Below are 281,384 nucleotides of genomic sequence, written 5' to 3' on the forward strand. Positions count from 1 at the left end.
TATGTTGATTAAACGATACTGCCTCAACATATTTCTCACTGCACTCTCAATGGATCTGACACAGGACAGATCTAATACTTTTTTGTGAAGAACTTGCTAAGCATCTAGAATGTTTAATTTTTCCCAAATTCCAACAACACCTGAACATTTTAAATTATTTAATTTAATTAATTTATAGGGCCAATAGCGTGCATGGCACTTTACAACATGTAAGGTAGGGGAGGGCAAGCTGACAATCAGCAGACATGAATGGATTCTGTTGCGTTCTTAATTCTTTCCATCCTTTCTCTGCTTGTCAGTTTTGTTAAGGCGTTGTTGGCAGTGGAAGAAATATATCATGTGTACTCTGAAGTTCACATAACTGAAATTATTCTGCTCGGAGCCAAGTTGATAACATGTGGCATTACATGTGGAAAATACTCATGGTTGGGGTAAAGGATGCCAGCTCCGGTTGAAACCAAAGGTCGGCCCACCTTCTTATGCCTTCCACAATAACCAACCCATAGCCTGTGCAGTGAACTGAACGATAGGAGAAAGTCACCAGATTCCTTCAGAGTGAGAGTCTGTAACTGGCAGAAGGCTGGCCCTCCTGGGTGTGAGACGGGGGGGGAGTAGATGTGTTCTGCTTGAAAGATATTGAGTGGGTCTGACTATTCCCAATTCTCTCAGAGGCCTACTGGGATAACTGGTTCAGGTCGGTTTTGTTGGTGGGCTCTTGTTGGGTCAGTATCAGGTGTTTAGAAGGATTCTTAGCAAGGAAGAACATGGGTGATGCCACCTCAATTTCAGTGATCATGGGTAGAGGAGGTATAGCCATGGGGAGGTGGTGAACTACCATAGAAGATGAGGGCAAGGCTATCTATGCCTTGTTCCTCCCTCCCACTCCTCTCACGGATGGGTTCCTTGTTGCTCATCTGCTGTGCCCACTGGCCTGTGTGTGCTGTTGTTTAGCTCCAGAGAGGTACACAATAAAACCACACTCATCCATGATTTGATCATGGATGAAGGTGCAGATTTGGTGTGCATTACCAAGACCTAGGTGGGTGAGCTGGGAGGAGTTGATCTGACCCAGCTTTGCCCACCTGGATACCCAGTGCAACACCAACACAGGCTGCAGGGATGGGGGGGGAGGAGTTGTTGTGGTCTACAGAACTTCCATCTCTGTCACCAAGAAACCACTCTGTCTTGGCTGGCTGTGAAGGCCTGCACCTGGTGTCGGGCCCAGCAGACAGTAAACTAGGGTTGCTGCTGGTGCACCATCCACCCTGCTGCCCGAGTTGGTGGAGGCCATCTTGGCTGTGGTATTGGAGGAGCCCGGAACAATAGTTCTGGGTGATTTCAATGTCCAAGCTGAGGCTGCCTCTAGTGTTCTGGCTCAGGACTTCATGGTCTCCATGATGACCATGGAGCTGTCTCAAGTTGTCACTGGCCCTAAGCATAGGGCAGGGCACACCCTCAACTTGGGTTTTGCTCCAGATGGAGGAACGGGGGGTGGATTTCACCCCATTGTCATGGTCAGATCACTTCCTGGTGAAGTGTAGACTTACAGCTCCGATCCTCCCTTGCAGGGATGGTGGCCATATTAAGATGGTCCACCCCTGGAGATTAATGGAATCCATTGGATTCCTGAATGCCCTGGGGGTGTTCCCAGTAGATAGAGCAGGTGACCCTGTAGAAGCCCTTGTCATGCTTTGGAACAGTGGGGCTCTTGACACGGTTGCCCATGAGCACCCCCTCTGGTGTTGTGGAGCCCGGTTGGCACCTTGGTACACCAGTGAGCTAAGGACAATGAAACAGGTTGGATGATGGCTAGAACACAAATGGCAAAAGAAGTGCTGTGAGGCTCATTGGGCATGAGTAAAACATCATGACCGTGCCTACTGTATGGCAGTGAGGGCAGTGAAGAAGGCCCACTTCTCTGCCACCATTGCATCCTCAAGTAGCCATCCAGTGGAGCGTTACTGTATTGTCAGGGGTCTGTTGACATCAACTCCAGGAAATGGTGTTTTAGACCTTTCAGAGGCCCATTGTGAACAGTTCTTATTATGTAGGAAACTAATACTGATTTTTTAAAAAAATGTTCCTCAATGACCAACTGGTTTGACAATAAGCTATTATATGGGGTGTATTTTTACACCTGCAAGTAAGTGTGTGTGTGTGTGTGTGTGTGTGTGTGTGTGGAGCCTTTCCAACAACCCTGTGAGGTAAGGTTGGTGATTGGAAACCAAGGCAGCTCACAATAAGAAATAAATCCCTTTAAAAACCAATAACTATAAAACAAGTATAAACAGTTGCAAAACAGCTTAAAGTGGCATTGGGTGAATGAAGTTTATTTATTTATTTTTATTTATTTTGTTATTTATATCCCGCCCCTCCTCTCAGTAGGAGCCCAGAGCGGCAAACAAAAGCACTTTAAAAATAATAAAAACAGACTTTAAAATATATTCAAACAAAACATCTTTAAAAACATTTTTTAAAAGCTGTGACTCCAAAATTTATTTATGTAATTTATTTACAACAGTTATATACTGCTTTATTGTAAAAAATCTCAAAGCAGTTTACAGAAAGAATTAAAACAATAACATTATCAGCAAAGACAGTTAAAGACATGGATTGAAAAACATTCAAATTAATAAAACCAATAATGAGTTAAAAACAGATTTAAAAACACAATAGCTTCTACATGTGTTGATAGGCTTGCCTAAACAAAAATGATTTTAGTAGGTGCTGAAAAGAGGCGTCTGCCTAATATCAATAGGCAAGGAGTTCCAAAGCGTAGGTGTTGCCACTTCGTTGTTGTTATTATGTGCCCTCAAGTCAATTTTGACTTATGGCGACCCTATGAATCAGTGACCTCCAAGAGCATCTTTCATGAACCACCCTGCTCAGATCTTGTAAGTTCAGGTCTGTGGCTTCCTTTATGGAATCAATCCATCTCTTGTTTGGCCTTCCTCTTTTTCTACTCCCTTCTGTTTTTCCCAGCATTATTATCTTTTTAATGAATCATGTCTTCTCATGATATGTCCAAAGTATGATATGTGTCCAAAGTCAGAGGAAGGCAATGGTAAACCACCTCTGAATACCTCTTACCATGAAAACCCTATGAACAGAGTATCCAAAATGCTGCCACTTTACAGGACTGATTTCTTACAAGAGCAGAACAAGTACTATGTGGCACCCATAACATGGAAAGCACAGCTTGAACTTGGCCTGGTAGCAAATCAGCAACCAATGCAGATTTCAGAGCAGAGGTATTATGTGCTGATAGGATCTCACTCATGTCAGCAATCATGCCCCAGCATTCTGCATTAACTGACTGGCTGCAAGGATTTTTTTAGTTTTGGTTTTCGGTTATGAATCCTGACTGGTTGTGGGATGCTAAGTTGTCTGCCTTACTCATAGGAATCTTGTTGTGTTTGGTATGGTATTGCATTTAGGAAAGCATCACAGTATTATTACTCACTGGAATTGGGTTGGCTGTCAAAGTGAGTTTATAGCAGCCCACAGGGTAGACAGAAAGGGTAGAGAATCTTCTAACTCTTACTCATTTCTCAGACCTCTTTCTGAAGTGAAGGGTCAAATCTGTAAAGAAGTTTGGAGCAGCCACATTAAAAGATAAGGGCAGGGCATTCCAGGCAGGGGGTTGCCAACCCTGCCTGGATATGGATGTCTTTGCAGGGAATCCCTAGTCAAGCTTTACCAACAGCACAATCCAAACTATATCTACTCAGAAGTAAGTCCTGTTGAGTTCTATGGGGGCTTAGTCCCTTAGTACGTGTGTTTAGAATTGCAGCCTTCAGGGGCATCCATCTTTACTCCCGAATGCTCCCATCTAACATCTCCACAACACTTGGCTCCTTTCTTCCTACAGTGGCCTTCTGGTGACTGGCCTGGCCTGAAGGCACTTAAACCCTTCTTGCCGAAAGCAAGTAGGCTAGATTAAATGTTCCCTACCCAGGCTCCATCTTTTAGCTAAGATGTCTAGCTTAATTTCTAGTCAGATTTTTTTTTAATTGTATGCTCCAAGCAACTGTGATTGATGCTTAATGTATCATGCTTAATGACATCATTCGGGCCCACCCCATGACATCACTTGGGCCCGCCCCTAGAATCTCAGGTTTTGGGATGCTTCTGACCTGGCAACCCTAGTGGCAACTTCTTGGGCATGGTTTTAGTTGATGTGGCCTGATGACGTAGACAAGGTGCTTGCGATGATGCTGCCAGCAACGTGTCCTCTCGACCCTTGTCCTTCTTGGCTTATTAAAGCTTGTTGAGGGGGTTTGACCAAGTGAATCCAGGGTGTGGTCAACTCATCATTGTGGGAGGGAGTGGTTCCAGCCACCCTGAAAGAGGCGGTGATCCAACTACTCCTGAAAAAGCCCACCCTGGAACCATTGGTTTGCGACAACTACTGACCAGTTGCAAAAAAACCCTTCATAGGGAAGGTGATTGAGAGGGTTGTGGCACAGTAATTGCAAGTACTCTTGGATGAAACAGATTATCTTGACACATTCCAATCTGGGTTCAGGCCTGGTTATGGGACTGAATCGGCCTTGGTCGCCCTGATGGATGACCTTTATCAGGAGAAGGACAGGTGGAGTGTGACCCTGTTATTCTTATTTGATCTCTTGCTGGCTTTTGATACCATTGACCATGGTATCCTTCTGGGCCGACTTGGTCAGATGGGTATTGTGGGCACTGTTTTACAGTGGTTCCAATCCTATCTCCAGCGTCGTTTTCAGAGAATAGCATTGGGCGATTGTCTTTTGGCCCCCTGGCAGTTGTGCTGTGGACTGGGATAGCCTGACCACTGTTGTCCACACACTGGTATCTTCCAGGCTGGATTACTGTAATGCACTCCATGTGGGGCTGCCCTTGAGGCTGTTCCGGAAGCTGCAGCTGGTGCAAAATGTTGTGGCAAGACTGCTCACTGGGGCGGGGTATTGCCAACATGTCACCCCGCTGCTGAAAGAATTGCACTGGCTACCTATTAGCTACCGAGATAAGTTCAGGGTTCTAGTTTTGGTGTACAAAGCCCTATACAGCTTAGGACCAAGATACCTGAAAGACCATCTACAGATACCATTGTATCAGGAGGTCCGTTCCACATAGCATAGAAAACAGTCCCTTAATGTAGTGGCACCGACTATTTGGAATTTCCTCCCCTTAAATATTAGACATGCACCATCTCTGTTACCTTTCTGGCACCTACTGAAGACCTTCCTCTTTCAACAAGCCTTTTAAGTTGAGACCTTATCCCAGTCTGGGTCTGTGTTGGAATTGCTTTTTAATATGTTAAAAGTACTGGGAGGAAGGGCGGGATATAAATCAAATAATAAATAAATAAAATAAAATAAACATTTTAAAAAAGATATTTTAAAGCTTTTAAAATTGTTTAAAAAGATGTTTTGTTTTAATATATTTTAAAGCCTGCTTTTATGATGTTTTAAAGTGTTTTTAGTGCTTTTGTTTGCCACCCTAGGCTCTTACTGGGAGGAAGGGCGGGATATAAATCAAATAATAAATAAATAAAATAAAACGATACATTTAGAATCTAATCCCAAAGAGAGGACTGTTATGCCCACATCTTCCTATAGGGAAAAGCAAGGGCAGAATGGTGGACTAGATGAGCCTTTGGTCTGACCCAGCAGGGCTCTTCTTACGTCCTTGGCCCCCTGCCTCTCCAGTTACAGAAGGGTAATAAAAAGACATATACTAAATGTGGTTGATTAAAGAGAAGGCTACTCTATATTCTTGCATAAGGGAATTCATATTTTAAAAGCATGTAAAATATTTGCTAATGGTCCTTTTAGAATAATGAAAATACAGGCCTTCATCTTGAAAAAATTAACATGATAGGAGAAAATTATAAAGAGGCAACCCCCCACCATCACAAAAAATTACACTAATATTCTAGAAGAATGGAAGAGGTGGGGGAGGGCAAGCTGACAATCAGCAGACATGGATGGATTCTGTTGCCTTCTTAATTCCTTCCATCCTTTCTCTGCTTGTCAGTTTTGTTAAGGCGTTGTTGGCAGTGGAAGAAATATATCATGTGTACTCTGAAGTCTACATAACTGAAATTATTCTGCTCGGAGCCAAGTTGATAACATGTGGCATTACATGTGGAAAATACTCATGGTTGAGACCAAAGGTTGGTCCACCTTCTTATGCCTTCCACAGCACCAACCTGGAATTATTTAGAAAATATATACAAAGGTTGCATTGCCATAGGTATGTAGCAATCCATGACTTGATTCAGGCATGTAGCCTGATCATGGGAAGGTCAAGTGTAGGTAGGGAGGGGTCGTTGAGTGCATGCTGGGACCACCCAGGCACCCCCTCCTCCCCAAAGATTAGCATGAAGGCCTGAAAGGGAGGGGTCAGCTAATTGGCGTTAGAAGAGTTGTTTGAACTGGAACCAGCTGAGCAGAGTTTGATTATTATTATTATTATTATTATTATTATTATTATTATTATTATTATTATTAATAATAATAATAATAATAATAATAATAATAAATAAATAAATAAATAAATAATTTAATTTATATCCTGCCCTTCCTCCCCGCAGGAGCCCAGCCATAATGATAATGGTGATAATAATAATATAATAATAATAATAAAATTATATTCTGCCCTTTCTCCCAGTAGGACCCCATGCTGCACATGCAAAGGTCAGCAGGAGGTGAAGGCTTGTCCAGCACACAGAGGATGTTGAGGGCATGGCCACCATATGTCAGGCCACTGACTGCACACATTTATCAGTCCCATGAATTCCAAGCAGTCCCTTGGGAATCACAAGGGGGGAGAGTGCTCTTGCACTCCGGTCCTGCTTGCAGGCTTCCCATAGGCATCTAGTTGACCACTGTGAGAGCAGGATGCTGGACTAAGATGGGTGTTTGGTCTGTCATAGCAGGGCTCTTAGTTGTATCAACATGACAACATAAAAATAATACATTAGGCATTGGCATTTGCAGCACACTAAATTGATCTAGGTTGAAATCCTATCACCTGTGATATGCAAACAATCTGAAGAGATGACAAGAGGAATTCTGCTGATCTTACAGCTCGCTAAGATGGAGATGGAGATCCTTGATTACCTTTTCTAAAGCAGAAGTTCCCCCAGATGGAAAGCATTACAAGCCCAAGTTCTTTATTAAAGTTGAAAGAAAAAGAATGCCGCTCAACACAAAGCTGCTTAATTCTAAAAAGCCCCCTTTTCTTTAGACCATCTGCCTGTCCTGTCCACTCATATTTCTTTTCACATTTGCTCAGTGGAACCCAGCAGATTACAAAGTATGGAGACCAATAATAAAAAAACCCTCTCCTTTTAATGCCTGAGTTTCAGGTTTAAATTTAAAGCATGTTATCATAGAAGATTGGTTTGGGATATATGATGTGCTCCAGTGACTAAACGAGGAGGGTGACTTCATGCTTTCTGAGAAACATTTTTACAGATGTGGTCAAAGGAAAATATTCTTCAGAAAAACCAGCAACATCTGCAGATAGCATGCTGATTATGTCACTGCTGCTGCACTATACTCTGAGAGAGAGGCTGTAACCTGCACAAAGCAAATGCAAAAACTGTTGGGCTAGGCAAGGAATGTACAGCTATGTTTTCACCTTTTTAATGCTTATTTTCAACTTATTCTGTAGTATGCATCAGTGGAATAGACGGCTTGAGACCTGCCATCCCTTGGGAAGGGGTCCACTTTTCCAGGCCAGAAGTAGGGAACCTCATGTGTTGGGATGAAGGTGGCCTCTAGGCCTTTCTATCTGGCCCTTGGAATTCTCCCCAGCCCAGAAGTGTCAATTTAATCAATTTCTTCAAAGTCTGCTTGTGGGTGCAAAAAGAACACAGCCAGGCTGAATTTTTAAATAATATTTAGGGAAGTTACATAGTAGTAATGAATAGAAATCATAATTCTAAATTCCTCAAGTAGTTGAAATGGAAATAGACTGCCTTCAAGTCGATCCCGACTTATGGCTGCCCTATGAATAGGGTGTTCATGGTAAGCGGTATTCAGAGGGGGTTTACCATCGCCTCCCTCCGAGGCTAGTCCTCCTCCCCAGCTGACTAGGGTCTGCTCAGCTTGCCACAGCTGCACAAGTGAGCCCCTCCCTTGTCCGCAACTGCCAGCTGGGGGGCAACTGGGCTCCTTGGGACTATGCAGCTTGCCCACTGCTGCACAGGTGGCAGGGCACGTAACCCCTGAACCACTCACTGTGGGGGTGATCTTTAGCTGGCCCTTGACACCCAGGAGACATGAGTGGGGATTTCAACTCACAGACTCTGGACTCCTAGCCAGGCTCTCCTCCCCATGTTAAGTAAACAGTATTCTAAGAGGGTGATTCAGTGACCACACATGAGTCCAAAGGGAGCACATGCAGATTACATCACCACAAGTGGTCATTATATCGTCACTTGAACATTAGATCACATACTCTACAACCATTATTCTTTCACACTGCATGGTTAGTTCAAAAAAAAGGTGGGGGTGGGAGAATAGATGGAGCATCCAATAGTTGTAGCAATTGCCATCTATGGCAAATAGATAGTAGTTTATATCAGACAGCAAATGGAAGACCCATACTTAGCATCTATGACACAAATGGGTGGAACTGTTATGCACATCTGAGACTTTGTGGCATTACTATTCCTTGTGTTGTCATTGCTGTTTTAATGTTTTAAACTGTGTAACTTACTGCATTTGTCTTGGCAATATGCAAATACCAAAAACAAACAAAGGGCTGAATCCATTTTCTGCTTGTGCAACAGAACTTCCTCTCAACCTCCTTTCCCTGCATGCCCTTCCCTATTTCTGCAAATCTTCTCTGGAGGGCGGGGAAAACCACATAGCAGACTCGGGGGTGTGGGGTAGCATGTGTTGTGAAGAAGGAGTGGAAGTTCTGTTGCACGTGTTCTGTTCTGTGGTTCTGTTATTCTGCTCATGCCATGAATCCTCATTGAGGAAGAAAAGGAGGCTCTAGTCTTGGGTCAGACTCCATCTGGGGGTGAGGAGCCAGGGTCATGTGACAAGGCTGAGGAAGGCTCATCTGTACCCATGGCAAGTTTGGCCTCTGACATTGAGGCTGAATGGGTCCCAATCCCAAGGGAGATGCAGCGCCTCAAACGCCAGCTGGAGACCTGGCCCATCTGATGGAGTGCCTGACTGCAGGCCCAGACTCCTTTCGAGTACAGGTCTGGCTGAAGGTGATTGACAGGAATCAGTTGAGGTTTGGGGTGTGCTTCCAGCAGCTCCAGCTCAAAAGCCCCAGTGCGGCTGGAAGAGCTGCTGGACCATTGTCTATACACCAGCCCTGTACCTGATCTGCCTGCTGATCTTCTGTTGACTTCAGACCTGACCTGCCTCCTGCCTTGCTCTTGACCTGCCTTGCTCTTGACCATGGACGGCTTGGATCTTGACCTTGGACTGCTCTGATCTTGCTTCTTGCCTGTCCCCTTTGTTGTTGTGGATTCTGTTTGAACTCTGACTTTGCACTGGCCCTGGGTACTGCCTTGGTGTTGTCCTCAACTGTATTAGTGCTGGGAAGTCTCTTGCCTCCTTAGGAGCTTGGTGAGAACAGGGCAGATGGAACCCACATGCCCTTCCAGATCCATTTTCCCCACCTCCAAATTCAAACTTCTCTATTTATAAATTGAAGGAGAGGAGAGGAAGGACTGCTGCCAGAACTGAAAGAACTGAAAACCCTGAGCCATGTCCACATAATAGGCTATGCTGGATCCTACTGTGTCCCCCCCCCCAGTTCCTAGTGGTTTTCTAGTGAGAGATGAAACACAAGCTGTTCTGTTCCAGCTCACTGTTAGCAGTAATCAAAGTCCAGCTAAATGACTGACAGGTGTGTGAGACTCTTTGGAGAAACTTGTCTAAAAATGTTAGGAAAGAGCAAGAACTAACATTTCCAAGTTCCAGATGCTCTTTGCTATGCGTGACCTAGCATGATTTGTGCTTGTTTATACTCTTTGGACCACCTATCTTGTTAATAGCTTCTCTGCACAGTCCCATCCTCTGCTCTTTTCAGACTGTGTTTTGTGGCTTTCGGAATGCTTATTTCAGTTATGACAACATGGGCAAGAAACAGAAGCTAGCTGATCACATCTGGCCTTCTTTTGTCCTTTATTGCCACAAAAAATGGAAATGCATACTTTTAAGGCATGCACAAATAATGCTTATCTAATTCCAGCAAAACCAAACTCCCTGATACAAAGAAGAGATCTGTCCATGGAAGCAGCCTTTTACATGCTTATAATCAACTGTGCACCAGATGTAAATCTGATGTATGTTCAAATATGAACCAGATTGCACATTTGACTCCAGATGCCATCTATGCACTATCCCATGTGCATTACATTATGGAATGCCCATTTCCATGTACATTTTGATGCAGTGAGTCACATAAATATCTTTCTAAGCTTGATTGGAATTGAATTGGAATTATTGACATTAAATACTAAATCTAACACCATGTTTTACTAATATAATATTAGTTGTTGCAATCAATTTGTTCTACGGAAGGGACAATACAGCAGAAGGGAGCATGGAGCGAATCTCCCATATTGCACCCTGACCCTGTGGCTTGTAGAATTTGGAAGGAAAGTTACTGAAAATTATAGCTATGAAGTTATCACATCTCAAGCTATAGTTTTTGGTTGCATGGTACAGAGGGGAGCAACAAACTTCAGATGTGGCAAGTGTATGTTTAAAGCAGCCCCAGGTACCACCACCAATGGCATTAATGAGGATGTGAGAACTGCCTGTCATGGGTCAGACCAAGGCTCCATCTAGTTTAGCACTCTGTCTCCAGCAGTGGCCAAACAGATGACCCTGGAAGCTCACAAGCAGCGCAACAATGGGCATAGGTGTGCCCACGGCTTGTCCATTTGGAAAGACAAAGTAATGTTTCCCCTGGAATGCACTTCTTCTTCATGCAGCCATACCAGAATCATGGCATGGTGTGTGTAAGAGAGCAGAGCAGAGTGCTTGTATAGTTGCTGTCTGTTGATAGCATCAACAATACAGCTATGGCAACTAACTAGTGGAATACAGAAGAACCTGAAACGAATTTGCTCCCTAAATTCTCCTCAAAATCCTTCTTGTGAACATTTTTTATGTCAAATACTCTCCATATAGTCTCTGGTGGATTACTGTTCTCAATAATGTTTGTTATAGGTATGCGAGAACCAATTTCCCTTTTCTCTCTTTTACCACTGCCATCCCATCCCATCTGGTCACTTTCTGTATATGGCGGCTTTGTATTTGCAGCCAAAGATGCTGCCTCCCCCTCCCCTAATACACTAGAGGTCACAGCAAAGGTCAATCTAGCTTAATTTTCTCCCTCATATTCACCTCCAAGCTCAAATAATGCACTTAATTGCACACAGAAGCTTTGAGCTTGACTGACTTGCATGCAGATGCATTTCCCTTTTAAATGTTTAAACATTCATAAAATTACATTTTCCACACAAAATCCAAATAAAATTTGCACAAACAGAAAATGTTTTGTACAACATGTCCACCAGGCTGCCCGGATTTGGGGAACTGAAATGTGCCAACTCTATACTGGCTGCTCAAATTCATACCGGTCCTGGCCAATCCAGAGGGCTCAAACTCTTTGCCAGAGCAATCTAGCTGTAAGGGCCAACTCCTCCTGCCTCAGGTTTGAATTTTATCACAGGAGAAGCAGTGCATAGTCGAACCCTTAATGCCCCCCTCCCTCTTTGGCATCCAATTCTGGCTGGCCTAGGGCGTCTCGCATTCCTCTTAGAAACAATTAAAGAAAGAAGCAAACTGGCAGAAATAGAGACTGAAACAGCACAATGTAGTCAAACATGAAGCATCAGAGAAACTTCTAAGGAATTCAGTCTTATGTAAAGTATGCCTTGTCATCAAGAAGATGCTGTGATCATTTCCCCAGTGTATATAGAGAAGGAGTGGCAGGGAAAACACAAAAGCAAAAAGCATATCTGATGTGACTTACCTCGAGGTCCTGGGAAAAACAACATACTGGAAACAGTCTGAGTGCAAATGCCACTCTTGTTGAGCCTAACCCAGCAAGTAGCAATGATGTGCCAAGTGTGGCTGATCCTCTTTGAAAGCTTATTGGTTGCATCAGGGAATTGCTTTGAGACAAACAATAGCATGTCCGTTCCCAGTAGCATCATAAAAAAGCAAGTTGGTTCTTTTCTGTGGACTAAACTCACCACCCTGTCTACCAGGCCTTTGCAATAAGTCTTGGCATGGTGAAAAACAGCAATGAGCCAGTCTTGCATCTCTGCTCCCAGCTGCCTATTACAATCTGGAGTTTATGAACTTGTTCCAGTGTCTGTAACAGGGGCTTATTATATTAGGGAGACAGCTCATTCAATCACAGGGCATTTTCACACGAGAGGCCAATGTGCTTTTGGGGCTGCCACCGTTTGTAATGTGATTAGAAAACCTACACTGGCGAGAATGAACAATCACATTGTCTTCTGCATTCTCTACAGCCTTCATGGGAATTGCACACAGTGCATATACCATGTAAAAAGTTCACATTCACAGTTAAGTAAAAACAGCCCCAAAATGTTTGAACCTCCCGAGTGCTTAGCACCTTTCTTTTGCCATTTTAATACTTATTTAGCTGTGCACCAGATGATTTCTATCATACAGTATATGTCAAATGTTGCTTTACTCTCAGTTCCTGAAGACAGAAGTGCACCTCTGAGCTTTAGCCTTCAGAGTAACTCTTATTAGCAACATAGAGTAAAGTTTCCCATGTAAAAAAGCTTAAAATACCAACACCAATGAGAGGGGCTGCCATATTGCATCTCATCTGCACCTCAAAGAAACTTGGAAATTGCAGATTGTTAAAGGTGCTGAGAGTTGTTAGGAGACCTAGTTCCCCTCACAGAGCTGTAAGTCTCTTGAGTGGTTTAACAGTCAATCCCTCTTCCCAGGGAACTCTGGGAATTGTAGCTCTTGTGAGGTCACTGTTTAACCATAACACTTATCTGATTTAATTGGTTTGATCAATTGTCTACACTGAAAAAGGCAACTAATTTCTTTTACCAAAAATTTTCAATAATGTTCAATACGAGGAGTTGTAAAAACACAAGCAGGAACTGACTTAGAATCTTTTCCCCCTCCTCTGTCACCCAAAGGAGAATGCCTCTGTGCTTGCTGTGATACATCATCTAAAAACAAACAAATAAATCTTTCCTCCTCTCTTCAGAAATTTTATTTCTTAGAAAAATATGGACATTTAATTGATGAATTTATTAAAACAATTACATCTCTTTAATTAAATGATAGCCCTATTAAATTAGCACACAAATCCTTCCAGCTTCGGGCATGGGAACATAGGAACAGTGGTCAGACCAGTGGTCCATCTAGCTCAGTATTCTACACTGACTGACAGCAGCGCTCCAGGGTTTCAGGCAGGATCTCTCCCAGCCCGACCTGGAGACACTGTGGATTTATTTATTTATTATTAGATTTATATCCTGCCCTTCCTCCCAGTAGGAGCCCTGGGACCTTCTGCATGCAAGGCAGTGGGAATATTATGTACAGCTGTCACTTGTTATATTCAGAATCATTCTTTAGTGAAACATTAAGTGTAAAATGAATAGGCCACATCCAACTATGCCAGTCCTCACAGTTGACAGCCAGATAGGCCCAGATTAGAGTACACAGGACTCTAATCTGAACCACATTCTGGGTTCCTACACCTGTAATTCCTAGGATTATAGAATTGGAAGGAATCTCAAAAGCCATGTGATCCAATCCCTGTGATACCTGTGATCCAATTAGTGTGCTGGCACCTACCCTGTGGAACTCCCTCCCCTTAAATATTAGACAGGCGCCATTGCTGTTATCTTTTTGGCGCCTATTGAAGACCTTCCTCTTTCAACAAGCCTTTTAAGTTGAGACCTTATCCCAGTCTGCGTCTGTGTTGGAATTACTTTTTAATATGCTTTTAAACCTGTTTTTTAAAACAATATGTTTTTTAACCTTTTTTAAATGTCTTCAAAGCTTTTTAAAAAAATGTTTTTAAAGTTGTTTTGTTTTAATGTATTTTAATGTCCATTTTTAGTATGTTTTAAAGTGTTTTTAATGCTTTTGTTTGCTGTCCTGGGCTCCTGCTAGGAGGAAGGGTGGGATATAAATCAAATAATAAATAAATAAATCCTTGCTGATGTAGCAAATCCACTCTTCTAGCATCCCTTATGTGACCCCTCCCTAGCCTCTGCTTAAAAACTCTTAGGTTAATCCTCTTTTGACAATATTCATAGAGACAGGAGGGGATAGGTGCTAGTATTTTAATTTTGCACATTCAGATCTGCTTAAGATCTTGATGAGATGTACCAGTGTGAAACTTTCTACAAAATGGACCAAAATCAGGCCAGGCAGGGCCGGTTCTAAAGGACGGCCAGGTGGGGCACTGGCCCGACGGCCCCTGGAGCTACAGGGCCCCCTCAGCTGCCCCTCCGCTCCCCTTCCATGATCTGCGGGGCCCCCACGCCCCCCCTACCTGTCTGCTGTCTTTTACCATTGCCCTTAATGAAGATGGCGGCTGCGGTTTCCCTAAGGTACTGAAGCCCCTGCTGCCATCTTAGTTGATGCCAGAGATGTGCACGCATAGTACACACGCGTGCCATCAATAAAGATGGCGGTGGAGGCGTCATCCCCTTAGGGAAACCGTGATCGCCATCTTCGTTAAGGGCAATGGTAAAAGACAGCAGACAGGTAGGTGGGGGTGGGGTGAGGGGCCATGTGCGTGCATGTGCGGGGCCCCAGGGCAAGCTGATGCCCAAGGGCCCCGGCACGCCTGGAGCCAGCCCTGAGGCCAGGGTTTGATAGCAGATATAGTTTATTTGCTGAACATGTATTGCCACATTCAAGAGGAAGTGACTTCTTAGGTAAAGAGAAGCTGCCCTCTTGGATGATGATGTAGTTTATAGGAAAATATTTGTACATGTGTTGCTGGTATCAAGGTGGCAACACAAATACTATCTGTCTTGGGTCCATTTTGAGGAATCTCTTTGTGAGAGATAATTCTCATTTCAAGTATATGAGCTGAGTTTAGTGGCAAATTCTCTTTAACATCTGATTTCTACTTCTCTGTAATGTACAAATATTTCAGATGATTGTTGCTACTGACTTTCAAAATATGTTTTGTCACAATGTAGACATTTATACAAACAGTGAATGAGGCACACATTATAAATTGGTGTGTTAAAGGGGCAATAATGGTGATCATTCTGAGTGCACATGTGCAAGCCTTATGTTGTACACTGCTGCAAATATAATACTCCAGGAATCTGTGCAGTTTCAAAAGCTCAAAGGATAACCCATTTTAGGAGCTTTCCCAGACCATCAGTTTATAGCACAATAAATCTATAATTATCATTTATATATTTCATAGGATTCAGAAATCTTCCCTCAAGACAGCAGCTCCATCACATAATTATAGTACTTTCTCAGCACAGAAAGAACAGTATCTTCATTTGTCACTAAGACACTCTGACAACCCAGTCTGCGTCTGTGTTAGAATTGCTTTTAATATGTCTTTTAATATCTTTAACCCTTTTTTAAAAAGATGTTTCTAAAGGTTTTTCAAAATGTTTTTAACGTTGTTTTGTTTTAATGTATTTTAAGGTCCTTTTATGATGTTCTAAAGTGTTTTTAGTGTTTCTGTTTGCCGCTCTGGGCTCCTGCTGGAAGGAAGGGTGGGGTATAAATAAAATAATAATGATAATGATAATAATAATAACTTCTATCAAACTGGAATGCAGTTTGCTGTTGTAAGCACTGTTTGAAATATGATTCAGTGAGTGTTATGATTCCCTACTGGATAGTACCTGGAACAAAAATGAGCCTCAACAGCAATGGTCATGTTATTTTGTGGGTTTTTTTCTTCCTGTCATTCTTCCTGTCATTGATGGAAGTGTGCTTCTCCACTGTGTTGCTAGTTATGCATGCACGCGTGCACCCACACACCAGAGATATTCACTCTACCCCTTTCCCTTACAGTGATTTTGCACTTTAGGATACTATAATGTATCCCATTTTCTTGCTAGCTGTCCATTCATCCCACTGTGGAGAGCAGATCCAGTCCTGGCATTTTTTAATTAAGGACAAGAGTTGTTACCCGTAAAAACAAAAGTTGCTAACATTAAAATACACAACTTGTTGACAGCAGCAGGCTTACTGAGTAGAGGGTATCATTGGTGATCACTCGTGGCTGAGTAAGATTGTCTTCCAAGATAAGATCTTTAACGGTGGGTCCGTAAGTGCTGATGTCTGGGAGGCGGTTTATGCAGGGCAGTCATGTCTCTACTAATGTCCACTGGTGGAGATGAGTGCCACTGATATGGGGAGTCTGATGTGGTGGAGGCCCAACCTCAATCCAAGAGGGTGGTAAGATATTGCTGGAGATCCTCCCATCGGTTATAGCTATCGGAAAGCCCTCAAATGGGCCATTTTGGAGCAGGGCTCAGAAGGTTTTGGACATGCAAAATCCTGAGGGCCTGACCCAGGAACCTGGACAGCAAATATGGATGGAAAACTGCCCCCCACCTTCTGCCCTGACAGGCAAGAGTCAGCAGAGCCTCGGGCTCAACTCTGCCAATCCAGTTATCCCTCATCCCAGTGAGGATTGCTCTGCCTGCCAAAAAAGGTGCAGGGGAAAAAAGCAAAAGGTTTATGAAAAAAGAAAAGCAATAGACAACAAAGCAGAGATACTTCCAAAAGACTGTTGCACCTGCTAAAGTTATATGTGTATTGATCATTCATCATTGTTTGATGCCTGATCCCACTTTGAATGGATCACTTTGAGAGCCATGTTATCCAAAATTGTTGCTGTCATGTTGTCATGGAGGAATCGCAAAATATTCACAAATTTATCAGGGCATCCAATTTTCAGAAGGGTGGTCCAGAGAGCAGTTCAATATACAGTATCAAAGGCCTTAGTCAGATCAATAAACGCCATATACAGAGGTCTGTTTTTCTCCCTGTATTTTTCTTGAAGCTGTCATGCAGTGAAGATCATGTCCACTGTCCCCCTGGAAGGGCAGAAACCATTTTGGGATTCAGGGAGGATGTCTTCTGAGATAGGTAAGAGGCGATTTGCAAGGATCCTTGCAAGGATTTTACCTGCAGTAGCAAAAAGAGAGATGCCTCGGTAGGCATGCACGCACATGGCCCCTCACCCCACCCCCACCTACCTGTCTGCTGTCTTTTACCATTGCCCTTAATGATGATGGCGGCTGCGGTTTCCCTAAGGTACTGAAGCCCCTGCTGCCATCTTAGTTGATGGCAGAGATGTGCACGCATAGTACACACGCGTGCCATCAACAAAGATGGCGGTGGAGGCGTCATCCCCTTAGGGAAACCGTGACCGCCATCTATAATAATAATAATAATAATAAAATTTTATTTATAAGTCACCTATCTGGCCGAATTAACGGCCACTCTTCGTTAAGGGCAATAGTAAAAGACAGCAGACAGGTAGGTGGGGGTGGGGTGAGGGGCCATGTGCATGCATGTGCAGGGCCCCAGGGCAAGCTGATGCCCAAGGGCCCTGGCATGCCTGGAGCCAGCCCTGAGGCCAGGGTTTGATAGCAGATATAGTTTATTTGCTGAACATGTATTGCCACATTCAAGAGGAAGTGACTTCTTAGGCAAAGAGAAGCTGCCCTCTTGGATGATGATGTAGTTTATAGGAAAATATTTGTACATGTGTTGCTGGTATCAAGGTGGCAACACAAATACTATCTGTCTTGGGTCCATTTTGAGGAATCTCTTTGTGAGAGATAATTCTCATTTCAAGTATATGAGCTGAGTTTAGTGGCAAATTCTCTTTAACATCTGATTTCTACTTCTCTGTAATGTACAAATATTCCAGATGATTGTTGCTACTGACTTTCAAAATATGTTTTGTCACAATGTAGACATTTATACAAACAGTGAATGAGGCACACATTATAAATTGGTGTGTTAAAGGGGCAATAATGGTGATCATTCTGAGTGCACATGTGCAAGCCTTATGTTGTACACTGCTGCAAATATAATACTCCAGGAATCTGTGCAGTTTCAAAAGCTCAAAGGATAACCCATTTTAGGAGCTTTCCCAGACCATCAGTTTATAGCACAATAAATCTATAATTATCATTTATATATTTCATAGGATTCAGAAATCTTCCCTCAAGACAGCAGCTCCATCACATAATTATAGTACTTTCTCAGCACAGAAAGAACAGTATCTTCATTTGTCACTAAGACACTCTGACAACCCAGTCTGCGTCTGTGTTAGAATTGCTTTTAATATGTCTTTTAATATCTTTAACCCTTTTTAAAAAAGATGTTTCTAAAGGTTTTTTAAAATATTTTTACGTTGTTTTGTTTTAATGTATTTTAAGGTCCTTTTATGATGTTCTAAAGTGTTTTTAGTGTTTCTGTTTGCCGCTCTGGGCTCCTGCTGGAAGGAAGGGTGGGGTATAAATAAAATAATAATGATAATGATAATAATAATAACTTCTATCAAACTGGAATGCAGTTTGCTGTTGTAAGCACTGTTTGAAATATGATTCAGTGAGTGTTATGATTCCCTACTGGATAGTACCTGGAACAAAAATGAGCCTCAACAGCAATGGTCATGTTATTTTGTGGGTTTTTTTCTTCCTGTCATTCTTCCTGTCATTGATGGAAGTGTGCTTCTCCACTGTGTTGCTAGTTATGCATGCACGCGTGCACCCACACACCAGAGATATTCACTCTACCCCTTTCCCTTACAGTGATTTTGCACTTTAGGATACTATAATGTATCCCATTTTCTTGCTAGCTGTCCATTCATCCCACTGTGGAGAGTAGATCCAGTCCTGGCATTTTTTAATTAAGGACAAGAGTTGTTACCCGTAAAAACAAAAGTTGCTAACATTAAAATACACAACTTGTTGACAGCAGCAGGCTTACTGAGTAGAGGGTATCATTGGTGATCACTCGTGGCTGAGTAAGATTGTCTTCCAAGATAAGATCTTTAACGGTGGGTCCGTAAGTGCTGATGTCTGGGAGGGGGTTTGTGCAGGGCAGTCATGTCTCTACTAATGTCCACTGGTGGAGATGAGTGCCACTGATATGGGGAGTCTGATGTGGTGGAGGCCCAACCTCAATCCAAGAGGGTGGTAAGATATTGCTGGAGATCCTCCCATCGGTTGTAGCTATTGGAAAGCCCTCAAATGGGCCATTTTGGAGCAGGGCTCAGAAGGTTTTGGACATGCAAAATCCTGAGGGCCTGACCCAGGAACCTGGACAGCAAAAATGGATGGAAAACTGCCCCCCACCTTCTGCCCTGACAAGCAAGAGTCAGCAGAGCCTTGGGCTCAACTCTGCCAATCCAGTTATCCCTCATCCCAGTGAGGATTGCTCTGCCTGCCAAAAAAGGTGCAGGGGAAAAAAGCAAAAGGTTTATGAAAAAAGAAAAGCAACAGACAACAAAGCAGAGATACTTTCAAAAGACTGTTGCACCTGCTAAAGTTATATGTGTATTGATCATTCATCATTGTTTGATGCCTGATCCCACTTTGAATGGATCACTTTGAGAGCCATGTTATCCAAAATTGTTGCTGTCATGTTGTCATGGAGGAATCGCAAAATATTCACAAATTTATCAGGGCATCCAGTTTTCATAAGGATGGTCCAGACAGCAGTTCGATTTATAGTATCAAAGGCCCTAGTCAGATCAATAAATGCCATATACAGAGGTCTGTTTTGCTCCCTGCATTTTTCTTGAAGCTGTCGTGCAGTGAAGATCATGTCCACTGTCCCCCTGGAAGGGCAGAAACCATTTTGGGATTCAGGGAGGATGTCTTCTGAGATAGGTAAGAGGCGATTTGCAAGGATCCTTGCAAGGATTTTACCTGCAGTAGCAAAAAGAGAGATGCCTCGGTAGTTCCCACAATCTGTTCTATCACCCTTCTTGAAAAGAGTGATAATTATGGCATCCCTAAAGTCTTCCAGGATCTCCTCCCTCATCCAGTTTTTTTCGATGAGCTTATGAAGTTGTGTAAATTCTGGCCCACCTTCTTTAAAGACTTCAGCAGGAATCCCATCAGGTCCACTAGGTTTGTTATTCTTCGTTTGATTAATGGCTTTACTGACTTCATCCAAATTAGGGGATACTGCAAGCTCATCTCTAATTTGTTGTTGCGGGATTTGTGAGAAGACCTCATCAGCCACAATAGAGTTACGATTAAGGAGGTCGTGGTAATGCTCTTTCCAACACAGTGCAATAGACTCTTTCTCCTTTAGAAGTTTGGTACCATCCATTGAATGTAAGGGATTTGTACCATAATTTGTTGGTCCATAGATGGCCTTTGTGGCATTAAAAAAGCCCCGTGCATCATGAGCATCTGCAAAATGCTGGATTTCTTGAGCTTTCTTAATCCACCAGGCGTTCTTAAGTTCTAGAGGGTATATCCGCTCCCTGAATCCAGTATGTGAAGATGTAGTAGTACTGCTGCTGAATCAAGGTAAATACAGTAAAGGAATTGAGTGGATGTTTTATTGGCAAACCAATACACCAAATTAAGTATGTTTAATCTGGTTGACTTGTGTTGACTTGAAACACATTTCTATTCATGTCTACTCAGAAATAAGCCCAGCAGAGTTTTATTGGACTTACTCTCAGGTATAGGATATTGCAGCCTAAATGAGCTTAATCCTATCCACACTTAGCTGGGAGTAAACCCCAGGGGCTCTCTTGGAGTAAACATACAGAATCATAGAATAGTAGACTTGAAAGGGCCCTATAAGGCCATTTAGTCCAGCCCCCTGCTCAATGCAGGAAACACACTGGAACTTACTTCCAAGTAAGCATGCATAGGACGGCACTACACATCTAAGTATTTTAATTTAACCATATCACAGTCGGACCCTTTGAATATTTGGCGACACTGAGATTAAGCATGTAAGAAGAGCCCGACTGGACCAGCCAATCGCCCCTCTAGACCAACATTCTGTAGCCTGTTGGAAAGCTCCATGGGTTTCCACAAAGACAAGGAAGGGGTTAAAACTGTACAGAGCTGTTCAAGGGCACAAGGCAGCTGGAACAGAACTTAAAGTGTTTAAAAACCTTGAGCGAGACACAGCAATGTGGGGGAATGAGTTTTGTAGGAGAAAGAGACTTGTACTGTGTATACCTAATGAATCAAGTAAAAGATTCTCTTTACAAGATCCTGTTGTGAAGCTTCTTTACTTTGGCTACTTATTGGGCTATTGATTGGGTGGACTGATACTACACTTCAACATCCGATCACAGCGCAACACATTCTGTTCTCACAGTGGCCAGCCAGACACCTACAGGAAGCCTGCAAGCTGGACCTTAGTGCGAGATTCAGTGTTATATGTGTTTTGGACAGTTTGAATTCGCATGCTGTAGTGGCTCATAGCTGGAGTTTAGTCCAGACATATTATGTAACAATAAAGGTTGGTTGTGTTCTAAAGACCTGCTTGATCCTTGCCTGTTTGCTTGCTACCCCAACACAACAGGTGACCCTCAGAGGTCTGTGTATTCCTGCCTCATGGTTTTATTTTGCTCATTCTGCTGCTTTCAGCAACATATAAAGTACAAATCAATGTTTTCATGTCACGGTACCAAGTTCAGCTGTCCATGTTTCTTCTTCTTCTTCTTCTTCTTCTTCTTCTTCTTCTTCTTCTTCTTCTTCATTTAATTTGTTTCCCACCCTTCCTCTCAGCAGGAGCCCAGGGCTTACATTAATAAACATGCTGTTATGTGGACCAGCTCCGGTCCAACCTCCAGAGAAGGATGCACTGTGCTAAGGGCCCTTTGGCCTTTTTGCCCATTTCCTTGTTGGTCTGTCTCCTCACACATGTGCTGCTGATTGTATGTAATAAGGACAATTGCCTGTTGACATCTGGATGAAGACCATTGGCTCACTCAGTGCTTTAGAAAAGCTGTCTGCAGAGAACTACAGAACGCTGACAGATATGAAGAACCAACCAGTTGTTAAAAATATATATTAACAGTAAATAGTAAGCTACACTCTATATTCTGTGTGCTGCAGATATTTTTACATTTTTTATCTGCCTTTCTGTCATTCAAGGGGATGACATTCTGTCATTCAAGGGGAGTTACTGTGGTAGAAGTCAAATGAGTGCTCAGAATAAAAGAAAAAAATAGTTAAAAGTGGTGACAAGGCCCAAACGGACTGGAATATAAGAGCAATATGCATCAGCACTGAAACATGAAAGATGATGTACTATAGAAAGTCTACTGAGGCCTCTATAGTTGTAGTCGATTGCCCTGTCACAATTAATTTGATAGCATAGGGGACTGGTCATACATTTAACCCAGAGCTTGGAAAATTACTTTTTAAAAGTAATAAATTACAGTTACAGTTACATGACCCAAGTAGTAATTACTGTTACAATTACAATTGCTCTGAAAGTAACTGATTACTTTTTTCTCAAAAGTAATCACTACAGTTATATTTTAGTTACTTTTAAAAAACAATTGCCTCCAAAGTGCTGGCCTTGGCTGCTGCACTTCTAAGTAGCCTAAAACAACATTAAAAATAAGCACACCCACACAGAGGGTAGAACCAGGGACAAGACAAGCAGGCAGAAAGAGCCACTGAGGGCCAATTTAATCTACACATGACATTAATCATATGGTTTGTCCTTGAGTGCACTTTTTTCTTTCAGAAATAGCCAGTGTGGGGGTCTGACATGGATTGAGACCCTGGTGTGGTAGTGGAGGCATTTAGCGCGTTGAGTCCTGAACTGCATCACTTCTGCCCTGTAGTTTGCTTGGGGGGAAGCTCCCATTCACCCCAGTGGGTGCACAAAGGCAAAACCAATTCTAGGCTGCATTTGTTAGAACTGGAGTTTGCAAGTCATAAGAGGTAAAGGTTCACATAATTGTGCACCAGTCAGGCCTCAGTTGGAGCATTGCATCCAGTTCTGGGTGCTGATCTAGACAAATTGGAATGGGTTCAGAGGACAACTATTGGTAACAGAGACCAGATGGTCCGAACATATAAAACTGATTCTGGCCCGCTTGCATTGGCTGCCTGTATGTTTCCCAGCTCGATTCAAGGTGCTGGTTTTAACCTATAAAGCCTTACACGGCTTGGGACCACAGTACCTGATGGAACGCCTCTCCTGATACGAACCCACCCGTACACTATGCTCAACATCCAAGGCCCTCCGCTGGGTGCCTACTCCGAGGGAAGCTGGGAGTCTGGCAACAAGGGAGTGGGCCTTCTCAGTGGTGGCCCCCAAATTATGGAATGATCTCTCTGATGAGGTGTGCCTGGCACCAACACTGTTATCTTTTTGGCACCAGGTCAAGACTTTCCTCTTCTCCCAGGCATTTTTGCATGTGTTTTTAAATTGTTTTAAATTGTTTTTAAAAGATGTGTTTTAAATTTGTATATTTGTTTTAATGTTTTTAGTTACTGTATACCGCCCAGACAGCACACTTTAATATTAATGAAACAAAGCCCAAACGTGCCTGACATTCTACTTATAACTAGCCCAGGAGGTGGCCCTGGCTGTCAGCTTCCTCCTCTGTAATCACCCATTTGCCCTGTGGAACTCAGCAGGGGGGAGGATAGGGCCCAAACAGCCCACCTCCCCTATACCTTTAAAGGGGAGTGATAGCATTTCAAACCGCCATGGCTTCCCCCAAAGAATCTTGGGAAGTGTCATTTGTTAAGGATGCTGAGAGTTGTTAGGAGGCTCCCTGTTCCCCTCTCAGAGCTACATTTTCCAGAGTTCTCTGGGAAGAAAGATTGATTTCTGCTCTGGAAATTGTAATTCTGTGAGGGGAACAGATGTGTCCTAATAACTCTCCAGACTACAGTTCCCAGGATTCTTTGGTGGAAGCCATGACTGTTTTAAAATGGCATAACACTGCTTTAAATGTTTAGCGCAGATGGGGCCTGTGTTGGCTTTGGCTGTCATTTACTCTGGCTCCACCTTCTATTGGCCTCCTATAGACACCTTCTGACTCTATAGTTCTAAGAAACACCCTTGAGGGCACCCTCTCACACCATGTTTTCAAACTGTGCACCTGAGCTTTTTTTTTTTTTTTTAAAGGGTAAATGTGATGAATGGATGTTTGATATGCTTGAAACTGGTACATTCTTCAGAGAGCTGGGATTGGCAACAGATCTCTTCTGAACATAATTGGTGACAAACCTACATTTGTGTCTGGGCAAGACAAGAATGCAGAACTGGTGGTGCTCCAGACGTTGCTGGACCAAGTCCCATCAACTCCAGCCAGGATGGCCAATGGACCTGGATGATGGGGTTTGTAGTCCAACAGCATCTGAAAGGCCAGATCCTCTATCCCATGGTGTAACACGTGAAATAACAGCGTCTTTGACTGAGTTCAGCACCTGTGTGGGTGTAGTAGATTCAATATTCAGGACAAGTGTTTTTTCTTTGACATGGTATTTTATTTCAGGTGGGAAGTTTTATTGGGACAAGATTTTTTTAAAAATTATTTTATTGACTCTGTCATGAACTGTCTTGGGGAGGATTAAAAGTGAGACAAAAATGTATATTTAAAAAAATGGTGAGAAGTGATGAGGGAGTGAGCGAGGGGGTGGGGGGTGAGAAAGCAAGGGTGGGGGCAGTAGGATGAGTGAGTGAGTGGGGGTGAGAGAGCAGGGGATGGGGGGTGGTAAGGCAAGCGAGCAAGTGGGGGGGTAAGAGAGCGGGGGTGGGGATGGTAAGGCGAGTGAGGAAGTAGAGGAGTGAGAGAGCGGGTTGCAGGGGTGGTAGGGCTAGCAAGGAAGTGAGTGAGTGGGGGGTGAGAGAGCAGGGGGTGGGGTTGGTAGAGTGAGTCAGCAAATGGGGTGAGAGAATGGGGGTGAGGGGCAGTAAGGCAAGTGAGCAAGCAGGGGTGCAAGAGAGTGGGAGTGGGGCAGTAAGGCAAGTGAGCAAGTGGAGGGGTGAGAGAGTGGGGGCAGTAAGGCGAGTGAGTGAGTGGGGGTGAGAGAGCATGGGGCAGTAAGGCGAGTGAGTGAGGGGGTGAGAGAAAGTGGGGAGGTGGCAGTAAGGCAACCGAGTGAGTGAGTGGGGGGCAAGAGAGCGGGGGTGGGGGGCAGTAAGGTTAGTGAGCGAGTGAGCAGGGGGGCTAGAGAGTGGGGGTGGAGGTGGTAAGATGAGTGAGCGAGTGGAGGGGCGAGAGGGCAGGGCAGTGGGGGGCTGTAGGGTGAGTGAGGGAGTGACCTAGTGGGCTTGCAGATGGGTGGGGGGGAGGGCTGTAGGGTGGTAGGGCAAGCGAGCAGAGATCCACCATCTGGCACTCCAGAGATCACCCCTGAAAGCCAGAAAGGGTAACGCTAATTCACACACACACACACACACACACACACACACACACACACACACACACACACACACACACACACACACACACACACACACACACACCATCATCATCATCATCACTCACCTCCATAGCTCTTCACCTCCATTCCTCTGCTGTCTCTTTCTCCTTCATCATCCTTGCCCTCTGGCTTTCTCCCTCCACTTCTTTCTTCTCCACCACCAATTTGAATACATTTCTTTTTCTCTCTCTCCACCTCCTCCCTCGTGGCCTTCTAACACAGAGCACGAGGGAAGAGCAACTTTGCGCAGAAGCCCATTGTGAGGCACGTGTCTTTTGTCCACCAATCAGAGGAGCAGAAGACTTCCCCTGCTCCCCCCCAAATAATGCCCATGAAGTCTGAATAGGATCACCGAAGAATACCTACATAAACAGTTTTATGTGATTTATAATCCCAGGATTCGGGGTAATGAAACTATTTATGAATTTATAAGATGGGCACATATTTAAGTGTTATTGTAACACATCTGAGGTAGACAGTGGACACCTGCTGGGTGAAAAATTGCCTTAGAAATGAAGCTGAATAGGAAACAATAGGCACTGTAAAACAACCTATGGTCTAGCATGTCAAAAATGTAGGTCTTCCCATTATATAAGAAAAAGCTGGTTACCTGAGGCTTGTGACACATTCCCTGACCCAGATGTAACAAGATTCATTTGTTTAGCAACTTCTGCTATTTCCTATTTACTGTCAGGCAACCATATGATTATTATTACATATGCATGTATAGGAGTGCCTTTTACCTTTCATACTCTCTTGCTTCTCTCTTGAGAAATGAGAAAGTAAGTATGGTGAAAATGAGATACATGATTGGCTTATGTAGCTTTTAAACAGATAATAGACATACGTCAGAAGGAGAAGTATGAACATGGTCTGCAAAGGCCAAGCAAATATGGTGAAACATATGGTTATATCATATGGGACCATTCTGTGAATTCATAAAAGAAATAATTGGGAGGAAGGAAATCAAGTTATAATGAAAGAGCAGCAAATTTGATTAAAAAGAATACTTTGCATTTCTGTTTTGGCTTTCAAAAGATTACTGTAAGGTACAGTAGGGTCCCGCTTTACGGCACTTCGCTAATACGGCAGTCTCAATTAGATGCAATTAGACTAAAGCCCCACTCATACGGTGCTTGTTCCGCTTTTACGTGGTTTTCGGGCATCGCGCGCCATTCTATTCAATGAGTTACGCTTTACAGCAGGGGTCTGGAATGTAACCCGCCGTATGAGTGGGGCCCTACTGTATATGAACGGTACAGCCTCCCACCAACTCCTCTATCTGGACAGGGATGACCTCGCCTCAGTTGTTCATGCTCTGGTAACTTCTAGGTTGGATTACTGTAATGCGCTCTACGTAGGGCTGCCCTTGAAGACAGTTCGGACAGTTCGGAAGCTTCAGGTAGTGCAAAACGCAGCAGCCAGACTGCTGACGAGGACCAGCCGGTCAGCGCATATAACACCTGTTCTGGCCCGTTTGCACTGGCTACCCATTTGTTTCTGAGCCAGATTCAAGGTGCTGGTTTTGACCTATAAAGCCTTACACGGCGTGGGACCGCAATATCTTGTGGAATGCCTCTCCCGCTATGAACTGACCCGGTCACTTCGCTCAGCATCTAAGGCCCTCCTCTGGGTACCAACCCATCGGGAAGCCCGGAGGACAGTTACTCGATCTAGGGCCTAGAACATAAGAACATAAGAAGAGCCTGCTGGATCAGGCCAGTGGCCCATCTAGTCCAGCATCCTGTTCTCACAGTGGCCAACCAGGTGCCTAGGGAAAGCCCGCAAGCAGGACCCGAGTGCAAGCACACTCTCCCCTCCTGAGGCTTCCGGCAACTGGTTTTCAGAAGCATGCTGCCTCTGACTAGGGTGGCACAGCACAGCCATCATGGCTAGTAGCCATTGATAGCCCTGTCCTCCATGAATTTGTCTAATCTTCTTTTAAAGCCATCCAAGCTGGTGGCCATTACTGCATCTTGTGGGAGCAAATTCCATAGTTTAACTATGCGCTGAGTAAAGAAGTACTTCCTTTTGTCTGTCCTGAATCTTCCAACATTCAGCTTCTTTGAATGTCCACGAGTTCTAGTATTATGAGAGAGGGAGAAGAACTTTTCTCTATCCACTTTCTCAATGCCATGCATAATTTTATACACTTCTATCATGTCTCCTCTGACCCGCCTTTTCTCTAAACTAAAAAGCCCCAAATGCTGCAACCTTTCCTCGTAAGGGAGTCGCTCCATCCCCTTGATCATTCTGGTTGCCCTCTTCTGAACCTTTTCCAACTCTATAATATCCTTTTTGAGATGAGGCGACCAGAACTGTACACAGTATTCCAAATGCAGCCGCACCATAGATTTATACAACGGCATTATGATATAGGCTGTTTTATTTTCAATACCTTTCCTAATTATCGCTAGCATGGAATTTGCCTTTTTCACAGCTGCCGCACAGTTTTTGCCTTTTCTGTAGTGGCCCCCGAACTGTGGAACAGCCTCCCTGAAGAAGTACACCTGGCGCCGACGCTTCTATGTTTTCGGCGCCAGGTTAAGACCTGGCTATGCTCCCAGGCATTTTAAGCGTTTAATGTTATAACTTTAAATATTTTATTTTTTTGTTTGCTGCTTATGTTTACTGTTGGTAGTTGATTTTATTGTGATATTCTGTATTTTAACCTTTTTGTACACCGCCCAGAGAGCCACTCGCTATGGGAGGTTTATAAATGAAACAAATAAATAAAATAAATAAATAAAATCATACTATTTCCAATATAGAGAAAATAAGACAAGTAAATGTTTCATGATGTTTGCCAAAAGAACCAGAGGCAGGTAGCCCATATAATAATAATTCAACCTACAGACAAAGTTCTAGCTGTACTGAGTAATGAGAGCTTTGATATTATTTTTAATGGATTTTCCCCAATGCATTTTAGCTCCTACAATTCATGTTTAATGAGCTTCCTTGCTAGTGGCAAAGACTGAAAGATGGAAGATGAACTTTACAGGAAGGTTGGTAAACCACATGAATTATCTTTCAAATGGAAATACACTATGTATTTGTTAATGGAGAGAATTCTGAATGTACTTGCCAGTTTGTAAAATCAGAGGTCCATAAGATACATTCTTCACTGCAACTTAAAACAGAAATCCACAAAAAAATGTCATGTGCTTGACTCCTTGAGGACCAGCAGGGGGAAGGGAGAATTCCACCTTGTGGTTTTTCTCATTACAGGGTTGCAAGAACACCTGCACTTGGCTGACTTTCTCTTCTCCTAAAGATACAGGATCAGTCTCAGGGATTGAACCTGGCAACCCTAAATGGTAATAATTTATGAGTACATTTAAACTGATATGGCTCCAACCACAGACACACACACTCCTAGACCAGTAAAGCGTTGACAAAAATTTCAAACTGGGATATAGATGCATTTTATGACGCAGTGAAAGGCTTGCTAAGAAGACAAAATGTGAAAATATTAATGGTTTGTATTAGTAAATGAATCCAGAAGGCATCTCGATGTGAGGGCCAAGGAGATTTAGTGTGGTATGCTACATTCTCTTGCCCATGCTCCTGTCTCACACCCACATTTAGGTCAGGTGGGCTTGTTGCTTTCTTTCTCACTCTGTGCTTGAGCACAGAAGTCTGAGAGCAGAACACAGAAGAGGTAAAAAGGGCTCCTAATTAGGCAAAACAGACAGGGATGATGTTTTCACATATGATGGGAAAGCCACCTTTTCAAAAGCTGTATTCCCAGGATAAGCTACAGCAAAATTCCAAAACACTCACCCAACAGAAGGAAATAACAAAAGACAGGCATGAGGTCCAAGTAAAGATAAGTATCTCACAGGTAGAACTAAAGTCACAAGGTGCAAAACTGCACCCAGGTGGAGAGGCTTTCTCTTGGTATAAATAGAGATCCTGAAGTCTGGCTCTGAGAGCTTCTTCAACATTGATCTTCTGCATGATGGTATTGGCCAGCTGGGATTTCTCCTCCTGCCAGTGTCAAGGAGAGAATGTGAGATAAAAATTGCTTTTATCTGCTTTACTGCCTGTCAAACATCAATTGCTCTCATTAAAGCATTGTAACCCTTTCTTCCCTGGGTTTTTTATTGTTGCCTTGAAATCACGAACCATGTAATCTGTTGCAATTGGCAACACATGGTTGCAGCACAATTAATCTGCAATTAATCAGTTAGATCAATCAATAAAACATATTGACTGACTAAAAAGGGGTCACCAATTAATTGATCAGTAGACTTTTAAAAACTGAAATTATTTTTAATACAAGCACATATAACAACTGTAGATGACAAGCACATCTTAAGAGGCATCCCTTTCAGGAGAAATAATGGTCTCTTTGAAAATGATTTCTGTTGTGGCAAATGTATGCATCATCTAAAGACAAAGATAGTATGCTTTTTTAGATCTAATATTTTTTGTATGAGTCTTCATGCATATTTAATCAGTCAGTCAATCAACTAAATCTCACATGATTAATTGGATAAAATGTGTTTAACTAGATGGCAGCCCTAGAAAATATGGAGCTGTATGAAGAGCAATATGGATTAATTGACAGCAGTTATTTTCCAATTTGTTGCCACATTTTTTTTCTCAGTTAAGGCATATCAGACTTGTTCACACATAGCAACTTGGGTTCACATTTGTTCTTTCTAGCAATGGTGTTTGTGAAATCGATAAGAAATGCTGCCTCTTAGTAAAGTACGTCTCTCTTCTTGTGGTGTAGGAGTTTATTATCCCTTAAACAAATGGAATATTCTATTTGCACAAAATCTTTTATTGCTTATCATTTTATATTTATTAAATTTGTACCTGCAGGCAATGTAACAGAACCCTTAGAGAAAGATGGCTGTGAGTGTTGCCTTTCTTTATCTTGAGTGCTGTTGATGTTTCACTGCCATAAATCTAGTGTGGTAAACAGTCAGCTCTCTCATTACCCCCATCATTTTGGAGGGAAATGGAGGTGCACCAGGTTGAGTATCTTATATGTCTGTGATTTGACAAGTGCATCTCAGTGGTGGTTGGTGGCCATTGGGACTGGTGGGGCAGAAGGCAGGGAGCCCAGGAGTAGGTACAGTCCTAACCAATGATAGTTAGAGAGGCAATGAGAGATTAGGCAACTGATGCTAGTTTTGTCCCCATTTCCCCTCTTGCTGAGTTCTACAAGGGCAACCCTGAGACTAAGGAGGAGGAAGTTGATAGGCAGTGCCACCCCTTGGACTGGTTGCAAGTAAGACAGCAGGCAGGTGGCAGCTGGTTGAGGGCAGACTGAGGTTGGTGAGGCAGTGCCCCATTTGCCCCGAAGGAGCAGCCTCCACTGGCACATCTGCCCCTTTATGTAGTCCTACAATATCTCTGACATCCACCTTGATGGGAGTTTCTTTGTATTTCATGTGCCTAGCACATGGTGATGTGTGATCGTATCATTACTTGTACAGAGTCTGCCATTGAACAGGACATGCCAATTATATTATTAGATTTTTACATTTATATACCACCTTTCCTTCAAGAAGCTCAAGGTGGTCTACATCATTTCCCCCATTCCCATTTTATCCTCACAACAATCCTGTAAAGTAGGTTAGGCTGAAAGACTAATAATCTCAAGGTCACCCAGCGAGCTTTATGGCTGAGTAGGGATGTGAATCCCAGGTCCTAGTCCAATATTCTAACCACTGTTCCATGCTGGCTCTGCTTCTAGATAGTGACCAAATTGCCTAAGATGTAGCACTTTCTTTTTTATGTTGGAGAAACCCTCGCCAAAATATAAGGTTTATTTCCCCCTTCATACTTAGCATTCAGCAGCTGGGCTGTCCAAGGCAATCACTGTTTCAGAGTGCACTAGGGCCACTGAGCATTTCAACCTCATTCTCAAATCTTTATTATTTATACTTGAGTTCAAGAGTTGACTTCTGTAAGGTCTCAGCCATATCCTTCTATTCAGAAGCTATAGGGTGTGTTTTTTTTGGTAGTTCTATATCAGGATTGGTGATGACACAATTCCTCTCAAGAAATGAACAATTCCAATTCATCATGACAATTTCAAATGTGACAAATAACAAATGTGCAGTTGTTGTACTATATAATGATTGTCTGGAAAGGTCCTAAATATCAATGAAATTTAGGTCTGATGCCTTGCCCTAAAAAAACTTATCTAGAAGGAATTATTATTTTTTTCATTCTAGGTTGAATTTAGACATTCTGTACATAGAAATGTATACTCTAAGTCAATTTCAATGTATCTGAAAGGAGTTTAAGTAAAGTGTTTATTGCTAGGGTATAAAATTCTTCTTCAAAGTTGAAAAAAGGAAGAATGTAGGTGCCTAGATGATCCAGTGACCAAGAATATCTCAAGAGAGGCCATGCTATCTCAAAGAAAGAAAGAAAGAAAGAAAGAAAGAAAGAAAGAAAGAAAGAAAGAAAGAAAGAAAGAAAGAAAGAAAGAAAGAAAGAAAGAAAGAAAGAAAGAAAGAAAGAAAGAAAGAAAGAAAGAAAGAAAGAACCACATGTACAATATATACCTGATTTTTTCTTATAAATTTATATTCAGGGCACATAAGTGGTTTGCACAGTTATAGCTCAGTGCCACAATGGAGATTACAATTAGGGTCCTCTTGATCTGGAAAGACCTGAGATGCTTAACAGGGTATGTATTTCTTTTCCAGTTGGCTCACTACTATCAGACTACTGGGCATCATCCAGGGGGGTTCCCAGAATATTTCCTCTGGGATAGCAAGGAGGGCAGTCTTGGAGAATGAGCCCCAGTGGATAGCTTTGACTGCTGCTGACATGTATCTTCAGAATGACAAAAATGTTAATGATTATTCTAAGATGGAGTATATAGTATGGTTTGGAAATGGCAAGCAGGACATTGCTTTCCAACTACTACACAGAAATGTAACCAAAAGGCATCAATTGTAAAAAAGACACTTTTAAAAGGTTTTACTTGTGTTCTGAGGAGTCATTTATCTGCTCATTCCCAAGTTTCCTGTGGAACCCTATCTGTCCAGCTATATATTTAAAAATTTCAGATGGTCTCAATTTTCTATCATTCTGAAAGCCACAAGCAATATTTATGGGACATCTATATCACTGACAAAAATAAGTGTAATGCAATGCTTTAAAATGTAAAAATGTCAATTACATTTCTTAAAGTGCCTTACTGTCTTTGAACTTTCGTACAGACTTCTTTATATTTTAACATGAGTCAGAATAAAAGAAATACTTGTTTTATATGAAACAATGTTTTAAAAAGCACCCATATTTCCATAGGTTTTGGACTGGGCTATGATGGAAACTATTTGCATTAAAAAAACCTCACACAACCACCACCTAAACAACAGCACAGCAATGTCAAAAGGGGGAAAAACCTTTCCAGAGGCTTTCAGCACTATCCCTTTACGATCCCAAGTGTAAACCTTTTTATCTCTCAAATGGCATTTTACTGAGACTTGAATAATTGGAGTTGATTACAGCCATACTTTAAAACTGAGACTGTGTCTGTGGGTGGGTGTGCCACCTTTTGACCTCTCCAGGAAATAAGAGTATCTATTTAGACAAGTTCAACTTTAGCATTGGGATAAACAGCAACCACATCATATCCTTCTGGTGGCTTAACCCTTTCCTTGGCATGCATTTCACAGTACAGCTGTTCTTCAATGAAGAAGTAGCCCCTTTGCTTCAGGTTGAGGCCGCAGTCATCGCACATGAAACATTCTGGATGGTAGAGCTTGTCACGGGCTTTCACTATTGTGCCACTATCAGAGTGTGAGAAAGAAGATAAGATTAGAAATGTAATATTTAAAATGATTAATATTTATTGCAGTGGCTTGCCTTTTGTGGGTCCCACAGAAGGGACTGCTACACCAAATCCCTCCCTCTTTTTCCCATTCACGCATCTTTTTTTCTACATTGTATAACCTGCCTTAAACGGATCGGAAACAATGGAATTCAAAACTGTTTTTTTTAAAAAACCACCTCTCCACATTCTTGCAGTTGCATTTCAGCTAGACATTCCCCTTTTCCCCTTCCTCTTTGCAAGAGACTGTGCAAAGTCTATGGGGCAATGTTGCACACAGTGCAGTTCCACATGTACAGGAGCTGTTCCATTCTGAATGCCTTAGCATAAAATGCTGGAGGTGACAACAGGGAAGTTCTTTCTTGTTTGGCGCTCCATTAATATTAAATGCTGTGTGAAACATACAGCACAAATGCCATCCTACATCTGTATTTCCACTCTTCAAGTAACACTGCTTTGTGGAATTACATTACAATGAGTTTTTACAGCGAAGCAGATGCTGTGTTCCTTACTTAGCTTCACCAAAGAGTATATTAAAAGAAGGCTTTGGGGGAGATTCTTGTACTTACACAATTCCATTGCCACATCTGGTGCACTCAGGGAGCATCTGCAAGCCAGACATGGCTCCACCCAGTTTAGATACTGGAGATTTAACATGTCTTGGACTCACCAATCTGTCATGTTTTTCACCTGCCAAGAATTTGAGACAATATTTTGGAGTTATCTGTTTAAGGGCTGTAAACTGTTGCTTACATGCAAACTTCTGACAGAAGAAATAATTTATTCTTAAAATCTACAGGCAGAGGACAAGTTCTGTAGCTGCACTCCATAGTATACTTACATGGAAGTAAAACCTCAGGAAATCAATGGGATTTACTTCTGAGTAAACATGATTAGGATGGGGCTGTAAACATGCTGATAGTAGGTAAGCAGGCTCCATGTGAGAAAAGCAATACTTGGGGGGGAAAAGATGTAATGACTGTAAGAACAATAAAAGGCATGTAAACATCTGGGCTCTGATGTAAATAGATAAACCAGAGACTGGCTTTTTTAATGGGAGGTATCCAAGAAAGGGAGAGCTGGCACAAAAGAGATATATGTATGAAACCAAAGAAGAACAAAAGGCATTGTTTAACTTAAGATTTTTATATATGCTCGACCACATGGAAAAAAAAGTTAAAACCTTTTGTTGTGCAAGGGAAATAAAGCCCAGCAATAACACTGCTAAAGTGCACTTTTACTACTTGGGAGATTTATTTGTTTTATTGAACATCATGACTCAGGGAGACCTTTGAGAGTCTGTAACAAAACCAAGGCAGCATGTTAGAAGCCTGCCCTTTTCTTGGTGTTCGGTTTTGCTTCATATATATGCAGAAACAACCACAAAGAAAGCAAGCAATGAAATCTTTATATACAAAAGGGGTATGTTGGCAAGCTATTAATGCATTCTGTAATGCTCATGTATATATTCACACAGTGCATACAGTATATTTGGAACTTTACTGCCATGCTTTTTTTAAAAGGAATTTTTACTGGTTAGGAATGAACTAAAAAAGGACACATTTAAACTTTTTTAAAAAAACTACATAATAAAAAATATTATGATAAATGTATTTTGATATTAAATGTGATTTAAAGAAATTTAGAACATAATTAACAATGACCTTTTCAATCAGTTCTTACACCACTAACAATTGGAACAATCCCATTCTCTATTTTTGCCACTGTTTATGGGCAAAATACACATTTTCCTTTTCTTAACTGTCTCAAATCCAGGCTCCTTCAGGAGGAAGGCTGGGATAAAAATACAATAAAATGAATAAATACATAAATAAATTCAATTCTCGGATTTGTTTAAAACCTGAATCTCACATCCAGGTGTATGCTGTGATAATAACTGACTTCCTTTTCATTGGTTGCCTTTTTTGTACTGCACCACTGTTGGAGTGGTTTGCCATTTTTTAATCACGTATTCTCTGCTTTGTTTGAGGAGCATTGCCCCTCTCTTTTAATAGAGCACTATGCTGGTAGCAATAGCAGTAGCTGAAGAGTACTTGGAAAAAAGAATAGCCTATTTATGATATTTTGCAGCAGTCCGTCACATTTCCATATGCTTGTTTTCTGCATTTCTTTCAGCATCATGCTCACATGCTTGGCTATCTCACAATTCAGACTCAAACCTAGGCTGACCTGCCTCTCACATATAGGAAGAGTGCATAGAGGTGCCTGCTTGTGCTCTTATTGGCTTTCACATTCCAGTAAAATCTCCTGGTTATTGAGATAGGGCAAGACCAGTTTGCAGGACAGGAAATTACATGTATTCTGGACCACTCCATAATCTGTAGACTAGGAAAAAAGTGTCTTGGCAAAAGAATCAAGGAATGCAGGCGGTGTGAGATCCCCAAAGCAGATGAAAGCAAGCACTCTCTTTCTTTTCCGTTTGATCTCCAAAGTAGTCTCTTATTTTCCAGACTCTTTTCCATCCACTTCCTACTCTAAGATAGAAAGTTATTCAAGTGGGAAGTTAATATCTCATCAAGTTTTCATCACACTTATCATTCAAGCTTGTATTTATCTCATTGGAACTATGTCATGTCAATAGGCATTCACAGTTTCCAATGGGATTTTCAATGCATTATGATATCGGCTGTTTTATTTTCAATACCTTTCCTAATTATCGCTAGCATGGAATTTGCCTTTTTCACAGCTGCCGCACACTGGGTCGACATTTTCATCGTGCTGTCCACTACAACCCCGAGGTCTCTCTCCTGGTCGGTCACCGCCAGTTCAGACCCCATGAGCGTATATGTGAAATTCAGATTTTTTGCTCCAATATGCATAATTTTACACTTGTTTATATTGAATTGCATTTGCCATTTTTCCGCCCATTCACTCAGTTTGGAGAGGTCTTTTTGGAGCTCTTCGCAATCCCTTTTTGTTTTAACAACCCTGAACAATTTAGTGTCGTCAGCAAACTTGGCCACTTCACTGCTCACTCCTAATTCTAGGTCATTAATGAACAAGTTGAAAAGTACAGGTCCCAATACCGATCCTTGAGGGACTCCACTTTCTACAGCCCTCCATTGGGAGAACTGTCCGTTTATTCCTACTCTCTGCTTTCTGCTTCTTAACCAATTCCTTATCCACAAGAGGACCTCTCCTCTTATTCCATGACTGCTAAGCTTCCTCGGAAGCCTTTGGTGAGGTACCTTGTCAAACGCTTTTTGAAAGTCTAAGTACACTATGTCCACTGGATCACCTCTATCTATATGCTTGTTGACACTCTCAAAGAATTCTAATAGGTTACTGAGACAGGACTTTCCCTTGCAGAAGCCATGCTGGCTCTGCTTCAGCAAGGCTTGTTCTTCTATGTGCTTAGTTAATCTAGCTTTAATTATACTTTCTACCAGTTTTCCAGGGACAGAAGTTAAGCTAACTGGCCTGTAATTTCCGGGATCCCCTCTGGATCCCTTTTTGAAGATTGGCGTTACATTTGCCACTTTCCAGTCCTCAGGCACGGAGGAGGACCCAAGGGACAAGTTACATATTTTAGTTAGCAGATCAGCAATTTCACCTTTGAGTTCTTTGAGAACTCTCGGGTGGATGCCATCCGGGCCCGGTGATTTGTCAGTTTTTATATTGTCCATTAAGCTTAGAACTTCCTCTCTCGTTACCACTATTTGTCTCAGTTCCTCAGAATCCCTTCCTGCAAATGTTAGTTCAGGTTCAGGGATCTGCCCTATATCTTCCACTGTGAAGACAGATGCAAAGAATTCATTTAGCTTCTCTGCAATCTCCTTATCGTTCTTTAGTACACCTTTGACTCCCTTATCATCCAAGGGTCCAATTGTCTCCCTAGATGGTCTCCTGCTTTGAATGTATTTATAGAATTTTTTGTTGTTGGTTTTTATGTTCTTAGCAATGTGCTCCTCAAATTCTTTTTTAGCATCCCTTATTGTCTTCTTGCATTTCTTTTGCCAGAGTTTGTGTTCTTTTTTATTTTCTTCATTCAGACAAGACTTCCATTTTCTGAAGGAAGACTTTTTGCCTCTAAGAGCTTCCTTGACTTTGCTCATTTGCTCGTTTGCTTTTTAGACCTGCTCATGTAAGTATTTATTTTGTTCTTGTTGCACTGTATGGTTTTATGCTGTAAGACATTAATATGCCACAACATGATGTAATGTATGATTTTATTCACTGCCCCTGATGAAGGCCAAGTCACTGAGTGGCCTAAACGTGTTGGGCTTTCTTTTTAATAAAACTTATTTGGATTTTCATTTCAAGAATCCCCTTTTTTCAGTATCTTGGGGTCTCCCCCCTCTTTTTTCTCCTGTTTTATCTCGGATGCTTACGAAGTACCACAGGGCTCAGTCCTGGGCCCAGTGCTCTTCAACATTTTTATTAACAACTTGGATGAGGAGATACAGAGCATGCTTATCAAATTTGCAGATGATACAAAATTGGGGGGCATAGCTAATACCCTGGAAGACAGAAACAAAATTCAAAGGGACCTTGATAGGCTGGAGCATTGGGCTGAAAACAACAGAATGACATTCAACAGGGATAAATGCAAAGTTCTACACCTAGGAAAAAGAAACCAAATGCACAGCTATAAGATTGGGGATACTTGGCTCAGCAATATGACATGTGAGAAGGATCTTGGAATTGTCGTTGATCACAAGCTGAATATGAGCCAACAGTGTGATGTGGCTGCAAGAAAGGCAAATGCTGTATTAGGCTGCATTAACAGAAGTATAGTTTCCAAATCGTGTGAAGTATTAGTTCCCCTCTATTCAGCACTGGTTAGGCCTCATCTTGAGTACTGTGTCCAGTTCTGGTCTCCACACTTCAAGAAGGATGCAGACAAACTGGAACAGGTTCAGAGGAGGGCAACAGGGATGATCAGGGGACTGGAAACCAAGCCCTATGAGGAGAGACTGAAAGAACTGGGCATGTTTAGCCCGGGGAAAGGGAGATATGATAGCACTCTTCAAGTACATGAAAGGTTGTCACACAGAGGAGTACTGGGATCTCTTTTCAATTGTCCCAGAGTGCAGGACACGGAATAATGGGTTCAAGTTGCAGGAAGCCAGATTTCAACTGAACATCAGGAAAAACTTGCTATCTGTTAGAGCCATACGACAATGGAACCAATTACCTAGAGAGGTAGTGGGCTCTCCGACACTGGAGGCATTCAAGAGGCAGCTGGACAGCCATCTGTCAGGATATTTCCCATGTATTCCTTAAAGTGAACATGCAAGTTTACCTATTCCAACAAGGAATGCTTTGATTTGGAATCCTGCATTGAGCAGGGGGTTGGACTTGATGGCCTTATAGCCCCCTTCCAACTCTACTATTCTATGAAAGTTGGCTCCCGGAGCCAAAAAAAGTTTCCACACCCCTGTTAAAGGTGATTTAAAAAAAAGTGCATCAAAAGAGAGAGGGATTGTCCTTCCTGTCACTTGTTCCTTCATCTCTGTCCTTCCTTGCAAACATTTCATATAGGTTGCAAAGGTGTTGCAGCAACTGGAATTGCTAGCTGTGCAGTTCAAATGGAGAGCTGGCCCACTTCCAGCTGGCTTTCTATCCATGCAAAAGAGCTACTTGTAGGAATAATTTGAAAACAGGAGTTGTGGCCCTCCAGATGTTGTTGAACTACAATTCCTGCCATGACTATTAGTCATGCAGATGGGGACTGATTGGATTCCAACAACATCTGAAGGACCACAGTTCCCTGCTCCTGCTTTTTGTGAGGTATATTTGCTCAATTAATTTGCTTTAGGTGAATATAGCTTCCTGATATATTTATTGCAAATGTGCCCAGAAGCTCCTGTCAACAACAATTTCTTCAAAATGGCAGGCAATCTACAACATTTAGACAAAAGTGTCCTTTTCTGAGTGAGTGAGAGAAAGAGAGTGTGTGTGTGTGTTTTTTAAAGTAATATTGGACTTAGCTGTTTTCATAGCTGTCTTTCTCCTCTGTTTCCGCATGCCCATGCCTCCCATCCCAAAGTTATGTCCCTCAAGTAGGCAGCTACATAATTTTGTAAAAAAGACTAAACAATTTATTTATTTATTTATTGCACTTGTATACTGCCCCACAGCCAAAGCAACCAAAAACATTAAAACAAATATACAATTTAAAACACATATTTTAAAAACAATTTAAAACACAATTTAAAAATTTAAAACAATTTAAAACACATGCTAAAATGCCTGGGAGAAGAGGAAAGTCTTGACCTGGCACCGAAAAGATAAATAAATAAATAGATAAATCCCAAAAATTCTTTTCTCTGCTTTGTGGTTTGAGGGCTCATCTTATGGCTCAGGGAAACCTACCGAGGTAACTGTTATGTTTCTTTGCAAATCCTGTCAGACTCTCTGCAGGAAACATTTCTTATTAATGACACAGTGTGTTGCTGTTCATTAAAAAGAAAAACTAGCGCTTCTGAGTGAGCGAGAGAGAAAACATTCTGAAGATCTCTATTTTCAGTGCAATTCCAACCTTCAAACAAAGAGTTTCTTAATTTTTTTAGGGATTATGCATTGGTGCTTGATAGGTGGCTTTGTATCAGCAAGGTTAAATGAATAAAGGTTCTGAAGCAACAGAAATTAAAATCCATTGAAGAAAATAAATTAATTCAAATTTAGCCACGTAAGCGCAAACACTGCATGGGGTGTCCATCACACTGATAAATCAGATGGAACTCCCTCCCAGTGGAGACCTGGCTGTCCAGGTTTCATTCCGATGTTAACTAAAACTTATTTATTTATGCAGATCTTCAGAACATAGTGGAAGGCTCTGTCTGCCTATTTTATTGGTGACTGTTAACAGAGCTTGGAAAAGTTACTTTTTTAAACTACAACTCCCATCAGCCCCAGCCAGCATGGCCACTGGATTGAGCTGATGGGAGTTGTAGTTCAAAAAAGTAACTTTTCCAAGCTCTGCTGTTATATTACATTTGTGATTTCAGTGGTGTTGCCTGTTGTATTTATGATTCCTGTTAGCTGCCCTGGGCTCTTTTCAGAAAAAGAAACAAATAGAAAGTATCTTATTTTTTAATCAGTTCAGCACCATTTGAAACTTCTCATTTATAGCCAGACTTGTAAGACACATTTAGAGCTACACTGGCAATGTAGAAAGGGCAACAGATGAACAAAGTCAAAATATATGTGACTGTGTTTGCTCAGATATGTATTCCCTCGCCTCTCTCCTCCATCTGGGTTCTGCTACACTGCGTGCCTTCATGGGGATGGTCTAGTAACACCCATGTCTCCTCTCCCACTTTTTTGGGGCTGCAGATTTGGGGATCATTCCTCTGATTTTCAGAGGAAGGTGTGCTTTGAAATTTACTTCTTACCTTAAAAAGTGGTGGTGGTAGTGCTTCTGTTAAAAAAAAGAACTTTTGTTTGCCACTGCTTGTGTTGGGAGAGGCCACAACAGCAATTCACAACTGCAATTCACCTCAACAGCAAGTCATCAATCCCAAAATGACTTGGATGCAGTGTTATTCCAGGCCATTTAGGAGATTGGAGGAGATGGATTTGGCAGGCATTGTTCTGATCCCACCTACAGTACCTACAAGGCTAGGCAGGCTAGTGGTTGCAGCACCATGGAAAGCTCCATGCTAGCACTTTTCTCCCACAAAGTCAGGAGTGAAAGAAGGTTTCATTCTTTGAATCTGAGCTTGAAGTTGGAGTCATGACACCCACATCCACACAAAAAATGTTGGTCTCTACTGGTGGCTGCTATATCTTATGGTGGCTACCGTGTTCTCTTCCCCCCCAATGTCCTGGAACAATGCTGTCTGGGTCACTTTGGGGTTTTATTTTATTTATTTATAAAAGCCATCTCAAGGCAGTGTACAAGTTACAAAGATAAAACAGCAAATCACAGTAATATAAATAAAATGCAACTGATAATCCAAAGGACACCATTAGTTCCTGATATTAAACACCAGAAAAGGCATTAGGAAAATGGTTGCCAGATGACTGAGAGCAGAGCTGCATTGCAAAATAAAACCACCTCATCACTACCACTTAAGAATTCCCCCTCCAAGTGTTTGATATTCTCCCCCACAGCCCCCAAAATTGAATTCACGTTACCTTTTCAGGGGCTTAAATAATCTTCCCCATCCCAGAGAATTGCCTAAATCAGTGGTTCCCATCCTGGGGGCTGTGACCCTCAGGGGGCCATAAAATAATCTTGGGGGGGCACGAACAGTAAAGAAATGAATTATTTATTTGTTTATTTTAAAAAGTCTTCCCTTGCTGTCTGCTCCCCACTGCCGCTGCAGATGACACCTCCCCCTTGCTCCAAACCAGAGCTTGGAAAAGTTACTTTTTTGAACTACAACTCCCATCAGCCCCAGCCAGCATGGCCAGTGGATTGGGCTGATGGGAGTAGTAGTTCAAAAAAGTAACTTTTCCAAGCTCTGCTCCAAACAAGAGAGGAGGACTTTTGCTCAAGCAGCAGAGTGTCTTTCAGATATGCCAAGGGCAGGCATCTGCCTATAAAACATGGGCAGATGCCGAAGGAGGCTGAGGGTGGAGCTACTAGGAAGAAGAGGGGATTATTATCACTGACTCCCGTCTCCTCGCACTGCGACTGCTGATGATGCCCTTGCTCAGAACAAGAGAAGAGGGCTTTTTGTGAAGCAAAAGAAGCAAGGTTGCAAGGAAAGTCTGTTTTCCCCTTCCTTCCTCACAGCCAGCCTTCCTTCCTTTCTTGGCTCCTGCTTCACTGCCACCTCCTGTTAAAAATTATTCTTATTTGCGAGGCTGCCCAGATCTCGTCTTCAGCCCAGACAGAGCCAAGAAGTAGTGAGGAAATGCAGGACTTGTTTACCCTCCACCTCTGAGGCTGTGTGTATCCCAGCGTCCCTCCTTTCTTCTACATATACTCTGCCCCTCCAATCTCTCTCTCCAAGATGCTGCAGTTGAGGGCTTCCCCCCTCCCATGTGCCTGAATGCATGCACACCTGCAGTTGCTTGCAGGAGGGGCAGGCGTTTTTGTGTGTGTGTGCATGAGCTGATCTGTCTTCTGGTCTGCTTTCATTCTCCAAGTGCACACTAACCAAGTCTTCAGTTCTGATGATCATCCCAAGGCCTAAAAGCACTAACCCCCCCCTCCTCAATCTGTGCACCTTGTTGTCTGCAGTGCACAACCTAGCGTCCCATCACCTACACATTGCTGTTTCTTTATTATTATTTTAAAAAAGAAAAGAAAAAAAGCTCAGCAGGTTGGCTGAGGCAGGGATCCTGGTATTGCAGCAGAAATGTATTTATTTAATTAATAATTATTGCATTTATATTCCACCTCTCCTCCAAGTTGCTTAAGGTGGTGCACATGGTTCCCCCCCTTCCCATTTTATCCTTACACCAACCTGTGAGATAGGTCAGGCTGAGAGACTGTGTTTGGTCCAAGGTCACCCAGTGGGCTTCACGGCTGGGTGGGGATTTGAATCTGGTTCTTAGTCGAACACTGTAACCCACTGGTGTTGGGAGACAGGGCTGTACATCTTCAGACTGTGGGGCGGTGGATACCAAATTGATTGGTACTTTGTATTAAGAAAAGAAAGCAACACCTCCCTGTCAGCAGGGAGCTTTTAATGGAAAGGGATATTTGGAGATATGATTTTGTCACGCACCATTTTTTCAATCAACAGAGACTAAAATTACAATTAGCATGGGGGGTGTCACAACATTTTTAGAGCTTACAGAGGGGGTCCCACACTCCTAAATGTTGGGAACCACTGGCCTAAATGAAACATTCAGGTGATCCTTGTTCCATCACTGTATGCTGGATATAATTAAATGTTATGTTACTTTAACCTACTTTGAATTTTAAACTAAAGTTGGATATATAGCACATTTTAAAAATGGAAATGTATTTCTTACCATTCTCTCCAGCTTCCAATATGCCTTGCAAGTATCGGAAGGATCCTGACTGCTTAGGTTCTGAAACTGGCCTTTCATAATCCTGCAGCATTTTGTACACATCTGAGTCCATGTCAATTCCATTTCTGTTTCTTGGGAGGGGTCTTAAAGGGTCAGCACTAGTTGAATAAAAAAGGAAGGTCAATAAACTGCTGCACAATAGAGGGGAACAAAATCAGCATCAGAAAAAAAAATCCCTTGTGAACTGTGAAGGGCTTTTAAACCAAATTTTCTAGCACTTTTTGTTTCACAAAGCAGTAGTGAGTTTGCTAACTGTATGACATGCGTAAGCAAATCCTATGTTTATTTTAATGGGGATTGAATTAAGAATGCTTCCTTTTCCAGCACTAGGTTTTTCTACCCAAAGTCAGCCTATGGTGTAGAAATAATTGCACAAACTATGAAGGATAGGTTTCACACTATACTCCTCACTCTACTTGCTACTGTGCAGTGGGGTGTAAGAGTGACCAGTGAACATATACATCACAGCTAGGGCAGCTGCTGCATATCATTGTGAATTACTGTGCCACACATGGATCATTATTTTTTTAAAGAATGCATTAAATTAAATTACTGAAGGACTTGGAAGTCATCCAACAGTTGAAAAATTTCTGGCAATGGGGCATTATTTGTTTTTGCCCAACATGGTCTCCAGGGTACTTTTCAAAATTCTTAAACACTTCCTTATAACACATTTCCTTCTGGATTAGTCCACATTTTCTGAAGTATCTATAATATATATCTTATTTTAAAAGTCTCAAGGTTTAAACAATGCTAAAATACTAGATAGCAATAGTGACCATATGAGGCATAAGAAGCTAATGTCTAAACTAGGACTGAATTGCAGTGCCCATCCCCCTATTTCACCATCCTATTTGTGGGTGGCAAAATGTAGATGGGCTCTGCAAACTTGAGGAACTGAGGTCAAACATTCTTGAGCCCTTGCCCCAAGAACCACTCCTCCAATTGCCCAGACCAACACTTTAGCCCAAAATTCAAACTGGAAATTCTCAGTGGGAAAATAATTCACTCTGATTAAAAGCTAGACCTGTCTGTCAAAATAAAATGTTCCCTCCACTTCTTCACCTCTCTTCTTCTACACCTGCTCCCCACTTGAGCTCTTGGCTTTTCCCAAATCAGCTTGTTTTCATTTATCAGAAAAGAAAAAAAGGGGAGTGGCCATGAATTTAACTTTCTGCATAAAGTGAGGCAGCAGAGGTAGTTAATAGATTGGGGATTTCTTGATCCACCTTGACATGCCTTGTTAATAGCATGATCCAACTCAGTAACATGAAATTGGCTGAATCATCCTGATATATCTTGTCATTTCAGATACATGCTAGGGCTGTGCACTGGATTTGGCTGAAGGCCAATCCAAATCGGGTCCATTTGGATGTTTTTAGGCCTCAGGTGAGTCAGATTCTGACAGCCTTAGATCACTATGGCTCAGATTTCATAACCCAGAGTGATCTGGGCCTATCAAGGGGTGGAATATCAGGCAGGAAGAAGAGGCTCTCCTTCCTGCTAGATGAGCAGACAGTGATCCTCCGTGGGTGCAGATGAGCTGGAGCAATAATCCTGGGGGATGCTGTTTTGCAAAACATCACAAAGGATAAATTGACCCCTCCCTCTGTTGGAGAAAAGGAGATGCAGTGTCTCCTTCCCCCCACCCCTTTCCACCATATGTTTTATTAGTATTTTTTTACCCTATTTAAACATGAGCCCCACCCTCCAAACTTATTTGAGAGTGGCTCTGAGCCGGGGTGGGTGGCCCCTAGGTTGACCCAGGGTAGGTTGGCCTGATGTCCTGCTCTGTATTGAAGTCACAGGGTGGATGGGGGGAGGTCTGTGCACAGCCCTAATACACACAGAGCCAATGCATACCCTTAACACATACTATTTCTAACTTGGTGGTGGCTGTCAGGGAACTCTAAAAGAATGAATATCACAAACACATCAACCTATAAGTCCTTCATGTATTCATAAAAATATTTGAAAAGGCCTCTTAAATTTGCATGTTTAAAATCTATTGAGACATCTTTGACCATCTTTGTCCAAGAGTCACTTCCTATCTTCCTTTCTCCTTGTTAATGTCCATAAGGTGTGTGTAGAATTCTCTTTATATTGTTGTGAGTTTGGGGGCTGGAATGGATGATTCCTGTGGGTCCCCTTCCAGCTTCTGATTTGGAATCTTGTGCCTTGGGGTGAGGGGTGGCTCTGCTGGCCAGATGAGTTTCTTTTGTTAAGCTAATAGAGTGGCCAGGTTTGTTAATGGGTCGATTAGGTGCCCAGCAACAGGTGAATGCCCCAGGAAGATCCTGGCTAAGGGCGGTATAGAAATGGAATGAAATAAATAAATAAAAAAAATATTTTGTCAATGAAACTCTTCAGGAGAGCCTCCCCCCTCCTGGCAGCTAGGAGAGGTTTGTGTTTTTAGTGTGTGTAGAGTGTGTCTAGAGCAGCCTTTCCCAACCAGTGTACCTCCAGATGCTGTTGGGCCACAACTCCCATCAGCCTCAGCCAGTATTGCCAATGGCCAGGAAAGATGGGAACTGTGGTCCAGCAACATCTGGAGGCACACTGGTTGGAAAAGGCTGGTCTACAGAATGGCTGGAAACTGGAGGTAGGCAGAGCGACTGGCTCTCTGCACTATGGCTTTACGATGCCTCCTGTAACACTGATGGAAAGCTGGATATTGGACTGCTGATGCCTTGAACCCCTCCATCCTAAACTCAGGTTGGAATGTGTGTACATAAATACACTGCAGTCTCCGCTGACCTTCTTCCCAAGAAAACCAAGCCCAGGACGAGTGCAGGGACCTCTTAAATCTCACCCCTTGGAGATTGGGGAGGCGTGCAACAATATATGTCCTTAAGGCATGTGTAGAACAGTGACCAGAAAATTGTGAAAGACATTAGTCTGTAACATGCAATTAGTTTAAAAGAATGTAAGGACAAGTTGAAACTTTTAGGACTATAGTGAAGTCCTTTATAGCAGTGTTCTTCAAACTTGAATCCCTAGATGCAGCTGGATTACAACTGGCATCATCCCCAGCCAGCTTGGTCAATGGGCAGGGATTATGGGAGCTGTAGTCCAACAGTATCTAGGACTCAAAGTAGAAGAACACTGCTTTACTCAGTGGGAGCGAGGACATGGCTTCAGGAATATGCTTTCTTGGCACCATATGAATTTGAAAACTGTGTGTAAGGTTGTTGCCATGTGAAGGATCTTACCACAGACCCAAATGTCTGAAATGGACATTTGGACCACATATGTTTCAGTCTCAAGTCTTGTTGTGGGCTAGCCTTTATTAGTTTTTGTTTTCCTGTAAAAACAAGTGGTTTTCCCCCTGGAAAAGTGTGGCATAGCTAAACAGATCAACTGCCTGAGAAGAGAATATTGAGTTTCCTTCTATTTTTCTCCTTCTCCCCCACTCTCCTGCCTGTCTGTCAAGAACCTTTGTTTATACAGTTGTCTAGGATGGCTGCTAGAAAGTTTGGGAAGACAGCCAAGAGGAAAGATAAACATTTGTGTGGTGCTTTCAGGGAGCGACGTATGCAAAAGTGTTGAGCCTCTGAGAGTGCACAACCTGTAGTATAGTCACCCTCTAGAGCAGCCTTTCCCAACCAGTGTGCCTCCAGATGATGTTGGACCACAACTCCCATCAGCCTCAGCCAGCATTGCCAATGGTCAGGAAAGATGGGAGTTGTGGTCCAACAACATCTGGAGGCACACTGGTTGGGAAAGGCTGCTCTAGAGTATGACAGGAACCAGCCTTGTCAAGTCTCAGGGAAGTTTTGGGTACAGCCTTGAGCAATGGCTATAAAAGAGATGGAACTCAGCTATTTGAGACCAGGCCTTGGGATCTGGTCTGACACGGCTGCTTGACTGATTAATGGAGGGTGGAGACAGAAAGGCATAATATATTGTAAGTAAAAATTCCTTGTTGTATTTTTGGATACCTAAAAGAGATAAAGTGGGTGCCGTATAGCGTTTAAGGCTATTATAAGTAAGAGGTTTATGTATGTGAATGCACTGTTATTTGCCTTACAGGTTAGCACTGTTTAGTGAACTTATACACTACATGCCTATTATGCCCTTGCTGCATCCAGCTCTATATCTTTCTATGTATTATTCACTGGCTAAGGCCACGTATATTCTATAAGTCTGCATGCACACTTTATGCACTGGCTGTGGCCACTTACTTGTATGTCAAGTCTGAACCAGATCTTAAAATAGGAACAAAAATATATTTATATTTTCCTGTGTGGAATCCTACTTTATTTCCTGATACATCCTCAGCCCCAAGGGGAACTTGGGTAGGATTTCTTTTTCTAGGGTTACCTACTCCAGTTGTCTGCTGTCGATAACAGGACTCACTTACATGAGGACAATGCTTGACATATAATTTATTTATTTATTTATTTATTTATTTCTTAAACTTATATACCGCCCAACTAGCAATAGCTCTCTGGGCGGTTAACATAAAATACAATAAAATTACAGAATCTGATACAACAAGCATATAAAAACTACACAATCTAAAACCAAGTTACAAACATTTAACTAAGATTAAAATGCCTCAGAGAAGAGAAAGGTTTTAACTTGGCACCGAAAAAATGATAGTGTCGGCGCCAAGCATACCTCCTCGGGGACACTGTTCCACAATTCGGGGGCCACCACTGAGAAGGCCCTAGATCTCGTCACCACCCTCCGGGCCTCCCTATGCGTCAGGACCCGGAGGAGGGCCTTCGTAGTAGACTGTAGTGTACGAGCCGGTTCGTATCGGGAGAGGCGTTCCGACAGCTATTGTGGTCCCATGCCGTATAAGGCTTTATAGGTTAACACCAACACTTTGAATCTGGCCCAGAAGCATATTGGAAGCCAGTGCAGGTGAGCCAGTACAGGTGTTATATGCTCAGACCGCTTAGTTCTTGTTAGCAGTCTGGCCACCGCATTTTGCACTAGCTGTAGCTTCCGAACCGTCTTCAAAGGTAGCCCTACGTAAAGTGCGTTGCAGTAGTCCAAACGCGAGGTTACCAGAGCATGTACTACTGATGTAAGGTCCTCCTTACTCAGGTAGGGACGTAGCTGACATAAGACTCTGGGTAGACATAAGCCTAGGAAGAATATGTAGAACCTTCATCCCTGTGCATCCACTAGGTAAGAGTCTGGGTGGTAACAGTGAGAATAATCACTTGTTACAAAAATGTATGTATTCTGCCATTTCTAAACAGCTTCTTATGCCCATTTGAAGCCCTAAGACACTAAACATGAGATTTAGCATTTTTGACTGCAATCCTACTTTATGTAGATTCTGTAGTGCTCATATTTGTCCATGGGAATGTTCAAGTTTAATTTCATCTATACATTCATGTTACCATTTTTAAAAACAAAAAACCAAATGTTTGATATGCTGTTTTAACAGTAAATTTTAACAGGTTAAACAGGCTGATTTCTTCAAATGAAATAAGTAAGTAATTTGCATGATTTGGTTTTTTGTGGTAGCGATTTTGTCTTAATAACAGGCTCTCTTTCTAGTGTATAAGCATTTCAGTCTCTTTGTTGTTCCATATGCTTTTTCAGTTGGAGCAAACAGCAGCTTTGGTATGTGTGTGTGTGCTTTTCATAAGAAAATAGTCCAGGGGAAAGGATTAACCTTCCTATTCCCACAGTGTAGTGTTCTCCCCACCCACAGCATCCATTTGTAAAAATAATCTCCATTGTCATTTTTGTTTGGTCCTCATACCTGTGGGAAGATGTGATATGGAGGCCCCCCATCTGTGATGGTAAACTAGAATCTGCATTGTTGTTTGTATATAGCCGTGTGGGGTTATTGTATTGCAAGTTTGATATCTGTTTGTTGTCTGTTGGATTTTCTCCAGGCAAAAACGTTGCTGGTCTTCTATTTGGAACAGGTCCATTATCCTAAACAGAGAAAGACACAGTTGTAACACTGGTTACCATTGCCAACATTAAGCAACCTCTTCTGCTAAATGTCACTCTTGAAACAGTAGTTTGTGTGTAGAGCCTCTCAACTGCTAACAATACTTCTTTAACATGTAGCCTGCTATTGGTAGATAAAGAACAAGCAGAGAGGGAAGGGGAGGAAATAAACGTCTGAAGTATTTGGTAGGTCTTGTGGAATGTCTGCTGCTGTTTTGTTGAGATGTTGCACTTACGCTTTGGCTGAAATACTTAAGCTTTTGCAGCAAGTTTATATCTGAAGAAGTGTTAGTGTTGATACTAAGCATGTGAACAAGAGACAATTTTATCTTACTACATTTGGGGAAAATATTGTGCTCTTGTACAGTACTAGCTAGTGTTTGTCAGATTTGTCAGGTGGAGTGGAAAGAACTTCATCAGCTCATTACTCCCTTTCTAACACACCCTCCCTGAATGTCCCCATTCCCCCTCGTCCTTCCTCCCAACTCAGATTCACAGGCCAGTTGTCCAGGCCCACCCCTCTGTGCCATGTTCTGAGGCCTATAAGCATATCTAAGTTAAGAAGAAACATCACAAATAAATGAGAAACATCAGAAGGGATCATAGAGTGGATAGTGTTCAATGGTTTGGTTGTTTATGTTTGCAATCAGAGCTTAGATGTGAGTTAAAAAATATTTCATTAACTGTAGCCCATAAAACATGGTGGTTGTGTTCCAGCCATTCTTAAATTGTATATAATCAGGGCCAGTGTCAGGAGTTGGCATCCTTGGACACTTTTCAAGTCCCACACCCCAACCAGGAACCCACTGTAGACTACCAGGTCCTCCTGGTCCTCCTCCTTCTCGCTGTTGCTGCTTGTTGACCTGGTCTCTCCAAGTGTGAGCAATGAAAAAAGAAAGGAGAAGGAGGAATAGCCTCCATTGGGCTTGCCCTCTCCCTCTGAGCAGTAGTGCTGATCAGGGTCAGAGGGAGAGGAAAAGTAAATGGGCCGTGGTGATAGTGGCAAGGAGGTAGGGAGGGGGTGGTGGTCACGGACAGCATCTTGCCCAAGGGCATGCCAAAATATGGAGCTAACAGTGCTCAATAAAAGAACAGACATGGTTAGAGAAAACTGCTGTGTGTATTTATTTTCTACAGCTGATGTGCAGCATCTCCCCACACTGAAATGAAGTTGAGAACCCTCCATACATTCTTGATGGAATGATGAAAAAAACAGGGTTGATCCTTTTACATTTCTCCACCTTCATTCGCCTCCCAACCACACATTGTTTTCTTTAAAGGGTGTGTATGTGTGTACTGTTTAAACCATACAATGACATCAAATTGAAATAAATTGTGTTTTAAATAATCCAGAAAGTCTCATTCTCAATGGTTACCTTTAATCATCGGCATTTTGTAAACCACCTAGTATTAAATAAAATGAGTTCTAAATCCACACGGAATTATTCTATAAAACTATAATTATTGCCTCAGTTCTTTCCACATGGCATAAAACTTCATTGATATACACAGGGATGTTAAGATTATTTTGGAGTTTTGCTTAAATATGCTGCACTTTGCAGTTTTTGAAATATTAATCTCTCAAGAAATATCAAATCTTGTTAAGTCAGTTTTTTACAAGGGATGACTTCCGCATCCGTCTTAAAGTGAGGTGTCCCAAACTGGATGCAATACTCAAGATGAAGCTTAACCAGTTCCAAATAGAGGAGAACTAGTACTTCAAACAATTTGGAAACTATGCTGAGATAAGATTAGTCTATCAAGATTTGTTCTTGAGAAATTCATATTGGCTTTTAGTAATCACGGCACTGTTTTCAAAATGCTTACAGATTGACTGCTTTGTAATCTGCTCCAGAATTTTCCCAGGGATTATTATTATTATTTATTTAATTTGTATCCTGCCCTTCCTCCCAGCAGGAGCCCAGGGCGGCAAACAAGGCACTAAAAACACTTTAAAACATCATAAAAACAAATCTTAAAATACATTAAGACAAAACAGCGTTAAAAACATTTTTAAAAAACTTTTAAAAAGGGTTAAAACATTATTAAAAACTTATTAAGCAATTCTGACACAGACACAGACTGGGATAGCTCTCAACTTAAAAGGCTTGTTGAAAAGGGATTGATGTCACACTGTCTAGTCTGTAGTTCCAAGGTTTCTCCTTTTTGCCCTTTTTGAAGATAGGGTCAACATTAGCCCTCCTCCAGTCATCTAGCACTTCACTCATCCTCTGTGATTTCACAAAGATAATAGACAATGGTTCCAAGAGTTCTGCAGCCAGTTCCTTCATTACTCTAGGATGCCGTTCATTGGGCCCTGGAGATTTGAACTTGTTCAAATTAATTTCATCCCAGAAGACGTGACTAGCAATTTTACAAAATCCTCTGTTACAGGACTGGGGCACCAATGGCTCTCTAGATGCTGCTGGACTCAATTTCTATCAGCTCCAGCCAGTGGTCAGGGATGATGGGAGTTGTAGTCCAGCAACATCTAGGGGGCCACAGGTGCATCAAAGTATTTATCTACTATGGTAAAAGTAGCATAATGTGAACACAGTTGCTCTGTTTCTTGAAGTATGCCCTCCTCATTGTGCAGGGAAACAATGAAACATATGACAAGGGAAGCATACTGTAAAAGAGTTTAGGTGTATCTTTCTTGTTCATTGGTTTCAGGCTGGGCTGAAATGGCTATGGCCCTGACAGAGACCATCATAAGGAATTTCACTGTGACAAAGAGAAGCAGCAGCAGCCAGCAAAGTGAAGTATCACCATTGCCACCTCTTAAAAATGGGTTATTTAAAGACCATGTGCACTTTTTACAGTTTAATGATTTGTTATTACTTTTATTGTTGGCTGAAGAGCAGGGTTTTTAAAAAAAATGCCTACGATTAATAAACATTTGGTTCCCAAATAGCTGCCATAAGCAATCAGTTTTGCTACCACTGTAGGATCAGTAGAAATAACGTTGGAGAGGGCTGAGTGGGGGTGGTTGGGTGAGAGTGTATGACTGAGTGCCTATGAGAATTGATACAGTTTGATTATTTATCTGCCAGACTTAGAGCTTTGGGGTTTTGAGATCAACATTTGGCCCTACCCTTAGATATGTCCAGTTTCTTCACCTTCTTTCATGTGTTCCATTATGATTGTGTGTGTGTACGTGTACCTTTTCTGACCAAACTCCATCTGCATATATTTCCTGTTCTTGGCCCCTTTAATATTGCAGAGGAGCAGAGAAGGAGTATGGAAAGATGAAAGATATGGCTGTTGTTTATGTCCAAACACAAAGCTTTGTACTTAAAGAAAAACCAAGTAAAAATTACATTTTTTAAAATCTTTGAGATATCAGGTTAGGTAAATAGCAATTTGCAAAGGAAGACTGATCCAGACTGGGTAGTCCTCAGCCCTCCTTACATCAGCTACTAAAGCAGATTTCAGGAGTATCTTGTATGGTTCATTTTGCCTTTACTGAATATTATAGATTTACAGATTTATTTCCCCTCAAGAAAACTTTTGTTATTGTATTTTTTGCTGAATCATGTCAACTAGTACATAGTGCCTTTATAATTGTAATAGCTTTGCCAGATATTTTGCTTCTCAAATGAGAGTTAACATTTCTTGACTGTCTAGCCAAATTCAGCATCTTTGATTTTAGCCTTTCCTTCTCTTTGTTGTAAACACTGACCCTTTGGTGAGACCCTGGTAATGTAAGGGTTGGGATTAACCCCCTCCCCCAACAACAAAACCAGTCTCTGGAAAGCATACAGATTGACCCAAAATGGCAATGCTGGAGATTAAGAGTCTCATTATGTGTGGTATGCAGACATTCACAAAAGGAACAATGATCAAGTTTAGAACATAAAGCACGAATAATGTCTATTCAAAATGTGTTTTTACAGATCATCAATGGAAAAATCAAATAACCAGAAAGGAATTTTAGTGCCAGTGTCAGTGCCAGTGCCAATGTGGTGTTGCGGTTAGAGTGCTGGACTACAACCTGGGAGACCAGGGTTCAAATCCCCACACAGCCATGAAGCTCACTGGGTGACCTCGGGCCAGTCGCTACCTCTCAGCCTCAGGGCAAGGCAGTGGTAAACCACCTCTGAATACTGCTTACCATGAAAACCCTATTCATAGGGTCACCATAAGTTGGAATCGACTTTAAGGCAGTCCATTTCCATTTTCCAATACCATTTAGTCCCATGAATGGTCTTTGTTAATATAAAGCTTTCTTATATAGTGGTCCAACAAAATGCCTCATTTCCTTAAAATGGAAAGTCTTAAATGAAGAGGGAAAAAGTGCTGCTGTAAGAATGTTCAAATTCACCTAATTTTTATTTTTTAAAGAGATGAAATATATCCTATTGTTGAGTTAGGGCAAATTGTTTGAGTTTTAAAATTAGTCACAGATCCAGGTTAACTTTACTATGTCTGTTCTACTCTTTTGTAAGTATTTAACTTCAGCACTCTGGTTAGATGCTAGTACTTCTCACTCAGAATACCTTCACAGACCACAATTTCTACAGAAATGATAGGCCAAGAGATATAGAAACAGAACAGCACATGATTAAAGAATGAATAAATAAAGCAGGACAGGAGAGGGTTAAAATGTCCCAAAAGAGAACATAATCTGGTTCTTATTATATTCTGAAACACATATCCAAGAGAAATGCATTGGCTTTTTATTAGAATATTTAGAGTTTGAGAATAACCTCTGACCCAGTTGGACGAATGAACCAAATATATATTTAACAATCCCTAGGAGTCTTAATTAACATATGCAATCTAATCTTTAAACAAAGCACTTGCACCAAGCAAAGCAGTTTTAATGTTGATATTTGGGTCCCACAGTAGGGAAAATATGCAATCTGCAAGGAATTTTGAAAAGGAGTAGAAAATTATTCTCATACATTATGAGAATTGAGTGTTTGTCATGTTTTATAGACTTATATATGTAGAATCAACACAAATATATAAAAAAATAAAAGTTTTAAAATATCTGACATAGAGAGCATGACACTGAAAGACTGTTTATCTAGGGGGAATCCAGCCGGATTCAAAATTTTAGAAGATCAGGAATTTTAGAAGTCAGGAATTTGCATTATAAATCCTTTTCTTGGCAATCAGCGCTACTCTGTCCTCCTAGTTACATTACTTACTAACAATGAGATGTGGAGGATACCAGCGTTGTAACTTCCCATGTTTCTAATTGTTTTTTTTTTTTGGTGCTATCAGGCATGTGTTCTTTTTGCTCAGAAGGATTTAGACTAGATAACTATTTCCAAAATATTTGGAATAATGATTAGCACATTGGTTTTTTGCCCTCCTAAATCTATATCAATACACACTGTAAAAGCTGACATTGACGCTAAAATTCAGCATCGTCTCGGCTCTGCGAGTGCCGCATTCTCCCGAATGAAGCGTAGAGTGTTTGAGGATCGGGATATTTGCAGGGAGACCAAAATGCTTATTTACAAAGCCACTGTACTACCGACCTTACTGCATGCCTGTGAAACATGGACCATCTATAAACGCCACTCCCAACTTCTTGAAAGATTCCTCCAGAAAATTCTGCAAACTACTTGGGAAGATAGGAGGACTAATGTTAGCATATTGGAAGAAGCAAAGACCACCAGTGTTGAAACAATGATCCTTCAACATCAACTTCGCTGGACCTGTCATGTTGTTCGAATGCCTGATCACCGTCTTCCAAAGCAGCTACTTTACTCCCACCTTAAGGATGAAAAACGGAATATTGGTGGACAGCAAAAGAGGTTTAAAGATGTTCTCAAAGCTAATCTAAAAAAATGTAACATGAGCATCGAGAACGGGGAAGCCTTGACCCATCAGCGTCCCAATTGGAGGTCGGCCATTAACAAAGGTGCTATGGACTTTGAAGAAGCACGAGTACGGGCGAAAGGGACAAACGAGCTAAGCGGAAGGCACATGAAGCAAATCCTCATCATGACCATCTTCCATCTGGAAACCTATGTCCTCACTGTGGGAGGCTGTGTGGATCCAGAATTGGCCTCCACAGTCACTTACAGACCCACTGTTAAAGACCTTACCCTGGAAGACAATCTTACTCGGCCATGAGTGATCACCAATGATGAATGATGATGAATGATCAATACACATATAACTTTAGCAGGTGCAACAGTCTGTTGAAAGCATCTCTACTTTGTTGTCTGTTGCTTTTCTTCTTTCATAAACCTTTTGCTTTTTTCCCCCTGCACCTTTTTTGGCAGGCAGAGCAATCCTCACTGGGATGAGGGATAACTCGATTGGCAGAGTTGAGCCTGAGGCTCTGCTGACTCTTGCCTGTCAGGGCAGAAGGTGGGGGGCAGTTTTCCATCCATTTTTGCTGTCCAGGTTCCTGGGTCAGGCACCTCAGGATTTTGCATGTCCAAAACCTTCTGAGCCCTGCTCCAAAATGGCCCATTTGGGGGCTTTCCGATAGCTATAACTGATGGGAGTATCTCCAGCAATATCTTACCACCCTCTTGGATTGAGGTTGGGCCTCCACCACATCAGAATCCCCATATCAGTGGCACTCATCACCACCAGCGGACGTTAGTAGAGACATGACTGCCCTGCATAAACTCCCTCCCAGATATCAGCACTGAGAGGTAGGATTGCAGCCACAATCTGTTTTATCTCTTAAAACAGGTGTAGCCGATGTTGTGCCCTGCAGATAATGTTGGACTACAACTTTCATCATTCCACACCACTGGACATGGGCTGATGGTTGAGGACCACCTTGACTATCCCTGTTCTATGACATGTTCAACTGGGGATCCACAATAAAGTACAAGGACATATTGAAGCCTGCAGGCTTTGCTACTTAGCAAAATATTTAAAAGTGGCTTTGTCATACTTTGGACTGAAGCCTGCTTCTCCACTGTCTCTAGTGGTTGCAGCTTTGAACCTATCACTCCTAATGCCAGAGCTGCAGAATCTGCAAAATGTGTTTAGCTAACAGCTACTTTTCTGTTTTGCAAGTCAACAAAAAACCTGGCTATTTCTTAATTTGTATAACATGTTCTGAATACATGTTCCCATTCAAATTATTTATTTATTTATTACATTTATACCCCGCCTTTCAAATAGGTTTCAGTGTATCAGAGAAGAGGGAAACCAATCAGTTCAGGTTATAATAGTATGAATATATATGGTAATTTCTGATTATTTGCTGCATATGCTAATAACATATAAATGCATAAAGGAAGACTCACACTAAACAGCTCCTGTGTATTGTCTCAGTCTGCTTCAACCAAATGACAAAAGAAGGCTGTTGCTTTTCAAGCTCATGCCACAGTTAACTTCAGTGAAAGTGTGGAATTATGTGGTACAAGATCAACGTAGGTGTCCCAACCCCATGTTTGTTTGGCAACACTAATGTTTGAGAGCACCACTTGCACTTTTCCCACCCACCAATTTTCTCCTGCAAATGCTCTCTGATGGTGGGTTAAATTTCTCTTCAGCCAGGCCCCAATACTATGTGAGCTCAGATGATGTGATGGGCAGAACCTTTGCAGGGGAGAGCCAGCAGATATGGAGAATGGTTAGCCATTGTTCAGCCCACCTATTAATCCTCCCCCTACAAATCCTGCCATCCTTCTATTATCTTAAATTACATTATAACAGGTTTGGAAACAATAGGTGTATAATATTGTGAATGGTGCCGAGAGCGGATGGAGAACCTGGAATCATACAATGAAGCAGGGAGAGAGTGCTCTTGCACTCAGGTCCTGCTTGTGGGCTTCACATGGGCTTCTGTTTGGCCACTGTGAGAACAGGATACTGAATCCAGCAGACTCTTCTTATGTTCTTATGTAACATTGGAAGATTCAGGACAGGCAAAAGGAAGTACTTCCTCACACAGTGCATGATTAAACTGTGGAATTCGCTACCACAAGATGTAGTGATGGCCACCAGCTATAAAAGGTGATTAGACAAATTCATGGAGGATAACACTATCAGTGGCTACTAGTCATGATGGCTGTGTATTTCCTCCAGTGTCAAAGGGAGTATGCCTCTGAATACCAGTTACTGAGGAAGATGAGTGGAGAGAATTTCTGTTGCACTTATGTCTTTCTTTCGAGCTTCCCATAGGCATCTGGTTGGCTAGTGTGAGAATAGGATGCTGGACTAGATAGGCCTTTGGTCTGATCCAGCAGGATTTTTCTTTTCGGGGGGGGGATGGCCCAGAAGAGGGCATCTCTGTGGCAGCCCCTAAGTTGTGGAATTCCCTCCTCACAGAAATGTGTCTGGCACCTTCACTGGACAGTTTTCATCATATACTGAAGATGCATCTTTCTTTACACTGGCTTTTGACACTTCAGGTATATATTTTTGGGACCGTCTCTAGTTGTGAATATAATTTGCTTTAAACTGTTTTAATATTATATTTTATATTGTTGTGACTCACCCTGGGACTTTCTGGTGAAGGGCAGGCAATAAATATAATAATGATAACATTTATGATAATAATAATAATATTCTTACTTGCTTGAGAAACTAGTTATGCACTTTTTTCAAACAGTTCAACTTTTGAGCTCAGAACACAGATGATAAGGACTCTCTTGAAATCTTACTGATGAGGATTCAAACTTAGTACTTGATGAAGTAACTATACCACTGTAGACTTTTCACAACTGACTTTCATCTTTCTTCCTTTCTTTCCGCTGACCCATCTGCATTCTTCTTTCAGGATTCCACCTCCATCCTATTTTCCCTTTAGTTTCCTGTTAGCTGCAACTTATTCTGTGGCCATGTTGCTAGCATGCATCTTCAGCAGCCAACATACTAAGTCCCCACCCTCAGTTCAAACTCTTCTCCCTTTCCTTAGAACTATTCAGAGTAAGGGTTGGTGCAACGGCCACTGTTGTCGCAAATGTGCTGACTTTTCCCTAAAGTGGTGGGAAATGGCACTATTATCTCTTAGCTTTCATACAGCAACTTGGTTTGGGAGGAGAAGGTGGACAGGCATAAAGGTGTAGGACATTATTATAGGATGCTTCCAGATGAAGGTTTAATATTGCAAAAGGGTTATTCAGACAGTGCAAGCAACTCATTGTCACCTTTTTTTAATTTAGCAGATTTTTCATGGAATGGGTAAATCTGGATTAAATGGGTGGGGGGAATACGGACTGGCATTTTGATTCCGACAACTTCATGTGAATGCTGCAAAAAGCTTGTATATGTGAGTGGTGCTGATCCCACAATAAACATCACCCATAGAGGATTAGTAGCAATTTTTATTCTATAATACAAATTATAGATCTTATAATGATTGCACAGTGACAAACCTGGGGGATGAGCAGCTATCCTCTCGTGCCGAGGATATATCTCCAGGGGGTGGAGGGATCCTTGTAGTGGGTGATTCGATCATTAGGAACATAGACAGTGGGGTGTGTGATGGGTGTGTAGACCGCAAGGTGTTTTGCCTGCCTGGTGCGAAGGTTGCGGATATCGCCCGTCGTTTAGATAGTTTGGTAGACAGTGCTGGGAAGGAGTCAGTGGTCGTGGTGCACGTTGGCATCAACGACATGGGGAAATGCAGCCGTGAGGCCCTGGAAGCAAAATTTAGGTTGCTAGGTAGGATGCTGAAAGCCAGGACCTCCAAGGTGGCTTTCTCTGAAATGCTACCAGTTCCACGCGCAGGACCAGCCAGACAGGCACAGCTTCGCAGTCTCAATGCGTGGATGAGACGATGGTGTCGGGTGGAAGGGTTTGGATTTGTTAGGCACTGGGGAACATTTTGGGACAAGCCGGGCCTGTACAAAAGGGACGGGCTCCACTTGAACCAGAATGGAACCAGACTGCTGGCACTTAAAATTAAAAAGGTAGCAGAGCAGCTTTTAAACTGACTGAGGGGGGAAACCCGACAGGAGCTGAGAAAGGTCCGGTTCGGAATAAACCTCCCCCCTGGGATAAAAACCAAAGAAATGATGAAATTTTAAAAGGGGTAGGCCTAGAAGTAGACATTGTGAGAGCAGGGGCACAGGATATAAATTCAGAAGAGCAAAATTACCACAGGCCTAACCACAAGTGCCAAAGACACTTGAAGAGAGACACTGCTTACAAGTGCCTGTACGCTAATGCTAGGAGCCTCCGAACCAAGATGGGAGAACTGGAGTGCTTGGTCTTAGAGAAGAGCATTGATATAGTGAGCATAACCGAGACCTGGTGGAATGGAGAAAACCAGTGGGATACGGTTATCCCTGGATATAAACTATATCGGAAGGACAGGGAAGGACGTATTGGTGGCGGAGTCGCTCTATACGTGAAAGAAGGCATTGAATCCAGCAAGCTCGAAACCCCAAAAGAGGCAGACTCCTCCACAGAATCGTTGTGGGTGGTGATACCGTGCCCCAGGAGGGACTTAATACTGGGAACGATCTATCGTCCCCCTGATCAAAATGCTCAGAGAGACCTTGAGATGAGATATGAAATTGAGGAAGCATCCAAACTAGGAAATGTGGTAGTAATGGGTGACTTCAACTACCCGGACATAGACTGGCTGCATATGTGTTCCAGTCATGACAAAGAAGCAAAGTTTCTAGATATTCTAAATGACTATTCCCTAGATCAGTTGGTCATGGAACCGACCAGAGGGGCAGCAACCCTGGACTTAATCCTCAGTGGGGACCGGGACCTGGTGCGAGATGTAAGTGTTGTTGAACCGATTGGGAGCAGTGACCACAGTGCTATTAAATTAAACATACATGTAACTGGCCAATTGCCAAGAAAATCCAACACGGTCACATTTGACTTCAAAAGAGGAAACTTCACAAAAATGAGGGGATTGGTAAAAAGAAAGCTGAAAAACAAAGTCCAGAGGGTCACATCACTCGAAAATGCTTGGAAGTTGTTTAAAAACACTATATTAGAAGCTCAACTGGAGTGCATACCGCAGATCAGAAAAGGTACCGCCAGGGCCAAGAAGATGCCAGCATGGTTAACGAGCAAAGTCAAGGAAGCTCTTAGAGGCAAAAAGTCTTCCTTCAGAAAATGGAAGTCTTGTCTGAATGAAGAAAATAAAAAAGAACATAAACTCTGGCAAAAGAAATGCAAGAAGACAATAAGGGATGCTAAAAAAGATTTTGAGGAGCACATTGCTAAGAACATAAAAACCAACAACAAAAAAATCTATAAATACATTCAAAGCAGGAGACCATCTAGGGAGACAATTGGACCCTTGGATGATAAGGGAGTCAAAGGTGTACTAAAGAACGATAAGGAGATTGCAGAGAAGCTAAATGAATTCTTTGCATCTGTCTTCACAGTGGAAGATATAGGGCAGATCCCTGAACCTGAACTAACATTTGCAGGAAGGGATTCTGAGGAACTGAGACAAATAGTGGTAACGAGAGAGGAAGTTCTAAGCTTAATGGACAATATAAAAACTGACAAATCACCGGGGACTTCCGGGAAGTGGTGCTGGCTGGTGGTTGTCTCTGAGGGAGTTCTGCCTCAGAGGAAGCTTTTTCCAGGTTAAAAGCCAGCCAAGAGGAATCTTGGACTGGCTCAAATGTTCTCCAAGGTATAGGAGAACCGATCAGATCTCCCACAAGACTTCGTTGAGCTGTCGGCGGCTGGAATTGATCAGGAAATTCCTGAGATAAGAAGGCAAGCCGATCGGCTGAAGACGGAGTCTGGACTTCCACGCAAGCTGCACTGGGATAAAGCGAAGCGTTTTTTCTTTTTAAAACGTTCTTAACCAGCGAGCCCACTTCTACCTAAATCTTATCATTCGGCTTACATTACTGCAATAAAAGGGATTTGTTTATGAATCAGCAACTGAGAAACCTGGGTGAGTCATACCTTTTCTCTTTTAAATATAATTAAGGAAGAAAGAAAATATAAACAACTTATATACTTTTTTTACGACAAAAAGCTGGCTTGAATATGGAGTTATAAAGTTTAAAAACGGATGAGAGGCAATTATTATATTTTGGACTAATTTTCTCTTTGGACTATTTCTTTTTGGATAAATCCGCTGCTCGTATATGCTAATAACTGTTTAGTCTTGGCAACAGAATTGTTTTGCATTCTTGGATGCAGATAAGAACTGCTGGCTGGATTTCAATAATAGGCCTGGAATATTAACTCTTTTTTCGGTGGAGAGAAAAAAGAAAAGAAATAGATTGCCTCTAGGTTCTGAAATAGTGATTAATATTAGAAATTAAAGGCTTCTTTTTGAAAATGGCAACTAAAAAAACAACCAAGGGGCGAAGAGGTTCTATTGATACACAGGAAGAGGATATACCCCCAGAAATGTTTAAAAAAATAATGGAAGGGATCAATGCTATGAAACAGGAAATGAATGAAATGAAAACTGAATTGACAGATATAAGAGACTATATTAAAACACAAGTGGATGAGATTAAAGGGACAATTGGGCAAATAAAGGAGGATGCAAAAAATACTAAAGAAAAGGTACAAACCTTGGAGAATAGAACAGATATACTAAATCTGGAACTAGAAAAAAATTTGGACTATTTAGCTATGACTGAAATGAGAAATAAAGAGCATTGTTTGAGATTCCGTGCAATCCCAGAGGAAACAGGTGAAGACATTAGAGACAAAATTGTTAATGCTTTAGTAAAATTTCTGGACTTGAATGAAGATAGGATGGAATTTGAAATAGACAAAGTTTATAGAATTAACTCCAGATATGCAACAATGAAAAAAATTCCAAGAGATGTGCTTGTTCACTTCGTAAAGAAAACGACCAGAGATATGGTTTTACAGCAACACTTTAAATATACCTTTAAAATTGATGGTAAGGAAATACTGGTGATGAAGGAAATTCCTATTAGACTTTTACGTAAGAGAAAAGAATATGCTTTCCTTACAGAAAAACTTAAGCAATGCAAAATTCAATTTAGGTGGGACGTTCCAGAAGGAGTGATTTTTACATTCAGACAACAGAAATATAGATTGAATACGGTTCAAAAAGCAAGGGACTTCTTGAGAAAAGCTTCAAAAGATATGGAAGAAGATAAACTCAAAGATATGGATACAGTTCCTGGGAAACAAAGTCAACAAGGATACGCAGAGGAGGGGAAGGAAGATGATGGATCAAAAGGAGCATCAGGCAAATTTTAAAATACACGCTTAACGATGGATTACAAATACCTAACTTGGAATATAAATGGAGCCAACACGGCGCAGAAGAGAAAGAAAGTGTTTCATTATTTGAAAAAATTAAAATTGGATATAATTTGTCTACAAGAAACTCATATTCAGAAGAAAGATTCTAAATATTTGATTTGTAAAAATTTGGGTGAAGAATTTATTTCAGCTGGACCAAAAAAAAAAAATGGAGTTGTTCTCTATATTAACCCACAATTGCTTCCTAAATTGGTATTATTGGACGATAGTGGTAGATTTGTGGGGGTTGAAATTACTTTACAAGGTACAAACATTTTGATAGTGGGTATTTATGCCCCCAATGAAGATAAAACAAGGTTTTATACAGGACTTATGGAAAAATTGTCAGAGTTTTCATATGAGCATTGGTGTGTCATGGGTGACTGGAATGGGGTAATCTCACCAAAAATTGATAGGCTTTCTGAAAAAAATATCAAAGAGACACAAGGTAAATTACCGAAGATTTGTTTTGAACTCATGGAACATCTAGAATTGGTGGATACCTGGAGATATATAAATGATAATGCAAAGGAATTTACTTATTTTTCAGAAAGACATAAAACATTTTCGAGGATTGATATGATTTGGATGTCAAAAATTTTAGCGAAGGATATTTTTAAAATGGATATATTACCAAAAACTTTTTCGGACCATAATCCTGTGATATTAACTTTAAAAAAAAAAAATCTTGGATTTAGATGGAGACTAAATGAATCTTTATTACAGAATGATAAAGTAGTACAAGAATGTAAGAAGAAATTAAAGGAGTTCTTTGAATATAATTTACATAAAGGAACAAGTGAAAATATTGTTTGGGATACAAGTAAGGCATTTATGAGGGGATACTTTATTAAATGTAATTCTGAATTAAAAAAAAAGAAACAACAGAAAATGCAATTAATTTTGGAAGAAATAAAACAAAAAGAGGAAGAATTGAAAAAGAATCCAGCTAAAGTTTCTATTGTAAATCAAATTAAAATGTTACAGAAGCAAGTATCAATGTTGACAGTTAGAGAAATTGAAAGGAAATTAAATTTTGCTAAACAAAGGACTTTTGAATTTGCAAATAAACCTGGGAAATGGTTAGCATATAAATTAAGAAAAGAACGTCAAAAAAATATTATTTTAAAGATACAAGAAGGAGATGAGACGCTGACAGACAATGTAAAAATCAAAAAGATTTTTCATCAATATTACTCAACATTGTATAAGTGTCAAGAAATTCCATCTGAAAAAATAGAAGAGTATTTATTTAAACAGAATTTGCCTAAAATTACAGATTTTCAGAGACAAGTTATTAATGGCCCTATTACGTCAAGAGAGATATCTGAAGCTATAAATAAAATTAAATTAGGAAAGGCACCAGGACCAGATGGGCTATCTGCAATGTATTATAAATGTTTGGAGGAAGAACTCCTGCTACCTTTACAGTCTACAATGAATTCTATTTTGCAAGAGGGAAAGATACCGGATAGTTGGAAAAATGCTAATATAACATTAATACCTAAAGAGGACCAAGATTTAACTAAAACAAAAAATTATCGGCCAATATCTCTACTGAACAATGACTATAAAATTTTTACAATGATTTTGGCTGAAAGATTGAAAATAATATTGCAACAATTTATTCAGGAAGATCAATCAGGGTTTTTACCTAAAAGACAATTACGTGACAACGTCAGGAATGTTTTGAATGTGTTGGAATATTTAGAACAACGAAATGATAAACAAGCAGCTCTGATTTTTTTAGATGCTGAAAAAGCATTTGATAATTTGAATTGGAAATTTATGTTCCAGGTTTTGGAGCAAATGGATTTTGGAGACAACTTTATAAAATGGATCAGATCGATTTATACATCACAGAAGGCCCAGATAATTGTTAATGGAGACTTAACGGATTCATGTGAAATACAAAAGGGTACAAGACAGGGATGTCCATTATCTCCCCTTTTATTTATTCTGGTTTTAGAAGTGCTGCTTAGAGATATAAGGCAAGATAAAAGGATTTCGGGATTAAAAATAAAAAAAGAAGAATATAAATTGAGAGCATTTGCTGATGATTTGATAATTGTACTAGAAAACCCTTTGGAAGGAATTCATATACTGATGGACAAATTAAAAGAATTTGGACCTTTAGCAGGATTTAAGATCAACAATCAAAAAACAAAGATGTTGGTGAAAAATTTAACTTTAAGGGAACAGAAAGAGTTAATGGACAAGACAGATTTTACAATAGAAAAAAAGTTGAAATATCTAGGCATCATCATGACAAATAAAAACTCAAAGTTGTTTCACAATAATTACGAAAAATTATGGACAGAGATTAAGAAAGATTTGCTAAGATGGGATAAACTACAACTGTCATTAATGGGTAGAATATCTGTGATAAAAATGAATGTATTACCGAGAATGATGTTTTTGTTTCAAACAATACCTGTAATATCCTCTGATTTACCTTTTAAACAATGGCAAAAAGATATTTCTAAATTTGTATGGCAAGGAAAAAAACCAAGAGTTAAATTTAAATTACTTCAAGACGCTAAAGAAAGAGGAGGACTGGGATTACCAAATTTGAGACTTTATTTTGCTGCCTGCTGTTTAGTCTGGATAAAGGAATGGATCTTATTGAGGAATAAAAGACTATTGGATTTGGAGGGCCACAATTTGAAGTGGGGATGGCATGGATATCTATGGTATGACAAAGTAAAAGTAAATGTAGACTTTAATAATCATTTTATAAGACGTCCTCTGTTGAAAATATGGAATAGATACAAACCAAGGTTTTATTCGAAAATACCATTATGTGTCTCAAGTCAAGAAGCGTTTTATAGAAGAGAAATGTCTGGAAAAGAGAAATGGTTAACTTATCAAGAACTATTAGAAAATGTACATGGAGAACACATAATGAAAGAGAGAGAACAATTGATAAAGGAAGGATATAGTTTTCATTGGTTTGCCTATTTACAATTGTTAGAAAGATATAAAATGGACAAGAAAATGTATGGGTTTGAAATAAATAAATCTGATTTTGAAATAGGTTTGTGTACAAATGATGAAAACATAATTGCAAAAATGTATAAACTTTTATTGAAAATGGATATGGAGGAAGAACAAGTAAAAGAGTGCATGGTAAAGTGGGCAAAAAATTTTGGTCATAACATACAAATGGATCAATGGGAAAATATGTGGAAAAAAGGTTTGAAATTTACATTATGTTATAATCTTAAAGAAAACTTTTATAAAATGATGTACCGTTGGTACATGACTCCAGAAAAGCTGTCAAAAATGTATAGTAATGTCTCTAATGTTTGTTGGAAATGTAAACAACAAGAAGGATCTTTTTATCATATGTGGTGGTCATGTAAAAAGGCAAAATTATTCTGGGCACAGATAGGCAGGAAGATGCAAAAAATTTTAAAAATAAATATTCAGTCAAAACCAGAATTTTTTTTATTGGGCTTTATGGATAAACAAATAGAAAAGAAATATGGAAGAATAATATTATATATGATTACGGCAGCAAGATTATTATATGCACAAAAGTGGAAAATGGATTCAATACCAACAATGGAAGAATGGCTATTGAAATTAATGGACTTAGTAGAAATGGATAAATTGACGTGTTTACTTAGAGAAAAATCGACAGATACATTCCTTAAGGATTGGAAGCCTCTCTTAGACTTTTTGTCGAAAGATCAAAATAAAATGATGATACTGGGATTTGATGATTAATTAAGACAGCTTATGGAGAAAAGGGATTTTGTATGTATATATATTAAGGGACAGGTTTGATGTATATTATATACTTATAGCTGATCTGTGACAAATCGGAAGTCAACCATTTTATTTTCATTTTTTGTTGTAATATTGTTATGTTTTTTCTTACTTTGTTTTGTTTGTTTTTGGAAAAATTTGAATAAAAATTATATAAAAAAAAAAAAAGAAGATATAGGGCAGATCCCTGAACCTGAACTAACATTTGCAGGAAGGGATTCTGAGGAACTGAGACAAATAGTGGTAACGAGAGAGGAAGTTCTAAGCTTAATGGACAATATAAAAACTGACAAATCACCGGGCCCGGATGGCATCCACCCGAGAGTTCTCAAAGAACTCAAAGGTGAAATTGCTGATCTGCTAACTAAAATATGTAACTTGTCCCTTGGGTCCTCCTCCGTGCCTGAGGACTGGAAAGTGGCAAATGTAACGCCAATCTTCAAAAAGGGATCCAGAGGGGATCCCGGAAATTACAGGCCAGTTAGCTTAACTTCTGTCCCTGGAAAACTGGTAGAAAGTATAATTAAAGCTAGATTAACTAAGCACATAGAAGAACAAGCCTTGCTGAAGCAGAGCCAGCATGGCTTCTGCAAGGGAAAGTCCTGTCTCAGTAACCTATTAGAATTCTTTGAGAGTGTCAACAAGCATATAGATAGAGGTGATCCAGTGGACATAGTGTACTTAGACTTTCAAAAAGCATTTGACAAGGTACCTCACCAAAGGCTTCTGAGGAAGCTTAGCAGTCATGGAATAAGAGGAGAGGTCCTCTTGTGGATAAGGAATTGGTTAAGAAGCAGAAAGCAGAGAGTAGGAATAAACGGACAGTTCTCCCAATGGAGGGCTGTAGAAAGTGGAGTCCCTCAAGGATCGGTATTGGGACCTGTACTTTTCAACTTGTTCATTAATGACCTAGAATTAGGAGTGAGCAGTGAAGTGGCCAAGTTTGCTGACGACACTAAATTGTTCAGGGTTGTTAAAACAAAAAGGGATTGCGAAGAGCTCCAAAAAGACCTCTCCAAACTGAGTGAATGGGCGGAAAAATGGCAAATGCAATTCAATATAAACAAGTGTAAAATTATGCATATTGGAGCAAAAAATCTGAATTTCACATATACGCTCATGGGGTCTGAACTGGCGGTGACCGACCAGGAGAGAGACCTCGGGGTTGTAGTGGACAGCACGATGAAAATGTCGACCCAGTGTGCGGCAGCTGTGAAAAAGGCAAATTCCATGCTAGCGATAATTAGGAAAGGTATTGAAAATAAAACAGCCGATATCATAATGCCGTTGTATAAATCTATGGTGCGGCCGCATTTGGAATACTGTGTACAGTTCTGGTCGCCTCATCTCAAAAAGGATATTATAGAGTTGGAAAAGGTTCAGAAGAGGGCAACCAGAATGATCAAGGGGATGGAGCGACTCCCTTACGAGGAAAGGTTGCAGCATTTGGGGCTTTTTAGTTTAGAGAAAAGGCGGGTCAGAGGAGACATGATAGAAGTGTATAAAATTATGCATGGCATTGAGAAAGTGGATAGAGAAAAGTTCTTCTCCCTCTCTCATAATACTAGAACTCGTGGACATTCAAAGAAGCTGAATGTTGGAAGATTCAGGACAGACAAAAGGAAGTACTTCTTTACTCAGCGCATAGTTAAACTATGGAATTTGCTCCCACAAGATGCAGTAATGGCCACCAGCTTGGATGGCTTTAAAAGAAGATTAGACAAATTCATGGAGGACAGGGCTATCAATGGCTACTAGCCATGATGGCTGTGCTGTGCCACCCTAGTCAGAGGCAGCATGCTTCTGAAAACCAGTTGCCGGAAGCCTCAGGAGGGGAGAGTGTTCTTGCACTCGGGTCCTGCTTGCGGGCTTCCCCCAGGCACCTGGTTGGCCACTGTGAGAACAGGATGCTGGACTAGATGGGCCACTGGCCTGATCCAGCAGGCTCTTCTTATGTTCTTATGTTCTTAAACCTGAACTGATTCAATCTCTTATCAAGCAGTTTTGAATAGTAGTTACATAAATCAGACCAAAAATCCTAGCTCAGAAAAATGTAATGCAATTTAACTCTCCATGACTGTGTATACTCTGTTCAGGAAAAATAAGTCCTCATAAGAGGCAAAACTTTAGAAAGGAAACTACAGTGAGGTAATCAGAGACTGAAATATGTACTCTCTTTATGCCCCTGCAATGATGAATTAAAACCTTACAAGCTTTCCCTCAGGCACACACTAAACAAAAATACCCCAAACTGCAGCAGTGTTTGAGTCCTAAAACAGAAAGGAAAAAACAACCATGAAAAAGGCAGTTTCCACATGGTTCAGATAACTTTTTCTTTTTGTCTCTTGAAATTATTGTACTTCACTTGTGGGATTCTTCAAAAGCAGTTGCATCCAAAACAGCTAAAATATCAATAGGCAAAAGCATAGGTATTGCATTATATTTCCTAGCTGCCTTTCTCAAATAGACTCAAGGTGGCTGGGGATGGGGAAGAAAAAGAAATGTGATGGCCTGGACATCAGAAAAGGTTCAGTTTTGACATATGACAGAGTATAAAAATATATTTGCGGATGATCTGTAAATATATAACTGTGTTAAAGAAATCTGATAGGGTAAGAGAAAATGGTGTTACACAAACCTTCCATTAGGCAGAGTGATGCAGCTAATTTTTCATGAAAAAGGGTAGCAAATTAGGGTTACCAGGTGTCTGGATTTTGCCCAGAGACTCCAGTTTTTTGGGGTACTCTCCAGATGAGTCACCCCAATCTCTGGACTTTTAGCTTTTATTAAAAAAAAATGTTTCTAGGTGGCCTGGTTCAAGAGATATACACCAAAATGTCAGCCGCACCCCCCTCTGCAACTTCTGTTAGTACTGGCTGTTCTAATCCCCGCTCTTTCAGGTTTTTAGCCAGTAAGTGAAGTCAGGGTTGTGATTGACAAGGGATTTGTTGACCTCCAGGCAATAGCTAAAACCCACTGCAAGTTCTGAAAATAGTTTCATTGTCTTGCTTTTCAGGAAGTCAGTAAATTTATAGCTTTTTGTGCAGGAGATCTGAATACATTGGGACTTGCTTCTGAGTAAACATGCATAGGATTGCACTAGAACAGAAGATCACAGCAGGATCTTGGTAAGCATACACTCACTTTTCTGGGAGTAAACCTATAATGCTAATCCCACATACCTGGGAGTAAAGCCTATTGAATTCAACAGGGCTTACTTTTGAGTAGCCATGGTTAGGATTGTGCTGTAAATCAATGGGACTTTTGAATGAACATAGCAACGGATTGTGTTGTAAATCTTTCTTTCCCCCTCTAATCCTTTTTTAAGCAATCAGGGAGAGCTTACTTAACTGTCACTACTTTTATTTGCTAGGAAACGAATACTGATTTTTTTAAAAAAAAAAGTTCTGCAATGACCAACTAGTTTTGACAAAAAAATATTACATGGGGTGTATGTTTTTTTCATCTTCAGTGTGTGTGTGTGTGTGTGTGTGTGTGTGTGTGTATTTATTTATTTGATTTGATTTATATCATGCCCTTCCTCCCAGCAGCAGCCCAGAGTGGCAAACAAAAGCACTAAAAACACTTTAAACCATCATAAGAACAGACTTTAAAATACATTAAAAAATCTTTTAAAACATTTTTTTAAAAGCTTTCAAGACATCTTTTTTTTAAAAAAAAAAGATTAAAAACGTTATTTTTTTTTTTAAAAAAGGTTTAAAAACATATTAAAAAGCAATTCCAACACAGACACAGACTGGGATAAGGTCTCAACTTAAAAGGCTTGTTGAAAGAGGAAGGTCTTCAATAGGCGCCGAAAAGATAACAGAGATGGCGCCTGCCTAATATTTAAGGGAAGGGAATTCCACAGGGTAGGCTCCCTAAGCAGGTGGGAAGGAATGATCCCGTCACTTCAGCTGGACCTGAGAACACCTTCATTTAGCTAAGATTTCTATTTTAATTTCCAATCAGACAATTTTTTTTTTGTTCCAAGCAACTTTAGTTGATGCTTAACATATGCTTAATGACACCACTAGAGCCCACCCCTGAAATCTCAGGGTTTGGGATACTTCTGACCTGGTAACTCTATAGCAAATTGTTATGTATCTAAATAATACTAATACTAATGCTAATACTACTACTACTACTAATGATGATGATAATGATGACGACGATGATGTTTCTGCTTCCAGGGAAAGGGAGAAATACTTCTGGGATTTTCAGCCTCAGATGCCCAAATAACTTTTTGGCTTAGGTGCTATGCAACCTGACTTTTAGGGGATGGGATACCATTTTCTGATCTGCCTCAGGCAGCAAAATGTCTTGGGAAAAAAAGGCCATGGAAAGCTGAAATGCTCCACATGTAGCTGCATCAAAACATTCATAGCTGAAAGAACCTCAACGTGCATTTATAGAACCTTGAATAGCTAAGCCAGATGCATCAGGCTTACATTTTGTAATAAGAATATATAAACAGAGTGAGTGAAATCTTGGCTACAGAATTTGATTAGGGATGTTGGGATTTCCCTGTTTAGGCTGGTGCGAAAGTTATGAAATACATTTTTCAGTGATCTGTGGTTTCAGCCATGAAACTGAAATCTGCAATGCAATCCTTATGTGTGTTGTTCACCAGTTCAGATATAATAAAAGTAGTTTCTGCACACTTTCATATTAACAAGATATTAGCAGGTCAAGTAAAGGTTTGAGAGGAAGCTGTGTCATGAGATCAGTCTTCAGAAGGACTGCCTTTGTGGTACTTATACATAATAAACGTGGAAGCATAATGAAGCTAGCTGATCTCAATCTTTGTGCAACAGCTGACATTCTTTTCATATATAAGGGCAATCCTCTGTCTAGCTTGAGTTAAGGTACTGCCGAATTACCTTCAGCATGTGATAATCAGGGAACATTCATTGCTGAATTCATCCTTGTTAGTTTGTGGCAAAGCAGTCACAAGCTGCCCTGCATTGAAATGAGCATGAATTGGCTTTTGGCTTGACACCACAAATGTAATGGAACAGGTGTGGTGGCATGGCAAAAGCTGATTGGGAGTGAATTCAGCATGTGGCAAAGGCATGTACACAACTGTCTTGTCATGGGTGGGTGAATCTGGAATTCCATTGGGACTGAGTTTCTCCCTGCTATTTCCACATGCTGAGATGATCATGGCAACACAGTATGCCCACATATTTCCAGTGATTGTGAAACTGCAGATAATTCCCATTGGTCATGGCATGAAGTAGTACAATGTATGAAACATCAGAGTATGTAGGTATGATAAATCAGTCATATTTTGAATGCACTTTTTGATAGAAAAAATGACTATATACAAGAGTTGCCTGTATCTCCATGAAGCTTTTCTAAACATTGTTCAGCTGCCATATATGATAGGAATTACAAAACCTTTCAAAGATGACCCAAGAAACTAATTCTCCCAAATAAAAAAACCAGATTCACTTCTTGAATTGCTTTCTGAATCACTGTAACAATTGGAATAATCTTTTACCTTGAACCAATGCTCAAAATATCTCTATTAATGTTTATTTATTTATTTATTTTATTTGTATCCCGCCCTTCCTCCCAGCAGGAGCCCAGGGCAGCAAACAAAGCACTAAAACACTTTAAAACATCATAAAAACAGATCTTAAAATACATTAAAACAAAACAGCATTAAAAACATTTTAAAAACAACTTTAAAAAGGGGTTAAAACATTATTAAAAAACATATTAAATGTTGTTGTAAATTAATGTTGTCTGTAAATTGACTTACATCTTTTGCATGCTGTCTACAGGAAAATTCCATGGCTGAAATTTTATAAGCCGGTTCATTGTTGGGCATATGGGAACCACAGTACAAGATGCTTTGCCAGCTCTTTGCTCGGTGTTTAAGAAGCACTGAGCATAGGGCAAGCAAAGTACTTTCCAGTGTGCTTGAACTCATCACCAATCAGATGGGCATGGCTTGTGAGGAACAGCCTTGTGGGTCAAATTGGGAAACCTGATGGCCAAATTTGTCCCATGGGCCGGAGGTTCCCCACTCCTGGTTTAAGCAAACCATAGTTCCTTGTGTTTAGATATTATTTATTTATTATTTAATTTGTATCCTGCCCTTCCTCCCAGCAGGAGCCCAGGGCAGCAAACAAAGCACTAAAAACACTTTAAACCATCATAAAAACAGATCTTAAAATACATTAAAACAAAACAGTGTTAAAAACATTTTTTTAAAAAACAACTTTAAAAAAGGGTTAAACATTATTAAAAAACGTATTAAGCAATTCTAACACAGACGCAGACTGGGATAGGACTCAACCTAAAAGGCTTGTTGAAAGAGGAAAGTCTTCAAAAGACGCTGAAAAGATAGCCTGCCTTATATTCAAAGGGAGGGAATTCCACAGGGTAGGTGCTGCCACACTAAAGGTCCGTTTCCTATATTGTGCAGAATGAACCTCCTGATAAGATGGTATCTGCAGGAGTCCCTCACCTGCAGAGCACAGTGATCGACTGGGTATATAAGGGGTAAGGCGGTCTTTCAGGTATCCTGGTCCCGAGCTGTATAGGGCTTTGTACACCAAAACTAGAACCTTGAACTTGGCCGGTAGCAAATGGGCAGCCAGTGATATCACAGATAACCATGGCTAGTTTAAAACCAGAAGTGGTTGCTTCTGATCTTCTTTTCTGGTATGTAAAAGTGGGGAACAAGGAGTGGGAATGCATGAGGCTGAGTATCACTGCAGCTTGTTCAACCATTGTTTTGTGTTAGGTCTAAAATGGACCATAAACCTATTTATTTCTGTGTGTCTCCAGGAGCAGCGTGCCCGGTGGGGTAGAGTGGCAGCAATAATTCTGGCAGCCAAGATCCTGCCTGTAAGCAAAACTCTCTTTTTACACAATGTGTATTATTGAAGATAATCTCAGCTAAACTGTTTGGAAGGCCATTCAATAACTTGTATGGTAAGACTGCCTTTATATTGTCACATTGTAAATGGTTGCCCAAGTCGATGCTTTAACATATATACTGTATGAACTGAGGTCTTACACAGCAAAGGGAAGAGGAATTATAGTAACACTTTATGTCAAAAAAGTTTCTTGCACCCACTCATGTTTGAAAGTATTCCAAGTTTTTCAACCTAACTGCTTCTTCAGATGTAAGCAGTCACAGCGAAGGTTAGAGTAAAATAAAATGGAAGTTCTTTCATGCTAGGCTGTTGGCACTTTTGGTGCTAGAAGAATAAGCTTGTCATGTTTTCAAACAACTGGAACATAGCCCACAGTGTTTTATTTGGGCTCTGAATGCTTGCAGTGCTTTCAAACAACTATTTGGTCCAGAATATTATAATTTTAGTTGTGTCTCGCTTACCTTTGAAAGGCATAAATGATATCAGGCAATATTCAACTAAATACTTGCATTTGTTGTTGTTGTCATATGCCTTCAAGTTGAATATGACTTATGGCAACCCTATGAATCTTTTTTTGGGGGGGGTATATATTCATAGGGTTTTCATGGTAAGAAGTATTCAGAGGTGGTTTACCATTGCCTTCTCTAAGCCCACACCACTTGGTATTCCCAGGCGGTCTCCCATCCAAGTACTAACCAGGCCTGACCCTACTTAGCTTCCGAGATCAGATGAGATCAGGCATGTTCAGGGTAGTATGGCTGTAGAATACTTGCACAGACACAGCGATTACTACTACCGCAACAGGACTTTCTCCCCTCCTCCTCCCCCCCATGTGCATTCCCATGCCATGTCCAAATCTGCTCCAGAGGGTTGTGGGAACCCCCAGAACAGATTTAGGAGGTGTGCAGTTGGAGAGGAGGAGAACATCCCATTGTGCAAGGAGAAATCCTTGCACTGATGGAACATTTGTTTTAGGGCTTTGTTGAATACAACCCAAAGGTGTTTCCATTCCATTCAAGCAGATATATATAATGAAGCAATCAAAGGCAGGTCATAGCTTTCCCTATATATATATATTCTTCCAAAAACATGTTTGAATATATTAATATATGTACTCCATTTTTTATTTTCATGAAGTTGAAAGGGCACACAATTTCTCCGAATTCCTCAGTTCCTCTTTTGTTTCTAACAGGAAGCCAGCATTTGTCTTGCATCACTAACAAAAGTCTTTTTCTTTTCTGTACTTTGCCCAGTGGTTTGTTATTTGTTTAGAGAAATCTCTCTTACATCTCTAGTGAAAGAACAGTCTAGAAAGAAAAGTCATTCTTCCATGCTTAAACAATAATGCTCTGTTAACATCCAGCCTGTGCCTCATATATCTTTAGCACTTAAATTCTTACTAAGAAAACTCCAGTACTATCCTACACCATACATTTAAATAAGACCATTTACCTAAAAAAAACCCTGGGAAGAGTGGTTTACCTCTTAGAGAGTTACAATCCCAGCATCCTTAACAATCTACAGTTCCCAGGATTCTTTGGTAACATAATGTTCTTTAAATGTACAGTGAGTATGCAGCGTAATTTAGGATACAAATCTGCCAAATACGTGTTCCACCCAACCATCATTAATTTCAGTGGAGCTTAATGGATTCGGTGACTAAAAGAGGGAAAAATGTTTTCACAAGCTTAAAAAGGGGTTGATTAATGTTTGGAAGGTTTGAACTGATATCCTTTTCATTAGAAATTGTGTTTAAAAAGTGCTAGCAAGGGAGTTGTAGTGAGATTTGTATTTTCTTTTGCTGTTTTATAGTTCCCAGTGGTTAAAGGTATTTTTCTGGTATGAAATTTTTCATTTTCAAGAAACTGAAACAGTTGGAAAATGATTGCTGCCTCTGCTCATCAGGCAGGAAAGAGAGCTGTGACTGCCTCTTCTTGTCTGATGTCCTGCCCTCTGATAGCCCTGTGTTGCTCTGGGTCATCAAATCCAACCCATAGCAATCTGTGGCTGTCAGAACTTGACTTGGCTGAGGCCCCAAAATATCCAGATGGGTCCAGTTAGACTCAGGTCTTGGCCGAATCTGGTGCACAGATTCTAACTACTATCTCATACTGAAAGAAACAAAATATGGAGATATGTAATAAAGTTAGAACTACAGTTAAAAACACAGAATTGTGTAGGAAAACTAGACAGTTGGGAGATGTGTGAACTGAATATTCCACAGTCTTTTAAAATCTAATACTAACCATGTGTGTGTGTGTGCATAAACTGAAGTGGGACTGTGGCCCTGAGGCATGGAGGGTTATTTACTCCCTCACATGGTTTTTTCTGATTTTACTCACCCTCCCCAAATCACCCTCACCAAACCTGCTATTTACCCTGCAGGTTTCTTCCTCTTCTGTAAATAACAGCTGGGAAGAGGAATTTAATTGAGAAAATAGCATGGAAGAAGGGCACCCCCCTCCAATCCACCTTAACTGAATCATTCTCCATACATTTATTTATTAAAATTTTCAGTCACCCAATAAAATCATCTGGGTGAAGTACAAGAATAACAAAAACAATTAAAACCACAAATTCCATTAAACAAAATTATAGCAAAACACTAAAATGTACATTTTAAAACAGTAAAATTATTTAAAAAAACATAGCCAGTACCAATTAATACAAAAACCCAAAAGTTCCAACAACTACATTACGCGCAACGGCTTAAGGAGATTACTCACGAAATGCAGTGCCTATTGTACAAAAGAAAAACTGCAAATCAATTATTCCAAAACAAAAGTTATGTTTTTTGGCAAGAGGCGCTGCAATTTTTCCTGGTCAATGGACGGACACCCAATCGAGCAATGTCGCTCTTTTAAATATCTGGGTATTCTTTTTCAGGATAACCTCTCATGGAAAAAACACATTGCCCACTCTAAAGCTGTCGCGCTTAGAGCATGTGGAGCTTTACTGAGCTTTCATAGGACAACAGGAGGCAACCTTATCCCCCCTGCACTGAAAATTTATGAAAGTAAAGTTCTCCCACAGATTTTATATGGCGCCCCAGTCTGGGGATGGGAGAGCCAGCTGCTTCTCACTCTTGAGGCTGTTCAAAATGGTTTTTTGAAAAAACTTCTGCGTTTGCCTATTGGTACCCCAGCGGCATTAGTCCGTGCTGAGCTAGGTGTTGCCCCAATCAGGGCCCATATTCATTGCACCCTGCTTAAATTTTGGGAATCATTGGAAAATCTTCAATCTAAACCATTGCTGAAAGCATGTTGTAACTCAGTCATTATGGATAAATTTTGGCGTGACAGAATGACTGAATTATACCATTCTTATCATATCTCTCCACTTGATCCAGTCGTACACGATAAAGTATGGCTGAAATAAGTAATTTTGGGGCACTGTGGCTGGTTAGATAGATTGGTTATAATTAATTCCAAATTCTCTAGATGGTTTGGGATAATAAAACAGGGCCATCAATGGACGACCTATTTGGCCTATCCTATGTCACCCAATCTTAGGCAGGCTTTTACCGCACTGCGGTTTCAGACAATGCCAAATGCCGTGATGGCTGGACGCTATAAACAGGTTCCGTGGAATCAGTGACTCTGCATTTGTGGCTCTGGGGTGGTTGAGGATTTACCCCACTATCTGTTAGAATGCCCTTTATACTCCCATCCATGGACCAAATTTTTGAGCGGTTGGCTGTCATTGCCACAAGGGAGGCCTTTGCAGGACACCATAGTCTTCCTCTTAGCAGCTAAGGACTTCTCGGTTACCCATAGGGTTGCCCTTTTTGCCCTTGCGGCACAAAAGATATGGGCGAAGCAGTCAGAAAAATTGCCGAGTACTTCCTAGAGGGGTTTAAAGATAACCAACTCGAGTTGTATTGTTGTATGTTCTTATTATATTTATTTACTGTTTTTAAAGTATGTCTTGATGGTCTGTTTATGTATGTTGCAATGGCACATGGCTAGGCAATAAAGCTTGATGATGATATATAACTACATTAAGATCTATCAAAACACATGTTTAAAAACCTATGAGAATTAAAAGGTCTTTGCCTAACATAAAATTGCTGTTATATTTTAAAAATCTATTCACAGATCTCCCATATTACCCTTAGTTTAGCCCATAGTTTCCTGTTCTGTCAAAATGACAGCAAGCGCTCATGAACTACACTGTATTATTTCAGCCTTAAATGGAAGTACATTTTAAGTAAACGTGCACTTATTGGCCCATCAGGACATAAACAATAAGCCAAGAAATCCATAGTACAAGCCTTGTGCCCATGTGCTCTGTCTGTGCTCTCTCCTCCTCCCATTTTGGCATACCACAATTACCCCAGGAAGTCTTCAATTAACCATTGTTTCCTATATGTCCAAAACATATTTTTAGAATATAAAGCTGAGATTAGGGGCCATCTTATTGATTGTTGTAAGCCACTCGGACCCTTTCAGCTGTAGAGTGGGATAAAAACAAATTCAACAAACAAACAAACAAACATGAAACTATGGTTTCTAAGGTCAGAACAAGCCACAGTCTTAAATCACCTTCAGACTGTGGTTTAAGATCCTAGCTTGTTCTGATTCTGGTAGCCATAACTTCCCAGTTCAGATGTAACTGGAAACTATGGTTAATTGAAGATTCTATATAAATTACAGCACACTGAGAAGTGTGTAGTGAAGAGGAAGTGTGAAGATGGAGCATGAGGTAGCAATGGTTGTGCATATCTCAACTTATGCACATCATAACCAGGTCAATTTCTTTCTGCATTCAGCTACAATGTCTGGGACAGTGCAAGTAAAATAATGTAAAACCTTAATTTAAATAGGTTTTCAAGGCACACTTTGTAGGAGAGAATAAAGGCCTCCCCCTCCTCACAATCACTGTCTGGAATCAAAAAAATGTTAAGAATCAAGATAGTAATTCAAGATTGCTCTAGTTTATGCAACAGTGCTGAATAAAGGAATTTCCCCTAATCTGTTTCCTCTACTCCATACCGGTTACATAGTGGTAACAGGAATACAAAGCATCAGATATAAGCATAAGGCTTAATTTGCCTCTTATATCCAGCATTAAACTACCCACTTATAGGCATATATCACTTCTAAAGCAAAAGACTGCCATTTAGATCAACATTACAGCAGAGCAGCACTTATAAGTCCTGCCAAAATACTGGTCATGCCTTAATCTTTTTCAGCAACCTGACATGCCAAGTCACACCAAACAAACAAACAAACAAACAAACAAACAAACAAACAAACAAACAAACAAACAAACAAACAAACAAACAAACAAACAAACAAACAAACAAACCAGTAGCCGTTCTGTTGCTGTGCTTTCAATTTTTATTTACTAACAGAGCATTTAATCTAGGGTGCAACTTTCATGTTACCAGGAAGTTTCAGAAGTTTGTTACTGCCTTGAAAGTGTTCTTAGTCTATTGCTACATTTTACAAGAGGGCAGGTTTTAGGAGAAGATGAAGGCAGTGGTGTGCCAGCCCTTACCTCCACTCCCAAAGTGGACTGCCACAATATTCCATTGCCATGCACACTCACTGCCTTCGCCACATCACGTAATACCGCTGTATTGGCAACTAAGAATATTGACTATATTGACAAATACCTCTGTATACTCCAAGTAGTATTCCTCTTGAGCCTTTAGACCTCAGGTTGCTGATCGCTATAGTATCTCCCCACCACCAGTGCCTAGTTCTAGATATTCAGTTTTCAGTTTTAACAGGACTTTTCTGTTCCATTGTTATACAAACCCATTTTCATTTTAATTGCACTTCATGAACACATGCTGTTTTTATTCTCTGTCTGGATCCACCAACTTACTAACATATTAAAATTCTGACAGCCACTGAAATGAAATGGCTGAGTTATAAGCATCATTTGTGGCCCAATTCACTCATGGTCTAGATGGTGAGTTCCCAGGAGATAATAAATTCTGTAGCCATATTAAATGAAACTGAATATAGCATTAATTTCTTGAAATCCACATTTTCATTTATTGCTGAAAAAATGTTTTAATATCTTTCCCCCCCTTAAACAAGATTGCAAGGAATACCACAAATAGCAAGTAGTTTTTATTTAGAATTCAGCTATGAATCTGGAATCCTGAAAAATCTCAGTATTTATATTGTGACTGAGAAATCAAACCTTTAATATTATGGTGGAGGGACCCTACAGTTCTATACCAGGTTTTACAATTGATCCGTCTCTTTAACTTTCAATCCAAAAGCTAGATCATGTCAAGCAGTCATAAAAGATTATAGTTAGGCCTGAATACTAGATTTATAATTTGCATTTGACCTGTTTCAAACCACCACTGTTTTCATGTAACATGTATTTGCATTTTTCTGGGTCCATGAGGTATACTATACTAACATCTGGAGGACACCAGGGCTGAGGAATGCTACATACTGCGTCCATAATGCTTCTAATTAATTTTTGAAAGAAGAATCCACTTCAGCTCCTCATGAAACATTATTATCCCTAAGAACACTCACAAAAAAGAGAGAGATCTCTGTGGGCAATTCTATGCAGATCTGGGCATGCTTAAGCCTCTGCATAGGATCAGGCTATAGATTTTCCAGTGTCCTAAATGGTTACGTGAATCTCTTGCTTATCTGAACATTGTGTTCTTTATGTAGCCTTGTGTCTGCATAATCTGCATAACGTATGAGTGGTTGGTTGATATGTTTGAGGTAGTGGTTGCATGGACTAGATGGTGAATGGTTGTATTGTGCTACGTTGGTTCTTATTTATATCATACTGCTTGTAATAATCTGACTTTTATATTGTGTTTATGTACATATATATTGTTCATGTATTTTGCTTTGTAAATTAATTTGATATGGTTTTTATTGTACCTTGTGTATTCTATTGTAAACTGCTTTGAGATCTTTCAGATAGTAAGTGGTCTATAAATGGAAATATTCTCCTCATCATTAATTTTTATTGTAAATGGCTGTTTGGCTGATGCTGGTCGTTGTATGTGTGTTTAATCCTTAATATAAATCAATTAAAATGCTACTTTAAATGTATACCTATGTACATATGGTAGCCTTAATGAGTTGGATATTATACTAAACAACATGCTTAACTAGTGAGTAATCATATGATCTATACAACCTTCTGTGAGAAACAGCTTTTCTCATCTGGGACTTAGGACAAATTAGCCTTTTATATTAGACAAGTGTCCATACAAAACAGGATTTTCCAAATTGTTCAGTGCTACACAAAAAGCAATTGACAATGTTTGTTACACCTTGGACAAGAAATTTCCCTGAAGAGGAACTAAAGAATTGCAAAATGATCAGAATTATTTACCTACAATATTGGTTGCTTGGTTACAAATGGAGCTATATTAAAATGATAACAAATGACTACAGAGTGCTTTATTCACTGGAAGTGACTATGTGGAAAAAAGAGAAACATTATGAACTAAGGCCATCATGATCTCTCCCATGTGCTTTGACCATATAGATAAAGCACAGCAAAACTAAGAAGCTGAACTTGACAGGAGTGTAGCAATTTTAACAACAGAAAGCATATACTTGCCCCAAAATCTACTTGTAAGTAGCACATTAGGCTACAATCCCAACCCATGGCCAGTAGTGGCGGAGCTTGATGGAATGTCACAGCCAGCACCACATCCGTAGCGCTGCCACTTGTGCCAGCAAGGGAGGTGGTGCGGGGTTCAAGAAAAAGTAAATTTTGGAAGACATCCTTGCTGGAAATATCTCCTTCCTAATTTAAATTCTGCATTTTTATATAATTATTTGGTATTCAGATGATTGGTTTAATAGAAACTGTTGTATAACTATCAGTTTTAGTAGATTTAAAATGGTTAAGCAACAGCCCATACAAATTCACTGTACTAGAATCTTGTAACTGAAAATCTCACATTCATGAGATCTGATCATCTTCATCTGGGGAGAACTAAAGTTATTACTAAACAAAATGGAAAAACTTGTGATTGATTAACAATCCCATTGCGTTGAGTATGAAAATAATCTGGCATTGCAACTTATTTTGAAGAATATCTGCTGAAGCTCTGGAAACCTCCAATAGATCTGGTTTATTTCAGGACTAGAAACTCCCTTAGTTAGGCTCATGGCAAACCCCAGTGTGCCAACCAGGTCAATAATGACTGACAAGCATAGGCTTTCTAGCTTCAGTGCACTGTTGCTATTGATACTGCTGCTGTCACCCCCTTCTCCCTCTTCTTTGTGATGGTAGTGGCAGCAGCTGTGTTACACTGTACTGTATTGTACTGTGACCTTGCAATTAGTCCAAAGACCTTCTCCTAAATTTGCAAGGTGAACTCAATTAGCTGGTGGGATATTTTTTATTTCAGCAACATTCCTGCTTGTGATATGTGCTGGTAACAATAGCTTTGTGCAGACATTAAACCAGGGATGAAGGCAGGGATGTGAACACAAGCCCCACCTCCAACATCCCTTGGCACACTGGCTGCTCTTGAGATCTTCAGGTGATTACACAAATGTCTGAAGTGCATTTGATTTGAATACACTTAGAAATTCTCCTTGCACTTGAAAACCCTAATAAACCAGGGTTGTGCTCATGTGGAGGTATCATGCCTGACCCAGACCAGAATGACTCCTCATCAAATGAAGTCCCTAAGGTCATAAGATCCAAAAGGAGAAGCGATGCCAGGCCCATGTGCAGATGAGGACCAGGAGGGACGTGTGAATGGAATTCCTGCCTCACCTGTGGCAGCTACCTTACCTGCTAATTGGAAGTTGGTGGAAGCTGAGCAACCTCCCAGCCACAGGGAACACCACTGTCAGAAGGTGCAGGCTCAGGCAGCCACCAGTCGATGCAATGTGTGTCTCAACCAGGCTCATCAAGAGTAAGGGGCCTCCTTGAGAGTAAAGGACTTCTTGGAAGCAGGGAACCTGAAAGTCTAGGGTATCCAGTTGCAAACTGGGCTTGTGTGCAGTCTGGGTGACCAGGCTATATCAGCTCCCAGTTATAGAATAAACATAGAGCCTTAGCTCTGTACAACCCAGCTTTTTGCTCCTGCTGCCTATCCTGACTAACCCTGTGTGACTAATCATGGAACCATGCTAGTACCTTGCTCTTGGAATCCTTACTACCCTTGGACTGCTGTGCTGCATTCAGCTTTGCCTTTGCCTCACCACCATGCTATTACACTATGCCCACTTTTGTACTGTTTCACTGTGCTTGACTTTGACTTTAGTAGGATGGACCTACTTCCTGTCAAAATGTGGTCACATGATCACCATGTGATTGATGATGTCATCACAACAAACGCCACTTGACCCAAAGTGACATCACCAGCTGTCATAAGAAACGCCATATGCTTGGTCACGTAACCAGAAGTGATGTGTTTTGCACATGGCTGGAAATGATATGTTGCAAATGGATGGATATGACATGACTGGATATGAAACCTGTTAAGGAACCATTTCCATCCCCCTGTGATTGGGTGAAGAATATCATGTGACCCTTCTTTGAAAACATGTGCCCACTATGGATCTATAGGAAGACATTTCAGTCCCTACTTCAAAATAAGGTGTCCGAAATAGACCCCAAAGGGGTCCATTCCCACCCGTCTCTGGATTGGCCCTATAGAGACATGTGACCCCTTTACAGACACATCATTCCACAGTGGATCAATCAGAAGAGCTCATTTCCAACCCTGACCCAAACTGGGTCAAGTTTGCTGATTATACTAAACTGTTCAGGGTTGTTAATGGATTGCAAAGAGCTCCAAAAGGACCTCTCCAAACTGAGGTGGTAAAATGGCAAATGAAATTCAATGTAAACAAGTGTAAAGTTATGCATATTGGGCCAAAAAATCTTAATTTTACATATATAGGGTTTCAACTGGCAGTGACTGACCAGGAATGAGACCTGGGGTCATCGTGGATAGCTCAATGAAAATGTTGACCCAGTGTGCAGCAGCTGTGAAAAAGGCAAATTCTGTGTTAGGGATCATTAGGAAATGCATTGAAAATAAAACTGCTGATATCATAATGCTGTTGTATAAATCTATGATGTAGCTGCATTTGGAATACTGTGCACATTCTGGTCGTCTTACCTCAAAAAGAATATTGTAGAGTTGGAAAAGGTTCAGAAAAAGACAACCAGAATTATCAAGGAAGTGGAGATTCCCCTATGAGAAAAGATTGCAACATTTGGGCTTTTTAGTTTAGAGAAAAGGCAAGTAAGTCAGTGGCAACATGACAGAACTGTGTAAAATTATGCCTGGCATGGGAAAAGTGGATAGGGAACAATTTTTCTCCCTCTCTCATAACACTAGAACATTCAATGAAGATGAATGTTGGAAGATTCAGGACTAACAAAAGAAAGTACTTCTTCATGCAGAGCATAGTTAAACTGTGGAATTCACTCCCACAAGAAGCAGTGATGGCCACCAACTTGGATGGCTGTAAAAGAAGATTAGACAAATTCATGGAGGATAAGGGTATCAATGACAACTAGACATAATGGCTGTATTCTGCCACCATAGTCAGATGCCATATGCTTCTGAAAACCAGTTGCCAGAAGCTGCAGGAGGGGAGAGTACTTTTGCACTCAGGTCCTGCTTGCAGGCTTCCCATGGTTGGCCACTGTGAGAACAGGATGCTGAACTAGATGGGCCACTAGCCTGATCCAGCAGGCTCTTCTTTTGTTCTCCTTAAGACCTTGTGTTTCTGGATTGCCTTGATACCTGACTGCTACCTTAACTCTCTGGAACTTGGTTAGCCCCCAGTCCTGGATCTTTAGCTTCCTCTTTGCCTCCCATTCAGGGACCAAGCTAAGCCATTCAATTGAACTCACTTTGAAAACTCTCTTCAGACCTTTGTGCTAATTGTGTAAACATTTCAAGGGTAGTGATAGAGGAAAAATTTGATTCAATTCATGTTTAAAAGTGAATCTATCAAATTTGCATGCTTTGAAACAATGAGAACCGAAACACAGCTATCCTTCAAAGTTCTCACTTATCTGAATTTTGCAATGCAGTTCTCCAACCAATGTTTACAAAACTGCATATATCAGGAGAACTGTGCACAAAACTGTACAGAATTGGTGAATACAAAAATGCATTATACTAAGATAAATTGCCTGCAAAAATGTGTATATTAGTCCAAACTGCCCTCAAAAATATGTTTATTGGGATAAATTCACACTAAAATGCTGGAGAATTTTCATGATAATTACTTTTTCAAAAAATTTAAATTGCTCCAGAAATGTGGAGAACTGAATTTAAGAATGGAAAAATGAAACTGAGAGAACTGAAACTGACAGTTTCTTCTATCTCTACTCAACAGCGCTTGGTGGAGCTGGGGATGCTGGGAGCGTGGCTTATGTGCATATCCCTGTTCCTTTCCTCATTTAGACCTTTACCGACATCAAATATAGCTTTTCCAACATTGTCAACATACTAATCTAATCTACATCACTGAGCTTAATTTAGTAGTCTTGCTAAAGTTAGCATAAACCTTCACCGTATTATACTATTTCCCGTTTTGACACAATATTTAAGCCGCCTTTATGAAGAAGCAAAAATCTATCAAGCTTTTTGTTACCATTTTTTATTCCAGCAATTTGCTATGTAGGAATTATGTTTTCTCCAAAATAGTAATGTCATTTTAATGGTGGGGGAGTGGAGAGCCCTGTACAAATTCCTTCCATTCATGGTTGATTATACAGCCACAAGAAGCTCAGAGGCACGTTACCAAATTCTTCCAAGCTACACAGGAAGTGAATTGGACTGTAAAAGACCAACCCAAATGGTGTTTGCATTTTGACAAATTTGTAGGGCAGTATGATATCTCAGAGAGGAGGTCAGGTCTCCTGCTCCCCTGGTGCATTCACTATAGCTGCCCAATTTCCCTGCTTTTTAGATAGAAATATCTGTTGGCTATAGGTACATTCTTAAACCACAAGGTTTTTTGCCTATTAGTGAATTTGAATAACAGTAGCTGTAATGCTTCTGCATGTTTCTACCATTAAATCAGTCCTCAGACAAGACTGGAGTTCCCGTGTGATTGGGAATCTAGAATTGTGCCAGGGTATTATCTCAAATTTTGTTTTCTCAAAAGCATGAAAACTGTTTTCCTGTTTGGTGATATATTTAATTAAATTCAATTGTGAGTTTTTATGCACCAAATGCTGCTTTTGTTTGATATTGTATAATTCCCAAAAGTTTCATTTCTAATACTGTTAGATTTTTTCAGCTTGTATCTTATGAAAGGTCACTATAACAAAGAAATTTCCATCTGGCAGGAGGACTTGGTACACCTAGTTAATATCTGCTGATGGTAATGTTTCCTAATTCCTGAAGTGGTGAAGAGACTCAGGGCCAGTGCTACAGGGCTTAGTTTCCTTTGAATGAGACAGCACTGATGTTATCTGTTTTTATATCTTATTTGCAGTTATACCGGTGGAACATAGTAGAAACAAATAGATGCTTACAACAGACAGCACATCCACTGATCCTGCCTTAGATTTCCAGAGAGCCACTATTTCCAGCAATTCCAGCTAAAAACTCACAGCTTTCTCTGTTATTCAGAGTTCTCTGCTGGTCTTCTAATTCAAAACTACTCCTGCTTCTAGCTATCTTTTTGTCCCTCCATCAAACTGTAATGAATGTCACATTCCCAGGGTAGACAGGTTTCCAGAATATTTATGTTATTTTGTTTCATAATTGACCATCCATTAGCTTGTTAAACTCTGTGCTAATTGCAACAGACAAAATCATTACAGTACTTCTGTTGATATTACCAGAGGTTTTATTCAGGGTGAATTGTGGTCAAGCTGACAAAACATATCCTTGAAGATTATAGGTAAGGATCAATCTTTTAACATATTGAGAGCATTATATTTAAAAAAAATCTAGTGTGGGAGAATTATAACACTAGCCCCTTGAAAAATAGTGCAACCTCTTTTACAGCTCATTATAGTTTACAGTGTATTACTGATTAGTATATACTCAGTTGAATAAATGTGACATAATTTTGAGCACTTCCATTCTTAGAATACTACTCTGCATGTCATAAAATAATTTTACGCCCCCCAAAATCTTAAGGGTCTATGATGTTTTTCAGATGTCAGTAGATCATTTTGCTAATTTCCCTCCCCCCCCCGACAATGGCCTGAACTTGAGCCTCCAGGGAAACCTTCAGTGCAATTGCATGCCAAGTCATTCTAAGGTGGCTCTGAGATATATTTAAGTCTATCTATATATCATGTTCTTTTTCCTACTGTTCTCCACTGGCATCACTAATTCCATTGGTTTCTGCAGGGTCCCGAGACACTCGACAACCACTAAGGTTGTTAGAGGCCATAGCTAGAGGTCATAGCAGGAGCAGCAGCCTGCCTAGTAAGTTGCCTGACACTTCCTTATTAACAACTGCTTCTGCAGCACTTGGAAACCTTTGTTTGTTGATTTTCCCATCAGTTCATGTTTTGGCTCCTCTTGGAAACAATAGGGAGAGATCATATCTCTCCATCAGCAATTGGAGCCAGCTAATGCAAAAGAGAGAACAACTGGTCAAGGGCAGTCAAGGGAGACTGAACAGCAACATTGAACTTCGTGAAATGAAATGAATAGATAGGGCAATGCTTTGTGAAATGAAATTGATTATGTGTGGGTTCCTCTGTGTGTGTGTTGTTGTTCTATGCCTTCAAGTCAATTATGACTTATGGTGACCCTATGAATCAGGAACCTCCAGTAGCATCTGTCATGAACCACCCTGTTCAGATATTGTACATTCAGGTCTGTAGCTTCCTTTATGGAATCAATCCATCTCTTGTTTGGCCTTCCTCTTTTTCTACTCCCTGCTGTTTTTCCCAGCATTATTGTCTTTTCTAGTGAATCAGGTCTTCTCATGATGTGTCCAAACTCTGATAACCTCAGTTTCATCATTTTAGCTTCTAGTGACAGTTCTGGTTTAATTTGTTCTAATACCCAATTATTTGTCTTTTTCGCAGTCCATGGTATGCACAAAGCTCTCCTCCAGCACCACATTTCAAATGAGTTGATTTTTCTCTTATCCGCCTTTTTCACTGTCCAGCTTTCACATCCATAAATAGAGATCGAGGATACCTTGGTCTGAATGATCCTAATTTTAGTGTTGACTGATACATCTTTGCATTTGAGGACCTTTTCTAGTTCTTTCATAGCTGCCCTCCCCAATCCTAGCCTTCTTCCAATTTCTTGACTATTGTCTCCATTTTGGTAAATGGCTGTGCAAAGGTATTGATAATCCTTGACAAGTTCAATGTCCTCATTGTCAACTTTAAAGTTACAGAAATCTTCTAATGTCATTACTTTAGTCTTCTTGACGTTCAGCTGAAGTCCTCCTTTTGTGCTTTCCTCTTTAACTTTCATCAACATTAGTTTCAAATCATTACTGGTTTCTGCTAAGAGTATGGTATCGTCTGCATGTCTTAAATTATTGATATTTCTCCCTCCAATTTTCACACCTCCTTCATCTTGGTCCAATCCCACTTTCTGTATGATATGTTCTGCATATAGATTAAATAAATAGGGTGATAAAATACACCCCTGTCTCACCCCCTTTCCGATGGGGAACCAATCAGTTTCTTCATATTCTATCCTTACAGTAGCCTCTTGTGCAGAGTATAGGTTGCGCATCAGGACAATCAGGTGCTGTGGCACCCCCATTTCTTTTAAAGCATTCCATAGTTTTTCATGATCTACACAGTCAAAGGCTTTGATTTTCTTCTGAAATTCCTTGGTCCGTTCCATTATCCAACGTATCATTGTGATATGATCTCTGGTGCCTCTTCCCTTTCTAAATCCAGCTTGGATGTCTGGCATTTCTCGCTCCATATATGGTAAGAGCCTTTGTTGTAGAATCTTGAGCATTACTTTACTTGTATGGGATATTAAGGCAATAGCTTGATAATTACTAGATCCCCTGGGACCCCCTTTCTTTGGAACTGGGATGTATATGGAACGCTTCCAGTCTGTGGGCCATTGTTTAGTTTTCCATATTTCTTGACAGATTTTTGTCAAAATTTGGACAGATTCAGTCTCAGTAGCTTGTAGCAACTCTATTGGTATGCCATCTGTTCCTGGTGATTTGTTTCTTCCAAGTATTTTAAGAGCAGCTTTCATTTCACATTCTAAAATTTCTGGTTCTTCATCATATGGTTCCTCCATGAATGAATCTGTCATCCGGGCATCTCTTTTATAGAGTTCTTCAATGTACTGCTTCCATCTTCCTTTTATTTCATCTCGGTCAGTCGGTGTATTCCCCTGTTGATTATTCAAAATCCCTACTCTTGGTTTAAATTTCCCTTTAATTTCTCTAATCTTTTGGAATAGGGCTCTTGTTCTATTGTTTGTTGTCCTCTTCTATTTCTATACAACTATTGTAATAATTCTCTTTGTCGCTACGCACTAGCCGCTGTATTGTTGCATTTAGGGTTCTAACCGTGTTTCTATCTCCTTTTGCTTTTGCTTTCCTTCTCTCTTTAACCATTTTAGGAGTTTCTTCAGTCATCCATTGAGGTCTTTTTCTTTTTTCAACTAGAGGTATTGTCTTTTTGCATTCTTCATTGATAATGTCTCTGACTTCAATCCATAGTTCTTCTGGTACTCCATCAGTTAAGTTTAAAGCATCAAATCTGTTCCTGATTTGATCTTTATATTGTTCTGGGATGTGATTTAAATTATATTTTGACATTATGATTTCTTTGTTGTTCTTCTTTAGCTTTACTCTGATTTTTGATATTACCAGTTCATGATCTGTACCGCAGTCTGCTCTTGGTCTTGTTTTCGCAGAAAGTATGGAACTTCTCCATCTTCTGTTACCAATTATGTAATCAATTTGATTCCTATATTGACCATTTGGTGATGTTCACATGTACAGTTGTCTATTTGGTTGCTCAAAAAATGTGTTTGCAAGAAATCAATTATTGGCTTCACAGAATTCAATAAGTTGTTCTCCTCTTTCATTTCTATCTCCTAAGCCCCATTTTCCCACAGTTCCTGGTTCTTCTCTGTTCCCTGCTTTTGTATTCCAGTCCCCCATGATTATCAGCACATCTTGTTCTGGTGTGTGATCAATTTCTTCCTGTACTTCTGTGTAAAATCTTTCCAATTCCTCTTCTTTGCGTTTGCTGTTGGAGCATAGACTTGAATGATGGTTATGTTAATAGGTTTCCCGTTTAATCCCATTGATATAAGTCCCTCAGACCTTGTGTTATAGCTCCTAATTGCTTTTGCTACATCACTTCTCACTATTAAAGCAACCCCATTTCTTCTTGATTTCTCATTTCCTGCATAAAATATTTTGTAGTTTTCTAATTGAAAATGTCCCATTCCCATCCATTTTAATTCACTCACGCAAAGTATTGCAATGTTGAGACACTCCATTTCTTGCTTCACAATTTCTACCTTTCCCTGGTTCATGCTTCTCCCATTCCATGTTCCTATTGTGTACGTCGTACAACTCTGGACTCTCCTTTCGCATCTGTGCACATCAGCCTCTGGGCTTCCTTTCAGCTTTGACCTAGCTGCGTCATTATGTATGTTTGAATTAGATTCTGTGTAGTCTTTTTCATTACCACTATAAGGTAATGGGCCACCACCTCATAGCATGGAAGCATTTCCACACCCAGGGGTGTCACTACCGGGGTGCAGAGGGTGCGGCCCGCACCCGGGTGTCACCATGAGGGGGGTGATACCCAGAGCCACCCTGCCCTGCACCGTTGCCCGACAAGGCTGCTCCAACTCCTCCTCCTCAGAGGCGGGCAGGCGGGCGAGACTGGGAGCAGCGTCGGAGGGGCGAGGGAGGCGCGCCGTCATTCCCAGGCCTTCTCCGGCTGGGTGCCCCTCCGGCGCGCACCCTCCCAGGGGCATGGATGGGGTGGGTGGCCTCGAGTGCGCACACGCAAGCCTGGCCACCTCGTCCATGCCCTTGGGAGGGCGCGCACCAGAGGTCCGCACCCCCCCGCACTCCCACTAGTGATGCCGCTGTCCATACCAGTGCCAGCTGATACTGAAATTCCACTCCACTCCAACCATGGGGATTGACAGGATGGAACATTCTCAATACAGATAAAACATTGTCATCCCAGTTGTCACCTATTTAGAGAAATCTGTTTCAAAGCCCATTGGTTAAGACATGTGTGTGACAATGCCTGTAAAACCTTTACGTTTTACTCCAAATTAACTGGAATGGAAATCATGAAAGCCTTCTATCACTGGGAAGTACTATGAATTACGGAGAACTATGAGGAAATCAGATAAACTCTTCAGTTTTGGGTCAAATTAAATGAACAAGAAAAACAACTGAAGCCACAATCCTGAGTAAAAGCCCATTCACAAAACTGTATGAATAGATGGTGACCACTTGAAATTGCTGTGCCCCTGGTGAGCTGATGGTGTGAACTCACCATCATGCACAGGAATCCAGTTTTATCCCAGGGTGGAATTCTAACTCAAGAAGAAGGCAGGCCCCACAGTTGATATAAGGCACTTACAACGTTATGCCAAAATTATGGCCTCTTGTAGACCATCATTCAGCTTTAAGTACCCAGGCCAAGAGGAAGCCAGCCAAACTTAAAACAAACGAACAAAAATCTGAGGCATTTTAGTGTCTATTATAATTTATTTGGTGGTGTAATCTTTTGAATACGTAGGCTTGTTCCACCCAAATAAGTAGGTGGGTCATGGCTTCATCACTCTGAATTCCCATCTTATCCTAAATATGAATTTAGGATGGTTTTTCAGTGTCATGCAGAAAGCCTGATCCTGTCTGTCTGGCACCCACACAGAACTGGGTCAGTCACTGTGAGCTAAAATAAACCAAATATGCATTGTAATTTCAAGTGTCCAACAAGCTTCATTTCCAGATGGTAAAGCAAATCATCCCTAAGGTTCTATGAGAAATGCTTTGAAACCAACTATATTTTAAAGCCATGCTTTTAAAAATACGTTTACTACATATGCAACCAATTACAGTTAGCAAAGCAGAATGAAACAGATGTTAGATATAGTACTGTAAGTGCTTGTTTTCATATGAAAGGCAGGGATAATTAGGCTTGCTCAATTTTCATGAGTGAAGCAGGAATTTGTTTTCAAATGGTTTAGTGGCATCTCCCAACCTGCCATTTATTTCTGAAATGTCACAGCTCATTTATAACTCTTTCTTTGATTCTAGTTTAAGAATATCAGGATTGAAAACATGCTGTTACCTCAAAATTAAACGTTATTTTCTTTGTTTGTCTTCTGAAGCTAAAACGTGGAGCTACATACATTAAAAATATTCAACTCCATGTTTCATTATGGGAAATCTGTTTAAAAGGAAATAAACATGGCTAGATGGCATGTTAGATTAGTAGAATGACACTAATGCTGTAATTACAATCATGTAGAACTTCAAAGGGGCAAATGAAAAGACGCTTTTATGTGGGTGGTAGGCTGGCTCAACAAAAAGTAGCTGCTTATTCCACCACCAGCCTGGAGTGATGTGAACTTTAAGCAAATGGACCTAGGCTCCATGTGCTGGTGTTCAGACGCAAGGGCCTTCCTGATGAAGCTGTAATCAAGAGCACGGGATAGCTAAATACCAGATTCCATTGACTGGTTTATGATCACAGATCTTTGACTACAGAAACCTAGGACTGAATTCATCAAAAACTTTTCTCCTGTACTGGAAATGAACCAGTGGCGTTGCAGTGTATTGTCAAACTTCTTGTTCTCCTGTTCCAGTTTCTGCCTTGTGAATTTCTATGAAGCTGCCACTGCCCATTTTTCCGCAATCTTTTCCCCCCTTCTCCCTAATGACTAGGAACCTGCACTACTGTCAATTAATAAGAGCAGAATCTGACCTCACAGTCTGAAACATGAGTTTCCAATTTCTGCTGTGCCAGCAAGCTGTCAAATCCGGCAGTATGCAAGTGGTCAAGAAAGCAAACATCCCATTCTTTTATTAGCACCATATGGGTGTATTTTGACTAAAAATCTATAAGAGACAAAGCACAGAAGAGTTTGTACTAATGATTTCCTTTCCTCAGGGGAAGGGGCATATATATATATATGTTATGTGCCTTCTAGTCGTTGCGACTTATGTCGACCCTATGAATCAGTGACCTTCAAGAGCATCTGTCATGAACCACGCTGTTCAGATCTTGTAAGTTCAGGCCTGTGGCTTCCTTTATGGAATCAATCCATCTCTTGTTTGGCCTTCCTCTTTTTCTACTCCCTTCTGTTTTTACCAGCATTATTGTCTTTTCTAGTGAATCAGGTCTTCTCATTATGTGTCCAAAGTATGATAACCTCAATTTCATCATTTTAGCTTTTAGTGACAGTTCTGGTTTAATTTGTTCTAACACCCAATTATTTGTCTTTTTGGCTGTCCATGGTATGTGCAAAGCTCTCCTCCAACACCACATTTCAAATGAGTTGATTTTTCTCCTACCCGCTTTTTTCACTGTCCAGCTGCGTCATTAGTCACAGTGCTACTCGTACTTGTCCTTTGTTCTTCCCCAGTAGCTCAGTGAGTGCCTTTTGACCTGGGGGTCTCATCTTCCAGCACTATCTTGTGTTGCATTTTGGATACTCTGTTCATAGGGTTTTCGTGGTAAGAGGTATTCAGAGGTGGTTTACCACTGCCTTCCTCTGAGTTTGGATGCATCTTAGTCTGGTGTATCAGCTTTGACCGTTCCTCCTAGGGTGCCCCTGATAGGAGTCTAGCCTCCTTGTCTAGACTCCTGATGGCATTGCTCTTAGCTTCTTCAACACAAACACCCTCACCATGTTAAGGTGTGCATCCTAAAGGGGTATGTATGTGTACACACACACACACACACACACACACACACACACACACACACACACCAACCCTGTGAGGTAGGGCTTCATGGCTGAGAGGGGTTTGAATCCTGGCCTCCCAGATCCTAGTCCAGCACTCTAACCATTGTACCACATTAGTAGTATTTATATAAAGTGCTTTAGAATGCTGAAAGCACTTTACATACATTATAACAGCAGCTCTGCAAGGTAGGTCAGTATTATTATTTCTGTATTGCAGATTTGGAGGGGGACTGTAGATGACAATATAGTGCTTTTCCTAAGTCCATGGCAGAAGCAAGACGCTTCCTGGTTCATAATTCAATCTCTTACCGTGCAAAGCTATGCATGTTTACTCAAAATAATTCTCACTGAGTTAAGTCAGATCATCTATTCCCCCAATATTCTGCAGTAGGAATGCTTGAGGGATTTGAAATGACCTGATCTGTATGAAACGACCTGATCTGCACTTCTCAGGGTTTGTTTTGATTATTAAAAATCATTCAGAAACAGGATGCAATTATGGGAAAAATATGCAGAAGTCTTGAGGACCAGAAATGGATAGACTTGCTTGTCTCTACTCCGTAGCCTGTTTTTGCTTTTTCTCAGAGTGCATTACTCATATCTGTCTGATGGAATAACTCCCATAACTCCAGAGATTTTCAACGCTCATCAGCTTTGCTACCCACCTTTCCCTCCCTTCAGATTGTTCAGAGCCTGCAGCTACTGTAGACTCCACATATGAAGTCATAGTACTGTGAAATGTAAAAGCAAGTAATAGGATGACTTTAAGGATCCTTTTGCAAATGTAGACAGCATCATGTAACACCTTGTACTTAATGGCAATCTTATTTAATGACTAACACTTTCTCTTCATTGATTGCCTTGCCTCTTTGGTCAGCAGGAGCTCATTTAACTGAGTGGCAAAAGATTGTGTAAAAAGGCTGTTTGTGCACTTGGGCTTTTCGTATTTTGGCTACTACAGTCTCTGTTCAGGAAGAAGTGTTGAGCTGCTTTGGCTAATGTGACACTGAAGCTGAACTTTCCACCCAGTCTAATTCTCTAGCAGACATATATGGTAATCATTCAGCACATTCATTTATCACCCCACTTCACCACTAGCAGTTGTATAAGCAAATTCTCCATAAATCTAGGAACTACAGTAAAAAGTAAAAACTGCTAAAGAACAAAGCATTTCCTATCACTGCTATGCCATACAGAGAAGAGGGCAAGTAGTAGGTGCGTTAATTTCAGCTGTCATGCTACCCATCACATCCTGACACTTCCTTTAATGCATCACTATGGCCAGATACAACATAACTACATGAAACTTTACTATGCATGTTAAATCACTACTTTAGGTTAAATGACCAGAGAAACAAGGAATTAAGTCCGATGAAAAACAAAGGAGCTGCATGTAAGTGTGCACATACATCCCAGTTATTAGATAAATGGTGCTGAAAAGAGAACAGAGAAGGTGCCAGGTAAGTCTCTCTTGGACAAAATTCCAAAGATTGAGGCACCACAACTGAAAAGCCACTGTCTTCCTTCACTGCCTGCCTCACTTCAGACAGGGACTTGGAGGTCAGACCAATCTCAAGACCTAGACAAGTTCATGCAGCAGAATGATGATCCCAAGCTGTATAGCATTTGAGGCCCTTCTTTGTGTGCCTCCTACGAGGGAGGTACAGACAGTGCCGTAACTAGGCTGGTGCAACAGGTGCACAGGCACAGGGCCCCAGGACGAAGGGGCCCCTGAAATGGATTTGCTGAAATGAAAGCAATTGTTATATCATATTTGTTTTATTATTATTTCCCCCCCCAAAAAAATTAAGGGGCCCAAAAATAAAACCTTGCACAGGGCACATGAAAAGCTAGTTATGTTTCTGGGTACAGAGGATGGCAACATGAGGGCCTTCTCAGTGGTGGGCCCCTGCTTAGGGAAAGCTCTCTCCAGAGAGGCTTGCCTGGTGCCATCATTATCTACTTTTAGGTGCCAGGCAAAAACATTCTTCTTCTCCAAGGCATTCGGCTTATAATTTTTTGGAGGGTTTTTGGAGGGCTTTTGACATTGCAGCCTCTTTTAAGGGGTGGGTTATTCCACCATCTTATCCATGTATTTTTTCAAACCAGAGATCATATCGCAAACATACATTCGATAATGGAACGAAGCAAGGAATTTCAGAAGAAAATCACCCTGTGCTTTATAGACTACAGCAAAGCCTTTGACTGTGTAGATCATGAAAAACTATGGAATGCTTTAAAAGAAATGGGGGTGCCACAGCATCGGATTGTCCTGATGCGCAACCTATACTCTGCACAAGAGGCTACCTTAAGGACAGAATATGGAGAAACCGACTGGTTGGTTCCCCATCGGAAAGTGGGTGAGACAGGGGTGTATTTTATAACCCTATTTGTTTAATCTATATGCAGAACATATGTTACAGAAAGCGGGATTGGACCAAGATGAAGGAGGTGTGAAAATTGGAGGGAGAAACATCAATAATTTAAGATATGCAGATTATACCATACTCTTAGCAGAAACCAGTAATGATTTGAAACGAATGCTGATGAAAGTTAAAGAGGAAACCACAAAAGCAGGACTACAGCTGAACGTCAAAAAGACTAAAGCTTGCGTGCGGGCGTTGTCGTCGTTGCCGGGGGGCGCGCCGCCGCTGAGGACTCCGTTGCCGCGGCCCGCGCCGTCATTGCCGTTGTCTGCCCGCTTGTACGCTGTCGCTGCTGCTAGGGGGCGTGTCGCTGCTGGGGACTCTGTCGCCGCGGCCCGCGCCGCCGCTGTCGGCCAGCTTGCATGCGGATGTTGTCGCTGTTGCTGAGGGGCGTGTCGCTGCTGGGGACTCCGCTGTGACCCGTCCTGCTGCCATTGCTGCCACCGCCCACTTGCGCGCGGGGCGTTGTCATCGCCGGGGGGGCCGTGCTGCTGCCGGTGGACTTCGTCGCTGCGGCCTGTTGTCGCCGCCATCGCCGCCGCGGGTTGCAGGCATTTTTATTATCACTGACGGCCGTGCCGCTGCCCAGGACACTACCATTGCGGCTTACATCTTTGCTACCTTCGCCGCTTTTTGTTGACGTGTGGGTGCTGCTGTTACTGCTTGGTGCTGTGCTGCTGTCCTGGTGCCATTACTGCGGTTTGCTTTTGGATGGGGAGCTCGAGACTGCCATCGCTGCTTAAAGAGGATTAACTAATTTTTAATGTTGTTTGTTGGGGTGTGTGTGTGGGTTAAATGTGGGGTGAATGTTTTGTATGTTTGCTTGTCTGTGTGGATTTGTGTATTTTTAACATGTGCCTGGGAGAAAAGATTCCATCCTTCGTGGGGGGGCTTTCGGGGGCCCCAATTAACGTAGTGACGGGTAATGGGAGGTATGGTGTTAGGAGGAGAACAGGCCAGGTAAGGGGAACTCGTCCCAGACAAATTGTGTCTGTGCCTTGTTCCGGTTCTCCTCATATCCACAGGATTGCTGGTTGTCCTATCAGCCAGCTCTCGGATCTCCAAGTGCTGCTTTTGAATGCCAGGTCGGTACATAATAAATCCTCACTTGTCCATGATTTAATCCTGGAGGAGGGTGCCGACCTGGCATGTATAACCGAGACCTGGGCGGCTGATCAGGGAGGAGTTGCTCTTTCCCAGCTTTGTCCACCCGGGTATTTGGTTCAGCACTGTGGTAGATCTGAGGGCCGGGGAGGGGGGGTCGCCGTGGTCTATAGGAGTTCTTTTCCTCTCACCAAGCACCCTGTCCAGACGGCAACTGGTCTGGAATGTCTCCACCTTGTATTGGGCCAGGGAGACAGACTAGGAATACTGTTGGTGTACCGTCCACCTTGCTGCCCAACAGCTTCCTTAGCTGAGCTGACAGAGATAGTCTCGGAGGTGCTGTTGAGATCCCCTAGACTTTTGGTACTGGGGGATTTCAACGTCCATGCCGAGGCTGTCTTATCTGGCGCAGCTCAGGACTTCATTGCCTCCATGACAACAATGGGGCTGTCTCAATTTTCTACTGGCCCAACGCATGTGTCGGGACATACTCTTGATCTGATCTTCGCCACTGGACATGGAGATGGTGATCTGGTGGTGGGGTGTTTTTCATCTACCCCATTGTCATGGACAGATCACCGCTTGTTGAGATTTAGACTCACAGCGGCTCTTTCCCTCTGCAAAAGTGGAGGATCTATTAAGTTGATCCGCTCCCGGAGCCGGATGGATCCCGTAGGTTTTCAGAGGGCTCTGGGAGATTTTCCGGCTGATAGGACCGGTGCTCCTGTCGAGGCCCTGGTCGCACTGTGGAATACGGAAATGACCCGGGATATTGACATGATCGCTCCCACGCGCCCCCTCCGGTGTAGAGCTCATACCGCTCCGTGGTATACTCCGGAGCTGAGAGCGATGAAACAAGAGAGGAGGAGGCTGGAGTGCAGATGGAGGAAAACTCCCAGTGGATACAACTATGCTTTGGTAAGTGCCACCAATAAGTTGTATACAAAAGCGGTAAGGACAGCAAAGAAGCTCTATTTTGCTGCCTCTATTAGATCATCTTTATGCCGCCCAGCGGAGCTTTTTAAAGTTGTGCGAGGGCTCTTACACTCTGGCCCCCACGATACTATGGAAACATCTGAGACCTGCTGCAACGAAATTGCTGGACACTTTCAAGATAAGATCGCATGTATCCACAGGGACCTTGACTCTGATGTTGTGACAGATGAATCCATTGAAGTGTCCGGAGCACGGCCTTGTCCTTCTTTATTGGATGAGTTTCAGTTGGTGCAGCTCGAGGAAGTGGACAAGGTGCTTGGAATGGTTCGGGCAACCACGTCTGTTCTGGATCCTTGCCCATCTTGGCTAGTGAAAGCTAGCAGGGCTGGGACCACCGGTTGGGCCAAGGAAGTGGTTAACGCCTCCTTGAGGGAGGGAGTAGTCCCTGGTAGCCTCAAGGAGGCAGTAGTGAGACCTCTTTTAAAGAAACCCTCCTTGGACCCAGATAATCTGAATAATTATAGACCGGTGGCGAATGTCCCTTTTTTGGGCAAGGTTTTGGAGCGGGTGGTTGCCAGCCAACTCCAGGCACTCTTGGATGAAGCCGATTATCTAGATCCATTTCAATCCGGTTTCAGGCCCGGTTTTGGCACCGAAACAGCCTTGGTCGCCCTGTATGATGACCTTTGTCGGGAGAGGGACAGGGGGAGTGTGACTCTGTTGATTCTCCTTGATCTCTCAGCGGCGTTTGATACCATCGACCATGGTATCCTTCTGGGGAGACTCGCGGAGTTGGGTGTCGGGGGCACTGCTTGGCAGTGGTTCTGCTCCTACTTCGCGGATCGTCACCAGAAGGTAGTGCTTGGGGAACATCACTCGATACCATGGACTCTCCATTGTGTAGTCCCCCATTGATCGGTCTTGTCCCCCATGCTTTTCAACATCTACATGCAGCCGCTGGGTGCGGTCATCAGGAGTTTTGGAGTGCGTTGCCATCAGTACGCTGATGACACGCAGCTCTATTTCTCCTTTTCATCTTCCTCAGGTGAGTCTGTTGATGTGCTGAACCGTTGCCTGACCGCGATAATGGACTGGATGAGAGCTAATAAACTGAGACTCAATCCAGACAAGACCGAGACATTGTTGGTGAACGCCTTCCCTGCTCAGATGGTGGATGCTTACCCTGTTCTGGATGGGGTTACACTCCCCCTGAAAGAACAGGTACGTAGTTTGGGGGTTCTTCTCGACTCTTCCTTGTCTCTCGAGGCCCAAGTGGCCTCGGTGGCACGGAATACGTTTTACCATCTTCGTCTGGTAGCCCAACTACGCCCCTATCTGGACAGGGACGACCTCGCCTCCGTTGTCCACGCTCTGGTAACTTCAAGATTGGATTACTGTAATGCGCTCTACGTAGGGCTGCACTTGAAGACAGTTCGGAAGCTTCAGCTGGTGCAGAACGCAGCTGCCAGATTATTGACGAGGACCAGTCGGTCTTCGCATATAACACCTGTCCTGGCGCGTCTGCACTGGCTTCCTATTTGCTTCCGGGCGAGATTCAAGGTGCTGGTTTTGACCTATAAAGCCTTACACGGCGTGGGACCTCAATACCTTGTGGAACGCCTCTCTCGCTATGAACCTACCCGTTCACTTCGTTCAGAATCTAAGGCCCTCCTCTGGGTACCAACCCATCGGGAAGCCCGGAGGGTGGTTACGAGATCTAGGGCCTTTTCTGTGGTGGCCCCTGAGTTGTGGAACAGCCTCCCCAAAAGGTACGCCTGGCGCCTACACTTCCATCTTTTCGGCGCCAGGTAAAGACCTTTTTATGCTCCCAGGCATTTTAATCTTCTTAACTTTTTAAATCTTTTAATCTGTATTTTAATTTTTGTAGTATTTATTTTGTTTTTGCTGTGCTTTTCGTTGTTTGTTTGTATATGTGTTTGTATTTTTATTATGATATATTGTATTTTATTTTGTTTGTTCACCGCCCTGAGAGCTATTTCGCTAAGGGCGGTATATAAATTGAAATAATAAATAAATAAAATAAATAAATAAATAAAGTAATGACAAGAGAAGATTTCTGTAACTTTAAAGTTGACAATGAGGATATTGAACTTGTCAAGGATTACTGATTTGGTGGCAGTTCTGAGTTATGTCATGAACTCAAGAACTTTGTGAAACATAATTGCTAGGGCTCTTAATGTTCTTAATTCATTTGGGTGGAATAGGGAAGGGTGTGTTGATGGCAATAGTCAGGAGGATTAGCCATTTCCAGTCTGGCCCCAAATTTTGAAGAAGATACACTTTGGAATGGGCTTTGAATTCCAAATTGAGGGGGAGAGACCTTGCCAACATCACAGGTTTTAAGAGAAATGCATTAGCGTTTAGCATGTTTGTATTCCTGTTCTGTTTTAAGGCAGGTTGTTTTAAGAGACTATTGAAATTTTTTAATATTAAATATCCAATTTAAATTTTAAACTTTTTAAATGTGTGTGTGGGGATTTGTTTTGATTAATGTATTCGTTTACCCAGAATTTAAGATTATTGAACATCTTGCATATTACTGACTCTTACATGAGTTTCTGTATATATTGTCTTATTAATATGAATCTGTTCTGCTGGTGCAGCAGGCTACAGAATTTCCCCTACTCTCCTCTCCCCTGCACACTCAAAATCTGCTCCAGAGGGTTGAAGGACCTCTGGAGCAGATTTTGAAGGCATGTTGGGGGGAGGGGAGGGGAAGGGAAGGAAGTCCTGTTGGATAAGTGGAACGCTACATGCACGGCACACAATTTTAGCTTTATAACTCTATATAAAGTGAAGATGATTGTTTTGCAAACAGTTCCTGAGACTCTTTTATGTGTTGCAACTATATTTACTGCATATATGGTGTGAAGGAGGTTTGTTCTTTTTGTTTATACACTTGTGATAATTAATCTTTTTCTTGTATCAGTGGTAACTGTCCTCAAATTGAACATCTGACTCATTTGCTACAAGTAAAATTTAACCTGTAGCCCATGCTGGATCATCAGACAAAAGGTTCACTTAGTCCAGCATTCTTTTTCCAACAGTGACTCACACATGCTTCTTGAAAGGCTGCAAGTGGGTATGAAGTCAACAGCCCCCTAGTAGTGTAATTCATAGGCATATTGACTCTGAAACTGGAGCTTCCATTTACTGCCATGGTTAAGAGCCATTGATAAACGTATTTGTTTAATCCCAGCCAGTTATCTTGTAACTACAGTATGCTTTGGGCCATTCCAAAATTGCACATGCAGGAGACTCCCCTCTATGAAATGGCATTGAATCATGTCTGGCTCAGTGGTTTTCTTAGGTGCAGGATATTGTGAAGTTTGTATATCCATGGTACTAGCAGCCAAAATATGGAGAAAATGAGGAATACGCTTTGGGTCATCCCAAATTATATACATCCACACCTTCCAATGCCGAATATACATCCAAATGCCTTCCCCTCCCCCCAAGGTGTTTAGTAATGTCTATTCCTAAAACTCCAATTTCCTTTGGAGAATGACCTTTTTGAGATGGAATCGAATATTTCCTAGCCAAATGCTTATTTTGGTGCAGGATACTGTCAAACGTGGTGCCCCATGAATAAGTTACTCTGGCAGATATTTTTGTATATTGGACTAGTATTAGATGGCTATATTCAGCAGTAGTAAGTCTGAATACATCTGTTCCTGTAATTGTGCCATCAAGGATGAAGCAGTTTCTTATGCTTATATTATTAGATTAATTATATTTGCATCTGTAATTTCAGAGATTGTTAAAAACAATTTCTAAAATAAAAATTACAGCAACATTAGTCTCAGTTAATTTTGAAACAACATCAGTTGCCCCTCTACCTCTTAAGTCCAATTTAAAGTGCTGGTGCTGACCTTTTTAAAGGTCTGTGACATGGCTTGGTACCTGAAAGGCCACTACCTTCCATATACCTGTCCATGCAGTAAGATTGCTATCAGAGGCCCTTCTCTTGGTGGTCATTGTTTGAGGTTAGATGGAGAACTGCATTCTATCTCAGGAACCCTGTCCCCATGGAAGCTTATGTGATGCTACCATTACGTCTCTTTGGTGTCAGCCAAACATTTTTATTTTGTCAAGCCTCTTAAATTTTAGTTGATTTTTTTTTACCTCTATTGCCCCCATGCTATTTAGTGTGGACCTCCAAGAGCATCTGTCATGAACCACCCTGTTCAGATCTTGTAAGTTCAGGTCTGTGGCTTCCTTTATGGAATCAATCCATCTCTGATTTGGCCTTCCTCTTTTTCTACTCCCTTCTGTTTTTCCAAGCATTATTGTCTGTAAAGCTGAACTTTACTTTAGCTGAGGTAAAACTTCACAAAGAGCCAGTGGAATGGAAAACTGAATTTAACGTGTTAACTAAAAATAACTGGCCAAATCCTAGACTGAAAGGATTTGGGTCAGAGATATTTAAAATAGTCATAGGAGGTGGATTTCATAAGCACCTTGTGATGATTTTGGGGGGGGGGTTCAGTCTTCAAGCTTAAAGGTTCTCTCAAGCTTATTTATATCTTGTGATGTTGACTTAAAACACAAGCCTATAAATTGTGTTGTGAACTGAGAAGGAAGCAGAAGGGACAAAATGCTGAAATTTGACTAGCACACTGGAAACTTGTTGTTGTTGTTATGTGCCTTCAGGTCGATTACGACGTACGGTAACCCTATGAAACTGTGATCTCCAAGAGCATCTGTCATGAACCACCCTGTTCAGATCTTGTAAGTTCAGGTCTGTGGCTTCCTTTATGGAATCAATCCATCTCTTGTTTGGCCTTCCTCTTTTTCTACTCCCTTCTGTTTTTACCAGCATTATTGTATTTTCTAGTGAATCAGGTCTTCTCATTATGTGTCCAAAGTATGATAACCTCCGTTTCATCATTTTAGCTTCTACTGATAGTTCTGGTTTAATTTGTTCTAACACTCAATTATTTGTCTTTTTTGAGGTCCATGGTACCCGCAAAGCTCTCCTCCAACACCACATTTCAAATGAGTTGATTTTTCTCTTACCCACTTTTTTCACTGTCCATCTTTCACATCCATATATTGATATTGGCACTACCATGGTCTGAATGATCCTGACTTTAGTGTTCAGTGATACATCTTTGCATTTGAGGACCTTTTCTAGTTCTCTCACAGCTGCCCTCCCCACTCCTTTTCTTCTGCCTTCTTCTGATTTCTTGATTATTGTCTCCATGATTGTGCCGAGGTATTGATAATCCTTGACAAGTTCAATGTCATCATTGTCAACTTTAAAGTTACATAAATCTTCTGTTGTCATTATTTTAGTCTTCTTGACATTCAGCTGTAGTCCTGCTTTTGTGCTTTCCTCTTTAACTTTCATTCTCATCATGGTCTGGGGGTGGGTAGGAGGTGACAAGGGAGGAGGTGGGGAGTGAGACAGGGTGGAGTGGAGAAAACAATTGTTTAAAAAATGGAGTGGAGGGGAAAAGGAGCCAGAGGGGAAAAACATGGATAAAGGAGGAGAAGGGGGCAGCAGCAGAATGGAGATAAAGAACTGTGGGGGTGAAACATGACAACATGTGTGTGCTTGCACTTGGCACACAAAGTGGCCTCCACCACCCTCTCTGGCTACTGTGCTGCATTTGCAGTATTTTAACTTTTTTGCATCTCAGGGGAAAATGTTTGCTTGGGTGAGTGTCCCTTAGTTGGTGGCAGGGCACGGTCTGGGAGGTGGTTAAGTGAGAGAGATTATGCTGGCTGGCTGAGTGGGGGGGTGGGGGGTGGCACTTGGTTTGATGTGCAAAGATCTGAGTGGTGGCCTCTGCCTCCCTCCCCACCTCTCTTACTAGTGGAGAGACCACCATTGCTATCATGGATAAAAAGAATTATTCTACTATCTCTGTATGTGTATGTTTATTTTTAATGTTGTTTTAGGCTACTTAGATGTGCAGCAGCCAAGGCCAGCACCTTGTAGGCATTTTTTTAAAAAAAAGTAACTGAAATGTAACTGTAGTGATTACTTTTGAGAAAAAGTAAAGTAATCAGTTACTTTCAGAGCAGTTGTAATTGTAACTGTAATCACTACTTTTTGGGGGCCATGTAACTGTAACTGTGGCACAGAGTGGTAAGCAGCGGTAACGCAGCCGAAGCTCTGCTCACTGCCGGAGTTCGATTCCAACGGAAGGAGGAAGTCGAATCTCCGGTAAAAGGGGTCGAGGTCCACTCAGCCTTCCATCCATCTGTGGTTGGTAAAATGAGTACCCGGCATATGCTGGGGGGTAAAGAAAGGCCAGGCAAGGAACTGGCAATCCCATCCCATATATACGGTCTGCCTAGTAAACGTCGCAAGACGTCACCCTAAGAGTCGGAAACGACTCGCACTACAAGTGTGGGGACACCTTTACCTTTTTAACTGTAACTGTAATTTATTACTTTTTTAAAGTAATCTTCCAAGCTCTGGCCTGGATACAGTTCCAGCTGAGAGCCTCTGCTAAGTATATGAAGCTAAATTATCTCTTGCAAGCTGCCTTGGGAGGGGATTTGCCCTGAAAGGTCTGAGCATGTGAAAAGTGTCTTTAGTACACTGATTCTCACAAACCGGATAAGGGAGAGGGGAAATGCAGCCTTCTATGATAAAGGCTGGAACTTGATGGAGACTTGAGTGCTGGCACCTCTTTTTTTTTTTTTTTTTTAAGGAAGTGAATTCTAGAGACCTGGCAAAGTGTGCTAGCATTAGACAGGGTAGCTATTCCATTCCTATTAATCTTAATGGGGGGAAAGCCATTCCTACCTGTCTTAAGGGGGGACAGTCACCCCAATCACTGGACTCTTAGCTTTCATTTTTAAAAAAAAAGAATTACGTTTCTAGGTGGTCTGGTTCAATTGATATACACCAAAATAGCCACCCCCCCTCCACAACCTCTGTTAGTACTGGCTGCTATAATTCCCACCCTTTCCGGTTTTTAGCCAATAAGTGAAGTCAGAGTTGTGACTGACGAGAGATTTGCTGACCTTCAGGCAACAGCTAGAAGCCACTGCAAATCCTGAAAACAGTTTCCTTTTCCTGCTTGTCTGCACATCAAAAGCTGAGTGAGTGTATAACTTTCAGCAGGAGAAAGACTGCTTTTCTACAACAATATAGCAGAAAATCTAGAACTGAAGATCATTGCAGGATCTTGGTAGGCATGCAAACACAGTAAACAATTTCAATTATGATTATAATAAAAGTGTACACGCAGGTTTTTTTAATTACTTGCAAAAATAGCATATTATAGATTTTATCTTTCAAATAATTTTTGAACAGAAATTTGAAAAAGAGTGCATACTGCAGCATATGATGCTATTACAATGTATTATATTTTTCTAATTATTAAGGAGCCAAACAAGTTTAAATTTTCCTGGGCTGTTTAGGAGGACAATTTATCTGTCTAATTCATAGCCAGTTGCAAAAACCTTCCCAATAGGAAGCTTTATTCTATACTCACTTTTCTGGGAGGAAACCTGCAATGTTAATTCCACATACCTGGGAGTAAACCCCATTGAATTCAGTAGGACTTACTTTTGAGTAGACATGATTAGGATTGTACTGTGAATCAATGGACTTTTGAGTGAACATAGCAAAGGATTGTGCTGGAAATCTTTCTCCCTCTCTCCAATCCTTAATTTTTTTTAGGTAAGCAGTTAGGCAGGGCTTACTTAGGTGTCACTGCTTTTATTTAGTAGGAAACTAAATAGTGATATTTTAAAAAAATGTTCTGCAATGACCAACTGGTTTTGACAATAAACAATTATATGTGGCGTATGTATTTTTACATCTCCAGTGTGTGTATATGGAATCTTTCCAACAACTCTGTGAGGTAGGGTTGCCAACCCTGCTTGGATATGGGTATCTTTGCAGAGGATCCATAGTCAAGGTTTACCAACATCACAATCCATACTATATCTACTCAGAAGTAAGTCTTGTTGAGTTCTATGGTGCTTAGTCCATTAGTAAGTGTGTTTAGAATTGCTGCCTTCGGGGACATCCATCTTTACTCCTGAGTGCTCCCATCTGACATCTCCACAACACTAGGCTCCTTTCTTCCTACAATGGCCTTCTGGTGACTGGCCTGGGGGCACTTAAACCCTTTTTGCCAGAAGCAAGGAGGCTAGATTAAATGTTTCCTACCCAGGCTCCATCTTTTAGCGAAGATTCTATCTTAATTTCCAACCAGAGAAATGTTTTTGTTTGAACTGTATACTCCAAGCAACTGTGGTTAATCCTTAATGTATCATACCTCATGACATCACTTGGGCCTGCCCTGTGACATCACTCAGGCCCGCTCCTGTGGCATCACTTGGCCCCGCCCCTGAAATCTCAGGGTTTGGGATGCTTCTGACCTAGCAACCCTAATGCGCATGTGTGTGCGTACGCACACACATGCACACACGCACACACACAGGGAGGAAATGAAGTAGAATGATCTTTGGTGGGGAGATGCCTGCCAGTCATTTTGAAGAAAGATATGTATTAAAAATACTTTTTAGCCTTTTCTGAATTGCTGAACAGAGGCTCTGCCAGGCAACAGGGTGTGTGGCTGCATTCCAATGCAACTTTATTTGGGAGAAAACACCAATTAATAGGGTGGGGCAGGGCTAAAAAATGTAAATACTAATACCTCCACCTTTTCTACAGAGAGGTTTGCTTTTATACCTTGTGTTTGTTCAGGGAAGGGAGCCTTTGGTGGATTCAAACCCCTTTATTCCATCCTCCATGATGGCAGGCAGGCAGGCAGACACTCCCATTGCATTCACTACATTGCATTCACTCAGACACATACCCTGAGACACAGAGGCAATTGAGGTGAAGGCTGCTTCTCCTTGCTGACTCAGACAGAGTCTATGGATAAGGGGTGGAGCTGCATGTGTTGATCAAGTGAGCATATGCAGTTTTCCAAACTGCTAGATTCTGCATATGCAGCAGGCAGGTAGACTAAAATTCTTGATTTTTCCAGGACAGCTGTGATGTCCCTCATTGGCTAAGAACAATGGAAGGCAGGAATAGAATGATTTCTCACAAAATGGGCAGAAAACTATCTCCACATTTTGCCTTGTATCTCTGGATCCACAAGGGCTAGAGACTTGCTTGAAAAAATAAAAATAAAAATGAAAGCTGGGAACCCGGCCACCTAATGGTCTAAGTGGGCACTGGGTAGCATGGCTAATCAGACAATATGGCAACCCTATGTGCAGGAGCTAGCCATGTGCCTGTTGGCAAATGTGCATGTAGAGAGTTTCTCTTCTGGGATGTGTTCTTGGATAGTATAGTGTATTTTCTGGCTTGGTCACATAATCCTGACTCCATCAATTTTTTCCAAAATGGCCCCAAATCTACAGAATAGCAACTATCCTTCCTTGCTTCGTAAATCATAATTTATTTTGAGAAACTGTTGGTTTTAGGAAAACAGTTATTAGTATAAACTTGGTTCCTAAGAACATTGTTTTGAACAATTTCATTCATAATGTTTATTGCCCCAAAGTCAACAGTTTTTAAGGAAAATGCAATTTTATGAATTCAGTGTCAAATATGCCACCAATTCCTAGATCAAAGAGCAAAACAAGTAAAATGCTGCTGCAGTATAAACCTCTTTATTTGTTACTTAATACAAATATTACTATAATGCACTTTAGACTAAACACTAGTTAAATAGATTTTGGAAACATTGTTACACTCGCAAGCAGAAAATCTGGTGCAAGAAATGATGTTAGCATGGCATTTACAAATAGTGTCTCTTACACATTTCTTGCATGTGCAAGGAATGGGAAAATAATTAGGAAGACTTTCTTCAGTCATGTGAGGGAACCATTCACCATCTTCCTCTGTGAAACTGTACTGAGATGGGTTAAGGGCTGTCAGATCTTCAGTAAACCATAATTTGCCTTACTGTAATGTGTGAACCACGTCACTTTTCTCATCATGTGTGACTGGACTTAACCCATGCTTTTCTCAAGCACACAACACTTGGCTTAGCTGCTGTGCCACAATGAGCTAAAAAGACCAGGGAGGAGCAAAATGGCTGAGATCTCCTCCCTAGGAGCCCATATATAGCAGTTGTGTGTTTGTGCTAACCTATGGTTTGGCTTAGTGCGATATGTGAATGTGGCCAGTCAGGCAGCTTATTTTTCAGATAACCCTTTTAAAAAAAAGAGCAAATACAGTATATTTATTTATTTATTATATTTATACCCCACTTTTCTTTCATTATATAAACTTAAGGAGGTGTACATGTGGTTCCCAAGTAATCTCTCATCTAGGCGCTGACCAGACCCAGACCTACTTAGCTTTCGCAACATGGTGGCATTGTGTGCCTTCAGACCATAGATAATTGCTATTAAGGGGAAGAATTGAAACCAATATGCTGTACGCCTCAGAATCATTGTATCTGGCAGTAACATTTGTTCCCAATTTGACACTACAGTATATGGAAAACATTGAAGTCTTAAGAAGACAGCTGTCAGAATAAATTGCCCTAACTGATTAATTAGGAAAACAGCCAGGAAACAAACAAACAAAAAACACACAGATCGTCTTGCACCTTCAGCAGATGTAGAATAAAGGGTGGCATACACATTACACTTGCCCATGGAGGGCACTTGAACAGCCTTTGGAGTACTGTCTAAAGCTGTGAATAAGAGAGTCAACAAATATTCATGGCCCATTAGTGTTTCTTCAGAATTCTGTTTCTTCAAAATTCTAAAAGTCTTCCTTTTGGATCTAATAGAGGACTCACATTCCTTGTAAATGGCATGAAGTTTTTTTTTAACTAGTGCAATTAACAACGCAACCAAGGGTCAGTATAGTACAGAGACTATAGGGCTGAGTATGGATTAAAGGAACCATAGTTCAAATCTATAAAGCTCTGGAGATGTTGGGCAGATTACTGTCTCTAAATTTAGCTTATCTCACAAGTCTGTACTGAACATTAATAAAATCAAAATGATAAAGCACTTTGTACATTTAAACATTGCCACCTGTTTTTCAAAATTTAATCTCATGCATCCAATATTTATTGTTCACCTTGTCAGTGAAAGGAAGGGCCCCCCTCCCTTGTCTTCTAAAATTACATAGATAGTATGGTATAGACGGGTCACATACCTGTGATTCTGGTTCTACATTGACTCGGTAAGCTTGTGCTTTTCCATCTTCTAAAATATTTGGGGACCAGGCCTTACTTTCAGTCCTGCAGTAAGAAATCCAAAGTCATATATGTATATAGTTTATATATTTATATAGCTGTTTACCATGCAGTAAACCAGAAGCTGAGTAGATACAGTGTTGGACGGTCGTCACTCTCAGCCCCCTTGGTCTGATCGTTTCTGTATATGTGGCTCTATGGAAGTTGAAGACTTGCCCCATTACCTTCTGGCTTGCTCTTTGTATTCCCATCCTCGGGACAAGTTCCTAAAGAACTTGTTGGCAAACCCGTATATGGTCACTGTTGACCAAAAAATTTTCCATCTCATGTCGGACACAGACTTTTCGATAACATACAAGGTTTCCCTATTTGCATTGGCTGCACAAAAAAATCATGCCAAAATGGTTTTAGAACAGGGGACTGACTGTTAAGGAGTCAATCTTTGCTAATAATTAACATATAGCGAACCCCGGCCATGCAATCTACTGAGACCATATAGGAGTATTATTTACTATTTTAATCTCATTTGAAATGTTTTTAATCTCATTTGAAATGTATTGTATATGTACATGTACATGTACATGTATACGTACTTTATGTAATTTTACAGCATACAGTTTTATGTAATTTTATCGTTTTAATCCTATCTGTTATGCGAGGGCTTACGGCCAAGCAATAAAGCAAAGTGAGTGAGTGAGTGAGTAGATACAAGATACTGATGTACTTAATATGAGATTGATAGAATAGTCTGGGAAAGACTGGCCCAGTTTACATGACATGGTAAGCCACACTTCATGGTTTGCTGTGAAGGTTCACTCCGCCCCTTGAGCAAGCAGGAATAGAAATATCCACAACAGAACCATACTGTAACAAGCACCCAGTCTCCCACATACCAGTCACATAGATGTATGTTCATGGGCAGCAGCCCTATTCCCACCCAGGGTGCTGGTTCCTAAACTCAAGCTCTCACTGAGAATCTGATGCAAAAGGTTGGTGAACCCTTTGGAACAGCATGGGAAGTGGCACAGGGGCCTGGAATGGGGAAGAGAAATTGGCAAAATGGATTCCTTTCTGCTGATGGAAGCCTCTGCTGGACCAAAGAGCTTTTCATCAGTGTGAGGGACAACACTGGATACAAACTAGAATATCATAAATGGTAAAATATAAAGACTGGTTTTTACAGACTTTCATTTCTGGAAAACAAACAAAAAAGAGTTATGTTTCATTCAATGTTACAAGCAGGCTTTAGTGTCTGGCTAGATTATGATTCCATCTCTGTAATAGTTAACCTCTCAAGAGGGATATTCTGATATAGGTAAGTGTGGAAAATGGCACCCATGTATTTACTTACAACACAATCCTAACCATGTCTATTCAGACATATGTTCTATTTAATTCAAGTGGGGCTGAGACTGCAGTCCTATCTTTTTTTGCAGGATGTAAATATAATGCTGCCAATTCTTAAACCATGGGTAAGACCCTGAGAGAAGACTGTGGACCTCTCCCTTGCTCTTTCCACCATTGCATGGTTAATATAGACATGGCTCCCTCCTTAAACAGGATTTGAACTGGGTTTGTAAACTGTTAGTAAGAAGGAATCTGGTGACTTTTAACCATGGTTGGTGATACTAAACCATGGTTACAGCTGATAAGGAAAGGGAGTGAGGAATACAAGCTGGAGAGAGGAAGAGAAAGCATGCACATGGTCCTGGCTAAATATTGTTACTGTTGTGTTTGTACTGAATGGTTTGCATTCTAGTGCCTTAGCTAACTGACACGTACATTATCAATTCAAGGAACTTCTCCAGAGGATTTTAATGATGGAGGAGTGCTTGGTAGCCCTTCATTATTATCTACACAACTTCACCCCTTCTGATATTTATTCTTCAACAGATGTTTACAGAGCTCTAGTTATTATGAACCAAGATAACCTCTGTGGGAAGTGATATGCATTCTATTAACCTAAATTGCTCAACTTGCTTTGCCTTTCAAGGAGTAGAATTAAGAATTAATGGTTTGGTTCATCCTCTGGCTTGAATCCGGAGAAGCCCTATCAGAAGAAGATGGTTGGTAGATGACATTCCCACCTGCTCCTCCTCCCAACATCCCCCTCAAAGCCTCTTCTGAATGGAGCGGGCTAGGGAGGAAGGGGAAATGTTGAGAGGCTCCCACCCATCTTCTGTGAGAGGCTCCCACCCATCTCCTTCCATTGGCACCTGTCTGGTTCTGCAGCTGAAATGGAAATGGACTGCCTTCAAGTTGGTCCTGACTTATGGCTACCCTATGAATAGGGTGTTCATGGTAAGCGGTATTCAGAGGGGGTTTACCATTGCCCTCTGAGGCTTGTCCTCCCCAGCTGGCTAGGGCCTGCTCAGCTTGCCACAGCTGCACAAGCCAGCCCCTTCCTTGTCCGCAACTGCCAGCTGGGGGGCAACTGGGCTCCTTGGGACTATGCAGCTTGCCCACAGCTGCACAGGTGGCACATAAACCCTGAGCCACTCACTGTGGGGGTGATCTTTAGCTGGTCCTTGACACCCAGGAGACACGAGCAGGGATTTGAACTCACAGACTCTAGACTCCCAGTCAGGCTCTCCTCCCCACTGTGCAGCTAGATCTCTGTATTTCTCATTTAGGGCATGAAAGTGAATCTGGGGAAGAACTGGAATCCTTCCATGCATAGTGTAGAACTTTTTGTTCAGCCTTAAAAGATCTATGCATGTCATTTTGGAAAATGTTATGAATCTTCTTGTTCTCGGTAGGTATGGCTTACTGTTGCAGCCCAGAATCTTTTATTTGGATTTGACTACTGATATGCTAAACATCAGAGTTGTATTTAATTGAATTTTTGGTGTTTATTGTTGGGTTTCTGCTGGGAGGGTGGGATATAAATCAAATAAATAATAATAAATAAATTAAATAAATAAATATAAAATAGAAAGACTATAGGACATGTAAGCATTTTAACCCGGGAAATTTTACCTAGTGGCTTTTCTTTTGAAAACGAATGTGATTTTTTTTTAACTTCAGAACTTTGAAATACTCAAACATCTATGAGTCTAAAGCCACTGAAACCAATGGGAAGGGTTGTGCTGCTTTAAGCATCTTAAGTGAAGCCCAACATGGTAAAGTTTTTAGTTTTGTATTTTATTAAACAGAAACAGTTTGAATGCTTTATCATTGTTGGCATTTAAAACTTAAATATTAAATTTCAGGTTGGTGTTTTTATACTGACTTACCTTTGGTGAAAAGAAAAGAAAGGTAACTGATTGGATGGAGAGGAATAACTTTCTCATTTTAGACTGGCAATATGTATGTATTTCTATCACATGATGATCTGGTCCAAATATAATGCTAAATTATGGTTAGTGTCACATGCATAGGCCTTGAACCAGTGCACACTTCCCTCCCCAATCCTCCTCTGGTGTGGTCATGAGGAGATAAGAAGGTTTCATTTCCATTTTCAATTAATTGTGGGTAATTGTTATGTCAGAACCAGGAAATTTGATAAATCATAACTATGGTTTAGAAATACAAGTCAGGATAATAAACCATGGTTTGAAGTTGGTTGTTTCCCAAAATGATAGCTAAAACTAACTAGTTGTCTAGAATGTGGAGTGCACAAACTCAAAGCCTGTATCCATAATCCTAAACCATAGTTTAGGGTTATATCCAAATGAGGCCAATTAATTTGACATTTGCTCATAAAGAAGACAAGAATCAAACCTCTTGTCCTGATAGCTTTTATTTATTTATTTATTATTAGATTTATATCCCGCCCTTCCTCCCAGTAGGAGCCCAGGGCAGCAAACAAAAGCAATATAAACACTTCAAAACATCATAAAAACAGACTTTAAAATATGTTAAAACAAAACATCTTTAAAACCATTTTAAAAGCTTTTAAAACATCTTTAAAAAATGAAAAGGTTTAAAAATATATTAAAAAAAACAATTCCAACACAGACGGAGACTGGGGTAAGGTCTCAACTTAAAAGGTTTGTTGAAAGAGGAAAATCTTCAGTAGGCACCAGAAAGATAACAGAGATGGTGCCCGTCTAATATTTAAGGGGGGGAATTCCAAAGGGTAGGTGCCACTACACTAAAGGTCCCTTTCCTATGTTGTGCAGAACAGACCTCCTGATAAGACGGTATCGGCAGAAGGCTCTCACCTGCAGATCATAGTGATCAACTGGGTATATAAGGGATAAGACAGTCTTTCAGGTATCCTGGTCCCAAGCTGTAGAGAGCTTTGTACACCAAAACTAGAACCTTGAACTTAGCCTGGTAGCTAATAGGTACCCAGTGTAATTCTTTCAGCAGCAGGATGACATGTTGGTGATACCCTGCCCCAGTGAGCAGTCTCACCAGTACATTTTGCATCAGCTGCAGCTTCCGGACCAACCTCAAGGGTAACCCCACATAGAGTGCATTACAGTAATCCAGCCTGGAGATTATCAGTGAATGGACAGTAGTGGTCATGCTATCCTGGTCCAGAAATGGCTGCAGCTGTCTTACCAGCCAAAGCTGGTAAAAGGCACTCCTAGCCACTGAGGTCACCTGGGCCTCTAGCGACAAAGATGGATCCAAGAGCACCCCCAGACTATGGACCTGCTCTGTCAGAGAGAGTACGACTCTATCCATACCAGGCAACTGACCAATTATCTGAACTTGGATACCACCTACCCACAGGATCTCCATCTTGCTAGGATTCAGACTCAGTTTACTGGCCCTCATCCAGCCTACCACAGAGTCCAGGCATGGCCTCTCCCGACTCAGATGTTACAAAGAAATAGATCTGGGTATCATCGGCGTATTGCTGACACCTTGCCCCAAATCTCCTGATGACTGTTCTCAAGGGCTTCATATAGATGTTAAACATCATAGGGGACAAGATGGTACCCGGCAGCACCCCACAGCACAACTGCCAGGGGGCCAAAAGACAATCACCCAATGCTATTCTCTGAAAACAACCCTGGAGATAGGATCAGAACCACTGTAAAACAGTGCCCACAATACCCATCTCAACAAGTTGGCCCAGAAGGATACCATGGTCAATGGTATCAAAAGCCACTGAGAGATCAAGTAAGAATAATAGGGTCACACTCCCCTGTCCTTCTCCCGATAAAAGTAATCCATCAGGGCGACCAAGGCCAATTCAGTCCCATAACCAGGCCTGAACCCCGACTGGGATGGGTCAAGATAATCTGTTTCATCTAAGAGAACTTACTGCGCCACAACCCTCTCAATCATCTTCCCTAAAAAGGGGGTATTTCCAACCGGTTGTTAGGTGTCGCAAACCAATGGGTCCAGGCTTTTTCAGGAGTGGTTGGATCACCACCTCTTTCAGGGTGGCTGGAACCACTCCCTCCTGCAACAATGTGTTGACCACACCCTGGATCCACTTGGTCAAATCCCCTTGGCAAGATTTAATAACCCAAGAAGGGCAAGGGTCGAGAGGAGATGTTGCTGGTCGCATTGTCGCAAGCACCTTGTCTACGTCATCAGGCCACATCAACTGAAATTGTTCCCAAGAAGTTGCAGCAGACATTGCACTGGACACCTCACTGAGGACCACAGTAGATGGGGATGGGGCATCAAGATTGCTATGTAGGCGAGCAACTTTACCCTCAAAGTGCCTTGCAAACAATTCAAAGTGGGCCTCCAAAGGGTCTAAAACTCCATTTCTTGCAGATGATGTCAACAGACCCCTGACAATACGGAAAAGCTCTGCTGGGCGGCTACTTGAGGATGTGATGGAGGCAGAGAAGTGGGCATTCTTCACTGCCCTCACTGCCATGCAGTAGTTATGATGTTTTACTCATGCCCGATCAGCCTCACAGCATTTCTTTGCCACTTGTGCTCTAGCCATCGTTCAGTCTGTTTCATTGCCCTTATCTCACTGGTGTACCAAGGTGCAAACCAGGCTCCACAATGCTGGAGACGGCACTTTGAGGCAACTGTGTCAAGAGCCCAATGCCTCGCTGTTCCACAGTGTGACAAGGGCTTCAACAGGATCACCTGCTCTATTTACTAGGAACTCCCCCAGGGGAATTAAGGAATCCTCTGGATTCCATTAGTCTCTGGGGGTGGACCATCTTCATCTGTCCACCACCCCTGCAGGGGAGGATTGGAGCCGTAAGTCTAAACTTCACTAGGAAGTGGTCTGACCATGATAATGGGGTGACCTCCACCCCCAATCTCCAGACCACCCCTTCCTCCATCTGGAGCAAAGACCAAGTCGAGGGTGTGCCCTGCCATATGTGTCGGGCTGGCGACAACTTGAGACAGCCCCATGGTCATCATAGAGGCCATGAAGTCCTGAGCCAGAACACTAGAGGCAGCCTCAGCATGGACACTGAAATCATCTAGGACTATCGTTCTGGGCTTCTCCAATACCACAGCCGAGATGGCCTCTGCCAGCTCAGTCAGAGAAGTTGCCAGGCAGCAGGGTGGAATGAAACAGTAAGTGATTTCTTTTTTTCTTAAAAGAACAATCCTTAAATAAATCTGCTTGTAAGCAGAACAGGAAATAATTCTGTTCTTAAAGACACAATGAAACATCCTAATAAATTCTTCCACAGGTGCCTGAAGAATTTATGCCCACATTTGAGTTCTAAACAGATGTATTTGGAAGCAACCAAGTTCTATTGTGATCAATCAAAACTTCAAATAAATTTATTCATGTCTAGGTTTAAAGCCAGAAGGGCTAAGATAGGGCTTGCAGAGAAAATCTGTACGTATATGAATGCTGCTCCCAGGACCAAAGCTGACACACTTTCTCCCCTCTCAACATTTCTACTTGGAAACAATAGAAAGCAACCTGATTCACTGGGGTAAGGAAAGCCCACAAGTACAATACTTCTGAGGTTTAATTTTTGACCATACAGCTATTTGAAAGAAGCTGTAGTGAGCCAATTCCTGACCTCAATTTGATTGTAAAAGTATTTCTAAAATTATTCCTGATTTACAACATTGTGGGCCCGTCCACACAACTGTATAATTTGCAATGTTATTTATTGCTTTGTTCCCTGATTAATTCACCATTGTTTATATGATGTTGCAAGGCAGTACAGATTTTCGCATTCACAGATCCGCATTAGAAATACCACTGAAAACCAGATAAGCTTTCCTGTATCAATCAATTGCATTAATGTCCGTGTGCTCGGACGCAATGCTGCAGACTTTCCTGCAATAGGCGTTCCATGGGCGTTCCATTGTCATATGCCAAGCCCCCTGTCTCCTTTCGCCATGACAGCCAGTTGCATTTCCAGTACTGAAATTGGATCCACTCTCTGTCCACGCCTCCTCCCTTGTCCTTACAGTTTATTCCTGCTTCTGGAGTGAACCGGGATACTTCCTTCTTCTGGCTTTTGTAACTGGATCACATTGGTTTTTTAAAAAAACTACTATTTTGCAATCAAACATAAAATAAAATGTTTAATGAATAATATTTCCATTTAAAAGCTATTTTGTGATATTACGCAAACAATTCATTGAAAATATGGAGTTTAAAGGAGGAGGTTTCTAACTGGAAAGTTAGAACTGGGAAGTGGGAACCTTGGGTTGATAAGGGAAAGGGGGAGAGAGGAGCAAGCTGTAGTATTTTAATGTGGCATTGATCTTGCAGCCAATCCAGCAGCAGGAAAAGCCTCTCTTTTCCTGCCCAACAGCTGATGGGGATATACCAAACATACCAAAGAGCCAGGCAGCCAGATCGCTCTCTCTTTCTCTGTATATGAGCACGCTCACTGTAAGTTGTGCTCTTTTCCTCCAAGCCTGAAACTGACTAATCTGGGTTCTCCCTTTGCTAACTTGAAACTGAATGACAGACAATCTCTTGCTTTTTCCTATGGTGGGTGTTGGAGTCTAACACAATTTGGGGGGAGGAGGATCAAAGAGGAGATATGGTGGGTGCACTGGGCAGAAGGAAAGACCTTTCAAAACGGTAACAGCAGGAGGTGGTGGGAAACAATCGAACATGGAAAGGGATTTGCCTCTCAATTTGACAAATTCAATGGAATGGGGAGGAACCAGCGGCTCCCATCCTTAGTATGCATTATGCTATATGTGACAACCCAGACATTTATTTTGCTTGCACTTTGGGTGGGGTGGGGGTTCATTAACTTTGGCCTTTTGCACATCCACAGACCTGCACATACATGGGAATTTGAAAAAAATATATACATTTCTGTGCTGTTCCGAAAAAGTGCACGAAAAGCAAATGACTGTTATGGACCAATCACTGGAAAGGGGTGGACTTAGGGGAGTGGCCAATGGTAAAGCGATTTAGACCAAAAAAAAGGCCATATGTATGGATGCTTGAAAATCAGGTTTTCACAATATAAATCCGACCACAAACAGGACATGTATGGATCTTGAGGCCACCAACCGAATATGGAAAATGTGGATTTTATGGTTAGGTAGGGATGGGCCCTGTGAAAGAAAGCAAGGAGTCACTGGAGAAGAACCATGAAACTTCTTCCAGACAGATATTTCTGAATCACTAGAGAAATGCATTACTTCAGCTATTTTATCATGAGATCAAACTATACTAGGTCTGCTGGCACCTGCACATCATTGGGGGAGGACACCAAGATCTTTTGTACCCATTTTAGCAGCCCAGGAAAATAATGGATACTTCTGTAGTCCTGTATCTTCACATACATGTGTACATACATACATATATACCTTCACATACACAATAATACATAGCCTCTAACCCACACAGTCTTAGGTCTTAGTATTGGCCCAGTATAAAGTAGGATGCAAACTGGTCACACAGGAACCCTTCACAGGAGACTCATACATGTATGGGACTAAAAACAACTTTTTAGAAGGCAATATTTCTTTTTCAAACTAGCTTCACTTGAGGAGTTACAGGAGGAAAATTGTGTGATTCACTTTTTCAGTGGCACTCTCTTTGGAAACTTGAGATTGTCATGTAGTAACAGTTTCCATACGCAGCATAAAGCAAACATATATAGGACATCACTGGGAGCCTTACTTCTACCCAAATCTGCTGCAAACAAATTGCCTAAATTAATGGATTGTGTGGTTTTAAGCTGCCATGAAATGGAACTTGCTCCTGTCTCCTGTGCTCCTTCTGCAAAAAAGTGGGTTGGCAAAGGCACATAGTGCCCAATGCTGCATTCCCTCTAGCCATCTCAATGACAAATCACAGCCCTCACACACTCTACTCTTCCTATTCACTACACATCATTATTATGTGACCTCTGTTCTTGGTAGTACCCTTTAGAGTTTCAGCTTAAGGAAACCTGGAAAGCCACTTTCTAAACCCATATTATTTTCATTCTGTGACTTAAATAATGCATTCTTCACTGGTCTGGAGTGTTTTTCTTTACTTACTGAAGAAAACAGTTTCAGATATCTAAAAAGCTGACAGACAAAAAGAATTATTAAAGAAAGTGTGTTCTGAATGCACCATTAACAGCTAAACAACAAAACAACTTTACATCACATTTATGTGCACCATGATTCATAGGGAACCACATTAAACATCAATAGGAACATTTCCTTAAACATCTGCTATCAACCTGACATTTTAGTCTCTTTTGGACACATTGGAGTGATAAATGAAACCTGTATTACTTTACATTGGCTCAGTGAAGACACAGAAGCACAGAAGCTGATTTATAACCTAAATTGCTCGGCTAGGACTTCACCTTCCTTCCTCACTTACTTTCTCCCACATAAAATGAGTGGTGTGTGCTACTCCCAGCCCACCTTACTACACTATCCCCTCGACATCTTGTACTTGGATCTGAAAGGCCCTTAGCCCTAACATCTGCTAGCTTTCATTGAGATATCTAAGTAATTCCTCATCTGTTAACATCAGTAACCACAAATGAATCACTTCTATAAACTGGCTGTGTTTGGAGCTGGCCAGAATTTTTCATTGCTTCATGTCTGAACAAATCAGCTACTGCCTTATCCTTATCCAGTCAACACAGGAGTCTCATATATCCATGGCTTAATCCTTCCTCTTTAAAGTGAATAGGTGTTCTGCCCTTGACCACTTCACACACTCAGATGTACACCAAAGAAGCTTTAAATGTACACCTGTGAATATAAAGTATGAACATAGTAAATTTAATTTCCCCCCAACTCTTCTTGTGAAGTGAGAAATAAGAGAGGTGAGGAGAGACTTCTAAATGTCTCCAAAGCCTAGCATGAAATGAGGGACTGATCCTGCCCTTTCCCTGAGTTTTAATGGCTGAATACTGTACATATGTGGACTAGGGATGGGATTCATTGGCTGGTGCCAGTTCAAAAGCATTCCGTCAACCTAACAGGCTGGCATCAATCTGAGTTAATTCTTTATCCACCAGCCGCTGCTTTTACCTATACTTTTTTTTTGCTCTGAAAAAATATTAATATTAATATTGATGTTGATAAAGGAAATATCAATATTTTAAAAGGAAATATTGATAAATTATCATTCTTATGATTGATGTTTAGCAGATTTTTTTAAAGTCCATTTTTACAAATAGCCATGGAAATTCACTACGTTAAAATCCGATCTTCAACAACTGAGAATAAGTGAATTAATGGAAAATTTGGTACCAAATCCAGATTGAGTGGAATTCTAGCGCATCCCCAATATGAACAGGGATGCTAATCAGCGAGATGTATTAGATGCTGTTTGTCCATACTGGCCACTGCATTCTGGATCCATTAAAGGATCAGGTTCATAACTTGGCTGTGCTGTTAGATCTGGCCTTGTCTTTGGGGGCCAAAGTGGGGGCAGCTCCACTAGTGTGCTTTGCAGTAATATGAACAGAATGTTACCAGAACAAGGATAACTGTGTATTCTAGAACCAGGCATTGAGAACCCTATTTTTTTTTGTCTCAAAAGAGCTGTGCTTCTTCCCGCTCCATTTCTAAGTACAATTCAGAGTGCTAGTTTTAACCTTAAAGCACTAAATAGCTTGGGACGCAGGTACCTTAAGGTCTACTTCCTCTCACATGAACCTGCCTATGTATTGAGGTCATCTTCAGATGCCCTTTTCTGGGTCTCCCACCACCACTATCAGAGACAGTGCCTTTTAAGTTTGTACTGATTATGCAATAATCTTGCCCATGGAAACTTACCTGGTGCAAAGCCTGGTATTTTGATGCCACAGCTTTTTATTTTCCCAGGTTTTTTTAGATTTGTTAGCCTTAACTCTGTTATGCTGGTATTCTCTCTGCTCTTCTGCTCTCATGGTTTCTAATTTTATTGTTTCTAGTTTTATTCCTTACAGATTTTTTTTAAAAGTGTGTGAGATTGAAGAACAGAATAAATAAAATAAAATTTTATTCTATGGAAATCTATCAAAATGATAACTAAAGCACAGTTCTCTATAACAATGATTTTGCTGTCTAATTCAACCACTTTTCAAAACTCAAATCCTTCTTTCATTGGTAATATGGAAATATGCTGTCACTTTGTAATTTTCCTAACTGGACTTTCCAGTGGGAGTGAAAGGGCATTGGCTGAGCACAGTATGAAAGGGGGAGGATTTCTTACAAATCATAATAGGAATAATTCATTTAATAAAGGATAGAGGATGGAAAAAACAATTGCCAGTGGATAAAAGATGTTCACTGAGATGTGTGTGTCCTTTCTCTTGACATGTCCATTAATCACATGGCCATAGCTGGGTATCCATGGAACCTTATTTGGCAAACATTGAGCAGTACCAAATTCCATGAGGATTCACTCAGCAGATATAAAGAGAAACAAAATCATAAACAACTGAGCTATTTCAATCAGTCTGCAGAAATCCCCCTCTTTTTCTTAACTCTCAGTAAATGGAAAATAAAGTGGTGCTTTTTTTTTAAAGGCAGATTTTTTTTATACTTCTGTTGTTCCCCACCCCCTCCTTCTGTCTGGTGGAAAATAAAATAAGAAAACAAAGTAGAATATGTCAAGGACGCAAACAGGAAAGCGGTCACATAATTTATTGATAGGAATGCATGTGTGTGAAAACACAGTGTTTCAACACTACAGGAACTACTTATCCAAACTATTAAGAATAACCAAACTTCCTGTCTCTAAGTGTTTTAAGAAGTTTAGCTTGAATCCAAACTTATTGGCTAGATTATCAGTGAAAATCTTAGTATCAACTACATGCCAGCTGAGAAATTGGCAAACAGTACTGGCCTTAAAAAAAAAAAAGCAATAAACATATATCATCCTTCTGACCTGAAGAAGAAAAGCCAAAGCACCATACTTCCACCTCTTACTGGAACTTAACATCTCAAATCTCACTGAAGCAATTATATAACTAAGGCTACAATCCTATACATGTTTATCTTGAAGTCTAATTGAACACAACAGGAATTATTTGAGGGGAAATTGCCTAGGCTAGGATTGAGTTATAAACTACACCAGTTCATAACAGTAAGGTAAATATTTCTCCTAAGTATCTAGCACGTGGAAGTTGGTTTAATGTAAATGCTAAATCAATGTTCTCTAATAGAACTCAAGAGATTTTCTGAAAGTAAAAAATTAAAGCAAATGCATGTGAGTCTGAGCCTCTGATGTATGAACACAATAAGAAATTTCTGGTACATAAAGCGCATATGTAATTTTATATAAGGAATGGATGTAAAATGTGTTGAGTTTATAGAAGGATTTGGATCTGTGAGGTCTACATTAATTATCACAACCGTAGTTCTTTTGTAAAATTGGCTTCACTCTTCTTTTGGTAAGTGCTGCTCTGAAAGGCTGACTCATTTTTAGTGACAATCCCCCAATCTCCTTCTGCTTTGGTACAATTTTGTAAACCTTTATGGGGCTTCTTCTTTCTAAGAACACAAGGAGAGCCTGCTGGATCAAGCCAAACATCTATCTAGTTCAGTATCCTGTTCTTACACTGGCCAAACAGATGCCTAGAGAAGCCCACAGGCAGGATCTGAGCACAACAGCAGTCTCCCCATTTGTGATTACCAGCGAATGGCATTCAGAGGCATACTGCCTCCAACAGTGGAGACAGAATATATAAATCAAATAATAAAATAAATAAATAAAATAAAATAAATCCAGCCCTAATGACTAGTAGCCTTTGAAAGCCTTATCCTCCATGAATTTCTTCTTCAATATGTGATAAAATAATCAGATATCATGTAATTATTGTGATGGCATCCTGACACCACAGAGCCAATCAGATTTGACCACTCAGTGACATCAGGTGAGGTCAAACAAAGCTACATTTCCTTTACTCTGAAGCTCCACTCCAACTCAAGTTCTGCCAGATTTTACATTGGAATATGCATTCTAGCATGAATCCTGTTCAGATGAATATACTGGATAGACAGCATGCATGCTCAGATATATGTTATGTAGTCTAAATGCACATCTGGGAGATTATTCTCTGTTTTGCCATACAATGCTGCAGTAGTTTCACCCAAGCAAAGCAGGGTTGGCCTGGTCGTCAAGGAAATTCTTTTATTATTTATTTTGGAGTATTTGTGACCCACCTTCCAACTAATGTTCTCAAGGTATCTTACAATATATTTAAACACAATAAAATGGGCAATGATACAATAGTTACTAGAGTAGGGCAAAGGCATAAATAAATCCTTCCCCACTAGTTTTCTGAGATTCCAGCAAGTGCCACTCTGTACCTGAATCTTCTGGCCTGGAACTGACAGTTGAACCATCCAGGTGTTAGTCCCTCATAGGTAAGGGCTTTCTCACTGTGCTGCTGCTGTTGCTACTACTGTCCTGCACAGCCCCTGGCTCTGGAGGCAAATGTAGGAGGTGCGGGGGGAGCATAGATGTAAGATGTTCCAACTTCCAGTCTGCTGCGAAATCTCTGGGCCACAGCAAGTCTCCTAGAAAATAATCCCAGCCCAGACATGGCTGTCTATGCAGCTAGATGTTAGTCCCTCACAGACCAGGGCTTTCTTACAGAGCAGTTGCTGCTGCTGCTTCCGCTCTCAGCTCCTGGCTTTGGCGGCAGTTGCAGGAAATGCTGAGGGAGCAAAGATGTTAGAAGCCTCCCTCCCAGTCTTCAGATGTTTCAGGATTACTTCTCCACCAGCACAAATACTCCTATGTCCTTTCAAGGGTCTGTTGGGGGGAAAATGCCCCAAATGGGAGGAGTCTTTGATGGGTACACACATGTTTTGCAAAACTCATCCCCCTACTTCAGCTAAGCTTTCATCAAAACTGCTGAAATCAACTTTGGCCACAGTAGAGTTTATCTGGTGCAGAAATGTGCTAGTTAAAGTTATGTGAAAACACATGTAGTGTTGAAAGCATTACATCATGTTGTCCCTGAACAATGTGGTCTGGTTCAATCACAGTTATTGGAGATTGCTGTACTACAGATAAACACCCTCCCCCATATCTAATTGTTTTAAACTATGAGAATGATGATGTTAGAAAGGGAACCTCAAGGATCAGCTAGTACATCTGTAGATTTGCAGTACTTAAATTAACTGAAATTGATGATGGTTCAGTCTGTATTTTAATACTTCTCTACTCAATGTGCTCTATTGCTAAGTTATCATTGAAGTCCAGAAGCTTCACTATAATAGTCTCTGCCTATTATCCCAAAGACCTTTTCTACAATTCTACAAAATTATCTTCCAAGGCACATGTGTGCTGTGTTCTAGCAGAGTTGTGAATAGGATATTCTGGGCCCAGTATGCAGTGAATGTGTTTGCACATAATGCTAAACATAATGCAGTTTTCCATCATATGCTGAAGACACACTTCTTTACCCTGGGCTTTGACAGGTATCAAAACCAGGCCAAACTGAAGTGGATCTTAAAAATCCATTCTGCTTTTGTCACCAACTCTGGTTTCCAGTGTAGTTATAGTGTGATTTGGTAACAACAGTTAATTTGCCTCCCAGGCTGCAAGTTTTAGTTTCTGGGGCCAGTGCTAATAAAATGTTTGTTTATTATTTTAGTACTAGGGGCTTCACCCCTACATACTGTAAATATGTAAATGTTTTTATAAATGTACTGATGACTGTCCAGTATTTTATTTATTGAGATTAATGTGACTGCATTTGATACTATTGTATTTTATCCCATTTTAATGTACGTCGCCTAGAGTGGCTATCTGCCAGATAGGCGACACACAAATTTATTATTATTATTATTATTATTATTATTATACTTTGCATGCCAACCCCACATACACACACAGGGACTCCCAAACCACAGGAACTCCCAAACACAGGGACTTCCAACCTCCCCCCCAGGACTCCCAAACACACATGCACACAGAGCCAGGGGCTCACAAACTCACTCACAGGGACTCCGAGCTCCCTGCCCCAGGGTCTCCCAAACATACATACATGCCAGGCATTTCCAAACACATACACAGGGACTCTCTCTCTCTCTCTCTCTCTCTCTCTCTCTCTCTCTCTCACACACACACACACACACAGAGAGAGAGAGAGAGAGAGAGAGAGAGAGAGGAATTTCCCAAAACATCCCCCACCTACAAGCAACATTCAAAACAACCCCCCCCCCCCGCACTCAGCAAATGGAAATGGACTGCCTTCAAGTAGATTCCAACTTATGGCGACTCCATGAACAGGGTTTTCGTGGTAAGCATTATTCAGAGGTGGTTTACCATTGCCTTCCTCTGAAGCTGAGAGGCAGTGACTGGCCCAAGGTCACCCAGTGAGCTTCATGGCTGTGTGGGGATTCAAACCCTGGTCTCCCAGAGCGTAGTCCAACACTCTAACTACTACACCACACTGGCTCTCCCACTCTCAAGCAACTCCTAAAACAACCCCCCCACTCTCAGGCAACTCATCTGACCCTGATACTAGCCTGACTGTTCACTCACTGCTCTCTTACCCCCTGATGCTTGCTTACTCGCCCGCCTGCCATCCTCGCTTTGCTCATTCCCTCACCTCCATTGGCTCCCTTGCTCCTCCCTGTCCCCTCACCATCCCCCAGGCCCCCATGGCCCCCACCACACTTGCCTTAGTTGTTGCTCCGCCACTGCCACTCCAAACACCCTCCACCGTCAGCCATATTTGTGTCCTGCTGCCGCACCCCCAACATCACATTGTGTGACATCGTGACAGCATAATGTCTTGTCTTTTTATTATATTTTAATATACATATTTTGTATAGGTACGTGCTGCAGGAAATCCATGGTTCCCTTGTTGTTCCCTTGTTGTTCCCTTGTTGCATATGTACGTGGGAAAATACATCTTTTGCCTATGGGGAAATGGCCCTATGATCTTAAATTGGAAAAATATTGTAGCTCAGCTTAAGCCACAGGGTTGTTTGTAGTTAAATGAGATAGGAGTGCTATGTTGTCACTCAAGGCTCAAGTGGCCTCAGTGGCTTGGAGCACCTTTTACCTGCTTCATTTATGTCATCAGCGGTGGACTTTTCTGGATACTGGTAGCCTAGCCACAGTGATCCATGTTCTGGTAACCTATAGGTTGGATTTCTGTAATGCATTATACATGGGGGTTGTGACATGATTCCAAAGTCCAACAGTAACCAGTCAGTGGCAACAGTGGCAACAGCCAAGGGACTGGTTTATATTCCTGGTTGATTAGGGGACCACTGAACCTGAGAGTGGCAAGCAGGAGCCTGCTCAACCAGATCCCAAAGTGACAGGGCCCTCATTGATGCTTTCCCCTGAACTCAAGAAACTGAATGCCTCACACATTACCAAGGAGTGTGCCAGGCAGGAGGATATAGAGCACAGGAGAAGCCCCCGTATTCAGGCCAGAGGGTTATTCCATTAAGAGACTAGTTCTCCAAAAGGGGACACTGGGCTCATTCACATGGGAGCTAAATTTCACAGTAAAGACGCAGCTTTTGCCATTGTGATATATTTGCAAGGTTCACACTTCCTACCTTCAAATCTGCTGTTTTCCTTTCACACAAGTAAGTGTTCCTCTGTAAAGGTTTAGTATCGCTGTTTCCTTGTGGCCCCACCTCTAATTTTACATGCTTTCTCCCTCCAGAATACTGATATTGCTAATGAAGAAGGGGAGGGTTTTTTTTTGTCAGTTTCATTGTTTCTTGTCAATTGCACACCTCTCCCAGCCTGGAGAGCATGGGGCTGCAATTGACACGAAACTGTATGAAACTGAATAGAGAGGGGAGTGAATGAAAGGCAGCTTTTGTGAGCGGAAGAGAGAGAGAGGATCTGGCAATGAGGCATAAGAGAGCCCACCCACTAAAAAAAACATCAATGCAAAGTGCCTGCACGGAGGAGCGCAGCAAAGCTGAGACGGTTTTTCCTTTTCGCATTAGAAATGGATTGGGTTGATACAGGAAAACCGTGTGCTAGCTGCTGATTGCCTGCAACATTATGTGAACCATGCAAATTAAACAGGGATGCAAGTGGCACCAATCTCATGGTAAGTCGCTGTGTGAACCAGCCCAAAGCCTAGGAGAGGTAAATTGGAGGCAAAAGCGCAAAAGGTCTCAGTTCACTTTCAAACTTGTTGGAGCATGTTACTCACTAGGAGCTCTCCTTGGTGCTAAGTAGGACCAGAACAGGTGCCTTTGAAAATGGTTCAGAACCTTCAACTAGTATAGCACCCAGCTGCTAGACTGGACTGGTTTACCATCCTCAATAGAGCCACATTAAGTAAGTTCTGAATAAACTACATAGGTTCCTTATTCATTAATTGTTAATTGAAGGTGCTGGTGTTTATCTTCAAAGCCTAAAATGGCTTGTGCCCAAAATATCTGAAGGAGCACCTCCTTCGAGGCACTTCCCCATGTTCCATTGGTAAGAGTAGGGCATTATGAATTTACGAAAGAAAGGACCTCCTCTGCAGAAGTGCCAGTCTGTGAAATGCCATTCCAGCAAAGGTTTGCCCGGCACTGACACTTTATGTTAAACCTTTTTTATTTTCCCAAGGATCTTAAATTAAGATATTTTAACTGGCTGAATAGTTTTGTTTCTTTCAAAATTTTAATGTATTGTTGGTTATGTTTTATTTTGTAGATTTAAAATTCCTATGAATGCCATCCTGAAATCCATTTCTGGACGAGGTGCAGTTGATACATTTTTTTTTAAAAAAAAGAAAGAACGAGAAGCATTTTGTACTAGGGCTGGGAATAATACTGGTGCTTGTATTCCAAGTACTTTGGTGTTCAAACACAGATGCAACTTCTTGACTATATGCTGTATCTGCTGTTTTTCCATTGTTCTCTTCCCGTCTTCAGTATCTTTCTGCAGATTCTCTGCACCACCACAATTTTGACAGTTTATTTATTTATTTATTTATTTATTATATTTATATCCCACCTTTACTTCAAAGAGCTCAAGATGGTGTACATTGTTCTTTGTTTTATCTGCACAACAACCCTGTGAGGTAGGTTAGGCTGAGAGAATGTGATTGGCCCAAGGTCACCCAGCGAGTTTCATGGCTCAGTGGAGATTTGAACTCTGATCTTTCAGATCCTAGTCCAACATTCTAACCACTACACAACATGCTTACAAAAGCACAAAAGACAGTAAAATAGCAGTGACATTCAACAGTGGCAGAAGCTGCAAAATAAGCAATAAGGATAGAAATAATGGAGGATTATGAAGGCAAATAACAATAGTAAGAGGATATTTCTGGACTTGTTGGGGGAAACAGTCTAAAAAGCATATAGTCTATGGAAATGGTAACTGATAATTCTGGCAAATGCTTTAGGCACAGGTTTTCATTATATATATTTCTCTGTCACAGAATTATGAAGCACTACTAATTAATTAATTAATTAGGCTATTGTTAAAGGCAATATTTGTGAAAGGCAATTTCTTCTAAAGACTATTCCCCTCTCGTGGACAGAAATGAGATTTCTCGAAGATGACGAACTGGCCCCGGCAGACGCTCGACCGCAGGGTTTAACAATCACAGCGGCTATCCTTCCCCTAGTGTCCTCTAATGTTATCTGCCAGAACTCTAACCTAGACTCTATTGAGCCTCTGGATGAGGGGACAATGGATTGGGAGAGTAAAGGGGCCGTAACTACCATGACAGAATGTCTTAAAGAACCCTGCCTTAGTAAAACTGAGGAAGTATCTGTTCTCTATCAACCCAAACGCCATACGGGCCGACAAGAGCCAAGCCTTTGTAACAAGGCAGTGGCCCGGGAACAGCTTTCTATGTTTAAGTGACCCTTGCTGCATCAAGCCTCCTTGACAATGCTCTCCTGGAACATTGTGGGATGGACAAATAAATGCTCAGATCCGCTCTTTCTAGAATATGTCAGAATGCAGGACATTATATTGCTTCAGGAGACTTGGCTTGTTGAGGATTTGGCTCTTGGGGGTTTTGTGGCCTATCCACTGGCCGCAGTTCCCAGCGTTGCAGGTGGCCGCCCTAAAGGGGGTCTAGCGACGTTGATCGCTACTAAACTAGGAGGTGCCCACAGGAGACTGGTAAATCTTGAAAACACAGACTTGTATGTCAATATGCAACTTTGATTACATTGCTAAATATAAACTCACATTAAATATTTTGTTACAGTCTGTATATATGTATACAGTCTCTCTCTCTTCCCCTCTTTCTAGTGTGAGTGTGCATTTATTTATTTAACATTCTGTATTATATGGTAATTTCCGTTCCCCTCAGAGATGGTAGAAAGCTTCTGATTGACTTAAATACTAGATACGGTGGGGTCATTTCTATTTCACATAGGCTTTTATTCTGTGTATGAAGAAGTAAAAGGTATCATTTGGTTTGATGTATTTTGGGGAAAATTACATGCAGTAAAGCCTCATATAGGGATACTTCCCACATGCCATTAAGTTTACACAAAATGAGATTGTGCAGAAATTCACTCTCATTTTTTTAAAAAAAAATCATTTTATAATGTAATCTGGGAAAGGTTAAGTCACAAGTTTACTTCAGAGGAAGGAAGAGGAGCCAGCACCGACCAGTATCAGAGACAGAAATGGGATTCAGCGCTGTAATGGAGTGATCCGCTAGAACAGTTTTATGTGCCTAACCTTGACAATGACTGCATTTCATTATTGGAGCATACATTCTTAAAGACCTAGTACACTTGAGAATGGTTATGGATTTGTATATACTAAAAACAATTAACTTGGTTCAATCAGTTTTCAAAGGCATAAAGTCTAAACATTTTAAAGATGAAGTATAAAGAGTAAGTGGTAGTTCTTTGTATATAAAAATGCTTTTTTTTAGCTTGGACTGGAAAATCTTATGAATATATTTAAAGCTGTTACAGATAACATTAGCCTTATAAAGAGAATTCATTTTGGCATGACTATAAAAATAATTTGTGGTCCATGTCAAAACTTTTGGATATAGAATTAGTTCCACTGGGCGGGGGGGAGGGGGAATAAAAAAAATCCATTAACAGGACATGAATACTTGGTTCCACTTTGAATCTTCTTGGAAAAGCGGCATTGCAAAACGTTTAAAATTAGAATGAACGTGGTTTTTCAACAACAGACATAGGTAGCAATCCTCCCCTTACAAAAATACAGGCATTTTGCCACATTAACATTACTGATTACAAACTCACTTGATTGTAAAATCTGCTTTTGCCAAAACCCAACAAGAATCAAGCCCATAACTTTTTACTATATGGTGATGGCAATTCCTGTATAAATTATTTGCAATATGGCAAAATGGAACACTACAAGTCTAATGCCACTTCTAAACCATTTACTTTTTCTACAACAAAAGGGGGACACCTTACGGTATGAGTTTGCCTTTCTTTACTCTGCAACTCATTGCTAGTTTTTGGCATAGTTACCAGGCTTGAATAACACAATGAAACACCAACATATTTACAATACGAAGACAACTAACTTTTCACAGGTGCTGTGCTGCCTCATCTTATATGGTCAAAATTATGAAAGGAAAATTATGAACAGGGGCCAGTTCACAGGACAAGGCCTGATGTGGTAAAATCACCATGAGATTAGTTTTAACTACAAATGGGCAACATCTGCTGTTTTCAATTTAGAATGGGCCACGTTTCTGAGCTTTCCAGAGATTTCTTGGATGATGTTCAGGCTTTTTTTCTGACAATTCTGTAAAATCTCAGAAAAACTGTGTCCTCAGAAGTCCAACTGTCCCCATACTTCCCTGCTGCTGGTTTCCCTTATTCGCACTTTCCTAAATTTGCTTGGCAAGGAAGAGGAGTGAGAGTGGTGGCAGGGAAGTGGTGGTGGTGGTGGTGACAGCAGCTGGCTATTTCACCTCCCAGTATTCTCTGCATCAAGAAGAGGAACCTTTTGTGCATAGTAAGTCTTTATTGCCCCTGAGAATGCTAGGATATGTAGCATTTAACTCCTCCTGGCTAAATTAACTGAGTCAGGAAGAGTAACTGCTTAAAAGCACATACTACCACATGTTGATAATATGATAATATTCATAAATGTATCACATGGGGGCGTTTTCAAAGGTTTACAACAATCTATCTATCTATCTATCTATCTATCTATCTATCTATCTATCTATCTATCTATCTATCTATCTATCTATCTATCTATCTATCTATCTATCTATCTATCTATCTATCTATCTATCTATATCCTGAGTTACAGGTAAATGTTTAGAGGTGGTCAGAAGGAAATGAAATACAGAAAAGTATAAATAGTTCTTAAGTGTGGTTATTCACAGAAAACAGCTGGGTTGATAACAAAGACAACCTGGCATTAGAAAGCTAATTAACACATGTAGTGCGATATAAATCCATTGTACAATCCAGGAGTGTGTACAGTGGACGTGGGGTAGGCAATGAGCCCCTGCTCTGTCAATCACTGCATATATTCTTATATGTCTATGTATATATTCTTATGCATGTTAACCCCTAAAGAGGTAATCTTTGCTCCTACAAAGCAGAAAGTAAAAAGTTGTACATTTTGAGAGGCTGTCCTGGCTAACCCCCTTCGAATCAGGCCCAGGATCACTAAGGTGTTTTTCTCTATTACATTTAATGTGAATCTTAACATGTGAACGGCACATAGATCAGACTACAGATAGCCCAGGCCTCTAGGTCTCTGCAAGGCATTTCTAGGCATGACTACTCAAGCAAAAATGTTGTCTCAACAATTTAACATGCCCCTTAGGCCTCCTTAAGTATGATCAGGGTGGGCACACTATTTGCTGGACCTGTTTCTTGGATTGATACTGGACTAGCAAATGGGCATTCCTATGGATAGGCTGGAGAGTGGGCTTGGTCTGCTGCCTGCACAAGTGGTGGTGCGTTCTTGGCAATGGGAGCAGAGATGCCTCAGCCAGTTCATCCCCAAGCTCCTTCTCTGGACTCTTTCAGCTGTTTCCAGTACAGGAGGCTGGTTTGGAGGCAGAGTGATGGAATGTTCATCTAAGATGACTGTTTTGTGCACAGCAGGTGCTTCTCAGGGGTGGGTCTGTCACTCAGCAGACTACTGTGATCTTCACTGGTTTTCTCTCCATGCCCCACTCCACAGACCACTGGGCCCCTGCCCTGGATCCTAATCCTCCTCCTCTGCAGGACACGGAATAATGGCCTCAAGTTACAGGAAGCAAGATTTCAACTGAACATCAGGAAAATCTTCCTAACTGTTAGAGCAGTATGACAATGGTACCAATTACCTAGGGAGGTGGTGGGCTCTCCAAAACTGGAGGCATTCAAGAAGCAGCTGGACAGCCACCTGTTGGGTATACTTTAATTTGGATTCCTGCGTTGAGCTGGGGGTTGGACTTGATGGCCTTATAGGCCCCTTCCAACTCTATGATTCTTCTGACCCACTCTGCCAGGACTTCTCTGCAGGGCTCATGACAGAGACTGTATATTGTAATGTACTTCCATACCTCACATTTAGGACACCACAGCCTGACACTTTGGGGAAAAGGTGCTAGCAGATGCATAATCCCATTCTCCAGCCACAGGTTGAAATACATAAATTTTAGTGAATGCATACACATACCTAGTGCATGCATGAAAAGGCAAGTACAGATAGTTAGTTACCTGTTCACAGACAACGTGAGCTTATCCAGACAAGTTTTGATCTTGTTTTGTGCTTCTAGATGTGTCATGTTTTCTGTGCTCTCACCATTAACTGACAGAATGATATCACCTGGGCAAAGGTTGGCAAGGGCAGCTTTACTTCCAGGATTAATCTGTATAAGGGAAAGGAAAGGAGGATTAATTACTATGATAGTGAGATCCTCAGCTTTATTCCTCATGTGAATTTGAAGTGGACAAAAGCATATTAATGACATTTACTATTATTCTTGTTGGGGCTGGGGAAGTGAAGAACACAGAGTAGAAATTGTAACAGACTGCTTTGGGAGCTTCTCTGAGTGAACAGCTTTGAGCTGTAAGAGCCAGCAATCCCCCCACCCCAGACAAGGAAACTGCTGATCCATTTTAAATGGTCAAAGTCTCTCCGTAATAATTTCCAGATCATAAGAACTTTAACTAAGGTTAAGGTGCATTTGCTTCTCTTTTTTTTTCCCTGCAGGGAGCAACCTGTAATGTAGCTAGCATCATACTTACCTTTGCTTTAATTGGCTCAGTGAACTGGGTCCCCATTTACAATTGTTTGAGCTAGAAGCTTGAAACACAGGACATTATTGTATGGCCAGATATTTGGAAGTCAGATTTACTGGAGTCAATGTGACATACTTCCATCAAATAAAGATAGTTAAGAGTAGGGATGCTTATAGAATCTGCTTCTGCTGGATTTTGAAATATCACTGTACTAGATAAGTTGCATGTATCCAACAATGTCTTCATGTTCTTTGATCCAGCAGAGATTTCATTGCTGGAAGGGAAGCAATTGATGCTGATTCCCTCTTCCACTGCCACCCCTGCATGCCTCCCAAATCTGCTCCAGAGGTTTGGCGGACCCTTTGGAACAGTGTGAGGGGGTAGCATGAATAGGCAAAATTTGCTGCCTCCCTGTTCAACAGATGGAGGCCTCTGCTGGATCAAATACCCTTTTGTCAGCACAAGGAACGTCATTAAAAACAACCTATGTTTACCAGAGCATAATCAGAACAATTACAATTACAACTACAATTACAGAAACTGGGGGAATCCATTTCTCTGTAGATCCAACACTTCTAGAAGACTGATTTGGGCCTTCCGAAGGTAGACTTTTACGTGGCACTGACCCATTTATTTGCCAAGCTGTTTTTTTAAAACATCAATGAAGCTCTTAGAGGCAAAAAGTCTTCCTTCAAAAAATGGAAGTCTTGTCCGAATGAAGAAAATAAAAAAGAACACAAACTCTGGCAAAAGAAATGCAAGAAGACAATAAGGGATGCTAAAAAAGAATTTGAGGAGCACATTGCTAAGAACATAAAAACCAACAACAAAAAATTCTATAAATACATTCAAAGCAGGAGACCATCTAGGGAGACAATTGGACCCTTGGATGATAAGGGAGTCAAAGGTGTACTAAAGAACGATAAGGAGATTGCAGAGAAGCTAAATGAATTCTTTGCATCTGTCTTCACAGTAGAAGATATAGGGCAGATCCCTGAACCTGAACTAACATTTGCAGGAAGGGATTCTGAGGAACTGAGACAAATAGTGGTAACGAGAGAGGAAGTTCTAAGCTTAATGGACAATATAAAAACGGACAAATCACCGGGCCCGGATGGCATCCACCCGAGAGTTCTCAAAGAACTCAAAGGTGAAATTGCTGATCTGCTAACTAAAATATGTAACTTGTCCCTTGGGTCCTCCTCCGTGCCTGAGGACTGGAAAGTGGCAAATGTAACGCCAATCTTCAAAAAGGGATCCAGAGGGGATCCCGGAAATTACAGGCCAGTTAGCTTAACTTCTGTCCCTGGAAAACTGGTAGAAAGTATGATTAAAGCTAGATTAACTAAGCACATAGAAGAACAAGCCTTGCTGAAGCAGAGCCAGCATAGCTTCTGCAAGGGAAAGTCCTGTCTCAGTAACCTATTAGAATTCTTTGAGAGTGTCAACAAGCATATAGATAGAGGTGATCCAGTGGACATAGTGTACTTAGACTTTCAAAAAGCGTTTGACAAGGTACCTCACCAAAGGCTTCTGAGGAAGCTTAGAAGTCATGGAATAAGAGGAGAGGTCCTCTTGTGGATAAGGAATTGGTTAAGAAGCAGAAAGCAGAGAGTAGGAATAAACGGACAGTTCTCCCAATGGAGGGCTGTAGAAAGTGGAGTCCCTCAAGGATCGGTATTGGGACCTGTACTTTTCAACTTGTTCATTAATGACCTAGAATTAGGAGTGAGCAGTGAAGTGGCCAAGTTTGCTGATGACACTAAATTGTTCAGGGTTGTTAAAACAAAAAGGGATTGCGAAGAGCTCCAAAAAGACCTCTCCAAACTGAGTGAATGGGCAGAAAAATGGCAAATGCAATTCAATATAAACAAGTGTAAAATTATGCATATTGGAGCAAAAAATCTTAATTTCACATGTACGCTCATGGGGTCTGAACTGGCGGTGACCGACCAGGAGAGAGACCTCGGGGTTGTAGTGGACAGCACGATGAAAATGTCGACCCAGTGTGCAGCAGCTGTGAAAAAAGCAAATTCCATGCTAGCGATAATTAGGAAAGGTATTGAAAATAAAACAGCCGATATCATAATGCCGTTGTATAAATCTATGGTGCGGCCGCATTTGGAATACTGTGTACAGTTCTGGTCGCCTCATCTCAAAAAGGATATTATAGAGTTGGAAAAGGTTCAGAAGAGGGCAACCAGAATGATCAAGGGGATGGAGCGACTCCCTTACGAGGAAAGGTTGCAGCATTTGGGGCTTTTTAGTTTAGAGAAAAGGCGGGTCAGAGGAGACATGATAGAAGTGTATAAAATTATGCATGGCATTGAGAAAGTGGATAGAGAAAAGTTCTTCTCCCTCTCTCATAATACTAGAACTCGTGGACATTCAAAGAAGCTGAATGTTGGAAGATTCAGGACAGACAAAAGGAAGTACTTCTTTACTCAGCGCATAGTTAAACTATGGAATTTGCTCCCACAAGATGCAGTAATGGCCACCAGCTTGGATGGCTTTAAAAGAAGATTAGACAAATTCATGGAGGACAGGGGTATCAATGGCTACTAGCCGTGATGGCTGTGCTGTGCCACCCTAGTCAGAGGCAGCATGCTTCTGAAAACCAGTTGCTGGAAGCCTCAGGAGGGGAGAGTGTTCTTGCACTCGGGTCCTGCTTGTGGGCTTCCCCCAGGCACCTGGTTGGCCACTGTGAGAACAGGATGCTGGACTAGATGGGCCACTGGCCTGATCCAGCAGGCTCATCTTATGTTCTTATGTTCTTATAACAATTCTTGCATTAAAAATCAAAAGCTTTTAGAAAATCCTAAGTTCATAACAGCCTTATCTAAGATATAGCAGATGGGTACACTGAATTTTTTCCCAGAGCAGCTCATCAGATTTTTTTTACCCCACATGTCTCTTCTCTTCCTCTCAGGTGTTCAAGGAAATCTACCAAAAGTTTGGAAATGGAGGTTCCCTTTTTCTTTCTGTTGGAAGTGGGGCAAGAGCAACTCCTGTTTGGGTTCTTTTGTTTGTATTTCAGAAGGAAGATAGAGTTAGGGTCCTCCAGCCGGCTAGGCTTGCCTACCTTTACCTGTGCTGTTCTCTACCTAACTTCCTTCTGTTGTAAACTGATATGCTCAGAGAAGCTGACATTCTCCTCCATCCTTTGTTTTTCTTCTTCGACTGTCCAAGGAGAGAGGAGACATCTTTGTCTTTGCTTTCTCTCCTGAGCCATGAGGACAATTATCACATCTGGGCATTTTGCCTCCAACTTAGTTAGCTAGTTAGAACTAGGTATGCCTTTCTTATCTACTATGTATTTCTATAAATAAAGTAGCTTTTCTTATTTTACTAAGTCTTAAGTCTCAGTGATCTAAATGCAGGATACAAGCATGCTACTTAGGTAAATACACATATTGACACACATATTGATGCAGCTCAGACCACTGAGTATATTTGCATATTTCCATAACAAAAGGTTACTGTGGCCCAGTAAACTAAATTGAACTACAAATTGTGCCTGAAAGCTAAAAAGGCTAAGTACTGTGTGTGATTTACAAAAGAGATCAAAAGAAGACTAGGTTAGAGAAAGAAAAGCAGAACGAAAGATAGGAAACCATGGCTGAAGAATCAACACTTAAGACAAGCATCCCAAGACTGGAGAAGGACAATTATGCTATTTTGAGTCCGAATGACAGCAACTTTGGAAGGGAAGAATCTGCATGCAGTCCTGACTGATCCTGAACCCTCAGCAGTGGATGAAGCACCCACTGCCTCCTGGAAATATAAGCATGCCAAAGTGAAGTCTCTTTTTACTTCTGCTTTACCAGATGAGGCATGGGATGTAGGAATGCTAAAGAAATATAGGAGAAGTTTGACAAAGTGTATCACAGAAAATCTAAAAATCATGTGATGTTTCTCTATAAGTCATTGTACACACTGAAACAGTCTGAGAGGATCTGAATAAACAGCTGGAGAGATTTACAAGTCTGGTCCAAGAATTAGAAAGATGAGGAAGATTATTGGATAAAGATTTGAAAAAGGTCATACTCCTGGCCTCTCTAAATCAACGTCTTTATATAATGGCTTGCATACTTCAACAGACAGATCAGAATTTGGATCAGATTATGGCACATCTGAAAAATCAGGACTATAAAGACAGACAGGAACAAGCTCTGTCTGAAAAAACCAAATTTTACTGTGGGCAGAAACAGCAAACAAAGGCAGGATAGAGATATGAGTCATGTCCCGAAGCCACAGCAGGGCACAGACAAACAAAGGAAGAGTTGCTTCAGATGCAAATTTCCTAATCACCTTCAAAGAAATTATCATAGAAGGGAGACAGGACAAAGAGTTGATTTTAAACAAAGGCAAGCTGAAAGAAAACCAAATAGCCAAATTAAAGTGAAGCACTGCAGTTACTATGTATCTGATGGAAAGAATGATTATAAAACCAGATTTTTAATTGACACTGGAGCTAGTGCCCATTTAATAAATGATAAAAATTTGTTTAAGAACCGAAGCCCTCATACACAGAATGTAATCACAGCATCAGGAGATGTTTTCTGTTCTCAGGGAGTAGGCACTGTGGAGATACTTTGCAAAATGCCAGATGGTGCCAGAGATTTGAACTGAAAAATTGCCTATTTGTTCCAGCATTTAAAGATAATTTAATAAGTGCCACTAAAATAATGGAGCTTGGAGGTCAAATTAATTTAAGTGACAAAATTTGGAAAGTTTTTGGTGAAACAGTATGTTGTACTGCAAAATTGAAAAAAATGATTTTTGCATTTGGAATATTTTGAAACTATGCATGCAAATACAGCCAAAGAAACCTGTGATTCTGGATGTTTACATGTTTGGCATAGAAGAATGGGACATGCCAGCTTAGCCAGAATCAGTGCTCTAGAGAAGGAAAATTTGGCTAGAGGCATTAAAATTGGACAATGTAAATCAACAGAAAAATGTGAATGTTGTATAAAGACAAAAAGTGTGAAACCAAAATTTCCTTTAAAAAGTGAAAGGAAAACTACAAAACCTCTAGAATTAATTCACACAGACCTTTGTGAACCCATGAGAATGCCATCACAGGGCAGAAATTTATACATGCTTACTTTCATAGATGATTACTCGATGTATACTACAATGTACCTACTGAGAGAGAAAAGTCAAGTGCTTCAAAAATTGAAGGACTGTATCAGAATTGTGTCCAACAAATTTGGCAGAAAGCCACAAATTATAAGAGTCGACAATGGAGGAGATTTTGTATCCAGGGCTATGCAAGACTTTCTATGTGAGGAAGGCACAGAGCACCAGACTACTGTTGTTTATAATCCAGAATAAGATGGGGTCATGGAATGCATGAACTGGATTCTTGGACAGATGATTCATTCCTTGTTGGAAGATGCACACTTACCACAGAAATACTGGGGGGAAGCAGTGTTTACTGCCACCTATCTGCAGAACCGACATCTGGCAGCTGCAACCAACAAAACCAGGGCCAGGGATGTGATTAATGCCTCCCTGCCAGAGGGGGTGGTCCCTGGCTGCCTGAAAGAGGCGGTAGTGAGACCACTCCTGAAGAGACCCTCCCTGGACCCAGAAAATCTTAATAACTATAGGCCAGTAGCAAATGTTCCATTCCTGGGCAAGGTCCTTGAACGAGTAGTGACAGGCCAGCTCCAGATACTCTTGGATGAGACCGATTATCTGGATCCATTTCAGTTGGGTTTCAGGCCTGGTTTTGGCATGGAAACAGCCTTGGTTGCCCTGTACAATGACCTCTGTCGGGAGAGAGACAAGGGGAGTGTGACTCTGTTAATTCTCCTTGATCTCTCAGCAGCTTTTGATACCATCGACCATGGTATACTTCTGGGAAGACTGGCTGAGTTGGGAGTGGGAGGGACTATATGGCGGTGGTTCCGCTCCTACTTGGTGGGTTGGCTCCAGAAAGTGGTGCTTGGGGAACATTGCTCGGCACCCTGGACTCTCCAGTATGGGGTTCCACAGGGGTCAGTTCTGTCCCCCATGCTGTTCAACATCTACATGAAACCGTTGGGTGCAGTCATCCAGAGCTTTGAAGTGCGTTGCCATCAGTATGCTGATGACACGCAGCTCTATTTCTCCTTTTCATCTTCTTCAGGTGAGGCTGTCAATGTGCTGAACTAGTGCCTGGCTGCAACAATGGACTGGATGAGGGCTAATAAACTGAGGCTTAATCCAGACAAGACTGAGATGCTGCTAGTGGGTGGTTCTTCTGACTGGATGGTGGATGTCCAACCTGTCCTGGATGGGGTTGCACTCCCTCTGAAGGAGCATGTTCATAGCTTGGGGGTTCTCCTAGAACCATCTGTGTCACTTGAGGCTCAGGTAGCCTCGATGGCACGGGGTGCCTTCTATCAACTTCGGTTGGTGGCCCAGCTATGCTCCTATCTGGACAGGGATAACCTTGCTTCAGTTGTCCATGCTCTGGTAACCTCCAAGTTAGATTACTGCAATGCGCTCTACATGGGGCTGCCTTTGAAGACGGTTCGGAAGCTGCAGCTTGTGCAAAATGCAGCGGCCAGATTGGTAACAGGGACCAGACGGTTTGAACAGGCAAAAATGATTCTGGCCCGCTTGCATTGGCTGCCTGTATGTTTCCGAGCTTGATTCAAGTTGCTGGTTTTAACCTATAAAGCCTTAAACAGCTTAGGACCACAATACCTGATGGAACGCCTCTCCCGATACGAACCCACCCGTACACTACTCTCAACATCCAAGGCCCTCCTCCAGGTGCCTCCTCTGAGGGAAGCTGGGAGTCTGGCAACAAGGGAGAGGGCCTTCTCAGTGGTGGCCCCCAAATTATGGAATGATCTTCCTGACGAGGTGCTCCTGGCACCAACACTGTTATCTTTTCGGCACCAGGTCAAGACTTTCCTCTTCTCCCAGACATTTCAGCATGTGTTTTTAAATTGCTTTTTAAAAAATGTGTTTTTAAATTTGTATATTTGTTTTTAATGTTTTTAATTGTTGTAAACCACCCAGAGAGCTTCAGCTATGGGGCAGTATACAAATGCAATAAATAAATAAAAATAAATAAATAAATACCTTTTGAGCTGTGGCATGATTGGACAACAAGTGTGTCTCACCTTCATGCATTCAGCTGCAAGGCCTTTGTACACATCCTGAGACGAAAGAAGTCAAAATCGGACAACACTGCCAAGGAAGGAATATTCACTGGATATTCTTCAACGCAGAAGGGATACCAAGTCATAAATTCCAAAACTGGCGAAGTTGGAGTATATAGAGCTAGCCAACCAAGAAAGACTGGGAAGCAATCAAGAGAGTGGTGAGATATCTGAAGGGCACTGCAACCATGAAACTGAAGTTAGCGGCTACCCAAGATCCCAAACTAGTGGGATATGCAGATGCTGATTGGGCTGAAGACACTACAGATTGAAAATCCGCCAGTGGAACCATCTTCTACTGTGGAGATTCTGTGATCAGCTGGGCAAGTAAGAAACAAGAGACTGTAGCACTCTGTTCCACAGAAGTCAGCTTCTAAAGCAAGGAGACAGCCAACATGGCTACTTGAACTGTTCAAAGATTTAGGCATCTCTATTCCTGGGTCTGTTGTGATGCATAAAGACAACCAAGGATGCATCAGACTCATGGAGTCAGAAGGGATGAGTTCACAAACCAAGCACAAAGTCGTGAAGCACCATTTCATTAGAGATACTGCCAAACGGAGCTATGAAGAAATCACATCAGACTTTGAAGCTCTGGGAAGGAAAGTCAAGGACTTTGCGGCCCAGATAGTATTTTCATCCGTCCTTCCAGTACTTAGAAGAGGAGTAGAAAGGGAAAGGGAAATACTCTGTGTGAATGAATGGCTACGAAGGTGGTGCCAATGTGAGAGATTTGGATTATGGGACCACGGGCTATGCTTCCTGGAAGATGGACTGCTGGCAAGTGATGGGTTGCATCTCACAAGGACTGGGAAGAATGTGTTTGGCCACAACATGTAGAACTTCATCAGAAGGGCTTTCACCTGGATCTTAAGGGGGAGGGAGATGTAAACTTGGTGGTAACGACTGATGAAGGCTAGTACACGGTAATGGGAACAGAGAGATCGGCTCTAACAGGGCCTAGTAACAGTCCTCAGAAAAAAGTAGTAAGGAAACCAAGCCATAAATCACATGGTGTTCGATGTCTGTATACTAATGCGCAGAGCATGGGAAACAAGCAGGATGAACTTGAACTTCATACAGGAGAGTAATTACGACTTGATAGGTATAACTGAAACTTGGTGGGATGACTCCCATGACTGGAATACAGCAATTGAATGATATAACTTGTTCAAAAAGAACAGAATGAATAAAAGGGAGGCGGAGTCACACTATATGTTAAAAATATATATCCCTGCACAGAAATACAGGAAGATGAGCTTGGTAGCTCTACCGAGTGTATCTGGATTAAAATTAATGGGGCAAGTAATAAAAGGAATGTGGTGTTTGGAGTCTACTACCGATCACCCAATCAAGAAGAAGACGAGAATGTAACTTTTGAAAAACAAATTGCCAATGTTTCGAGGAGGCATGATGCAGTAGTAATGGGGGACTTCAATTATGCCGATATATGTTGGGAGACAAATTCTGCCAAACATGGACCCTCCAAGAAATTTTTGACTTGTGTTGGAGATAGCTTTCTTCTACAGAAGGTGGAAGAAGCAACCAGAGGATCAGCTATCCTGGACTTGATTCTAACTAACAGAGATGATTTGGTGGATAAAGTGGCAGTTACGGGAACTCTGGGGGAAAGTGATCACACCATACTTGAATTCTTGATTTTAACAGAAGCAAAAGCTGAGAATAGTCATACGCGCACCCTGGACTTCAGGAAAGCTGATTTTAATAAACTCAGAACAATTGTAAGTACGGTTCCATGGCAAGCGACCCTAAGGAGAAAAGGAGTCCAAGATGGGTGGGAGTTTCTAAAAAAGAAAATGTGGCTTCACAAAAAGCTTAGAGAGGACCTGAAAACAAAAAAGAATACATACAGGAAGTGGAAAGAAGGCTAGGCCAAAAAGGAAGAGTACAGGCAAGTATCACGGAATTACAGGTGTGGCATCAGGAAGGCTAAAGCTGAGAATGAGCTGAGGTTAGCGAGGGATGCTAAAAGCAACAAAAAAACTTTCTTCAGGTACATCCATAGTAAAAGACAGAGAAAAGAAATGGTGGCTCAGCTACTCAATGAGGATGGCAAAATTATAACAGATGACAAAGAAAAGGCAGAAGTGCTCAATTCCTACTTTGGCTGACTCTACTCCCAAAAAAGGCTCTATGACCCTCTTGGGAAACATGAAGTAGAAGGTGCAGGGTTGAAGCTTGAGACTGATAGACAAACGGTCAAGGAATACCTAATCACTTTGAACGAGTTCAAATTGTCAGGGCCCGATAAACTGCATCCTAGAATATTGAAGGAACTGGCTGAAGAACTCTCAGAACCACTGTCTATAATCTTTGCAAAATCATGGAGGACTGGTGAAGTGTCGGATGACTGGAGGAGAGCTCATGTTGTCTCTATCTTCAAAAAGGGCAAAAAGGAAGAACCAGGGAACTACAGACCAGTCAGCCTAACATCAATCCCTGGAAAAACTCTGAAGCAGATTATAAAGCAGCCAATCTGTAAGCACTTTGAAAACAATGCAGTGATTACTAGGAGCCAACATGGATTTATGAGGAACAAATCCTGCCAAACTAATCTTATCTCGGTTTTTGACCGGGTAACCTCCCTTGTAGACTGTGGGAATGCTGTGGACATAATATATCTCGACTTCAGTAAAGCTTCTGACGAAGTGCCCCATGATCTTCTGATTAGCAAGCTAGCTAAACGTGGACTGGATGGAACAACTATCAGGTGGATCTACAGTTGGCTCCAGAATTGTACTCAAAGGGTGCTTATCAATGGTTCATTCTCAAACTGGGTGGAAGTAACGAGTGGGGTACCAAAGGGCTTGGTCCTGGGCCCAGTGCTCTTCAACATTTTTATCAACCACTTGGATGAGGAGGTACAGAGCATGCTTATAAAATTTGCAGATGATACAAAATTGAGGGGCAGAGCTGATACTGTAGAAGACAAACAAAATTCAAAGGGACCTTGATAGGCTGGAGCATTGGGCTGCAAACAACAGAATGAAATTCAACAGGGATAAATGCAAAGTTCTACACTTAGGAAAAAGAACCCAAATGTACAGTTATAAGATGGGGGATACTTGGCTCAGCAATACAACATATGATAAGGATCCTGGAATTGTCGTTGATCACAAGCTGAATATGAGCCAACAGTGTGATGTGGCTGCAAAAAAGGCGAATGCTCTATTAGGCTGCATTAACAGAAGTTAGTTTCCAAATCGTGTGAAGTATTAGTTCCCCTCTATTCAGCACTGGTTAGGCCTCATCTTGAGTATTGCGTCCAGTTCTGGTCTCCACACTTCAAGAAGGATGCAGACAAACTGGAACAGGTTCAGAGGAGGGCCACAAAGATGATCAGGGGACTGAAAACAAAGCCCTATGAGGAGAGACTGAAAGAACTGGGCATGTTTAGCCTGGAGAAGAGAAGACTGAGGGGAGATATGATAGCACTCTTCAAGTACATGAAAGGTTGTCACACAGAGGAGGGCCGGGATCTCTTCTCGATCGTCCCAGAGTGTAGGACACGGAATAATGGGCTCAAGTTGCAGGAAGCCAGGTTTCGACTGAACATCAGGAAAAACTTCCTAACTGTTAGAGCCATACAACAATGGAACCAATTACCTAGAGAGGTAGTGGGCTCTCCAACACTGGAGGCATTCAAGAGGCAGATGGACAGACATCTGTCGGGAATGCTTTGATTTGGATTCTTGCATTGAGCAGGGAGTTGGACTTGATGGCCTTATAGGCCCCTTCCAACTCTACTATTCTATGATTCTCCAATATTGCTCTTCTTACAAATAAATAAACACATGCTGATTAATATGGATCACAGATGACAAACCTTTCATCACAGTACTATTTAATTAATTGTTTATATTTATATACTACCTTTCCGTCCATGCACAGAAAGCAGAAGTAACAGAACAAATAAACAATAAACAGCAGAATTCTCTGAGGTGACTGATGAGCTTCTCAAGGATGCAAGGTACCTCCATTTGATTTTGTTGGAAACCTGTTTTCTTCAGGTTGCAAGAGTTTAGTTTTCAAACTAAAATCCACAAATGTACTGGAAGGCAACTTAACAAGGAGATTAATGTAGTGGCTACTGCTCATTGTCAACACCAATGTGGTTTAAGCACTCCACTGAATACCAGATGCTAAGGACATACAAAGAGAGAGAGCAGTTGCTTTTATGCCTTGCTTGTGGGCTTCCCAGAGGCATGTGGCTAGCTACTGTTGGAGACAGGATGCTGGACTAAATGGATTTTAGGTCTGATCTAGCATAGTTCTTCTTATGTTCACTACAGAACTAAGAGCTCTGTATCAGCATGGGCTCCTATGCCTGTTTCTTCTTTGGGCATTGATGTTCTTTAGGTTTGGTGACTTCAGACTTCAGACTGGGGTCTCCCTGTCAGGAGCGGTTCAGGATTTCATGGGCTTGTCCCAAATGGTTTCTGATTCAACACACACGAGTGGGCATACTTTGGATTTAGTGTTTTGCTCAGGAGGAATTGATAGTGATCTGAAGATGGAAGAGCATCCATTAATTCCATTGTCATGGTCAGATCAGTACCTAGTAAGGTTTAGGTTCTAACAACCTAGGTCCTTTGCAGTGGTGAAGGGCCTATTAACAGGAGCAGTGGGTAGGAGGGGTGGTGTTGCACACCTGGCCTTACATCAGTAGTATCACTGTGCTTACCAGGAGAGGTGAGGGAGCAAGGAGGTTGGCACAGTGTAGGTGCAGCAACAATACCAATCTGGTGCTCCCATTGCTGCTTGACACTGTGCTAACCTCCCTGTTGTATGCAGAGATGGGAGGCTAGGTGTCATGCCTAGCCCTGACCTGGTGCCAGACCCTGAGTCCTCAGAAGACAAACAAGACACCCCACAGGTCAGAATCCTTGAAGAGTAGGCAAGGCCTCCTGTATCCAATGCTGAGGATCCCCTTTAGGGATACTTGATGGAAGAACCATCAACTTGATACTTGTGGAAGAACCTCTAGAAATATCAGAAGAGGAGGTGGAGGCACTCCTCCCCCAGTCTGCAAGACTGCCAGCACCAGAAGCTTCTGGTTGAGACTGAGGAGCAATGGCACAGTAGGCATCTAAGGAGACAGAGCTGGTGGTCTACTTGTGAATAAGCAATCCCTGATAGGCCTTCACTGCCAGAAGCTGTGGTTAGTGTGTTGTTTAGTGGGCCAGAGCATATAAGAGCTCCTTCTTGAGCTTTCTATTTGTTGGAAATAGCACAGATTTTTAGCTCCTTGGTCTCTGTAAGCACGGTCCTCGTCCTTGACTCTAATTATTCTTCCTTGCTGTGTTGTACTTTGTGGAGTATCCTTGGACTGTTTCTTGACCTACTGAATAGAAAATGGTAATGGGGGTTATGCATCCTTTTAAACAGAAGCCATACCTATTGGACATCTCCATGCTGTTTATAAAACATTTTCTTCAGCTTCCCAAGTTATTTGTCATAAAAAAAATCTCTAGAAGTGTGTACTGATTTAAATCATTTTTCATTCAGATATTACATAATATCTTAACAAAATTATACAGTAGTTGAGCTAGAAAACCTAACCATTAAGTCTGAAGCTTCATTTCATTGCTTTTATTAAATCTCTTATAGGCTCATTTCTTTTGAAGATAAAATGCTGGGGAGAGGAAGTTGAAGAAACAGTCTACTGCTGACTCCTAAAGGACTGGATTTTTAAAAAGTATATAAAAGATCTATGTAGTGACACATTTTTTATTATGAAAAGCACAAAGACTACATTGTTCCATAACAAGTTTTTAAGATCAAAATTATCCTAACCAGTAACAAGTAGTTCCTTAAAATGGAGCCAGATTATGACTGCATTAAAAGAACTATATACTTTTAACAATATTCCATAACTGGGTTCTATTAAAACAATTTAGAAGAGTTAATTTTTAGTAGATTGCAGGTTACTGTTACTGATTATAATTGCCTATCAACATGGCAAGTAGTTCTTACAAGGAACACATGAGCTGAATTTGGCAATCATTCAAGTTTAACTCCCTGGGTGGGGTAGGAAAACTTCTACCAGCCAAATTAAGACTCAAGATGGACTTCTTATATAATTCTGAAGGAAGTGATCCAGTACAGGACACCTTCCTTTGGATGTTCCAGTTTGTTGTTTGTTGTATCTAGACTAGGAAAGTTTCCAAACTTGAACATTCTCAATTGTATTTTGCAGAGAGCTAAGCAAAGTGGGGCTGTTTAACAGATGAAAGATTCCAGACATCATCCAGTATAGTCCCTTGTTTTTTATCTGTGAGTTTACTACAGTCAGGCTGACACATCAGGAAAAATAAGTAGTGTAATCTCAAAAAGTAAGGTATATTTGTCTTTTCTCTGATCTAGCATAGTGGCTAAGAGACTGAACTATGAGACAGGACGTTCTCTGCCATGAACTCACTAGCTGGCCTCAAAGAAGCCACTTTCCCTTCCTATCTGCAATATGGGCAGATAATACTGATTTACAGGGCTGTTGTAAAGATTACAACCAAATAAAACATGTAAAACATTTTGAACATGTGTAAGTATCACGTAAATGTTAGATATGATCATACTAATTGTGTAGCCTGAGCTGCAGTGCCCTGCAGTAGCATATTCATTGTTTTCTGAAGTATACTCGCAAAACAGCTATCTCTAACTGGACTCACATGCATTCTTTTGTGGACAAGGCATGGGGTCTTGTAACATAACAAAATCCAGAAAAGCTAGCAGAAGTGATGAAAGGTCTACGACAGTGGTTCTCAAACTTTTTTGGTTTGCGGCGCACTGTAAAACATATAAAAAATTTCTGGCGCACTTTGTGTACAAAATTAAAAATATATTAATATATTTTAAACTATGAATAAAAATAACGTGAACTATAGAAAACTATTACCCTATACAAATGGGTTTCTTCTCATTTTTAAAATATACTTTCATAATATTTGAGGCACACCTAGCCACCTCTTAGGGCGCACCAGTGTGCCTGGGTGCACCATTTGAGAATCACTGGTCTAGGATATTACTTTGATATGGGCTACATATTGCTCACTTGCTTATGCTGGGCAGCTACAACTTGATGTGACAATATTTTGATGCCTGCACTCCAAAGGATGTTTACATTACTTTAAATAGACTTTTGATGGGTGGGAAATTAAAGGAAAATTTAGACCAAGAGTAGGGATGTTGAATAATCAACAGGGGAACACACTGACTGACCAAGATGAAATAAAAGGAGGATGGAAGCAATACACTGAAGAACTCTATAAAAGAGATGCCAGAATGACAGATTCATTCACGGAGGAACCATATGATGAAGAACCAGAAATTTTAGAATGTGAAGTGAAAGCTGCTCTTAAAATACTTGGAAGAAACAAATCACCAGGAACAGATGACATACCAATAAAGTTGCTACAAGTTACTGAGACTGAATCTGTCCACATTTTTACAAAAACTTGTCAACAAATATGGAAAACTAAACTATGGCCCACAGACTGGAAGCGTTCAATATATATCCCAATTCCAAAGAAAGGGGATCCCAGGGAATGCAGTAATTATCGAACTATGATATGGAATTTTTATAATAAATGAATAAACTATATATTCTTTAGGAATAATAAAGTTATAATATATTAATAGGTGAATCAAAGCTGAAAAATCTCTTTGTCTCTGCTTGATTCTGTTCCTTTAGGGTCTCTTCCAAGGTCCCTTCTTGGAATGTTCAGTATGCTGGTACAGCAAGGCTAGGAAATAAAAGGAGTAAGACCCTGGTACAGCAGCCTCAGTGTCTCCAGAGGGTCAGGAAGGGTCGCTTTGGAATGTATTAGGTCATAGAAGGGATGGGTTGGTATTAGAATTTCTGACTATTATCTGGTTGACTAGATTTTAATGTAAGCAGTATAATGTCTAGGTAATACTTATGTGTAACTTTTGGATTGGAAGATGCTAATTTCTTTGTCTTGGAGGCTATAAAAATGTAGACATCAGTGCCATGTAGCTGAGCTCCATCGAACATCATGGGAAACTGACTTCCTGTATGTTCCCTTACTAAATAAAGGCCCAGTGCCAGTTCTAAAGGGGCCCTTTGCTCCCCTTCTGCAATCTGCGCCCCCCAAGCCCCCACTTACCTGTCAGCCAGCTTTTTAGCATTGCCCTTAATGAAGATGGCGGCTGCAGCTTCCCTAAGGTACTGAAGCCGCTGCCGCCATCTTAGCTGATGGCAGAGATGTGCGCACGTAGCACGCACGTGTGCCATCAACAAAGATGGCGGTGGAGGCTTCATTCCCCTTAGGGAAACAGCGGCCGCCATCTTCATTAAGGGCAATGGTAAAGACTAGACAGGTAGGGAGGGTGTGGGGGGGCATGGGGGGCACACGCACACCCACCCACCCACCGGAGGGCCAGGGCAAGCTGATGCCCAAGGGCCCCCGCATGCCTGGAGCTGGCCCTGTAAAGGCCTACCTTTTTCCTGCAAGCCTGTGTCCTCAATTCCTTCAAGACTCCCGGTCCACCGGACCTCTAAATTCCCCATCAACTATTGCCTTAATATCCCATGCAAGTAAAGTAATGCTCAAGATTCTACAACAAAGGCTCCTACCATATATGGAGTGAGAAATATCAGATGTCAAAGTTGGATTTAGAAAAGAAAGAGGTACCAGAGATCATATCGCAAACATACATTGGATAATGGAACGGACCAAGGAATTTCAGAAGAAAATCACCAATGCTTTAAAAGAAATTGGGGTGCCACAGCATCTGATTGTCCTGATGCACAACCTATACTCTGCACAAGAGTCTACTGTAAGGACAGAATATGGAGATACCTATTGGTTCCCCATTGGAAGGGGTGTGAGTGTATTTGATCACCCTATTTGTTTATATACAGACATATCATACGGAAAGCGGGATTGGACCAAGATGAAGGAGGTGTGAAAATTGGAGGGAGAAATATCAATAATTTAAGATATGCAGACAATACCATACTACTATTCGCAGGGAGACTAAAATGTTTATTTACAAAGCCATTGTACTACCGACTACCATCTATAAACGCCACTCCCATCTTCTTGAAAGATTCCACCAATGCTGCCTCTGGAAAATTCTGCAAATTACTTGGGAATATAGGCGGACTAATGTTAGCGTATTGGAAGAAGCAAAGATCACCAGTGTTGAAACAGTGATCCTCCAACATCAACTTTGCTGGACCTGTCATGTTGTTCGAATGCCTGATCACCATCTTCCAAAGCAGCTACTTTACTCCCAACTTAAGGATGGAAAACGGAATATCGGTGGACAGCAAAAGAGGTTTAAAGATCTTCTTAAAGCTAATCTAAAAAAATATAACATAAGCATCGAGAACTGGGAAGCCTTGGCCCATGAGCGTCCCAATTAGATGTTGGCCATTATCAAAGGTGCTATGGACTTTGAAGAAGTACGAGTACAGGACGAAAGGGACAAATGAGCTAAGCAGAAGGCACGTCAAGCAAATCCTCATCGTGACCATCTTCCATCTGGAAACCTATGTCCTCACTGTGGGAGGCTGTGTGGATCCAGAATTGGCCTCCACAGTCACTTACAGACCCACTTGTTAAAGACCTTACCCTGGAAGACAATCTTACTCGGCCACGAGTGATCACCAATGAAATGAATGAATGACTAGCAGAAACCAGTAATGATTTGCGTCTGTGTTAGAATTGCTTAATATGTTTTTTAATAATGTTTTAACCCTTTTTTAATGTTGTTTTTTAATGCTTTTAACGCTGTTTTGTTTTAATGTATTTTAAGATCTGTTTTTATGATGTTTTAAAGTGTTTTTAGCGCTTTGTTTGCTGCCCTGGGCTCCTGCTGGGAGGAAGAGCGGGATACAAATTAAAAAATAATACATAATAATAATAATTTGGAACGACTGCTGATGAAAGCACAAAAGCAGGACTTCAGCTGAATGTCAAGAAGATTGAAGTAATGACAACAGAAGATTTATGTAACTTTAAAGTTGGCAATGAGGACACAACTTGTCAAAGATTATCAGTACCTTGGCACAGTCATTAACCAAAATGGAGACAATAGTAAAAAAATTAGGAGAAGACTAGGACTGGGGCGGGCAGCTATGAGAGAACTAGAAAAGGTCCTCAAATGCAAAGATGTATCACTGAACAGTAAAGTCAGGACCACTCAGACCATGATATTCCCAATCTCTATGTGTGGATGTGAAAGTTGGACAGTGAAAAAGTGGATAAGAGAAAAATCAACTCATTTGAAATGTGGAGTTGAAGGAGAGCTTTGCAGATACCATGGACTGTGAAAAAGACAAATAATTAGGTGTTAGACCAAATTAAACCAGAACTATCATTAGAAGCTAAAATGATGAAACTGAGGTTATCATACTTTGGACACATCATGAGAAGACACGATTCACTAGAAAAACAATAATGCTGGGAAAAACAGAAGGGAGTTGAAAAAGAGGAAAGCCAAACATTAGATGGATTGATTCCATGAAGGAAGCCACAGACATGAACTTATAAGATCTGAACAGGGTGGTTCATGACAGATACTATTGGAGGTCACTGATTCATAGGGTCGCCATAAGTCGTAATCAACTTGAAGGCACATAACAACAACCATGGGTCGGAGAACAGAGGGACAATCTGTATGCTTCAAGGACCCCATAGGATGCAACGTAGAGTGCATGTGTGTGCAATTATGAGTGAGGGCTGTCAGTCACGCAGTGTTAGTGGCAAACGGCAGATTTAGCCTCCATCACAAAGGTGTTTCAAAGTGAAAAAATTCACTTTCCCCATAGGAGAAAATGGTAGCCACCAGTAGCTGGTGAAATGGAGCAAAGGCTAGTGAACAGACTGTCCCTATGCAGTGACCAAGGAGGAAGATGGAGAGTGCTTTTATCAGAGCACTGGCTTGTGCCATGCACTGTTGACCTTTCAGCAGCCAAGGACCTCCATAATGCTGCTCCAGCTATTCCCTGCTTTTGTTGTCACACAGTGCCTGCTGGTAAGGGGATGGAACTACTATAAAGTTTTTCTTCCTCACTATCTTCTGCTCCACCTTTTTAGCTACCACTGATACTAGCCATATACTTACATGTGAGAAAACAAGGTGTACATTCAGAAAACTGTATGACCCCAGTGTCTGCAGGACATATGTTTTTGCCCGCCCCGCTGAGTCCCAGGCTGTAGACCTTTATTTTGTCTGTTAGAAGTGAGAACTGAGGACCAACATCATGCCTTACTTTGCATAGTATCCTACTGAACTTCATTTTTTTCTGCCACACTAGAATGTGATGAAGAGACAGAACAATAGAACTGTCTACTTATAAAAATGATTTTTAAAAAATCAGCACAGGCCAGTTACTTGCACTACCACATCCCCATCTTAAGGGCTCTGGGCAAGTAATAAAATTAAAATAAAACATTCAGCAAAACATTCATATTTTGTGTGAGAATTACAATTACTCCAAACCTACCTGGCTCCATCAATTAAAAAGCAACCCAAAAGAAAATGCTTTACAGTTTTTCTGAACATTTCTGCATAATGAAACCCTACAAACTAAAAATAAATCCTTGAATGTTTTAAAGATAATAATTTTCTAAGCCTTGTACACACTTCATGTGCACCACCTCTATCCTTGGGAACGTACAAATATGAACTAAAAAAAGGTTAGGTCTCTGATTCCAAAATGCATAGCACAACCATTGCAGCAGAAACTATTAACATTCAAAAATCAGCCACATCTTCTCCATTCAGATGGGTGCAATGGATGGCATGTGAATGCATCAGAGTAACCTATAAATGGTACAGTGAAGTATGGAGTAGAAATGGAAATGCACATGCATACAATACACTCTTGTTCTGTACTGTTGCATACAGTGGTGCAAGATTGCCAAGGACGAGTTCTGAGAAGAATGTTCATAACTCCATGACTTCAACTTCAAGTAAAGCTGCAATCCAACCCCCATCTGTGCCAGGCTGGGTGTGGGTGGGTTGAAATGTCCCTCTGCCCAGCCCTGCTGGTCTCAGTGAGCATAGTGCTCCCTGTTCTGCTCTCCAGCATGCTCAGTGGGTGGAAGTGCTGCTGGCAGGATCCCACAGAAAACCCTGACATTTGATGTTCTGAGGCAGGGAAGGCTAGGATCCACTGCTGAGTTGGCCTCACTGCTATCACATGATGGCATCAGGTCCAATTTGGGCCCAATCACAGCACCAGCTCCAGGATGGTGCAGCAATTTGCCTGCCCCCTGCCTTCCACCCCAGCAGCACGAGCAGCAGAGCTGCAGTGATGGCCCTACTACAGTATTACTCCATTAAGCCCCACCCACCAGCTAGGGTTTGGATTGCAGCCTCTTCTTTTCTTTGCTTTTCTATTCTTAATGCTCCCTTCTCTCACACACGTTACATATTCAAGCTACTTTTCTGACTCTGTTTTCTGTCTTCCCTAACAACTACTCGTCCCTGCTTAAACCTAGACAAGATGCCATTAACACTAGCAATTTTGTGAATGGTTTTTAAAAAGTAAATTGCAGGCATGGGTGTGAAGAGGATAGCTTTTGGTGTGGAGGCTTTGGGGCTGCTGTTTGCGTTGGGGGGAAGGAGCTCCCATTAAATCAAATGGGAACTTTCCTCAATACAAGTAGCAGGCATGGGCCCCCCATCTGGATTGGATCATGAGGAGGAAAAAGTTAGAACCTCTAGGGTCCCAATCCGGATCAGGCCCTTTTACACCTGTTATTTAGTTTTTTAAAGCTCTGTGTCTTGTTTGGCCATCAATGATCTTATGATCTATGTTTCTTATTACTGTATTTTTTCTGATTTTTTTCTTGCTAAATATATAACAGAGTCTTTAGTAAATTATATTCCATTGCAAAATGTATGGATGGTGTTTCATATTGGTTTGGATCCAAATATCCTATGCTGCTCCAGAGGGTTCATTAACCCCCAGGAGTGATTTTTGAGGGGTACAATGGTGGAAGAAGCCAGGAAAGCCTCAATGCATGAGTGGAGTTCTGCTTGCTCTTCTTTGAATCCAACCCATTCAACACTGACCAATAAGTAACAAGAGAGCAATAAATATTCCAGTTAATTGTGCTTCCTCAGTTAAGGAAAGCTGAGCATTAGGCTATTTTAAAAAGTCTTTTACTCCGATTACCCCTCTAGCCTTCTGAAAACTACCACCCATGACTTCTCTTCTAGCCATGAATCTGTGAGAACAGGATCAGTTACTGCCTTTGTAAGGGCTGCCTCCATCTGCTGATGTGTGGAGTGCTCAGCTCTAGAGACTGATGCATTTCCTTCACATTCACGGTATAAAGCTATCCTCTCCAGAACTGCAAGAGCCTGCTGCTAAAATGTATGGTTTTAGTTATGAACATTGTTGTCAGCCAAGAAGAGCTAAATTCTCATGAGTGAAGAAAAGGCAAGTGCTTGGCTTATCCATCCATGTCATCCTCTAATGGTAGAACTATATGTTTTGGTTACAGGAATCATATGGCTGTTGCCAAAAGCAGCAACCCCACAACTTTCTCTCCTTCCTCCCCCATTAACATTTTACAGTACAAAGTATATGATGTGCCAGTCCAAGCCCTTGAAAGTCAAGGGTGTCAAGTGGAGTGTGGGTGAGGAAACTCTCAGTTCAGTGACATGTTGTCACACATTTTGTACCAAAGGATATGGGAAAGAGAGGAAGAAGAGACATAGGGCTGGTGCCAGTGCCAGGTTTAAGGGCTGTTAGCAAACTGTCCTACATTAGTGAGTCCCTGTGATGATCCCACCTTTGGCTCCACCTGTCAGGTTCCCACCTGCTTGTGGCTACCGCCTTTCACTAGACACCACCTCAGGACACCACCAGTCAGGATCGTCGTTTTTATTTTTTCTCACTCCGCTCTAGCACAGATCTCTCAAGATCCCACTGCTAGGCAGCACCACCAGCCACTCCCTGTAAACAATACTGCTAGAGACTTCACCTTAGTCTTCCTATGGCTTGTTACTTTGTGTCTGGGTGCCCTTGCTGTCCTCAACCCCCCTGTATCTTTGTCTATAAAGCATACAATCCTGTGTTGCTCTAGATACTTGACAATGTTACAATTTCTTCCTTCACTGCTGCCACCATTAGACACAGTTTCCCTTCAGCCTTGGTAATTACCCTGCCCTCCCTTCTGGTCTGTGTATCCCCAGCCAAGGATCAGGCTTTTGGTAAACCAATAAAAGTATTTATTTGATAACGCTAGGAAATAACAAGATTACTTTAGGAATGTTTTACAAGCGTATGGTTTCATATAGTCTCACTCTTATGTTTCCAGTTATATATATTCTGTCCAAATATCAGCCTAACAGAATCCAAACCTCCCTCAGAACTCTGTCAACTGAATCCCAACTGCCTCCCACTTCAACTCCTTTCCAATCACTCTCCTCTCAACTCCCCCACAAAACATAACCCTGAACCAACTGTCATCCTCTCATTTATACCTTCAGCCACTCAAACGCTCAGCCAATCATCATACAGCATTCTCCAGCATTCCAGCCCATGTACTCCCCCCTCTCACTTAGTCACTTACCATATATCACTTAATAAACCCGCACTTACCATATTTACAAATATTAAAATACAGGGACATCACAGTCCACTTTCTTAGTAGGGCTTCTGCTATTCAGGGCTGAGCCCTGGTGGGCTTACCTGGTGATGGTGGCAACAACAGACAACAGCAGCACCAGCAGTGCTTTAATCAGTTCTAAACAGCACAGAAGGGATGGGAACCATTATTTTAACTTTTCACAATGCTCCTGATGTAGCATCATTTTGGAACCTTGTGAGAAATTAAAATGGCAGTCCCTTCCCCCCAGATTCAGCCACCCAGTGCTGGGAAAACATTTTTAAAGAGGATCCCAAGCCAGGTGTCAACAGGCACAACATGCAACCAGCCCAATAAAGCCATTGTGTTTACCTAATTCAATTAAGCAATTCTCCTGCCTGTTTTCTGTCTTAACTCAGGAAATCAGGCCCACTTAATGAACTCACTCAGATGTGTCTAATGATATGTTTATATTCCTTGTGTATCTTTTAGAACCATCCCTGTCACTAGAGGCACAGGTAGCCTCGGTGGCACGGAGTGCTTTTTACCAACTACGCCCTTATCTGGACAGGGAAAACCTTGCTTCAGTTGTCCATGCACTGGTAACCTCTAAACTAGACTACTGCAATGCACTCTACGTGGGGCTGCCTTTGAAGACGGTTCGGAAACTACAGCTTGTGCAAAATGCGGCAGCCAGACTGTTAACAGGGACCAGGCGGTCTGAACATATAACACCGATTCTGGCCCGCTTGCACTGGCTGCCTATATGTTTCCGGGCCCGATTCAAGGTGCTGGTTTTAACTTATAAAGCCTTACAAGGCCTGGGACCACAATACCTGATGGAACGTCTCTCCTGATATGAACCTACCCGTATGCTGCGCTCAACATCAAAGGCCCTCCTCCGGGTACCTACTCAGAGAGAAGCCCGGAGGGTGACAACGAGAAAAAGGGCCTTTTCAGTGGTGGCCCCTGAACTATGGAATACCCTTCCTGATGAGGTACGCCTGGCGCCAACATTACTATATTTTCGGTGTCAGGTAAAAACCTTCCTCTTCTCCCAGGCATTTTAAACATTTTAAACATCTTAAACAGTTAAACATCTAAATTATTTAATATGTTGACATTTTAATTATCTTAACGTTTTAACATTCTTACCAATTTCACATCTTAACATCTTTATATTTTAGTATTGAGTTTTGCAGTTAGTTATGTGTTTCATCATGTTTACATTTTTTTTGTTTAATTAATACATTTTTAACTTGTGTTATATACTTGTGTTTTTACTTGTACTTCAGATGTTTATTTGTTGTGAACCGCCCAGAGAGCTTCGGCTATGGGGCGGTATAGAAATTTAATTAATAAATAATAAAATAAATAAAATAAATATATCATTGTCAATATTACTTATTTCTTAGTCCAATTTCCATAATTAACTGCCTCTTTATTCCATCATAGAGCTTTTGCACAACAAAAAGCTGAGTATGACAATGATCTTTTCTTAAACATGTGTTTTGTTTCTTTTGAAAATATATAAGCATAATGTTAGATTGATCTTACTACGAAGTGATTAAATTTATTTGTTGTATATATAATTATGTCTTACCAATATGGCTGTTAAAAATGGGGACCTGATTGTATTTCCATTTTACTTCACACACGAGATTTGGGCCCACTGACTTTCTATTTTAAAATGTTTTCAGCTGTTTTTCTGTTGAAAATGTCAAATCACTACAGTCAACTTAAGAAATGGATGAAATGGTTTCAGTTTTTGGTTCAAACGATGTACCTTGATGTTTGCATGTATTTCCACAGAAACTTTGAGCAGCTGCATCAAGAAACAATAGTTCAAACTTTGTTTTTAAAAAACTGATGTCATTACACTAACATTGTAAAACTTCTGTAAATCCCCTCCATTAGGTTGAATGTGTTTTGTTTTGTCCAGCCTGGCAAAGCTTGAAAATGCTTAGGGCGTGTAAGGTTTATTTTGTTAAGCTTCCACCAAGGTCAGACCTTGAATGAATGGAACATGAATCATTCCTTCCGCCTGATTTCCTATCCTAGATTATCAGTGTGGCTGATTAATTAAAGTAATTCATATTAAGTACTAAGTCAAAGTTATCTTGGTTCTCGGTGGGGAAAAGCACTATTAAATGCATAAGCTAGTGATGTCCAAAAGCAAGGAAATTTAAGATTGTGCCATAAAGACCAGCACATTTCTACTTGGTAAAAGGGAACTGAATTTTCTACAGCAAATGAACTGTTATTGTTAAGTATCAATTGGTTCCTGATAAATTATTGGCTTATGGCTTTGCAGTAGAAAATTCAGCTCCCTGAACTGCTAATATAACCACACCACTTTTGGTCAGAATCCCCACCCATGCTGTGTCACATGATTAAATGATACATATAGATTACATGGTAGCTCATGGACAGATCTAAAAGCATATTTCAGTTCTCCACCCATAAGACCCAAAGACTTCGTTTGGACATACCTCAGACTCATGAGCCCTCCAGTGTGACCATGAGATCTGTTCTGTGGTTTTCATTTTGATCTGACTGCAGTTTGTCATTGGGTCTGAAATGGTAGTTAACTATGTTTATTTAAATAAGCTAACTTTCAACCATAGATCATGGTCTTGGCTTGTTTCAATAAACTAGAGTTAACACTAGCCAAAGTTCCTGGTTCACAGACAACAAACTATGGTTAGTTAAAAACAAAAATGGATGTTTCTAATTTCCTCCTTATTGGTTGCACTGGAGGAAGAGATGTGAGGGAGCAATGCATGAGCTCAGAGCCCTTGGGCTAAACTCTAAACTGTGGTAGCCAACATGGTGTCTTCAAAATGTTGTGGACTTCAACTGCCATCATCTCTGACAATTAACATGGTGGCTGAGGCTCATGGAAGTTGTAGTCCAGAACATCTGGAGGGCACCACATTGGCTACCCCTAAACTATGGCTTAGCATAACGTGTTAACATGCCAGATTCCAAAACTTGGTTCCTAGCGTTTTTGTTATGTTCCTTTTTAGGGATATTTCTCCCTTTATCTTAGATTATTGATCTGGTTCCACTGACATTCTAGTGCACAGAACATATGTGTTCAGGGCTGTGAAGACCTGGCTCTTCAGGCAGGCTTTTGGGGTGGGCTAGATTTTATTATCTTGTGTCCAGATTTTTAATGTTTATTGTATCTGTATGCTTATTTTGTATGTCGCCCAGAGTGGCTGGATAGCCAGCCAGGTGGGCGACTAAGAAATTCAATAAATAAATAAATAGGCATTAAACTGAAACCAATAAAACACAATATTTTAAGGGCTAATGCTTTGATTTTCATCATGACTATAACACACAGCAATGAATGAATGCTTCCTTTCCTACTTTATGTATCACAGGGAAATTTAGAGACTGTAAACTGCAGCCTGACAGCTATAACACTAACAAAATATCTAGTCTTAAATGTACTAAACTGCAAACACAGTTTGCAAAAGTCCTAATAGTACCTTCAGAATTCCTCTCTGACATGTTAATATTGTAATGAAAGGCATTAACTTGATGAATGCATGTGTGTTCTATAGATGTGTCAAGAAATGTCCATGTGATGTCAGCTTTCATAACATGTTGAGAAATTTTTCACAGCCTCTTATCTTCAGTAATGATTTCCCTGTTCAGACTAGATTTGCACTAGTGTATATGTCTGTACCATTTTATGACATGGACAGTTGTTGGCACATGTCCCCATCTTAAAGACAAAGGACTGAAATATTCATGAGATAGAAACGTCTCTGTTTAGTGCAAGGATTGCCAGTGTGGGTGCCAGTGTGGGTGCCAGTGTGCCCCCCCAGTGCCTTTTATGATGACTGTGAAAGGTCTCTGTAAATATTCCCTCAAATCCACAATACATGAGATAGTTTGCTCAGCTCCTATTTACATTTAGCTCACCCCCCTTACATATGCCCATATTTCATTGGATGCCAGGATTGGATGTCCACCTTACCATCTGTTCTGAAGAGAGGAGAGGAGAAAAGAACTTCCCCTCTTTGAGAGAGTATAAGTGCCTCTTCCTCACTGATGGGAAGGGAGCATGGTCCTGACACTTGCTGTGCTCTTTTAGATGAGGCTGCCATTATGCCATGCCCCCATGACAGTCATTTTTGTGTTGTGCTATGCCCCCATGGTAGCCCTTGACACTTTGTCCAAATTCCAAATGTGCCCACTAGCCCAAAAAGGATAGTGACCCTCTTTTAGCTGTTGTTTGGCTAGTCTAAAGTCAGAGTCGTCTTGATATATACAATAATTCTCTAATTTTCTGGTGTATTACTTCAAATACTTTGTACAAGGTGCAATGAGTTAGAAATGATCCATTTTATTATTGCTTCTACAAACAAGAAGTTAAACATTCATGCTGAAAAGGAAGAAAAGTAAATTATACACTGAGCACTTACTATAGCATAGTTTGTAAGTCTACAGAATTAAAACCTATGAATGAATTACAGTACAATATTTCATCTCATATCTCCTACCCTTGCTTAACCAGGACAAGATTGCTCTGAAAGCTATTATCTGTAAAGTCATCCAGACTAATTTTGAAGGTTGACATTTGTGAAGCATCCAAAACAACAGAAATCACCCAAACCAAACATTTCTTTGTAACATTCTAGATACTAATACTTTTTAAAAGACGAACAGAGCAATTCTATACATGTCTATCAGAAGTAAACACCATTGAGTTCAATTGTACTTACTCCTAGATAAGTGTGTAAAAAATTGCAGCCTATACTTCAGGGGTCACCAAGTGCAGTGGTCCCCTCCCTCTGCTGAAACTAGGCTTGAAAGAAGCATTCTGTTGTTGCCAATAACTTGGTTGCAGTGTGTGTGGTGTCCACAACAGTTTCTCCAGTTTACAAATGTACTCAGGGCTCCAAATGGTTGGTGACATCCACACTCACTTACCTGTAATTCCCATTGAACTCAGGGAGCTTACTTCTGAGTAAACCTGCACAGGATTGTTCTGTATGGCTGTCATCCAATGCACATTTATCTGGGAGTAAGCCTCACTAAATGCAGTGAGACTTATTTTGGAATGAAAATGAACAGAATTGCATTGAAAAAATGCTTAAGAATTTCTTAACTGATGCTTCCCTAGACGTGATCAATTCCATTAAGACCAAAAAGTGGCCAGGAGCATGAGAGACAGCTAGCAGACTTTCTAAAATAAACAAAATGTGTTGATACCAAGAGACCAATTGCTTTACCTCTGGGCATATCTATTATGTGCTTGTTTAACAGATGTCTGTATTACTTTACTCACTCCTCATTAGTACCTTGTCACATGATTCTTGCCTGCTACTACTTAGTGTCTGTATTATTAAGATCCTCTCAATAAAACAATGGGATTTAAGAAAAACTACCTGAATTAAGAAGAATATATAGAGTTTTGCAGCCAAATATATTTAAATTCAATGCCACAATCACACATATAATAATTTTGAAAAGTTGCACTTTTGCCTGTCTTCGACATTTTCTTGTAGGGTTACTGGATGTGATTCCCATTTACTGCAGTGAATTCTTTCAGACTGAACAGAGAATGGATTTTGCATGCTGTGTGTGGGAAAACGCCTTTTAACAGCTGTTTCTCCCTACAATGTATGTGACAGCTTTATGAGCCACTATGTATACCCATCCCAAACAGAAATGGCTACAAAAGTGATATAAACAAAGCAAGTTATGAATTTAACTTCAAAGAGAAAGGTTCAGTCCTTTAAGACGCTCCTGAGATTCAAAGTTCACAAACTTTTGCTATGAAAGACAAAGGAGGTCAGTACTCTTAACACACCAAACCATAAGAGACTCAAAAGAGAACAATTAAAGTAGGGTGGCATCATGTTCGCTAACTCATGTACAAAGTTCTGTAGTTTTGTGATAAAATATCGTGTTAAAGTCAAAGATAAAATGTCAAAATATCTACAGTCAAAACAGCATTTTTAAAAGCATTGAGTATCTAATTCACCTATCAACCAGTTACCTTTTTTCTCAGTGTTTTGAAATGTATATAAGATACTGACATATAAATTCTTCAAGGCTTCCTGAAGAAAAAAATGGGTAACATCTAACTGTACAATTACCTTATCTCTGAATGTGAGATTAAATGTTCTGTCTATGGGACAGCAGTTAAAGTTATATATTCGGAAAAGGTAGGATACGTAGAATAGTTTAGCTTTAGTGTTTTACAAGTTTCGCTGAAGGAAGAGGATTCAAAGTAAACTTTTATTGACTACTAAAATGGTCATAATCTTGTATGAAGTTGGTTCAAATGGTCTATTTGAAAGGCAAAATGCAGCCCTACTGTTTAATTACTAACAGTTGGGTTAAATCATAGGAAGGTTAACTTCGTATTAACAAGCTTGCAGCACACAACATGCCCAATGCTGTACTGTCTCCTATTACTGAAACTGACTTTATAAAAACATTTCAAAAGCATTGCTGTGGACAAAATCTAGTCTGACACTTGGAGGCTGCTGACCAGGTTGTCACATGTCATATTCTTTGTGTTTTCAGGTGATTAAGAAACAGCAGCTCAGTTGTTTGATCATGTGACATTACTGTACTGTTTCCCTTTCTCAAGCTGAAGGGCGGGGTGGCGAGACTTTGTAATACTATTTTTAAAGCATTCTTCTAAGCAGATGCTTTGCTTGTTTTGTGTTCCAAAGCACTGTTGATAAAATTCACTTTATACAATGCAGGTTGAAAGCTCCCCCCACTTTCCTTTTTTTTCTTTTAAAGAGTGTTGGGATTTCAGATAGCTGGTACTACTATAACAGAGTAGGCCACCACAATGAAAAGTTGTCATGATCTGTCAAGGTTCCTCTCATAGCTTTGGGTAGGGCTAAAAGAGAAATCTGCAGAACAGCCCAACAATTTTGGCATTTTCCTAAATTGTAAGGGAACTTTTCCTCCATGCTTCATAGAAGGTGGGTAGGCTTTGATCTGTTTAAAAGGAATCGCAGGTCCTGATGCTCACTGACTGGCAAATTTTCAAAGAGCTGAAACCTGGAATGTAGCCTGCCCTTCAGAGTTTTGTTCTCCTTAGCCCCAGCTCTCTTGGCATCACCTGTTGCTGGTCTTATTACTTGGACTTCTGTCTTCCAGCACAGTGCAATCACTTTGTGATAAGGCTAGGTGCCTAATCGTTTCTGGCTTTGAGGGCCTCCCTTCTGCTTTTCTTCTCATTGGATCCTGGCTGAGAGTCAGCTTCAATCACCTCCTACCTGAAATGTTCAACTCTCAGATATCATTTATATTCTGTTCCTCTTATAGCTCACCAAATTTGCTGTAGGTAGGCATGCTTAGGAACTCATGCATCATCATTTCAAGAAAACAAAGCCATACCTCTGGCATCTGACCTCTGTACTTCTGTAACATCACAGTGGTTCAGTTCAGAGGGTAAAGTTTATCAGTAGCTAGCAGCTATGATAGATCAATGGAACCCCCATGTTTAAAAGCAGTTCTTCTGGAATGCTGAATCCTGGGGGCCAATAACATCTTCATATCAGTTTACAAACTTTGAGAGGTACCTAACTGACTACTGCTAGAAACAAAACTGAACCATATGAATCCCAGGGCCGGTTCACATGGCAATTTAATGTGAGATGGGTTCTACTTGCATGCCCATTTATTTCGCAGCGATCGCATGACGTAGGAGGCAAAGGGAAGGGGTCCCAGTGCTTTCAGCTTTTAATCTGCAGCAAATAAATCCAAGTTTAATCTAAAAAGGGAAAGAAAAACCATCTGTGCTTCGTATCTCTAGGGGCTTGTAGACAGTTCTGATGGTTTTGTGAATCCACGCCCACTCCCTCCTCCTTCCTTTGTTATGTCATTTCCTGCTGGCTCCCGTTCTGCAAGCCTGCTGCAAATGGTGCTTTTTTTCCTTTCCCTCCTTACTAAAAAGCATAACGTTCAAACAAATATTTGTATTTCTGCTGAATTCTGAAAATACAAATAATCAAGCTTGAGGATTTTTTCATTTTTTTATGAAACTTACTCTTGAATGAACTGAGCATGCTCGGTTGCCAAGATAACCAGAGCAACTGATAGTTTGACTTTAAGAGGGCGTGGTCATTAGGAAGCTGCATGATTGACTCTGTCCTTTCATTATGAACGGAAAACGGCGATTAGAAGGTAGGAAGTGTGATCTTTAAACTCCCATCATGATGGAAAAACCTTTGTCTTTAAAATGGAGTTCAACTCCAGTGTGAATAAGCCCCTAGTCTGATCTAGCACTGCATATCTTTCTTTGTTTTCTTAGTATCTGTGGAGCACTCACAGTCTGACAGGTATTGGCTAGTCTGGCTGTACCTTAGATTTTCTCCCAAGTGCTGTGATCTTTTTTTCTTGAAAACTGACATCAAATACACATTTTGTGCTTTTACACTACCATCATGACAGGCTGCCTGAATGGTTTCCACAGGGAGTCAAGGAGGGAATAAATTAGCTGTAGGTGGGAGTCAGGGCCAGCCCCAGGCATGCCGGGGCCCTTGGGCACCAGCTTGTCCTGGGCCCTGCCCCCCTGCATGCATGCACACCCTACCCACCTACCAGGCAGGCTGAGGAGTGGGAGGGGGGGTGAGGGGGGGTGAGCAAGTGGGGAGTGGGGGGAGGGCAACCAAGTGGGGGGAGAGGACAAGTGAGTGAGCAGGTAGGGGGAGAGGGAGCAGGCAGGGGGAGGGGGAGCAGGCAGGGCGAGCGGAGGGAGGTCAAGCAAGGGAGCGGGCAAGGGGAGGGAAAGCAAGCAGGGGGAGAGGGTGGGTGAGTGAGCAGGTGGGGGAGAGTGAGTGGGTGGGGGGAGATGGTGAGTGAGCAAGCAAGCAGGTGGGGGAGGGTAAGCAGGTGGGGGGAGAGGGTGAGTGGGTGGGGACAAAGGGTGAGCGAGCAAGCAGGAGGGGGAGGATGAGTGGGCAGGACAAGTGGGGGGAGAGGGTGAGAGAGTGAGCAAGTGGGGGAGAGGGTGAGTGAGCAAGCGGGTGGGGGGAGTGCAAGCAGGCGGGTGGGGGAGAGCGAGCAAGCAGGTGGGGGAGGGCAAGCAGATGGGGGAGGGTGAGCGAGCAAGCAGATGGGGGAGGGTGAGCGAGCAAGCAGACGGGGAGGGTGAGCGAGCAAGCAGACGGGGAGGGTGAGCGAGCAAGCGGACGGGGGAGGGTGAGCGAGCAAGCGGACGGGGGAGGGTGAGCGAGCAAGCGGACGGGGGAGGGTGAGCGAGCAAGCGGACGGGGGAGGGTGAGCGAGCAAGCGGACGGGGGAGGGTGAGCGAGCAAGCGGATGGGGGAGGGTGAGCGAGCAAGCGGACGGGGGAGGGTGAGCGAGCAAGCGGACGGGGGAGGGTGAGCGAGCAAGCGGGCGGGGGAGGGTGAGCGAGCAAGCGGGCGGGGGAGGGTGAGCGAGCAAGCGGGCAGGGGAGGGTGAGCGAGCAAGCGGGCAGGGGAGGGTGAGCGAGCAAGCGGGCAGGGGAGGGTGAGCGAGCAAGCGGGCAGGGGAGGGTGAGCGAGCAAGCGGGCAGGGGAGGGTGAGCGAGCAAGCGGGCAGGGGAGGGTGAGCGAGCAAGCGGGCAGGGGAGGGTGAGCGAGCAAGCGGGCAGGGGGTGAGTGGGTGGGCAGCTCCCTTCCTGTGATCCAAGGGGAGCACTACTCCACCACTCTGGGTGATGGGGCCCTTGGCCAGGGCCCCACCTGACCACCCTTTGGAGCCAGCCCTGGTGGGAGTTCTTGAAGAACAGGGTACAATGAATTGTGGTGATGAGGTTTGCTCCTCTCATGCATTTTTATGTCAAAAATAGGCATATTGCCTCTGACCATGGAGGTAGACCTCTTCCCTTCCTGCTATATCTCTGCCTGTATGAGGCAGTCATGAGTACACATGGCTGCTCCTGCCTTGCCTAGTTTGTCCTTCATGTTGTATGTCTATAACTGTGAATGTGTTGTGAGCAATGTGTATGTGAACAGGACAGGGAGGTGTAAGAATGAAAAGAGAACATTATATCCACAAATTTACATGGATCTCTATTTATATATCAAATCTGAACGGCTGAAAATATTTACAGCATTTAGTTTGTCCTTCATGTTGTGTGTCTATAACTGTGGATGTGTTGTGAGCAATGTGTATGTGAACAGGACAGGTAGGTGTAAGAATGAAAAGAGAACATTATATCCACAAATTTACATGGATCTCTATTTATATATCAAATCTGAACGGCTGAAAATATTTACAGCATTTTAACATTTTAAGTTGACATTTGCATCCAGATCCTAAGTATGTTTACTCAGAAACAAGTCTTTGTTTAAAGGAGCTTACTTCCAAGTGAGTGAGTCTAGGATTTCAGCCATGGTGTGATTTAATTGGAAGGGGGGTCAGATGTTTCTGTAGTATCTAAGTATATGTTCTCTGTTAGAGAAGACTGCATCTTTTGAGGTAAGTATTTCAAACATTCTGAGAGAGAAGGACATGTTGCCAGTTCTAGACTCCAATTGGAAACAGCTTCTTCATTTTTAAAAATCACTACAGTCTTATGGTACATTTAATGAAACACAAAAAAAGTACCCATATCTATATCTGAGGAATTGGTGATTTATTGAACTGTGTGCCATACACAGGACATTTTTCATTGTTACCAAGCAAAAAAAACCTGCAGTCTTCACAAGAAAATCCAGAGATCTCATACCTCTCAAAAGAACCATTTTGTTATCAGTTATGCAGGAATGCTTCAAGGCAGGAGCTCGAAAATATTACACCACAATCCTAAAGGTAAGTGTACCATTGATAGCTCATGAGTAGCTTGTGCCAATATCACTGAATTGGGCTCCTGTGCTAGACAAATGGAACATAGCAGGAACAGGTCCATGCTATCTAGTATCAGACGTACCCAGCAGCGGATGTTCTCATAGTGGCCAAACTGACTGAACTGTAATGTTGTCGTGGTATGGTTAAAATTAAAGTGGACAAATAGCTACTCCTACCCTTTTTACTTTTCAACACAACAGAGCCATGCTTTTTCTGAAATATCCTGTTCAGTAGACAAATTAATTATTGGCATTTTATTTATTTATTGGCATTTATATGACCCATCAATCATATTTTTAGGTGGATAAGAATGATGAAGAATAATAGTCCAGAATGATCTTAAGCATGTTTCTCAGAAGTCCCACTGAGTTTGTTTATTAGATTTATATCCCACCCTTACTCCCAGTAGGAGCCCAGGGCGGCAAACAAAAGCACTAAAAACACTTTAAAACATCATAAAAACAGACGTTAAAATATATTAAAACAAAATATCCTTAAAAACAAATTAAAACAAAAGATCTTTAAAATATATTTTAAAAAAGCTTTTAAAACATATTAAAAAGCAATTCCAACACAGACTGAGATAAGGTCTCTACTTAAAAGGCTTGTTGAAAGAGGAAGGTTCTAGGATAAAGCATTATAATATGTTTAGGACTACAAGCCTAGATTAACAGCCCAACTCAAAACATGTGAACTCTGAATTTAAATCCCATTGCTTTCAGGAAAATGTACTTTCAAGTTAACGTGCATGGGATCAGCCTATGAGAGCTTGAAGTCATCCCTGGTATAATTCCATTAATTTCAACAGTGTCATCCCTGAAAGTGTGTGGTCCATAAAATTGCCTTGCCCCCACAGTTTTCCAAAATGCTGAGACCCAAACAGAAAACAAATAAATAAGAGCAGATAGACATAATTGCTCCAAAGGCTGGAAGTTCTCTGCTGTGCACTGACATTCTGTCATAAGCGCATTCATTGTTGGGTGCAAACTCATCATGCAAGTGGTTCACTTTGTGCAAACTTTTTCACTTGCCTCCATTGAATAGATTTCATCCGACCCGGCTCGCTAGTTAAAAGAAACCCCTTCTTTTCTAGTCACTCAGCACAGCAGACCACTCTTTTGTTTTTAAAGATCCTCGGTTCCAGGCTGGGATCCAAAAAACAAACCCAGCTCTGCTTAGTTCACGCCGATCCCAGCTAGCAGTACTTCCAGAGCTCTCATCAACAAGAGACACAGAGAAACTCCTATGTTTTGAAACCCACCGAATCCAAAGCAGCTGGACAAACAAGCATCCTGCACAGTCCTGCTCCTTAGGATGGAAGGCGGATCTCGTTCCTGCCTCTCCCCATCCCCCGGTCGTCTTTATTTTTATAAACGAAGCAGCCCTCCACCTTCTGCTTCCCTCTTGCTGTATCAGCTCTGAAAGTTTGCCGCAACAGCAAAGACCTGAACTTGAGGCGTGTAACAAGTGCCTCTGCTCTGCGGGAAGTGAAGCGCCAAAGAGAGCTGTTGGTGTCCCTGGAATGTCGCCTTTGTTGTCATTTTTACCCCCGAGCCACGGGCTGCCCAAGTTACCTCAGAATCCGATGCAGTCGCGCCTAGGCGCTAACGAAGAGGGGAGGGCAAGAAGGGGTATTGTCCCCTCCTCATTTGAGACCTTTCTCCACTGACAGCCTATTAACAGAAAAAGGCTTGCTTGTTTTCATCCCCCCCCTTTAAATGCTGTCCTCAAACCTGTGTACAATTGAACGAGTTCCATGTACCTAACAGCGTACTCCTGTACAGGTCGTCTCCTCAGAAGCAAGCAAGCCCCATCGATGGGGCTCGCTCCCAGCAGGTCTGCGTGTTATAGGGCATGGCAACCTCACAGCTGCCAGTTCCCGCCTCCGTCGCCTGAGGTGTTTTTCAAGGCTTCATCCACCTACCCCCGGCAAAAGAAAGGGAACCATAATTTTAAAAAAATGAAAAGAAAGGACGCCGTTTCTTCTCAGACTTACCCTGGAAATGGTCAGCGGAGTGCTGAAATCTTTGCCTCCAACCAGCCGGAACCCCCACGGCGAAGGGCCATTCAAAGCCACTGTCTGGGGCATGGCAGGACTCTTCGGTTCGCCCGAGAAAGAGAGAGACGAGAGGGTGAAGTCAGAGGGGGAAAGCAGCGCTTGCTCAACCCACTCTCCGCTCTCTTCTCCCAACCTCTGCTGCTTTCTAATCCACTTAAAGCGCCAACTAATCTCCGGCCCGGCCTGACGTCTCTCTCTTTCCCCACATAGGGGAGAGGCGGCGGCGGAAGAGGAGAAGGCGGCGGCGGTAGAAAAGGGGAGAGGCGGATCGCTCCGCGCTCAGGGCGGTTGGGAGCTCAAACGGGTTGCTCGCAGATGTCTACAGCATGATCCTCATGTTCAAACGAGTCGTGGGAGAAGGATATATTTTATATCTTATGCCTGCTATTCCTGACCCGATTTTTAGCTGCAGAATTTACACAGGCCTTCCCTTCGCAGCGTACCTGTTATTTTTTTACTGCATGGACCAGTGAGTTGGTCACCGGGACTCGCATTGTGGTATGGGTAGCAAGGGGTGTGTGTGTGTGTGTGTGTGTGTGTGTACACCTATTTAAACTGGAAATCCTGCCATCCTAGGGATATAAAGAAGAACATTGTGTATAGCTTAGCTCTGAGAATCAAACTTATTTGCAACACTGAAGATAAATACCAGAGAAGGATCAGTGAACTTAAAGAACACCTTCTTCTAAGAGGATATTCTCCACATATTATCAATTGCAACATCCACCAAGCCTCCATTCTGTTCAGAGAAAACCTCCTCCATCATACTGAGGTGTCAAAGAGCAGAGAGCAATGGATTCCATTTGTGGTAGATTTCCATCCAGCATCTCCTATCACCGAGCAATCAGGGAGAGCTACCCATTGCTGGCCAACTCTGAACATCTTACTAGAGCCATCAGCAGGCCTCCTGTTATAACATTTCGCCAACCTCCTAATTTGCAGACTGTTGGTAGGAACTGTGTTTAAGCCACCTATCACCAATCCAGGGTCTCATCCTTGTCACTCCAAACGTTGTATCACCTGTGTGTACCTCAGGGAGACAGCCACTTTTAAAAGCACTAGGACAGGCAGGACATATTACAGGCAGCTGTGGTAGAGGAGAGGAGAGGCGGGTCAATCCACGCTCAGGGTGGTTGGGAGCTCAACAGGTTGCTCACAGATGTCTTCAGGATGAGCCTCATGTTCAAACGAGTCGTGGCAGCTTGACCACCATTATTACATCAAACAGAACATCACCTGCAGGTCCTGCAATATAGTTTACATCATCGAGTGCAAAAGACCAGGATGTCATATCCAATACGTAGGAAAGACCACAACTGAGCTACGCTCATGCTTCAGGAACCACAAGTTGGCAATTTTGACAAAAAAGTGGAGCAACCAGTTGCAAAGCATTTTAACATCAAGGGTCACAGCCTGTTGGACTTTTCCATTACAGTGATAGAGATGCCAGCAGATCCAGCAACATTGACTAAAAGGGAGAACTTTTGGATATACTCTCTGGACACATTGGCACCACATGGCCTGAACCTGGAGGACAGTACCACCACTACTTAGCTTCTGCAAATGAAGCCCCTCTGAGCATTCCATCCTCAAAGCTCTATAACCGCCACCTTGGTCACAGCATTTGTATGTTAGCAGCTGATGAAGGTGGAAACATTCCCATGTGGTGTACAAAAGTGTGATTAAAACTATCCACACAACATATAAACACAAAAGAAAACCAACAGAAAGCAAAAGGGGGGCAGACTAAAAACAAAAAAATTAAAAGCAGACCAGGGCAAAATTGCAACTAAAATGTCTTCTACTGGCCAAATAGGAGTCAATCTGCTGTCAAAAAAAATTAAATGGTGGCTTTAGACATGCCTCCCTGAGGAAGGCATTCCAAAGTCAGGATACCACTACAGAAGATGTCCCCATCTGCTTTGTGAATACAAAACATAACTCTGTTAAAGGGGGTACTTGCAGAAATAATAAAACCCACAAGCCCCATCTCTTGACTACCACCAATTTAGCCATATCATATCTTTCTAAAAATAATGGCATCTCCCCACCTCCTGTTTTAATGAGGTGCCTACTTGCAAAATAAGGAGTTTCGTGTGATATGCTTTTGACCTGCCTCTTGGAATGTAGCATAGTTGAACAGGGTCGTGGAGAGGCTATGCCTGTACCATGCACATTTTTTGGCAGGCTGGAAATTGCCATGTCTAGGACACAGCTCAGACAAGAGCCAAATCCAAAGGCATGAAAGGAGAGTTCTTTGATGCATTTGAGTGATGATGCAGGATTCCACCCACAGGAACCCAGCTGTTCTGTTCACCCACATGCTGAAGTTACAGGTGTGGACAGAGGATAAGCTGGATGGCATACAAACCTGCTGTCTGTAAGTCCATAGGCATAGTTGTTGTGCAAATAATTGATAGGGTGCCAAATACCCCTGCAACACAACTCTGTGGCTTTTACTGCTGTTAAAAGTCATGGTCCTCCTAAATCTAGGTTGCAATAAGGGGTAGCAAGGGAACCAAATGCTCTAAACAACCCCTTATCTGATCCTTACTGTGTATGCATTCTTGCTAATGCTCAAGGCAATGGGTTCCAGAGTGTGGAGGAAAAGATTTTCCATACCTACTAAGAAGAGAATTTCTATAAAAACATGGGACTTATCATGTCCGCTTTGCAATAGAATGAGTTAATGCACTAATAGGCCAAAAAAACCCCACCCTTGTGTTTTAAGGAAGTACCTATTACCCAAAGATATTTCTATCAAACTTTAAAAAGCAGGAAAATTAGGGAGCTATAGTGAATGCACCAAGAAAGCAGGAGACCTGACCTCCTCTCTGAGATGTTACCAAATTCTTCCAAGCTACGCAGAAAGTGGATTGGACTGTGAAAGACCAACCCAAACTGACTTTGCATTTTTACAAATTTGTAGGGCAGTACAATATCTCAGAAAGGAGGTCAGGTCTCCTGATCCCCTGGTGCATTCACTATAGCTTTTTAATGTTTGATAGAAATATCTGTTGGCCATATGTATGTTCTTAAAACAAAAGGGTTTTTTTTTTTTTTTTTTTTGCCTATTAGTGAATTTCTCTGCTTTTTAATCCAGGAGATAAAAAAATGGGATCCTGTGCAAGTGTGGTGAGAATGGATTGATAATTGCATGCTTATTGAGTTCAATGGGATTTACTCCCCTACAATCATGCTTAGGATAGGTAAAACTGATCATAGGGGAATGGGGAGACGAGCAGAAGGAAGGGCAGGTGTAGAGGGAGAGGGAGATAGAAGCAGATGGGAGGGGGATGGGAGGAGGAGGGCAGGTTTTATCATTGGCATGCTTTTTGAGTTCAGTGGGATTTACTCCCATGCAATCATGCTTAGGATAAGTGAAATTGATCATGGCGGAGGCGGCGAATGGGGCGGTGGGAGGGCTGAAGTGGGCAGGGGAGGAGGAGGAAGGAAGAGGGGAGAGGAGGAACAAGGGAGGTGGAAGGGAGGTAGAAGGGAGGGGAGAGGGGAGAGGGGAAGGGAAGGAGAGAGGGGGAAGAAAAGGAGGGGAAAAAGCAGGTCTGATCATTTGCATGCTTATTGAGTTGAATGTGATTTACTCCCATGCAATCATGCTTAGGATAGGTAAAACTGACAATGGGGGAGGAGATTGGGTGGGTGGGCACTGGGCAGAGGGAAAGCCCCTTTCTTTTCCAAAAGGAAAACATAGTGAACAGTATCATTGTTTTTCAGGGTTTCCCGCAACTTTATATTCTACAATAGGCACATGTAGACTCCCACCCAAATTTAAACCAAAGCTGTCCCTGGCCACATCCACACCAGACCTTTATTTCACTTTAGATAGTCATGGCTTCCCCCAAAGAATTCTGAGAAGTGTAGTTTGTGAAGGGTGCTGAGAGTTGCTAGGAGAGGCCCTATTCCCCTTACAGAACTACAGCCCCCAGAAGAGGGGCTGACTGTTAAACCACTCTGGCCACTGGAGCTCTGCAGAGGAACAGGAGTCTCCTGACAACTCTTAGCACCCTTCACAAACTATACTTCCCAGGATTCTTTGGGGGAAGCCATGACTGTCTAAAGAGAAATGAATGTCTGGCGTGGGTATGGCCCCCTGATTAGCCAAGCCAAACTGCTGTGAGTCTGGCTTTTAGACCACTGACAGTTGGTTCTTACTGAGCTTACCTGAATCTATAATAGACTTCAATGTTAATTTTCTTAAATTAATTAAAATCAGCCATGCATTTTTTAAACTTTTAAACTGCAGAAGATGAAGGTCAGAGTATGGGGCAAGGTCAGTAATAGGATTACAGTTACTCTGTGAACATGGCTGATTTTTAATTAATTTCAATAAATTATGAGACCACTGACAGAAAAAAGTCAAGCAGGGGTCTGGATATTTTTTCTCTTGGTTTATACTTTGAACTCTCGATTCTCTGAGTGTTTTGTGTATTGCCATGAAAACTTAGAGGGTTGTTACGCAAGTGTTTCTGAGTTCAGGACTATAAATTTTGTAAGGTTTTGTTTTGAAATGAACTTCTGGGAAGCAGCAGAATGGCATGGTGGGGTATTTTCAATTTTACATCGCAGAATGTGAAATATCCATGCTGGCTATAGTATACAGTCACTCTTATGGCTGTATAATAAAGGCATATATTTAGTAAAGTTTACTAATGAGTTAGTAAAGACATACATTTCCTGAGACCTCTCACTGCAATAAAATAAAAGCCATTCTTCTGAACATTGCCTTGGTGAATTAAATAGATATTCAGTTTGCTGGCACTTGAAAATGTAATTAAGAAGAATCGTGGAAGTAACCTACACTGAAAATTATGGAAAGGAAATACATCAGCATGCCTGTGAAGTGGAAAACCCCTTATTTTCCAGTAAAGGCAAGGACAGGAAAGTTGTTCTTGCAAGGAAGTCTAACAAAATTGTCTTTGTTTAAAACATGTTTCTATGCTTCTGTGAAAACAAACTCAAAACATTTACCAAAATCTCCATGACTGAGAGCTTGTTCAAAAACAGGTGTGTAATACAGGACTGTCTTCTTGTCTAACCATTTCATTTTTGTCACATTTTCAGACCACTAGTATTGTAACTAATAAAACTAATAAATACAATAAATACAATATATTCTATAGCCATGGCGCTAAGAAACTTCAGAATTAGTTTAGAAATTCACTTAATTTGGGGATTTCACTTGAACCTCTTCCCATTTTCACCACTCTGATAAAGCCCACTGAAATCAGTAGGACTTCAGTCATGACTAATTTGTCCCATTAATTTAAGTAGGAACTAAGTTCAACTAACTTAGCTGACATTCAACCAAATTTCAATTAATGTTATTAGCAGATGTGTATCTCAGATTGTCTTTTTTTATGAGTTGGAAAAAACCCTAATTCTTCTCTTCATATGTTGGGTTAGTTAGTATGCCAGTGTTTTAGATTTATATTGCACTTTCCAACCCCATCTTTTTTTTTTCTGTTTAGAGAAAGACACAAACTTTGTAAAGAAGTAACTATGTTTTGTGGTTTGTGGAGTATGGTAACATAAAATTCTCGGTATCTGCAGCTTTTTTAAGCCATGTGCCCCCCCCCAGCAGTCATCTTTCCTTTTTCTACTGAAGTTTTAAAAGTAACTCTGTCATTGACATGAGATACAGTACAACATACTATTGTACTATTAGAATCTCAAAGAGAGAGAGAGAATATGACACTTTAAAAAGTCCTCCACACTCCACAAGTGATATTGCAATCTGATACATTGACTGAATTTATAATCTACCCTATCATAAAAGCTCAAACTGGGTAACAGTACGCTAATTATTATAGTCTACCTTGGGCCAAACCCATTACTAAGATATTATTCCTAAAATAATCACAATAAAACACCTAGGATTGTTGATACATGTTTCTTTTTTTTAAATAAACTATAAATCAAGATTTTACATGCAGACTCCCCAACAGGACACATTGATTTCATATATCATTGCCACATGGGAGTTCCTATAATCATGAACATTGTTTCAGCAATGCTGGGACACATGCTGAAAAGCAATACTGTGCACGATTTCTCAATGCATGAAACCAGCAGGCAATGTTCCCATGAATTTGTGATGATAGGTTTTGTATGTATTGTAATTATGTGGTTAGAAGAGATGAACTTATGGGGAAATAGTGACACAAAGTAATCCTATATTGCAAGCAATGTGTGAATTCTAAACAGAGGATGATAACCAAAAAGAACAAGATATAGATGGGGGGGGGGAAACCATGCAAGTTTAGTAGCTGAATCTGTTTGGTAGACTAGGAAGCTGTCTTTTATCGAGTCAGACCATTGGTCCATCTAGCTCAGTATTGTTGACACAAGGGGTAGCTAACCTTTTGAGGCCTGTGGATATATTTGCAAACTGGAGAAACTGTCATGGGCACAACCAACCACACACCACATCCTATTCCACCACAACCAGCCTTCTTAAATCCTAATTTCAGCGAGGGGAAGGGGACTTCTTAGACAGCAGGGAAGGTCTCTGTGGATGCATGTGCTCCTACAAGCACTACATTGGTGACTCTGGTCTACACTGATCGGCAGCAACTCTCCAAGGTTTCAGATGGGTCAGTTCCAACTCTATCTGGAGATGCTAGAGATTGAATATATAGATGACTTAAGAGGCCTAAGGAACAAATATGTTTCCAGACTTACCTGAGCAGCAATCAACAGAGTGTGAAATGATAGGCTCTACAAGATTTTCCTGAAATATCATTCTCCTTTATGACCAGTTTAGCCCTATTATGTGCAGCCTGGGTGTAAAAACTGCAAACAAAACTTACAAATTTGGTCAGCCATCTTTTATATTTCTCATCAAAACAAAATATGGAATTTGTTGACATTAATAACATTTTGTATTATTTTATCTCTGAGAGGGTTTTTTTGCCTTTTGCTTCCCTAGCATTTTGATGGATCTTTGTTTCTGCTCCCCTTTCTACTGCAAGACTTTCATCTGTTTTTCTGCTTCATTCTGGTCTCCTTCTAAAGCACATTTCCCCTTCATCTGTTCACAAAAGGCATGTGTTTAATACAAGGCATGTCCAACTGCATTTTCTATTTTTAAGACAAAACTATTTCCATTTGCCACCCACATGCTGAAGTAAAGGTTTTCTTGTTCCCAGGTGAATGGCTCAAGCTTGGTCTTTTAACTGGCATTTTTAGCCATTTCCTTTATTGATGCTGATTCAGTACAGCAGCCCAAACTGACAGCTATTATCTTGAAAGAACCTATTGCTCTACTGATGGCATTTCCATATATTCACAATGTTCCTTCATCAGCATTAGGACTGGAAATCAGACATAACATCTGAGGCAACACATTGAGTCCAGAGATTAATCATGTTTAATTGATTTTGTAATGTTATGGACATGGTTGCTATATCATTTGGTATATAAGTGTAGAGTGGTGGCATAAGCAGAGAGAGAAAATCTCTTGCGGGTATTGCAGGCCTTGATCTTACAACTCCACCCCTACTCCTTTAATTTGTTGTGGGGTACCAGGCTGGAGGTAAGTACAGGAACCTGTTTTCCCACTTGGCACAGTATCCAGCGTATTGTTGGTTTTTCCAGCAGTGGTGTTGCCTAGCAGAGCTGAAGTTTGCTGTGTATGAAAGATTTATAGCTTGATGCTGCCTGCTAGCATGGAGCAGTCAGGTCCAACACAAGAGATTCTGTTGCCTGAGACAGAGTAGCAAATGCTGCCCCAGTCAAAGCACATAGTACTCAAGACCAGCCAAGTTATTTTCGTACCTGAGGCAAAAAATCCCAGAAGCCCTTCTCCTCTTCCATGACAGTAAAATATTGTAGCAATAAATTAAATAACTAACAATTTACTACTCATTCATGACATCCAAAATCAGTTGCCTGAGGCAGCCGTCTTTCTTTGTCTAATGAAAGGCCTACCGCTGCAGCTTCTGCTGTTGCCAAAAGGAAACCAGTTGGTAGTTCTATCCAGGAAAAGTGTTTCAACAGCATGGACTCTGTTTCTGATTGAATCTTTTCTCATGGTGCCCACATAGAATAACCCATATTTTAAAAATCATTTATCAGCTTTTCCAAAGCTGTGTGCTCTCACTTTCAAGATTGAGAATTCAACTCACTTTTTTGAAAAGTAAATTGGCAACCTCTCACCCCCAGCAAGGCTATTCCTACGGTACTTATCAGCCCATTTCATTAGGTGGAGACAGGATTCATAGAATCATAGAATAGTAGAATTAGAAGGGACCTGCAAGTCGATTGAATCCAACCCCTTGCTCAATGCAGGAACCCAAGTTAAATCATACCCGACAGATGGCTGTCCAGCTGCATCTTGAATGCCTCCAGTGTTGGAGAGCCCACCACCTCCCTAGGCAATTGGTTCCATTGTCATACTGGCAGTTTTTCCTTATGTTTAGTCAAAATCTGGTTTCCTGTAAGTTGAGCCCATTATTCCATGTTCTGCACTCTGGGATGACTGAGAAGAGATCCTGGCCCTCTTCTGCGTGACAACCTTTCAAGGATTTGAACAGTACTATCATATCCCCCCCATCTTCTCTTCTCAAGGCTAAACATGCCCATTTCTTTCAGTCTCTGCTCATAAGTCTTTGTTTCCAGTCCCCTGATCATCTTTGTTGTCCTCCTCTGAACCTGTTCCAGTCTGTATCCTTCTTAAAGAACAGAACTCAAGATGTACTAAGACCTAACCAGTGCTGAATAGAGGGGAACTAGTACTTCACACGATTTGGAAATTATGCTTCTGTTAATGCAGCCTAAAATAGCATCTGCCTTTTTTGCAGCCACATCACACTGTTCGCTCATACTCAGCTTGTGACCAACAATTCCAAGATCCTTCCTGCATGTAGTATTACTGAGTCAAGTATCCCCCATCTTGTAACTGTGCATTTGGTTTCTTTTTTCTAGGTGTAGAACTTTTCACTTATCTGTGTTGAATTTCATTCTGTTGTTTTCAGCCCAGTGCTCCAGCCTATAAAGGTCCCTTTGGATTTTGTTTCTGTCTTCCATGGTATTAGCTATCCGTCCTGATTTTGTATCATCTGCAAATTTGATAAGCATTCCCTGCACCTCCTCATGCAAGTAATTTATAAAAACATTGTAGAGCACTGGGCCCAGGACTGAGCCCTCTAGTATCCCACTCACCTCCCCCACTTTGAGAAGGAACCACTGATAAGCACTCTGAGTAAAATTCTGGAGCCAACTGTGGATCCACCTGATAGTTGTTCCATCCAGCTCACATTTAGCTAATTTGCTAATCAGAAAATCATGGGGCACTTTGTCAAAAGCTTTGCTGAAGTCGAGATATATTATGTCCACAGCATTCCCACAGTCTACTGGGAAAGTTACCCAGTCAAAAGATAAGATTAGTCTGTGAAGATTTGTTCTTGAAAAACCCATGTTGACTTCTAGTAATCACTGTATTGTTTACAAGGTGCTTATAGACTGACTGCTTTATAATCTGCTCCAGGACTTTCCCAGGGATTGATGTCAGGCTGACTGGTCTGTAGTTCCCAGGTTCCTTCTTTTTACCCTTTTTGAAGATAGGGACAACATTAGTCCTCCTCCAGTAACCCAGCACTTTATCCATCCTCCATGATTTCGCAAAGATGGTTCTGAGAGTGGTTCTGAGAGTGGTTCTGAGAGTGGTTCTGAGAGTTCTGAGAGTTCTTCAGCCAGTTTCTTCAATACTCCTAGAATGCAATTCATTGGGCCTTGTTCAAAGTGATTAGGTGTTCCTTGACCATTTGTCTATCAATCGTAAACTGCAATCCTGCCCCTTCAACTTGTTCTTCATGTTTGCCAGGAGGGTCCTAGATTCTCTTTTGGGAGAATACTGAGCCATAGTAGGAATTGAGCACTTCTGTCTTTTTCTTTGTCATCTTTTATCATTTTGCCATCCTCTTTGAGCAACTGAACCACCATTATGCATATACCTGAAGAAAGCTTTTTTGTTGCTTTTAGCATCCCTTGCTAACCTCAGCTCATTCTCAGTTTTAGTCTTCCTGACACCATCCCTGCAATATTGTGCTGCATGTCTGTACTCTTTTTTTGTGGCCTGGCCTTCCTTCCACTTCCTATATGTGTCCTTTTTTGTTTTCAAGTCATCCCTAAGCTTTCTGTGAAGCCACATTAGCTTCGTTTGCTGTCTCCCCCCTTTTTTTCTTGTTTGAATTGTTTGCAATTGTTCCTTTAGAATTTCCTTTTTTAATAATTTGTTTATTTAATTTATTTATTTATTCGATTTATTAGTTGCCCATCTGGCTGGTTATCCAGCCACTCTGAGCAACGTACAAAAGCAAAATATACAAGAACATCAGCACATCAAAAAACTAAACAGTAAAATAGAACCTAACTCTGTTCTTATCCAAAGCCTTCTTACTCTTGCCCGAACAACGTCAGAGTAGAGCTGGTGGTAGTGTTCGTGGTGGGCGGCAGCGATGTATAGGCTGGGGGCCAGTATAGATAGCAGCATGGAATTCCTGCATGATGACAAGGGCAGGGACACAAGCCGGGCAGTGAAGGGGGACCTTGTCTAGGTGCTTATATGTCGCGGTGAGGCTCAGCTTGACCGCAGAGCCATACAGAGGGCCGCTGCCCTGCATGGCATAGATGGAGGAAGGGTCCAGGCCATCATCTCAACCACGAGTTCAGGCAGGCACCTGGTCCCAGGCACAGTCCCGGCCACAAACTCGGCGCCAGCAGCAGTAAAACAGGGGTGATATTAAGAGCCGGCAAGGCCGAGCCAGCGGCCTCTGCAGGGAAGACGCAACTTGAGGCGACTGGAGATGGTTCAAGATGCCTGCAGGAGCCTCATGTGTGACAGGCAGAAATTCAACAGGTTATGCAGTCCCAGCAGAGACGGCAGCTTTCCATTTCAGAGATGGAGGAGCTGAAACTGTTGACTAACAGAGGCTTATTGTGACTGTGTTTCAGAACTCCTGGTTCAAAACTCTCTCTTTATGTTGTGTGTCAGTTTTGAGCCAGCTTGCAAGTTGGAAGTAACTTCAGGTCTGCAGTCTCCTCCAGCCTGCTGTTTAACAATGGCTGGAATCTCTCACCCATCTTGGAATCCTTATCTCATTAGGGTTGCTTGCCATAGGACCTTATTGAGTTTATCAAAATTGGCTTTCCTGAAGTTCAGGGTCTGCATATGGCTACACTCAACTTTTGCTTCCTTTAAAATCAAGAACTATGTATACTGTAACATGGTCACTTTTCCCCCAGAGTTCCCATAACTGCCACTTTATCCAATAAGGCTGCAATCCAATACACACTTACCTAGGAGTAAGTTCCATTGAACCCAATGGAGTTTACTTCTGAGTAGAAAAGTATTGGATTGCAGCATAAGTCATATTATTGGTTAGAATCAAGTGAAGGATAGCCGATTCTCTAGTTCCTTCCTCCACTTTCTGTTGCAGAAAGTTATCAACAACACAAGTCAGGAATTTCTTGGAGGGGCTGTGTTTGGCAGAATTTGTCTCCCAACAGATATTGAGGTAACTGAAGTCCCCCATTACTACTACATCATGGCTCCTTGAAACATTGGCAATATGCTTTTCAAATGTTTCACCCTCTCTTATCCTTGAATGGGTGGTCAGTAGTAGACTCACCACCATGTTCCTTTTATTTCTTGCCCCATTTATTTTAAAGCAGGTGCTCTTGATGGGGCTACCAAGCTCATCCTCCTGTATTTCTGTGCAGGAATATATATATATATATTCTTATATATATATATATATAATATATATAGTGTGACTCTACCTCCCTTTCTATTCCTTCTGTTCTTTTTGAAGAAGTTATATCCTTCAATTGCTGCATTCTAGTCATGGGAGTCATCCCACAAATTTCAGTAATATCTATCACATTGTATTTACCCTCCTGTATTAAGAGTACAAGCTCGTCCTGTTTGTTTCACATACTTTGGACATTAGTATACAGACATCGAAGACCATGTGATTTATGGTCTGGCTTCCTTCCTACATTTTTATGAAGACTATTATTGGGAGCCTCTAGATAAGCGCAGAGGAAGGCAGTGGAAAACCACTTCTGAATACCGCTTATCATGAAAACCTTATTCCATAGGGTTGCTATAAGTCAGAATCAACTTGAAGGCAGTCCATATCCATTTTCTAGATAAGCGCAAAAGCGCTCATCAATTGTTACCTCTAAGTTTACGTCCCCTCCCCCCCAGGATTCAGTTTAAAGTGCTCCTGATGAAGTTCTCCATGCTGTGGCCATCCTTGTGAGGTGCATCTCATCACTTGCCAGTAGTCCATCTTCCAGGAAGTGTAGCCCATGCTCCCAGAATCCAAATCTGTCGTGTCCGCACCACCTTCATAGCCAGTCATTTATTGGAGTATTTTATTTTACTTTATTTTATTTTTGCAGGAGGAGTAAAAAAAACCCTTTTGGGCATCACACAATCACAGCACAGGATCTTATAAGAGTCATAGGCCTAGATTTTCAATTTCAGGATGGGGGTGCAATGTGATTCAATGCCATTGGCACCAGTTGGGGAGCAGTGTGAGCAAAGTGTTTAGAAAATAAAGCAAGTTTTTAATTAGTCTCTAAAAGCATTGTTTGTCTAAAGATGCTAAAAGTATAGTGACAAGGAATCTTAAGATCAAACTTGTTGTCATGTCATTAACTTAAGTGTTTCTTTTTAAAAAAAGAAGGTGAGTTGAAGCAGGAGAAGCATGGTATTTTAACACAGTATGAAATTTTGCGAAGAGCTGGCACCACAGCATTTTTCTTAGCATTTCTACTTGAACATGACAAGATATTATAGTGAAAGATGAATGGCTTGTTATTATCACTGTCCACTCAGGCACTATCCACTGAGTCCTGCAAGCTAGAAATTGGGGCAGATTCCTCCACAGAATCATTGTATGTGGTGATACCTGGCACCCAAAGCAATTTAGTATTGGGAAAGTGTTATTGTCTCCCTGATCAAAATGCTCAGGGACACCTCAAGATGGAAAATGAAATCAACAAAGCATCCAAAAGAGGAAGTATTGTAGTAATGGGTGCAATCAACTAACCTCACATAGTAGCTAAATATGCGTTCCAGTCCCAACAAATAGGTAAAATTTCTAGATACCCTAAATGACTGTGTCTTAGAATAGTTGGTCATAGAACTGACCAGAAGGATGGTGACCCTGGACTTAAGTGGTGCCCAGGACCTGGTGCAAGATATAAGTGTTGTTGAACCAGTTCGGAACAGTTACCATAGTGCTATTAAATTAAATATATATGTAAATAGTCAATTGCCAAGAAAATCCACAGTCACATTTGACTTCAGAAGAGGAAACTTCCCCCCAAAATGAGAGTATTGGTAAAAAGTAAGCTGAAAAGGAAAAACAAGAGGGTCACAGCTCTTCAAAATATTTGGGAGTTGTTTAAAACCACAATATTAGAAGCTCAGCTAGAATGAATACTGCAGACTAGAAAAGGTATCGCCAAGGCTAAGAGGATGCCAGCATGTCGAACAAGCAGAGTCAAAGAAGCTATCAGAAGCAAGAAAGCTTCCTTTAGAAAATGAAAGTCTTGTCTGAATGAGGAGAATAAAAAGGAACACAAACTCTGAAAGAAATGCAAGAAGACAATAAGGGATGCTAAAAAAGAATTTGAGGAGTACTTGGCTAAAAACATAAAAACTAACAGTAAAAAATTCTTTAAATACATTCAAAGCAGGAGACTGTCTAGGGAGGTGGTTGGACCTTTGGATGACAAGGGAGTTAAAGGTGTGCTAAAGCAGGATGAGATTACAGACAAGCTAAATGACAAATGCAATTCAATGTAAACAAATGTAAAGTCATGCATGTTGGAGCAAAATTTTTTAATTTTACATATACACCCATGGGATCTGAACTGACAATGACCGGCCAATAACAAGACCTTGGTCACTAATTTGGATAGCTTTATAAGAGGATTAGGCAACTTCATGGAGGATAAGGCTCTCAATGGCTACTAACCCTGCTGGCTATGTTCTACCTCCACTGTAAGAGCAGTATGCTCCTGAATACCAGTTGCTGGAAATCGCAGAATAACTGTGTGCTGTGACACTCAGGTCGTGCTTGCAGGCTTCCTATAGGCATCTGGTTGGCTGCTATAATAGGATGCCATGACTTGAAGAGGCAGCAGGCAAACATACCCCTCATTCTTCCATTAAAAAAGGTAATTTCATTCCTCCTTTTAAAGAACATATGACACAGCATCTAGCTGTATTGAGGCCCCCCAGCCTTTCACAGGACATCTAGAATTGTTAGGACTGTTGGTGGCCCCATTTCAGTGTTTGCAACATTGCTGATATTACCAGCTCCTGACATGAACTCTGCCTTACCCTGTTACAGCCTGTTGACAAGGTGTTTCTCATTCTTGCACTCCCAGGGCCCTTTTTACCCCCCCCCCCCCGACAAACTGTTATGCAAGTACATAACATTGTCCCTAAAGTAGCAGGAAAAATAATCAATTGAATAAGAAAAGATTGTGAGCATCGTAAAACAATCCTATTTCTTCCATATGGATAAAATGATTGCAACTCCCCCAGTCTCTCTGTCACAATTATATTTTTTCATGTTTTCTTTCATAAAGAGACAGCAACATTTCAGAGAACTATGCCTTCCTATTTAATAAGAAAAAAAATGTTCTCTGAAAAGTTGCTTTTTAAAATGACATCCATCAAGTTCAGCAACATTTGTTATAGTTACTTCACTCAAAGGTTCCAGCTGAATGAGTTTTCTGAAAGAGCTCTTATTGCACTGAGATGTAATGTGGCAAACATGAAACACCAAACGCCATTTAATTTTATCTCTTGAGAATTCAAACATTCTGCTTGCAAGCCAAAGGGAAAAGGAGAATGGGAGGGGGATATTTTTACAGTCCCCTGCCTTAAGCCTGGCCATTGGCACAAGTGTATGATTTTTCCTCTTCCATTGCAATTTCGTGTATTTGTGCAAACATCATTAAGGATGAGAGGATGTATTTAAATAAGAATGTAGTGTTTGTAGTTAAGAAGCAGAAAATATTTTAGTGGGAAGTAGCTGGCTGAATCAAAAATGAAACATGGCCATTTATTAGCTACTTTCAAACTTGTGGTAGTGTTAATATTGCTTTGCTCCATTGAGGACTACCACATTTCCCACTTGTGGGGGTGGGTGGGAGATACTGTCCAGTGGACAGAACTGGGGCTAGTCTTTTGCAGGTATTTTTAAAAGATCTTTTGCACCACTTTTTTAAAGTGTTGTAGTGGACTGGAGGGTGGGGTAACACAGATCTGGGACTTTTTCAGAGCAGGAGAGATGATGACATTACCAGCTGGCTGTCTATCAGGGTAATTAATAGACCTTCCTTGCTGTGGTGAGTGAATGAGGCGATAACAATGCTTTCCAAGTATTACTATTGTTTGTAACAGATTAGTAGAGGGGGAAAATCAAATAGAGGGTGAATATTTTTTCTCTCTTTGACTGGGTTCCGAGTTCATGCTAGTAGTTTGAATGTTAATATTTCTTGGCAAGTTTGCATTTCTTATTAAAAGCTATGTGTTACATTTCCGATGGTGGAAGATCTATTGCTAAAGCTCAAAGTGTTTTATATGAGTTGAACCTGTGCAGTCAAATGTAAGCTCCACTGAGTTCAATGGAGCTTATTCCTACGTTACTATGCATAGGATTTCACCTGTGCCACATAGGGTTGCCAGGTTCCTGGCCTGAGACTGATCCTGTATCTTTAGGAGAAGAGAAAGTCAGCCAAGTGCAGGTGTTCTTGCAACCTTGTAATGGGAAAAACCACAAGGTGGAATTATCTCTTCCCCCTGCACAACTTTTAAAGATACAGAAGACCTCGTGGAGGCTGGGTGCAAGCTATATTATATCAATTACCATTTTGTATTTAAATTTTCTGTAAGATCTTCTTGATCTGAATCTCATAAAAACAAGAAACCTAGACTGACATTAATGTATTGTGATAATGTATTGTGATACCAAACACAAATCTGATATTGTACAGTTGTACAGTATAAATGTAAACAACAAGGAGCAGCAAAGCTTAACAATTTTTTTTAAAAAAAACAGCAATTAGAGCAAAACAATTGAAAGCAAGTAAGCCATATGGAATAAAACTATCCAAAGCCATTTAAAAGTTATTAATGTAGAGGCCATATTAGGGATGCCAGGTCAGAAGCACCCCAAAACCTGAGATTTGAGGGACGGGCCCTAGTGATGTCATGGAGGCGGGCCTGAGTGATGTTATGGGGTGGGCCTGAATGATGTCATGGGGCGGGCCTGAGTGATGTCATTAAGCATGATACATTAAGCATCAATCACAGTTGCTTGGAGCATACAATTAAAAATATATATCTGATTGGAAATTAAAATAGAAATCTTAGTTAAAAGATGGAGCCTGGGTAGGGAACATTTAATCTAGCCTACTTGCTTTCAGCAAGAAGGGTTTAAGTGCCTTCAGGCCAGGCCAGTCACCAGAAGGCCACTGTAGGGACAAAGGAGCCTAGTGTTGTGGAGATGTTAGATGGGAGCATTGGGGAGTAAAGATGGATGCCCCTGAAGGCTACAATTCTAAACACACTTACTAAGGGATTAAGCCCAGAGCTTGGAAAAGTTACTTTTTTGAACTACAACTCCTATCAGCCCCAGCCAGCATGGCCACTGGAGTGGGCTGATGGGAGTTGTAGTCCAAAAAAGTAACTTTTCCAAGCTCTGATTAAGCCCCATAGAACTCAACAGGACTGACTTCTGAGTAGATATAGTTTGGATTGTGCTGTTGGTAAACCTTGACTAGGGATCCCCTGCAAAGACATCCATTTTCAAGCAGGGTTGGCAACCCCCTGCCTGGAATGCCCTGCCCTTATCTTTTAACGTGGCTGCTCCAAACATCTTTACAGATTTGACCCTTCACTTCAGAAAGATCTGAGAAATGAGTAAGAGTAAGAAGTATCTTTTAAAATTGTTCTTTTCAATTCACTCTTGAATGCACATCATACCTAGGGCAGATCCACACTATTCATTTAAAGCACATTCAACACCCATTTGAAGCACATGAATCCCACCACAGAATCATGGGAATTGCAGTTTGTTAAGAGTGGTGAGAACTATAACTGTGAGGGGGAAACAACACTTCCCAGGATGCTTTAGGGGAAGTCGTGCAATTTAAATGCGAGTTGGATGTGCTTTAAACGTATTGTGTAAATCCACTTAATAAATTTTGCCTGCATGTAAATTGTTTTAATTAATTTTTCAAAATGGAAATGAGCTGTAAACTGTAGTGGGTGACCATGGGCTACTCACCATCTCTCAGCCTATCTGCCCCTCAGGATGAAAACAATGGAGAACCATGACCACCCCAAGGCATACTTAAAATGTAGAGGAAGTATTGTACAACCATAGTGTGAAATCGGATACTTATTGGGACACAGTATGACAAAATATTTATATAAGCATGACTATCAAATATGTTCGTTATTTACACAACCTGTAAAGATATTTATAGTGCAATCCTATGTTTGTTTACTCAGAAGCAAGTCCCAATGTATTCAATGGGGCTAACTCAACCAGGAAAACTGTACCCTCATGTGATAAGGAACTTGTTTTTTTAACAAGCCTTTTAAGTTGAGACCTTATCCCAGTCTGTGTCTGTGTTGGAATTGCTTTTTAATATGTTTTTAAACCTTTTCTTTAAAAAAAAAAAGTTTTTAAAGCTTTTAAGAATGTTTTTAAAGATGTTTTGTTTTAATATATTTTAAAGTCTGTTTTTATTATTTTTAAAGTGTTTTTAGTGCTTTTGTTTGGCACCCTGGGCTCCTACTGGAAGGAAGGGCTTCCACCCTGTGGAACTCTCTCCCAAATGATCTCCGCCATGCCCCTTCTATGATAAGCTTCCACCGGGCCTTGAAGACCTGGCTCTTCAGGTAGGCTTTTGGGGTGGGTTAGGTTTTTTACTGTTATGGTTTTAAATTTTAATGTTTTAATGTATTGTTTTATCTTGTACGTCGCCCAGAGCGGCTGGACAACCAGCCAGATGGGCGACTAATAAATTTAATAAATAAATAAATAAACAAATAAAAATATAAATCAAATAATAAATAAATAAAAACAAATAAATAAACTTCATTCACCCAACCCAAAATTTGGAATCATGCCACTTTAAGCTGTTTTGCAACTCTTTATACTTGTTTTATGGTTATTGGTTTTTAAAGGGATTTATTTCTTATTGTAGCTGCCTTGGTTTCCAATCACCAACCCTACCTCACAGGGTTGTTGGAAAGGCTCCATACACACACACACACACACACACACACACACTTGCAGGTGTAAAAATACACCCCATATAATAGTTTATTGTCAAACCAGTTGGTCATTGAGGAACATTTTTTTTTAAAAAAATCAGTATTTGTTTCCTACATAATAAGAACTGTGATACCTAGGTAAACCCTGCCTAATTGCTTTAAAAATAGGATTGGAGAGGGAGAGAAAGATTTACCACACAAACACAAGTCTGTGCTATGTTTACTCAAAAGTCCCATTAATTTACAGAACAATCCCAACCATGTCTACTCAAAAGTAAGTCCTAATGGAGTTCAACGGGGTTTACTCCAGGTACATGGAAAGCAAGTATTGAATTAAATACTTTCATATTTCATAGCCCAGGGTCTGACTCTTGCACACAAGAGAAATAAAAAGTTAAGCCATATTACGTACACAAATTGCAAAATCTCAAAGCCATCATTTTCTGATGTTTAAATTAAGCCTAGGCATGCCTGGATCAACAAGTCACAACCCTGGCTTCATTTATTGGCTACAGTCCTGAATGGGCGGGGTTAGAGCCACAGCTTGGAAAAGTTACTTTTTTAAACTACAACTCCCATCAGCCCTAGCCAGCATGGCCACTGGATTGGGCTGATGGGAGTTGTATTTAGAGCTAGGAGCTGTTATAAAGATCTGTAAAACAGATTTAACAGTCATGCGGGGGGGCGGTTGACATTTTGGTGTATATCTTGGGAACCAGACCACCTAGAAACTTAATTTTTTTTTAAATTGAAGCCGACAGTCTGGAGATTAAGGGGAGCTAGCCAGAGAACCAGAGGGGACCCCCAAAAACCAGAGACTCCGGCCAAAATCCAGAGACCTGGTAACCCTAGGCCATATGTACGTCTCTAAGGAGAGAGTCCCTTAAACATTGGGTTAGTACTGAAAGGTCCTTTCTTTTGTGCCCACATGTACTTCTTGATGGTGGGTACAAGAGGAGGGGTTCAGAGGGTGATTTTAAAGCTGGAGCTGTGATTTTCAGCTACCTTAGTCTTCTTCTTCAACTCAATCATCATTTATTACGGTCAATGACCAGCACTATAAAATGTAAAAACAGTAAAACAATAAATCATATCAGTATTATACAGAGGAGGAAACAAGGGCAGCAGCCTGAGATAATATGGTACTAATGGTGTTGAATTAAGGCATCCATGGCCCACCCAAGATTAACTATTATTGTTATTTGCCATCATCACTCTCCTGCAGGTAACAGCCGAAGCACAAAATCTTGCCACCTTGGCTGTCACTTGTTGGTTCCTATCGGATGTTTAATGGCAAATCAAGGCCAGGACAAGGCCTTATTATCACCACCTACTGTCAATCTCGTGTAATACAACTCATTCACAACCTTTCATACAGCTTAGTATCTTTAATAAACTGCCAAATAGTCTCTAGTACCAAGCCCCACAGACTTTTGTCTCGAAGAGCCAAACCCACATACAGTTTTCTAATCCCCAAAACACTAACCTTTTGGAGGAGAGACTCTCTATCTTCCACATACCTAATGCAATCCCAAATGACATGATCCACAGTTTCCACCACCCCACAGAGCTCACAATCCTCAGAGTCCATACATCTGACCCTGTACAAGCCACTCCTAAGAGCACAGTGTCCCATTAGAACTCTAAACGTGTTAACTTGTCTCTGCTGTCCTTTCAGATGAAACACAGTGCAGGCCTTCAGTGTTGGACAAAAGAAAAACACCCACCGACCCGTAGTTTCCATCTCCCACCACGTCTGCCGCTCATTCAGTATCATCTGTTTAACCCTATTTCTAACTTCTGAAGTGGACAGAGTCAGAGGCAACATAAAATCAGTGCTCTCTCTCAATGCCTTCTTAGCCACCTGATCAACTGTCTCATTCCCAACAATGCCCATGTGAGCTGGGATCTAACAAAATTGAACTAGAATATCCATATGTCCAAAATGCAGCAGCCAGAATGTTAACTGGAGCACGGGGCACATCACCTCTGCGCTTTATTGACTCTACTGGCTCCCAATTTGTTTCCAGGCCCAATTCAAAGTGCTGTTTTTGACCTTTAAAGCCCTAAATGGCCTTGGACCAGTGTACCTGAGGGACTGCTTAGGTCCATATGTTCCTACCCTGGATTTAAGACCATCTGCCTCTGGTCTCCTCTGCGTGCCTGGTTTGAAAGATGCTAGACTGACAGGCACACGGGAGAGAGCCTTTTCAGTTGTGGCTGCCAGGCTCTGGAATTCCCTGCCTCAAGAAGCCCGCTCTGCTCCCTCCCTGATGGTTTTCTGGAAATTGTGAAAAATATCTTGTTCCAGAGAGCCTTTGCGAGGGACTGAAGATAGAGCCTGACATTGTTTTTTACGCTCTTTATTTTTAATTTTTAAACTTTTGAGTCCTTTTAGTATCACTCCCCATCTATCTATCTATCTATCTATCTATCTATCTATCTATCTATCTATCTATCTATCTATCTATCTATCTATCTATCTATCTATCTATCTATCTATCTATCTATCTATCTATCTATCTATCTATCTATCTATCTATCTATCTGTCTATCTATCTATCTGTCTGTCTGTCTGTCTGTGTATATATATATATACATATGCATATTGTATTTTAATTGTACTTTATGTATTTTAATTTACTATAATGTTTTGTGTTTTTATTGTGTATATTTTATTATGTATGTGTGCAATTTTGTTGTAAGCCGACCTGAGTGCCCTATTGTAGGGTAGAATCGAGGGACAGAAATAAATATGTAAGAGCTCAGTATTCAACCTCCAAATCTTACTCACTATATTACTTTTGCATCCTATACCACAACCTGAAAACACAATCACACAATAACTACCTTAGTCTCAAACTGTTTAGGGATTTAAAGGTAACAGCCAGCACTTAAACTGGAAGCTAACTGGCAGCCAGTGTAGCTGATATCAAACAGGTGTTATTTGCTCTGAACACAAGGTGCCTTCAAGCAAATTGGTGGTTGCATTCTGCACCATCTGAAGTTTGCAAACTATCTTCAAAGGCAACCTCTCATAGACGGGCTGCCTTTGTTAGAAAGTCAAGGCCAGTATCATCTCAGGAAGGTTAGTATTGTTTCTAAAGAAGGAGGCCTGGACTGTCCTCTTTACTTTTGTATAGTATAATATCTTCTCAATTTTTTGTTAGTTGGTGATCTTTTCTTTTCAGATCAGGTCCCTTGCCTGTCTAATCAACAATAATGCTTTGATTGCTTAGAATCATTTAGTTCATTCCTATACACTTCCGTGACACAATCCCAAAATTGACAATAATTCAACCTGAATTATCAGCTTGATATTAACTCTTCTAAATTATGGCATCATTGCAAACTGGTTTGTAGAAAAAAAACCGTTGAATCTCATTGTTTGGACTATGTCCAAACAAACCTGAACCCTAAGGCTGAATATCAGGTTTGAAAAGGATTATTTAATTTATAGGCTTGGCTTTGAGGAAACTCTCAGCTTGGAGTTATTTTGCCTTTTGAAAGGTTTTTGGAACATCCCCATTTGCTGAGAGTCATGGCTGCAAATTGTATCCATTTGTGGGTGTTTAAAGCATTTATAAAATGTTTTTCATAATGTATGTAAGACTGATATATAGCAAATACCAAGTGGTAATACAAAACACTAAATAACTCTGAACAGTTACATGTAACATTTGAATTTCATATAAACTAGAACCTCTGGCCTACAGGTTGGATGTGACCCACAGGGACTCAGGGCTTGCATCCTCTTTTCTTGTCCCTACCAACTCCATAGCTTTCCATACACTGTGACCCCCACCCCACCCTAATTGCTCCCTGCAATCCTCCATTAAAAAAATCATCCATTTCTGCCAATGGAGGAGATGTGGCCCTTTGGTTCCCTCTCCCTGCTATAAATTATTATCTACAAGTAGACACTGTGCTTTCAGGCTTCCCACAGGAATCCTGTTGGCCACTAGGGTTGCCAGGTAAGAAGCATCCCAAACCCTGAGATTTCAGGGGCAGGCCCTAATGATGTCATGAGGTCCCGGCTGGACTATTGTAATGTGTTATATGTGGGTCTTTCCTGGAGAACGGTCCGTAAGCTGCAGCTAGTGCAGAATGTGGCGGCTTGCCTGATTAAGGGCTGCCGCTGCCATGATCATATTACCCCAGTACCTAAGGAACTGCACGGACTACCGGTGGTTGCTAAGGCCAAATTTAAGATCCTGGCTTTAACTTTCAAGGCACTCCATGAGCTGGCCCACTTTACCTACAGAGTCGCCTCCACTCGCACCAGGGGCGCCAGCTTACAAGATCGTCCTTGAATGGTTTGCTTCTTATTCCCCCAACAATAGCAGAGAGATTGGGGAGGACATGGTACAGAGCTTTTTCAGTAGTGGCTCCCTCACTTTGGAATTCTTTGCCAACTGATCTCTGTCAGGTCCCTTCCTTGTTATGCTTTCGGTGGGCCTTGAAAACCTGGCTCTTTAACCAGGCTTGGGAAGGGGGTTAAGGTGGCAGCGGGTAGTTCCGTGGGGGTTTATTCAGTTTTTAAATTTTATATTGTTTGCTTTTTGAATTGTTTTTACATGGATTGTATTGTATTTTGTTGTACATCACCCAGAGTGGCAGATTAACCTCTGCCAGATGGGCGTCTAACAAATCTAATAAATAAATAAATTGGGTGGGTGCTAGTGATGTCACAGGGGCAGGCCCTAGTGATGTCATGAAGCATGATACATTAGGCATCAATCACAGTTGGAGGATACAATTCAAACAAAAACATTTGTCTGATTGGAAATTAACACAGAAAAGATGGAGCCTGGGTAGGGAACATTTAATCTAGGCTACTTGCTTCTGGCGAGAAGGGTTAAGTGCCCTCGAGCCAGGCCAGTCACCAGAAGAACATTATAGGAAGAAAGGAGGCTAGTGTTGTGGTGATGTTAGATGGGAGCACTCAGCACCCCATGGATGCCCCTGAAGGCTAGAATTTTAAAAACACTTACTAAAGGACTAAGCCCCATAGAACTCAATAGGACTTACTTCTGAGTAGATATGGTTTGGATTGTGCTGTTGGTAAAGCTTGACTAGGGATCCTCTACAAAGATATCTATATCCAAGCAGGGCTGGCAACCCCCTGCCCGCAATGCCCTGCCCCTACCTTTTAACATGGTTGCACCAAACCTATGCACAGACTTGACCCTTCACTTCAGAAAGAGGTTTGAGAAATTATTAAGAGTTAAGAAGATTCTCTATCCTTTCCTGCCTACCCTGTGGGGTGCTATAAACTCACTTTGACAGCCAACTCAATCCCAGTGAGTAATAACTGACAGAGAGGAAACACACATGGTTTGGTCTACCTTCACAGACAGCAGCTTGGGAACAACAATTGCAGCCAAACTTCCCAGTACAGTAGGGCCTCACTCATACTGCGGGTTATGTTCTGGACCCCCGCTGTAAAGTGAAAACCGCTGTAAAGCAGAACTCATTGAATAGAATTGTGCACAATCCCTGAAAACCGCCGTAAAAACGGAACAAGTGCCGTATTAATGGGGCTTTAGTCTAATTGAGACCGCTGTATTAGTGAATTGCTGTAATGCGAATTGCTGTAAAGCGGGGCCCTACTGTATGTGAATTCTCTTTTACCACTATTGGGCAAGAAACAAACTCTCATGCAACCAACAAGATGCATCATCAGTAGGTTTAAGGGGTTTTTTTTGCTGAGTGCACAGAACCACTGTTGTTGCTTCTATAGATGTAAGGGAGTGAGGTCAAAGGTAAATGAAATGCAAACAGAAAAAAGACAAACAAAAGATAGTGATGATATCCTAAATGCAGTACCATACCAACCACAACAAGATTCCTATGAGTAAGGCAGAACCCATCCCACAACCCATCAGGATTCCTAACCAAAAATCAAAGCTAAAAAAACCCTGGCAGCCAGTCAGCCAAGGTTACAGAAATCCCCATGCAGCACAACTTGACTCAGGGGCTGCAGTTAGTGCAGAATGCTGTGGCACGATTGCTGACATGAGTGAGACCCTATCAGCACATTATACCTCTGCTCTGAAATCTGTACTGGGTGCCGATTTGCTACCAGGCCAAGTTCAAGATGTGCTTTCCATTACGGGTGCCACATAGTACTTGTTCTGCTCTTATAAAAAAATCAGTCCTTTATTGACATTAGGCAGACACCTTCATTGTACTCTTTTCAGCACCTGCTAAAAACATTTTTGTTTAGGCAAACCCACCTTGACATGCAGAATATTGTGTTTTTAATCTGTTTTTAACTCATTGTTAATTTTATTATTCTGAATATTTTAAATACCTGTCTTCACCTCTTTTTGCCAATAATTTTATTGTTTTAATTCCTTCTGTAATCCGCTTTGAGATTTTTTTTACAATAAAGCGGTATATAAAGGTAAATAAAATACATGAACAAATTTTGGAGTCACTGTGGCCCTTGGATCTTTCCTTTTTTAGGCACAAAGGAATCTGACTTATACCGACTCAGGCCATTTGATACCATCTAGCTGAGTACTGATGACATGGACTAGCATTGGCTCTCCAGGATTCCAGGCAATAGTCTTTTCCAGAAATTGAATTTTAAACCTTTGCATGCAAAGCATGTGCCCTATCACTGAGCTACAGCCTTTCCCATTTAAAAAGTAAATTTTAAAATTGTTTTTTCAATTCACTAATGAATGCACATCATATCTAGGGCAGATCCATACCATTCATTGAAAGCATATTCAACACACATTTGAAGCACGTGAACTGTAGTTTGTTAAGGATGGTGGGAACTGTAACTGTGAAGGGAATACTACACTTCCCCAGATTCTTTAGGGGAAGTTAAGTGCTTTAAATGCAAGTTGGATGTGCTTTAAATGTATTTGTGTGGATCTACTTCATAAACTTTGCCTGCATGTAAATCGTTTTAATGAATTTTTTTTAATGGAAATTAGCTATAAAGGTTACTGGGTGACCATGGACTACTCACCTTCTCTCAGCCTAATCTGCTCCTCAGGATGAAAACAACAGAGGGGAACCATGACCACTTCAAGGAAAAAGGGCATGTAGAGGAAATAATAATGTACAAATGTAGTGTGAAATCAGAATCTTATTGGGAAATAGTATGAAGAAATGTTTATATGAGCATGATTGTCAAAGATGTTTATTATTTGCACAACCTGTAAAGATATTTATAGTGTAATCCTATGTTTACTCATAAGCAAGTCCCAATGTATTCAATGGGGCTTACTCAAACAGGGAAGAGTGCACAGAAATGCAACCTCCAGTGATAAGGAACTTCACTCACCCAACCCACATTCAGAATCATGCCACTTTAATCTGTTTTGCAAATGATTATACTTGTTTTTATGGTTCTTGGATTTTAAAGGGATTTATTTCTTGTTGTGAGCTGCCTTGTTTCCAATCACCAACCCTACCTCACAGGGTTATTGGGAAGACTCCACACACACACATACACTGGCGATGTAAAAATAAATACACCCCATATAATAGTTTACTGTCAAAACCAGTTGGTCATTGCAGAACATTGTTTTTAAAAAATAAAATCGGTATTAGTTTCCTCCATAATAAAAGCAGTGATATCTATGTAAGCCCTGCCTAATTGCTTTAAAAATAGGATTGGGGGAGAGAAAGATTTACACAATCCTTTGCTGTATTCACTCAAAAGTCCCATTAATTTACAGCACAATTGTAACCATGTCTATTCAAAAGTAAGTCCTATTGAATTCAATGTGGTTTACTCCAAGTATGTGGGATTAGCACTGCAGCTTTACTCACAGAAAAGGGAGTATTGGATTAAAGCTTCATATTGGGAAGGTTTTCAAAACACTGCCCTCTTCAACAGGCTAGGAAAATTTAAACTTGTTTGACTCCTCCACACAAGAGAGAAAAAAACTTTTGGTACTGCTGAAAGTTATATATTTACTCAATTTATGAGATTTTCAGATAAACAGGAAAAAACAACTGTTTTCTGGCCTTGCAATGGGGTCTAGCTACTGCCTGGAGGTCAACAAATCCTTTATCAATCACAACCCTGACTTCACTTATTGGCTACAGACCTGAAAGGGCAGGGTTAGAGCAGCTAGCTACCAGCTCATTTAACAGAAGATTGGGGGGGGGGGGCTAATGTTTTGGTGTATATTTCATGAACCAGACCACCTAGAAACTTAATTTTTAAAAAAATGAAAGCTGAGAGTCCGGAGATTACGTTGACTCACCTGGAGTCCTGTAGAGGACCCTATAAATCCGGAGTCTCTGAACCGGACACCTGGCAACCCTATGCCCACTATGAGAACAGGATGCTAGACCACATGGGCCATTAGTCTGATCTTACAGGATCTTATGTTCACTGACAAATGTGAGTGCCAGATCATTCTGCAAGGTAATGACTATATGAGTAGGATAGCTGCCATTCTAGATACTTGTAATGAAAATCACTTATGTGGTGCTCCATTTTAAATAAAGTTGTTATTGTTTTAGCCCAAAAACATGACAAATACTGCATCAGGTCAATGCTCTTCCTCCCTCTCCACTCCTCCCCCTTGGTCAGTTGCATCTATCCCAAGCATGATTGCATAGGAGTAAATCACACTGAAAATAAGCATGCTAATGATCAAACTAGCCATCCTCCACACCCATCCTCCCACCTGCTCCCCTCCCCCTCCTTCTCTCTGCCCTTCTTCCTCCCTTCCTCCTCCTCTACCCCTGCCTTTCCTCCTCTTCCCCTCCTGTGGTCAATTTCACCTATCCTAAGCATGATTGCAGGGGAGTAAATCCCTCTGAATTCAATAAGCATGCAAATGATCAATCCATTCTCAGCAAACTTGCACAGGATCCCATTTCTTACCTCCTGGATTAAAAAGCAGAGAAACCTTGTGGTTTAAGAACATACGTATAGCCAACAGATATGAACCTAAGTTAGTCATGTGCAATAACGTCAAATGGTCTACTCTAAGTGAGAGTAGCATTGAGTGCCACCCATTTCCACCTCTGAATGTCTAATGAAAAATGTTTATTTCATTTGCATTTTCCTCTCGCCATGTATTTCGCTCATTTGTTCAGGGAATTCAGAGTGACAATTTAGCTCTTCCATGGTGTGAGGAAGGCTAGTCTGAGACCATGACTTGTCCAAGGATCCTGGGCTGAAGTGCACATTTAGAAAAGAATGGCCTGCCAGGCAATACCATTTCAGTTCAGGTCCAAAACATGTAAACTTTACATAGACAAGAGGTTTTAACTTGGGCAGAATTAAATAATTCACTCTCCTACTTGAATCCTGAATAGTACAGGCCAAGGGGGGAGGGGCCGCACTGCATACTTTTTCTGAACTTCTAGCTGATCTATTTGACTCTGGGTTTCCCATATTCAAACCAAGCAGTCCAGCATCTAATATATTATACTGGTTCTCCAAACCTAAATGACACAGATCTCACTTGTGGTCAGATATGAGTCCTAACATGCATCTGGAACATTTAAGTCTTATATAGGTAAGACTTGTGCATCTGTAATTTTGACACTTTTTAATTGCCTATTTAGAACTGCATGTGATTCCACCTAATAATTACCTAATAATAAGGATGGCCCAAATCTGCACTGAGAGGTTGACATAGTTCTGCCGTTGAAAAACAGCAGTGCCCCCATATCAGGGTATTCCTCTAATAATATAGCTTGAGTGTGAGTTCTAGTTAATAAAAAGGAAATACAGTTCTTTATTTATTAAATTTATATTCCACCCTTCCTCCAAGCAATGCCTATGGTGAGGTGATAGGTTGCCGGTCCCCCTCCACTGCTGCTCTAGAAAGACCAAGCCATGTAGGCAATAATGGGGTGACAGGAACACACACATACAGTCATCAGAAGACCATGCTGGGCTAAAATCTGGCAAGACCTGAGATGTCTAGATCTCAAGATTTGGGGACCAGATTCATCGGGTCCTATGTGAGGCTCTGCACATGTGCATCAGCCTTTACTGAGGCCAAATGGACAGTGCAAGTGGGTTGCATCTGGCCTAAGCTCATTGGAAGGATGTGCTATAGTCTACTTGTATAACCGTATAGCACAAAAAGTATTGGGGGGATGAAAATGGTGATTCCTTTGCTGGGGAGAATTAGGAGGGGAGTCTTGGCTCAGTAAGGGGTTTCCATAGTTTTTTCCCTGCCAGCTGCAACTAAAAGCATTCTTTGGGGGCATGGTGGGATGGATGCCAGCTCCCCTTCCCCTCAGCATGACTAAGGGCCTGTTTCACCACCGCATATAATGGCTACAGCCCATTCTTCAAGGTGGCATCAAGGACAGAGGCGTGCCTCCCTTCCCTGGGCAGAACTTAGGACCTGGCTCCCTTCCTTCACTGCAGAAAAGGTGTTGGCCTTTGAAGCCACCTGGGGGCTTTTGGGCTTGTGACAAGGTTTCTCACAAATGTCCACTCTAAAATAAGGTTGTTTTTCACATAAGGATTTTGTTTTTCCTCAGTGTATATGCAGAAAAGTCAGGTCATTTCCTTGCATTTGGGGGGCTTCCATTTTGGCCTGGTATTTAAATAACTTACACTATACCTAATCCATTTAATTTGGCAGAGGCCCATTAAGGAGTTGTCTTCAGAAGTTAATTCCTAGCATTCAGTAACCAACATCATGTGTGTCCTGCCCCAATCTCCAGCTAACATGCCACCCAAAGGAAAAAAACAAGATGAAAGATTTCTGAGGATGAAGGGGTCTGAAAGAAGGGCTAGTGGAAAAAGCAGCTCAGGACAAAGGAGCCCCCCACTGTGAGTAGAATGTGAAGAAGCACACCAGCAGGGCTCCCACTAACAATGCCCAGTTGGATTAGATGTTGGCCACAATGTGGTCTCTACGTGGCTGCATGGGCAAGCTGGAAGGGTTTGTGTTAGCTGGGGAGGGGGTCAGGGCTGTGGTGGTGGCACATCAGATGTCTCACATCCTCCACTGCAGATGATGGGGTCAGCAGACTCTGAGGAGGCCTACAGGACAATCTTTATCATGTAATGCAGGATTTTGCTACTTGCATGGACACCGTGGTGCAGAGGGTGAAAACCTCCTTTACCACCCTGGTTCCTCCTGGGAGGTAGGAAGGGATATAAATTTAATAAAATAAAATAAATAAAACAATGACACTAGAGGGGTGTACCAGTGACACTCAGCAATCCAAGAACTGCACTCCTGGCTTTAGGCTCAGCTGTAGGTGGGGTGCCAGTGGCTCCTCCAATCAATGAGGCAGTGGCCACAGTAGCTGAGAGTGTGGGAAGCAGAACAGATGATATACTAGTATTGGTGGGCAAAGCAGGTATGACTTGTCTTTGCAAATTTTCTAGTGGGCACAGAGTCCTCAACCCAGATCTGACCATTGGGCATATGGAGCATGTCATATGGGACATGGTACAGGCAGCCTTACAAATATTGCTCTGCAAATATTGCCCAAGGGTGCAAATGCTGGGGAGGGGGGAATTGTTGTCCCAATGCAACCCATACAATGAGATGTCTCTGCCATTTGGGGGTCACTTGTTATCAGCAACTGGAGGCATGAAGATTTGTTTTCCTTGCAGTTTCATGATCCAGAACCAAATGTTTTCAAGAATGATGGGTGCTGCTAAACTTTCCAAGGGAAGCAGAGCAGTTTAAGAGGCTCATGACTGATTGCAGTTGGGACAATTGACTATCAAGATATATATGAGAACAATGGTCCAGACTCATTGCTGCTGGATATTGATTAAGTATCAGCACATCAGTTATCAGGCATGTAAGTCACTGATGAAGCTTTTCAAACTTTTCAACAGGAAACCTATTGGCCACACGGCCAGCAGAATATAGAAGGGACAACTTCAGTTCTTCCAAATTGCCATCAGCTACAACTGAAGACCTTGAGAAATGAAATGTTGGGAAATGAATTAGTTTGGGAGGGGGGATCATGTGGTCCTATCTAGTGTCAATTTGATGAACAGGAATGTTTCATATTATTGAGTTTATAAAGTGCTCTGACCCTGGGGCATTTAAACAGTATACACATTGTCAAATGAAAATTAATTCAAATCTAAAACAAGTAACCAAATACATTTTCACTTACTTATGTGCCTGCACAACCATCTTTTCAAAAACAGAAGTCAAAAGCAATAGGAAGCATGCATTTGTTAGGAAAATGTGTTTTTCACACAAAATGAAAAAATAGAGGTATTTTATTACATATGTTTACCTTGACAGTTGCTTTGAATATATTCTTTGTGTAATTGCTCAAACATTTATTTCTACCTGCTAGTTAAGTGTTTTGCATCTTGCACTATTTAGAGTAAAAACTGAAGTGTTTTTTTTAAAATTTTACAAATTGCTCTGAATGTCTTTGCCTGGCCTGCCTTCAAGTCGATTCCGACTTATGGCAACTCTACAAATAGGGTTTTCATGGTAAGCGGTATTCAGAGGGGGTTTACTATTACCTTCCTCTGAGGCTGAGAGGCAGTGACTGGCCCAAGGTCACCCAGTGAGCTTCATGGCTGTGTGGGGATTTGAATTCTGGTCTCCCAGGTCGTAGTCCAACACTCTAACCAGAAAAGGGTAAATCTCTACAAAATACTTCCTTAATTGTTAGTTGTAATCCAAAACTGGGCCACCAGAGTGTATGTAAAGGTCATAAATCATTGCAGATTTCTTTGTATGTGCATGTACACCAGCAGAGCAATCTTATGCATGTTGACTCACAGCATCTCACATTGTTCAAGGGAACTTCTATCCTGTCTGAGTCTCTCAAAGGAGAAACCACTTACAGCAAGGCATCTTTAAGTAATAGTTGTGTGTCCAAATGGACACCCAGTCCTAGTTTGTGGACACCAAGTGGACACAAATGGACACGTAAAATTTAATCAATGAACCAAGAACACAAATTCACATTGGAAGCCACTGAAACACTGCCTAGTGATATGAAATCTTAATGAAATGGGAAAGAAACAGTAGAACATAAGGGCACATGATACAATAATTCTTAGGGTTATAAACTACCAGTCTTAACAAAATCTCTCTCCCTGTACATTGCGACATCTGGTTCTCTGTATCTTCATTCTTTTTTTTTTTACTCATAAGAGTTCTGCAACAGCAGAGTGTGGATCATAAACAGCAGTTTTTATTTTATTTTGCTTTTTAATTCATGTATTTACTGGTGGGTGGGTGGGCGGGCTAGTAAGAATTTTGCTAGGCTAGTAACTTGTGTAAATGCATTTGCAATGCTCTATTTATTACCTTTTTTCAGTTTGAACCTCTTTTGCCTCAATCCAAATGTCAGGGCTTGTTCATGGTAGAGAGGCTTCCATGTGCAAGCCATTTGGATGAAAAAATGGACACCCAATAAGAATTCCTTAAAAAATGCCCCGACTTACAGTGAAGCAAGTTTCTTTTATTGTTTATTGTTTAAATTTAAATCCCTCTTTTCCTGGCAGTGGTGCCCACAGTGGCTGGTTGATACGGCACTACTAGCCATTTAGGACTAGAATGAATTATCTGGTTCTATGGCTGTTGAATTGAATAAAGTTGTAGGTGGGAGTTACTGTTTGCAGGCTGCCACTTTGCCCTGCCTCATCTCACATACTTGTGGTATTGAAATGAGAGACTGAGCGGCCACTTAAAATATTGATGCTATTTAATTATATCTCACAGCTGCCTTCTATTCTTAGAAATTAATGAGCATTTAGATCCATTAGTGTTGCTACCTGACAAAATTATCATTTCTGCCCATTTATACTTTTCTAGTTTCCAGTTTTGCAACAAGTTACAGATCATTTAGATGATATACTTTCTTATCCTACGACTACTAAATTTGAGTAGCATGTCTAATCCCAGGGTGGGGAATCTGTAGCTCAACAACTCCCACTGTATCTGACTTTGGATCATGCTTTATAGGGCTGATGGGAGTTGCAGTCCAGCAAGTTCGGAAGGGCCACAGGTTCCCCACCCCAGTCTAAGCTTCATTTGACTATGCTTGTTGACATCCAGGATGGACATATTTGTTCATGGTTGCCTAGAAAAGTAGTAACAATGCTGGTACATTCTGAACAAGTTGGGGAAACACACACAAGAGCTAATTACAGGGACTTAGCATTGAGGTCATCAGGTCATGGGTTACCATGGGAAGGTCAGATTGACAAATAACCGTAAACTCCCATAAATTATGCAGCTGACCAAATAATTACACACATACAAAACAAAACAAATTAAGAAAATTCTGTTGTAATTTCAAAGTTGACAATATAATTATGCCTGTGGTAGGCTTTTCTGGTAACATTAATTACTCTTAATATGGGATTTAACTGATCTATTTCCTGTGCGAAATAGTAGTTGGGTAAAGAAAGTCAAAACCTCTAATGTGATATGAATTGCAGGATTGTACTTTGCTGAACAATGGTGCTCTGTCCTTGTTCTTGCTGTTTCTCTTTCTTACAAGTGCATTGCTAAATCTGTTGAATGTTGTAAGCAAGAAATTTTCTGTTGCAGTATCTGATAGTCAGTTATATAAACTCAGGTAGTGTATCAGTTCTCAGCCATGTTAGCCACACTTTATACAATTTTAAACATGTTTTTCAGAGCTAGCTTTAGACATTTGGGTGCCCTGAATCTGGATTAGGATTGCCAGGTCAGAAGCATCCCAAACCCTGAGATTTTAGGGGCAGGCCCTAGTGAAGTCATGGGGCGGGCCTCAGTGATGTCACGGGGGAAGTGATGTTATGGGGCAGGCCCAAGTGATGTCATGGGGTGGGCCCGAGCGATGTCATTAAGCATGATACATTAAACATCAGCCACAGTTGCTTGGCGCATACAATTCAAACAAAAACATTTCTCTGATTGGAAATTAAGATAGAAATCTTAGCTAAAAGATGGAGCCTGGGTAGGAAATATTTAATCTAGCCAACTTGCTTCTGGCAAAAAAGATTTAACTGTCCTCAGGCCAGGCCAGTCACCAGAAGGCCATTGTAGGAAGAAAGGAGCCTTGTGTTGTGGATATGTTAGATTGGATCACTCAGGAGTAAACATTGATGCCCCCAAAGGCTGCAATTCTAAACACACTAAGGGACTAAGCCCCATAGAACTCAATAGGACTTACTTCTTAGTAGATATGGTTTGGATTAGATTGTTGATTAAGCTTGACCAGGGATCCTCTGCAAAGATATCCATATCCATATCCAAGTAGGGTTGGCAACTCCTGCCTGGAATACCCTGCCCCTACATTTTAACACGGCTCCTCCAAATTTCTTTACAGATTTGACCCTGAGAAATGAGGTCTGAGAAATGAGTAACAGTAAGAAGATTCTCTGCTCTTTTTTGTATCTCACTTTGACAGCCAACTCAATTCCAGTGAATAATAATTCACAGGGAGAAAACAGACAAGGCTTGGTCTACCTTCTTAGGCAGCAGCTTGGGAACAACAATTGCAGCCATGCTGCTCAGTATGTGAATTCTCTTTTACCACAATTGGGCAAGAACCAAACCGTCATGCAAACAAAAAGTGCATCATCAGTGGTTTAAGAGGTTAAGCAGAACACATGGAACCACTATTGTTGCTTCTATGGATGAAAGGGAGTGAGGATAAAGGTAAATGAAATGCAAACAGAGAAATAAAAACAAAACACAATGATAATTTCCTAAAAGCAGTGCCATACCAACCACAAGATTCCTATAAGACAGAAAACTCAACTTCCCACAACCAGTAAGGATTCCTAACCAAAACCCAAAACTGAAAGAATCCTGGCAGCCAGTTAGCCAAGGTCACAAAAATCCCCATGCAGCACAACCTGACCCAGGGGTTGCAGGTAGTGCAGAATGCTTCAGCATGATTGCTGACATGAGTGGGACCCTATCAGCACATAATATCTCTGCTCTGAAATGTGCACTGGTTGCTGATTTGCTACCAGGCCAACTTCAAGGTGTGCTTTCCATGTTATGGGTGCCACATAGTAGTAGTTCTGCTCTTGTAAGAAATCAGTCCTTTAGTGTGGCAGCACTTTCACTGTGGAACTCCCTGCCTATTGACATTAGCAAGTGCCTTCATTGTACTCTTTTCAGCACCTGCTAAAACATTTTTGTTTAGGCAAACCTACCCACACATGTAGACACTATTACGTTTTTATCCCCTCGTTGGATCATCACCTTTAAGTGGTGAGTGGGCTTGCGTGTTCCAATGAACCCTGTGAGCGAAGCCTTTGGGAGTCATGTACTCCCAGCAGGGTCACCCACGGCAGTAAGGTCAAGGGAGAGGAACCAGACAAAGAACAATCCAAGAAAGTCCTCAACAGCAGAACAGGCGGATGATAACAATGTCTACGTTACAACGGCTGTGAAGGTGGATGAAGGCTGTAGCAAATAAAAGACTTCCAATCATCATAGTATCCATGCCATTGGATCAGAGCCTTTTTCTGTCAAGACTGTGTGTTGATTGTCGTGCGCTGATCTGCCCACATATAACAAATTCACGCACAGGCATCTTCCAACCAAACTAAACCAAGTCAAACCACACCAAAAGTCCCATGGCGATTGGCGAATGGCGAGGGGGGCAGGACTGTGAAATCCGGAAGGCCCTAGGCATGGACCGGCACATGGGTGGTGGATACAAACTCAGTCGTCCTGGCTCAAGGACTGAGGCAGTTGAGTAGTTCGGCAGCTATATCCACGACTGAGCAGTCCTATTCAGGATCCATTCTGCTTACCCCGTATGGGGAGGGGGCTAGAAAAGGTGCCCTATACATAGTCTGCCTCATCTCTCTCCCTGACTGGGTTACCACGTCCAGTGGGGTCATCACTTAGCTGTTGCAAAAGACAATTGAATTTTGGAACATGGGGTATACGAACATTGCTGAACAATACAGATAGTGAATGTCCTGAACACAGGACTGCCATCATCGCGAGGGAGTTGAGACATTTTAATATTGACATAGCAGCACTCCAAGAAACTCGAAGAGCAGGAGAGGGACGACTGAAGGAAGAAAAAGGAGGTTACACCTTCTTCTGGAAAAGCCTGCCTGAACAATAACAACGAATACATGGAGTAGGCTTTGCTATTAAAAATAATCTTGTGAAGCTCTTGTCAGAAGTTCCTATTGGCATTAATGAACGACTCTTAACTCTCTGGTTAAAACTTGCCCAAAACCAGCAGGCAACTATTCTAAGTGCTTATGCACTGACATTAGATGCTGATGAAGACATCAAGGAAATTTTTTATAACCAGCTGGACACCATCTTATCAGAGATACCTAAGGAGGATGAAATTATCCTCTTGGGCGATATCAATGCAAGAGTTGGGTGTGATTTTGATTTATGGCCAGAAACCATTGGAAAAGATGGAGTTGGCAATAGCAACCTGAATGGGATTCTACCTCTGACTAAATGTGCAGAGCACAATCTTGTTATTACAAACACACTCTTTCACCAGAAAAATAAATTTAAAACATCATGGAAATGCTCTCAGTCAAAACACTGGCATCTCCTGGATTATGCCAGAGATCGTCTTGATGTTCTCTACACTAGGACCATGACAAGTGCTGATGACTGCTGGACAAATTACCGATTAATTTGATCCACTATGGCCATTAATATTGTTCCTCAACGTAGGATCCAAGGAAGAAAACCAAGGCGTAAAATGACCACTCCTGAAAAAGCCCACCCTGGACCCATTGGTTTATGACTACTACCGACCGGTTGCAAATACCCCCTTTTTAGGGAAGGTGATTGAGAGGGTTGTGGTGCAGCAATTGCAAGTACTCTTGGATGAAACAGATTATCTCAACCCATCCCAGTCTGGGTTCAGGCCTGGTTATGGGACTGAATCGGCCTTCGTTGCCTTGATGGATGACCTTAATTGGGAGAAGGACAGGGGGAGTGCGACCCTGTTATTCTTACTTGATCTCTCAGTGGCGTTTGATACCATTGACCATGGTATCATTCAGGGCCGACTTGGTGAGATGGGTATTGGAGGCACTGTTTTACAGTGGTTCCGATCCTATCTCCAAGGTCGCTCTCAGAGAATAGCATTGGGTGACTGTCTTTCAGACCCCTGGCAGTTGTGCTGTGGGGTGCTGCAGGGTACCATCTTGTCCCCCATGCTTTTTAACATCTATATAGCCCTTAGGAGCAGTCATCAGGAGATTTGGGGTGAGGTGTCAGCAGTATGCTGACGATACCCAGCTCTATTTCTCCATACCATCTGAATTGGGAGAGGCTGTGCAAGCCCTGGACCGGTGCCTGGACTCGGTGGTGTGCTGGATGAGGGCCAATAAACTGAGTCTGAATCCAAGCAAGACAGAGGTGCTGTGAGTTAGTGGTTCCTGAGTTCAGATAATTGTTCAGTTGCCTGCTTTGGATGGGGTCGTACTCCCTCTGAAAGAGCAGGTCCATAGTCTGGGTGTGCTCCTGGATCCGTCTTTGTCGCTAGAGGCCCAGGTGACCTCTGTGGCTAGGAGTGCCTTTTACCAGCTTCGGCTGATAAGACAGCTGCGGCCATTTCTGGACCAGGATAGCCTGACCAATGTTGTCCACGCACTGGTAACCTCCAGGCTGGATTACTGTAACGCGCTCTATGTGGGGCTGCCCTTGAGGTTGGTCCAGAAGCTGCAGTTGGTGCAAAATGCAGCAGTGAGACTGCTCACTGGGGCAGGGTATCACCAACATGTCACCCCACTGCTGAAAGTATTGCACTGGCTGCCCATTTGTTACTGGGCCAAGTTCAAGGTTTTAGTTTTGGTGTACAAAGCCCTATAGAGGTTGGGACCAGGATACCTGAAAGACCGTCTTACCCCTTATATACCCAGTCGATCACTGCACTCTGCAGGTGAGGGCCTCCTGCAGATACCATCTTATCAGGAGGTTTGTTCTGCACAATATAGGAAATGGATCTTTAGTGTGGCGGCACCTACCCTGTGGAATTCCCTCTCCGTAAATATTAGGCAGGTGCCATCTCTGCTATCTTTTCTGAGCCTTTTGAAGACTTTCCTCTTCCAACAAGTCTTTTAAGTTCAGACCTATCCCAGTCTGCGTCTATGTTAGAATTGCTTTTAATATGTTTTCTTTAATAATATGTTTTTAACCCTTTTTAAAAAGATGTTTTTTAAGCTTTTTTAAAAATGTTTTTAACGTTGTTTTGTTTTAATGTATTTTAAGGTCTTTTTATGATGTTTTAAAGTATTTTTAGCATTTCTGTTTGCCGCCCTGGGCTCCTGCTGGGAGGAAGGGCAGGATATAAATCAAATAATAAAATTATAAAATAATAATAAACATCCATGCCCTTCAAGATCAAGATCCTATTAAGCGAGCCTGTTTTCAAACAACTCTCAAGAAACATCTACCGACGGAACTCCCTGAAAACGTCGAGGAACACTGGATTAAAATGCAGACATCAATTATTGCAGCATGTGAACAAACTATTGGATACCAAACTAAGAAACAACAGGATTGGTTTGATGAGAATGATAATGAGATTGAACATATCATTGACAAGAAAAGGAAAGCCTTCCAGATATGGCAAAAAGGCATTAACTGTGCTGTTAAGAAAAAAAGTGCAAAGGCTGAGGTCCAAAGAAGAACTAGAGAACTTAAGAACACCTGGTGGATAAAGAAAGCTCAAGAAATCTAGCACTTTGCAGATGCTCACGATGCATGGGGCTTTATTAATGCCACAAAGGCCATCTATGAACCAACAAATTACGGTACAAATCCCTTACGGTCAATGGATGGTACCAAACTTCTTAAGGATAAAGAGTCTATTGTACTGCGCTGGAAAGAGCATTACCACGACCTCCTTAATCGTAACTCTATTGTGGCTGGTGAGGTCTTCTTGGAAATTCCACAACAACAAACTAGAGACAAGCTTGCAGTGTCCCCTAATTTGGATGAAGTCAGTAAAGCCATCAATCAAATGAAGAACAACAATGCTAGTGGACCTGATGGGATTCCCGCTGAAGTCTTTAAAGAAGGTGGACCTGAATTTACACAACAACTTCATAAGCTCATCAAAAAAATCTGGATGAGGGAGGAGATCCTGAAAGATTTTAGGGACACAATACTTATCATCCTTTTTAAGAAGGGTGATAGAACAGATTGTGGGAACTATTTTTTTTTATCATTAATTTTTATTCAAATTTTCAAAGACAAAAAACAAAACAAAACAAAAATAATTAAACAATAAAATAAAATGTTGACTTCCGATTTGTCGCAGATCAGTTATAAGTCTACAATATATAACAATCCTGTCTCCTAAATTATATTATAAAATCACTTTCCTCCAGTAGTTATCTTAATTAATCATCAAATCTCATAAACATTTATTCTTTCCACAAAAAGTCAAAGAGAGGTTTCAGTTCCTTGAGAGATATATCTTTCAATTTTTCTCCAAATAAACATGTCGATTAATCCATCTCTTTCAAATCTGTTAGGTCCAATAATTTCAATAGCCATTCTTCCATTATCAATAATCCTGTTAAGTCCAGTAATTTCAGTAGCCATTCTTCCATTATCAGTATCCCATAATAATCTTGTTGTCATAGCCATAGTCCAAATAAACATATAGATTGATCCATCTCATCAAACCTGTTAGATCCAATAATTTCAATAGCCATTCTTCCATTATCAATATTAATTTCATCTTCCATCTTCAATAGTCCTGTTCAGTCCAGTAATTTCAGTATCCATTCTTCCGTTATCAGTATCCCATATTAATCTTGCTGTCATAGCCATAGTCATATAATAAGAGTCTGATGGGAATTTCCTTTATCACAAATATTTCCTTGCCATCAATTCTGAATATGTTGCTGAAATATTGTTGTAAAGTCATATCTCTGTTCTTCTTTTTTACAAAATGCACTGGCTCATCTCTTAAGAATTTTTCCATTGTCACATATCTGTAGTTAATTCCATAGATTTTTTCTATGTCAAGCTCCATCACATCATTCCAGTCCAAAAAATTATCCAAGACATTGATAACTTTATCTCTAATATCTTCATTAATTTCTTCAGAGACAACGTTAAATTCCAAACAGTAAACTTTGTTTCTAATATCCATAAACTCCAGATCTTTTTCCAATTCCACATTTGTTCCAATCTCCAGGGCTTGTATCTTCCCTTTAATTTTTCTTTTCTCATCTCTAATCTCATCAATCCCCTCTCTCACAAGATCCCCTATTTCTTTAAGCTCCTGCATCATTTTGCCAAATTCAATTTTCATCTCCTGTCTACCCTGTCTCAGGGTTTGTTTCGTTATCTCAATCTCATCCATTATTTTCTGAAACATAATTTCTTCCATGGTCTCAGCCACTTTCCTGATTGCCATTCTTAAAACCACAAAAACAAAAATTATTTCAGCCACAATTGGGTTAATATTCCAGGCTTGATGACATCACAGTGTAGACAGTACAGCCTGCCTTATCTCTTATATGTTCAGGAATACAAAACAAATTTAGTTCCCAGCTTCAAAACAGTTAGTGGCGTCGTGAACAAGTAGATTCGTCAAAATGAAATAGACCAAAAAGAAAATAGTCCCAGACATATAATACTCCAAAGTTCATAAATCAAATTTATTTATTTTTTTCCCTCCTCGAAATAGAAATCCCTCTTCCGTTTGTATCTTTAGAATGCACTTCCAGGCCAGCTTTTTGCAATAAAAACAAAGATAGGCTTTTTCAATTTCTTTCCTCCTTAATTTCGTGAATAAAAGAGAAGAGTTATAACTCACCCAGAAATTCTTTATAGCTGATTCATTGACAAATCTCTTTTTGCTGCAACGATTTAAACCAAGTGAAAAAAAATAGAAAGAAGGATGGTTGCCTGTTAAAGTCCGTTTTTCTTTGAAGAAAAGATAAACGTGTCGCTTAATCAGTTAGAGCTTGTTGGAAGTCCGTCCGGCAATTGCTGGCTGAACCTTCTCTCATAAATTAATGAAATCCAGTCCTCCCAACAAAAACAGGCTTTTGTGGTTAATCTCTACGTTTCTCCCTGCCCGGGAGAAAATCTTTACCAGTCAAAAAGAACGTTCTGACTGATTTTAAAACTGAAAAAGCTTCTTCTGAGACGAGAGCTCGTCTCAAAAAGCAGGCACAAGCGAAGTCACCCTTCCCAGAAGTCAGATTGTGGGAACTATTGAGGTATCTCTCTTCTTGCTACCACAGGTAAAATCCTTGCAAGGATCCTTGCAAATTGCCTCCTATCGATCTCAGAGGATGTCCTCCCCGAATCCCAAAATGGATTCCACCCTTCCAGGGGGACAGTGGACATGATCTTCACTGCATGACAGCTTCAAGAAACATGCCGGGAGCAGAATCGACCTTTATATATGGCGTTTATTGATCTGACTAAGGCCTTTGATACTGTGAATCGAACCGCTCTCTGGACCATCCTTTTGAAAACTGGATGCCCTGATAAATTTGTGAATATTTTGCAACTCCTTCATAACAACATGACAGCGACAATTTTGGATAACAATAGCTTTCAGAGTGATCCATTCAGAGTCAGATCAGGCATAAAACAGGGATGTGTCATTGCTCCTACCTTATTTGCTATCTTCATTGCTATGATTAGGGGAAACTTCCTACTGGTGTGGAAATCATATATCGAACAGATGGAAAGCTTTTTAATCTCAGTAGGCTGAAACCAAAAAGTAAGGTAATGTCAACCTGTCGTAGAACTTCAATATGCTGATGATAATGTAGTCTCCACACATTCAGAGGAAGATCTTCAAACTATCCTAAATGTCTTTGCAGAAGCATATGGAAAGTTTGGGCTCTCACTTAATATTTAAAAAACTAAAGTGCTTCATCAACAGGTGCGAAGTAGTCCCTCTGTAACATCATCAATCCAACTTAATGGTGTGACGCTGGAGAACGTTAAATCACTTCCCCTATCTTGGCAGCCATCTCTCTGTAAAAGCTGACATTGATGCTGAAATTCAACATTGTCTGAGCTCTGCGAGTGCTGCATTCTCCTGAATGAAGTGTAGAGTGTTCGAGGATCAGGTTATTCGCAGGGAGACCAAAATGCTTATTTACAAAGCCACTGTACTACTGACCTTACTGTATGCCTGTGAAACATGGAGCATTTACAAACGCCAATCCCAACTTCTTGAAAGATTCCACCAACGCCGCCTCTGGAAAATTCTGCAAATTACTTGGGAAGACAGATGGACTAATGTTAGCGTTTTGGAAGAAGCAAAGACTACCAGTGTTGAAACAATGATCCTTCAACATCAACTTCACTGGACTAGCCATGTTGTTCGAATGCCTGATCACCAACTTCCAAAGCAGCTACTTTACTCCCAACTTAAAGATGGAAAACAGAATATCGGTGGACAGCAAAAGAGGTTTAAAGATGTTCTTAAAGCGAATCTAAAAAAATGTAACATAAGCATCGAGAACTGGGAAGTCTTGGCCCATGAACATCCCAAATGGAGGTTGGCTATTATCAAAGATGCTATGGACTTCAAAGAAGCACGAATACAGGGCGAACGGGACAAATGAGCTAAGCGGAAGGCAAATCAAGCAAATCCTCATCGCGACCATCTTCCATCTGGAAACTTATGTCCTCACTGTGGGAGGCTGTGTGGATCCAGAATTGGCCTCCACAGTCCTTTAAGGACCCACTGTTAAAGACCTTATCTTGGAAGACAATCTTATTCGGCCATGAGTGATTGCCAATGACAGTATCTCAGAGAGGAGGTCAGGTCCCCTGCTCCCCTGGTGCATTCATTATAGCTGCCCAATTTCCCTGCTTTTTAAAGTTTGATAGAATTATCTGTTGGCTGGCTATAGGTACATTCTTAAACGGCAAGGTTTTTTGCCTATTAGTGAATATTTGTAAAGAGAGAAATAAATATGCTTTCTCCTGCCCTGGGACTTTCATTCTGTTTCCTGACTCCTAACAGAGCAGAGCAGAGGGAGCTGTCTCAGTTGGTCTACAGGTGAGGAGATATAAGCAAGCCAGCTTTCAGAGAGTGAGCGAACAGAGCAAGCGAACAGGCAGAGCAAACAGGAGTTTGACAAAGGAGTTCGACAGGGGAGGTCCCTAAAAAAACAAAAAACAAAGGAACAAGACAAATTACTAAGTCTCCTTGTACAGAGCACCATATACCAGTGGGACTCTCAAGTTTACCCTGAAGTAGGACAGGACAAACCACAGGCCACTCCAAAATAAGCAGTTGGAAAGAAACAAAAGGTAGAAGAGAGAATGAATGGGAAGGATACTCCAGTGGTGGTGACCTGCAAGGTGTGTGCCATGTTTGTTTTCTTGCCTGAGAACAACATGGCGTACATGTGCAACAAGCGCAAGTTCGAGGTACTGCTGGAAGAAAAAGTGAGAGGCCTGGAACGGGTGGGTGGCCACACTGAGGACTATAAGAGAAGATGAAGAGTTCTTAGACAGAACGCTGGAACAACAGCAGCAAAGAGAAGTGGAGGTGGAAGAGCAACAGCATGTGGTAGCAGAAGAGCAGGCTGCTTTAGAGAGGAAGAACGAAGTGGAGGAAACTCCGTGGGAAAGGGTGACAGTTAGGAGCAGAAGAGCTAGAAGACACCCATCACCAGTGGAACTATGGAACCACTTTCAACCACTTGAGGATGAGACTGGAGGACAGCCTGTGGTGGAAGAATTACAGGAGAGCCCGTGCGACAATGAGCGAGAGGCTAAAGCTCAATCAAGCAGGGGTAATGGAGCCACTTCAAGAACAGAAGAGTACTAGCAGTGGGAGACTCCCTACTGTGTGGGATCGAAACCCAAGTATGCTGAGAAGATCCATGGACTCGCCAGGTATGCTGTCTACCAGGAGGACGGATTAGAGATGTGTCGGAAAAGTTGCCATTGCTCATCAAGCCCACAGACAGGTATCCCTTTCTCCTCATCCATGTGGGAACAAATGATACTGTGCCAAACGGAACTATGAAGAAATCACATCAGACTATGAAGCTCTGGGAAGGAAACTCAAGGACTTTGGGGCCCAGATAGTTTTTTCATCCATCCTTCCAGTACTTAGAAGAGGAGTAGAAAGGGAAAGGGAAATACTCTGTGTGAATGAATGGCTACGAAGGTGGTGCCAACGTGAGAGATTTGGATTCTGGGACCATGGGCTGTGCTTCCTGGAAGATGGACTGCTGGCAAGTGATGGGTTGCATCTCACAGGAACTGGGAAGAATGTGTTTGGCCACAGCATGGAGAAGTTCATCAGGAGGGCTTTAAACTGAATCCTAAGGGGGCGGGAGATGTAGACTTGGTGGTAACGACTGATGAAGGCTTGTGCACAGTAATGGGAACAGAGAGATCGGCTCTAATATAAAAGATGCTTTTCAACATCTACATGAAGCCTCTGGGTGCGGTCATCCGGAGTTTTGGAGTGCGTTGCCATCAGTATGCTGATGACACGCAGCTCTATTACTCCTTTTCAACTTCTTCAGGTGAGGCTGTTGATGTGCTGAACCGTTGCCTGGCCGCGATAATGGACTGGATGGGAGCTAATAAACTGAAACTCAATCCAGACAAGACTGAGACGCTGTTGGTGAGTGCCTTTTCCGCACAGATGGAGGATGTTCATCCGGTTCTGGATGGGGTTACACTCCCCCTGAAGGAACAGGTTTGTAGTTTGGGGGTTCTTTTCGATCCTTCCTTGTCACTTGAGGCTCAGGTAGCCTCGGTGGCTCGGAATGCGTTCTACCATCTTTGATTGGTAGCCCAACTACGCCCCTATCTGTGCGGTGACGACCTCACCTCAGTTGTTCATGCTCTAGTGACCTCTAGACTGGATTACTGTAATGCACTCTACGTGGGGCTGCCCTTGAAGACGGTTCGGAAGCTGCAGCTAGTGCAAAACGCAGCAGCCAGACTGTTGACGAGGACCAATCAGTCCTCACATATTACACCTGTTCTGGCCCGCTTGCACTGGTTGCCGATTTGTTTCCAGGCCAGATTCAAGGTGCTGGTATTGACCTATAAAGCCTTACACGGTGTGGGCCCGCAATACCTGATGGAACGCCTCTCCCGCTATGAACCTACCCGTGCACTTCGTTCGACATCTAAGGCCCTCCTCTGAGTACTGACTCATCGAGAAGCTCGGAGGGTAATGACAAGATCCAGGGCCTTTTCGGTGGTGGCCCCCGAATTGTGGAACAGTCTCCCCGAGGAGGTACGCCTGGCGCCTACATTGTTAGTGGAATTGCACTATATGTTAAAAATATATATCCCTGCACAAAAATTCAGGAAGATGAGCTTGGTAGCTCTACCGAGAGTATCTGGATTAAAATTAATGGGGCAAGTAATAAAAGGAATGTGGTGCTTGGAGTCTACTACCAACCATCCAATCAAGGAGAAGATGAGAATGTAACTTTTGAAAAGCAAATTGCCGATGTATCAAGGAGTCATTATGTAGTAGTAATGGGGGACTTCAATTATCCTGATATCTGTTGGGAGACAAATTCTGCCAAACACGGCCCCTCCAAGAAATTTCTGACTTGTGTTGGAGATTACTATCTCCTACAGAAAGTGGAGGAAGCAACCAGAGGATCAGCTATCCTGGATTTGATTCTAACTAATGGAGATGATTTGGTGGATGAAGTGGCAGTTATGGGAACTCTGGGGGAAAGTGACCACACCATATTTGAATTCTTTATTTTAACAAAAGCAAAAGCTGAGAGTAGCCATACGCATACAATAAACTCAGAACAATTGTAAGTATGGTTCCATGGCAAGCCACCCTAATGAGAAAAGGAGTCCAAGATGGGTGGGAGCTTCTAAAAAAGGCAGAGCTTGGAAAAGTTACTTTTTTGAACTACAACTCCCATCAGCCCAATCCAGTGGCCATGCTGGCTGCGGCTGATGGGAGTTGTAGTTTAAAAAAGTAACTTTTCCAAGCTCTGAAAAAGGGAAATTCTAAAAGCGCAATGGCAAGCAATTCCAACAAGGAAAAAAGGGGGGAGACAGCAGAAGAAGCCAATGTGGCTTCACAAAAAGCTTAGAGGTGACCTGAAAACAAAAAAGGACACATACAGGAAGTGGAAAGAAGGCCAGGCCACAAAGGAAGAGTACAGGCAGGTATCATGGAATTGCAGGGAGGGTGTCAGAAAGGCTAAAGCTGAGAATGAGCTGAGGTTAGCGAGGGATGCTAAAAGCAACAAAAAAAGCTTTCTTCAGGTACGTCCATAGTAAAAGACAGAGAAAAGAAATGGTGGCACAGCTACTCAATGAGGATGGCAAAATTATAACAGATGACAAAGGCAGAAGTGCTCAATTCCTGCTTTGGCTGAGTCTTCTCCCAAAAAAGGGTCTATGACCCTCCCGGTAAACATGAAGTAGAAGGGGCAAGATTGGAGCTTGAGCTTGATAGACAAATGGTCAAGGAATACCTAATCACTCTGAATGAGTTCAAATCAGCAGGGCCCGATAAACTGTATCCTAGAGTATTGAAGGAACTGGCTGAAGAACTCTCAGAAACACTGTGTATTATCTTTGTGAAATCGTGGAGGACTGGTGAAGTGCTGGATGACGAGAGGAGAGCTAATGTTGTCCCTATCTTCAAAAAGGGCAAAAAGGAGGAACCGGGGAACTACAGACCAGTCAACCTAACATCAATCCGTGGAAAAACTCTGGAGCAGATTATAAAGCAGTCAGTCTGTAAGCACCTTGAAAACAATGCAGTGATTACTAGGAGCCAACATGGATTTATGAAGAACAAATCCTGCCAAACTAATCTTATCTCAGTTTTTTATCGGGTAACCTCCCTTGTAGACTGTGGGAATGCTGTGGACATGATATATCTCGACTTCAGCAAAGCTTTTGACAAAGTGCCCCATGATCTTCTGATTAGCAAGCTAGCTAAATGTGGGCTGGATGGAACAACTATCAGGTAGGTTCACAGTTGGCTCCAGAATCGTACTCAAAGAGTGCTTATCAATGGTTCATTCTCAAACTGGGCGGAAGTAACAAGTGGGGTACCACAGGGCTCGGTCCTGGGCCCAGTGCTCTTCAACATTTTTATTAATGACTTGGATGAGGAGGTACAGAACATGCTTATCAAATTTGCAGATGATACAAAATTGGGGGGCATAGCTAATACCGTAGAAGACAGAAACAAAATTCAAAGGGACCTTGATAAGCTGGAGCATTGGGCTGAAAACAACAGAATGACATTCAACAGGGATAAATGCAAAGTTCTACACTTAGGAAAAAGAAACCAAATGCACAGATATAAGATGGGGGATACTTGCCTCAGCAATATGACATGTGAGAAGGATCTTGGAATTGTCGTTGATCACAAGCTGAATATGAGCCAACAGTGTGATGTGGCTGTAAAAAAGGCAAATGCTATATTAGGCTGCATTAACAGAAGTATAGTTTCCAAATCACATGAAGTATTAGTTCCCCTCTATTCAGCACTGGTTAGGCCTCATCTTGAATACTGCATCCAGTTCTGGTCTCCACACTTCAAGAAGGATGCAGACAAACTGGAACAGGTTCAGAGGAGGGCCACAAAGAGGATCAGGGGACTGGATACCAAGCCCTATGAGGAGAGACTGAAAGAACTGGGCATGTTTAGCCTGGAGAAGAGAAGACTGAGGGGAGATATTATAGCACTCTTCAAGTACATGAAAGGTTGTCACATAGAGGAGGGCTGGGATCTCTTCTCGATCGTCCCAGAGTGCAGGACACAGAATAATGGGCTCAAGTTGCAGGAAGCCAGATTTCGACTGGACATCAGGAAAAACTTCCTAACTGTTAGAGTCATACGACTGTGGAACCAATTACCTAGAGAGGTGGTGGGCTCTCTGACACGAGGCATTCAAGAGGCAGCTGGATAACCATCTGTCAGGAATGCTTTGATTTGGATTCCTGCACTGAGCAGGGGGTTGGACTTGATGGCCTTATAGACCCCTTCCAACTCTACTATTCTATGATTCTATACCATGCCTCTTTCCTTCTCTAACTCCTTACTCCTGTGTGTTCAGTCACTTCCTGTTGAGGGTGTGTTCAATCTATGTCTTTCCTCTGTGTCACTGCTTTTTCCTCCTGCCTGATCTCCTGACTCTTTCACTTAATTCCGCATATTGTTACATAGGGTGCATGGCTCATGTTTAATTAAGGTAAAAAATCCCTAATTAAACATATGGCAGGGAGGCAGTGGGGGAAAGAAATGTTGCATCTCCTTCCCCCTCCCCAACTTAGAGTGGTGTCAGTTTGTCTTTTGTGATGCTGTTTTGCAAAAAATAGCATTGTGACAGGTGGGAGCAATGGTGCTGGGGGTATGCTGTTTTGCAAAGAGTGCCCCTTGCCAGTCCTGGATCGCTCTGGGTCATCGAATCTGACTTGTAGGGAATCCATCAGAACCCAACTCAGCCAAGGCCCCAAAACATCCAAATGGGTCCAATTTAGCTCTGGCCTCAGCCAAATCCAGTGCACAGCCCTACTATTTTCGTTTTCTTTTTTGGTTTGGTGGGTTGTGGGGAAAGGCAAAAACAAAAGAGGGAGGTCATTGTCTTGTCTCCCCCACCTACTGTTCCAGCAAAGGGAAGGCAACAAGCAGGCCCCCTTTGCTTTATTTGTTCCTCCCCCCCAAAAAATAAAAGAAAAAGGATCACATTTGGAACACCTGGTAAGTGGGGTGGGGTAGGCAGCAAGTAATAGAGGACAGCAGCAATGAAGGGGAAAATGGTGCTGTGGTTTGTGGGGGCCTGCAAGCATCTTGCCCAGGATCCCCTCAAAACCAGAGGTGCCACTGACAGCAGCTCATACTAAACTGGCACCTTGAGCTACGTAGTTGCTTTAGCTCTGTGCAAATGGCTTCTCAGAATTCTCCACTCTCTTTGTAGATAGAGAAATGGATGGGGCGGGGAGGAGGGTAATTCACTGAGTTTATCCAGAGGAAGAAGAATTGATCCCATGGTCTCTTGTGGGTGGGGCTCACCAAGAGCAGTGGTGGCAGCACGGCTTGTTTCTTTCTTTTTTCATATGATCCTAATCTTTGTGTATAATTGAAATGATTTTATTTTTTAATAACAACTAATTGAATTTAACGAAGTGCAGTTAAGTTGTATAGTCACTTTTCAAGTTTCAATATGACTGCCTTTTCATAGCTGCAAAATTGAGAAAAGTATAATTAAGTGTTATTTTCCATTTTGGCAGGGATTTAAAGAAATCTAGTTTGTGCCATATTAATTTCCTTGCACATATTCCATGTTCCTCTTCCCTGTTTCTAGTTTAAAGATGGATTAAGGGTTTTTGAGGCACATGTTGATTCTGAAAATGACAACATGTTTAATGCATTAAAGGTGAGAATTGTTAATAAATTAAGGGAGATGTTAGAACATAAAGAATTCTGTCTGTCATTAAATGAGCAACTTATACTTTGGAGAATTGTCCAAATGTTTATATTATTTCTCACTTGAGGCAACAGAGGAAAGACTTTGGTTTATCCAGCTGTAATTTCATTCCCTTATGCCCCATATAAATCCTAATATTGTAAGCATTTTATATTTGTTTTTTGTGTATATAGATTTTCTAAAACTTGAACTGTTGAAATGTTTTAACATTGCACTGTACATCCAGGGACCACAGAATATAAGCAATATTTTTATGGAGTTTATGTACAATAACTTACATTGGGCATAGGTGTCACACAGCAGACCACCTGGTAATCCTGAATCCCAACTCACTTCAGTCTCCAGAGCTTACATTGGGTTGAGGAACCATTCGTATTCCAGATGTTGCTGGACTACAAACTCCAATCATCCTTGACCATTGTCCATGCTGGCTGAGGTTCCAGTGCTGGAATTCAATAACTCCCAAAGGGCCTAGGTCCCTCATTCCTGGCTTACTTAATGCAGTGCTCCTCAGCAACAACAATCCTATATGTACATAATGATCACCTCATGGAGACCCTTTTCTCTTGCCATGTACAGCAGGAGTGGGGAACTCAATTTGACTGGCAGGTCAGGTCCTTATATCTGATGTCAGATGAATTGGTGTTTTGAAGTGCTGATGCTCAGCTGACGGTTAGAATTTCAAAGGACAGTGCAGGCCCTTTCCAGGTGCCTTGCAAAGTGAAGTCCTGCCAATCAGCTGATCATCAATGCTTCAGACGTAGGGTTACCAGGTGTCTGGATTTTGGCTGGAGTTTCCAGTTTCTGGGAGTTCCCTCTGCGTCTCTGGTTAATTCACCTTAATCTTCTGACTCTCAGCACGTGTGCCATCAACAAAGATGGCGGCGGAGGCTTCATTCCCCTTAGGGAAACTGCGGCCACCATCTTAATTAAGGGCAATGGTAAAGACTACTGTAGAGAGGTAGGGGGCGCGCACGCACAAGCGTGCACGTGCACACCCACCCACCCACCGGGGGGCCAGGGCAAGCTGATGCCCAAAGGCCCCCGCATGCCTGGAGCCGGCCCTGGGTGACACCATGAGTTATCGCACTGGGTGACACCAACCCTAGTGACGCCACTGAAAATATATTAAAACAAAACATCTTTAAAAACATTTTTAAAAGCTGTGATTCCAACATTTATTTATGTATTTTATTTACAACAGTTATATACTGCTTTATTGTAAAAAAATCTCAAAGCAGTTTACAGAAAGAATTAAAACAATACAATTATTGGCAAAAACAGTTAAAGACATTTATTGAAAAACATTCAAATTAATAAAACCAGCAATAAGTTAAAAACAGATTTAAAAACACAATAGCTTCTACATGCCTACCTAAACAAAATAGGCTTACCTAAACAAAAATGATTTTAACAGGTGCTGAAAAGAGGTGTCTGCCTAATGTCAATAGGCAAGGAGTTCCAAAGCATAGGTGCTGCCACTTTGTTGTCGTTGTTGTTATTATGTGCCTTCAAGTCAATTTTGACTTATGGCGACCCTATGAATCAGTGACCTCCAAGAGCATCTGTCATGAACCACCCTGTTCAGATCTTGTAAGTTTAGGTCTGTGGCTTCCTTTATGGAATCAAGCCATCTCTTGTTTGGCCTTCCTCTTTTTCTACTCCCTTCTGTTTTTCTGTATTGTCTTTTCTATTGAATCATGTCTTCTCATTATGTGTCCAAAGTATGATATGTGTCCAAAGTCAGAGGAAGGCAATGGTAAACCACCTCTGAATACCTCTTACCATGAAAACCCTATGAACAGAGTATCCAAAATGCTGCCACTTTACAGGACTGATTTCTTACAAGAGCAGAACAAGTACTATGTGGCACCCATAACATGGAAAGCACAGCTTGAACTTGGCCTGGTAGCAAATCAGCAACCAATGCAGATTTCAGAGCAGAGGTATTATGTGCTGATAGGATCTCACTCATGTCAGCAATCATGCCCCAGCATTCTGCATTAACTGACTGGCTGCAAGGATTTTTTTAGTTTTGGTTTTCGGTTATGAATCCTGACTGGTTGTGGGATGCTAAGTTGTCTGCCTTACTCATAGGAATCTTGTTGTGTTTGGTATGGTATTGCATTTAGGAAAGCATCATTGTATTTTGTTTTTCATTTTCTGTTTGCATTTCATTTACCTTTAACCTCACTCCCTTACATCCATAGAAGCAACAACAGTGGTTGCATGTGCTCAGCTCAACCCCCTAAAACCCATTGATGATGCACCTTGTTGCATAGCAGTTTGTTTCTTGCCCAATAGTGGTAAAAGAGAATTCACATATTTGAAAGTGTGGCTGCAGTTGTTGTTCCTAAGCTGCTGCCTGTGAAGGTAGACCAAACCATGTGTATTTCCTCTCTGTCAGTTTATTACTCAGTGGAATTTGGTTGGCTGTCAAAGTGAGCTTATAGCAGCCCACAGGGTAGACAGAAAGGATAGAGAATCTTCTTACTCATTTCTCAGACCTCTTTCTGAAGTGAAGGGTCAAATCTGTAAAGAGGTTTGGAGCAGCCACGTTAAAAGATAAGGGCAGGGCATTCCAGGCAGGGGGTTGCCAACCCTGCTTGGATATGGATGTTTTTGCAGAGGATCCCTAGTCAAGCTTTACCAACAGCACAATCTAAACTATTCTACTCAGAAGTAAGTCCTGTTGAGTTCTATGGGGGCTTAGTCCCTTAGTGTGTTTAGAATTGCAGCCTTCAGCGGCATTCATCTTTACTCCCAAATGCTCCCATCTAACATCTCCACAACACTAGGCTCCTTTCTTCCTACAGTGGCCTTCTGGTGACTGGCCTGGCCTGAAGGCACTTAAACCCTTCTTGCCGAAAGCAAGTAGGCTAGATTCAATGTTCCCTACCCAGGCTCCATTTTTTAGCTAAGATTTCTATTTTAATTTCCAATCAGATATTTTTTTAATTGTATGCTCCAAGCAACTGTAATTGATGCTTCATGTATCATGCTTAATGACATCACTCGGGCCTGCCCCGTGACATCACTCGGGCCCGCCCCCATAACATCACTCAGGTCTGCCCCTAAAATCTCAAGTTTTGGGGTGCTTCTGACCTGGCAACCCTATTCAGAAGTCTGTTTTGACCCTGTACCACTGCCTTTTTACCTGCCCACACCTGACATCATATATGGCAGTAGGTGGGCATGGCTTCACCAAAATGGCCTAGTGGGAAGGGGGAGTTCTGTTGCACAAATGGAAATCCTTGTGCTGTCTAACCTACTTCATTTCATACCAGCCTAGCTGAGACCTGAGGCAACTCAAACACCAGGCTTGTATTGGGAGGGTGGGTGTGTCTGTATTTTTGTGGCCTGGAAAGCTGAGTTCTCCTTTCCCTCTGAGAATTGTTCAGAATTGGAACTGACTACCTCAACAGAGGTGGTGTTTCCACATGAGAGGGTGAGAGTTGATTAGTACATCAATTAGTCTCCAAAGCAAATGTTAAGGCACACACTTGGCAGAATGTATATTTGAGTTCTCTTCCACATTATTATTTGTAAAAACATTTTTACATCCTGCCTTTTCTGGGGGGAAAAGAGGGATTAATATCTACAAGGTAATTACAATCCAGTACAAAATATTTCTAAAAAACCAAAATTTATCCAAAAGCAAGATAATAATTTTGGTTTTAACTACTGGCTCAGTCTCTTTGGTTGATTGTTCTATTTTATTGTTCTATAAAATTGTAATTTTAAATGTTATAAGCCATCCAGGCTAGGATATGGATGTTTTAAATAATAACAATAAGTCTGAAATAATCATATTTGATAGAAGGTAAATTATGACAAATAATTAGTACCTTGACCAAGGACATCCTGAAAAGCTAGGTACAGCCAAGATATTATATATATTTGTTTTTCTTGTTATTTAGAATATTGATAGCAATACTCCTATTGAGTACAGTGCTGGACCAGAACCAGAGAGATCCAGGTTCAAATTCCTGCATAGCCATGAATGAAACTCCCTATGTGACCTTAGGATACCACAGAAACTTTATTCAGACATTCATATGAATTAGGGGTGGGGAACCTTTTCCAGCCTGAGGGTCATATTCCCTCATGGGCATCCTTCCAGTGGCTGTATGCCAGCCGTGGGTGGCACCTGAGGCAAAAAGTGCAACAGATATGACTCTTACCTTTGTATAGGGTACCTTCCAAACAAGCAGAAATCAGTGGTTTCTAAACAGACACACACACACTTCATTCTCCTCCATCCAGGGAAACAAGAGGCATTAACACATTTGGGCCAAGTAAACGCACTTAAAGAAGGTGTGGAGGAAAACCAGCAGGACGCATGGTATGAGCAGGGAGGGTGTGGCCTGGGGAACAGACGTGATCTAGGGAGAGTCCCAAGGGCCAGATTTGAAGCCTGGAGGGCCAGTTCTTGCCCCAATCCTGGGGTTTCCTACATGAGGAGAGGAGTGTGATTGAATGAGCATGCTAGCTCTGGCCCCTATTACTGCCATTCCCCTCCCCCCCACTAATTCAAGGATGACTGTCTGCAGCAAGAAAGCTTTCTGCAGTTTAAGTGAATTTCCTTAAGGGAGCAGACTTAAGGACTAGATGCTTACCTCCAGGGCTGGCTCCAAATGGTGGCCAGGTGGGGCCCTGGCCAAGGGCCCCTGGGGCTACAGGGGCCCCTAAGGGGCCTCTCTGCTCCCCTTCCACTATTCACGGCAGGATTGCTGCCATGGATCGCAGGGCGGGAGCTTCCGAGCTGCCCGCCATTCCCTCACGCCATCTAACTTTCTCTGCTGTCTTTTGCGGGTTTGTGTGGTGCACGTGCTGCGCTGCCATTAACCAAGATGACAGCCGAGGTTTCCCTAAGGTGCTGATGCCTCTGATGCCATCTTGGTTGATGGCACAGATGCACACGCATGCCATCAATCAAGATGGTGGTGGAGGCTTCAGCCCCTTAGGGAAACCTTGGCTGCCATCTTGGTTAATGGCAAGTGCTGCGTGGAGCGCATATAGCCGCAAAAGACAGAAGACAGATAGGTGGGGTGCACGTGCAGCCATGCATGCATGTGTGCGTGTGTGTGTGCACATGCCGGAACCCAGGGCAAGCTAGTGCCCAAAGGCCCTTCCATGCCTGGGGCTGGCTCTGCTTACCTCGACAGTGTTTCCCTTCTCCAGAAGTTAATTGGAACATGCCCAATAAAACAAATCTGAAGTCACTTTTAAGGACTTAAAATGAACCCATGTGGTATTAAACTAAATAAGTTTGTTTTTATAACTTTTAAAAATCACCTCTCCAGTAGCTTTAATCTTTAATCAAAACAAGATGTAATAGACATCAAAGGTTATATGCCAAGTAACATTTCTGGCCTGACCTTTTCTGAAAGCCACTAATTTCCAGTACTTGAAGGGATCTTAATTCATCAAAATAAATATTGTATTATATCATTAAAATAGGGAACATAGATGATTGTTTGATTAGGAATATAGTGTTTTATTATGCTTATGAAATGTAAAGAGGGGTGTTACAGAGATCAAGCAAAAACTAGTAATTTGTGTCTCATAAAATGCAAGCTAGAATAAGTTAGGTATTTAATTCATCTTTGAGACTTTGAAGATTAATGTTTCAGCATTGCTTTAATGTTTTTTTAAAGATCATGTTATCTTTTTTACCCTTTCAGGAATGTTTATGTCAGTGTATCATTGGCCGGAATGTTTCTTGTGAGAGTAAAGTGCCTGTAAACTATTTCGTCATTGCATGTGATACAAATGCTGCAACATCCAATGGCAATTTCCCATTTTGCCAGTGATCTGGCACTCGACCTGGGATTTTTAAAAGTCACCCCAATAAACAAGTATCATAATTCTCAATGAGGCTTAGTTTCATAACTGTTTTGATAGTTATCAATTTTGCTACATATTGGGAAAGGGAGGGAGAATGCAAATATTTTATATCGGCTAATAATGTTGTCCTTTGCTTTTGTTATTAGACCATTTTAGGAATATTTGAAATATATGTTGAAGGAGGTTTTCCAGCTTATTGATCTCAATAATTTTTTGTAAGGCCTTTATCTTAAACACAGCATGGCTGTATTTTAAGGGATTGTCAAAATTAACCATTCCTTTTGACTACAGGAATAACATTATCAGTTCTGAGAACCAAAGGATTCACAAGCTACTCCTAAATGGAGGGTTTGTGAAACTATTTATTCTACTAGCCTTTGATATACTATAAAGTCACAACTAGGGATGTGTGAGAATTCTGCTGAATTCAGATTTAGCACCAGATTTTTCAATGGTTCACATATTCTACATCTTTGTGGACTGACCTGGTTTGCTCCAAACTTCAGCGTCTTTCCCCCAACACTGGATTTCCCCCCCTCAAATATTCCCTCAAATATTCCCTCAAATATATTATTCTTTTATTGATTTTATGCACAGTACAGCACAGTAGTACAGTTCTCTCTGTCTCCCCTTCCCCCACCCCCTCCACTTAAATAATCCAAGCACCAAGTGGGAGGAAGCAAGCCAAGCCTATAATAAAAATTAAAAGGCAAGCCTAGCCCTAGAGAGTCCTTAATGTAGGTGAGACTCTCTAGCCTTGCCTTCTAACCTCTGTAGTGTTAACTCATTAAACTGTTAAAAGGCAAGCCTACAGACTAGAATAGTGGTCTAGACCTGAGAACTACTTCTGACTTCCAACCTGCAACATGGTACCCATTTTCACATTTTCGTTTCTGATTGATACTTAATATGCCCATAATGTTCATTACTAATCTTAAAATTACTAATCACAAAATGGCAATTCAGAGGAACATAGTGCTACCTTGGCATTACTACTATATTAAAGTAATATTTGAAAAAGATTCACTCACAATTTCAGTGGGGCATCTTGGCATGTTTCTTCTTCCAGATTTCATTCCAATAAGGGGTGATGTTAGAAAGGCTCAGTTGTAACTCATATCCCATAACTAATATGTTTCTTTCTCTTTTTTCTGTTTTGTTTTTGTTTCGTTTGGAGGGTTACCATTATTGAGAACTCTTGCTCACAAAGACAGCCTGACCACTGTTGTCCACGCACTGGTAACCTCCAGGCTGGATTACTGTAATGTGCTCTATGTGGGGCTGCCCTTGAGGTTGGTCCGGAACCTGCAGCTGGTGCAAAATGCGGTGGCGAGACTGCTCACTGGGGCAGGGTATCACCAACATGTCACCCCGCTGCTGAAAGAATTGCACTGGCTGCCCATTTGCTATCGGACCAAGTTCAAGGTTCTAGTTTTGGTGTACAAAGCCCTATACAGCCCGGGACCAGGATACCTGAAAGACCGTCTTACCCCTTATATACCCAGTCGATCACTGCAGATACCATCTTATCAGGAGGTTCGTTCTGCACAATATAGGAAACAGACCTTTAGTGTGGCGGCACCTACCCTGTGGAATTCCCTCCCCTTAAATATTAGGTAGGTGCCATCTTGGCTATCTTTTTGGTACCTTTTGAAGACTTTCCTCTTTCAACAAGCCTTTTAAGTTGGGACCTATCCCACTCTGCATCTGTGTTAGAATTGCTTTTTAATATATATATTTTTAATAATATTGTTGCGCGCCTCCCCCAATCTCCGAGCAGTGAGATTTTGGGGGTCCCTGCGCCCCTCCAGAGTTTGGTTTCCTTTGGGAAGAAGGTCAGCGGAGACTGTGGTGTCTTTATGAAATATGGTTTATTTATTTACACACATTCCAACCTGAGCTCAAGGATGGAGGGGTTCAAGGCATCAGCAGTCCAATACCCAGCTCTTCCATCTGGGTTGCAGGATGCACCCCAAAGGCCATGGTGCAGAGAGCCAATCTCTCTCTGCCTTCCACTTCTCAGCAATTCTCTAGACACACAGCTAAAAACTGCCAGCCTCTGCTCAGCTCCAGGAGGGGGGGGGGATGCTCTCCTGAAGAGTTTCAATGACAAAAGGGTCTCCCTGGCCCATTTACCATTGCTAGGCAACTGATCGGCCCATTATCTTACCTGGCGAATCATATTTGGTTAACAAAAGACTCATTTGACCAGCAGAGAGTCCCTCATTCCAAGGCACAGGATTCCAAATCAGAGGCTGGAAAGGTGACCCACAGGAATCATCCATCCCAACACCCATGCTTATAACAATATGTTTTTAACCCTTTTTAAAATATGTTTTTAAAGCTTTTTAAAAAAATGTTTTTAACTTTGTTTTAATGTATTTTAAGGTCTGTTTTATGATGTTTTAAAGTGTTCTTAGCATTTCTGTTTGTCACCCTGGGCTCCTGCTGGGAGGAAGGACGGGATATAAATAAAATAAAATATAAATAAATAAATAAAGATAAGCGGCCATTCCCCTCCATTGGGGACACAGCTATCAGGCTCTAAGCCATGAGTCACCCAGAGATTGGAGCTTTTGCCCAGGCAGTTCTAAGGGACCATGCCAGGCTCATAGACTCTGGCAACCCTATCTGGAATTGTTCAACTGCTCCCTGAAATCATTCTGTGGGAAGAGGGGTGTAGCCTCCTTTGATGCTTTATGTGACCCACATAGCATGGCCTCACAACCCACCTCGGGGTTGCAACCTACAAATTGAAGACCTATGGACTAGAGAGTCTCAGCCAACTTAAGGACTCTAGGTTTGCCAAGGAGGAGATGGGGGGCACTGAAAACTGCTTTTTGCCTTTCCTTTCTAAAAGGAAACAACCGGTCTCTATTTGTTAATGTGAAAACTGACGAGCCTCAGTCACAGTGAAGGAGGAGGTGGCAAAGCCACTTTCCTTTATCGATACTTCCTTTCAAAATATTGATATTTCCTTTCAAAATATTAATATAAATATTTTGTGGAGGGGGGAATCAGACCTGTAAAAGCAGCGTAAAGCAGACAAAAAACAAACTCAAATCGATTCTGTCTTCTTAGGTCAATTTTTTCAAAGTGGCACCAGCCAATGGATCTCATCTCTAGTCACTACCAAATGGGGTTGCTACTGAAGGGACAACTCCAAAGGGTTTTTTCCCCTTTAGGAGTTCTGTCTTTGGGGTGAAATAAGGATAATGGCTCTGATTTTTGGCCTGGGATATGTTTTATGTATGGACTGGTTTCTCTTGTTAAAAAAAGAGTAACGGGATTGGAGACTGAGCAGGGATTATGGGCTAGAGCCAATTGACCTAAGATTATGTTTTATAGACTGTTTCACTCAATTTCTTCAGACTTTTTAGTTGGTCAAACTGTTTTATTTTCTGATGATCTCCATTTCAAATTTGTTTCTTTTTTCATTTTTTTGTTTCAGATACTGCCCAGTTGATAAGGCTTAGCATGAATGACCAAACATGTGTGTTCCTGGAGAGATTGTGGCCACTTTTCTGCTTCTCTGGTCTTGCTGCAGCTGTGAGCTAAGCCATGGTTTGGCTTAGTGTTACGTCTGAACCTAGGCTCATGGTTTATCTTTCTCACACAAACCATGAGTGGTAAGCCATTGAACAAACCTTGACTACAGTTTGTGGTTTGTCTGGAGTGAGATAAACCATGAGCCCGGGTTTGGACATAATGCTAATCCAAACAATGGTTTACTTGACTGGAATGGCAGCAGCAGGACCAGAGGAGAGAAGCATCGTGTTCTCTCCAGGAACCCACATGTTTATTAGTTTGTGCTAAGCCACTAAGTGGTTGTCTACAACTAGCTGCCCTGTGAAAAGGAGCCTGATGATTTTTTTATATGTTGATTGTTTATTATGTTTTTTACTTCATATTTTGAAATATGGGATAAAAATAATGGTAGGGAATAGAATATTATTTTTGAAGAGTGCATAATGATATTAGTTGACATGGAGGAAGTAAATTTAAAAGAGAATTCTTAAAAGTCTCCTTGTGTATTGGATAAAAGGTTAAAGTACTGGGTTTATTATGTTACATGACATGCTACAAACTTCTTCAGCTAAACTGCATTTTATTTCAGTAGGGTTGCAAACTTTTGAACTGGCACTTTTAATTGTGCCTTTAAGAGCAACAATTAGTGGCTGATAATGTTTAGTTCCAATCTGTTACCTACTATTACTTTCTGTTCACCTGCTGATTGCGGCAGATCAAATGGCAAGGCATAAAGAGGCCAGATTTCTTTTAATGACAATGTTTACTTTTGGTGAGCTTTGCAAATAAGATTAAATTTTTTATTAGGCACACAAAAAACAAATGTGGTCAGCACTCTTTAGATTTATCTGAAATGAAAGTTTCTAGTTTATGTTCACCCTTCCAGGTCAAATGTTCCTAGGAGCTCCTTCTCTAAACCCAGAAAATGGCTCCTCCTCTGAAGTTCTCCAGAAGCTCCTTAAATCTGTGTTCCTGCTTTTTATGAATGTAGTCTGTCATGCTTTACCACTTATTCAGTATTTCTCTGTTGTTTCTTCATTGCCTGCATTTTCTCTTTTATTGAAATGAGAAAAGGATCCTTGCTTATGTCAGCTGGAACAATATGACCTGTGGCTTTATGGGATACACCAATGTCTCTATGGCTGGGCACTCCAACAGAACATGTGCTTTCATTCCAGTCTACGTCCAATATTAAATATATGTTTGATTCTGGCTTGGATTAAAATACCACTGATTCAATATTTAAAATGAAATTTCTCGGATATAAGTATTATGAAGGATGTCAAGCCCTGCCTCCTAAACCAAGGGTGGGAAGGAGGTAAATCGGAATCTGTTAGAAGATCTCTAAGTGACATGAAGTAGACCAGCAAGGATTTCTTACTCCCAGTTATTAAACAATGGTAACAACAAAGTGATTATCCTGCCCTAAATTATACACTTCTGAAGTGAAGGAAACTGGGGGGAGGGTAACGAGAAGTAATTTTGTGTGTGGAAGAACAGTAAGCTCTGTTCAGTTCTGACACTCAAATTCCTGGACACAGATTTCTTTATAATTCTGTCCTTTCCATCAGTCTCTGGTTGGTGGATCTTGGGGTTCTAGTAAAAAATTAAGTAGATCCTGCAAGCCTGAGGTTTGCCCAATCCTGTTCTAGTCATTCTTTCATACATTATCCTAATCTAACTCTTCCTTAAATTCATTGTTTCAGGCTTAACAGATATCTAGGGATACCATGGACTGGTAATACCCCTTAAGTAGCTGCAAATAGGAAACATAAATTTCTAAGATATCCCATAACGGCTCAAAGAGATGTTTCTGTCACTTAGTGATTGTCTGTTTGCGTAATTGTCTTAGGCCATTTCCTTTTTGATTATGAAGTTGCCCTGTTCATTATTTTCTACAAATGTGTATGAGACATTTCAGACATACTATCTGAATAAGGATTCTGAGGGTCAGAACTTATCTTGAGAAGGGGAACAGCTCTCTGGTGCTTAATCACAGAGAGTATGAAATATGCAGGGCACAAAGCCTATGCAAAACCACAGAGCTGATTTTGGTCTGAATTGAACTCTTGCTAATGTCTCCATTTATGGAGTTAGTTTAGTTCAGGATGGATATTGTATTACTTTCTGGCTATCATAGATGAGAGAAAATATTTATGATGATCCAATCAAGTTAGGAGGCCCACTTTGGACCCCATGGAACCTCTAAGTGCTGGATTTATTATTTCCCTCTTTATGCAGTTTTCCAGCTGGAAGACTACTTAAAAAGATCAGATTCTCTGTAGTGATTTTGTTAGATTCACTGAAGCTGCATTTTGTACTACTTGAGGTTCTGTCCTTATACATGGTTCTTTCAAAAAAAGTTAGCCTAACTTTCCTGCTATTAACAGCTAATGCACTAAAAAAATGTAGTGTTGAATGATGTGTGACCCAGCAGGAGTCTGTCCCACAGGTTGTACTATGTACTGAACAGAGTGATGGAACCAAAGGACTCTCTAGTGGAAGATGAGCAGTGAAGATTTCAGGTTGGAACTAGCTGACTTTATTGGAACTGTGGCTGCAACTGAAAGCCACAGTCTTGAGTCTCTTCCTCCTATCTCTCCTGATCTTATTTGCTAGAACATAAGACATCAGATTATCAATCAGTCATTGTTTCTGTAACTCTCCAACTCATGGAGGGATACTTTCAGAAACAGGGAGCCATCTTTACTTATGAAGGCATTCCACACATTTTAGAACCCTGCATTTCCAAGGTATAGGAGACTTCCTGCTTCAGAAAGTTGCCCTCCATGTGTTGTGAGGGTGATTGACATAATGATGAGAGAGGGGAGCTAACATTTTAATCCCCACGATTTGTGCCTCACATGTTTGCTGAATGTTAAAAGATAATTCTGATTATGGCTATTATCTCTAATCATTTTAGATTTTTCTTCAGTTTCATATTAGACTATGCATGTGTTTTAGAACATAATTAGATCATAATCCTTCCCCCACTCTTTGTGTTATTAACCATGGAGAGTAATGTCATTATTTTATCTAACAAATTTTATGCAGACTGTTAAAGATAGCCATGAAATGATCTGCAAAAGTCTAGGTCTTGCCTCTTATTTCTTTGTTTTTAAAACAAATAGTCTTCCTAGACCACCACTGGGCAGATGTTATCAAGGAATTTAGCAATTCAGATCCCAGACACAAATGAATGTCTGCCGTAGGTTCTTCTGGACATCTGGAATGTTTTATATTATAGCAATGTGTTAGTCCAGGGGGAGATATGTGCACTCTCATGTGCGTTAACCTTTGAACTTTCAGCTCCATGTAAATGCTGCATGGGCTTCCTAAAATATTTTGTAGCAATTACAACAGAAGTATCAAGTCTCACTGTCATTACTACTTCACAATTATGTCATCAGCTTCTTTGGGTCTGTATTTTTTAGTTTTTCTCCTGCAGAGCTTGCTGTTTTGGCTAGACTTCATCAAATTTCACGTTCAATCAGAGGGACCATTTCAAGCTGTGGTGCAAAGAGATTTTGGTAGGGGCTCCAGGCAAGTTTTTTTTTTTTTTAAACCACACGGTTGGTGGTTCTTTAATAATAAACAGCATTCTGTGTTCCTGAGGAGAGGACTAATCAGATGTGGGTTGAATTACACAGAGGATCACTGTCCTCTGCCTTTGCTAAATAGTGTGCCTACCATCATATGTGTGTGTAAAATAATCATGAATGTGTGAAGTTGAAGTATGCAATCAGAATACTATTGAATACCCAGTTGAGATGACACTGATCAGTAACTCTGATCGCCTAGTTCATGCCATATTTACTTGTGCAGTTAAAGAAAGCAAGAAGTAGATCAATTGCAATAATTTTTCCAGCCCAAAGTGAGGAAAGAATGGCATACATGTAGCAGTAAAGAATTTCACATATTTAAGAGCTATAGGATTCTTTTTAAGTTTACACTTTGGTCACATGGAAGAAAACTCCTTTTTTGTTGTGAAATTAGGCTTGTATGAAAGTTTGTGCCCTATAGTTGCTGAGCAGCTTCAGAAATAGGGGTTTTCCTAACAAAAATTTCAAACTGAAGGAATTCTGATCGATCTTTCACATGCACACAGTGTGTGCCATTGCAAGACACCTGTGCACTTTCTTTGTGTGCATGTACACATTTCCTGATGATTTGAAGCCTGCACAGATTGGGACAGGAGAAATGAGAATTTGACAGCTTGAATGCAGAAGACAAGAAAGAATCCTAAGCATGTGTAGAGTTTTGCTCACTTCTGATCAAACCTGTATCTTCCTGCTTGTGGTACAACCAGGAATGACTCAAAGAAGTACTGCTGAGGACAAACACTCCCCTCAGATATTTCTCACTAGCCTGTTTGCTCCCCAAGCTTTCAGTCATAGTATATTAAGGTCAATACAGCATGGAATAAATTTTAGATGCTCTACAGATGGTTAAAGAAGTGCCTTTCACTTGCTTCCATAATAAGCTGCTCCAGTCTGCCAGCACAATTCCCTCAGAACCCATCTGTGCATCCTTGTAAAGGTTGAAACAGTTCAGACATCTTTTTTTCAAGGGACCTTCCATTGGAGGTTTAAGCCTGCACTGAACTCCTCTATCACAGGCACATGGTACTTGATAGGCATCTGAAATGTTAGGCCTATTCCAAGACAGAAAAGTGGTGGTGGTGGTAGTCAAGTAAATGATTACTGACAACTTCAGGTGCTTTTTTTTTTTAATCTTCATGTGACTACCAATTTGGAATGGCACAAAATTCCCATTGGAACTGCATAAATCTGGATTAGAAGTACACATTTTGTGTAGAATTGCACATTAGGAAAAGCCCTGGATGTGGTCAAGAGCAGGCCCATAGGGAGCATGTTGCAGTAATCCAGCTTTGAAGCTATAAAAACATGAATAATAGTTTCTGGGTCTTAATTGGACAGTAAGAATTGCAGAACGGAATTAGTAAAGAGCAATCTATCACTGCAACTCCGGTTTTATGTTAAAGCTAGGGGTGCCAACAGAATTTGGTGGGCCCAGTGTACTGTATGTGGATTGGGCCCCTGCTGCACAAATTTACATACACTATGTCATACACAAATTTGTACCCTTTTTTGCAGGTGGGAGGAGAAGAGCACCCAAAAATAAATCAGGTTCACAAACAAATAATAAGCTCTCCAACCGATAGAATATCAACAAGTGAAATTTTCCCCATAATTGGAGGTACATACTAGAAATCACACACCAAAACAAGATATGATGATAATCATGGGGGACTGGAATGCAAAAGTAGGGAACAGAGAAGAACTAGGAATTGTGGGGAAATGGGGCTTAGGTGACAAATGAAGCAGGAGAACGACTTATTGAATTCTGTGAAGCCAATATTTGTTTCTTGCGAACACATTTTTTGAGCAACAAAAAAGACGATTGTACACGTGGACATCACCAGATGGTCAATGTAGGAATCAAATTGATTACATAATTGGAAACAGAAGATGGAGAAGTTCCATACTTTCTGGAAAAACAAGACTAGGAACAGACTGCGGTACAGATCATGAACTGATCGTATCGAAAATCAGAGTAAAGCTAAAGAAGAACAACAAAGCACTCATTATGCCAAAATACAGTTTAAATCACATCCCAGAAGAATATGAAGATCAAATAAGGAACAGGTTTGAGGCTTTAAACTTAGTTGACAGAGAACCAGAAGAACTATAGACTGAAGTCAGGGACATTATCAGGGAAGAATGCAAAAAGACAATACCTCTTGTTAAAAAGAGAGAAAGACCTCAATGGATGACTGAAGAAACTCTTAAAATGGTTAAAGAGAGAAGGAAAGCAAAAGCAAAAGGAGATAGAAACACGGTCAGAACCTTAAATGCAACTATACAACGACTAGTACGTAGGGACAAAGAAAACTATTACAATAGTTATTGTATAGAAATAGAAAAGGACAACAAAATGGGAAGAACAAGAGCCCCATTCCAAAAGATTAGAGGAATGAAAGGGAAATTTAAAACATGAGTAGGGATGTTGAATAATCAACAGAGGAACACACTGACTGACCGAGATGAAATTAAAGGAAGATGGAAGCAATACACTGAAGAACTCTGTAAAAGAGATGACAGGATGACAGATTCATTCACGGAGGAACCATATGATGAAGAACCAGAAATTTTAGAATGTGAGGTGAAAGCTGCTCTTAAAATTCTGGGAAGAAACAAATCACCATGAATAGATGGCATACCAATAGAGTTGCTACAAGCTACTGAGACTGAATCTGTCCAAATTTTGACAAAAATTTGTCAAGAAATATGGAAAACTAAACAATGGCCCACAGACTGGAAGCGTTCAATATATATCCCAATTCGAAAGAAAGGGGATCCCAGGGGATGCAGTAATTATCAAGCTATTGCCTTAATATCCCATGCAAGTAAAGTAATGCTCAAGATTCTACAACAAAGGCTCTTACCATATATGGAGCGAGAAATGCCAGACGTCCAAGCTGGATTTAGAAAGGGAAGAGGCACCAGAGATCATATTGCAAACATACCTTGGATAGTGGAACGGAGCAAGGAATTTCAGAAGAAAATCACCCTGTGCTTTATAGACTACAGCAAAGCCTTTGACTGTGTAGATAATGAAAAACTATGGAATACTTTAAAAGAAATGGGGGTGCCACAGCATTGGATTGTCCTGATGCGCAACCTATACTCTGGACAAGAGGCTACTGTAAGGACAGAATATGGAGAAACCGATTGGTTCCCCATTGGAAAGGGTGTGAGACAGGGTGTATTTTATCACCCTATTTGTTTAATCTGTACGCAGAACATATCATACGGAAAGCGGGATTGGACCAAGATGAAGGAGGTGTGAAAATTGGAGGGAGAAACATCAATAGTATAAGATATGCAGACGATACCATACTACTAGCAGAAACCAGTAATGATTTGAAACAAATGCTGATGAAAGTTAAAGAGGAAAGCACAAAAGCAGGACTACAGCTGAACATCAAAAAGACTAAAGTAATGACAACAGAAGATTTCTGTAACTTTAAAGTTGACAATGAGGACATTGAACTTATCAATACCTCAGCACAGTCATTAACAAGAATGGAGACAATAGTCAAGAAATCAGAAGAAGGCTAGGACTGGGAATGAATGAATGAATGAATGAATGAATCTTTATTTTTACCCCGCCCTTTTTCCAAAACTGGAACTCAGGGCGGCTTACAAATAAAAACTACACATAGGTAAAAAAAACATACAAAAATAAACAATTACAATAGAATTAAACTATTCGTGACATTAAAACCATGAAACATACACTTAAGATACTAAAACAATTTAAAACATTAAGAATAGGACCATAGAACAATACAACAGACCTTATGAGGCCCTATCTTAAACATCTTCTAGTCCAAAAGCCTGTCAGAATAAAAAAGTATTTGCCTGCCGACGGAAGGATAGCAAGGAAGGGGCCATTCGTGCTTCCCTAGGAAGAGAGTTCCAGAACCTGGGGGCAGCCACTGAGAAGGCCCTATCTCACGTCCCCACCAATCACGCTTGTGAAGGTGTTGGGACTGAAAGTAGGGCCTCTCTTGAGGATCTCAACACCCGGGCAGGCTCATATGGGGAGATACAGTCTGACAAATAGCCTGGACCTAGGCCGTATAGGGCTTTATAGGTCAAAACCAGCACTTTGAATTGTGACCGGAAACAAACTGGCAGCCAATGGAGCTGTCGTATCAAAGGGGTTGTATGGTCCCTGTAACCAGTCCCAGTTAGCACTCTGGCTGCAGCTCTTTGTACCAGTTTAAGTTTCCGAACAGTCTTCAAAGACAGCCTCACGTAGAGCGCGTTACAGAAATCTAAACAGGATGTAACTAAGGCATGCATCACTGTAGTTAAATCAGGCGTCTCCAGGAATGGGCGCAGCTGGCGCACCAGTCTTAGCTGGGCAAAAGCATTCCTGGACACTGCAGAGACCTGGGAAGGGCAGCTATGAGAGAACTAGAAAAGGTCCTCAAAAGCAAATATATATCACTGAACACCAAAGTCAGGATCATTCAGGCCATGGTATTCCAAATAACTGTATGGATGTGAAAGTTGGACAGTGAAAAAGGTGGATAAGAGAAAAATCAACTCATTTGAAATGTGGTGCTGGAGGAGAGCTTTGCACATACCATGGACTGCGAAAAAGACAAATAATTGGGTGTTTGAACAAATTAAACCAGAACTGTCACTAGAAGCTAAAATGATGAAATTGAGGTTATCATACTTTGGACACATAATGGGAAGACATGATTCACTTGAAAAGACAATAATGCTGGGAAAAACAGAAGGGAGTAGAAAAAGAGGAAGGCAAAACAAGAGATGGATTGATTCCATAAAGGAAGGCACAGACCTGAACTTACAAGATCTGAACAGGGTGGTTCATGACAGATGCTCTTGGAGGTCACTGATTCATAGGGTTGCCATAAGTTGTAATCCCCTTGAAGGCACATAACAACAACAAACTAGAAAAGGCTTACTCTGTTTAATATCTGCCTGCCATGTAGCTGTTAAAGGTATGACAGCACTGCTCTCCTTCAATGCCAACCTAATTCATGCAAAGAACTGAAGTTTCACGTGCTGTAAATGAGTTATGTTACTATAGGTCTTTCATGTGTTGATCTTAGGCTGGCAATGCTATATTCAGTACAAGACTGGGCATGGTATTTCAGATGGAGGGGGTCAAAAGTGATTAAGATTTACAGCAATTATCAATGCTTATGCTTGGATAAATCCAATATTTAAATAGTTAAAATGCAAGCCCTATATTCATTTGTTGGGGTTATTTATAAATGCTTCATGATAAGTACAACATTTTTTCCCTCTTTGATCTAAAAGGATTTGAAATCCCCACTCAGCCATGAAGCTCAATTGGGCCAAACTCTTAGTCTAACCTACCTCACAGGCTTGTTGTGAGCAGGGGTGTAGTCATCCAAGATCTCAGAGGGTCTTAGACCCCATACGTTTTTGGGAGCAAGATGCCAGCCAGGCCTCTATGTCTCCAGCGTCCTATGAGCCAATCAGAACGAAAGGCGAGTGTATTAGCCACTAAGAAGAACCTTGTAAAATGCTTCCTTGTCCTTTCCTGTTGATTGGAGCTAATCAGAGTAAAAGGAGGTGAGTCAACCACTGAGAAGACTCTTAGTTGCTGACACCCTTCCTTTTCATGGTGATTGGCTCCTAGGAAAGTCTGCTATTGTGGGTGAAAGTGTATATGAGAAGGACTGAAGAGTGTAGAGAGCATGGAAAACAAGCAAGCGAATGAGGGGGTGTGGCTCGGGGGGGCATGGCATAACTATAATGAAGGGACCCTGCACTTCTGAATTTGCCACCACACTACTGGTTGTGAGGATAAAATGGAAAGGTCGAGAACCATGTTCACCGTCTTGATCTCATTAAGAACACAAGAACATAAGAAGACTCTGCTGGATCAGGCCAACAGCCTATCTAGTCCAGCATCCTGTTCTCAGTGGCCAACCAGATGCCTATGGGAAATCCACAAGCAGGACCTGAATGGAAGAGCACTCTCCTCAGTTTCCAGTAGCTGGCATTCAAAAGCATGCTGCCTTGGACCATGGAGGGAGAGCACAACCAACATGGCTAGGAGCCATTGATAGCCTTGTCCTCCATGTATTTGTCTAATCCTCTTTTAAAGCCATCCACATTGGTGGCCATCACTGCCTCCTGTGGAAGTGAATTCCACAGCTTAGCTATGCTCTGTATGAAAGAGTACTTTCTTAGTCTGTCCTGAATCTTCTAACATTCAGCTTCATTGAATGTCCACGAGTTCTAGTGTTATGAGAGAGGGAGAAGAACTTCTCTATCGATTTTCTCCTTGCCATGCAGAATCGTATACACCTGTCATGTCGCCTCTTACTTGTCTTTTCTCTAAACTAAAAGCCCAAAATGCTGTGACCTTTCCTTATAGGGGGAATTGCTCCATCCCCTTGATCATTTTGGTTGTCCTTTCCTGAATTTCTTTGAACAAAAACAACAATCCATTTAAGTGTTTATACCAGCAGCACCAACCTACTCCCAAGAATCCTTATATTCCTCCCCCCATGGGTGTGAAAGCAATTAATCACCCCTCCTTGCATATTTGGACAAAATATAAAAATACAGATAATAGCATTTCTGGGTTTTTTTAATGGAACCTACTGCAGCTGGTAGAATACAATGAGCATGCTCAGTTCCCTAGCAACCAGAGGAAGTAGAAATGTAAAATTAGAGGGTGTGGTCATTCAGAAAGTGTTTGATTGATCCTTTATAGAGGTAGGACTGCTGGTGTGAATTGAAAAGACCATTTTTGCAACTAGCATTGAGCACTCAGTGCAGACGGTACAAATAGAAAACGGAGGTAGTAATAGCATCTTTAGCATGAAGTAATGCTCCTGTGTGGATAAGCCCATAGTTTCACATTTTAAATCCACTGTGTTTTAAACTCATCATTGTTTTGCTCACTTCCTCCCTGCCTCAACTCTCAGCCAAATCTCTGTCACATGGCTGTTGTGAAGATATAGAAAGAGGTCTAAAATGGCTGCAAAAGGGGACTTAATGCTTGTATTTATAAGCATAAAATGTTGCTTCCTTTAACCAGAGTGATGCATCTTCATAAAGGAACATGATGTCTTCACCCCCAATTAGTACACCTCCAGGCTTCAACCCATCTGTCATGATTATTGTGTGTTTAGATGTTCCCAATTGTATTCAAGTGAACTTACTCCCAGGTTGGTGTGCAAATGGACCTCTCTCACCACAAACCCTTTCTGTCCCTTCCTCACAAGAAAACCTAGGCTGCAATCCTGTACCCACTTACCTGAGAGTAAGCCACATTTAACACAGAGACTTACTTCTGAGCAGAGTACAGTACTACTGTACTATAGTGTAAGTTAATTATACAGTAAATTCTTAACAAGTGCCTGGAATTTAGGTCCTCTTTGCAAAGTATTCAATCTGCATTTGCCACTGTGTGTGTCGTGGCGAGGGATTCTTTAACACCTACCCACATTTAATGTGCAGTAGACTCTACTGAAAATAACTCATAGGGAGTATCAGATCTCAAACGGAGATTACAAGGAGACAGACGCCACTACCCAAAAAGAAAAATACAGGAGAGGAGAACACTGCAGCTTTTTGATTCAATGGGCAAACAGACACCACATGATCTGCCCCAGATGCTTATTGCTTTGCCCAACAGCTGCTGGGCCTGACTTCTGAATCTACATCATAAAGCAGCAGGAGGAGCAGCTGCAGCCGCCACCGCTACCTTCACACTCCCTTCTCCTCTCTCTCTCTCTCTCTCTCTCTCTCTCTCTCTCTCTCTCTCTCTCTCTCTCTCTCTCTCACTCTCTCTCTCTCTCTCTCACACACACACACACACACACACACAGAGAGAGAGAGAGAGAGAGAGAGAGAGAGAGAGAGAGAGAGAGAGAGCGAGAGAGAGCGCAGGTATCAAAGCACAAGGCAGCTTCTTCCAGGTCTCCCTATAATAACCTCCTCAGTGAACCACTTTGGAGGTTGGGGGGCATTCAGGCTGTGTCTTTCTCCCATGACCAGATCTTCCTCTGGATGCTTATTGTGGGATGGGTGGGCTCCTCAGACATAAAAGGGGTTTGCAGCCTCTGCACAGCGTCATGGACATCAAAATGCCAGCCTGTATTTTCCTCCAAATTAAACTCAGATTTACTGGTTCTCTGGAAACCTAATAAGTAACAACAGCAGCAGCAAAAACCCTGTTGCCAAAGAGGTCCCGCTTGGGATACCTCAATGACATGTTGCCAAATCCCCTGCCAGGAAGTCCACTCAAGCACCTGAGGAGTTCCTCTTTTGTCCATCCTTCCTTGAACACTCTCCCAATATAATCCTCCCAATGTCTTTTTTAAAAAGGGACCCTCCAGCTCTCTGCTCTGAAATTGGGGGTCAGCTTGGCACTCCTGCCCTTCGATGATAAAGCTGGGCTAGTCATGTCCAATGACTTCATTGCTTGGCTAAAAACCTGAAGGGGTGGGGACTTGGAGCAGCAGGCTAGCTCATTTCACAGAAATTGCAGGGAGGAGCTCACATTTTGGTGCCTAGTTTTGCTTCTAGAGTAGGTAGGGACTTTTTTTTTACAGGAAGCTAAGCGTCCAGACCCCCTGCTGTTCCTGGAACTGCCAGAAACAAACCCTTTCTACCCATCTGTCAGTGGCCCTCATTACAGCTCTAGATCAAAGAGTGCTTGACCAAAGTCAGAAGTAGACAAAATGCCAATGACAGGGTTGCTGCAGAAAGACAGTCAAGTTTCCCTTACTCTCCCTGTAACTTGTAGTTTATTAAAGATGTGATGTGACATCCTCATATTATGCATTTCACTATATCATCATAATGGACTGCTGCGGGAGAGAGAGAAATATATGATATGGTGATATCTTATCAAAAATGTCCTCAACTGCACATTATGGCTAGAGCAGAACTTGTCGTGGGGTTTGTGTTGTATCTAGTTCTGACCTGAAGATACCAACCCAAGCAATCAGGGGATGCCACCACTTACGGGTGTTACTATCCTCACAAAGTCACAAGACCTACTGGGGACTTCTTATCACAGTCTTGGGTGTGTGTGAAGCATCCCTAGTCATGTGAAGGCATGGGCTATTGTGATGAACCCATTATGTTTTAAGGGCTTTAAATATGGCTTTATAAATGATTTTATGTAGTTTGCCTCTTGGGTTAACCAGAACCAAAGGTGGGACATTAATAGCCATTCTAATCATGTCTAACTCAGAAGTCCTACTGAATTCAGTGGGGCTTACTCCCAGGTAATAGATACATGAATGTACAAACGAAGAAAAAGTAGCCCTCAGTAACAAAATTAGCCTTTTCGGGTCTAAACAGCAATGTTTCTTTGAACACAAAAATATAGTTGCATTTATAAATCTTCATTCTGTATGGCATGTCCTGTGTACTAATAGCTAACTCAGTTATCTGAGAGTGTGGATCCTTATGTAGTGAAAATATCAGAGAGAGAGATTGGCAGGCTTGGAGGAACTTTTTTGCCCTTTTTTTCTTTTTAAAAAAAGAATGATAATAATAATTGTTGTTATTGTTATGTATTCAACATAGTGCTAAGATGAATGTTCGATTAGTGCAAGGATTTCCTAGCCCTTTTCTTTGCCCAATTGGTACAAAAATCCATTTCAGGTCTTGGACAGCAACTTTTAATCCATCAGTCAATGCTTGCAGTTGGAGCAGAATACCCCATATAGTTAACCAGGTGGAGATGGTGTTGGTCATGAATGGGGTTAACTGATAAAGATAGTTATTACTAGATTTCATTGTTATTGAGCTATGTTCAGACAGCTGAAATTGCATTTTATTTTCTACTGCTTATGTGATGCCTCCTTCCAGCTGTTCTCTTTTTCAGGCTTGCTGGCACTCCACCCTAGAATTAAATAAAACATGTCCATACATCTCTCAAATGGAAGACCATGAGCTCCAGCCAGTGTTTTCATGGTTACTGCAGCTGGGAGGTTTGGCTTTGGACTTTCTCAACTGTTTCCCAAAAATGAACTGACAAGGATTATGAGACAGAGCATTTTTATTAGGTTTTTCTTAAGGCATTTGGGAGCTGTCATCTAAATTAGTTTCTGTCTGTTCTACTATAAACACTCAAGTGCTCTTTTTCTGTGCCATAAATTATCATTTGGTGTAAGTCAGTACACCAAGTGAAGTGCACCAGTTTAACTAAGATGAGATGCTGGAAGTGTTGTATGAGTGCACTGGCTGTACAGGTATATTAATTGCACCTATTTGTTTCCTAATCTGTGTTTGTTTTACCCATTCTGCTTACCTGCAAAAGTAACATTAAACAACATTTGACTTAGATTCTATAGATGGAACATAGATTAACATGCAATATGGCACAATCACATATATTCCAGAAAATGCTTTTCACATAATAATTCTATTGGGTCATCAAACAGAATGAACAGCTGAACTCTCCAACCTCTCTCTGACCACTTTAAAAAGGCTTTCATTCCACTTTGCAGCACTCACACAAATGGTCCCATTGTTTCCTGGAAAAATTCACCATGAAGTGAGAAATTTCATAATCACTTTAATTCCATACTTACTGTTCCTGTAGTGGTTAGGGTTTTTTTTGGCATGTATGCCATAAAACAAATCCAAGAAGGCAGTTCATGTTTCTTTTAGAGAACCACTCAAACATGCATTTATAATATACACAGATGCACACAAATATCCAGACCTCCTCTTCTCCATGTTTGGATACTGTGACATAGCCAGTATGTAGATCTGTGTCTCAGTGTAGGAGTGCTACAAATCACTGCTGTTGTACCCACGCTGCTGCAGATAGACCACTTAAGTTGTTGATCCAGACCTATATGGAGAATTTTAAAAAATGGCATTCATGGTCATATGCCACCACTTCAGATGCACAAAAACATGCAGGATCCCATTTTATGTTATATCCTTGAGAGGTAGATTTCTGGCTTAGCTGTTGAACAGGGGTCTGTAGACAAAACCTCCTTGTCTCCTTGGTGCTCCTCAGCTATTCACCATTTGAATTTTGACTCCTGTTGCTTTTCTGCTGGAATTTAAGGTTCATTTTGACAGTTCTATACATGGGACTATATTTATAATGTAGTACCTTACCTCCTACTTTTTCTTAAAGCAGGAAGCCTATGGCCTTCCAGATGTTGGTGGAATACAGTTCTCATCATCCTTGACCATTGTTCATGCTGGCTGATGCTACTGGAAATTGGAGTCCAGCATTATTAGGAGCCACCACATTGGCTACCATGGATTAGAGCTTTCCTTTCTTCTAATATCTAAACTATATTTCTGGAGGAAAAACTGGTGCAGTTGTTCTATGTGTTAATGACAAGTTCACATGTATCTTAAGCTAGCAGAACTGTTAGAATCAGCTCAGGATCCTTCCTCCAGTTGGGCCATGGGTGTCTTCATAGCACAACACAACACACATACACACAATTATTAATAATTCCTAAGCCTCGGGATGGATAATGCTACTTCCATATCAGAATAACCTTGAAGGTGTTGTTTGGGATATTTTATTTCCATGTATCGCTTGGAGAAGGAAGATTCTTTCCAGATGACCTTTACACACATTGTAGACATCTTTTGGCATCTTCTAAAAGGATATCATCCTCAGCGCTCAAACAGCAGCATTGCGTTGCTATGAAAATGCAGTAATCATCCTTCCTCCCTGCCTGCCCTGATAGCATGTTTGTTGCAATGGCGCTGTGTGGAATATGGTTGGGAACCCTTCCCTATGGTGATAGTCCTTATCTCCTATCTATGTACTGTATTCTGAATTCTTAAAGAAAATATTTAGAGGCTGTATCATTTCACTAGAGATAGTTCAAGCAGTAATAAAAACAACTATTGACAAACAGCAGAAAGGTTACCCCACCATTTTCTAGTTTCCCTGCTTCCCCATGCACAGTTTAGTTATTGTCGGGAGGATGAGCTGGGTCCTGGGGGGTTGTCAGAAGAGGATTCAAATGGCTGGCAGAGGGAGGAGGGAGGAACTTACCCTCTGTGGAGCGAAGCCGAAACAGAGGACATGCCAGAGATAGGGTCGCCTAGCAACGGGGAGCCTGAGAGCCTTGAAGTTTTAGAATCCCCCCCAGACATTCCCAGGCCCTCCCTTCTCCGCAGCTCAGAGCAAGAGGGAGGGCTGATCACAGCAGAAAGGCGGAGAGATGGTTTACCCTCAGCTCCTCCTTTATCACCCATAGGGGAATCGGACACTTCAGAAGAGGAGGAGGTGATGCCTCCCCCCTCACCACGCACACGCAGACGGTTGAAAAGACAGGAGAGAAGGGGGGAAGGCGGGCAGTACCTGAGGGGGAGTTAAGGAGGAGCGAAAGGTTGCGCGCCCGTTTAGCCCCTTCTTAAAGAACAGGCGGGAAGCAGCCCCTTGCTCTGTCAACTTTCTCCCAATGTCGCAGGACCTGTATCCCTGTATTGCTTCATGAGAAAGCGCAGTCTTTGTTGGACATTACTCTAATAAAACACGAATTAACTACAACCTCTGGTCTGGTTCCTGAGTCGCATCCTGGGCCTGACAGCTTGACAGAGCCACCTAAATCACCCTCAACGCTCTCTTCACTTGACTGGGACAAGATGTCAAAGGGAGCAGCGGGGGGGACGAACCCCACTTCTGAGACGGAAGAAGTGAAACTCTTGAGGACTAAGGTAGCTGAATTGCAGACGGATGTCCAAGCCCTGCTAGCAGCAGTCAAGGCGCTGAAGACGGATAATCAAACCTTGAAGGCCACGATAGACCAGATGCAAACAGCCCCTCCAGCTGCCGCAGTAAAGGTTCCCATTGGATTGCCCCCAAAATACGCGGGACAAAGTGATCAGTTGGCAACTTTCGTGGCTCAATGTGAGTTATATCTGGATGTCAGGCACATGGAGTTTCCAGACGATGGGGCTAAAGTGGCCTTCGTGATTAGCCTCCTGGAGGAAGAAGCTGCAAAATGGGTGACTCCGTATCTCGTGAGAAAAGATACTGTCTTAAGAAGGTACAGAGGATTTATACAGGAGATGACCGAGATGTTCCAAGACCCGCAAAGAGCTGAAACAGTAGCGCGGCAACTAGGCACTCTGAAGCAAGCTAAAGGGACTGTTTCCGAGTACACTAACGCTTTTAAAATTCTGTCCCAGGAAACTGGTTACAATGATGCCGCCCTGATGTTTATGTACCGGAGTGGATTAAATGCTGAAATCCTGGATGAGTTGGCCAGGACCTCCCCCCCCCGCTGACCTACCAGGGCTCATCCGGCTATGCCTACAGATAGATCACCGGATGGAAGGAAGGCGCCTGGAAAGGAAGCAGGAGGTCCCGAGATACTCAGCCTCGGCATCCCGCAACAAGACCCTTCCCTCTGCAGGAATGGCAGGTAATGCAGCTGAGGGACAGGGAGGGGCTAGGCCAAGACTGTCGGAAGAAGAAAAGGAAAGACGCCACCGAGAACGTTTATGCTTTTATTGTTCAAAGCCGGGCCACGTGGCCAGAGACTGCGGACTAAAAGGGGGGAAAGCTGAGCCGTCGGGAAACTAGAACACCCAGTCCACGTGCAGGCCGGTGGACTGGGGGCAGCGTTGTATAAAGGCCCCCCAATGATCCAACCTCCCTCAAAGGGGGTGTTGGTCTTGCCTATTCGGATTACAACTTCCAGAGGAGTGGTGTTTAATTCCACTGCCTTAATTGACAGTGGAGCCTCCACAAATTTTATTGATGTAAAGTTAGTCAAGCGTCATGGAATTTCCCGGTGGAAACTGAACGCTCCCCTAGCTGTGGAGACTATCGATGGGAGACCCCTGAAGTCAGGAGGGGTGACACAAGCCACGGAGGAAGTGAAACTTCAAATCCCCGGGCACGAAGAGTTCATTTCGCTATACGTGTCAGATCTCTCGAACTTTGAGGTGATTCTGGGAATGCCCTGGCTAGCAAAGCATGAACCCACAATAAGTTGGAAGGAGGCGGTGGTGTGGTTCACCTCACAGTATTGCCAGGAGAACTGTCAACCTGAAGGAATCAAGAACACCTTAGCGGGGGCAGTGCAAGAGATCGAGCAAGTGACCCTGCCGCCAAAGTATGAAGAATTCAAAGATGTGTTTGATGAAAAGGAGGCAGAGACTTTACCCCCCCACCGCCCTTACGACTGTGCGATTGATCTAGTGCCAGGAGCCAGCATTCCATCAGGGAGAATCTACTCTCTCACAGAGATTGAGAGGAGGCCCTGAAGGAATTCCTGGATAAAAACCTGAGACGAGGATTCATACGCCCCTCACAATCTCCTGCTGGAGCGCCACTATTGTTTGTGAAAAAGAAAGGGGGGGAACTCAGACCCTGTAACGACTATCGCGCATTGAACCAGATCACCATCCCCAACAGCTACCCGCTGCCCCTGATCTCAGAGTTGTTGGACCGACTGCGCTCTGCAAAAATCTTCACGAAGTTGGATTTGAGAGGAGCGTACAATCTGATCAGGATGAAGCAGGGAGATGAATGGAAAACAGGATTCTTGACCGCTTACGGACAGTATGAATACCTGGTCATGCCGTTCGGACTTTGTGGAAGTCCAGGAATTTTTCAAAAATTCATGAACGACGTGTTTAGAGACTTGTTGGACACATATGTAATCTGTTACTTAGATGATATCCTGGTGTTCTCAAAGAACCAGGAAGACCACGACCAGCATGTGAAGACGGTGTTGCAGAGACTGAGAGAAAATCACCTGTATGCTAAATTAGAGAAATGTGGATTTGACCTCAAGTCTCTAGACTTCCTTGGATATCGAATCTCAGCGGAAGGCGTGGAGATGGACCCAGGGAAAGTAAGCTGTATATTGGACTGGGGCCAACCTGTCACCAAAAAGGATGTACAACGGTTTTTGGGGTTTGCCAATTATTACAGAAAGTTCATTCCAGGGTTTTCCAAATTGACAGCTCCTCTGACTGACTGTTTAAGGGGAAAGAAGACGTTTCAATGGACAGAGAATGCCACCCAGGCCTTTGAGGAGCTGAAGAGAAGGTTCGCTTCCGAGCCCATTCTGCACTTTGCTGACCCGACCCGCCCTTTCATCGTGGAAGCAGATGCTTCAGATTTTGCTATCGGGGGGGTCCTTCTGCAATTAGACCAAGAAGGAAAGGAGCTGCACCCCTGTGCGTACTTCTCTCGGAAGTTAAAGCCTGCAGAGAAGAATTACACAGTTTGGGAGAAGGAGCTGCTGGCCATCAAGGACTCTTTTGAAAACTGGAGACAATACCTAGAGGGGGCCCCTCATCAGATCGAAGTGCGCTCCGACCACAAGAACCTGGAAAGCCTCCAAACTGCCAGAAAGCTGAACCAGAGACAAATAAGATGGTCCCAGTTCTTCACCAGGTTTAACTTCAAGATCACTTACCAAACCCAAGCCAAAAACCAGACAGCTGATGCCTTATCCAGACAGCCACAGTACAAAGAAAGTGAATCCGAGGACCAGCCTCAGTACGTGATCCCGCCAGAGAAATTAATGTTGAGATCATGCCAGTCTTCGTGGGAAGAGGAACTCAAAAAGGCACAACAAGAAGATGCAGACGTACTAAAATATGGGCAGGAGACGGGACAAAGTCAAGACTCAGAAGTAACCTTTCACTGGAGGAATGGACTATTATGGTTCAAAACAGCCAGATATGTGCCAGAAGGAGAATTAAGGCTCAGAATCCTACGCCAGTGCCATGATTCCATCACAGCGGGACACTTTGGGATTTACAAGACCATTCAGAACGTGGCCAAGGACTTCTGGTGGCCTAAAATGCGTAGGGATATTGAAAGCTATGTAAAGTCCTGTTCTGTCTGTCTGCGGACAAAAACACAAACAGGAAAACCAGCAGGACTGTTACAACCGCTATCTGTCCCACATGAACCCTGGAAGGATCTCTCCATGGATTTTATAACTGATCTACCCAAATCCCAAGGAATGACAGCCGTTTTAGTCGTGGTAGATCTACTCACCAAAATGGCGCATTTCCTCCCTTGTGCAGGGGCCTTAGAGGCTAAGGAAACGGCCAAGTTATTCATCAAAGAAGTCTACCGACTGCATGGGTTGCCAAACAGTGTAGTCTCAGACCGAGGAACTCAGTTCACAGCCAAATTTTGGAGAGCAATGTGGAAACAGTTGCAGACGGAATTAAAACTCTCCTCCGCCCATCACCCCCAGACAGATGGGCAAACGGAACGCTTGAACGCCGTTTTGGAAAGATATTTAAGAAGTTATGTGTCCTATCAACAGACTGACTGGGTATCATATTTGCATTTTGCAGAGTTCGCCTACAACAATTCTCTACACTCCAGCACTCAACAAACCCCATTCTTCGCGAATTATGGATTCCATCCTAAAGTCTTTCCAAGCAGCTCAGAAGGAATGCTGGTACCGGCAGCTGAGGACTTCCTAAAAGAATTGCAAGCGGCGCAACAAACACTGAAACAGCAGTTAAACGAAGCCAAAACAGAGTACAAGCGAGTTGCTGACCTGCACAGGAAGGAGGGCCCCCCCCTTCAACCAGGAGACCAGGTATGGCTGTCCACCCGTTTCCTCCAGATGCCGGGCAAATGTAGAAAATTACAAGACAAAAGGGTGGGTCCTTTTGAAATAGAAACTCAAATTAATCCCGTGGCGTACCGGCTGAAGCTACCTGACACGTTTAAAATACATCCTGTGTTTCATCGATCCCTCTTGACGAAAGCTGCCCCTCCCAGTGAGCTGCGGCCGGAGGAGCCTCCTGGGTCCCCACTCCTGATAAATGAGCAGCTTGAGTTTGAAGTTGAGGAAATCTTGGATTCCAGGATCAGACGCCACAAGCTGCAGTATTTGATTCACTGGAAGGGCTATGGAGTGGCTGACAGTTCATGGGAAAATGCAGATGATGTGCATGCTCCAGAGTTAGTAAAACTTTTCCATCAATGTTTTCCTCACCGCCCCAAGCCAGACAGGGGGAGGGGGGCACAGCTTGAGAAGGGGGATGGTGTCAGGAGGATGAGCTGGGCTCCTGGGGGGTTGTCAGAAGAGGATTCAAATGGCTGGCAGAGGGAGGAGGGAGGAACTTACCCTCTGTGGAGCGAAGCCGAAACAGAGGACATGCCAGAGATAGGGTCGCCTAGCAACGGGGAGCCTGAGAGCCTTGAAGTTTTAGAATCCCCCCCAGACATTCCCAGGCCCTCCCTTCTCCGCAGCTCAGAGCAAGAGGGAGGGCTGATCACAGCAGAAAGGCGGAGAGATGGTTTACCCTCAGCTCCTCCTTTATCACCCATAGGGGAATCGGACACTTCAGAAGAGGAGGAGGTGATGCCTCCCCCCTCACCACGCACACGCAGACGGTTGAAAAGACAGGAGAGAAGGGGGGGAAGGCGGGCAGTACCTGAGGGGGAGTTAAGGAGGAGCGAAAGGTTGCACGCCCGTTTAGCCCCTTCTTAAAGAACAGGCGGGAAGCAGCCCCTTGCTCTGTCAACTTTCTCCCAATGTCGCAGGACCTGTATCCCTGTATTGCTTCATGAGAAAGCGCAGTCTTTGTTGGACATTACTCTAATAAAACACGAATTAACTACAACCTCTGGTCTGGTTCCTGAGTCGCATCCTGGGCCTGACAGTTATTTGGAGGCTGTGCGCTCCTCCTCCCCAATGCTACAATGCACATCTCTTCCCTTTCCCCCAGACATGGTAAAACAGGCTACTTATCTCACGGCAGCAAAGCAGAACAGAATATTACACTCCCAGCACTAGATCAATGCTTGCCAGCTGCTGAAAAGTCCTCTCACCATCATCTGGAAAGGCTCTAGGGTCCCCTGTACCATTCAATAGATCTACAGTTCAGTTGGAACTGGAACTCAGGCCAGAGCTTCAGCCACTGGTTTAAACATTCCATTGCTTCCTGATTGCATAATCCTAGGTATGCGTATCCAGAACTGAGGCCCACTGTGTTCAATAATGCTTAGTCCTCATTACAGCCTAAACCTGCTTGTTCTCATCCCAACCATCCCTGACTTGTTTTTCTTCTTCTTCTGTTTGAAGATGACCTCCTTAAAGCTTGGAACTTGCATAGTCTTGCTCCAGGAAAAGGTGCTGCCTTGCCTGCTTTGCCTCTCCCATTACAGGCAGCCAGAGTATCTTTGCTGTATCAGTGTTCTAATAGGGTGATAAATCTGGAGGTGCCAAGCACAGAAACATCCCATGGCATTAAGAGGAATTTGGCCCTCCCAACATAAATCAGGCAGAAGAATCTTACAAACCGTTGGATAATGTCACTCCCACATGTACAATCCTTTTAGATTATCTCGGGGGAATCATCTTATTTCTTTCTTTCTTTATTTAAAAATGTTGATTCCAATGTAACTTTTTTTCTCCCAGCATAGAGGAATACTCACATGAAAAACTTTGTACTGTCATACAAAAAAACAGTGATTCTACAAGAAACAACTGTGAGCAAAACCAAATCTAATCTCTGGTTTACAGCTCTTTCTCAAATCTATGCAAGATTGGCCTTGAAATGGAAAAGATGTAAAAAGGTGCTTGCATTATGTTCTGCTTTAATAAACCTTCATGGTTAAGTACTCATGAATGTGCCCTGAGATTTTTATATAGCAGGGGCAGACAACTTGGTGCCCTCCAGATATTGGGAACTACAATTCCCATCATCTTTACCATTGACCATGCTGGCTGCTGCTGCTGGAAGTGGTAGTTCACAACATCTGGAGGGCACCAAGTTGCCTACCCCTGATCTAGATAGCTCTGGCCTACCAGTTTCCCTTATTTTTGTAATTGTGTGGTTTGCGAACTGCATTGCAAAAGTCAAAAAAATGTGAATTTTGAAGGATGGCTCTGTTTTGGTTCTCATATTGCTTTGGAAAGTGCATATTTGATAAATTTGGCTTTAAATGCAAACTGAATTGAATTTTTTGCCAATCCCTATATTTAACAATTAACAGAGTCCTACTGTGCTTTAGATGCATATTTGATTACTTTAGCTCTATCAGCTAAAAAGAAGTCTGGTCCAACTCTGGCAGGCTGACAAGGAAAGCCTGATGTTCATAAACAAAGAGTGTCATGATGGGATGGAGGTCGATTGCACACGTGCTCCAGCTGTTTTAAAGGCTTATGGCGCACTCTCTAAGCAACACTATTTTCAAGTGCAAACAGCACTGTTTATTCCATTTTTTCCTGGTGCATTGGCAAAGTTTCCAGGAATGTTAATGGGAGTTACGTGAACTCAGAGGATGAGAACTTAGCTTGGGATGAATAATTAGAGCTCTGTTCCATAGTAATTCTCTGGTAGCACCTTGTTAAGCTCCACTCCCAAAGTAATATTTATATGAACTCTCCTTGTAATTATAAAGAGAAGTTCTCCCTTTTCCACACATATCTATAACCAGGAAGTTGGAAATACCCAGGCAACAAAACAAAAGTATCTGGGCCTGATAAAAAGGCTATTCTCCCCTGTTTTTTTTAACCTGGGGCTTTCCATTGTTAAATGCAGAGTTGTAAATATTAGTAACTGGAACTAGTAGTTATTTATTTATCAAAGGGTGAAGAAACAGATGTAATATTTATGATGTTTTAAAGTGTTTTAGTGCTTTGTTTGCCACCCTGGGCTCCTGCTGGGAGGAAGGGCAGGATACAAACTAAATAAATAAAATAATAATAAATATAATTTTAGGATTCTGTAATAATTAAGTTTGCAAATTCACTCATGCACACAAACATGGAAATGGTTAAGTTAAAGTGTCTGTTTTTTCTTCCATGCAATATAAGCTGGAAATACATTCTCACATATTGTGATCACTTAATTACAACTTGAACTCCATATATCCACACTTTCCTTTGCTCTTTCAGCCCCTATCCTCTTTAGTCTGCCATTTCCCCAATGAGAATCATCTTTCCAAAGATGCTATTTGCACTTACTGACATTATTAAAAAATATTTAGGAATTTATACAGTGTTGTTCAAAACAAAGGTTTTCTCCACATATTACCTGTAACCTTTCTGCCATGGAGAAAATAGCTTCTGATGTGGCTTTTTAATTAGAAAAACAACACTGGAGAGTGGATTAAAAAACCCTCCCCCTTTGCCTCAGTCCAGATCCAATGGATCCCTCCTCTAGGTTGCTCTTAACCTTTTTTTAAATCACCCATGGAGCCTGCATGAGTTCAGATGCCCCCACCACCTTTATAAGAATGTTTTTCAATTTATGGAGGGGTGAGTGGAAAGTGCATGTAACAGTACAGGGAGAGTAGAGACTTTATAATTGTAGGAGGGTCTATCTGCCTTCCAGAGACAGCATGGGAAGAAGAAACCTGGCCAGTGTTTGTGTTACTGATAAGATGGCTGAGCGTTACTAGAGGCTGTAGGCCTGATTTGTGCTTTGTATTCAGAGAAATGGTTAAGTTCCATTCGTAAGTATCAGTGCCTGCTCTTACCAGAAGCCTGAGCACACATTTGAGTTTCTACAGGCTCAACACTTTCATCAGATACAGTGAGGTAATCTCCTCAGGCGGCAGATGCTAAGAGCCAGCATTTCCCTAAACTAGCCTGCTGCCCTCAGTTGCTTTGGAGGACTCTATCCCATTGCCAGTATTGCAGTAATGTTCAAGGGTCAGTCTAGTTGGCTTCTGTATGTGGAATGGGAGGAGTTGTCTTCCCATGTCCTTTGCCACTGGCAGCAAAATGTCTTGGGGTGGCCCTCAATCTTGACTACAGCAGGTTGGAAAGATGGGGAACATGACACTTAGGAGGGGCTTACAGTGCACCCCTGATCTTCTTGTGTGACTGACTGAAAATTGACAATAAGGCTTAAGTGTATCTCTTCTAGCACCAGGCTCTGATTGGTGAAGCACAGGGTTCTAGTAAAAGCTAAAGTAGATCTTGCAAGCCTAACGGCTACCACTCCTGCTTCCTGTTGAAGAGCACTGGGCCCAGGACTGAGCCTTGTGGTACTGTGATGCCCCTGTAAATGTAATTACTGTAAATATGGTAAGTGCAGGTTTATTAGAGTATATATGGTAAGTAGACTGAGTGAGCGGGGAGTACATGGGTTGGAATGTTGAAGAATGTTGTATGATGATTGGCTGAGTGTCTGAGTGTCTGAAGGTATAAATGAGAGGATGACAGTTGTTAGCGGGTTTGGTTGGTTGGAGTGCGGCTGAGGGGTTTGGAGAGGGTTGTTGGGTGGCTTGGATTTAGGCGGGTAGTGAGGCAGGTTATTTATGACTAGTGTAGGGAGTGCTTATTATATTTGCAGATGATACAAAATTGGGAGGGATAGCTAATACCCTGGAAGACAGAAACAAAATTCAAAGTGTTCTTGGTAGGCTGGAGCACTGGGCTGAAAATAACAAAATGAAATTTAACAAGGATAAGTGCAAGATTCTTCATCTAGGAAAAAGAGACCAAATGCACAGTTATAAGATGGGGGAGACTTGGCTCAGCAGTACTACATGAGAGAAGGATCTTGCTGTTGATCACAAGCTGAATATGAGACAACAGTGTGATTCATAAAAGGCAAATACTATTTTACACTGCATTAACAGAAGTATAGTTTCCAAATGGCATGAAGTATTAGTTCCCCTCTATTCGGCACTGATTAGGCCTCATCTTGAGTACTGCTTCCAGTTCTAGATACCGCACTTTAAAAAGGATGCAGACAAACTAGAACAGGTTCAGAGGAGGGCAACAAAGATGATCAGGGGACTGGAAGCAAAGCTCTCGGAGGAGAGACTGAAAGAACTAGGCATGTTTAGCTTTGAGAAGAGAAGACTGAGGGGAGATATGATAGCACTCTTCAAGTACTCGAAAAATTGTCAAACAGAGGAGGGCAAGGATCTCTTCTCTATCATTCCAGATTGCATGACATGGAATAATGGGCTCAAGTTACCAGAAGCCAGATTCCGACTGAACATCAAGAAAAACTTCCTAACTGTTTGAGCAGTACAACAATGGAACCAGTTATATAGGGAGGTGGTGGGCTCTCCAACACTAGAGGCTTTCAAGAGACAGCTGGACAGCCACCTGTCGGGTATGCCTTAATTTGGATTCCTGCATTGAGCAGGGGGTTGGACTCAATGGCCTTATAGCCCCCTTCCAACTGTACTGTTCTATGATTCTATGATTCTGTGATTCCAGAAAGAGTTAAGCGCACCATCCCCCCACAGTATTGAGGCTGCCCAGACTTCCCTGCAGCTATGTACATAACAAAACACACACATGTTAATTGAATTTACACAGTTAGCACCATGTCTTTCATTCATTGGTGATCACTCGTGGCCAAGTAAGATTGTCTTCCAGGATAAGGTCTTTAACAGTGGGTCCATAAGTGACTGTGGAGGCCAATTCTGGATCCACACAGCCTCCCACAGTGAGGACATAGGTGTCCAGATGGAAGATGGTCACAATGAGGATTTGCTTGACGTGCCTTCTGCTTAGCTCATTTGTCCCTTTCGCCCTGTACTCGTGCTTCTTCAAAGTCCATAGCACCTTTGATAATGGCCGACATCTAATTGGGACGCTCATGGGCCAAGACTTCCCAGTTCTCGATGCTTATGTTACATTTTTTTAGATTAGCTTTAAGAAGATCTTTAGACCTCTTTTGCTGTCCACCGATATTCCATTTTCCATCCTTAATTTGGGAGTAAAGTAGCTGCTTTGGAAGACAGTGATCAGGCATTCGAACAACATGGCCAGTCCAGTGAAGTTGATGTTGGAGGATCATTGTTTCAACACTGGTAGTCTTTGCTTCTTTGTGTGGTATAGTGGTTAGAGTGTTGGACTATGACCTGGGAGACCAGAGTTCAAATCCCTACACAGCCATGAAGCTCACTGGGTGACCTTGGGCCAGTCAGTGCCTCTAAGGCTCAGAGGAAATCAATAGTAAACCATTTCTGAATACTGCTTACCATGAAAACCCTATTTATAGGGTCGCCATAAGTCAGAATTGACTTGAAGGCAGTCCATCATGTCTAATTTGGCACTATACTACGTGCTCTAGAGTACGGAGCATATAGTTTGAGTGCCAAACTAGCCATGACATTAATTTCATGAACTGCAGCCTAAGACACTGTGCTAAATCAGCTCTCATTCTTTCAGATCCTTTTGATCAACAACATGAAATGATCTGCAGCAATATCAAATTGTTCAATGTATTTAATGTATCTGTTTATTGTACAACTTCCTTCAGCAAAACTTCAAGAAGCGATAGAAGGACTTGTCAGTTCTGGTTCTTAAATTCAGTTCTCTATATTTCTGCAGCAATTTGTAATTACAAAAAATGCATGAACATTCTTCAGCATTTTAGTGAAAATGTCCCCTAATAAACACATTTTTGTATGCAGTTTTGACTAATGTGCACACTTTTGCAAGCAATTTCTCATAATATAATGCATTTTTGTATGTTATTTTCACTAATATATTTATTTTATGTACATTTCCCCCTAATATATACATTTGTATAAACACTGTTTGATTGGAGAACTGCATCACAAAATTCAGATGAGTGCAAATTTTGCAGGATGGCTGTGTTTTGATTCTCAAATTGTTTCCAAAAGTGTGAAGTTGATAGATTCAGCTTTAAATGTAACCTGAATAAAATTTCTCCCTACTTTCAAGTGAAATGTAGTTTAATCCGAGCTTTCAAGTTTCACTCAGTTCTTTTTCTGACAAGTGTATCTGTCTTAACAGTTACTTGGGCCTTAGAAATTTCACCTTCCAAGTGAAAGCTGAAGAAGCTGACTTTAGCTTCCTTTGTTCTGGTGTTGCAACATTGCAGATGGTTATCTCCTCTGTTGTGCTCTGTTATTCTGTAGCACGGAAGTGACTGAGGAAGAACCTAAGAACATCTCTGTTGGATCAGACCAAAGGCCTATTCAATCCACCACGCTGTTTCCCACAGTGGCCAACCAGATACAGTACTTATGGGAAGCCTGCAGACAGGACGTGACCAGCTTAGGTTCCCTAGCAACTGATACTATTTTATTTATTTATTCACATATACCACTCTTAATTTAAAAACCCCACAGCGATCCACAAATCACACTGTTAAATACATTACAGAGCAAAATAAAATCACACATTCACCTTCAACCTTAAAAGAGTAGTAAGTAAACAATTTTGTAGGCCATTCTGTTGTTGTTGTTGTTATGTGCCTTCAAGTCGATTACGACTTATGGCAACCCTATGAATCAGTGACCTCCAAAAGCATCTGTCATGAACCACGCTGTTCAGATCTTGTAAGTTCAGGTCTGTGGCTTCCTTTATGGAATCAATCCATCTCTTGTTTGGCCTTCCTCTTTTTCTACTCCCTTCTGTTTTCCCCAGCATGATTGTATTTTCTAGTGAATCATGTCTTCTCATGATGTGTCCAAAATATGATAACCTGTTTCATCATTTTAGCTTCTAGCGACAGTTCTGGTTTAATTTGTTCTAACACCCAATTGTCTTTTTCGTAGTCCATGGTATGTGCAAAGCTCTCCTCTAGCACCACATTTCAAATGAGTTGTTTTTTCTCTTATCCATGGTCTGAATGATACTGACTTTGGTGTTCAGTGATACATCTTTGCATTTGAGGACCTTTTCTAGTTCTCTCATAGCTGCCCTCCCCAGTCCTAGCCTTCTTCTGATTTCTTGATTATTGTCTCCATTTTGGTTAATGACTGTGCCAAGGTATTGCTAATCCTTGAGAAGTTCAGTGTCCTCGTTGTCAACTTTAAAGTTACATAAATCTTCTGTTGTCATTACTTTAGTCTTTTTGACGTTCAGCTGTAGTCCTGCTTTTGTACTTTCCTCTTTAACTTTCATCAGCATTCGTTTCAAATCATTACTGGTTTCTGCTAGTAGTATGGTATTGTCTGCATATCTTAAATTATTGACATTTCTCCCTCCAATTTTCACACCTCCTTCATCTTGGTCCAATCCCGCTTTCCGTATGATATGTTCTATGTACAGATTAAAAAAATAAGGTGATAAAATACACCCCTGTATCATACCCTTTTCTATTGGGAACCAATCGTTTTCTCCATATTCTGTCCGTACAGTAGCCTCTTGTCCAGAGTATAGGTTGCGCATCAGGACAATCAGATGCTGTGGCACCCCCATTTATTTCCCTGACCTAATGGTGACAACCACAAGAAACTCTGAAGGCCCGAGCAAAGAGCTACATCTTGAACACCCAATGAACCTGGAGTTCAGATGCTGACTGACAGACCTCCAGTAAGGTGGTCATGTGCCCTATTTTATCGATGTTAGTCCTCTGTTTGGAAGGACTATCAGAGAACAGCCTGTATCTGAGAGTGTCCTCTATTTGAGGGCTGTCGATTCCAAGTCTGGTTTAAAGATAAGGAACCATTAAAAAAGAGAGAAAGAGTCTTGGAGTTGACCATCCACAGTTAGCAGAACTGGTCAGCAGACTGAGCAGGCATACAAGTTGCCTGGGTCTTCTCCACTATGGTGAGATATATTGTATTTCTATTTAAACTATAGTAATTATTTCTAAATGTGTCCCTATATCGATATATTACTATTTGCAAATCTTATGCAAACTGGTGTCCTCTTTTTTGGTGATGGAATTCCTCTTATTAGCATAACTGGCCACCCTAACCTCCAGAGATAAGGAGTTCCACAAGGAGAATACCACAACAGAAGGTCCTCAGGTAAGCCACCATCCCTTGAGCGTCACCAAGTGACGGCACCATAACTATAAGAAGGTCCCCCTCTAATGATGTCAATGTCTGGGCTGACACATATTACCAACAGAGGTGCTCCATCAAGCATTTGGGCCCAGAGCATGCTATTGCTCTGAGCCTGGAGGCATGCTATCTCTGATCTGGAAGCAGGATATAGCTATCATATCTAGTAACCAGGAAGCAATGGAACTAGACAGCTGTAGTACAAGAGAGGAGAAAATCAAAACTGCCTGCCTCTTCCAAGCAAAGATACTTTTAAGCTACAAGATAGCATGTTGGGAAAAAACAGACCTTTGTTGCTTCACATATCAAATAGGCCTGAGACAATATAGGCATACATTCGGGGGGGGGGGGTTGATTCCATTTCAGCTCACCTAGTGTTTACATAGAGCTGACAGACAGCATGGTTTAAGGTGAGTATAATAGTCTGTTGCCTGGATTTGTTTAAGATTAGAAATCTTGTGGCATTTCTCTTACCAGGTTCCTGAAGATGAAATGAGTCGTGCATAAGGAAACAGATGTTCAGCTGGGGTAAGCCAGTTTCGAAGCCAGTGTGTTCCTATGTTAATTTATATTAATGGAAAACATGGTCCAGGAATTACGCAAAATGACAGGAATGTTCCAATAGGAAAATGGAGACAACATAAAGACATCCAACATCCCCATGTTACACATACGAAGCGGAAAAAGAGGGGACAGTGAATAATCTGTCTTCCTAACAACAGGAAACCTGTGCTCAACCTTAGGGAAGCCCACATTTAGTTATGTGTGTGCATGTGCGTTTGTTTGTATTTGCCTCCTTTATTTTATGCTGCCTTTCACAAATTAGCCTTATGGTGACTTACAATAAAAACATAAAATGCAATAAAATGCAAAAAGATTATACACACACAAATAGAAAAATATAAATTATATATATATAAATATATTAGTAAGCATCACATTTGCTGTGAATGTTTCAGCACAGGTGTGTGGCGGCGGCTGCTGCTGAAGATTCATGGCAAGCAAAGCAGGCTGGCGAAGAGGGAGGCTGAAGCGAGCGAACTGCAGCACGAACAGTTCAGCTTCCTGCCTTGGTGGCAACAGTGGCAGCAGCAACAGGCAAAGAGGGACGGGAGGTGAACTGCAGCCGTGCTCAACTCAAGTCTGGGGGCATGGGGGGGGAGAAAGGAAAGAAGCAAGCAAGGGGGTAGGTAAGGAAGCAAGGCCGAGCCATGCTGGGCTGAAGCCTGGGCGTGGGGTGGGGGGGCTGATAAGCGGCTCATGGGGCAGCGGCTGCCTGTGTGGTGGCAATGGCACTTCAGCTGGAGACTAGTAAGTGGCCTAGACAGGGCAGCGGCTTTGCTCCAGGCCAGGGAGGCAGAAGGCTGATAGGCTGTGGAGGCAGGACAGTGGTAGTGGCAGCCTGGGCATGTAGGAGGCCAGTATGATTTGTGAATACCTAGGGAGGGGAACAGTTTGTGAGTGCTGGTGTGTGTGTGTGTGTGTTTGGAGGTTTTGGGGCTGTGTTTCTACCTGTGTGTTTTTTTGTGTATATGTGTGTGAGTGTGTGTGCGTGTATGTGAGAGAGAGTCCCTCTGTGTGTGTGTGTGTGTATTTGGGGGTGGGGGACTGGTGAGCAAAGTGAGCAGGGGGGCTCTGCCCCCCCCAGTATGTATAAACGGACAGTGGAGCCAGGAAATTAAAAAGACAACCCAAATAAAAGCCATACATGGGCAACTACAAGGGGTCCACTATCATTTAAAGCACACGAGGGCATGATGGACTCTGGTTTGTACCTTAAATTAAATACCTTGCACATCAAATTAATGAATAAAAGTGTCTGTACTCTGTAGCCATTTCTTCTTGTAGAGAGCTATGTCTGTCTACTGTACCCCAGGGATACTGTTCCAACCTTTGTCCCGGAGGGGAAAGACACAGTGAACACCACCACACACTGGAGAATGTTTGGATTATGGGCATGTGGCAGGGGTATCCACTGGATCTCTCTGTAACTTGCCTTCATGGAGGTGACTTTTAGGGCGTTCTGCTGGCAGGTGTGTTTGTGGAACTAGTAGAAGGCGAGAGTAAAAATGACGGTTATGGAGACTTCTTCCTCCCCCAATATCGTGCTCCTGCCACCAATTATCAGTCAGATCTGCCTGTTAAAATAATTCAGGAGTCTTGTAGGGTTTGTCACCATAAAATCACATTCATGGCATTCTAAGATTATGGAGATTTAGGGAAGACCACTGTTGCTTGATCACCCTGATGGTTTGCTCTATGCACAGAAAAAAATGGGAAAGTGTAATCTTGTTGATTCTGCATCTCTCAGTATTTTGGTACTGTCGACTATGGATAGGCTGTCTCAAGTGGTGATTGTAGGCACAGTGTTGCAGCCAGTCTGCTCCTATCTTAATGACTAATTCTAAAAATGGTGCTGGAGGACCTACGCCTAATCCACTGGCAATTACACTATGAGGTCTTCAATATCTTCATGAACTGTTGAGTAATGTCATTCAGAGGTTTGGGGGAAGATGTCATTAATATGCAAATGACATATAGCTGTATTTCTACTATCATCACATTCAGAGTACTCAATTAGTGTCTGATAGCAGTAATTGACTGGATGAAGGCCAATAAATGGAGCTTTGATGCAAAAAAGATCAGTACTTCTGATGGTGGTTCATTTCCACAGAGTGTGTTCATCCTATATTAGAAGTGGTCACAGTTTCCCTAAAATGACAGGTTGGCAGATGAGGGTGCTGCTTGATCCATCATTGTCACTGGAGGCATATTTTGCTTCTGCAGTATGGAATGCCTTTTAGCAGCTTAGATTACCCAGCTCAGTGATCTATGCTCTAATAAGCCCTAGGTTAGATTACTGTGATTTACTCTATGTAGGGTTGCCTTTGAAGATGGTATAAAAATTGCAGTTAGTTCAGATCATGGCAAGTAGATTACCACCTGAAACTTAGTGTTGTTATCATATTACGCCAGTTGCACTGGTTCTGAGTTCATTTCTGGGCCCAATTCAAAGCTCATTATATGGTTTAGGACCAGGATACTTGCATTACTGCCTGTCTTTATATGTACCTTCCCATACATTAAGGTCTTCAGCAGAAGGCTAGGAAAGACCCCGGCCTCAAACTCTGGAAAGCCACTGCCAGTCAGTGTTAACAGTATTGAGTTACATGGACTAGCTGTTTGACTCTGTATAGGGCAGTTCCTGTGTTCTGATAGACATACCCACCTCCTAACTCACTTTGTCCATACAGTCTCATGGTGCATATGTGGCTGCATATACACCATACCTTTGAAAGGAAATGGACTGTCTTCAAGTCAATCCCGACTTATGACAACCCTATGAATAGGGTTTTCATGGTAAGCAGTATTCAAAGGTGGTTTACCATTGCCTTCTTCTGCACATTAATTTCCCCAAAGAATCCTGGGAACTCTAGTTTATCCCTCACAGAAGTACAATTCCCAGCACCATTAACAAATTACAGTCATGTGCTTTAAATGTATGGTGAGTATGGTGAATCTCGTTCCATCTCAATTATTTTTCTAAATGACTTAGCAGCACACAAAACTGTATGCAAACACATCACAAAGGGTCCACCAGCCTGGCTATACATGCCATTGAGAACTGTCAGTGCATCAGCAGCTTTTGTGGCGGGTATTCAACATATTGGCAACTATAGCAGGACCACATCCAAATCTTACCATGGGAATGGGGTTAGCAATGGCGATGTTGCTTTGCTTATTTCGTGCTGATGTGAACCATCTGACTTGCCACAATGCTACGACAATTGTTTTCTGAAATTAAAGCATGTTAGCATGGATTAGATCTGATTATTGTGTGAAACAACCACAACATTGCTTGCATGCCTGCTGCTAGCTGTTTTGGCAATCTGTTCTTGTAGAAGTTTGATCTCAGAAAACATGGTTTCAGCTGCTCCGAACTATTTGGCATAGTGTCATTAGGTTTCAGGAGACCATTCAGCCTGAGAATTCTGTGCCACAACTGTGTAGAAAATGGTGGTGTAAAAAATGCAGCCAACAAAAATACTGACAATACCCCCAACCCAAGGGGAAAAAACCCCAAACCCTCCTGACTTCCCCTCAGCATATTTTTCATAACAAAAACCCTGATTGAAAAATCACTATAGTGAATGCATTGTGAAGGCTTGTTATTTCCTGACTCTTAATAGTCATTTTTACAACACTCTTGGACATCCTTTTATCCTTTTACCTTTGAATGACTTTAGTTTTAACTAAGCAGACAGCTATATGCATGGATAACAGTATCAAGGGATTCACAGCAGCTGAAACCCCCTCTCCTCCACCATCCCAAAACATGAACATGTTGTTGGACCAGAAAGTTCATTTCTGATTCTTGTTGCTTTTTGGCTGTGGGCCAGTTTCCATATTAATTGCCTTTGTGCAGAGCAAGCATGCTCACTGACAGGATTGCAACGGCCTAGGACCAGATTAAATTACCATTGGCTCTTCTCATATTTCAATATTATTCTCTGAAAAAAACCCTAGTGTTTGGGGACTATCTTCCTGGGAATGTGTGAAATACTAATTAGCTGTCTCTGGAGCAGCCTGAGCTCAGTGGGGAAGTAGCAGATGGAAGAGTTGGCTATTAGTTTTTTAACTCTTCTTAGTCAACAAGCCGTCACTTCTAAACTATTCATTTTTTGAGTATATCCAATATGCTGGCCTGCATTATTTATATCTGGTAGGGTTGCCAGGTCAGAAGCATCAGGTCAGAGGTGGTAGACGAGGCCTTTCTCAAACAAATCTCTGAAATCTCAAGGAGGCAAGAAGTAGTAGTGATGGGGGACTTCAACTACCTGGATATCTGCTGGGAGACAAACTCTGCGAAGCACAAAGCCTCCAACAAATTCCTGATGGGCCTTGCTGATAATTTCCTCTTTCAAAAAGTAAAAGAAGGAACAAGGAGATTGGCAATCCTGGACCTGATCTTAACTAACACGGACAAATTGGTCACGGGAATTAAAGCGGTCGGTACCTTGGGGGAAAGTGACCACGTAATGCTGGAATTTGTGATTCTGGGGAAAGCCAAAGAAGAATATAGTCAAACATGGACCTTGGATTTCAGGAAAGCCGATTTTAGCAAGCTCAGGGAAATGATCGGTAGGATCCCATGGCTAGATAGACTAAAGAAAAAAGGAGCCCAAGAAGCATGAGAGTTCATGAAGAACGTATTACAAAAAGTGCAATCGCAAACAATTCCAAAGAGGAAGAAAAACGGAAGACATCGGAAAAAGCCAATGTGGCTACACGGAAGACTGGTGGAGGAGGTAAAAGTAAAAAAGAGCATGTATAAAGAATGGAAGGAAGGACGCATCACCAAGGAAGAGTACCGACGAGCGGCTCGGGCTTGCAGGAATAGCGTAAGGAAAGCTAAAACCCAGAATGAGCTAAGGCTGGCGAGGGAAGCGAGGAACAACAAAAAGGGGTTTTTCAGATATGTTCGAAGCAAGAGAAAGACCAAGGAAACGGTGGGACTGCTGAGGATGGCAAAATGTTGACAGATAACAAGGAAAAGGCAGAACTGCTCAATGCCTATTTTGCCTCCGTTTTCTCCCAAAAAGGGAACAGTGTGCAACCTTGCATTGGTAGCAATCTCAGTAAGGGGTCGGGATTGCAGTTCGAGATTGATAAGGAGATAGTCAGGAAATACCTAGTTAACCTAAATGAGTTCAAATCTCCAGGGCCTGATGAACTGCATCCCAGAGTATTGAAGGAACTTGCGGATGTACTCTCGGAACTTCTTGCCATCATCTTTGAGAAATCCTGGAGAACGGGAGAGGTGCCGGAGGATTGGAGACGGGCAAATGTCGTCCCGCTCTTTAAAAAGGGTAAAAAAAAAGATCCGGGGAATTACAGGCCGGTCAGTCTGACTTCAATACTGCGAAAGATATTAGAACGGATAATAAAAGAGTCCATTGGCAACTATCTAGATGACAATGCTGTGATTAGTAGGAGCCAGCATGGGTTTGTCAAGAAAAAATCCTGTCAAACTAATCTCATCTCTTTTCTTGATCGGGTCACTAGCCTAGTAGATGGTGGAAATGCTGTAGATGTCATCTATCTAGATTTCAGCAAAGCGTTTGACAAAGTCCCCCACGACCTTTTGATTAGCAAACTAGTCAAATGCGGACTACATGGAAATACTGTCAGGTGGATTCACAACTGGTTGGAAAACCGTACTCAAAGAGTGGTCGTCGGTGGCTCTGCTTCAGACTGGAAGGAGGTTTCGAGTGGAGTGCCACAGGGTTCTGTCCTGGGGCCGATACTCTTCAACATTTTTATCAATGACTTAGATGATGGGGTGGAGGGAAGCCTTATGAAGTTTGCGGATGATACGAAACTGGGAGGGATAGCTAACATAATGGAAGACAGGAATAAAATCCAAAGGGACCTGGATAGACTAGAAAATTGGGCTGAAATTAATAAAATGACATTCAATAAAGACAAATGCAGGATTCTGCATTTAGGCCACAAAAACAAAATGCACGGGTACAGGATGGGAAATACCCGGCTTAGCAGTAGTGTGTGTGAGAAGGACCTTGGAACTGTAGTGGATCGCAAGTTGAACATGACCCAGCAGTGTGATGCTGCTGCAAAAAAGGCAACACGGTTTTGGGATGCATAAACAGAGCTATAGTTTCCAGGTCGAGGGAAGTAATAGTCCCATTATATTCTGCATTAGTCAGGCCTCATCTGGAATACTGCGTTCAGTTCTGGGCGCCTCATTTTAAGAAAGATATAGACAAGTTAGAGCGGGTTCAGAAGAGGGCGACGAGGATGATAGCCAGTATGGAGAACAAGTCTTATGAGGAAAGGTTGAAGGAACTTGGCATGTTCAGTCTGGTGAAGAGAAGGCTGAGGGGCGACATGATTACACTCTTTAAGTACCTGAAGGGCTGTCACATAGAGGAGGGTACAGATTTGTTCTCTGCTGCCCCAGAGGGTAGGACTAGGTCTAATGGTTTTAAGTTGCAGGAGCGTAGATTCAGATTGGACATTAGAAGGAACTTCTTGACAGTAAGGGCAGTTCGGCAATGGAACCGACTGCCTAGGGAGGTGGTGGGATCCCCTTCGCTGGATGTCTTCAAGCAGAGGCTGGACAGCTATCTGCAGGAGATGCTCTAGCTGTGGATTTCCTGCTGTGAGCAGGGGGTTGGACTCGATGGCCTACAAGGCCCCTTCCAACTCTATGATTCTATGATTCTATCCCAAACCCTGAGATATCATTAAGCATGATACATTAAGCACCAATCACAGTTGCTTGGAAATACCATAATTAAGTTAGAAATCTTAGTGAAAAGAGGGTGTTCCCAGGTCCAGCTGAAGTGATGGGAACATTCCTTGTCACCTGCTTAGGGAGCCTGAATAAGGGACATTTAATCTAGCCTACTTGCTTCTGACAAGAAGGATTTAAGTGCCCTCAGACCACGCCAGTCACTAGAAGGCCATTGTAGGAAGAATGGAGCCGAGTGTTATGGAGATGGAGTAAGGATGGATGCCCCTGAAGGGTGCAATTCTAAACACACTTACTAAGGGACTAAGTCCCATAGAACTCAATCAGACTTACTTCTGAGTAGATAGGATTGTACTGTTGGTAAGGCTTGACCAGGGATCCTCTGCAAAGATATACATATCAAAGCAGGGTTGGCAACCCACTGTCTGGTATGCCCTGCCCCTGCCTTTTAACGTGAGTGCTCCAAACTTCTTTACAAACTTAACCCTTTTAGAGAGAGGTTTGAGAAATGAGTAAAATTAAGATTATCTACCCTTCCCTCCCTTCCCTGTGCGATACTATAAACTCACTTTGACAGCCAACTCAATTCCAGGGAGTAATAATTGATAGAGAGAAAACACACATGGTTTGGTCTTCCTTCACAGGCAGTAGCTTGGGAACAACAGCAATTGCAGCCACACTTCCCAGTATGTGAATTCTCTTTTATCACTATTAGGCAAGAAACAAACCATCATGCAATCAACAAAGTGCATCATCGGTGGGTTTAAAGGGGTTGGACTGAGCACATGGATCCACTGTTGTTACTTCTATGGATGTAAGGGAGTAAGGTCAGAGGTAAATGAAATGCAAATAGAAAAACAAAAACAAAAGACAGTTATGATTTCCTAAACGTAATACCATACCAATCACAGCAGGATTCCTGTGAGTAAGGCAGAAAACTCAGCATCCCACAACCAGTCAGGGTTCCTAACCAAAAACTAAAATGAAAAGAATCCTGGCAGCCAGGCAGCCAAGGTCACAGAAATCCCCATGCAGCACAACCTGACTCAGGGACTGCAGTTAGTGCAGAATGCTGTGGCATGATTACTGACATGAGTGAGACCCTATCAGCACATAATACCTCTGCTCTGAAATCTGCACTGGTTGCTGATTTGCTATCAGACAACTTTTATTATAATCATGTATATATTATATATCATATTATAATCACGTTTATTATAATCATAACTGAAATGATTTACTGTGCATGCCTACCAAGATCCTGCTGTGATCGTCTCTTCTAGATCTCATGTTCAGTTATTGTGCAGTGTGCACACGGAGAAAAAGGTACTCTTGCTGGTGATGAAACCTATAAACTTACACAACTCCTGATGTGCAGATAAGCAGAAAAAGGCAGCTATTTTCAGGGCTTGCAATGAGTTCCAGCAATTGCCTGGAGTTCAACAAAGGCCTTGTCAATCACAAACTTGACTTCACTTACCTGAAAGGATGGGGATTAGAGCAGCCAGCTACCAGCTCATTTAACAGAAGTTGCAGGGGGGAGGTGGCTGACATTTTGGTGTATATCTCTTGAGCCAGACCACCTAGGAACTTAATTTTTTTTTTAAAAAAATTAAATAAGAGACTTGAGTCTAGAGATTGGGGTGACTCACCTAGAGACCCACAGACTACCCCCCAAAAATGGAATATCGGTGAAAACCAGAGATCTGGCAAGAGAGGGTACCATAACACAGGGCATCCATACTATAGGATGCAAGAGACATTGGATTGTTAGGTGTATAACATCTTTCACAGCATTATTTTCTCATCAAGGAACTGTTTAAAATATTCTGACAATAATAAAATATTGAGCATCACATCTGAAACCTTAATTCTCACAGGAAACTGCCTTATTCATATTCAAACCATGGGTCCATCTAGTTCAGTATGGTCTGCACCAGCCTTCTTCAGCCTGTGCCATCTAGATGTTATTGGACTAGAACTCCCACCATCCTTGATTATTGGCCATGTTGGCTGGGCCAATGGGATCTGAAGTCCAGCAGCATCTGAGGAAGGCTGGCCTACACAGACATTCACCAGCTCTCAGGAATTTCAAACAAGTGTCTCTCCCAGCCTTTTGCATGCAGTGATGCTCATCCCTTCACATGATCTGATTGATATTTAAACAAACTCTTAAAATCCATTCAGTATTAGCATCTATGTTTTATTGGTATCAAAGTGAATAGGTACAAAATCAAGATATTAGAATTCAGATTCAGCATTTGAGTATTCAGATGAATCCCACCAGTTTATATCAGGTGAACACATCTGACTCATCTGAACTCCTTTCTTTGTTCCAGCATTTAAGATCCTGCACACATACATGCTTCTCAACTCACAGACATGGTGACATAGGTTTCCATTCCAAAACTGAATGGAAACTGCATGAGCAGATGGAAAAAAAGAATAATGAGGCCAGTGTCTGTTGCTGAGGGAACACAAAAATATTAAAGGTTATAGTGAAAAAAGGCTGACATCTTGTGCAGGCCACATAGTGAGATCTGATCTTGGAAAACAAAGTAACTAAGATGCTAAATCTGAATGACTAATTACTTCTTTCATTCATTTGGTAGTCTCTTTTAATTCACTCTGACCTTTTAATATAAATTGCTTCTCTCATTAATATCTGGCATGCTGTTGACCTGCAGTCTGCATACTTACAGATGCCCTTTTGTTTACAAGCTGAACAATGTACATTATTTTGTCTTCATATTATTTTGTCCTTTCATGGTTTCTTGCCTGAAATTATGCCTTTTCTCAGAAAACAAAATGGGGAAATTGGAACAGCAACCTTATAAACACGTGCACGCACAGACACATGGATGTGCATGGAGTCTTTTCAGCATACAATGGCATTAGAAAATTTGTTCTTGACAATGCTGATTTTTTTTTAAAAAATGACCCTTTTTAGAATATATTTAATTTCTACACATTCGATCCTTTAGTTCTTCTGTACAGGTGGTATCTGTCATAGACAACCAGCATAGAATTAAAGGCATATTTATGATAAGCTTGCTACTGTTCTTCCCCTCCCCCTTTTAATCAAATAAATTAAACCAGAATTTCCTGGTTCCCCCCCCTTTCTTCTAATTTGGATTTATTGAAATCTGTTGGCAGTCACTTTGAAATATCCCTTAAGTTTCAGGAATGCCTGGCTTGATGGGCTGGAGGGACTGCAATGGGAAGAAGCTTTGAAGATGCAAGGAATATGTGGAGGTTCAGTAAACAGCCCTTTTGATCCTAATCAGTCACATCAGTTTACTCACTTTTCATCCACATTGCCTTAGTAGGAGCAGAACCAATGAAGCTCACTGTGTGGCCTTGGATCAGTTACTCTTTGTCAATGCAGCCTATCTTACAGGGCTGTTTTGAGGATAGAATAATGGTGATGATGGTGGGGAAACATGTGCCAAGGCTTACCACCCTTTTTGGGCTGGAGGGACAATTTTGGAATTTTGAGAAACTGCCATTTGCACTACTTACAAATGACAGCCATGGGCACAAGGCATATCACAAAATGGTGGTCGTGTAGGCATGGCACAACAAAATGGCACCTGTGTGGGTGTGGCATAACACAAAATGGCTGATGTGGGGTGTGTGGCATAACATAAAATGGTTGCCATGGGAATGGACATTATGACTGCAGCATCTAAAAGAGCAGTTAAAGAGTCAGGACCACAATCTGGTGTAGGCCTGCCCCCTCCCATCAGTGGATGGAAAGGCGCTTATATCAGTCACCAACATGGTCACTCACAGAGAGAAGCTCTTTGCATCTTTCCTCTATACAGAAGATATGGTAGGGTGGGCATTCAATTCTGACATCTGATGAAAGTTCGGGCATGTTCAATGGAAGAGAGGCTGAGCCAGTGCAAACAAGAACTGAGCAGGGAGAGCCAACAGTCCCTCATGCACTGTGGATTTTTGAGGGGATATTTAATGAGACCATTTGTGAGTGCCACAGACAGTACTGGCAGGCACACTGGCACCTATACATCTTGATAATAAATAATAAATGAAACAAACAGTTAAATGAACAGACAGTTTATAAAAAGCTGGCTGGGAGCCTGAAAAAAAAAATTAAATCCTTTAATTGTTAGTTTGGCTGGTCCCCTGAAGGCCTATCAACAATCAGAGCCTGGCAAGTTCTCTGTAATACTTGCGGTGGGGGCTCACATAATAGAATGCTCCTCCATACAATTATTTCAATAAAGACAATGTGTACACCTCTGGTCACTGCACCTCAAAAAGGATATTGTTGAGCTGAAAAAAGGTGCATAAAAGAACAACCAAAATGATGATGGAACAACCCTCCTGTGCTGAAGGATTATAACATTTGGGGCTTCTTAGAAAAAAGTTAACTGAGAGACCTGGAGAGCTGCATTTGGCTCCCAGGCCTGAGGTTCCCTATCTCTGCAGTAGAACAGCATCAGGGAAGTATGTTGGAACAGCTTATGTGTCTCCGATGGTGTAATTCTCTGTGGTATACGATATAATCAGTTTAGAAATACAGTGGATGCTGTTTTAAGCTTCATTCGTACTATTGATATTTGTTGGTAAATCCACATGGTATCTTTGTAGAGAAACTTGGTAAGTTTTTAATATTCTGGGAAAAACATTGGATTTCACTGAAAGAGATCCACGCCTAAAAAAAGTGCTGCAAAAGACTACCATCAGGCACAATATTTGGATATGAACATGCACTCACCCTCATGCTAATATGTAGTTAGCCCTTTCGGAAGGGCACACTGGCTACCCATATTACAGTGCCATTGTGTATTGTTTCTGCATCTGCAACAGAAGTAGATCAGCTGTGTCTATCCATTCCTTTAGCGCAACATTTAATTGATTAATCAGATTGATTCATTAAAAGCCTTTTGGTTCATTGAAAAGGTGTCCATGATTAATTTGGCAGCAGGTTTTATTTTGGGTAATCATTTTTAATTCATGTATATACATAGATTGGGTGGCAAATACCATCTTATTTATTTATTTATTTATTTGTTTGCTTGCTTGCTTGCTTGCTTACTTGCAGCATTTATACTCTGCCCTTTAGCCAAAAGTGTTCTTAGAGTGCTTACAAAAATCATTTCTAAGATCCCTCTGGTGACTAGTGTGTTTAGAGCCCTAAACAGTGTCTGCCCATCTTCCCAGAGAGAGAAAAAGAACCTGCCCTTTCCAGGAGTGTGTCCTTTGTCTCCAGATGCATGTACTGTTCAAATCAGAGAGCACATTAAGCAGTCTTGAAGACTACCCAAAGGAATATTTTAGTATTATTGTTTGTAGGTGTTTTAATTAAAGCTTTGCTGTTTGCTCTTCACTTCTTTACTGTTTCATGGTAATAGGGCAGTAGGTGAGGATAGGTGATGTCAAGGCTCCCCCTAATGGTCATGCAATCTGTTATAGTTGATGTGTAATTTCAGGGAGAATGTGTTCAGACCTATAGAGGGGCAGGCACTGATGGCACAAAGAATGCAGGTTTTGAAATTCAGGTCAGAGGCTCTGTGTACCCATCATATATGCCAATCTCTCTGTGAATGTTTCATGTTGCCAGAATTCTGAATGAAGTACACTAATTGGTGTAGGGCCAGTCACTGTCTCTCAGCCTAACTTATTTTATTTATTTATTTATTTCTTATTTGATTTATATCCCGCCCTTCCTCCCAGCAGGAGTTTACCACACAAGATTGCTGTGAGGGTAAAAATTGTGAGATAACCATGTGCATCGCCTTGAGCTCATTGGAGGAAAGATGGAATAGAAATGTTATTTTAACAAATAAAACGTATGTGATTTAGTACTGGAATGCAAGAGAATCCTGCATTTTAAATTCATGCATCAGATTTGCCACAGTAGAATGATGCATCATTATCTGGATGTCAGTAATGATTAATCACATTTGATATTTAAAGAGCTTACGTAGCTTATAGGGCAAACCTATACATGTCTACTCAGAGGTAAGCCCCATTGAGTTCAATGGGATTTACTTCATGGTGTGTATAGGATTATAGCCTTAGGCACAGGTTGGATCACATTGTTAAGAGGCTGTGGTTTGTTCATTCTAATTACAGCCTTGTGTCTTTAATAAAAGTTAACTTGGATTCCTCTTTTACAGATGGAGAAATGAATTCGACAGTGAATGACTTCACAAGGGCTATCCAGTGAGTATGAAGCTAAAGAATGGGATTTTTACAGATCCAACTACCTATCCAAAGGACCCCACTGTTTTTTGTTCTCTTCTTGGTCTCTTCTTGCTTTTTTAAAAAATGTGTGTCCTGCATGTAGCTCAATACCATTGCAAACGAAGCAAAGAACATTCCTGTATTCTTGATTACTGAAACATAATCCATTAGGATATTCAGATGCATCCTAGTAGAAAATAGGATATTTTAAACTCCACTTGTCAAACACATAAACGTTGTTGCTATTCACAACATTTGACACTGGAACTACCCATTTTTAAATTGCAAATCCAATTGTGATTTGTGACCACCATCCATTATTTCTGTTTGCTCAATACCTTGCAGTACTGTTACTCAGAGTATTTGACTGGGAAAAGTCACTGCCTTCCCTTTTTTGGGAGGTGGGGTTGGATCTCCCCATCATCAAAGGTCAACAAGCAGAGAATTAAAATACACATTTGTCAAAGCCTTTTAGTGACACAGAAAATATTATTCAGAGGCCAGAAAACTGCAGAATTTTTATATGCTGTTCCTATTTTTAAACAAACAGTAAACATGATGTATTTTGCCTATAATTCAAAGAGAGAATAACAACTATTTCCCCAGGCAAGGAAGACGTAATAGTTACCTATTTAGTGAGTGACATATGTTTTGGTGCCCCCTTGTGGAAAAATCGTGCTACATTTACACATTCCTTGGGAGGAAGATGCTTTGGACAAGCTAACCTCTAGGTGCTAACACTGGAGGTTCAGCAGTCAGCTGCAAGCTGTATTGTAGTCCAGTTGTATCATGATCAGCTGGGAGTTGTCAAGAGTAAGATAACTTATTTTGTTCATATAAGCAATTCATAAATAGTATAGTGTGTTACCTGTAGGCGAGTCATCCTACTCTGTGTAGTAAAGGGATATGGAATTGGTGGTCCAGATGTTTTATTTATTTATTTATTTCCTCCAAGGAGGTCAAGGAAGCACATGTGGTTCTCCCCCTTCATTTTATCCTCACAACAATCCTGGGAGGTAGCTATGCTGAGAGATAGTAACTGACCAACCCTAGGTTACCCAGTAAGCTTCATGGCTGAGTGGGGATTTGAACTCTGGTCTCTCAGGTCCTAGTCAAATACTCTAACCACTACACCACACTGGAATCCAACTCCAATCAGCTTCAACCTGCATCACCAGTGGTCAGAGATGACGGGAGTTGTAGTCCAACAATATTAAGAGGGTCACAGGTTCCCTATTCCTGGTTTAGTGAAAGTCACTGCTGATTTTAATATGCATTAAACTTGCCATTATTTGCTATAACCCACATTTGCCAATGTATTATCATACTTGGACATGGGGTATTTGAATGAGCCATACATAACTTTTATCTGGACAGAGATAAATCCACTTTAAAACTTTTGTGGAATGTAAAAATTGCCATTGTCATCATACTCTCAGCTGCCATGATAGCACAGAGAAAGAAAAGATAACGTCTGGGTACCAGGGCTCTGGCCCTCATCCAGCCCACCACTGAGTCCATCTTACATCAGTAGTTTTGGGCCCATAGACATCCAGAGGCAGATAGCCACATTCAAAAAGTCAAAATGTGGCACCAGACATTGGTGTGCAGGTTTGTAGAAAATGAGGTTTTCTGATAACTTTATGGTTGTATTTTTATTTATTTATTAGATTTATATCCCACCCTTTCTCCCAGTAGGAGCTCAGGGCACCTCCTACCAGTATTTTGCTGGTTGGTTTTGTGTTTTACATTTTGCATCTTACCTTTTCCTTTTATGGTTTGTTTTATATTTTAATATGAAACATTTTTGATCCCAAATGAGAAGTGGTATGTAAATTGATTCAATAAATAAAATAAATAAGTCAACATGATGACAGCATGCACATTCAGTGAAAATCTTTAACCCTGACATGTGTAATAAATACTTTTATTTTTATTTTTGTATTTTAACTTTGGCTGCGTTTCAGAATGTTTGATGTTTACAGCTCATTCCCAAACAAAAGAACAAAATCCTTTTATGTGAATGTTTGGCTAAAATGGCATAATGTAGTAAGAATCAACCAAGTTGTTTCATTTCACCGCAGGCTGTCTTGCACGCCACTGAGGGCAAGCCTGAGTTTGACACCAAGTGGACCCTTGACATGAATCCGGATCCTGTACTACTTCTCTGTCTACTGTATCTGTAATGCGGTTGTTTGCACGCAATTTGTGTTGTTTTCACATTTTATATTTTTAGGTGCATACCAGTTGTGGCTTATGTGGTGGTGCTTAGCCACCCTCCTAACACTGACATTGCTGCAGTTTACCTGGTGTTGGAGTGGAGCAGGGTGGTGGTGAGGTTGGAACTGTGTGGGTGTATTGGTGGAGCCAATCTGGCACTTCCACCAGTGCACCTGTGTGGTGATGTTGGGGTCAGAAAGATGGCTCCACAGCTCTGCCCCACTACATGGGCCCCTTCTGGTGCATACTAAAAACATGAAGACTTTGGTACAGGAACGATGAGTTTACCTCCATGGTAAGGAAAACCCATATTATCTTTGAATGTGCGACTGTTTCACTGTCTTTCAAGTAGTGTAATGAAGGACTGAAAGGTAGAATAAGCCCTGAAGGAGTGAGGATAAGCATTTTTGAGGACAAGACTTATTCAGTCCAAATGAACAGGAAGGAATGTTCACATTTTAAAAATTTGATAGTTTCTCTGGAAGGTTATATATTGAACTTTTAGAATGTACTATTAATTACATAACTGTGAAAGGAGGTCACACTCTAATGTTTACTGAGAATACATTTCTACTCATATGTTCTATGATTAGCATAAAAATAAAAAATGGATCCTTTGAAAATAATCCCAGCAACTGTACATGTATTAATGTATGAACATTGGAGAGGAGGGGGGGGAACTCTCTCTTGTTATAAGAGCTCCTGTGAAGTGTGCTGGTTAATTTATTTAATAAATCAGCCCTCTGAAGAGTCTACATGCTCAGTTGTTCCTCTGTTTACATTTGCTGCGCAAACAGGGCTGGTGGCTTTGCCCGGCAAGGAATAAGGCGTTATAGTTTAACTCCAGGAAGTTTTCTTAAAATCAACGGACACTCCAGAAAGTGCTCTTGGAATTCAATCAGTTAATCATTTTTCCAAAGGAATCTACTGCCTGTTCTTTTTCTGCTAATGACTGACAAGGTGACGAATAAAACCTTCTGCTTTAGCCATTAGGATACCTTGCTTGGTTAAAATTTCTTTTCATTAATCATACTACTGAAACAATCCGTTAGAAAATACTATAGATTTTGAAATACTGAAAGTATTGGTTTTTTGTGTAGTACACATGTGGGATTCTGTATCTATGTAGAGAAAAAACTGCTTTTAAAATAAAATTACAGTTGTCATAGACTACCCATCTGGTGTTAAACAACAACGCACATAGGCCAGTGGGCACAGCAGATGAGCAATGAAGAACCTGTCCATGAGAGGAGTGGGAGCGAGGAACAAGGCGTAGATAGCCTTGCCCTTGTCTCCTATGGTAGTTCACCACCTCCCTTTACCCATGATTAATGAAATTGGAGTGGCATCGCCCATGTTCCTCCTTACTAAGGCTCCTCCTTAACACCTGATATGGACCCAACAACTTGAAAAAGAAAAGTGAGATTGGATTATCTGAATAAACATATAGATAAATATTATACATTACCATATGACCCATGTAATCATAACTAGTGACTCACAGTCTTTAGATTAATTAGCTCCACATCAGGTTGAATGTAATGGAGGGGCAGTGAGGGGAGCACATGGCTTTGCCTTCTCCTGAGCACAGCTTATTTCCATGAGTTGTGCTGAGTGATTGCCATGTAATAACTTTGGACTAAACCTGCTGTCTGGTTGTGGAACACTGCTACACTGCTATCTGGAGGTGTAGGTTAATTCTGGGAGGGCAGAGCATTTAGTGAGTTTGACTTTGGAGACAGAATTCAGTTTGTTGACCCATTCCAGTCTGGGTTCAGGCCTGGTTATTGGACTGAATCAGCCTTGGTCACCCTGATGGATGACCTTTATCAGGAAAAGGACAGGGGGAGTGCGACCCTGTTAATCTTACCTGATCTCTTGGCAGCTTTTGATACCATTGGCCATGGTATCCTTCTGGCCCAACTTGGTGAGATGGGTATTGGAGACACTGTTTTACAATGATTCGAATCCTATCTCCAGGGTCAGTTTCAGAGAATAGCATTGGGAGATTGTCTTTTGGCCCCCTGGCAGTTGTGCTGTGGGGTGCCGCCAGTGGCGTAGCTGGGGGGGTGGAGGGGGCGGTCTGCCCCGGGCGGCACTTTTTTCGGGGCGGCACTTTTCACGTGAGACACAATTTTATTTTATTTATACTTTAAACACGTTTTAAAAAGCAATTCCGATATGTGCGAAGGATGGACCATATCTTACCCCCAATGCATGTGTGGTTTTTTTGTATTCCTATTAATTAATCCGAAGTAACAAACACGCGACTTTCTGAATTCAAAGAACTAAAGCTGGGGCGCTCCCAAGCGTTTAAAGGACTCGGGCCCTTGCCGTGGCACGAATTTACATTTTTGTTGTTGTTCCTTTGCCCGTAGTGTTTCGTGTGCAGCCTTATAGATCTGCACCCAAACTACACAGTCCGGGGAGGAGGAGGAGGAGGAGAAAAACGACACTGCCTCTTTAAGGCGTCGGAGCCCTACGGCACCTACGCAGCGGCTTCAAAGAGGACAGGAAGCCCAAGAAGATACTCGGCGTTCTAGGTTGGAACGTTGAGGTGCAAGCTGCGCGCTCCCATTGGTCGCCCTAGCGGGGCGTTTGGGGTTTGGCTTCGGCCGACGTTCCGTCGCTCCGGGGGGCGTCGGGTGCCCGCTGGAGACCGCGGCCGTGTAAGCTGCTGCAACCTCGGTTCCAAGGGTTATTCTGCGGGAAGAATAATTTTTTTTTTTTAAGGGCGGGGGAAAGACTCTTGATTTATTTTTAAACTTTGAGAGGGAGGAACGTCTCCATCGGGGCGAAGGTGAACTCTGTTAATTAAAAAAAAAAGTTTAGGGTCCTCGTCCTCTTAAAGGCTAGCACGTTTCTCATAAAGAGGTGCCGGGGCGTAGCCTCCCAAAGGGGTTTGAAGACCTTTGGCCCTTTCTGGATGATTGGGGGGGATGGACCTAAGGAGAATAACAACCAGCAGAATCCCGTGACACCTTTTTAATAGGTGGGCAGCATCCCTCAAGATGCCACAGGACGGTGTGGCTGCGTGCACTCCATTTAGAGGACACCCCCCCAAAAAAGAAGCCTAGGAATTGTAGTTTGTTGAGGGTGCTGGGAATTGTAGCTCCTTGCGGGGTAAACTAGAGTTCCCAGGGTTCTTTTGGGGCGGGAGGGGATGTGCTTTTGAATGTATGGTGTATATGCAGCCGTAGCCCCCTTAGGAAACGTAGTGCCCCCCAGACGCTCTTGGACTCCAACCCCCGTCAGCCCCAGCCAGCATGGCCAACAGTCAGGGATGAGGGAGTCGGAGTCCAATGCTCCCCGGAGAGCCACAAGTTCCCCATCGCTGCTTTAGCCAACATGGTGACCCCTTTTGCAATTTGACCCCTTGCTGAGTAAGGTTGCCCCTTCTTGTTGGGGGACAGCTTCATTGGGCCGCTATAGCGTCACTCACAGACCAAGCAGATTAACCTTTGGCATGGCTGGCTGGCCCTATTTGTGGTCGTGTGGGGCTGTCTCTGTCTTTTCACCATGCATGCTGACGGGGTGCTGGGGGTCTCTTGCATCTGGCCCCAGATTTCCCTACCTTTTCCCTTAGGTATTTATTTAGACCATAGCTCAGCGGTAGAGCATCTGCCTTGCATGCAGAAGGTCCCAGGTTCAGTCTCTGGGCTGGGAAAGTCTCCTGGTCTGAATCCCTTGGAGAGCCTCTGCCAGTCAGTGTAAACAATACTGAGCTAGATGGACCAACGATCTGACTTGGTATGGGGCATCTTCCCATTGGGAAGGGCCGTAGCTCTACAGCTGAGCATCTGCCTTGCATGCAGAAGATCCCAGTGCCTGCAGGAAGAAGAACATCGCCACCCAGGGAAGGAGAGCCTGCTGTTGCTGCTGCTGTTGGAACACCACCTCCACCACCCTTCCCAGTGGGACTGCTGCCTGGCAGACGTGCCTCCTGCAGGACCAGGTCCCAGGTCCCCAGCCAGCTGTGACTAATTTCCATCACCTGTCCCTCTTTGGAGGGATACATAAGCCGGCTGGCTGAGGTGGCCTGGGAGACCCAGTGTCTGCAGGAAGAAGGAGAACATTGCCACCCAGGGAAGGAGAGCCTGCTGTTGGAACATCACCTCCACCATCCTTCCCAGTGGGACTGCTGCCTGGCAGACGTGCCTCCTGCAGGACCAGGTCCCAGGTCCCCAGCCAGCTGTGACTAATTTCCATCACCTGTCCCTTTTTGGAGGGATACATAAGCCGGCTGGCTGAGGTGGCCTGGGTTTTTGTCTTTTGTTTTGTTTTTGTTTGTTTTTTCTTTTGGGTTCCATTGGTTTTAGCTATGGGTGGGTTCGGTTTCGTTTTATATTGTAGTTCTTGGGTTTTTATGTAGTTTGTATGTTGTATTTTACTTTATCTTGTACGCCGCCTAGAGTGGCCGCTTGTGCGGCCAGATAGGCGGCCTAGAAATAAAATTTATTATTATTATTATTATTATTAGTTTCTGGCATCTCCAGGACGGGCTGCAAGAGACTCCCTGACTGAAAGCCCTGGAGAGCTGCTGCCAGTCAGTGTAAGCATTACTGACCTAGATAGATCAGTGGTCTGATTCAGTATGAGGCAGCTTTTTATATTCCTGGGCTATCAAGTGAGGAAATCGTGACTTGAGCATCCAGTCATTTGGCAAGGCAAACATTAGGGGCTCTCACAGCTAAAATATTTTTTAAAGCATGCCTTGCCGTCTTGTTCCAAAGCACCTTATGGCATTTCACAGCTGAGTTTCAAGAATGATTTCAAAGCTTAATCAAGCTCAACAATAAAATGGAAGCCGCAGGAAAAGTAGCAGGTGCAGGCCTTCGGAAGAACCCCCCTCCCAAATCCTCAAACGGCAGCTCTGAGGGGCCCAAATGCCCACCAATGTAAACTGCTTAGCTGCTGGAAGGGTAGTGGTGGGGGCACAGCTTACGCTTCCTCAGGTGGGAGTTTGCTCTGGTGCCACCATGGTTAGCATTAGGTGCCACTGTGGAAGAGGCCCCATCCTGGGTAACCCCACCCTTTGCAATTTACATTGCTCCGCAACCATTCCAGTTATATGAACCTTCCTATCTGGAGTCAGGCCATTGGTCTATTTAGCGCAGTATTGTCTGCACTGACTGGCAGCAGGTTTCCAGGATTTCAGACCGGAGGCTGTCTCCCAACCCTACCTGGAGATGCTGGGGATTGAACCCGGGACCTTCTGCGTACAAAGCAAGTGCTGTAACCCTGAGCCTTGGCCCTTCTCCACCCCATGGTAAACAATTGTCTGCATGCCCCCCGATTGGTTAGGTGAGACAGAAAATGCGTTGGAGGGATTTTGGCCCAATCTTCTTGGCTGATTTGCTCCAGGTGTTCAGGTAGGTTGGATGTTGGTTACGAACCACAATTTTCAAAGACACAGATTGTCAATGGGATTGAGTTCAGGACTTTGACTGGGCCATTGTAGGACATTCCCCTTTTTATTCTTGAGCCACTCCATGTTGCTTTGGCCTTGTGCTTGGAATCATTCCCTGCTGAAAAGTGAATTTCCTCCCAAGCTTTAGTTTTTTAGTGGGCTAAAGCAGGTTCTCTTGCAGTATTTCCCTGTATTTTGCTCCATCCATTCTTCCTTCGATTTTAACAAGATGCCCAGTCCTGCTAATGAGAAGCATCCCCACAGCATGATGCTGCCACCATCATACTTCAATGTAGGAATGGTGTGTCTTGAGGCATGGGCAGTGTTAGGTTTGTGCCACACATAGCACTTTGAGTTTTGGCCAAAAAGCTCTATCTTGGTCTCATCTGGCCACAAAACCTTTTCCCCACGTCACAGCTGGGGCATTCTCATGCTTTCTGGCAAACTCCAGGTGTGCTTTCAGATGGTATTTTTTTGAGTAATGGCTTTTTTCTTGCCACCCTCTCATACAGGCCACTGTTATGCAGAGCTCTTGATATGGTTGACTGGTGCACCATTATTCCATTCCCAGCCACTGAACTCTGTAGTTCCTTCCAAGTGATTGTTGGCCTCTTTGTGGCTTCTCTCACAGGTCTCCTTGTTCGAGTGCTGAGTTTTGAGGGACGGCCTTTTCTTGGCAGTACTTGAGTGGTGTGATGCAGCTTCCACTTCCTGATTATTGATCCAGCTGTGCTCACTGGGATATCCAAACATTTGGATATTATTTTGTACCCTTTTCCTAACCTATGCATTTCTATTGTATTATCTCTCACTTCTGTAGAATGCTTTGGTTGTCATTTTCCTTCAGATCCACAGCCTGACCAATGATCCTTCAACAGTGGGGTTTTTATCAGTGGCATAGCTAGGGGGAGGCACAGGTATTTTTGGAGTATATTGAGAGGGGCGGCAAACTCAGGGACCGCCCCGGGCGGCAAAAGCTCTAGCTACGCCACTGGGTGCTGCAGGGTACCATCTTGTCCCCAATAATGTTTAACATCTATATGAAGCCCTTGGGAGCAGTCATCAGGAGATTTGGGGCAAGGTGTCAGCAATACGCTGATGATACCCGGCTCTTATTCTCTGTAACATCTGAATCGGGAAAGGCCATGCAAGCCCTGGACCGCTGCCTGGACTTGGTGGTGGGCTAGAAGAGGGCCAATAAACTGAGTCTGAATCCTAGCAAGACGGAGATGTTGTGGGTTGGTGGTTCCTGAGTTAAAATAATTGGTCAGTTGCCTGCTTTGGGTGGGGTCATACTGCCTCTGAAAGAGCAGGTCCATAGTCTGGGGGTGCTCCTGGATCCATCTTTGTCACTGGAGGCCCAGATGACCTCAGTGGCTAGGAGTGCATTTTACCAGCTTCAGCTCGTAAGACAGCTCTGGCTTTTTCTGGACCGGGATAGCCTGACCACTGTTGTCCATGCACTGGTAACCTCCAGGCTGGATTACTGTAATGTGCTGTATGTGGGGCTGCCCTTGAGGTTGGTCCAGAAGCTGCAGCTGGTACAAAATGCAGTGGAATGACTGCTCACTGGAGCAAGGTATCACCAGCATGTCACCCTGCTGCTGAAAGATTTGCACTGGCTACCTATTAGTTACCAGGCTATGTTCAAGGTCCTAGTTTTGGTGTACAAAGCCCTATACAGCTTGGGACCAGGATACCTGAAAGACCGTCTTACCCCTTATATACCCAGTCAATCACTGCACTCTGCAGGTGAGGGCCTCCTGCAGATACCATCTTATCAGGAGGTCTGTTCTGCACAACATAGGAAATGGACCTTTAGTGGAGTGGCACCTACCCTTTGGAATTCCCTCCCCTTAAATATTAGACAGCGCCATCTCTGAAGACCTTCCTCTTTCAGCAAGCATTTTAAGACAGGTGCCTAATGGACCTTCCTCTTTCAACAAGCCTTTTAAGTAGAGACCTTATCCCAGTCTGCATCTGTATTGGAATTGCTTTTTAATATGTTTTTAAACCTTTTTTTAAAAAGGTTTTGTTTTAATATATTTTAAAGTGTTTTAGGATGTTTTAAAGTATTTTTAGTGCTTTTGTTTTCCACCCTGGGCTCCTACTGGGAGGAAGGGCAGGTGATGATGATAATAATAAAGTGGACACACCCAAAGTGGCTAACAATGACATTTTTTAAAAAATCAAACCAATCAAAAACCAATGAAATTAAGAACCAGATTGAAACAATTCAAGATCTGCTGGAACAGCCAAAGATGACGAGCCTAGTCCCAGGGCATGGTCTGAAGGCACATGAGGCCAAAACCTTGCTGAAACTAAGTAGGTCTGAGTCTGGTCAAATACTGAATAGGAGACTGTTTGGAAACCTCATAGAATCATAGAATAGTAGAGTTATAAAGCCATTGAGTCCAACCTCAAGCTCAATGCAGGAATCCAAGTTAAAGCATACCTGATAGGTGGCTGTCCAGCTGCCTTTTGAATGCCTTCAGTGTTGGAGAGTGTGATGTTCCTGTATTAATGTATATATGGTAAGTGCTGTTTGTATAGAAGATGCATGGTAAGTGGAATGAAAGAGGAGGGGGGAGTAAATGAGCAGTAGAATGCTGGATGATTGGCTGAGTGTTAGGATGGCTGAGAGTATAAATGGAAGGATGACAGTTGAATCTGGGGTGGACGTTGGTGGGTTTGAGAGGTGTTTGAGAGGTGTTTGGAGGTGGATGTGGGGAGAGTGGGGAGTTCGGATTAATACTAAGACAAGTATCACAGGAATAGATGAAACCATATGCTTATGTGCCTTTATAAAGTAATCTTGTTATTTCTAATATTTAATAAACACTATTTTGGTTTACCGGAGGCCTGATCCTTGGCTGGGGAATATACAGACCAGAAGGGAGGGCAAGGTGCTTACCAAGGCTGAAGGGAAACTGTAACAATTGGTGGCTGAAGGGAAACTGTAACAATTGGTGGCAGCGGTGAAGGGAAGAATATAACACCACAAGTATCCAGAGCAACCCAGAGTTGTATGCTTTTTATATAAAGATCAAAGGGATTGGGGACAGCTTAAGCACACAGTCACAGAGGTAACCTGATAGAGAGACTCAGGCAGAGTCTCTGGGAATACTGGTTATAGGACGTGACTGGTGGTGCTGCCTAGCAGGGGGATCTGGTGAGGTCTGTGCTAGAGCGGAGAGAGAAACCATAAAAAAGGACAGTCCGGACTGGTGGAGTCCCTGGTGGTGCCTAGTGAAAGGCAGTAGCCACGAGCAGGTAGGAACCTGACAGAGAGAGCCAGGGAAGGGTGTCACAGAGAGCCCACCACCTCCCTAGGTAATTGGTTGATTGTTATACTGCTCTAACTGTTAGGGATCTTTTCCAGATGTTCAGCAGAAATATGTCTTCTTGTAAGTTGAATCCATTATTCCGTGTCCTGCGCTCTGAGATGATAGAGAAGAGATCCTGGCCCTTCTCATTCTCACAAGGCAGTGGGATGCCTAGATGTCGGAGAAGATGGCCCTTTAAGTATCCAGGCTTAGACTTTTTAAAGGTAATACTTGAACTGAGTCCTCAGCAGCCAGTGAAGCTGATACAGGAGTCACATGCTCCAAAAAACCTAGCTCCAGTCAGAACTTTGCTACTGCATTTTGTGCCAGTTGACATTTCTTAAAGCTTTTCAAGGGCAGCCTTGTGTAGAGCATGTTGTAGTAATCTCTCCTTTATGTAAGTAAGGCACGAGTGACCATGGGCAAGTGTGAATTTCCAAAGACAGATTCAGCTGGGTTGCCCCATCAGCTGAAGGTGGGCACAAACGCTCAAGGACACAGCCTTTAGGTGGGCATACAGGAGAAAGCCCAGTTCCAAGAATACTCCCAACTATGAGCTTGGTTTTTTTGAGCAGAGTACAACCCTTTCCAAAATAGGCTGAATCCTGCCACTAGATGAACAGTCTAAATCAGAGCTTGGAAAAGTTACTTTGTTGAACTACAACTCCCATCAGCCCAATCCAGTGACCATGCTGGCTGGGGCTGATGGGAGTTGTAGTTTTAAAAAATTAACTTTTCCAAGCTCTGGTCTAAATGACCAAGAGCACTTCTATCTTGTCCGGATTAAATTTCACTTTGTTAGGCCACACTGAGTCCATTAGAGCCTCCAAGTATGGACCTTTTTTGGGTGAAGCCAGAGCTTGGAAAAGTTACTTTTTTGAACTACAACTCCCATCAGCCCAATCCAGTGGCCATGCTGGCTGTGACTGATGGGAGTTGTAGTTCAAAAAAGTAACTTTTCCAAGCTCTGGGTGAAGCACAAAAACTGAATTGAAGTGGGATGCTTTGGAGGTATTCAGGACTCCTCTGAAGCAAAGTCTGTTTGCCTGAAGCACTCCAAAGCAAAGGGGGCTACTTCCAGAGCTTCAGACCAGTTTCAAAAGTGTTTTTACAGTTTCTTCACAAGACCCTTGTAAATTAAAGTATTTTTTAATGATATCTTGACTCTAGTCCAAGGTATGTACAAGGACTGAAGCCCATGCATTGGCGCTTATGCTAATCTCTGTGATTTGACATAGGTCTCTGCTGTCTTAAGTGGTGCAGGCACATGGCTCTTCCCAATTCTTTTTCCTGAGGAACTATAGCCAGGAATCTTATTTGTGAAAACTCTGCTGTTCCAAATGGAGTGCTTGCCTAATTTGATGAAGTTCTAGGGAAGACAGGGAGACCAGAGAAGGTGGTATGTCAAAGGCCCAGACCCTACAAAGCTACAAAAGCCCATCTTGGGTCTCAGAACAGTGTAAGAAGCTGCCATTGATGTTACACTGCAGCCAACTCAGAAGGGACAGGAAGGGGGGAGGCATGAGTTTCAGGCACCTCCGCAGCCAGAAGAAGCAGAGTTGGGGATTGTTGTGTCTGAGCAGGAGCGAACGGGAGGAGGGCAGCCTGCTCTTCAGCCAGTTCCCACGAGTAACACCCTTCCCGAGGAGCCGAGCGCACCGCCCCCAGTTGATGCAGAGAACGGGTGGGGGGAAGTTTCAGAGTCAGTGCCAGCTCCTCCTTTTCCAAGCAGTTCCCAGGAGGATTCCAGTGCGGCACCGCCCTCTGACCTCGAGCCTGTTGCTCGTGAGCAGGTGTCTTCTGATGAGCAGTTGGATGCGTGCCCCCTGTCTCCTCGTTCCCGCTGGCGTGAGAAACGGACAGGGCAAAGACAGGAATTATGAAGGAGCCAGAGATTACGTTCAAAAACATCTCCTATATAAGCCTGCCGCTTCCAGTGGGGGGTCATTGAGTCAACTTCCTTCACACGCTGCAGAGCATGTCTAGAGTATAGTCAGGGGTTTTAGTGAGTTAGCATAAGGTTTCCTATGAAGCGCAATGCCTTTGATGTATCCATTACTCTAATAAAATGAGATTTACTCGCACACACATTCCAGCCTCATTCTTTTGGCTCTGGACGGGACAGCTTGACTCAACCACCACCCCTAACCTGTTCCTATGGCAGATGACATGGACCACAACGGAGCAAGAGGGGGAGTACCTATCACCATGGAAGCTTTGTATGCTGAGATCCAGAACCTCCGAGTGACTACGCAAGCCCTACAAGCCGAGAACCAAACCCTCAGAGCCACAACGCAAGCCTTGCAAGTGGATAACCAGAATCTCCATGCCTTGGTCGCCCAAGTCCACGCTGTGCCTCCCGGGGCAGCAGCTCCTGTGAAATCTCCAGTGGGGCTTCCCGTGCGATACGGGGGCCAGAGTGAACAGTTTGCCACGTTTCTAGCCCAATGTGAGTTGTACATTCAAGTGCGCAGGGCTGAGTTCCCAACTGACGACGCGAAAGTGGCGTTTATCATCAGTTTATTGGAAGGGGAAGCGGCAAAATGGGCCACCCCGTATTTGATTCGCAACGACCAGATACTGCGCCAGTTTGACGCTTTGAAGAATGCGATGGGGGACATGTTCCGAGACCCCCAGAGGAAGGAGACGGTTGCCCGCCAGTTAGGGACCCTGAGACAGGGAAGGGGGTCTGTAGGGCAATACACAAATGCTTTTTGTGTTCTGTCTCAGGAGACGGAATACAATGACCCAGCCTTGATGTATTTCTACCGAAATGGACTGAGTCCAGAAGTGTTGGATGAACTGGCGTGCTCCACACACTCCGACTCACTGAGAGGTTTGATTCAACTGAGTTTGCAGATAGACAGCCGCTTAGAAGGAAGAAAGTTGGAGCGAGGAATGGAGCCTTCATGGAATCAGGTTGCTGCTCCGCTGCCCCGTGCGCGCCCCATGCCCAATCCTGGCATCCCTACTGTCTCGGGAGAGGAGCCCATGCAGATTGGGGGGGGCTAGACCGCGATTGACAGAGGAGGAGAGGGAAAGACG

General features: G+C 41.9%; 1 protein-coding gene and 1 pseudogene across 1 annotated transcript; both read right to left on the reverse strand.

Annotated features, from left to right (window-relative positions):
- Positions 1-29,680: 29,680 nt before the first annotated feature.
- Positions 29,681-166,794, reverse strand: PDLIM4 (PDZ and LIM domain 4). Its single transcript, XM_061617067.1, has 7 exons — positions 166,482-166,794; positions 131,371-131,522; positions 108,396-108,480; positions 48,925-49,103; positions 43,137-43,294; positions 33,806-33,926; positions 29,681-33,195 (listed from the first exon to the last, which is right to left on the reverse strand). The coding sequence occupies exons 1-7, from the start codon at positions 166,572-166,574 to the stop codon at positions 32,991-32,993; spliced, it is 993 nt and encodes a 330-aa protein (XP_061473051.1). The 5' UTR covers positions 166,575-166,794; the 3' UTR covers positions 29,681-32,990.
- On the reverse strand, positions 73,597-73,715 carry LOC133382713 (5S ribosomal RNA; annotated as a pseudogene).
- Positions 166,795-281,384: the final 114,590 nt, after the last annotated feature.

The sequence above is a fragment of the Rhineura floridana genome, chromosome 3, assembly GCF_030035675.1.
Source record: "Rhineura floridana isolate rRhiFlo1 chromosome 3, rRhiFlo1.hap2, whole genome shotgun sequence".
NCBI classification, from domain to species: domain Eukaryota; kingdom Metazoa; phylum Chordata; class Lepidosauria; order Squamata; family Rhineuridae; genus Rhineura; species Rhineura floridana.

Excerpts from the sequence above, each read along its gene's own strand:
- PDLIM4 (XM_061617067.1), bottom strand. The coding sequence starts at position 166,574 with ATGCCCCAGACAGTGGCTTTGAATGGCCCTTCGCCGTGGGGGTTCCGG. Across the intron at positions 108,481-131,370 it reads CTCACGTTGTCTGTGAACAG|GACTGAAAGTAAGGCCTGGT; the intron begins GTAACTAACTAT and ends TTCTTACTGCAG. Across the intron at positions 43,295-48,924 it reads CATATCACATCTTCCCACAG|TGCTGACCCTTTAAGACCCC; the intron begins GTATGAGGACCA and ends TTATTCAACTAG.